The sequence below is a fragment of the Somniosus microcephalus genome, unplaced genomic scaffold, assembly GCF_052327205.1.
Source record: "Somniosus microcephalus isolate GS21.2 unplaced genomic scaffold, FLI_Smic_1.0 unresolved_chr1, whole genome shotgun sequence".
NCBI lineage: Eukaryota > Metazoa > Chordata > Chondrichthyes > Squaliformes > Somniosidae > Somniosus > Somniosus microcephalus.
The window spans coordinates 3,138,054-3,383,065 of NW_028225179.1; the positions used below are offsets into that span (position 1 = coordinate 3,138,054).

Below are 245,012 nucleotides of genomic sequence, written 5' to 3' on the forward strand. Positions count from 1 at the left end.
GAGGAGGCCCTGCCCCCTTGCCACGCCGCCATTGGTTGGAGGACCAGGCCGCCCAGTTCAGTCCTCCCACCTCAGCCCTCATCCTATTGGTCAGAGCTCCCGTCAGTCACAGGCCGGGCCGGCCTCCATCCCTGAATGGCCTCTTCTTGTGATGACGTCACAATCGGGCCCCAGCCTCAGCGAGGAAGGTCCCGCCCCCTAGCCGCGCCGCCATTGGTTGGAGGACCAGGCTGCTCAGTTCAGTCCTCCCAGCTCAACGCTCTTCCTATTGGTCAGCGCTCCAGTCAGTCAGGATCACATTGCTCCGGCTCACTCCGCCCCCTGCGCGGCTCAATCCGCTCCGTTCGGCATCCGCGGAGATCCCGCCCGACTCAGGTTTGGCTTTTCTCTTATTTTACTTTATAATCTCGCTCTCCGCTCCCCCCACCCCCCCTCACCTCGATTTAAATCGATTCCCCGAACGCTTTACTTTACCCCGGCCGCTGATTCCGCCTCTTCCCCGGGCCCGGCCTTCCGTCTGCTGCCCGGAGGCCCCACGCAGGCGCACTGGTAGACTCGTGTTGTGGCGAGGGGGCCGAATGAGCATGCGTGGCCCCGCCTCTTCACATTTAAAGGGACACCCACCCCCTCCACATTTAAAGGGACACCCACCCCCTCCACATTTAAAGGGACACCCACCCTCTCCACATTTAAAGGGACACCCACCCTCTCCACACTTAAAGGGACACCCACCCTCTCCACATTTAAAGGGACACCCACCCTCGCCACATTTAAAGGGACACCCACCCACTCCACATTTAAAGGGACAGCCACCTCCTCTACATTTAAAGGGACTCCCTCCCCCCCTCTCATGCGTTCTTCAGATTAAACAAAGAAGAAACATAGAAGATAGGAACAGGAGTCGGCCATTCGGCCCCTCGAGCCTGCTCCACCATTCAATGAGATCATGGCTGATCATCCAAATTCAGTACCCTGTCCCTGCTTTCTCCCCATATCCCTTGATCCCTTTAGCCTTAAGAAATATATCTAACTCCTTCTTGAATATATTTAATGAATTGGCCTCAACTGCCTTCTATGGTAGAGAATTCCACAGGTTCACCACTGTCTGGGTGAAGTAATTCCTCCTCATCTCTAAGTCTAAGGATAAGGGGTAAGCCATTCAAGAGAGAGATGAGTGCGGCAGCGGTGGGAACTCGAGCGGCAGCGACCTATAAAAGGTGAGCCCGAGCGTGGGTAGGCCTCAGAGCGGCGGCGGGAATCCGAGCGACAGCGACCTATAAAAGGTGAGCCCGAGGCATGGGTAGGCCTCAGAGCGGCGGTGGGAGTCCGAGCGACAGCGACCTATAAAAGGTGAGCCCGAGCGTGGGTAGGCCTCAGAGCGGCGGGAGCAGTCCGAGCGACAGCGACCTATAAAAGGTAAGCCCGAGCGTGGGTAGGCCTCAGAGCGGCGGGAGCAGTTCGGGTGGCAGCAACCTATAAAAGGTGAGCCCGAGGCGTGGGTAGGCCTCAGAGCGGCGGGAGCAATCCGAGTGGCAGCGACCTATAAAAGGTGAGCCCGAGCATGGGTAGGCCTCAGAGCGGCGGGAGCAATCCGAGCGGCAGCGACCTATAAAAGGTGAGCCCGAGGCGTGGGTAGGTCTCAGAGCGGCGGGAGCAGTTCGGGTGGCAGCGACCTATAAAAGGTGAGCCCGAGGCGTCGGTAGGCCTCAGAGCGGCGGGAGCAATCCGAGCGACAGCGACCTATAAAAGGTGAGCCCGAGGCATGGGTAGGTCTCAGAGCGGCGGGAGCAATCCGAGCGACAGCGACCTATAAAAGGTGAGCCCGAGGCGCGGGTAGGCCTCAGAGCAGCGGCGGGAGCAGTTCGAGCGGCAGCGACCTATAAAAGGTGAGCCCGAGGCGTGGGTAGGCCTCAGAGCGGCGGGAGCAATCCGAGCGACAACGACCTATAAAAGGTAAGCCCGAGCGTGGGTAGGCCTCAGAGCGGCGGCGGGAGCAGTCCGAGCGACAGCGACCTATAAAAGGTGAGCCCGAGGCGTGGGTAGGCCTCAGAGCGGCGGCAGGAATCCGAGCGACAGCGACCTATAAAAGGTGAGCCCGAGCGTGGGTAGGCCTCAGAGCGGCGGGAGCAGTCCGAGCGACAGCGACCTATAAAAGGTGAGCCCGAGGCGTGGGTAGGCCTCTGAGCGGCGGGAGCAATCCGAGCGACAGCGACCTATAAAAGGTGAGCCCGAGCGCGGGTAGGCCTCAGAGCGGCGGCGGGAATCCGAGCGACAGCGACCTATAAAAGGTAAGCCCGAGGCGTGGGTAGGCCTCAGAGCGGCGGGAGCAGTTTGAGCGACAGCGACCTATAAAAGGTAAGCCCGAGCGCGGGTAGGCCTCAGAGCGGCGGGAGCAGTCCGAGCGACAGCGACCTATAAAAGGTGAGCCCGAGGCGTGGGTAGGCCTCACAGCGGCGGGAGCAATCCGAGCGACAGCGACCTATAAAAGGTGAGCCCGAGGCGTGGGTAGGCCTCAGAGCGGCGGGAGCAATCCGAGCGACAGCGACCTATAAAAGGTGAGCCCGAGGCGTGGGTAGGCCTCAGAGCGGCGGGAGCAATCCGAGCGACAGCGACCTATAAAAGGTGAGCCCGAGCGTGGGTAGGCCTCAGAGCAGCGGTGGGAGCAGTTCGGGCGGCAGCGACCTATAAAAGGTGAGCCCGAGGCGTGGGTAGGTCTCAGAGCGGCGGCGGGAGCAGTTCGAGCGACAGCGACCTATAAAAGGTGAGCCCGAGGCGTGGGTAGGTCTCAGAGCGGCGGCGGGAGCAGTCCGAGCGACAGCGACCTATAAAAGGTGAGCCCGAGCGCGGGTAGGCCTCAGAGCGGCGGGAGCAGTCCGAGCGACAGTGACCTATAAAAGGTGAGCCCGAGGGAGAGAAGTAAAAAGTAATAGAGGTGTGACGTCACCACAAAGCAGGTAAGTGATTGGTTGGGAGTTTTTCTCTCTTTTTTAAAACTTTAACTCTGTGGTTTATAATTTTTAAGGTCTCTGTGGTGTAGTGGGACAGTTTGTAAACCAGGGCCCTTAAATATATCATTTAAAAATAATAATAAATTTAATTAATTACATAGAATGGCAGAGCAGGTGATGTGTTACTGCTGCAATATGTGGGAGCTGGTGGACACCATTGATGTTCACAGTGATCACATTTGCAGTAAGTGTTGGCTGCTCGAGGAACTCCGGCTCCGTGTTGATGAGCTGGAGTCCGAGCTTCAAACACTGCGACACATCAGGGAGGGGGAGAGTTACCTGGACTCTGTGTTCCAGGAAGCAGTCACACCAATTAGATTGACTAATTCAGAAGTAGTCCGTGGTCAGGGACAGGGAGGTGTGACTATGAGTGAGGCAGGTACGGGGATCCAGGAGGTAGTGTTGGAGGAGCCGCAGCCCTTGCTCTTGTCCAACAGGTTCGAGGCTCTTACTCCCTGTGGGGACGGGAGCGGGGACTGCGGGGAGGATGAGCAACCTGGCCACAGCACCGTGGAATGGGGGGCCATTCAAGTGGGGGGAGTAAAAAGAAATGCTGTAGTGGTAGGGGGATAGATAGGGTTCTTTGCAGCCGAGAGCGAGAGTCCCGAAGGCTGTGTTGCCTGCCCGGTGCCAGGGTTAAGGACATCTCCTCTGGGCTGGGAGTGGGAGGGGGAGGATCCAGTTGCCGTGGTCCATGTTGGTACCAACGGCATAGCTAGGACAAGGAAAGAGGTTCTGCTGAGGGAGTATGAGCAGCTAGGGGCCAAATTAAAAAACAGAACCACTAGGATAATAATCTCTGGATTACTACCTGAGCTACGAGCAAATTTGGCTAGGGTAAATAAAATCAGAGAGTTAAATGCGTGGCTCAAAGACTGGTGTGGGAGAAATGGGTTTTGCTTCTTGGGACACTGGCACCAGTACTGGGACAGGAGAGAGCTGTTCCGTTGGGACGGACTTCACTTGGCCAGTGCTGGGACTAGAATCCTGGCGAATCGAATAACTAGGGCTGTAGAGAGGGCTTTAAACTAATTAGTGGGGGGGAGGTTTCAAGAGAGCAAAAAATAAAAATGTCAGCGGAGAAGGCAATAGAGCAAAGTAGCAGTGGGGGAATTAAAAACCAGAGCGTGTCAGGAAGGGACAAAATGTATAAAGATAAAGGTAAAGTAGTAAAGGGGTAAAAGCAGGAATAAATTGTCACAAAACATATTTAAAACTTCTTTATCTGAATGCACGCAGCATTCGTAACAAAATAGACGAGTTGACGGTACAAATAATTACACATGGGTATGATCTGGTGGCCATTACAAAAACATGGCTGCAAGGTGACCATGACTGGGAACTAAACATCCAGGGGTATTTGACAATTAGGAAGGACAGACAGGAAGGAAAGGGAGGTGGGGTGGCTATGTTAATAAAGGATGGAATCACTGCAATAGTGAGAAATGATATTGGGTCAAAGGATCAGGATAGTGAAACAGTTTGGCTAGAGATAAGGAATAATAAGGGGAAAAAGTCACTAGTGGGCGTAGTCTATAGGCCTCCTAACAGTTGCAACTCTGTTGGTTGGAGTATAAATCAGGAAATAGTTGGGGCTTGTAATAAGGGAACAGCTATAATCATGGGGGATTTTAAATTTCATATTGACTGGACAAATCAAATTGGGCAGGGCAGCCTTGAGGAAGAGTTCATAGAGTGCATTAGGGATGGGTTCCTTGAGCAGTATAGAAACATAGAAGATAGGAGCAGGAGTAGGTCATTCGGCCCTTCGAGCCTGCTCCGCCATTCAATGATGTCATGGCTGATCATCCAAATTCAGTACCCTGTCCCTGCCTTCTCCCCATATCCCTTGATCCCTTTAGCCTCAAGAAATATATCCAACTCTTTCTTGAATATATTTAATGAACTGGCCTCCACCGCCTTCTGTGGCAGAGAATTCCACAGGTTCACCACTCTCTGGGTGAAGAAATTCCTCCTCATTTCAGTCCTAAATGGCTTACCCCTTATCCTTAGACTATGACCCCTGGTTCTGGACTCCCCGGCCATCAGAAACATCCTTCCTGCATCTAGTCTGTCCAGGCCTGACAGAATTTTATAGGTTTCGATGAGATCCCCTCTCAATCTTCTAAACTCCAGTGAGTATAAGCCCAATCGACCCAATCTCTCCTCATACTTCATTCCTGCCATCCCAGGTATCAGCCTGGTAAATCTTCGCTGCACTCCTTCCATGGCAAGAATGTCCTTCCTCAGGTAAGGCGACCAAAACTGCACACAATACTCAAGGTGCGGTCTCACCAAGGCCCTGTACAACTGCAGCAAGACATCCTTGTTCCTGTACTCGAACCCTCTTGCTACGAAGGCCAACATGCCATTTGCCTTCTTAACCGCCTGCTGCACCTGCATGCTTACCTTCAGCAACTGGTGCACAAGAACACCCAGGTCTCTTTGCACCTCCCCTTCTCCCAATCTATTGCCATTCAAATAATAATCTGCCTTCCTGTTTTTGCCACCAAAGTGGATAACCTCACATTTATCCACATTATACTGCATTTGCCATGTTTCTGCCCAATCACCCAACCTGTCCAAATCGTAGTGGAGTTTCACGACATCCTCCTCACAGCATACCCTCCCACCCAGCTTTGTGTCATCTGCAAATTTGGAGATATTACATCCAATTCCCTATGTTACTGAACCAACCAGGGGGCAGGCAATCTTAGATCTGGTCCTGTGTAATGAGACAGGATTAATAAAAAATGTCCTAATAAAGGATCCCCTTGGAATGAGTGACTATAACATGGTTGAATTCCAAATTCAGTTGGTGGGTGAGAGAGTTGGATCTCAAACCAGCGTACTAAGCTTAAATAAAGGAGACTATGAAGGTATGAGAGCAGAGTTGACTAAAGTGGACTGGGAAAATAGATTAAAGTGTAAGACGGTACATGAGCAGTGGTGTACATTCAAGGAGATATTTCACAACTTCCAAGAAAAATATATTGCTCTGAGGAAAAAGGGGCGTAAAAGAAAAGACAGCCATCCATGGCTAAGTAAAGTAATAAAGGATAGTATCTGACTGAAAACAAGGGCATATAAAGTAGCCAAATCTAGTGGCAGGATAGAAGATTGGGAAGCATTTAAAAGCCAGCAAAGAATAACTAAAAGATTAATTAAGAAAGGGAAGATAGATTATGAAAGTAAACTAGCAAAAAATATAAAAACAGATAGCAAGAGTTTCTACAGTTATATCAAAAGAAAAAGGGTGGCTAAAGTGAATGTTGGTCCCTTAGAGGACGAGACCGGGAAATTAGTGGTGGGGAACATGGAGATGGCAGAAACGCTGAACAAATATTTTGTATCGATAGCAAAATAGCAAAATTCTGCAGATGTTGGAAATCTGAAATAACAACAGAAAATGCTGGAAAAACTCAGCAGGTCAGGCAACATCCGTGGAGAGAAATTTGAGTTGATGTTTCGGGTCGAACCCTTCTTCAAAACTGGAAAGAAAAGAAATTAGATCGAAGGCTGGACTGCGATCAGACAAAAGAAGTGAAAGAAACAAAAGAGCTACACGAGATGGTAATAGGCTGAGATTAGGTGTAAAGTGTACTGGCAGGGCAAGAGATAGCTGCCAGGTGTGAGAGAGAAACAAATGGAAAGGGGGCGGGGGAAAGGAGTGGAAAAATTACTAGAAAAAATGTGTAATAGGGGCCGAGGTTATGATCTGAAATTGTTGAACTCGATATCGAGTCCGGAAGGCTGCAGAGTGCCTTACAGTCTTTACAGTGGAGGACACTAAAAATATCCCAACACTGGACAAACAGGGGGCTCTGGGTGGGGGGGGGGGGGGGGGGGGGGAGGGGCTAAACACGATTAAAATCACCAAGGAGATGGTACTCGGTAAGATAATGAGACTTAAGGCGGATAAATCCCCTGGACCTGATGGCTTACGTCCTCGGGTCTTGAGAGAAGCAGCGGTAGGGATTGCGGATGCATTGGTGGTAATTTTCCAAAACTCCCTGGATTCAGGAAAGGTCCCAGCAGATTGGAAAACTGCTAATGTAACACCCTTATTTAAAAAGGGAGGTAGACAAAAGGCTGGAAACTATAGACCAGTTAGCCTAACATCTGTGGTTGGTAAAATGTTGGAGTCCATTATTAAGGAAGCAGTAACAGGACATTTGGATAAACATAATTTAATCGGACAGAGTCAGCATGGTTTGATAAAGGGGAAGTCATGTTTGATAAATTTGCTCGAATTCTTTGAGGATGTAACAAACAGGGTGGATAAAGGGGAACCAGTGGATGTGGTGTATTTGGACTTCCAAAAGGCATTTGACAAGGTGCCACACAAAAGATTACTGCACAAGATAAAAAATCACGGGATTGGGGGTAATATACCGGCATGGGTGGAAGATTGGCGATCTAACAGAAAACAGAGAGTTGGGATAAATGGTTCATTCTCGGGTTGGCAATCAGTAACTAGTGGTGTTCCGCAGGGGTCAGTGCTGGGACCCCAACTCTTTACAATCTATATTAACGATTTGGAGGAGGGGACCGAGTGCAACATATCCAAGTTTGCCGACGATACAAAGATGGGAGGGAAAGCAGTGAGTGAGGAGGACATAAAAAACCTGCAAAAGGACATAGACAGGCTAAGTGAGTGGGCAGAAATTTGGCAGATGCAATATCATGTTGGAAAGTGTGAGGTTATGCACTTTGGCAGAAAAAAATCAAAGAGCAAGTTATTATCTAAATGGAGAGAAACTGCAAAGTGCTACAGTACAAAGGGATCTGGGGGTCCTGGTGCATGAAACACAGAAGGTTAGTATGCAGGTACAGCAGGTGATCAGGAAGGCCAATGGAATCTTGGCTTTTATTGCAAGGGGGATGGAGTATAAAAGCAGGGAAGTCTTGCTTCAGTTATACAGGGTACTGGTGAGGCCACACCTGGAATACTGCGTACAGTTTTGGTTTCCATATTTAAGAAAAGATATACTTGCTCTCGAGGCAGTTCAGAGAAGGTTCACTCGGTTGATTCCGGAGATGAGGGGGTTGACATAGGAGGAAAAATTGAGTAGGTTGGAATTGGAATTCAGAAGAATGAGAGGCGATCTTATCGAAACATATAAGATTGTGAGGGGGCTTGATCGGGTGGATGATCGGGTGGATGCGGTGAGGATGTTTCCACTGATGGGTGAGACTAGAACTAGGGGACATAATCTTAGAATAAGGGGCTGCCCTTTCAAAACTGAGATGAGGAGAAACTTCTTCACTCAGAGGGTAGTAAATCTATGGAATTTGCTACCTCAGAGAGCTGTGGAAGCTGCGACATTAAATAAATTTAAAACGGAGATAGACAGTTTCCTAGCTGATAAGGGAATTAGGGGTTACGGGGAGCGGGCAGGGAAGTGGACGCGAGTCTAGGTTCGGATCAGCCACGATCCTATTGAATGACGGAGCAGGCCCGAGATACCGTATGGCCTACTCCTGCTCCTACTTCTTATGTTCCTCACCCTCATTAGGCCCTTGGATACCCACCATTTTTGGTATGCTTTGTGTGTCTTCTACTGTGAAGACAGATACAAAACCCAGCAACTGCAGGCCAGTCAGTTTAACCTCGGTAGTGGGGAAACTTTTAGAAACATCACTCGGACAAGTGTGGATTAATTAAGGAAAGCCAGCACAGATTTGTTAAATGTAAATAGTGTTTAACCAACTTGATCGAGTTTTTTGATGAGGTAACAGAGAGGGTTGATGAGGGCAATGCGGTTGACGTGGTGTGCGTGGATTTCCAAAAGGCGTTGGACAAAGTGCCACATAATAGGCTTACCAGCAAAGTTGAAGCCCATGGAATAAAAGGGACAGTGGCTGCATGGATAAGGAATTGGCTAAGTGACAGGAAACAGAGAGTAGTGGTGAACGGTTGTTTTTTGGACTAGAGGAAGGTACACAGTGGTGTTCCCCAGGGGTCGGTACTAGGGCCACTGCTTTTCTTGATATATATTAATGACTTGGATGTGGGTGTACAAGGCACAATTTCAAAATTTGCAGATGACACAAAACTTGGAAGTATAGTGAACAGTGAGGAAGATAGTGATAGACTTCAAGTGGACATGGACAGGCTGGTGGAATGGGTGGACATGTGGCAGATTAAATTTAATGCAGAAAAATGTGAAGTGATACATTTTGGTAGAAAGAATGAGGAGAGGAAATATAAACTAAAGGGTACAATCCTAAAGTGGGTGCATGAACAGAGAGACCGAGGGGTATATATGCACAAATCGTTGAAGGTGGCAAGGCAGGTTGAGAAAGCGGTTAAAAAAGCTGATGGAAACCTGGGCTTCATGAATAGAGGCACAGAGTACAAAAGTGTTGAAATTATGATGAACCTTTGTAAAACACTAGTTCAGCCTCAACTGGAGTATTGTGTCCAATTCTGGGCACCACACTTTAGGAAGGATGTGAAGGCCTTAGAGAGGGTGCAGAAAAGATTTACGAGAATGATTCCAGGGATGAGGGACTTCAGTTACATTGATAGACTGGAGAAGCTGGGGTTGTTCTCCTTAGAGCAGAGAAGATTGAGAGGAGATTTGATAGAGGTGTTCAAAATCAAGAGGGGTCTGGACAGAGTAGATAGAGAGAAACTCTTCCAATTGGCAGAGGGGTCGAGAACCAGAGGACACAGATTTAAGGTGATTGACAAAAGAACCAAAGGCGACATGAGGAAAAACTTTTTTACGCAGCGAGTGGTTAGGATCTGGAATGCACTGCCTGAAAGGGTGGTGGAGGCAGATTCAATCACCGCTTTCAAAAGGGAATTGGATAAGTACCTGAAAGAGAAATATTGCAGGACTTCAGATTCCTGGGGCAGGAGGGACCAGTTCTGGGGCAGGAGGGACCTGTCCAAGGTGGACAGGTTGCACTTCAACAGAGCTGGGACCAATGTCCTCATGGGATGGTTAACTAGTGCTGTGGGGGAGGGTTTAAATTAATTTGACAGGGGGATGGGCACCAGGATGAAACATTAGAGAGGAGAAACAAGGTGAAGAGAGGACTGGGAGAGACAAGTAGCACTAGAGGGACAGAATTGCTGGTCATCTTCCAAAATTCGATAGACTCTGGAACAGTTCCCAATGGATTGGAGGGTAGCTAATGTTACCCCACTATTCAAAAAAGGTGGTAGAGAGAAAACGGTGAATTATAGACCGTTAAGCCTGACATCGGTAGTGGGGAAAATGCTAGAGTCCATTATAAAAGATGTAACAGCAGAGCACTTGGAAAACGGTGACAGGATCGGACAAAGTCAACATGGATTTACAAAAGGTAAATCGTGCTTGACTAATCTACTGGAATTTTGAGAGGATGTAACTGGTAGAATAGATAAGGGAGAACCAGTGGATGTGGTGTATTTGGACTTTCAGAAGGCTTTCGATAAGGTCCCGCATAAGAGATTAGCGTGTAAAGTTAAGGCACATGGGATTGGGGGCAAGGTATTGACTTGGATAGAGAACTGGTCGGCAGACAGGAAGCAAAGAGTTGGAATAAACGGCTCTTTTTCCGAGTGGCAGGCAGTGACTAGTGGGGTACCGCAGGGATCGGTCATAGGACCCAGCTATTTACAATATCTATAAATAATCTAGATGAGGGAACTAGATGTAATATCTCCAAGTTTGCAGACGACACAAAGCTGGGTGGGCGTGTGTGCTGTGAGGAGGATGCCGAGAAACTCCAGTATGATTTGGACAGGTTGGGTGATTGGGCAGAAGCATGGCAGATGCAGTATAATGTGGATAAATGCGAGGTTATCCACTTTGGTTGCAAAAACAGGAAGGCAGCTTATTATTTGAACGGCAATAGATTGGGAGAAGGGGAAGTGCAACGAGACCTGGGTGTCCTTGTGCACCAGTCGCTGAAGGTAAGCATGCAGGTGCAGCAGGCGGTTGAGAAGGCAAATGGTATGTTGGCCTTCATAGCGAGAGGGTTCAAGTACAAGAAGGATGTCTTGCTGCAGTTGTACAGGGCCTTGGTGAGACCGCACCTTGAGTATTGTGTGCAGTTTTGGTCGCCTTATCTGAGGAAGGATGTTCTTGCATGGAGGGGGTGCAGCGAAGATTCACCAGACTGATACCTGGGATGGCAGGAATGACGTACGAGGAGAGATTGGGTCGATTGGGCTTATACTTGCTGGAGTTTAGAAGAATGAGAGGGGATCTCATTCAAACTTATAAAATTCTAACAGGACTGGACAGACTAGATGCAGGAAGGATGTTCCCGATGGTGGGGGAGTCCAGAACCAGGGGTCACAGTCTAAGGATAAGGGGTAAGCCATTTAGGACTGAGATGAGGAGGAATTTCTTCACCCAGAGAGTGGTGAACCTGTGGAATTCTCCACCATAGAAGGCAGTGGAGGCCAATTCATTGAATATATTCAAGAAGGAGTTGGGTATATTTCTTAAGGCTAAAGGGATCAAGGGATATGGGGAGAAAGCAGGGACAGGGTATCGAAATTGGATGATCAGCCATGATCTCATTGAATGGCGAAGCAGGCTCGAGGGGCGGAATGGCCTACTCCTGCTCCTATCTTCTATGTTTCTATGAACCCCAGGACCAGGCCCCTATGGGGAATAGGTATGCAGATCTAAGCGCAAAACTAGTTGCGGAAGAAATGCAACCAGATGACGCGTTCAAAAATGAAATAAATATGGTCATGATAGTCAGTGGGGTTCAGGAAGTGAATATAATGGAGCTACAAGAAAATACTAGTAAAGAGCAAAAGGAGAAATGGAGACAAGCTGGCGCACAATTACAAGATGGAATTTGGAAATGGGGCCCACGTAACCAGGTGGTGGCACCGGAATGTTGTAGACAACAACTGATGGCGCTATACCATAGTGTAACACATACTGGCAGAAGTAACATGTTGCACCTACTGACACAGTACTGGTGGTGGCCAAAGATAGGTCGGGAAGTAGCGAAATATTGCCACCGCTGTATAATATGCGCAAGAATAATGTAGGACAGAGATGTAGAGTTAGAGTAGCAAACCAACCCAGACCCCAAGGACCCTGGGAAAACTTACAAATTGACTTTACCGGCCCCTTAGCGCAGGACCGGGGGAAGAAATATTGCCTGGTAATAATTGACCAATTTACCAGGTGGGTGGAAGCCTTTGCCACCCGAGACTGCTCTGCAAAAACAGTTGCACTAATATTGGCTACCGAGGTTATACCCCGTTGGGGAGTGCCTCTGCAAATTGACTCAGACAACGGCACTCATTTCACCAGCAAAATAATGAAAGAAATCTGTAAGCTGCTACATGTGACACAAAAATATCACAAACCATATCACCCCCAGAGCCCGGGGATGGTAGAAAGAATGAATAGGACACTGAAAAACGCACTGACAAAAGCCATCCAAGAAACAGGGAAGGGATGGTCGGAATTATTACCCAGCATACTAATGAGGCTGCGAGCCACCCCAGGACGAACGACCGGACTGACCCCCTGTGAATTAATGACAGGACGAGCTATGAGACTACCAGAGGATTTGGCTGGAAGGGTGGGAGAACCAGGATCAGTACAAGATAGATTAAGGCGATACTTAGTACAACTAAGTCAGGAGGTACAAGCACTAAATAAAGTAGTAAGGAACCAACAACAGATTAAAGATCTAGAAAGGCAGAATGTTGGACTTAAACCAGACGAGTTGCCCAGAATAGGTCAACAAGTAATGACGCAAGTTATCGGAAGAAAGGGAATGGGGCCCATTGGATGGGGCCATGTACTGTATTAATGACAAGTGATACGTGTGTTTGTCTATAGGAACCGACAAATTTGCAGACGACACAAAGCTGGGTGGGCGTGTGTGCTGTGAGGAGGATGCCGAGAGACTCCAGGATGATTTGGACGGGTTGGGTGATTGGGCAAAAGCATGGCAAATGCAGTATAATGTGGATAAATGTGAGGTTATCCACTTTGGTGGCAAAAACAGGAAGGCAGATTATTATTTGAATGGCAATAGATTGGGAGAAGGGGAAGCGCAACGAGATCTGGGTGTCCTTGTGCACCAGTCGCTGAAGGTAAGCATGCAGGTGCAGCAGGCGGTTAAGAAGGCAAATGGCATGTTGGCCTCCGTAGCGAGAGGGTTTGAGTACAGGAACAAGGATGTCTTGCTGCAGTTCTACAGGGCCTTGGTGAGACCACATCTTGGCCTAGAAATTCAGTTGGGCGCGCCAGCCGTTAGCGCCTTCGGAGGAGTAGATCTCGAGCGCTAGGCGCTTAGCGCCCGGGCGCAGCGCGATCTGCGCCTCGCCCCAACTTCAGTAGACATTTAGCGCCGGCGCAAAGTCTTAGCGCGCGGCCTGCTGCGCGCGCAGATCATGCCGTCATTTCGTCGTGCAACGCCCTTTGTGCGCCCGGAACCGGAACTTCACTCGCGCCGCCCCATTGTGCGCCGGGCAGCCCTAACGACTGTGAAGTGGAACGGTACATAGCCGAGGCGGGCCGCGGGGAGCGCAAATTAAAGGGCACTCCTGCAGTAGAAAAGGCAGCCGTTTTGCAACACTTTGTGAGAGACAACGATGGAGATGATGGATGATGATGGGAGGAGGAGGAGGAGGTGGTAGTGGTGGGCCGGTACCACATAACAAACTGATGGAGAGAAGTAGAGAAGCCCTCTCCAACAACACAAATACAGCAGTCTCGGCCTTTCAAAAAACCAAATCCACCCTGCCCCTTTAAGAGCTCACCGGAGCCAGAGTGTCTGCCGTCAATCAGCAGCTCGCCGCACCTGCCCTGCGCCCACCTTCCGGTGTTAGCGCCCGGGCCGCCGGCTTAGCGCCTAAAGAGAGCCGTGCATTGCCAGTTTTAGCGCTCGAGCAAACTCTTAGGGCGAAGCTAATGAATATCGGGGAAGTGGCCTCGAATTTGCGCCGGGCGCAAACTTTAGCTGCCGCCCGACTTTACCGCCCCAAAAGTGGCTATAATGAATTTCTAGGCCCTTGAGTAGTGTGTGCAGTTTTGGTCACTTTATCTGAGGAAGGATGATGTTCTTGCCATGGAGGGAGTGCAGCAAAGATTCACCAGGCTGATACCTGGGATGGCAGGAATGACGTATGAGGAGAGATTGGGTCGTCTGGGCTTATACTTGCTGGAGTTTAGAAGAATGAGAGGGGATCTCATTGAAACTGATAAAATTCTGACAGGACTAGATGCAGGAAGGATGTTCCCGATGGTCGGGGAGTCCAGAACCAGGGGTCACAGTCTAAGGATAAGGAGTAGGCCATTTAGGACAGAAATGAAGAGGAATTTCTTCACCCAGAGAGTGGTGAACCTGTGGAATTCTCTACCACAGAAGGCAGTAGAGGCCAATACATTAAATATATTCAAGAAGGAGTTGGATATATTTCTTAAGGCTAAAGGGATCAAGGGCTTTGGGGAGAAAGCAGGGACCGGGTACTGAATTTGGATGATCAGCCATGATGGAATTGAATGGCGGAGCAGGCTCGAAAGGCCGAATGGCCAACTCCTATCTTCTATGCTTCTATGTATGCGATGGAAGCACTGGACCCAGGTGAAACCATTTAACACTAAAGACCCCCATTCTACCCTCTGCTCTAGGGGAAAGAGCTCAGAACACGACCAGACCTCTGTTTAAATTACAGATAAACATGGATCCAGTCGACCCTTTATATCAGAGGGTCCGTCTCGGGGAGAAGAAGCTCTCCCGGTTTACCCTTATGCCTGAGAACTCATTTTTAATGTGGAAGCAAGTCATCCTCGGTTCCGAGGGACTGCCTAAGAAGAAAGAAGAAGATATAATTGGAGTAAGACTTCTTTACTCCTGTACTCAAATCCTTTTGTAATGAAGGCCAGCATACCATTTGCCTTCTTAACTGCCTTTCACGGCCACCGGACGTCCCAAAGTGCTTTACAGCCAATGAAGTACTTTTGAAGTGTATTCACTGTTGTAATGTGGGAAACGTGGCAGCCAATTTGCGCACAGCAAGCTCCCACAAACAGCAATGTGATAATGACCAGATAATCTGTTATTTCGTCATGTTGATGGAGGGATAAATATTGGGCTCAGAACACCGGGGATAACTTCTTCAAAATAGCACCACGGGATCTTTTACATCCACTTGAGGGTGCAGACAGGGGCCTCGGTTTAATGTCTCATCCGTAGGACGGCACCTCCGACACTGCAGCGCTCCTTCATTACTGCCCCTCCGACAATGTGGCTCTCCCACAGCACTGTCCCTCCGACAGTGCGGCGCTTCCGCTGTACTGCCCCTCCGACGGAGCGGCGCTCCCTCAGTACTATCTTCAGCCAGAAGTGCCGAGTGGATGATCCATCTCGGCCTCCTCCTGAGGTCCCCAGCATCACAGATGCCAGTCTTCAGCCCATTCAATTCACTCCACGTGATGTCAAGAAACGGTTGAAGACACTGGATACTGCAAAGGCTATGGGCCCTGACAACATTCCGGCAATAGTACTGAAGACTTGTGCTCCAGAACTAGCTGCACCCCTAGCCAAGCTGTTCCAGTACAGCTACAGCACTGGCATCTACCCGGCAATGTGGAAAATTGCCCAAGTATGTCCTGTCTACAAAAAGCAGGACAAATCCGACCCGGCCAATTACCGTCCCATCAGTCTGCTCTCAATCATCAGCAAAGTGATGGAAGGTGTCGTCGACAGTGCTATCAAGCGGCACTTACTCAGCAATAACCTGCTAACTGATGCCCAGTTTGGGTTCCGCCAGGGCCACTCAGCTCCTGACCTCATTACAGCCTTGGTCCAAACATGGACGAAAGAGCTGAACTCAAGAGGTGAGGTGAGAGTGACATCAGGGCAGCATTTGATCGAGTGTGGCATCAAGGAGCCCTAGCAAAACTGAAGTCAATGGGAATCAAGGGGAAAACTCTCCATTGGTTGGAATCATACCTAGCACAAAGGAAGTTGGCTGTGGTTGTTGGAGGTCATTCATCTCAATCACATGACATCACTGCAGGAGTTCTTCAGGGCAGTGTCCTAGGCCCAACCATCTTCAGCTGTTTCATCAATGACCTTCCCACCATCATAAGGTCAGAAGTGGGGATGTTCGCTGATGATTGCACACTGTTCAGCACCATTCGAGACTCATCAGATACTGACGCAGTCTGTGTCCATATGCAGCAAGACCTGGACAACATTCAGACTTGGGCTGACAAGTGGCAAGTAACATTCGCACCACACAATGACCATCTCCAACAAGCGAGACTCTAACCATCTCCCCTTAACATTCAATGGCATTACCATCGCTGAATCCCCCACTATCAACATCCTGGGGGTTACCATTGCTCAGACACTGAACTGGACCAGCCATATAAATACTGTGGCTACAAGAGCAGGCCAGAGGCTGGGAATTCTGCGGCGAGTGTCTCACCTCCTGGCTCCCCAAAGCCTTTCCACCATCTACAAGGCACAAGTGAGGAGTGTGATGGAATACTCTCCACTTGCCTGGATGAGTGCAGCTCCAACAACACTCAAGAAGCTCGACACCATTCAAGATAAGGCAGCCCGCTTGATTGGCACTCCATCCACCACCTTCAACATTCACTCCCTCCACCACCGGCACACTGTGGCTGCAGTGTGTACTATCTACAAGATGCACTGCAGCAACTAGCCAAAGCTCCTTCAACAGCACCTTCCAAACCCGCGACCTCTACCACTTAGAAGGACAAGGGCAGCAGACGCATGGGTACATCACCACCTACAAGTTCCCCTCCAAGCCACACACCATCCTGACTTGGACCTGTATCGCCGTTCCTTCACTGTCGCTAGGCCAAAATCATGGAACTCCCTTCCTAACAGCATTGTGGGTGTACCTACACCATATGGACTGCAGCGGGTCAAGAAGGTGGCTCACCACCATCTTCTCAAGGGCAATTAGGGATGGGCACTAAATGCAGGCCTAGCCAGCCAGCGACACCCACATCCCATCAATGAATCAAACAAAAAGTACTGCCCCTCCGACAGTGCGGCACTCCCTCAGTACTGCCCCCCGACAGTGCGGCACTCCCTCAGTACTGCCCCTCCGACAGTGCGGCACTCCCTCAGTACTGCCCCTCCGACAGTGCGGCGCTCCCTCAGTACTGCCCCTCCGACAGTGCGGCGCTCCCTCAGTACTGCCCCTCCGACAGTGCGGCGCTTCCTCAGCACTGCCCCTCCGACAGTGCGGCGCTCCCTCAGCACTGCCCTGGAGTGTCAGCCTCGTTTTATATGCTCAAGTCCCTGGAGCGGGATTTGAACCCACAACCTTCTGACTCTGCTATCCACTGAGCCACAGCTGACTCCAGTCTTTTACACAGTTTCATCATAACTTCCTTGCTTTTGCACTCTACGCCTCTCCTAAAGCAGGGGAGTTATGATGAATTGTTAAAGTTTTTTTTGCAGAGTGACCAAGGCTGTCTGTAGGAACCAATTTCGCATTTGAAAGAAGCTTGTATTGTGAAGCTTGTGCCCCTTTGCCAGACCAGCTGCCTGCGGCCCCTCTCCCAGGTTCCAGCCCCAGCTCTGTGCTGCTCTCACCTGGGGACAGCGCGTCACAATCGGCCCCATTGCACCTGAGCTGGATGCCCGCCCCCTTGCCGCGCCGCCATTGGATGGCGGACCCGGCCCGCCCTCGTCCGATTGGTCAGAGCTCCCGTCAGTCACAGGCCGGGCCGGCCTCCATCCACCTGAATGGGCCTCTTCCTCTGATGACGTCACAACCGGGCCCCTGTCTCAGCGCCGGGGAGGGAAGGTCCCGCCCCCTAGCCACGTCGCCATTGGTTGGAGGACGAGGCCGCCCAGCTCAGCCCTCTTCCTATTGGTTCGCGCTCCTGTCAGTCAGAATCACGTTCCTCCGGCTCCGCGCCCGCGCGCGACTCAATCCGCTCCATTCGGCGTCCGCGGAGGTCGGTCCCACCTGACTCTCAGGTTTGGTTTTTCTCGTCTTTTACTTTACAATAATCTCGGTCTCTGCTCCCCCCCCTAATCCTCGATTTAAATCGATTCCCCAACACTTTACTTTACCCCGGCCGCTGATTCCGCCTCTTTCCCAGGCCCGGCCTTCCATCTGCTTCCCGGAGGCCCCCGCGCAGGCGCACTGGCAGCCTCGTGTTGTGGTGAGGGCCGAATGAGCATGCGCGGCCCCGGCTCTCCACATTTAAAGGGACACCCACCCCCTCCACATTTAAAGGGACACCCACCCCCTCCACATTTAAAGGGACACCCACCCTCTCCACATTTAAAGGGACACCCACCCCCTCCAGATTTCAAGGAACACGCACCTCCTCCACATTTAAAGGGACACCCACCCCCTCCGCATTTAAAGCGACTCCCACCCCCTCCACATTTAAAGGGACTGCCTCCCCCCCTCTCATGTCCTCTACTGTGGAGGAGGAATTCCTGGAGTGTTTACGGGATGGTTTCCTGGACCAATATGTCGAGGAACCAACCAGAGATCAGGCCATCTTAGACTGGGTATTATGTAACGAGAAAGGATAAATTAGCAATCTTGTTGTACGAGGCCCCTTGGGTCGGAGTGATCATAATATGATCGAATTCTTCATTAAGATGGAGAATGAAGTTGTTGACTCAGAGACTAGGGTCCTAAATTTAAATAAAGGAAACTACGATGGTCTGAGGAGCGACTTGGGTCGGATTGATTGGGGAATGTCTCTCAAAGGGTTGACGGTGGATAGGCAGTGGCAAACATTCAAAGACCGCATGGATGAACTACAGAATTTGTTCATCCCAGTTTGTCATAAAAATAAAACAAAAAAGGTGACTCAACCGTGGCTAACAAGGGAAATTAGGGATAGCATAAGATCCAAGGAGAGGACATATAAATTGGCCAGAAAAAGCAGTAAACCTGAGGATTGGGAGCAGTTTAGGATTCAACAAAGGAGGACAAAGGGATTAATTAAGAAGGGGAAAATAGAATATGAGAGTAAGCTTTCAGGGAGCATAAAAACTGACTGTAAAAGCTTTTATAGATATGTGAAGAGAAAAAGAACAGAAGAAGTAGGAGCAGAAGTAGGCCATACGGCCCCTCGGGCCTGCTCCGCCATTCAATAGGATCATGGCTGATCTGAACCTAGACTCACGTCCGCTTCCCTACCCGCTCCCCGTAACCATTAATTCCCTTATCAGTTAGGAAACTGTCTATCTCCGTTTTAAATTTATTTAATGTCGCAGCTTCCACAGCTCTCTGAGGTAGCAAATTCCATAGATTTACTACCCTCTGAATGAAGAAGTTTCTCCTCATCTCAGTTTTGAAAGGGCAGCCCCTTATTTTAAGATTATGCCCCCTAGTTCTAGTCTCACCCATCAGTGGAAACATTCTCCCAGCATCCACCCAATCAAGCCCCCTCACAATCTTATATGTTTCGATAAGATCGCCTCTCATTCTTCTGAATTCCAACGAGTAGAGGCCCAACCTACTCAACCTTTCCTCATAAGTCAACCCCCTCATCTCCGGAATCAGCCGCTGAACCTTCTCTGAACTGCCTCGAGAGCAAGTATATCTTTTCTTAAATATGGAAACCAAAACTGTACGCAATATTCCAGGTGTGGCCTCACCAGTATCCTGTATAAATGAAGCAAGACTTCCCTGTTTTTATACTCCATCCCCTTTGCAATAAAAGCCAAGATTCCATTGGCCTTCCTGATCACCTGCTGTACCTGCATACTAACCTTCTGTGTTTCATGCACCAGGACCCCCAGATCCCTTTGTACTGTAGCACTTTGCAGTCTCTCTCCATTTAGGTAATAACTTGCTCTTTGATTTTTTCTGCCAAAGTGCATAACCTCACACTTTCCAACATTATATTCCATCTGCCAAATTTCTGTCCACTCACTTAGCCTGTCTATGTCCTTTTGCAGGTTTTTTATGTCCTCCTCACTCACTGCTTTCCCTCCCATCTTTGTATCATCGGCAAACTTGGATATGTTGCACTCGGTCCCCTCCTCCAAATCGTTAATACAGATTGTAAAGAGTTGGGGTCCCAGCACTGACCCCTGCGCAACACCACTAGTTACTGATTGCCAACCCGAGAATGAACCATTTATCCCAACTCTCTGTTTTCTGTTAGATAGCCAATCTTCCACCCATGCCAGTATATTACCCCCAATCCCGTGATTTTCTATCTTGTGCAGTAATCTTTTGTGTGGCTCCTTGTCAAATGCCTTTTGGAAGTCCAAATACACCACATCCACTGGTTCCCCTTTATCCACCCTGTTTGTTACATCCTCAAAGAATTCGAGCAAATTTGTCAAAGATGACTTCCCCTTCATAAAATCATGCTGACTCTGTCCGATTAAATTATGCTTATCCCAATGTCCTGTTACTGCTTCCTTAATAATGGACTCCAACATGTTACCAACCACAGATGTTAGGCTAACTGGTCAATAGTTTCCAGCCTTTTGTCTACCTCCCTTTTTAAATAAGGGCGTTACATTAGCAGTTTTCCAATCTGCTGGGACCTTGCCTGAATCCAGGGAGTTTTGGAAAATTACCACCAATGCATCCACAATCCCCACCGCTACCTCTCTCAAGACCCTAGGATGTAAGCCATCAGGTCCAGGGGATTTATCCGCCTTAAGTCCCATTATCTTACCGAGTACCATCTCCTTAGTGATTTTAATTGTGTTTAGCTCCTCCCCCCTTATAGCCCCCTGTTTGTCCAGTGTTGGGATATTTTTAGTGTCCTCTATTGCAAAGACTGATACAAAATATTTGTTCAGCGTTTTTGCCATCTCCATGTTCCCCACTACTAATTTCCCGGTCTCGTCCTCTAAGGGACCAACATTCACTTTAGCCACCCTTTTTCTTTTTATATAACTGTAGAAACTCTTGCTATCTGTTTTTATATTTTTTGCTAGTTTACTTTCATAATCTATCTTCCCTTTCTTAATTAATCTTTTAGTTATTCTTTGCTGGCTTTTAAATGCTTCCCAATCTTCTATCCTCCCACTGGATTTGGCTACTTTATATGCCCTTGTTTTCAGTCGGATACTATCATTTATTACTTTACTTAGCCACGGATGGCTGTCTTTTCTTTTACGCCCCTTTTTCCTCAGTGGAATATATTTTTCTTGAAAGTTGTGAAATATCTCCTTGAATGTACACCACTGCTCATGTACCGTCTTACACCTTAATCTATTTTCCTAGTCCACTTTAGTCAACTCTGCTCTCATACCTTCATAGTCTCCTTTATTTAAGCTTAGTACGCTGGTTTGAGATCCAACTCTCTCACCCACCAACTAAATTTGGAATTCAACCATGTTATGGTCACTCATTCCAAGGGGATCCTTTACTAGGACATTTTTTTATTAATCCTGTCTCATTACACAGGACTAGATCTAAGATTGCCTGCCCCCTGGTTGGTTCAGTAACATACTGCTCAAGGAACCCGTCCCTAATGCACTCTATGAACTCTTCCTCAAGGCTGCCCTGCCCAATTTGATTTGTCCAGTCAATAGGAAAGTTAAAATCTCCCATGATTATAGCTGTTCCCTTATTACAAGCCCCAACTATTTCCTGATTTATACTCCGACCAATAGAGTTACAACTGTTAGGAGGCCTATAGACTACGCCCACTAGTGACTTTTTCCCCTTATTATTCCTTATTTCCACTCAAACCTTTTCACTATCCTGATCCTTTGACCCAATTAGATTTCTCAATATTGCAGTGATTCCATCCTTTATTAACACAGCCACCTCACCTCCTTTTCCTTCCTGTCTGTCCTTCCCAATAGTCAAATACCCCTGGATGTTTAGTTCCCAGTCATGGTCACCCTGCAGACATTTCTCCATAATGGCCACCAGATCATACCCATGTGTAGTTGTTTGTACCGTCAACTCGTCTATTTTGTTATGAATGCTGCGTGCATTCAGATAAAGAACTTTTAAATATGCTTTGTGACAATTTATTCCTGCTTTTACCCCCTTTACTACTTTACCTTTACCTTTATATATTCTGTCCCTTCCTGACACGCTCTGGTTTTTAATTCCCCCACTGCTACCTTGCTCTATTGCCTTCTCTGCTGACATTTTTATTTTTTGCTCTCTTGAAACCTCCCCCCCACTAATTAGTTTAAAGCCCTCTCTACAGCCCTAGTTATTCGATTCACCAGGATTCTAGTCCCAGCACTGGCCAAGTGAAGTCCGTCCCAACGGAACAGCTCTCTCCCGTCCCAGTACTGATGTCAGTGTCCCAAGAAGCAAAACCCATTTCTCCCACACCAGTCTTTGAGCCACGCATTTAACTCTCTGATTTTATTTACCCGAGCCAAATTTGCTCATGAGGGCAGGCACAGCACGGGTTAGATACAGAGTAAAGCTCCCTCTACACTGTCCCATCAAACACTCCCAGGGCAGGTACAGCACGGGTTAGATACAGAGTAAAGCTCCCTCTACACTGTCCCATCAAACACTCCCAGGGCAGGTACAGCACTGGTTAGATGCAGAGTAAAGCTCCCTCTACACTGTCCCATCAAACAATCACAGGGCATGTACAGCATGGGTTAGATACAGAGTAAAGCTCCCTCTACACTGTCCCATCAAACACTCCCAGGGCAGATACAGCACGGGTTAGATGCAGAGTAAAGCTCCCTCTACACTGTCCCATCAAACACTCCCAGGGCAGATACAGCACGGGTTAGATACAGAGTAAAGCTCCCTCTACACTGTCCCATCAAATACTCCCAGGGCAGGCACAGCACGGGTTAGATACAGAGTAAAGCTTCCTGTACACTGTCCCATCAAACACTCCCAGGGCAGGTACAGCACGGGTTAGATACAGAGTAAAGCTCCCTCTACACTGTCCCATCAAACACTCCCAGGGCATGTACAGCACGGGTTAGATACAGAGTAAAGCTCCCTCTACACTGTCCCATCAAACACTCCCAGCGCAGGTACAGCACGGGTAAGATACAGAGTGAAGCTCCCTCTACACTGCCCCATCAAACAATCCCAGGGCAGGTACAGCACGGGTTAGATACAGAGTAAAGCTCCCTCTACACTGTCCCATCAAACACTCCCAGGGCAGGTACAGCACGGGTTAGATACAGAGTAAAGCTCCCTCTACACTGTCGCATCAAACACTCCCAGGGGAGGTACAGCACAGGTTAGATACAGAGTAAAGCTCCCTCTACACTGTCCCATCAAACACTCCCAGGGCAGGGACAGCATGGGTTAGATACAGAGTGAAGCTCCCTCTACAATGTCCCATCAAAGACCCCCAGGGCAGGTACAGCACTGGTTAGATACAGAGTAATGCTCCCTCTACACTGTCCCATCAAACACTCCCAGGGCAGGTACAGCACGGGTTAGACACAGAGTAAAGCTCCGTCTACACTGCCCCATCAAACACTCCCAGGGCAGGTGCAGCACGGGTTAGATACAGAGTAAAGCTCCCTCTACACTGTCGCATCAAACACTCCCAGGGCAGGTACAGCACGGGTTAGATACAGAGTAAAGCTCCCTCTACACTGCCCCATCAAACACTCCCAGGGCAGGTACAGCACGGCTTAGATACAGAGTAAAGCTCCCTCTACACTGTCCCATCAAACACTCCCAGGGCAGGTATAGCACGCATTAGATACAGAGTAATGCTCCCTCTACACTGTCCCATCAAAGACCCCCAGGGCAGGTACAGCACGGGTTAGATACAGAGTAAAGCTCCCTCTACACTGACCCATCAAACACTCCCAGGGCAGTTACAGCACAGGTTAGATACAGAGTAATGCTCAATCTGCACTGTCCCATCAAACACTCCCAGGGAAGGTACAGCACGGGTTAGATACAGAGTAAAGCTCCCCATACAATGTCCCATCAAATACTCGCAGGGCAGGTACAGCATGGGTTAGATACAGAGTAAAGCTCCCTCTGCACTGTCCCATCAAACACTCCCAGGGCAGGTACAGCACGGGTTAAATACAGAGTGAAGCTCACTCTACACTGTCCCATCAAACAGCCCCAGGGCAGGTACAGCACGGGTTAGATACGAGTAATGCTCCCTCTACACTGTCCCATCAAACACGCCCAGGGCTGGTACAGCACGGGTAAGATACAGAGTAATGCTCCCTCTACACTGTCCCATCAAACACTCCCAGGGCAGGTACAGCACGGGTTAGATGCAGAGTAAAGCTCACTCTACACTGTCACATCAAACACTCCCAGGGCAGGTACAGCACGGGTTAGATATAGAGTAAAGCTCCGTCTGCACTGTCCCATCAAACAATCCCAGGGCAGGTACAGCACGGGTTAGGTACAGAGTAAAGCTCCCTCTACACTGTCCCATCAAACACTCCCAGGGCAGCTACAGCACGGGTTAGATACAGAGTAAAGCTCCCTCCACACTGTCCCATCAAACACTCCCAGGGCAGGTGCAGCACGGGTTCGATACAGAGTAAAGCTCCCCATACAATGTCCCATCAAACACTCGCAGGGCAGGTACAGCACGGGTTAGATACAGAGTAAAGCTCCCTCTACACTGTCCCATCAAACACTCCAGGGGCAGGTACAGCATGGGTTAGATACAGAGTAAAGCTCCCTCTGCACTGTCCCATCAAACACTCCCAGGGCAGGTACAGCACGGGTTAAATACAGAGTGAAGCTCACTCTACACTGTCCCATCAAACACCCCCAGGGCAGGTACAGCACGGGTTAGATACAGAGTGAAGCTCACTCTACACTGTCCCATCAAACAGCCCCAGGGCAGGCACAGCACGGGTTACATAGTAATGCTCCCTCTACACTGTCCCATCAAACACCCCCAGGGCTGGTACAGCACGGGTTAGATATGTCCCATCAAACACGCCCAGGGCTGGTACAGCACGGGTTATATGCAGAGTAATGCTCCGTCTAAACTGCCGAAATCAAACAATCCCAGGGCAGGTACAGCACGGCTTAGATACAGAGTAATGCTCCCTCTACACTGTCCCATTAAACACTCCCAGGGCAGGTACAGCACGGGTTAGATACAGAGTAAAGCTCCGTCTACACTGCCGAAATCAAACAATCCCAGGGCAGGTACAGCACGGCTTAGATACAGAGTAATGCTCCCTCTACACTGTCCCATCAAACACCCCCAGGGCAGGTGCAGCATGGGTTAGATACAGAGTAAAGCTCCCTCTACACTGACCCATCAAACACTCCCAGGACAGTTACAGCAGCACGGGTTAGATAAAGAGTAAAGCTCCCTCTGCACTGTCCCATCAAACACTCGCAGGGCAGGTACAGCACGGGTTAGATACAGAGTAAAGCTTCCTGTACAGTGTCCCATCAAACACTCCAAGGGCAGGTGCAGCACGGGTTAGATACAGAGTAAAGCTCCCTCTACACTGTCCGATCAAACACTCCCAGGGCAGGTACAGCACAGGTTAGATACAGAGTAAAGCTCCCTCTACACTGTCACATCAAACACTCCCAGGGCAGGTACAGCACGGGTTAGATACAGAGTAAAGCCCCCTCTACACTGTCCATCAAACACTCCCAGGCCAGGTACAGCATGGGTTAGATACAGAGTAAAGCTCCCTCTACACTGTCCCATCAAACACTCCCAGGGCAGGTACAGCACGGGTTCGATACAGAGTAAAGCTTCCTGTACACTGTCCCATCAAACACTCCAAGAGCAGGTACAGCATGGCTTAGATACAGAGTAAAGCTCCCTCTACACTGCCCCATCAAACACTCCCAGGGCAGGTACAGCACGGGGTAGATACAGAATGAAGCTCCCTCTACACTGTCCCATCAAACACTCCCAGGGCAGGTACAGCACGGGTTAGATACAGAGTGAAGCTCACTCTACACTGTCCCATCAAACACCCCCAGGGCAGGGACAGCACGGGTTAGATACAGAGTAATGCTCCCTCTGCACTGTCCCATCAAACACTCCCAGGGCAGGTACAGCACGGGTTAGATACAGAATGAAGCTCCCTCTACACTGTCCCATCAAACACTCCCAGGGCAGGTACAGCACGGGTTAGCTGCAGAGTAAAGCTCCGTCTGCACTGCCCCATCAAACAATCCCAGGGCAGGTACAGCACGGGTTAGATACAGAGTAAAGCTCCCTCTACACTGTCCGATCAAACGCTCCCAGGGCAGGTACAGCTCAGGTTAGATACAGAGTAAAGCTCACTCTACACTGTCGCATCAAACACTCCCAGGGCAGGTGCAGCACGGGTTAGATACAGAGTAAAGCTCCCTCTACACTGCCCCATCAAACACGCCCAGGGCTGGTACAGCACGGGTTAGATGCAGAGTAATGCTCCCTCTACACTGTCCCATTAAACACTCCCAGGGCAGGTACAGCACGGGTTAGATACAGAGTAAAGCTCCCTCTACACTGTCCCATCAAACACTCCCAGGGCAGGTACAGCACGGGTTAGATACAGAGTAAAGCTTCCTGTACACTGTCCCATCAAACACTCCAAGGGCAGGTGCAGCATGGGTTAGGTACAGAGTAAAGCTCCCTCTACACTGTCCCATCAAACACTCCCAGGGCAGGGACAGCATGGGTTAGATACAGAGTAAAGCTCCCTCTACACTGTCACATCAAACACTCCCAGGGCAGGTACAGCACGGGTTAGATACAGAGTAAAGCTCCCTCTACACTGTCCATCAAACACTCCCAGGCCAGGTACAGCATGGGTTAGATACAGAGTAAAGCTCCCTCTACACTGTCCCATCAAACACTCCCAGGGCAGGTACAGCACGGGTTCGATACAGAGTAAAGCTTCCTGTACACTGTCCCATCAAACACTCCAAGAGCAGGTACAGCATGGGTTAGATACAGAGTAAAGCTCCCTCTACACTGCCCCATCAAACACTCCCAGGGCAGGTACAGCACGGGGTAGATACAGAATGAAGCTCACTCTACACTGTCCCATCAAACACCCCCAGGGCAGGTACAGCACGGGTTAGATACAGAGTAATGCTCCCTCTGCACTGTCCCATCAAACACCCCCAGGGCAGGTACAGCATGGGTTAGATACAGAGTAATGCTCCCTCTACACTGTCCCATCAAACACTCCCAGGGCAGGTACAGCACGGGTTAGATACAGAGTAAAGCTCCGTCTACACTGCCCCATCAAACAATCCCAGGGCAGGTACAGCACGGCTTAGATACAGAGTAAAGCTCCCTCTACACTGTCCGTTCAAACACTCCCAGGGCAGGTACAGCACAGGTTAGATACAGAGTAAAGCTCCCTCTACACTGTCCCATCAAACACTCCCAGGGCAGGTACAGCACGGGTTAGATGCAGAGTAAAGCTCCGTCTGCACTGCCCCATCAAACAATCCCAGGGCAGGTACAGCACGGGTTAGATACAGAGTAAAGCTCCCTCTACACTGTCCGATCAAACGCTCCCAGGGCAGGTACAGCTCAGGTTAGATACAGAGTAAAGCTCCGTCTGCACTGCCCCATCAAACAATCCCAGGGCAGGTACAGCACGGGTTAGATACAGAGTAAAGCTCCCTCGACACTGACCCATCAAACACTCACAGGGCAGTTACAGCACAGGTTAGATACAGAGTAATGCTCACTCTACACTGTCGCATCAAACACTCCCAGGGCAGGTGCAGCACGGGTTAGATACAGAGTAAAGCTCCCTCTACACTGCCCCATCAAACACGCCCAGGGCTGGTACAGCACGGGTTAGATGCAGAGTAATGCTTCCTCTACACTGTCCCATTAAACACCCCCAGGGCAGGTGCAGCACGGGTTAGATACAGAGTAAAGCTCCCTCTACACTGTCCCATCAAATACTCCCAGGGCAGGTGCAGCATGGGTTAGATACAGAGTAAAGCTCCCTCTACACTGTCCCATCAAACACTCCCAGGGCAGGTACAGCAGCACGGGTTAGATACTGAGTGAAGCTCCCTATACAATGTCCCATCAAACACTCGCAGGGCAGGTACAGCACGGGTTAGATACAGAGTAAAGCTCCGTCTGCACTGCCCCATCAAACAATCCCAGGGCAGGTACAGCACGGGTTAGATACAGAGTAAAGCTCCCTCTACACTGTCCGATCAAACACTCCCAGGGCAGGTACAGCACAGGTTAGATACAGAGTAAAGCTCCCTCTACACTGTCACATCAAACACTCCCAGGGCAGGTACAGCACGGGTTCGATACAGAGTAAAGCTCCCTCTACACTGTCCATCAAACACTCCCAGGCCAGGTACAGCATGGGTTAGATACAGAGTAAAGCTCCCTCTACACTGTCCCATCAAACACTCCCAGGGCAGGTACAGCACGGGTTCGATACAGAGTAAAGCTTCCTGTACACTGTCCCATCAAACACTCCAAGAGCAGGTACAGCATGGGTTAGATACAGAGTAAAGCTCCCTCTACACTGCCGCATCAAACACTCCCAGGGCAGGTACAGCACGGGGTAGATACAGAATGAAGCTCCCTCTACACTGTCCCATCAAACACTCCCAGGGCAGGTACAGCACGGGTTAGATACAGAGTGAAGCTCACTCTACACTGTCCCATCAAACACCCCCAGGGCAGGTGCAGCACGGGTTAGATACAGAGTAATGCTCCCTCTGCACTGTCCCATCAAACACCCCCAGGGCAGGTACAGCATGGGTTAGATACAGAGTAATGCTCCCTCTACACTGTCCCATCAAAACTCCCAGGGCAGGTACAGCACGGGTTAGATACAGAGTAAAGCTCCGTCTACACTGCCCCATCAAACAATCCCAGGGCAGGTACAGCACGGCTTAGATACAGAGTAAAGCTCCCTCTACACTGTCCGTTCAAACACTCCCAGGGCAGGTACAGCACAGGTTAGATATAGAGTAAAGCTCCCTCTACACTGTCCCATCAAACACTCCCAGGGCAGGTACAGCACGGGTTAGATGCAGAGTAAAGCTCCGTCTGCACTGCCCCATCAAACAATCCCAGGGCAGGTACAGCACGGGTTAGATACAGAGTAAAGCTCCCTCTCCACTGTCCGATCAAACGCTCCCAGGGCAGGTACAGCTCAGGTTAGATACAGAGTAAAGCTCCGTCTGCACTGCCCCATCAAACAATCCCAGGGCAGGTACAGCACGGGTTAGATACAGAGTAAAGCTCCCTCTACACTGACCCATCAAACACTCACAGGGCAGTTACAGCACAGGTTAGATACAGAGTAATGCTCACTCTACACTGTCGCATCAAACACTCCCAGGGCAGGTGCAGCACGGGTTAGATACAGAGTAATGCTCCCTCTACACTGCCCCATCAAACACGCCCAGGGCTGGTACAGCACGGGTTAGATGCAGAGTAATGCTCCCTCTACACTGTCCCATTAAACACTCCCAGGGCAGGTACAGCACGGGTTAGATACAGAGTAAAGCTCCGTCTACACTGCCGAAATCAAACAATCCCAGGGCAGGTACAGCACGGCTTAGATACAGAGTAATGCTCCCTCTACACTGTCCCATCAAACACCCCCAGGGCAGGTGCAGCACGGGTTAGATACAGAGTAAAGCTCCCTCTACACTGACCCATCAAACACTCCCAGGACAGTTACAGCAGCACGGGTTTGATAAAGAGTAAAGCTCCCTCTGCACTGTCCCATCAAACACTCCGAGGGCAGGTACAGCAGCACGGGTTAGATACTGAGTAATGCTCCCTCTGCACTGTCCCATCAAACACCCCCAGGGCAGGTACAGCATGGGTTAGCTACAGAGTAAAGCTCCCTCTACACTGTCCCATCAAACACTCACAGGGCAGTTACAGCACGGGTTAGATACAGAGTAAAGCTCCCTCTACACTGACCCATCAAACACTCACAGGGCAGTTACAGCACAGGTTAGATACAGAGTAATGCTCACTCTACACTGTCGCATCAAACACTCCCAGGGCAGGTGCAGCACGGGTTAGATACAGAGTAAAGCTCCCTCTACACTGCCCCATCAAACACGCCCAGGGCTGGTACAGCACGGGTTAGATGCAGAGTAATGCTCCCTCTACACTGTCCCATTAAACACTCCCAGGGCAGGTACAGCACGGGTTAGATACAGAGTAAAGCTCCCTCTACACTGTCCCATCAAACACTCCCAGGGCAGGTACAGCACGGGTTAGATACAGAGTAAAGCTTCCTGTACACTGTCCCATCAAACACTCCAAGGGCAGGTGCAGCATGGGTTAGGTACAGAGTAAAGCTCCCTCTACACTGTCCCATCAAACACTCCCAGGGCAGGGACAGCATGGGTTAGATACAGAGTAAAGCTCCCTCTACACTGTCACATCAAACACTCCCAGGGCAGGTACAGCACGGGTTAGATACAGAGTAAAGCTCCCTCTACACTGTCCATCAAACACTCCCAGGCCAGGTACAGCATGGGTTAGATACAGAGTAAAGCTCCCTCTACACTGTCCCATCAAACACTCCCAGGGCAGGTACAGCACGGGTTCGATACAGAGTAAAGCTTCCTGTACACTGTCCCATCAAACACTCCAAGAGCAGGTACAGCATGGGTTAGATACAGAGTAAAGCTCCCTCTACACTGCCCCATCAAACACTCCCAGGGCAGGTACAGCACGGGGTAGATACAGAATGAAGCTCACTCTACACTGTCCCATCAAACACCCCCAGGGCAGGTACAGCACGGGTTAGATACAGAGTAATGCTCCCTCTGCACTGTCCCATCAAACACCCCCAGGGCAGGTACAGCATGGGTTAGATACAGAGTAATGCTCCCTCTACACTGTCCCATCAAACACTCCCAGGGCAGGTACAGCACGGGTTAGATACAGAGTAAAGCTCCGTCTACACTGCCCCATCAAACAATCCCAGGGCAGGTACAGCACGGCTTAGATACAGAGTAAAGCTCCCTCTACACTGTCCGTTCAAACACTCCCAGGGCAGGTACAGCACAGGTTAGATACAGAGTAAAGCTCCCTCTACACTGTCCCATCAAACACTCCCAGGGCAGGTACAGCACGGGTTAGATGCAGAGTAAAGCTCCGTCTGCACTGCCCCATCAAACAATCCCAGGGCAGGTACAGCACGGGTTAGATACAGAGTAAAGCTCCCTCTACACTGTCCGATCAAACGCTCCCAGGGCAGGTACAGCTCAGGTTAGATACAGAGTAAAGCTCCGTCTGCACTGCCCCATCAAACAATCCCAGGGCAGGTACAGCACGGGTTAGATACAGAGTAAAGCTCCCTCGACACTGACCCATCAAACACTCACAGGGCAGTTACAGCACAGGTTAGATACAGAGTAATGCTCACTCTACACTGTCGCATCAAACACTCCCAGGGCAGGTGCAGCACGGGTTAGATACAGAGTAAAGCTCCCTCTACACTGCCCCATCAAACACGCCCAGGGCTGGTACAGCACGGGTTAGATGCAGAGTAATGCTTCCTCTACACTGTCCCATTAAACACCCCCAGGGCAGGTGCAGCACGGGTTAGATACAGAGTAAAGCTCCCTCTACACTGTCCCATCAAATACTCCCAGGGCAGGTGCAGCATGGGTTAGATACAGAGTAAAGCTCCCTCTACACTGTCCCATCAAACACTCCCAGGGCAGGTACAGCAGCACGGGTTAGATACTGAGTGAAGCTCCCTATACAATGTCCCATCAAACACTCGCAGGGCAGGTACAGCACGGGTTAGATACAGAGTAAAGCTCCGTCTGCACTGCCCCATCAAACAATCCCAGGGCAGGTACAGCACGGGTTAGATACAGAGTAAAGCTCCCTCTACACTGTCCGATCAAACACTCCCAGGGCAGGTACAGCACAGGTTAGATACAGAGTAAAGCTCCCTCTACACTGTCACATCAAACACTCCCAGGGCAGGTACAGCACGGGTTCGATACAGAGTAAAGCTCCCTCTACACTGTCCATCAAACACTCCCAGGCCAGGTACAGCATGGGTTAGATACAGAGTAAAGCTCCCTCTACACTGTCCCATCAAACACTCCCAGGGCAGGTACAGCACGGGTTCGATACAGAGTAAAGCTTCCTGTACACTGTCCCATCAAACACTCCAAGAGCAGGTACAGCATGGGTTAGATACAGAGTAAAGCTCCCTCTACACTGCCGCATCAAACACTCCCAGGGCAGGTACAGCACGGGGTAGATACAGAATGAAGCTCCCTCTACACTGTCCCATCAAACACTCCCAGGGCAGGTACAGCACGGGTTAGATACAGAGTGAAGCTCACTCTACACTGTCCCATCAAACACCCCCAGGGCAGGTGCAGCACGGGTTAGATACAGAGTAATGCTCCCTCTGCACTGTCCCATCAAACACCCCCAGGGCAGGTACAGCATGGGTTAGATACAGAGTAATGCTCCCTCTACACTGTCCCATCAAAACTCCCAGGGCAGGTACAGCACGGGTTAGATACAGAGTAAAGCTCCGTCTACACTGCCCCATCAAACAATCCCAGGGCAGGTACAGCACGGCTTAGATACAGAGTAAAGCTCCCTCTACACTGTCCGTTCAAACACTCCCAGGGCAGGTACAGCACAGGTTAGATATAGAGTAAAGCTCCCTCTACACTGTCCCATCAAACACTCCCAGGGCAGGTACAGCACGGGTTAGATGCAGAGTAAAGCTCCGTCTGCACTGCCCCATCAAACAATCCCAGGGCAGGTACAGCACGGGTTAGATACAGAGTAAAGCTCCCTCTCCACTGTCCGATCAAACGCTCCCAGGGCAGGTACAGCTCAGGTTAGATACAGAGTAAAGCTCCGTCTGCACTGCCCCATCAAACAATCCCAGGGCAGGTACAGCACGGGTTAGATACAGAGTAAAGCTCCCTCTACACTGACCCATCAAACACTCACAGGGCAGTTACAGCACAGGTTAGATACAGAGTAATGCTCACTCTACACTGTCGCATCAAACACTCCCAGGGCAGGTGCAGCACGGGTTAGATACAGAGTAATGCTCCCTCTACACTGCCCCATCAAACACGCCCAGGGCTGGTACAGCACGGGTTAGATGCAGAGTAATGCTCCCTCTACACTGTCCCATTAAACACTCCCAGGGCAGGTACAGCACGGGTTAGATACAGAGTAAAGCTCCGTCTACACTGCCGAAATCAAACAATCCCAGGGCAGGTACAGCACGGCTTAGATACAGAGTAATGCTCCCTCTACACTGTCCCATCAAACACCCCCAGGGCAGGTGCAGCACGGGTTAGATACAGAGTAAAGCTCCCTCTACACTGACCCATCAAACACTCCCAGGACAGTTACAGCAGCACGGGTTTGATAAAGAGTAAAGCTCCCTCTGCACTGTCCCATCAAACACTCCGAGGGCAGGTACAGCAGCACGGGTTAGATACTGAGTAATGCTCCCTCTGCACTGTCCCATCAAACACCCCCAGGGCAGGTACAGCATGGGTTAGCTACAGAGTAAAGCTCCCTCTACACTGTCCCATCAAACACTCCCAGGGCAGGTACAGCACGGGTTAGATACAGAGTAAAGCTCCGTCTACACTGCCCCATCAAACTATCCCAGGGCAGGTACAGCACGGCTTAGATACAGAGTAAATCTCCCTCTACAATGTCCCATCAAGCACCCCCAGGGCAGGTACAGCACGGGTTAGATACAGAGTAAAGCTCCCTCTACACTGACCCATCAAACACTCCCAGGGCAGTTACAGCACAGGTTAGATACAGAGTAAAGCTCCCTCTACACTGTCCCATCAAACACTCCCAGGGCAGGTACAGCACAGGGTTCGATACAGAGTAAAGCTCCCTCTGCACTATCCCATCAAACACTCCCAGGGCAGGTTCAGCACGGGTTAGATACAGAGTGTCAGCCGTGGCTCAGGTGGCAGCACTCGCTCCTCTGAGTCAGAAGGTTGTGGGTTGAAGTCCCACTCCAGAGACTGGAGTCTAAAACTCTGTGCTGCCCCTCCAGTGCAGTGCTGAGGGAGTAAAGCCCAGTGCAGAGTAAAGTTCCCTCTGCACTGCTCCACTAACAGGGCTGAGCCCCAAACTCAGAAGAGCGCCCTCTGCTGCATTCCACTTGTCTCAGCAGCGGGAGAAGCAGGCGGCGGAAGTCCCGCCCCTCGGACACCCCGATTGGTTGGAGGACCCGCCACCACCTCTGTCCTCCAATCTCCGCCTGCTCTCTCCCTATTGGTCGCAGCTCACGTCAGTCACCGCCATGGAGTTGATGACGTGCCCCAGTCCGGCTCCCTGCAGAAGACAAGGGGCTGCGGCCGCTCAATCCGCTCCGCTCGGTGCCAGCAGGGCGCTGAGACGGTGCGGTTTGTATTTTCCTTTTATATATCTCCCCGCCTGCGCTTCTCTCCGCAATATTTAAAAAAAAACCTCATAAAACTCACTTTCCGCCGGTGATCTGGACTCTCGCGGTTGCCCGAGCCGACCCAGAATCTGAGGCCCTGCGATGGCGCCGGAGCGTCTCATCCTCGGGTGCGGCGCATGCGGTGTAAGGGGAGGGGGCGGGGCCTGTTCAGAGCCTGAGCTCACCTTGGAGTGGCGCATGTGGAGTAGGGGGAGGGGGCGGGGCCTGTTCAGAGCCTGAGCTCACCTTGGAGCGGTGCATGCGGAGTAGGGGGAGGGGGCAGGGCCTGTTCAGAGCCCGCGCTCACCTTGGAGCGGTGCATACGGAGTAGGGGGAGGGGGCGGGGCCTGTTCAGAGCCCACGCTCACCTTGGAGTGGCGCATGCGGAGTAGGGGGAGGGGGCGGGGCCTGTTCAGAGCCCGAGCTCACCTTGGAGCGGTGCATACGGAGTAGGGGGAGGGGGCGGGGCCTGTTCAGAGCCCGCGCTCACCTTGGAGCGGTGCATGCGGAGTAGGGGGAGGGGGCGGTGCCTGTTCAGAGCCCGCGCTCACCTTGGAGCGGTGCATGCGGAGTAGGGGGAGGGGGCGGTGCCTGTTCAGAGCCCGCGCTCACCTTGGAGCGGCGCATGCGGTGTAAGGGGAGGGGGCGGGGCCTGTTCAGAGCCCACGCTCACCTTGGAGTGGCGCATGCGGAGTAGGGGGAGGGGGCGGGGCCTGTTCAGAGCCCGAGCTCACCTTGGAGCGGTGCATACGGAGTAGGGGGAGGGGGCGGGGCCTGTTCAGAGCCCGCGCTCACCTTGGAGCGGTGCATGCGGAGTAGGGGGAGGGGGCGGTGCCTGTTCAGAGCCCGCGCTCACCTTGGAGCGGTGCATGCGGAGTAGGGGGAGGGGGCGGTGCCTGTTCAGAGCCCGCGCTCACCTTGGAGCGGTGCATGCGGAGTAGGGGGAGGGGGCGGGGCCTGTTCAGAGCCTGAGGTCACCTTGGAGCGGCGCATGCGGAGTAGGGGGAGGGGGCGGGGCCTGTTCAGAGCCCGCGCTCACCTTGGAGCGGCGCATGCGGAGTAGGGGGAGGGGGCGGGGCCTGTTCAGAGCCTGAGGTCACCTTGGAGCGGCGCATGCGGAGTAGGGGGAGGGCCTGTTCAGAGCCCGAGCTCACCTTGGAGCAGCGCATGCGGAGTAGGGGGAGGGGGCGGGGCCTGTTCAGAGCCCGTGCTCACCTTGGAGCGGTGCATGCGGGGGAGGGGGCGGGGCCTGTTCAGAGCCCGCGCTCACCTTGGAGCGGTGCATGCGGAGTAGGGGGAGGGGGCGGGGCCTGTTCAGAGCCCGAGCTCACCTTGGAGCGGCGCATGCGGAGTAGGGGGAGGGGGCGGGGCCTGTTCAGAGCCCGCGCTCACCTTGGAGCGGCGCATGTGGAGTAGGGGGAGGGGGCGGGGCCTGTTCAGAGCCCGTGCTCACCTTGGAGCGGTGCATGCGGGGGAGGGGGCGGGGCCTGTTTAGAGCCCGCGCTCACCTTGGAGCGGTGCATGCGGAGTAGGGGGAGGGGGCGGGGCCTGTTCAGAGCCCGCGCTCACCTTGGAGCGGTGCATACGGAGTAGGGGGAGGGGGCGGGGCCTGTTCAGAGCCCGCGCTCACCTTGGAGCGGTGCATGCGGAGTAGGGGGAGGGGGCGGGGCCTGTTCAGAGCCCGCGCTCACCTTGGAGCGGCGCATGTGGAGTAGGGGAAGGGGGCGGGGCCTGCTCAGAGCCTGCGCTCACCTTGGAGTGGCGCATGCGGAGTAGGGGGAGGGGGCGGGGCCTGTTCAGAGCCTGCGCTCACCTTGGAGCGGCGCATGCGGTGTAGGGGAAGGGGGCGGGGCCTGTTCAGAGCCCGCGCTCACCTTGGAGCGGCGCATGCGGAGTAGGGGGAGGGGTCGGGGCCTGTTCAGAGCCCGTGCTCACCTTGGAGCGGCGCATGCGGAGTAGGGGGAGGGGGCGGGGCCTGTTCAGAGCCCGCGCTCACCTTGGAGCGGCGTATGCGGAGTAGGGGGAGGGGTCGGGGCCTGTTCAGAGCCCGCGCTCACCTTGGAGCGGCACATGTGGAGTAAGGGGAGGGGGCGGGGCCTGCTCAGAGCCTGCGCTCACCTTGGAGCGGCGCATGCGGAGTAGGGGGAGGCGGCGGGGCCTGTTCAGAGCCTGAGCTCACCTTGGAGCGGCGCATGCGGAGTAGGGGGAGAGGGCGGGGCCTGTTCAGAGCCCGCGCTCACCTTGGAGCGGCACATGCGGAGTAGGGGGAGAGGGCGGGGCCTGCTCAGAGCCTGAGCTCACCTTGGAGCGGCGCATGCGGAGTAGGGGGGGGGGGCCTGTTCAGAGCCTGAGCTCACCTTGGAGCGGCACATGCGGAGTAGGGGGAGGGGGCGGGGCCTGTTCAGAGCCTGAGCTCACCTTGGAGCGGCGCATGCGGAGTAGGGGGAGGGGGGGGGGCCTGTTCAGAGCCTGAGCTCACCTTGGAGCGGCGCATGCAGAGTAGAGGGAGGGGGCGGGGCCTTTTCACAGCCCGCGCTCACCTTGGAGCGGCGCATGCGGAGTAGGGGGAGGGTGCGGGGCCTGTTCAGAGCCCGCGCTCACCTTGGAGCGGCGCATGCGGAGTAGGGGGAGGGGGCGGTGCCTATTCAGAGCCCGGCTCACCTTGGAGCGGCGCATGCAGAGTAGGGGGAGGGGGCGGGGCCTTTTCACAGCCCGCGCTCACCTTGGAGCGGCGCATGCGGAGTAGGGGGAGAGGGCGGGGCCTGTTCAGAGCCTGAGCTCACCTTGGAGCGGCACATGCGGAGTAGGGGGAGAGGGCGGGGCCTGTTCAGAGCCCGCGCTCACCTTGGAGCGGTGCATGCGGAGTAGGGGGAGGGGGCGGGGCCTGTTCAGAGCCTGAGCTCACCTTGGAGCGGCGCATGCGGAGTAGGGGGAGGGGTCGGGGCCTGTTCAGAGCCTGAGCTCACCTTGGAGCGGCACATGCGGAGTAGGGGGAGGGGTCGGGGCCTGTTCAGAGCCCGCGCTCACCTTAGAGCGGCGTAGGGGGAGGGGGCGGGGCCTGTTCAGAGCCTGAGCTCACCTTGGAGCGGCACATGCGGAGTAGGGGGAGGGGTCGGGGCCTGTTCAGAGCCCGCGCTCACCTTGGAGCGGCGTAGGGGGAGGGGGCAGGGCCTGTTCAGAGCCCACGCTCACCTTGGAGCGGCGTATACAGAGTAGGGGGAGGAGCGGGTCCTGTTCAGAGCCCGCGCTCACCTTGGAGCGGCGCATGCGGAGTAGGGGGAGGGGGCGGGGCCTGTTCAGAGCCTGAGCTCACCTTGGAGCGGCGCATGCGGAGTAAGGGGAGGGGGCGGGGCCTGCTCAGAGCCCGCGCTCACCTTGGAGCGGCGCATGCGGAGTAGGGCGAGGGGGCGGGGCCTGTTCAGAGCCCGCGCTCACCTTGGAGCGGCGCATGCGGAGTAAGGGGAGGCGGCGGGGCCTGTTCAGAGCCTGAGCTCACCTTGGAGCGGCACATGCGGAGTAGGGGGAGGCGGCGGGGCCTGTTCAGAGCCTGAGCTCACCTTGGAGCGGCACATGCGGAGTAGGGGGAGGCGGCGGGGCCTGTTCAGAGCCTGAGCTCACCTTGGAGCGGCCCATGCGGAGTAGGGGGAGGGGGCGGGGCCTGTTCAGAGCCCGCGCTCACCTTGGAGCGGCACATGCGGAGTAGGGGGAGGGGGCGGGGCCTGTTCAGAGCCTGCGCTCACCTTGGAGCGGCGCATGCGGAGTAGGGGGAGGGGACGGGGCCTGTTCAGAGCCCGCGCTCACCTTGGAGCGTCGTATGCGGAGTAGGGGGAGGGGGCGGGGCCTGTTCAGAGCCTGAGCTCACCTTGGAGCGGCGTAGGGGGAGGGGTCGGGGCCTGTTCAGAGCCCGCGCTCACCTTGGAGCGGCGCATGCGGAGTAGGGGGAGGGGACGGGGCCTGTTCAGAGCCCACGCTCACCTTGGAGCGGCGCATGCGGAGTAGGGGGAGAGGGCGGGGCCTGTTCAGAGCCCACGCTCACCTTGGAGCGGCACATGCGGAGTAGGGGGAGGGGTCGGGGCCTGTTCAGAGCCCGTGCTCTCCTTGGAGCGGTGCATGCGGAGTATTGGGAGGGGGCGGGGCCTGTTCAGAGCCCGCGCTCACCTTGGAGCGGAGTAGGGGGAGAGGGCGGGGCCTGTTCAGAGCCCGCGCTCACCTTGGAGTGGCGCATGCGGAGTAGGGGGAGCGGGCGGGGCCTGTTCAGAGCCCGCGCTCACCTTGGAGCGGCGCATGCGGAGTAGGGGGAGGGGGCGGGGCCTGTTCAGAGCCCGCGCTCACCTTGGAGCGGCGCATGCGGAGTAGGGGGAGGGGGCGGGGCCTGTTCAGAGCCCGCGCTCACCTTGGAGCGGCGCATGCGGAGTAGGGGGAGGGGGCGGGGCCTGTTCTGACCCCGCGCTCACCTCGGAGCGGCGCATGCGGAGTAGGGGGAGGGGGCGGGGCCTGTTCAGAGCTCACCTCCAACAATGAGAACAACAACAACTTGTATTTCTATAGCGCCTTTAACGTAGGAAAACGTCCCAGGGTGCTGCACAGGAGTATTGTAAGACATTGAAAACTGTGACCCCGAGCCACATAAGGAGAAATTAGGGCAGATGGCCAAAAGCTGGGTCACAGAGGCGGGTTTTGGTCAGTCAGGATCTCATTGAATGGTGGAGCAGGCTCGAGGGGCCGAATGGCCTACTCCTGCTCCTATTTTCTACGAAAGAGAGGTGGAGAGGTTCAGGGAGGGAATTCCAGAGCTTAGGGCCGAGGCAACAGAAGACACGGCCACTGATGGTGCAGCGATTATAATCAGGGATGCTCAAGAGGGCAGAATTGGAGGAGCGCAGCTGTCTCAGGTCGGGGGGTGGGCAGGGGGAGGTTGTTTTCTTTGGAACCGAGGAGGCTGAGGGGAGACCTGATTGAGGTTTATAGAATTCTGAGGGGCCGAGATAGGAAGCACCTATTTCCCTTGGCTGAGGGGTCCACAACCAGGGGGCATAGATTTAAAGTAATTGGTCGGAAGTTTAGAGGGGAGTTGAGGAGAAATGTTTTCACCCAGTGGGTGGTGGGGGTCTGGAACTCACTGCCTGACAGGGTGGTAGAGGCAGAAACTCTCATCACATTTTAAAAAGTACTTGGATGTGCCCTTGAAGTGCCGTAACCTACAAGGCCACGGACCAAGTGCTGGAAAGTGGGATTTGTGTGGATAGCACTTAATGGGCCGGCACAGACAAGATGGGCCGAATGGCCTCCTTCTGTGCCGTAATTTTTCTGTGATTCTATCGCGGGGGGCGGGTGGTTGTGAGGCTGAAGGGAATAACTAAGATAGGGAGGGGCGAGGCCATGGAGGGATTTGAAAACAAGGATGAGAATTTTGAAATCGAAGCATTGCTTAACTGGGAGCCAATGAAGGTCAGCGAGCACAGGGGGTGATGGGTGAACGGGATTTGGCGTTGAGTTACGACACGGGTAGTTTTGAATCACGTCAAGTTTACATAGGGTAGAATGTGGGAGGCCAGCCAGGAGTGCGTTGGAATAGTTGAGTCTAGAGGTAACAAAGGCCTGGGTGAGGGTTTCAGCAGCGGATGAGCTGAGGCAGGGGTGGAGACGGGCGATGTTACCGAGGTGGAAATAGGCGGTCTTTGTTATGCTGCAGATATGTGTTCGGAAGCTCATTTCAGGGTCAGATATGACACCGAGGTTGTGAACAGTGTGGTTCAGCCTCAGGGAGATGTCAGGGAGAGGGATGGATTCAGTGGCAAGGGAACAGAGTTTGTGGCAGGGACTGAAAACAATTGCTTCAGTCTTCCCAATATTTAATTGGAGAAAATTTCTGCTCACCCAGAACCAGATTAGAGATCGTGGAGGGGTCGAGAGAAGTGGTGGTGAGCTAGAGCTGGGTGTCGTCAGCGTACATGTGGAAACTGACGTCGTGATTTCGGATGATGTCGCCAAGGAGCAGCATTTAGATGAGAAATAGGAAGGGCCCAAGGATAGATCCTTGGGGGACACCAGAGGTAACGATGCGGGAGCGGGAAGAGAAGCCGTTGCAGGTGATTCTGTGGCTACGATTAGATAGATAAGAATGGAACCAGGCGAGTGCAGTCCCACCCAGCTGGACGACGGTGGAGAGGCGTTGGGAGAAGGATGGAGTGGTCAACCATGTCAAAGACTGCAGACAAGTCAAGAAGGACAAGGAGGGATAGTTTACCTTTGTCACAGTCACAAAGGATGTCATTTGATGAGACTTGATTTGACTTCAGGGCCAAGTCAGTGAGGTGGATTGGGCTGTTTCTGGCCCGCTGGTTATTGTGGGCACGGCTGGACACCAGTGGGACCGGCTCTGCCCTGTTTGTTCTTTGAGGCAAAATTAGCCAAAAAAAATTCCTGCTTCCCCCCCTTACCCTTTCTACACTCCTTTTACAGGGTTTTAGAAGTGGAGCATTTACAGACAGGAAGCTCAAACCAAACATCACGTCAAGATCTGACAGAGTTACGCGATTCCTCAGGACTTGATTCAGTCGCTCATCCAATCTGCTGGCACACCCGTGAGTTCACAATGATGAGAGACCTTTTAAATGTTCTGAGTGTGGGAAGAGCTTCAAAATCTACAAGTACTTGAAGCGACACCAGTGGCTACACACTGGGGAGAAACCGTTCACCGGCCCCGTGTGTGGAAGGGATTCACTCAGTCATCTGCTCCAATGGCACACCAGCAAGATCACACAAGGGAGGGATCTTTACCCTACTCTGTGTGTGGGAAGGGATTAATTGCACCATCCGTGCTGCTGAGACACCAGCTTGTCCACACCGATGAGAGACCGCTGACCTGCTCCGTGTTTTTGAAGCGATTCACTCATTCTTCCACCCTCCTGAGACACCAGTTTGTTCACAGTGATGAGAGACCGATTAAATGTTCTGACTGTGGGAAGAGATTTAAAACATCCCAGGATCTGAAGAGACACCAGCTGGAGAGAGCAGGAGAGATTCTGTTCACCTGCTCCCTGTGTGGGAAGAGATTCACTCGGTCCTCGAATCTGCTGGCACACCAGCAAGTTCACACTGGGGAGAGGCCAGTGAAACATTCCGACTGTGGGAAAAGCTTTCAAAAGTCCCAGGAGCTGAAGGGACACCAGCTGGAGAGAGCAGGAAAGAGGCCATTCAACTGCTCTGTGTGTGGGAAGGGATTCATTCGGCCATCCCACCTACTGGCACACCAGCAAGTTCACACTGATGAGAGACCATTCAACTGTTCTGCCTGTGGGAAGAGCTTTAAAACCTCTGGGTATCTGAAGGGACACCAGCGAGTTCACTCCGATCAGAGACCATTTATATGTTTTGTCTGTGGGAAGAGCTTTAAAAGCTCCGGGGAGCTGAAGGAACACCGGCGAGTTCACACCGGGGAGAGGCGATTCACCTGCTCTGTGTGTGGGAAGGGATTCGCTAAGTCATCCCACCTGTTGAGACACCAGCGAGTTCACACCGATGAGAGACCATTTAAATGTTCTGACTGTGGAAAGAGCTATAAAACCTCTGGGGATGTGAAGGAACACCAGCGAGTTCACTCCGATCAGAGACCGTTTGCATGTGTCTGTGGGAAGAGCTTTAAAAGCTCCGGGGTGCTGAAGGAACACCGGCGAGTTCACACCGGGGAGAGGCCGTTCACCTGCTCCGTGTGTGGGAAGGGATTCACTCAGTCATCAAGCCTGGTGGCACACCAGCGACTTCACACTGGGGAGAGGCCGTTCACCTGCTCCGTGTGTGGGAAGGGATTCACTCAGTCATCCCACCTGCTGACACACCAGCGAGTTCACACCGGGGAGAGGCCATTCACCTGCTCCGTGTGTGGGAAGGGATTCGCTAAGTCATCCCACCTGTTGAGACACCAGCGAGTTCACACTGATGAGAGACCATTTAAATGTTCTGACTGTGGAAAGAGCTATAAAACCTCTGGGGACGTGAAGGAACACCAGCGAGTTCACTCCGATCAGAGACCTTTTGCATGTGTCTGTGGGAAGAGCTTTAAAAGCTCCAGGGAGCTGAAGGAACACCGGCGAGTTCACACCGGGGAGAGGCCGTTCACCTGCTCCGTGTGTGGGAAGGGATTCACTCAGTCATCAAGCCTGGTGGCACACCAGAGACTTCACACTGGGGAGAGGGCGTTCACCTGCTCCGTGTGTGGGAAGGGATTCACTCAGTCATCCCACCTGCTGACACACCAACAAGTTCACACTGATGAGAAACCATTCTGACTGTAAGACATTTATATGTTCAAAGGGCCTGAAGAGACACCAGCTGGAGAAAGAAGGAAAGAGACCATTCACCTGCTCTGTGTGTGGCAAAGGATTCACTCGGTCACCCCACCTACTGAGACACCAGCGAATTCACACTGTTCCATAGCGCAGAGCCCGGTAGACAGCTGGGGTGACATGAACATGGAATGAATGAATGTTTTATAAATTCTTGTACTGCTGTTTAATCTTTAAGACTGTTGTGCTGATGATTCCCTTGATTTGACTGTTCATGGTGTTCCATAGAATGTACAGCACAGAAACAGGCCATTCGGCCCAACTGGTCCATGCCAGTGTCTATGCCCCACACCCACCCTACTTCAATTAACCCGATCAACATCTCCTCCCATTCCTTTCTCCCTTGTGTGGCTTCCCCATGAATCCATCTGTGCTGTTCACCTCAACCACTCCCTGTGGTAACGAGTTCCCCATTCTAGCACTCACTGGGTAAAAATGTTTCTCCTGAATTCCCTCCTGGATTTATTGGTGACTTTTATATTTATAGCCACATAAATATGATGAGATTCTGTTAAGCTGACCAGTATGTTGTTGTACTTTGTCTTTTTCTGATGAATGAAACATTACTGAGCCCCTGTACCCGTGTTATGGGATGAAGTGCCAGACAAGTGAAGGCACAACGTCTGGGTGTGAATCTAATAATAACCTCACGGACTGTATAGGTGTGATAACCAGACGGGCTTGTGGTTATAGTCTGGTCACAGATGGACTAAATTCCCTGAATTAGCAGGAGTTCAGGAGGCGGTCAACAGACGGGTCCAAACAATCCCATTTCCTGAGCGGTAACCAAGCTTGTGTATAAGAACAGGCCACTTAAGCCGTTGTCAGTTGGAACAGACTCGAGAAGATCGCGCGCGAATCCACTGTACTTCTATTCTCCAGATTGAGGGAATTATCACCCGATCTGTGTTATGCAGCATCTTAATAAAGTCTGGAGAGACAATTTGTGTTGTTGTGAGCTTGATTATCTGGTATCCGAAACCCTGGGACTCCCGATCATTAGAGTCAACCTCAGTGTGTTGAAAGGGATTCCCTGGTGTATCCCACCCGCTGACACACCAGAGTGTCCACATTGTGACTGCGGTGGGTCGATTCCACTGTTTCCGATGCCTTTAATCACATCCAGGACTGAACCGTGTTAATTCAGGCAACTGGGGCTTGTTGATGTTAAGCACCCCCAATAACTGGGCTGGATTTAAAGATTATTCCCGGCTCTCTCAGTACTAGTGAGCAGAGAGAAGCTGATATTATAGAATCATAGAGCACAGTAGGATGCCTTTCGGCCCATCGTGCTGGTGCCGGCTCTCTGAAAGAGCGATGCGATTAGTCCCACTGCCCTGCTCTTTCCCCACAGCCCTGCAAATTTCTGCTTTTAGTATATATCCAATTCCCTTTTGACAGTTACTATTGAATCTGCTTCCACCTCCCATTCAGGCAGTGCAGTCCAGATCATCACAGTTCGCTGTGTAAAAAAGTCTCCTCATTTCCTCTCTAGATTCTTTTGCCAATGATCTGAAATCTGTGTCCTCTCGTTACCGACCCTCCTGCCAGTGACAACAGCTTCTCCTTGTTTGCTCGATCAAATCCCCATATAATTTTGAGCACCTCGATCACAGCTCCATTTAACTGTCTCTGCTCCAAGTTATATTGCCATTGTTTTGTGAATTGTTGCTGTGATCGAGGTGCTGGATGTCCGTGCCTGGGGAATGGGACATTCTATCCTCGTGAGCACCGAGTGTCAGCATCCAGCAATCTCTGGTCAGGGACTATCTTTTTAAACTGCCCCACCTGAGCTTTTTGACTCCCTGATTTCATTATTAAACATTTCAGCGTTTTTGCAGAGTGACCAAGGCTGAACAGATAAATGTGAGGTATTACATTTTGGTAGGAAGAATGGGGAGGTCACTTATCACTGGGAGGGTGCGAGTCTAGGTGGGGTAGAGGAACAAAGGGATCTCGGAGTACAAATACACAAATCACTAAAAGTTGCGACACAGGTTAGCAAGGCCATAAAAAAAGCAAACCAAGCACTAGGGTTTATTTCTAGAGGTATAGAATTGAAAAGTAGTGAAGTTATGCTAAACCTGTATCGAACCTTGGTTAGACCACACTTAGAGTACTGCGTACAGTTCTGGTCACCATATTATAAAAAGGATATAGAGGCACTGGAGAGGGTGCAGAGAAGATTTACAAGGATGATACCAGAAATGCGAGGGTAACATATCAGGAAAGGATGAACAGGCTGGGTCTCTTCTCTTGAAAACAGAAGGCTGAGGGGTGACCTAATAGAGGTCTTTAAAATTATGAAAAATGTTGATAGAGTGGATACAGAGAGAATGTTTCCACTTGTGGGGAAGAGCATAACTAGAGGCCTCAATATAAGATAGTCACCAAGAAATCCAATAGGGAATTCAGAAGAAACTTCTTTACCCAGAGAGTGGTGAGAATGTGGAACTCGCTGCCACAGGGAGTGGTTGAAGCGAATAGTATCGATGCATTTAACGGGAGGCTAGACAAGCATATGAGGGAGAAGGGAATCGAGGGTTATGCTGATAGATTTAGATGAGGAAAGACGGGAGGAGGCTCGAGTGGAGCATAAACACCGGCATGGACTGGTTGGGCTGAATGGCCTGTTTCTGTGCCGTATATCCGATGTAATCCTGTGTCAAGTATCCCAGCTGGCTTAGCTCCAGGCACTTTAGCTCAGTGGGCAGCACTCTCACATCTGAGTCAGAAGGTTGTGGGTTCAAGTCCCAGTCCAGAGACTTGAGCATAAAAATCTAGGCTGACACTCCAGTACTGAGAGAGTGCTGCGCTGTCAGAGGTGCCGTCTTTCGGATGAGATGTTAAACCGAGGCCCCCGTCTGCTCTTTCAGGTGGACGGAAAAGATCCCATGGCACTACATTGAAGAAGAGCAGGGGAGTTCTCCCTGGTGTCCTGGGGCTAATATTTATCCCTCAATCAACATCACTGAAATAGATTATCTGGTCATTGTCACATTGCTGTTTGTGGGAGCTTACTGTGCACCAATTGGCTGTCGCATTTCCTACATTACAACAGTGACTACACTTCAGAAGTTCTTCATTGGCTGTAAAGTGCTCTGGGACATCCTGAGGTTGTGAAAGGTGCTATATAAATGCAAATCTTTCTTTCTCAGCAAGAGGGCGAGTGTCAGTGGTTGGAGGGAGGAGCTCAGTGTTGTCACTGGGTGGACACAGACAGATTGAAGCTAAAAGACAGAGAATGCTGAAGTTTGGAATGATAATACCCAAAGTCAGGAGATGAGCCCTTTGCCTAGATAAGGGAGGTGGTTGCTAAGAGACCCACAGACCTAATAACACTGCAAACTGCTCAGGCAGCAGACTTGTTGCAACATGTGAGGTCACGAGTGAGTTGGTGCACAGACAACAGAGCCTTAGGCATTCCTGAGAGAGACAAACTGGTTCTGTAACCGGGAGAACAGGTTGAGAGAGTCACCCTACGTGGGACGGCTCGCCTGTGGTATTAATACAGAGTCAGCTTGGGAATGGGATGATCAATGAATCATAGAAATTTACAGCACAGAAGGAGGCCATTCAGCCCATCTTGTCCGTGCCGGCCAACAAAGAGCTATCCTCCCTGTAGGTGAAAAATAAATTCACTCGAGTCTGTCTTAAAGTATAAGTAAAAGTACACAGTTTATTAACAGAACGTTCTGGGAGAAGGTCATAGACCCTGCGGTCTAGTGACACCCTTCTCGATCTCTCTTGGTTGGTACAGCTTTTTATTCTGTTTTCATCCAATCACATTGTATTACAATAATCACCTGATCACATATGGCTTATTTATTCTTTTCAGTATTAGTAAAGGTTAGTTACATCTTACTATGCCTTTGGTCACAGGTCAAGTTCCAGTGACCCCTATATTCTGCTGTGTCTACAATTTTTAGCTAAAGCAGCATATTCCTTATCGTTTACGCAAAACACACATATTCTGTCTTGTCCCACAACTGCGTCTTATCTTGGTTTTTCGAAGCTTCTCACATTGTTCTTTGTTTAGTTTTGCCTTTTTACGTAAGTCAATTTTTATTGTGATATTTCTTATCTCAACCTGGTTTCTTTTAGTCACTTTCACATGACCCCACTCCTTTGTTCTGATTTTAATTTTGCTGGCATCACTTAAGTAGTGGTCACCTCGGCTGTCCGAATTCTGAGAGGGTTCAATTTAACCCCTTCAATACAATAGCTAATTAATCCTCCCCTGCAATGATTCTGGCGGTTAGGCCCTCGTGACCCTTCTTGGTCTGCAATACTGGGCTGCAGGTCATAGGTTACAGTATCAACAACTCGTTTGTAACTGAGCCCATTCTTTCTGTTCTGTTTCTTATCTCTGCCACCTGGATTATGACGTCTGGTTCTACAGGCTGCCAGACCATATTTGCTAGGCTGAGGCTTCTTTAATAATCTACGCAAGCCATTTTGTTTCTTTATGTTACTACTTTAAGTTTAGCTGACTTTTTATTAAATCTTTCTCACACTTCAGCATTAGCTGTGTGTAGCTTGGTGGCTATGCCTTATCTTATTCTTGTAAGGCTCCATTGTATAAAGTCCTTGAGCTGGGCAGACATTTTATCATCACCTGGCTTCTCCTCAGCTCTTAGTGATCTCACACATGACCCCTCTCTCTTTAATTTGTTTGCCCTGCATTTTAAACACTGAAAGGATTTGCTTTTAACCCTTTCAATCCCTCCTGTTGGTCCTGCACCAAATTTAAACTTTGGCTAGGGATACCAACTTCTCTTCCACTTTTACCATCCCCGGGATTACTCCTATACTGATGGCTTAAACTTAGTACCTAAGTTCGTCTTTCCCCTCTGTCTATCTTGTTGTGCTAGGCGTGGTAGTCTGTGCAAATGACTAATGAACTTTACATGTATGTTACTATCGCTATCAGTTCATTATCCCACATTAACTGTTCGGTTTCTGGCTCAATATTGATTATATCAACTGCAGCAACCGGCACTATTCGGGACACAGCTGCCCTACAGCATGCTTTCAGAACCGTCATCATAACACAAAATAATACTACAACTATATTGACAATTAGAAGTCCTTCTCATTTCTATTTGTCTTTTGATGCTTGATATTCGACCTTGCTGGCATTTATGCTATCTTTTTCCGCTTGCCTGTTGTCAGTCCCTGGTCTAAGAATTAAAACCCATCTTTGAATCTAATAGCTATTTCTTACAATTCCCTTTTTTTTGAGAAGGAAATACCTTTATTGACTTCTCACAATCGGCTCTTGACTAATCTAGCCAGCTCTTATTGCTCTCTCAACTTGGGCGTTAGTTAGTAGGGAGTCTTGAAGATTTCTCCCTTCCTTACAGTCCATTCCCTTGAGGAGAAGGAGCAACCTCTGACCCCTTACTCAAATTCAATTCACTGTTCCGGTGTTCCAATTCTGCCCCGCCTGGGGTCTCCTCTGTTTCTTCTATCTTTCCTGATGTTACCCCGCCTGGGGTCTCCTCTACATTGCTTCGGATCTTCTCTTTTGGTGTGCTCAATTAATTTGTTAGTGCTTGTCAGTCATGGGCATGAGCACCCAATTGGCTTATGTATCAAAGTCTTACTACACACGTTACATATATCAACTACACTATCATTACACGTTGGATAACTACCAGAGCATGTGAAATAATACAAACCTAAGGGTGTGCTGATATATTGAGCCCAATATCCCATCAATGTGAGTTGTCCCCTATGCTGTCAATTTCAATATCTATTCTTGAGTTGTCTTGCTCCAAAACATAAAAATGCTTTAGGGAGGAGTTCAGTCGCATCATGAGCTCACTGAAACCCACAAACAACAGGGGAATGTCATATCCGAGTATCCGAATTGTGCCACATAATTGTGTAGCTCATACTTAAAAACGTGTTGGTTGATGGGACAGGTCCTGTTAGACCCGTAAAGCATGGTAATTGCAGTAGTAGTGACACAGGAGGCACCACTAAAATCACCTCATACTGGATTGGTACTGGTTTTTCCCACGCTCTGTTACCTACAAAACACAATTATTACAGTCACAGTTAAATTCAGTCTTACAATCATATCAAATACATTACAGTTTAACATCTAATCAACAAATCATGGATTTAAAAGATTCTCTGGATCTCTCTTTTGCTCATATCCATCTTGTGGATAATTCTTACTAATCATGATTTCTCCTTAGCCCTCGATTGTATCAATCCAGATTCCTTGCAAATCTCCACTTCAACTTCAATCCCTCTAACAGGTACCCGTGTGTTTAACTCTATTCTGATTGTTTCATTAATTAGATAGTTTCTCAATGGAGTATGCTTTAAAAGTTGTCTCGCTCTCCTGAGCCACATTAACCATTTCATGTCTTGCTGTTGTCAAGTAACTGAGCATGTCTGAGACCCATTCTTCAGTGCAAACTCACCATACATTCCTGGATGGTAATTACCTCATACGTATTGAATCACATTTGCACACTCATATCAGTATCTCAATATCGTGCCATCCGATACAAGCCTTTCTCGGGCTTTCAGGTATCTTATTGAAAGATTGTAGTCGCCTGGAGATCTTTGCTCATCTTCCTCTGCATGGTCCCGATGCCTTGGGTAGTGGCCAGACTATCAAATTCAGTTTTCTTAAAAGTTCATTAAAGGCAGGGACACAAATGTCTCCAAGAGAAAGCTATCAGTTTACTATTCTTAACTACATTTTCCTGACTTTCACTAGAAAATTTTGAAAATTCCCATTCAGTAGTGTAATTCTCCTGTTTCAATCTTACACTCTCAATCACTTTCCTTTAATTACCATTCATATCTCATTCATGAGTCCTGGAAAAACTTTACTGTCCAGTACAATATTTAAGATAGAAAGCATAGATCAAACATTCTCACTTGATTCAAGTTATTAACACATTTTATTATCATTATTTTTAGAGGATCTTTTATTTTCCCAAAAGTAACCAAATATATAGTGCCTGAGTCCATTTTGTCATTTCAAAATTATCCCAAAATCCAAATAGCAGTACAGTTGAACTGACAGGTTTTATCAATGTTCAATTTCATCTCTATCAATTTATCTTCCATTTCCAATTTCAGAAACAAGTGATTCTCAGGCTAGGTAGCTTACACAGTGTTTTTAACATTAGAGACAGAAGTGCTGCAATTAGTTTACAAGGTAACTTCCATATAACAGAAGAAAGAAGGGAATCCATTGTGACTCTGCTTAGAGCCTAAGGGGTTAATTTATCAAATCTTAATTTTCCCTCTGTCACTGTGGTGAAATAATAACTTAAAATTAAGAAACTTAAATTTAATAATGTCCAATATCTTTAGATTTCATACTAAAGTTGTTGCTTGGTGAACTTAAACAGCTGTCAGTGGAAAGGGTTAACTCCTTTGTAGGTTTTTAAGAAGGTGGAGCAAAACATTATCAAATGCACGCAACTGCGTCAATTCATGTAAATAAAAAAAAAACACTTCCCTGATCGAAAGACAGTTGTGTTTTCACACTTTAACTAAACACGAACACGGAGGTAATATGGACAGTGAAGAAAGACGGGATTGAGCAAAGTTCACAAGCTAAGTAAGTCTTTGTAAGGAACTCTGCAACTATCGGATGTTCTTGCGGAGCGGAGTTATCTTATTCAATGCGGTCAACACAAATTTACACCAACCAAAATTTCACCGTGGCCACAATGAAAGTCTGGTTTTAATAGGTTAATTAACCTCATAACTCCAATTTAATCCAGATCTTGTAAACATTCAAATTAATTTTCTTCCAAACACATTGGCAACTATAACTTTAAGGCAGAAGCTTATCTTTTGTAAAACTATGGACAGACAAACAAAACAAAATAGCACATTCTTGTAGAAAACAGTAAATTACATCATATTTTCTTATCAAATCAAACTGCTTTAGAAGATTTCACCATAGCAATCGCGACTCCAAGGTTAAATCTTAGACTGAAACTTAATCTTTCGTTAAACAAACTTTTTGTTGCTCTTCTCAGTTTTTACACACCAGCTTAACTTAAATTAGTTCAAATGTTTTTTTTTAATTCTTGGGGCACAATCTTATTCGCACATTCGTAAAACTTCCAAAATCCAAGACAAGACAAAAGTATTTTAACGCTTTTAACACAGAGAAGTGGGTGGAGCTAAAACAAACATAACAGAATCTTTCTTTTAAAGACAGACTTTCAGACAAAAGAAATACTGTAACTTCTTAAACATTCATAGTCAGGAAAACTTTCACACAAACTGAAATTCCAGCATTTTTTAAGGTTCCTTTCACTCAGAAAATCTTGTGTTTTATTTGTCTCGGCACAGATGTTAATAACTTCCATGTCAGTAAAACTTTAAGTTTCTCTTTTTTTTCCCCTCTTTTTCCATCGGTGTCCCTATCTTCTTTCTCCTTGTTTATCCTTTAGTTTTGCCAATTTTTTTCCTCTAATTTTGTCACCTCCTGTAGATTTTCGTTTTAATTTCCTCGGTCTTTTGAATGACCGTTACTAATTGGTGTACCAATATAACTCCCGCTTTCTTTGTCTTACTTCCCTTTTGTGTCTCCCACCATTCTTGTTGGTACACTGGTACCTTAGACGGATCCCATCCATCCTTTTTCATCTTATCTATCAAACCTTTCTGATCGTCAGCATAGAGCCAACTCAATGATCCCGGCGGTCCCCAATCTGGGCCTCCGCCTTCTGTCATAATGTATTATTTTTGATACTAGTCTACCGCGTTCTGGTCCTCCCTAGTACCTCCTTCTCAGAGGTCTACCTATCATCCACCACTAGTGATAGCAGTCCTGACTTGTAACTATCTCGCTGTCAGAGGTGATTATTTCACTTGTAGTCGTTAATACATTATTATTACCATACGTCGCGTCATGCAATACAACAGAGAGACTTTTAGTCTGTCTCGGATTCCCAACTAACTCTGGCCTTCACGTGGGACCCAATTGCCCTCTTAATTCCGGCTCAGTATGGGTCCTCGAGACATTTACATTCCGAAATAACACACCAGATGTCAATCAACTTAACCACTTATTTAGACTTATCCACTATTTGAACTTATCCAGTGTTTAAACTTATCCACTATTTAAACTGCATCTCTCACCCGTCACGGATACCAGATTCTTTTGGTACTGCATCGCTGTCACACCGTCCTTCCGAGTGATCCAATTTCTGGATGGTCAAGATTTGACTACTCGCCCCATTCACTGGTGCAGGCGGTCTTCCAGCTCCGAAGTACCCTGCTCGCAGCGCCAATTTGTTGTGGTGAAAATAAATTCACATCTAAACCGTGTAAAAGTAAAAAGATGCAGTTTATTATCAGAGCTCTGGGAGAAGAGTCTCAGACCCCGCGGTCTGTGCGAGCACCTTCTCGTTCTCTCTTGGTTGGTACAGCTTTTTATTCTATTTTCATCCAATCACATTGTATTACAATAATCACCTGATCACATTGTATTACAATAATCACCTGATCACATATGGATTCTTTTCAGTATTAGTAAAGGTTAGTTACATCTTACTATGCCTTTGGTTACAGGTCAAATTCCCATGACCCCTATATTCTGCTGTGTCTACAATTTTTAGCTAAAGCAGCATATTCATTATCGGTTACGCAAAACGCACATATTCTGTCTGGTCCCACAACTGCGTCTTATCTTGGTTTTTCGAAGCTTCTCACATTGTTCTTTGTTTAGTTTTGCCTTTTTACGTAAGTCAATTTTTATTGTGATATTTCTTATCTCAACCTGGTTTCTTTTCGTCACTTTCACATGACCCCACTCCTTTGTTCTGATTTTAATTTTGCTGGCATCACTTAAGTAGTGGTCACCTCGGCTGTCCGAATTCTGAGAGGGTTCAATTTAACCCCTTCAATACAATAGCTAATTAATCCTCCCCTGCAATGATTCTGGCGGTTAGGCCCTCGTGACCCTTCTTGGTCTGCAATACTGGGCTGCAGGTCATAGGTTACAGTATCAACAACTCGTTTGTAACTGAGCCCATTCTTTCTGTTCTATTTCTTATCTCTGCCACCTGGATTATGACGTCTGGTTCTACAGGCTGCCAGACCATAGTTGCTAGGCTGAGGTTTCTTTAATAATCTATGCAAGCCATTTTGTTTCTTTATGTTACTACTTTAAGTTTAGCTGATTTTATTAAATCATTCTCACAGTTCAGCATTAGCTGTATGTAGCTTGGTGGCTATGCCTTATCTTATTCTTGCAAGGCTCCATTGTATGAAGTCCTTGAGCTGGGCAGACATTTTATCGTCACCTGGCTTCTCCTCAGCTCTTAGTGATCTCGCACATGACCCCTCTCTCTTTAATTTGTTTGCCCTGCATTTTAAACACTGAAAGGATTTGCTTTTAACCCTTTCAATCCCTCCTGTTGGTCCCGCACCAAATTTAAACTTTGGCTAGGGATACCAACTTCTCTTCCACTTTTACCATCCCCGGGATTACTCCTATACTGATGGCTTAAACTTAGTACCTAAGCTCATCTTTCCCCTCTGTCTATCTTGTTGTGCTAGGCGTGGTAGTCTGTGCAAATGACTAATGAACTTTACATGTATGTTACTATCAGTTCATTATCCCGCATTAACTGTTCGGTTTCAGGCTCAATATTGATTATATCAACTGCAGCAACCGGCACTATTCGGGACACAGCTGCCCTACAGAACCGTCATTATAACACAAAATAATACTACAACTATAATGACAATTAGAAGTCCTTATCATTTCTATTTGTCTTTTGATACTTGATATTCGACCTTGCTGGCATTTATGCTATCTTTTTCCGCTTGCCTGTTGTCAGTCCCTGGTTTAAGAATTAAAACCCATCTTTGAATCTAATAGCTATTTCTTACAATTCCCTTTTTTTTTAGAAGGAAATACCTTTATTGACTTCTCACAATCGGCTCTTGACTAATCTAGCCAGCTCTTATTGCTCTCTCAACTTGGGCGTTAGTTCATAGGGAGTCTTGAAGATTTCTCCCTTCCTTACAGTCCATTCCTTTGAGGAGAAGGAGCAACCTCTGACCCCTTACTCAAATTCAATTCACTGTTCCGGTGTTCCAATTCTGCCCCGCCTGGGGTCTCCTCTGTTTCTTCTATCTTTCCTGATGTTACCCCACCTGGGGTCTCCTCTACATTGCTTCGGATCTTCTCTTTTGGTGTGCTCAATTAATTTGTTAGTGCTTCTCAGTCATGGTCATGAGTACCCAATTGGCTTATGTATCAAAGTCTTACTACACACGTTACATATATCAAATACACTATCATTACAAGTTGGATAACTACCAGAGCATGTGAAATAATACAAACCTAAGGGTGTGCTGATGTATTAAGCCCAATATCCCATCAATGTGAGTTGTCCCCTATGCTGTCAATTTCAATATCTATTCTCGAGTTGTCTTGCTCCAAAACATAAAAATGCTTTAGGGAGGAGTTCAGTCGCATCATGAGCTCACTGAAACCCACAAACAACAGGGGAATGTCATATCCGAGTATCCGAATTGTGCCACATAATTGTGTAGCTCATACTTAAAAATGTGTTGGTTGATGGGACAGGTCCTGTTAGACCCATAAAGCATGGTAATTGCAGTAGTAGTGACACAGGGGGCACCACTAAAATCACCTCATACTGGATTCGTACTGGTTTTTCCCACGCTCTGTTACCTACAAAACACAATTATTACAGTCACAGTTAAATTCAATCTTACAATCATATCAAATACATTACAGTTTAACATCTAATCAACAAATCATGGATTTAAAAGATTCTCCAGATCTCTCTTTTGCTCGTATCCATCTTGTGGATAATTCTTACTAATCATGATTTCTCCTTAGCCCTCGATTGTATCAATCCAGATTCCATGCAACTCTCCACTTCAACTTCAATCCCTCTAACAGGTACCTGTGTGTTTAACTCTATTCTGATTGTTTCATTAATTAGATAGTTTCTCGATGGAGTATGCTTTAAAAGTTGTCTCGCTCTCCTGAGCCACATTAACCATTTCATGTCTTGCTGTTGTCAAGTAACTGAGCATGTCTGAGACCCATTCTTCAGTGCAAACTCACCATACATTCCTGGATGGTAATTACCTCATACATAACGAATCACATTTGCACACTCATATCAGTATCTCAATATCGTGCCATCCGATACAAGCCTTTCTCGGGCTTTCAGGTATCTTATCGAAAGATTGTAGTCGCCTGGAGATCTTTGTTCATCTTCCTCTGCATGGTCCCGATGTCTTGGGTAGTGGCCAGACTATCAAATTCAGTTTTCTTAAAAGTTCATTAAAGGCAGGGACACAAATGTCTCCAAGAGAAAGCTATCAGTTTACTATTCTTAACTACATTTTCCTGACTTTCACTAGAAAATTTTGAAAATTCCCATTCAGTAGTGTAATTCTCCTGTTTCAATCTTACACTCTCAATCACTTTCCTTTAATTACCATTCATATCTCATTCATGAGTCCTGGAAAAACTTTACGGTCCAGTACAATATTTAAGATAGAAAACATAGATCAAACGTTCTCACTTGATTCAAGTTATTAACACATTTTATTATCATTATTTTTAGAGGATCTTTTATTTTCCCAAAAGTAACCAAATATATAGTGCCTGAGTCCATTTTGTCATTTCAAAATTATCCCAAAATCCAAATAGCAGTACAGTTGAACTGACAGGTTTTGTCAATGTTCAATTTCATCTCTATCAATTTATCTTCCATTTCCAATTTCAGAAACAAGTGATTCTCAGGCTAGGTAGCTTACACAGTGTTTTTAACATTAGAGACAGAAGTGCTGCAATTAGTTTACAAGGTAACTTCCATATAACAAAAGCACATCGGCAACTGTAACTTTAAGGCAGAAGCTTATCTTTTGTAAAACTATGAACAGACAAACAAAACAAAATAGCATATTCTTGCAGAAAACAGTAAATTACGTCATATTTTCTTATCAAATCAAACTGCTTTAGAAGATTTCACCATAGCAACCGCGACTGCAAGGTTAAATCTTAGACTGAAACGTAGGGCTAGAAATTGGGTTGCTAGCGCCTCCAAATAACGCCTAAAGAGGGCAAAAAATGGGGCGCTAGCCAATTTCCGGGCGGGCGCAGGGAGCCGAGTGCCTCGCCCCATATTGAGCATGGTTTTAGCGCCGGTGCTAACTCTTAGCGCCCGCTCATGGGCGCAGGCAGATAATGACGTCATTTGAGTGTGCAACGCCTTTTGGGCGCCCCCGTCCGCAAATTCAGTGGCCCACCCCTGCGTAGCGCCTGGCGCTATTAGTGATAGCTTACCTGGATCCTTACCAAGTTGCACTCGTGCTGGAGGGGCGTTATTTAAAGGGGACTGGTGTGGTTTAAAAGTGGCAGCCATTTCTGCAGCACAACTTCCTCGAGCGCTACAAGGAGTTGCTGAGCTGCACACAGAGAGCCTTTTGACCACTGGGTCCATGCTGGCAGAGGAACTTCGTCATTCGGACCATTGCTTTACTGCTGGTGAGCATTAAGAATGGCAAAACTACCTGCGCGCACTTATTATGGGTGCTGCATTGGACGTGGCGTCCTGCTGCTGCATTATCTGCAAAGGGCACTGAGACGCAGGGAGAGGGGGCCGGCCGTGGCCAGACAGAGGAGGGCCTACAGACGTCGCCACACCAGACCTTACACTGCCAGGGTTTTCCGCCAGCAGTTTTCCTACATGAACATGTCGGAGGAGCAGTGTGTCCGAAGGCTGCGCTTCAGAAAGGAGGTGGTGACTGAACTGTGTCACCTGCTTCGGACAGATCTGCAGCCTCAGTTAAGGTGCAGGACATCTCTGTCGGTGGCTGTGAAGATGACTGTTGCCCTGAACTTCTACGCGAGCAGCTCTTTTCAGGCTGCATCTGGCGACATAGCCAGCATCTCCCAGTTTGCGGTGCATTGCTGCATCCGTCAAGTGACTGATGCCCTGTTTAGAAGGAGGTGGCAGTACATCTCCTTCCCAATGACCCCGGACAAGCAGTGGGAGTGCGCAGAGGGCTTCGCAGCAATCGCGGACTTCCCCATGGTGCAGGGTGCCATTGACTGCACGCATGTGGCTTTGCGGGCGCCTGTATTCAATCCGGAGGAGTTCCACAACTGCAAGGGGTTCCATTCCCTCAATGTCCAGCTGGTCTGTGACCACCGACACCTGATCCTCGCAGTGAATGCGCAGTTCCCAGGCAGCAGCCATGACGCCTTCATCTTGTGCCAGACTACTGTTGCAGACCTTTTTGAGGCACTGCTTCAACCAGAAGGCTGGCTTCTCGGGGACAAGGGCTATCCTCTGTGCCCGTGGCTGATGACCCCGCTCCGGATGCCCAGAACCCCTGCTGAAGAGCGCTACAATGCAAGCCATCAGGCCACGTGGAACATTGTCGAACAGACAATCGGCATGCTGAAGCAGCGGTTCCGCTGTCTGGAGCATTCCGGCGGAGCACTGCAGTATTCGCCTGAGCGAGTCTCGCACTTTGTGGTTGTTTGCTGCATGCTCCATAACCTTGCTATCCTGCGTACCCAGCCAATGCCACCAGACATTGCCGCCCCAGCGGAGGAGGAGGAGGAGGAGGAGGATGGGAGGGAGGTTCTAACTGGAAGGGCCATGCGTCTGAGGCTGATCACAAATCGATTCTAGGCCACTCTGACGGAATGCTTGCAGCCAATCCAAGAACAGGAATGGAACCAACCTCATACCCCCAAGCCTGTGAAGGGCAAGATGCATATAAATAGCAGGCATGGCCATTCTTAAGGAATAAAAAAGTGTTTATTTACAAAAACGTGCTCCCTTCCAACATTACTAAATAAAATGAACAGAAATCAAAAGTCACAGACGGACACATTCGTCTCTCCCTCCCGTGAGACAGATGAAATAAAACATGACAGTAGGCAGAGACATTCCCCTGGGCTTGGTTCCAACTGGCCAGACGCTTCAGGGGCACCCTTCAGTTCTTCCCCCCTGATGGGGAGCGTGGTCTTTTGGACGTCTGTCCCCTTCCCACCCTGAAGCTCCTCCTTAAGGGGGCCCCAGTGGCTGCAACAAGGCTGGGGGAGGCCTGCTGACTGTCCCGGAGTGCAGATGCCCCTGAGGTGCGGCCTGGATGACCTCTGGGCCTAGAGGGCCCGGCTGCTGACTGCTCCACCTGTGCATGGGTGGAGCAAGTCTGTCCTGCAGGTGCTGGCAGCTGCAGTGAAGTGCCAGTGGTGGGAGCAGGAATGCTGTCATCCTGAGAGACGGCAGCACCTCCCTGCTCGACCAACACACTGGCACTCCCACGGGGCAGTACCTCAGCAGCCGGAGCAATCTGTGGGAGCACAGATTGCTGGTCTGCTGCGGTGCTGTGAGGTCCCTGGGTAATCATGCCTGAGCCATCGAGGTTGGCAGCAGTCACTGGTCGTGTGGCCTCCATGTGCCTCTGCAGGAGACCAGCGAGTGACTGCGTGGCAGCACTTAGCCCTTGCGTGGCAGGTGCCAGTGCTTCGGCAAAGCCCTGGACAGTCCTTTGCATTGCTTCAGTGAAGCCCTGGACAGTCATTTCCATTGTCCCGCGGAAGCCATGGAGACTCCTCTCCATTGCTTTGGTGAAGCCCTGGACACTTCTTTCCATTGCCCCACTGAAGCCCTGCACAGATCTATCCATCGCTGCACTGAAGCCCTGGACAGACCTTTCCAAAGCTGACCTGAAGTCCTGCGCACTCCGGGCCTGTGCTGCGCCAATGTCTTGGACAGTGGTCGTCAGTGTCTCGGTGGCTTGAGGCAACCTTGCCACTGCAGCCATGAGCACAGTGTGCCTCCGGCCAGCCTGAGCGCTCATTTTCCTGAGGGCACGTACATCCTCTGCACTCTCTGCAGCAGCACTGGTGGCCTGACTCACCCTCCGGGGAGACGGCCCCCGAGCTTCCCTTCTCCCCCTGCATTGCTGCAGGCCACTGGGGCCCGCTAGTGGATCCTCGTCCGTGGTATCCCCCCCGCTCCCCTCCCGGGATGGTGTGCCCCCAGTCCGCCACTGCGCTGGCTTGCCTGCAGCTTCATCTGGTGTTTCGGCTTCATCCTGGTCGCCGCCTCCAGAGTCACCCATAGTGGCAGCTTCAGGGCCCGACTCCTCCCCGGACGAGTCAGCAGCTGAAAGCAGGGAGGTACAGGAGTGGCATTAACGTGAGGACAGGGTGGCAGTGAGGGAGGCATGGAGGTGCAGGAGTGGCATTAACATGAGGCGTGGGCGGCACGGTGGCATAGTGGTTAGCACTGTTGCCTCACAGCACCAGGGACCCGGGTTCAAATCCGGCCTCGGGTGACTGTCTGTGTGGAGTTTGCACATTCTCCCCGTGTTTGCGTGGGTTTTCTCTGGCTGCTCCGGTTTCCTCCCACAGTCCAAAGATGTGCGGGTTAGGTTGATTGGCCATGACAAAAATTGGCCCTTAGTGTTAGGGGGGGATTAAATACGTGGGGTTACGGGGTTACAGGGATAGGGCTTGTGTGGGATGGCTGTCAGTGTAGGGACCGGGTGCTAGGGTTTGGATGATCAGCCATGATCTCGTTGAATGGCGGAGCAGGCTCGAATGGCCGAATGGCCTACTCCTGCTCCTATCTTCTATGTTTCTATGACAGGGTGGCAGCGAGGGAGGCATGGAGGTGCAGGAGTGGCATTAACGTGAGGACAGGGTGGCAGCGAGGGAGGAATGAGTGCTGCAATATACTGCAGTGGATCCACAGTCAGTGATCATGCTGCTGGGGGGAACAGTTGGGAGGAGAGAGATCCAAAAGGCGATAGCCTTACCATCGTAGGCCACTATGGGGTCGGCAGCTCCAGAGACGGCAGGACCAGTCAGCCAGGTCCCCATGATATGTTGGACCCTCTCCTCCAGGTCGGTGAGAGCCTGGATCTGGGCACGTCCTCCTCCGGTGGCCATTTGCTGGTGTCGGTTATGTGCCAGCTTCCCCTGCAACAGAAAGGATGGAAATTGCTGAAACATCCTGCACTGAGCACACATCAGCTGCCCCCCATGGTTGAATAGCCCTTACATCATGCACTGAGCAGCATGTGCATGTGTCTTTCCTGAAAGGGCCAGGGGTGCTGGCTGGCAGATGGCCTTTGGCGGCTCGCCCACCCTCTAGCCAGAAAGTCAGGTGCACATGGAGGGATGAACAAGACAGTGGAAAAGGCACCCACCCTGACGACCCGAGTGAGGTCGTTGAACTTCTTCCGGCACTGGACCGCAGTGCGAGGGACCACGCTCCTGGAGCCCACTCTGGTGGCCACGTCCCTCCAGGCCCGCCTGTATTCGGCATGTGGCGCCCTCCTGCCATCCTGGGGATATAGCGTTTCACGCCGGCACTCCACAGCACCAACCAAAGCCTCCAGGGCCCCTCATCAAAGCGTACAGCCCTCTGCCTGACCCTTTGCACCTTTGCAGAGCCTGGGGTGCCTCTGTTTAGCCTCCACCGAATTTAAGGCGTGCCAGGAAGTGTTGTGTCTTGTGATTCCAATTGACCCGCCCCTTTCAGAGCTGTCCGGCGCCAGTGTGTCTCGGGGTCAGTGATTATTGACAGCACCTGCGCTGCGCCCCACCATGGTGAAATTGGGTTGCAGCTTAAGAGTAGCATGCAGCGCCTGATTTAGCGCCGCAATCACCATCAGGGGTGCAGCGACCCAATACGGCGCCAAGTTGTGTCTGGCGCTAAACTTTGCGCTTCGCCAGGACTAGCGCCCCAAACGGGGCGAGACCGAATTTCTAGCCCTTAATCTTTTGTTAAACAAACTTTTTGTTGCTCTTCTCAGTTTCTACACACCAGCTTAACTTAAATTAGTTCAAAGGTTTTTTTTCCAATTCTTGGGGCACAATCTTATTCGCACATTCTTAAAACTTCCAGGCCTAGAAATTGAGTGGGGTTAGCGCCCAATTAGTGGCGCTGGAGGGCATTGCGCTGGAATTATAGCCGTTTCTGAAATTGACTTGGGCCTTACCATCGGCGTTAGCCGGTAGCGCTGCACCAGCACCGATGACGTCATCGGTGTGCGCAGCATCCCGGTTGCCGTGGTAACCCGGCCCCAAGCCCAAATTCAGTTGCGCCCGCCTCGCCCGTGGCAGGCGCAACCAACGATTGTGGAAAGGTTTCTTACACGCCTTTGCGCCGGCGCATAAAGGTGGAGCGGCAGCCGGCCGCGTTCCCGGCGGCCGCCTGCCCGCACCTCCCTTCCCGGACTCCTGCATCACCCCCCCCGCGGCCCTGATGTGTGTGTGCTGCGAGCCCGGCACTTCCCCGAGGTGCCGGGCTCAGATGTCGGGGGAATCCGCCGGTCAGTTGTCAGCTGCAGGCAGCTCCTCCTTAACAGAAGGAGGAGGCCTGCAGTTCCCCAGCCTGCCGCACCACATCGGGTGCCGCAGCGGGGGATTAGCGCTGGAAAACCCAATTGAACGCCCGTTTTGAGGCGCTAAAACCCTCCTTTAGCGCCCGCCGCCGTCTGGGCCCGGCGCAACCGAATTTTCGTCGGGCGCTGCCGCAATAACGCTGGCGCAAAATTTCTGGCGCTACAGCCTTGGCGAACCCACAACCCAATTTCTAGGCCTCAAAATCCAAGACTAGACAAAAGTTTTTAAACACTTTTAACACAGAGAAGTGGGTGGAGCTAAAACAAACATAACAGAATCTTTCTTTTGAAGACATACTTTCAGACAAAAGAAATACTGTAACTTCTTAAACATTCATAGTCAGGAAAACATTCACACTTTAACACACACTTTCACACAAACTAAAATTCCAGCATTTTTTAAGGTTCCTTTTACTCAGCAAATCTTGTGTTTTATTTGTCTTAGCACAAATGTTAATAACTTCCATGTCAGTAAAACTTTAAGTTTCTCTTTTTTTCCCTCTTTTTCCATCGGTGTCCCCATCTTCTTTCGCCTTGTTTATCCTTTCGTTTTGCCAATTTTTTTTCTCTAATTTTGTCACCTGCTCCTGTAGATTTTCATTTTAATTTCCTCAGTCTTTTGAATGACCGTTACTAATTGGTGTACCAATATAACTCCCGCTTTCTTTGTCTTACTTCCCTTTTGTGTCTCCCACCATTCTCGTTGGTACACTGGTACCTTAGACGGATCCCATCCATCCTTTTTCATCTTATCTATCAAACCCTTCCGGTCATCTGCATAGAGCCTGGTAAGGGACCCAGGGGGTCCCCATTCCATCTCTTTCCCCGACACCATATCCAGTCCTACATCAGTCTTACCTACTCTGCTGCATTTCTCTGTGCGGGTTTGCTGTGATCCTGTCTTTATTCGTGGTACGTCCGTGACCTGGGATTTCTCCCCTCCATCTTACCTCTCGTAACACCCCCGGTGGTCGTAAAAGACTTTTTAAGCAGTTAAATAATCACAATTAAGCACACATATATTCATTGACTTCACGATCCCAGGGTACTTTGGAGTCTCTCAGCCTACTTGAACCTGGCCATCACGTGGGGCCCAATCGCCCTCTTAATTCCGGCTCAGGCTAGGGTCAATGAGACAGGCACCCTCCTTGTCCTTGTCGATCAGTCAATCACTCATTCCTTCGCGACGTCTATCGCTACACAGTGTTCCCTTAGTTCATGCAATCCACACTCACACAACTGTGTTCTCTCACCTCTTACAGACTTTCACTTGATTCATGATGCTACGGCACTGTCCCTCCACCTTCCCAGATGACTCAATTTCTGGACGGTCAGAATTTGACTTCTCGTCCGGGTTCACTGGTACGGGCAGTCTTTCAGTTCCGTAGCACCCTGCTCGCCATGCCAATTTGTTGGTGAAAAACAAATTCACTCGAGTCTGCCTTAAAGTAAAAGTGATAGTACACAGTTTATTAACAGAACATTCTGGGAGAAGGTCATAGACCCCGTGGTCTAATGACACCCTTCTTGTTCTCTCTTGGTTGGTACAGCTTTTTATTCCATTTTCATCCAATCACATTGTATTACAATAATCACCTGATCACATATGGCTTATTTATTCTTTTCAGTATTAGTAAAGGTTAGTTACATCTTACTATGCCTTTGGTCACAGGTCAAATTCCCATGACCCTTATATCCTGCTGTGTCTACAATTTTTAGCTAAAGCAGCATATTCCTTATCGCTTACTCAGAACACACATTCTGTCTTGTCGCACAATTGTGTCTTATCTTGGTTTTTTGAAGCTTCTCACACTGTCTTTTGTGCAAGACTAGCGAGAGTAGCACTTTTTCAATCTGTACTGTCTTATCTTTGTTTTTCACATAGCACTTTTCAGCCTGTCCTTTCTTTAGTTTTGCCTTTTTACGTAAGTCAATTTATATTGTGAAATTTCTTATCACCACCTGGTTTCTTTTAGCTCTCATTCATTCTCACATGAACCCACTCCTTTGTTCTGATTTTAATTCTGCTGGCACCTCAGCTGCCTGAATTCTGAGAGGATTAATTTTAACCCCTTCACTATAATGTGGCACTTGTCGAACGCCTTTTGGAAATCCATGTACACCACGTTAACCACATTGCCCTCATCAACCCTCTCTGTTAGCTCATCAAAAACTCAATCAGAATCAGAGCGGCTGGGTCCGGTGGACGTGCGGCCAGGGCCCCGGCACCAGGAAACCCAGGGTGCAGTGCCTCTCCCATCCGAGCCGCCGCTTCCCGGTTTCTTCAGCTGGTACCACTGAGTCCGACTCGGGACAAAGGACAGGAGCCAGGCTCCCAGAATGGCCCATAGCCCCGGGGAGCATGCGCACTCTCAGCGGGGAAATCGGCGCGTTGCATAGAGCGGTTTCTGGGGCGTGGGGAATTGTGGGTGTTGCGGCCGCCATTAGTCAGCAGCTGTGGGGAAGAGCTTTATTGCAGGCTGACGGAAGGTAGGCCCCTGGCCGCCTGTGTAGGTCTTTTTGTTGCTTCATTGTTGAGGATGTAACTAGTAAAATAGATAAGGGAGAACCAGTGGATGTTGTGTATTTGGACTTTCAGAAGGCTTTCGATAAGGTCCCGCATAAGAGATTAGTGTGTAAAGTTAAGGCACCTGGGATTGGGGGCAAGGTATTGGCTTGGATAGAGAAATGGTTGGCAGACAGGAAGCAAAGTGTTGGAATAAACGGGTCTTTTTCCGAGTGGCAGGCAGTGACTAGTGGGGTACCGCAGGGATCGGTCCTTGGACCCCAGCTATTCACAATATATATTAATGATCTAGACAAGGGAACTAGATGTAACATCTCCAAATTTGCAGATGACACAAAGCTGGGTGGGCGTGTGTGCTGTGAGGAGGATGCCGAGAAACTACAGGATGATTTGGACAGGTTGGGTGATTGGGCAGAAGCATGGCAGATGCAATATAACGTGGATAAATGTGAGGTTATCCACTTTGGTGGCAAAAACAGGAAGGCAGATTATTATTTGAATGGCAATAGATTGGGAGAAGGGGAAGTGCAATGAGACCTGGGTGTCCTTGAGCACCAGTCGCTGAAGGTAAGCATGCAGGTGCAGCAGGTGGTTAAGAAGGCAAATGGTATGTTGGCCTTCATAGCGAGAGGGTTTCAGTACAGGAACAAGGATGTCTTGCTGTAGTTGTACAGGGCCTTGGTGAGACCACATCTTGAGTACTGTGTGCAGTTTTGGTCACCTTATCTGAGGAAGGATGTTCTTGCCGTGGAAGGAGTTCAACGAAGATTCACCAGGCTGATACCTGGGATGGCAGGAATGACATATGAGGAGAGATTGGGATGATTGGGCTTGTACTCGCTGGACTTTAGAAGAATGAGAGGGGATCTCATTGAAACTTATAAAATTCTGACAGGACTGGACAGACTAGATGCAGGAAGGATGTTCCCGATGGTCGTGGAGTCCAGAACCAGGGGTCACAGTCTAAGGTTACGGGGTAAGCCATTTAGGACAGAAATGAGGAGGAATTTCTTCACCCAGAGACTGGTGAACCTGTGGAATTCTCTACCACAGAAGTCAGTAGAGGCCAATACATTAAATATATTCAAGAAGGAGTTGGATATATTTCTTAAAGCTAAAGGGATCAAGGGGTATGGGGAGAAAGCAAGGACCGGGTACTGAATTTGGATGATCAGCCATGAGGGGCCGAATAGCCTACTCCTGCTCCTATCTTCTATGTTTGTATGTTCCTATGTTTCAGTTTGAGCTGGAGTGGAGATGGAGGAGAAGCTGCTGGGTTTAACCCCCACTACTTCTGAGCCCAAGAGGACCCAACAATTTCCAATGTGAGACTGTCAAGGGAGGTGGATTCTAGGGGAGATTAGTTTGTTACACAGACACTGTCCGTACAATGTAAAGAGTATTGTTTTAGGAACAAGTATTTCTGTACAGGCTTTTAATCCAGTTTACATCTACAGATTTGTTTTAATTCATTCTTGGGATGTGGGCGTAGCTAGCAAGAGCAGCAAATACAGGAAACTTTCTGGTATCCGGCACTGAAGGGACCGAGCTGGTGCCGGTCGATCAACACTGCCGGAGAAACGCGCGCTTTTGTTAAAAGATATGGAGCTTCTGAGCTCTGTCTGAAGCAACAAACCCTGTTGCTTAGCAACAGCTTCAAAACAGTCGGTGCAGCTTGCAAGCGTCTCTGTAGCTAAGCAACAGCTTCAGCTAGACACTTGCAGAGCCACAAATGGAGAAAAAAAGCAGCTAAAAGTAAAAAAAAGTTATCTGAACCGACTCCTGAATTTTGCCAGTGGATAGAGCATTCCGGATATTTAACCTCCGTTGAAACGAAAGTTTCCTGTATTGCCAATCCCCAGTTTCCCGTTGAGAAGGGGGTGGTGAGTCACCTTCTTGAACTACTGCAGTCCGTGTGGTGAAGGTATTCCCACAATGTTGTTCGGTAAGGAGTTCCAGGATTATGACCCAGCAACGATGAATATATCTGAGTCAGGATGGTGTGTGACTTGGAGGGGAACTTGATGGTGCTCCCACACAACAGCTGCCCTTGTCCTTCTAGGTGGTGGAGGTTGCGGGTTTTGGAGGTTCTATCAAAGTTCTGGTCGAGTTGCAGATGTATAAAGTTCCTTTCCTTCACCCCCTCCCCCTACCACACCCACCTCTCTCTCTCTCTCACACTCTCTCCTCCCATAGAGGCCAGAGACTTGTGTAGGCCCAGACCAGGTGGCGGATTCCCATCCCTGAAGGACATCAGTGAACCAGTTGGGTTTTTATGACAATCCGGCAGCTTTCATGGTCACTTTTCTCTAGTGCCGGACCCACAATTGACCAGATTCATTGAGCTCAATTTCACAACCTGCCTTTGTTTTCTTCACGCTCCCTGTTTTAAATTAATTTTACAGGGCACTGGAAGGGGAGGATTTGCAGACAGGAAACTCAAACCAAACATCACATCAAGATCTGACAGAGTCACTCGACTCATCGGATCTGAATATCATCGGCCTCTGAACATGGAAGCAAAAAGCACCATTTACAGCGGGGAGAAACCGTACACGTGTTCTGTGTGTGGACGAGGCTTCAGCCAATCCTCTGGCCTATCGACACACAAGCGCATTCACACCGGGGAGAGGCCATTCACCTGCTCTGAGTGTGGGAAGGGATTCACTCAGTTATCCAACCTACTGAGACACCAGCGTGTTCACACCGGGGAGTGGCCGTTCACCTGCTCTGAGTGTGGGATGGGATTCACTCAGTCATCCAACCTGCTGATACACCAGCGTGTTCACAACGGGGAGAGGCCATTCACCTGCTCTGAGTGTGGGATGGGATTCACTCAGTCATCCAAACTGCTGATACACCAGCAAGTTCACACCGGGGAGAGGCCGTTCACCTGCTCTGAGTGTGGGAAGGGATTCACTAATTCATCCCACCTGCTGACACACCAGCGTGTTCACACTGGGGAGAGGCCGTTCACCTGCTCTGAGTGTGGGAAGGGATTCACTAATTCATCCGACCTGCTGATACACCAGCGTGTCCACACCGGCTAGCGGCCGTTCACCTGCTCTGAGTGTGGGAAGGGATTCACTCAGTCATCCAACCTGCTGAAACACCAGTGAGTTCACACTGATGAGACACCTTTTAAATGCTCGGACTGTGAGAAGAGTTTTAAAAGCAAAAGGAAGCTGATACAACACGAATGCACTCACACTGGGGCGAGGCCATTCACCTGCTCCGTGTGTGGGGAGCGATTCACTCGCTCATCCCACCTGCTGACACACCAGCGAGTTCACAAGTGACTGCAGGGGGTGGATTCTGTTGTTGTTGCTGCTGTTAATCACATCCAGGACTGAACCATGTTCATTCTGACAGTTGGGGATTGTTTCTGCTGATGTTAATAACTCTGGGAACTGGGCTGGAGTTTAATATTCTGGATATATGTCAAATAAATCAACTTTGTTTTAAACACGTTGTTGTAGATTTTTGTCTTTCCCACCTGAGTGTTTAGCATCACCTGGCTGGAGCTCAGAAAGGACAATCTGGGGGAGGATTGTACGGTGGGAACAGAACACCAGCCTGGACACAGTCCTTCAGGGCCACACTGAGAGGGGCAAACGGCACTTTGGTCTTTCTTGTCTCTCTTCACTGACAGCAAAGTTGCTGTGTGGGTTAATCTCGAGGCGTGTGAGAAATATGTCCCAGCCGCTCTCTGCCATGGTTCAGAGCTCCTAGGCATGGAACAGAAGGCTCCTTTAGGAATGTACCCCAGTGCTTTTTTTTAATGGCCTTATTAACGTGTGTTGCTGCTTTTAGTGATTTGTGTATCTGTGTCCCTGGATCCCTCTGCTCGTCTAGCCCATTTAGACTCTTAGGGGGAAATTCGGTGGCACCCCCTTTGGGTCGCTAACATCACCGGGGCTAATTTTAACTTCCCAAAATAGTTAGCACCCCTGCACATCATATTCAGTCGTGGCACCCCAGGCAGGAGGCAGGGTGCTACTGGAAGCGCTGCTCTCCCTCTTGAGGCACTACCAGTGAATTTCACGGCACTTCATGTAACAGCGCCACGCCCGTCGGCACATAGCACCGCGTCATAGCAGACCTCCCTCCCTGATTAAAGGGGAGGGGCCTAGCACTGCGCACACCGGGGCCCTGCTGGACCACCGGGGAGTGGGGTGTCGGATCAAGAGGAATGCTGGGCTGTGCGATTGCGGCCGACACCCCGAAGAAGAAAGGGGAAGGGGCAGGTGCTGGTAGTCAGCCAAAATAAAAAATTGCCGCCCGACACCTGCCCTTTAAGTGGCGTCGCCGCGGCTGTAGAAATGACCCCTGACCCTGTCGTACATATCGTCCGGCGATAGGTCAGGGGTCGCAACCCAAGGTTGCAGCCGGGCTGCTGTGTGTGGCGATGACGTCATTGCCAGCGGTGCAGTGCTGCGGGGAGCTACTGACTACCTCCGCTGCTAACCTCCCGCTAAATATCGCGGGAGGCACAAAGCAACCCAATTTCGCCCCCTTGTCCAAGCAGTGAGTGGCTTCCTTATTCTTCCCACCAAAACACACCACCTCACACTGACCTATAGTGAAATTCATTAACACACCACCTCACACTGATCTACAGTGAAATTCATTAACACATCACCTCACACTGATCTATAGTGACATTAATTAACACACCGCCTCACACTGATCTATAGTGAAATTCATTAACACACCCCCTCACACTGATCTATATTGAAATTCATTAACACACCACCTCACACTGATCTACAGTGAAATTCATTAACACACCACCTCACACTGATCTACAGTGAAACTCATTAACACACCACCTCACACTGATCTACAGTGAAATTCATTAACACACCACCTCACACTGATCTACAGTGAAATTCATTAACACACCACCTCACACTGATCTACAGTGAAATTCATTAACATACCACCTCACACTGATCTATAGTGAAATTCATTATCACACCACCTCACACTGATCTATAGTGAAATTCATTAACACACCACCTCACACTGATCTACAGTGAAATTCATTAACACACCACCTCACACTGATCTATAATGAAATTCATTAACACACCTCCTCACACTGATCTATAATGAAATTCATTAACACACCCCCTCACGCTGATCTATAGTGAAATTCATTAAAACACCCTCTCACACTGATCTATAGTGACCTTCATTAACACACCGCCTCACACTGATCTATAGTGAAATTCATTAACACACCACCTCAAACTGATCTACAGTGTAATTCATTTGCCAATTACACGCCCATTCTGAAATTTATTAATGTCTTCTTGCATTTTGTTTTCCTCCGTATTAACTCTACCTCCCAAATTGGTGTTATCGACAAACTTTGAAATTTTTCTTCTGATTCACGAGTCCAAGTCGTTTACTTTAATGGTGAACAATAGTGATCCCAGCGCAGATCCCCGTGGAACACCGCTTCCCACCTTTTGCCCGTCTGAGTAGCTACTCTTAACCCCTACTCTCTGTTTTCTGTTTTGTGACCAGCTTGCTATCCATAACAGTATGTAAGATCAACAAGATGACCCAGGTCAGGCCGTGTGGAGGGAAGGGCCAGGAAGCAGAATGGATGGAAAGCTGGCTACAAAACAGAAATCAGAGGGTTGGAGTTAAGGGAAGTTTGTAGCAATCTTTCCATCCATTCTGTTGCCTGGCCCTTGACTCCACACGGCCTGACCATGGTCATCTTGTAGGCCGTACATACTGCAGACACAGTGCACCAGTGGTGGAGGGGGTGAATATTGAGTCCTGTGGCAGGGGCGCTGATGTAGTGGATTTCTCTGTCCGTGAGTTTTGAGGCATTGCTAGTTGCGTTTTTCACCTCTTTCCACCTTTAAAAAAAACCTTGCTGCCAGTTTATTAAACCATTAACAGCCGCTCGGGTGCGATACACCAATAAATGAGGCCTTGTTTCCCTCAGAATGACAGGCCTGAAACCTGAGTTAGAAAACATTTAGTAATTAAGCCAGACTGGGTGGGGCCTGAGGTGCGAGTTAGTAACGGAAAATTGGTGGCCAGCGTACTTCACACCAGGGCTGAGGACCCAGGCACTCAGGTTTCTGTGTCATTTATTGATTAATTTTGTTTGTTGCCCAATTTCAATCAGACTGGCGGGTCATCTTGCTGTCTGATGGAGGCGAGGGTCCCCAATGGAGGGCTCTCTATGCGGGAGTCCTTCCCAGCACCATTGGGGATCTGGGGTGGAGACTGTTGCAGGGAGCTGTCGTGTGCAACAGTTTAAGCTCCTTTCCGGACTCCAAGGCCAGATGTGTTTTCTGCGGCCTAGAGGAGTCCCCGGGCCGTGTATATATTCAGTGTGAGAGGTTGCAGCCCCTGTATAGTTACTTGAAGGGGCTGCTCCTCAACTCTTGGCTACACTTTAGCCCCACACTCCTAATCTTTGCGTACCTGGTGCGGAGGGGTGTGGGTAAGTTGGAGGATCTTCTCCTGGACCTGCTCTTGGGCCTGGTGAAAACAGCAATTTGTCAGCCCTGGATGGGCGGGGCCCATGGGGGGTCACTCTGGCTGCCTGCCTCTCTCCCGTGGTCTTGTCCCTGCCCGGGTGGCCCTGGAGAGGGAGCAGGCAGTGTCCATCGGTTCACTTGATACGTTCCTCGACCGGTGGACACCTTGGGTTAAAGAGACGATAATCGATCCTTACAATCACATTGTGATTTAATTATTAATTGTGTGTGTGTCACAAATACATTTCTTCTATTTCTCTACAAAAGCTCTACTAGACATGTTAAACTACTAGTTATTTAATCACGGCTGCAGCTGCTGAAAGGTTGACTGTACTGGGGTTTGTGGCCAGAGCTGGCAGACATGTTGTTCTGAAGTCTGATCTCTGACACCTGAAGAGTCTGTTTATGTCGTGTTGTAATAACCTTTTTCTGTTGCCTGCTGTCAGAAATAGAAATCAAAGGGAGATGATGCCCCACTCTGTTAATCAACTCGTTGACACATTTCCATGCATTTCCTTTCTTAATTTACAAAGATCACAACTCCATTAGTGAACAATGGATTGCCAGTCTGCCACTTTTTACTGAGGCTTGAAAGGATTCGCTGTGAAGCTACACCTGCCCATCTGTCTGTGTGTCACTGTGTTTGGATTGTGTTAGACAACAGTCCTAATATCTTGCCTACATCCATTACAATTTTTGAATGTTAGATTGTACTTGGAAGAAGTTGAGTTTGAATCTGACAATTCTGAAATTGGGAGCTTTTAATGATTTCTGTTTTTCACATAACTATATAATGATGTGATCATTCAAGGCAAATTAAAAGATGCTGCTATTTACTGAACACAACTGAATAATTCTACAAGGATGCTATTGCAGTCTTCCTCAGTATTAACTACACCCTCCAATTTAGTGTCATCAGCAAATTTTGAAATTGTGCTTCTGATTCCCAAGTCCAAATCATTCATGTAAATGGTGAACAACAGTGGTCCCAGCACCAATCCCCGTGGAACACCAATTCCCACCTTCCGCCCGTCTGTAATTCTGAGGGAAACTTACGAGGCCTCATTGTTTGCGTGTCCCGCTCATGAGGCTGTAAAAGGGTTTAATAATTCGGCAACAATTCTTATAAAGGTGGAAGGAGGTGAAAAACGCCACCAGCGTTGCCTAAAACACAAAGACAGAGAAGTTCACTTCATCAGCGCCTTGGCACAGGACTCAATATCCACCCCCTCCACCATTGATGTACTGTGTCCACAGTAAGTACGATCTACAGGTTGACCAAGGTCAGGCCGTGTGGAGTCAAGGTCCAGGTATCAGAATGGGTAGAAAGATGGCTCCAAAACAGAAATCAGAGGGTGGAAGTTAAGGGGAGTTTCTCGGACTAGCAGAAAGTGAGAACTGGTGTCCCACACGGATCCGTGCTGGGACCACTGGTGTTCACTATCATTTGGACTCAGAAACTGGAGGCATGTTGTTGGAATTTACAGATTACACCAAGTGTCTTCACACTGTGCAAATGATCCATTGTGCTAAGTGCGATAGAATTTGAACAGACCTAGCAGCTCAAAACTGGGTACCCATAAGGTGCTGTGGGCCATCAGCAGCATTCATCCATCCATAGGGGAGGGCCCCATAGGCATGAGCATTAATCCTCCTCTGGGGAGGGCCCATCGGCCCAAGCATTCTATTCAAGAAAGGAGGGAGAGCAAAAACGGAACTACAGTCCAGTTAGCCTGACATCAGTCGTGGGGAAAATGCTGGAATCCATTACTGGGGAAGTGGTAACAGGGCACTTAGGCAGAGTGAACATGGTTTTATGAAAGGGAAATCGTGTTTAACAAATGTTTTAGGTTTTTTAAGGATGTAACTGGCAGGGTAGATAAAGGCGAACCAGTGGATGTAGTATATTTGGATTTGCGAAAGGCATTCGATAATGTGCCACATAAAAGGTTGCTAAGCAAGATAAGGGCTCGTGGGATTGAGGGTAATGTATTAGTTTGGAGAGAGGATTGGTTGACTGACAGAAAACAGAGAGTAGGAATAAACAGGTCAATTTCTGATTGGCAGGCTGTAACTCGTGGGGTGCCGCAAGGATGCTTGGGCCTCAGCTATTTACAATCTATATCAATGATTAGATGAAGGGACCAAGTGCAATGTATTCAGGTTTGTTGACAATACAAAGCTAGGTGGGAAAGTCAGCTGAGAGGAGGACACAAGCAGCCTGCAAAGGGATGTAGACAGGTTAGGTGAGGGGGCAATAAGATGGCAGATGGAGTATAATGTGGAGAATTGTGAGGTTATTCACTTTGATAGGAAAACAGAATTTTTTTAAATATTGAGGAACTATTAAATGTTGGTGTTCAGAGAGATTTTGGTGTCCTCGTACAGGAAACACAGAATGTTAGCATGCAGGTACAGCAGACAATTAGGAAGGCAAATGGCATGTTGGCTTTTACTGCAAGGGGGATGGAGTACAAGAGTAAGGACGTCTTACTACAATTGTACAGGGCCTTGGTGAGACCACACCTGGAGAACTGTGCACAGTTTTGGTCTTATCTGAGGAAGGACATACTTGCCTTAGAGGCGGTGCAACAAAGGTTCACTAGATTGATCCCTGGGATGAGAGATTGAGTAGATTGTGCCGATACTCTCTGGCATTTAGAAGAATGAGAGGTGATCTCATTGAAACATAAGATTCTGAGGGGGATTGACAGGGTAGATGCTGAGAGGTTGTTTCCCCAGACTGGAGAGTCTAGAACTAGGGGGCATAGTCTCAGGATAAGGCGTCGGCCATTTAAGGATGAGGAGAAATTTCTTCACTCAGGGTTCTGAATCTTTGGAATTCTCTACCCCAAATGGCTGTGGATGCTGAGTCGTTGAGTATATTCAAGGCTAAAATAGATAGAATTTTGGACTCTAGGGGAATCAAGGAATATAGGGATTGGGTGGGAAAGTGGAGTTGAGCTCGAAGATCATCCATGATCTTATTGAATGGCAGAGCAGGCTCGAGGGGCCGTATGGCCAACTCCTGCTCCTAATTTGTATATTCTTATCGGGGACTTCAGTTATGTGGAGAGAAACATAGAAACATAGAAGATAGGAGCAGGAGTAGGCCATTTGGCCCCTCGAGCCTACTCCAGCATTCAATGCGATCATGGCTGATCATCCAAATTCAGTACCCGGTCCCTGCTTTCTCCCCTAACCCCTTGATCCCTTTAGCCTTAAGAAATATATCCAACTCCTTCTTGAATATATTTAATGAATTGGCCTCTACTGCCTCCTGTGGTAGAGAATTCCACAGGTTCACCACTCTCTGGGTGAAGAAATTCCTCCTCATTTCTGTCCTAAATGGTCTACCCCTTATCCTTAGACTGTGACCCCTGGTTCTGGACTCCCCGACCATCGGGAACATCCTTCCTGCATCTAGTCTCTCCAGTCCTGTCAGAATTTTATAAGTTTCAATGAGATCCCCTCTCATTCTTCTAAACTCCAATGAGTACACGCCCAATTGACCCAATCTCTCCTCATACATCATTCCTGCCATCCCAGGTATCAGTCTGGTGAATCTTCGCTGCACTCCCTCCATGGCAAGAACATCCTTCCTCAGAAAAGGCGACCAAAACTGCACACAATACTCAAGGTGTGGTCTCACCAAGGCCCTGTACAACTGCAGCAAGACATCCTTGTTCCTGTATTCAAACCCTCTCGCTACGAAGGCCAACATACCATTTGCCTTCTTAACCGCCTGCTGCACCTGCATGCTTACCTTCAGCGACTGGTGCACAAGGACACCCAGGTCTCGTTGCACTTCCCCTTCTCCCAATCTATTGCCAGTTAGATAATAATCTGCCTTCCTGTTTTTTGCCACCAAAGTGGATAACCTCACATTTATCCACATTATACTGCATCTGCCATGCTTCTGCCCAATCACCCAACCTGTCCAAATCATCCTGGAGTTTCTCAGCATCCTCCTCACAGCACATACGCCCACCCAGCTTTGTGTCGTCTGCAAATTTGGAGATATTATATCTAGTTCCCTTGTCTAGATCATGAATATATATTGTAAATAACTGGGGTGCTAGCACCGATTCCTGCGGTACCCCACTAGCCACTGCCTTCCACTCAGAAAAAGACCTGTTTATTCCAACTCTTTGCTTCCTGTCTGCCAACCAGTTTTCTATCCAAGTCAATACCTTACCCCCAATCCCATGTGCTTTAACTTTGCATGCTAGTCTCTTATGCGGGACCTTATCGAAAGCCTTCTGAAAGTCCAAATGCACCTCATCCACTGGTTCTCCCTTATCTATTCTACCAGTTGCATCCTCAAAAAATTCCAGTAGATTATTCAAGCATGATTTACCTTTTGCAAATCCATATTGACTTTGTCCGATCCTGTCACTGTTTTCCAAGTGCTCTGCTATTACATCTTTGATAATGGACTCTAGCATTTTCCCCACTACCGATGTCAGGCTTACCGGTCTATAATTCCCCATTTTTTCTCTACCACCTTTTTTAACTAGTGGGGTTACATTAGCTACTCTCCAATCCATGGGAACTATTCCAGAGTCTATAAAATTTTGGAAGATGACCAGCAATGCATCTACTATTTCTAGGGCCACTACCTTAAGTACCCTAGGATGTAGATTATCAGGCCCTGGGGATTTATCGGCCTTCAATCCCGTCAATTTCCCTAACACCATTTCCCTACAAATACTGATTTCATTCAGTTCCTCCCTCTCATTAGACCCTATGTTCCCTGACATCTCTGGGAGTTTATTTGTGTCCTCCTTTGTGAAGACAGAACCAAAGTATGTATTTAATTGGTCTGCCATGTCTTTGTTCCCCATTATAAATTCCCCTGATTCTGACTGCAAGGGAGCTATGCTTGACTTTACCAATCTTTTTCTCTTCACATATCTATAGAAGCTTTTACAGTCAGTTTTTATGTTCCCTGAAAGCTTACCCTCATACTCTATTTTTCCCCTCTTAATTAATCCCTTTGTCCTCCTTTGCTGAATCCTAAACTGCTCCCAAACCTCAGGTTTGCTGCTTTTTCTGGCCAATTTATATGTCCTCTCCTTGGATCTTATGCTATCCCTAATTTCCCTTGTTAGCCAATGTTGAGTCACCTTTTTTGTTTTATTTTTATGCCAAACAGGGATGAACAATTTCTCTAGTTCATCCACGCGATCTTTAAATGTTTGCCTTTCCCATTAGCCCTTTAAGTAATATTCCCCAATCCATCCTAGCCAACTCGCACCTCATACCATCATAGTTTCCTTTATTTAAATTCAGTACCCAAGTCTCTGAATCAACTACTTCACTCTCCATCTTAATGAAGAATTCTATCATATTATGATCGCTCCTCCCCAAGGGGCCACGCACAACAAGATTGCTAATTAATCATTTCTCATTAAATAATACCCAGTCTAAGGTGGTTCAATCCCCAGGCCTGGATAAAATATATCCTAGACTGTTAAGAGAAGTAAGAGAGGAAATAGCAGAGGCTCTGACCATCATTTTCCAATCCTCTCTGGCTACAGGTGTGGTGCCGGAGAACTGCAGGACTGCTAACATGGTACCATTGATTAAAAAGGGAGAAAGGGATAGACTGAGTAATTACAGGCCAGTCAGCCTAACCTCGGTGGTGGGAAAATTATTGGGAAAAATTTTGAGGGACAGATAAATCTCCATTTAGATTAATCAGGGACAGACAGCATGGATTTGTTAAGGGAAGGTCATGTCTGACTAACTTGATTGCATTTTTTGAGGAGGTCGATGAGGGTAGTGCATTTGATGTTGTCTATATGGATTTTAGCAAGGCTTTTGATAACGTCCCACATGACAGACTGGTCATAAAAGTAAAAGCCCATGGGACCCAATGCAAAGTGACAAGATGGATCCAAAATTGGCTCAGAGGCAAGAAACAAAGGGTAATGGTCAAAGGGTGTTTTTGTGACTGGAAGGCTGTTTCCAGTGGGGTTCCACAGGGCTCAGTACTGGGTCCTTTGCTTTTTGTGGTGTAAATCAATGATTTGGACTTGAATGTAGGAAGTATGATTAAGAAGTTTGCAGATGATGCAAAAGTTGTCCGTGTGGTTGATAATGAAGAAGAAAGCTGCAGACTGCAGGAAGATATCAATGGACTGGTCAGGTGGGCAGAACAGTGGCAAATGGAATTCAATCCGGAGAAGTGTGAGGTAATGCATTTGGGGAGGGCTAACAAGGCAAGGGAATACACTATAAATGGTAGGACACTGAGAAGATCAGAGGGACCTTGGAGTACATGGCCACATATCCCTGAAGGTAGCAGGACAGGTAGATAAGGAGATTAAGAAGGCACACGGGATACTTGTCTTTATTAGCCGAGGCATAGAATATAAGAGCAGGGAGGTTATGCTTGACCTGTATAAAACACTAGTTAGGATGCAGCTAAAATACTGCGTGCAGTTCTGGTCACATTACAGGAAGGATGTAATTGCACTAGAGGGGTTGCAGAGGAGATTTACGAGGGTGTTGCTTGGTCTGGGGAATTTTAGCTATGAGGAAAGATTGGATAGGCTGGGGTTGTTTTCTTTGCAACAGAGGAGGCTGAGGGGAGACCTAATTGAGGTGTACATAATTATGAGGGGCCTAGATAGAGTGGATAGGAAGGACCTATATCCCTTAGCAGGGAGGTCAATAACCAGGGGGCACAGAGTTAAAGTAATTGTTCGGAAGTTCAGCGGGGATTTGAGGAGAAATTCTTTCACCCAGAGAGTGGTGGGGGTCTGGAACTCACTGCCTGAAAGGGTGGTAGAGGTGGAGACCCTCATCACATTTAAAAAGTACTTGGATATTCACTTGAAGTGCCGTAACCTACAAATGGCCTCCTTCTGTGCTGTAAATTTCTATGATTCTATGATTCATTGATCATCCCATTCCCAAGCTGCCTCTGTGTTAACACCTCAGACAAGTTTTCCCATGTAGGGTGACTCCCTCAACCTATTCTCCCGGTTACAGAACCAGTTTGTCTCTCAGGAATGCCCAAGCCTCTGTTGTCTGTGCACCAACTCACTCGGGACCTCACATGTTGCAACAAGTCTGCTGCCTGAGCAGTTTGCAGTGTTATTAGGTCTGTGGGTCTCTTAGCAACCAGCTCCTATATCTAGGCAAAGGGCTCATCTCCTGACTTTGGGTGTTATCATTCCAAACTTCAGCATTCTGTCTTTTAGCTTCAATCTGTCTGTGTCCACCCAGTGACAACACTGAGCTCCTCCCTCCAACCACTGACACTCGCCCTCTTGCTGAGAAAGACTTGCATTTATATAGCGCCTTTCACAACCTCAGGATGTCCCAGAGTGCTTTACAGCCAATGAAGTACTTCTGAAGTGCAGTCACTGTTGTAATGTAGGAAATGCGGCAGCCAATTGGCGCACAGCAAGCTCCCAAAAACAGCAATGTGACAATGACCAGATAATCTATTTCAGTGATGTTGATTGAGGGATAAATATTGCCCCAGGACACCGGGGAGAACTCCCCTGCTCTTCTTCAATGTAGTGCCATGGGATCTTTTACATCCACCTGAAAGAGCAGACGGGGGCCTCGGTTTAACATCTCATCCGAAAGACGGCACCGCTGACAGCGCAGCACTCTCTCAGTACTGGAGTGTCAGCCTAGATTTTTATGCTCAAGTCTCTGGACTGGGACTTGAACCCACGACCTTCTGACTCAGAGGCGAGAGTGCTGCCCACATTTTTTTCTTTTTTTTTCTTATGCTTTATTGAACATTAAGAACATTTACAACATCTTGATCATTTCATTGTATGATACAAATCAATTCCACCGCCCTGCACAGTCATTCCGCCACCACATTTTAACATCAAAACCTGAAGTTTAATTTATCACCTGTAACATATATTAATCGATTGTACTGTAAAAATTGGTTGTAAAATACTGTCCTTAAATTCCTTTCTGAATAAAACATCCACAGAGCCTTATAATGGTCTTTTAGTTTATATTTAAAATACTCTTTTAGATTGATTCTCCTCCCCTTAAAAAACAGAGCATTCCTTCTTTGCACAATCACGAATCTAGCCAAACTGAACATTAAATTAATTGCCGCTCCGCTAGACTCTGGCAGACTCTCCTGCAATCCCCATCTCAAAATTGAGTCCCACGGGATTCCCATTCTCGCTCTTCGGTCCCCACCCAGCAAAAAAGCTTCACACAACTGTCGAACATAGTACTTAAAGTCATTTAACTGCGGACATAACACCAGTAAATGGGAACAGAGTCTCATCCTGTGTCCCACACATTGGGCAAGTTGCCGCCTCCACTCGTCCAATCTTGCACAAGACCGTCATGGTAAAAATCCAGTTATGAGCCAATTTGAAATCCAGTTCAATCCATTCTGGGCATTTAAAATTCGCCCACACTCCCTTCCAAATCCTGTTGAAGTCCAGCTGTGGGTATATACTCTGCCAAAACTGCTGACCAGCAGGTGTCTTGAATCTCCATTCTCTGAATACCTCATAGAAATCTCGAGTATTACAGTTGTCAAATTGGACTAGCTCTCCCCCTTTCTCCAGTACAAAGCTTGGAAAAGCAGGATGCATTTTACTTCCTTTGGAGATTTCCGCATTTATTTCTTCCATCCAATCCTGTGGCATTGCCCTCACAATCTTCTCATACATGATTCCTATTGCTTTTCCTTCTACCTCCTGATCCTCCTCCCACACCATGTCCCTCACTATCACTTCTGGCAACCAACCTGGAATCACCTCGTATAATACATCTTTCACCGATATAATCCCAGCTTTTATAAAAGCTTGATTAAATAAAACCTCTCCTTCGATGTTGACCCACCTGTTCAAAAATAAGGGCTGTTCTAAAAATTCCTCAGCCCCCTTGGGCATAAACTGCACACTTTTTAAAAATTGAGCCCAAGTCTCTACAACCCCCTTATAAAACCTAGGGAGAAGCTTAATCGATTTCAAAAACATATTATTGTATTCCATATACAATATCCCCTGCCCTCCTATCCCACTTTGTTTTAAAAAATGCTTAAAACAACTCTTCCAAAAACTTGAATTTGACTTCTGAAGAAATCTCTTCACCCATTTGATTCTAAAGGATTTTTTCTTCAAATCAATATCTGGGAAGTTGAGTCCTCCCTGATTTCTCCGTCCAATGATGGTATTGTAAGCCACCAAGGCTGGTTTCCCTTCCCATAAAAACCTCACACAAGCCTCTCGGATGGACTTTTCTGCCCACTCAGGAATATCCTCCACCGTCAATAAGTACCATAGCTTAGATAGCAGGAGGGCAGACACCACTGTCGCTCTTCCTTGCACTTTCAACCACCTTCTTTCCCATCTTCCCAAAATCTTTTTAATTTTCATAACCTTCGGTTCCCAATTTAATCGATCCACTTCTTCCCTGTCTTTCTTGCACCCCATATACACCCCCAGAACTTCCAAAACCTCCACCACCTTAAAGGGACATTCCCCCAACCATTCCCCCCTACCCCTCCCTGCAACCAGGCATTGGGACTTACTATAATTCACTCTGGCTCCTGAGCTCTACAATATTCCTCCACTACCTCCATAGCTTTCCTCACTGACTCCCCATTTCTCAATGTTAAGGTTGTGTCATCTGCATATTGGTGTATCACCGAAACCAGCCCGGAACTGGGTACCACAATCCCAAATACCCCTTGTTTCTTTCGCATCATGTAACCTAATGATTCTGCTACCAATGTGTACAGCAGTGGGGACAGGGGACAACCCTGTCTCACTGATCTCTGTATCGGAAACTACTTAGATAAAAAAACCATTACATTTAACACAGCTAAATATGTTTGAATAAAAAATCCTTATCCACTGAATGAAATTTTCCTTGAAACCAAATGCTTCCAAAACCTTCAATAAAAACTCATGAGAGACCCTATCAAAGGCTTTCTCTTGATCTATCTTTAACACATAAGCCTCCCTCCCACTCTCTTCCATGAGTTCTATCGCATCTCGGATTGAGACCACAGAGTCTGTGATGTCCCGGCCTATGACTCCATAGGACCAAACTATCTCCGGTAACACCTCCTTCAAACGATTTGCCATAACCCTCGCCAAGATCTTATAATCCACATTTAATAGTGTGATGGGCCTCCAATTCTTCAGATCCCGTCTATCCCCTTTATTTTTATAAGCTAAGCTTATGATACCTCTCCTCATAGATGGGGCCAGGCTTCCCTCAATTTTAATTTCCTTAAAAACTTCTAAGAGCAATGGACTTAAAATCTCAAAAAATTCCTTATAAAATTCTACACTTAGTCCATCGGACCCTGGGCTTTTCCCCCCCTTCATTCCACTTATTGCTATTTTTATTTCCGCTAATCCTACTTCTTTATCACAGATGCTTCTCTCATCCTCCTTGATGTGCCAAATAACTGCCCGAATCCGTGAAGTTAAGCTTAAGACTGAAGCCTTTTATTAAATAAGAATCATGGCAGAGTTAACAGAGTTCATCATCGACCGAGCCCTTGGTAGAACATACCAGAAGAGGGGCGGGGCCAGGGAGGAGCATTAGTGGTTCCCCCTGGTGGAACATTCCAGACATTACAAGTACAAGTACAAATATCAGAACACAGTTATTTCATCACATTCACCCCCTGCTATAGATTCAGTCTGTCAGGAGGTCTGATAATCCTCTGGGAACGACGTAACCCTTGCTGAGGCTCCTCCCGGAGTACTAACTCCGGTTCATTCGAATTCCCAGAATCATCAGTATTTTCCACACTGAGGGTTTGTATCTCTGAAGGTCCAATACCACGATTGAAAACTCTACTCTCAGAGTCGAACTCTTTTCGAGCTCCAGCAGGTGCAAGATCTTTAATAGAGACCGTATCCTCTCGCCCATCCGAATATTGAATATACGCATACTGGGGATTAGCATGGAGGAGTTGTACTTCCTCCACCAGTGGATCAGTCTTGTGGCCTCTCACATGTCTGCGCAACAACACAGGGCCCGTGGTCGGCAACCATGTGGGTAACGATATTCCATTAGTAGCTTTTCTTGGAAAACTAAACATCCTTTCATGAGGGGTGGCATTCGTCGCTGTACACAAAAGAGACCTTATGGAATGCAGCACGTCTGGCAGGACATCCTGCCAGCGAGAGGTTGGCAGGCCTCGTGACTTCAGAGACAGTACGATAGCCTTCCACACTGTCGCATTTTCTTTCTCGACCTGCCCATTACCACGAGGGTTATAGCTGGTAGTTCTACTCATTGCAATCCCCTTCGATAGCAAAAACTGTTGTAATTCTTCGCTCATAAAGGAAGAACCCCTATCACTATGTATATAGTTAGGCATGCCGAACAAGGAAAACAGTTGGCAGAGGCATTTAATTACAACAGCACTAGTCACATACAGACAGGGGATAACAAAAGGGAACCGAGAGTACTCATCTATAATATTAAGAAAATAGACATTACGGTCGCTCGATGGAAGGGGACCTTTAAAATCGAGACTCAAACGCTCAAATGGTCGAGTTGCTTTAATAAGATGAGCTGGCTCGGACAGCTTATAGAAGCGGGGTTTGCATTCAGCACAAACATGACAGGTTCTGGTCATTGTCCGGACCTCCTCAATAGAGTAGTGTAGATTGTGGGACTTAATGAAGTGGTTCATTCTGGTAACCCCAGGGTGGCAGAGTGCGTCGTGGAGACTTTGAAGCTTATCTGTACCTAGACTAACACATACTCCTCGTGACAAAGCACCCGATGGCTCATTAAATACTCTAGGCCTGTACTGAATATCATAGTCATATGTTGACAGTTCTATTCGCCATCTTAAAATCTTATCATTTTTGATCTTGCCTCTCTGCTTAGTGTTGAACATAAAGGCCACAGATCGCTGGTCAGTAATGAGCGTAAAACGTTGGCCAGCGAGATAATGTCTCCAATACCTGACTGCTTCAATAATTGCCTGTGCCTCCTTTTCCACTGAAGAATGTCGAACTTCTGGTTCTTGCAATGTACGAGAGAAGAAAGCTACTGGTCTACCAGCTTGGTTAAGAGTTGCTGCCAACGCAAAATCAGATGCATCACTTTCCACTTGAAATGGGATCTTCTCATCCACGGCACATACCACTGCCTTCTCAATGTCCCGTTTGATATTAAGGAAAGCCTCCTGAGCTTCCGCCGATAGCGGAAAAGACGTCAACTTAATAAGAGGTCGGACTTTATCTGAGTAGCTAGTCACCCACTGGGCATAGTACGAGAAGAATCCCAGACACCTTAAAGCTTTTACAGTGTGAGGTAAAGGTAATTCCTTAAGTGGGCGTAATCTTTCAGGGTCTGGCCCGATTACCCCATTCTCCACAACGCAACCAAGAATACATAAACGTGTAGTATTGAAGGTACACTTGTTTTCATTGTAGGTCAGGTTTAACCTCTTTGCAGTCTCTAGGAACTTCACGAGATTTTGATCATGCTCCCGTTGGTCACGCCCACAGATAGTAACATTGTCCAGGTACGGGAATGTTGCTTCCAATGCGTATTCATCCACCATACGATCCATCTCCCGTTGGAAGACGGATACCCCATTCGTCACTCCAAAGGGCACCCGAAGGAATTGGTACAAGCGCCCATTAGCTTCGAAGGCCGTATAAGGTCGGTCTTCTATTTTGATGGGGAGTTGATGGTAGGCAGACTTTAAATCAATGGTGGAGAACACGCGGTACTGAGCTATCTGGTTCACCATCTCAGAAATACGAGGCAAAGGATAGGCGTCTAATTGAGTATACAAGTTTATAGTCTGGCTATAATCGACCACAAGTCCTTTCTTCTCATTAGTTTTAACCACCACCACCTGGGCATGCCACGGGCTACCACTGTGTTCGATGATTCCCTCCCATTGAAGTCTTTCCACTTCCTCTTTTATAAATGTTTTATCTTCTGAACTATACCGTCGACTCTTAGTCGCTAGAGGTCTACAATAAGGAGCAAGGTTCGCAAACAAAGAAGGCGGACTTACGTTTAAAGTAGAAAGGCCGCGGAGGCTGAGATCCACCATACTTAAGGGTAACGCTCTCATGCTGACACTGGAAGTCCAAGCCTAATATTAAGTTCACACACAACTGAGGTAATATGAGGAGTTTAAAGTCCTTATACTCCGTATCCTTAATGGTCAATGTGACTTTACAATATCCAGTTACCTCCGAAGTAAGGGATTTGGACGACATCACAATTTCACTTCGAGTAGGATACACCTTCAATGAACAGGAGTTAACAAGGTTGGGGTGTATAAAACTTTCAGTACTGCCACAGTCTATCAAACACCCAGTAGGACGACCATTAATCTTAATGTCCATCATAGATTTTGACAAGGAACACGGTATGGTCTGGTCAACCGTAGCCGAGGCTAGAGTAAAACGATAGGCGGCAGCAGAGAAGACATCGGGTACAGGATTACCCTTAGACACTTTACTAAAATGTCCCCGTTTCTTACATTTAAAACAGGTAGCCTCTCTGGCTGGGCAACTTTGCCTGGGGTGTTTAGATTGGCCACAAAAATTACACTTAGACCCATGGGGCACAGCCGCAACAATAGGATTAAGTGGGGGCTCCATTGGTGTTATGGATGCATCCATACTCGGAACACACGAGGCTGAGAGAGATGCATGGGCTGATGCATACACTTCTGAATTCTTCTGGGCTACATCCAACGATCGAGCAGCAGCGACAACCGTTTTTAAAACTAACGAGTCGTTCTTGAGGAGTCTCTGTCTAATATAATTAGATCGGAGGCCAGATATGAAAGAATCGCGGATGGCTTCTTCCTGATACACTATGGCAGAGACAGCCTTGTAGTTTCAACCCTTAGCCAAAGCCTTAAGGTCCTGCAGGAAATCGTCCAGAGATTCCTCAGGTAATTGCCTGCGAGTAGACAGGAGATACCTGGCGTATACTTCGTTAACCGACTTAAGGTACTGGGCTTTAAGAGCTGCGAGGGCCTCTTCATATGTAGTAATATCTTCAATTATAGAGTAAGTTTGATGACTTACCAAGTTGGTTAGAAGACCCAACTTGTTAACCGTTGGATCGGTCGATGATGCGATGAAGTGTTCAAAACATCGGAGCCAATGCATAAATTTCTTCGACGCATCTGCCGAATGGGGATCGATATCCAGATGCTCTGGTTTCAAAAATCGATCCATCTTCCAAAAGTTGTTATTTAATAAAATTGATGTGCCAAATAACTGCCCGAATCCGTGAAGTTAAGCTTAAGACTGAAGCCTTTTATTAAATAAGAATCATGGCAGAGTTAACAGAGTTCATCATCGACCGAGCCCTTGGTAGAACAGACCAGAAGAGGGGCGGGGCCAGGGAGGAGCATTAGTGGTTCCCCCCGGTGGAACATTCCAGACATTACAAGTACAAGTACAAATATCAGAACACAGTTATTTCATCACACTCCTTTAAACCCTTTTCAATAAAAGCAGTAACCTTCTCCATCTCCAAATTGGAAATGTCTTCTTTTGTATATAGCTCTTGATAAAAGCTGCTAGCTGCCTCCAAAATCTCCTCACTTTCATGAATGATCTTCTCCCCAACCTTCAACTCCTCAATTAATGATAATCTCTGTCGCAGCTTCTCTTGCTCTAGAAAATATCTAGTGCATCTTTTGCCCTCCAATGCATCTCTAGCCTTTGCATGGAGAATGGCCCCCTTGCATTTTTCAGCTTGCAATAATTCCCACTCTTCCTTTAGCACCTGGAACTTAGTCTCAGCTCCCTTATCCCCTCCGTCAACTGCTTTACAGACATCCGTAAACCTTTTGTTTATATTCTCTTCTCAATGCCGGTTAGCTGCCGCCCTCTTTTTCCCATAACGTACCGAAAAAACTTTTACCTCATATTTGAAATTGTCCCACCAAACTCTTCTTTCTTTCAAGAACAAAAGTTCCTTCTGAGCATTCTTTATTATATTTATAATCCCTTCTTTATAAGCCCTTTCCTTCAGGTATTGATTGTTTAAAATCCACACCCCTGAACCGATCTTAACTCTGCTGTTCCTAATTCTAAGAACCAAAGCCGAGTGATCACTAAAAAATACTTTTTAATAAAAAATCTCCATCACCTCCGAACTTAACCCTTCCCGCATTAACACAAAATCTATTCGGCTCTGTTTTAAAACATCACCCACCCAACCTGCTCTGGAGAACTCCCTTTTTATGGGGTTCCGGTCCCTCCATAAGTCTCTCAAATTTAAATTTGTCATCATTTTTATAATCATCCCTCTGGAGTTATCCTCTTTAAAGGTCATCTGGGCTGAAATGTCCATCCAAGATAAAAATACATTAAAATCCCCCACTATACAAGGATTTTCCACCTCTGCCACTTCAGTGAATAACCCCCGAAAAAACTCGCGACGCTTGCAATGGTCGTTCGGTGCATAGATATTAAAAAGATCACAATTAAATCCCTCCAATTTTACCCTTAGCCGTAAAAATCTTCCCTCAGCATCCTTGTCCACCAAGGCAACATTCTCTTCTATGGGCGGACTCACCAAAAGAGCCACCCCTCTACGGTTATTGTTTGCACAACTTGCAAACACTTCTCCCTTCCAAACCTTCTGAACTCTTTCTAGAATATCTTCATCCCAAAAGGTTTCTTGCAGACACAACAAGTCCGTGCCTTTAAAACCCTGCAACAACTGCTGCAATTTCTTCTCACCCCTCAGTCCGTTCACATTGATCGAGACCAATGTAATCATGGCTCCAAAGAAGGGAAGTATGCCCAATAATCTCCCCATCATTTAATCTCTGGCTCTTCCCTCCTCTCATGCTCCTTCTCAACTTTCCGGCCAGCTGTTGCTTTTTCCTGCAGCCTCCGGCTCTTTTTCCCCTCCTATTTGACCCCTCCTTGCTGTTTCAGCCTCTTCCTTGCCTTAACTTTGGACCCAGGAGCTGCCCTTTCTCCCTCCTTCTGCCCCTCACTAACCTTTCCCTTTCCACATGATGCCACCCCATCCCCGACTTCCATGTCTCTGTCCCCCTCTAATTCCTCACACTCAAGCTCTTCTGCAACCCCTTGTACCTGCTCCCTGTCAGATACATAACCCTGCTCCCCGTCAGATACTTCATCTCCCATAGAGAGTCTTCCTGCTATCGCAGTTTCTCCCACTGTGCCGCCCCCTTCGACCACGTCTCTACTTCTGACCCTTGCACCTTGTTCCCTCACTCCATGGGACAATGGCGCACCTAAATTGTTCCCTTCTGATGTCTCTATCCCGCCGATCCCATTCTGCTGTCCCTTTAAGGCTCCTGCCTCTTGCACCCTCTCCCCGCCCTGCCCCCTCCCGCTCACCAAAATATCCGACTCCCCACCTTTCCCCAGAGCACTCACTTCCACCACACACCCCGCTCCTGCCTCCTCTCCCCCCGCAGACACCAGACTCCGCAGGGGGAGCCGAACTGCACTAAGGCTCGAGTCTGCACTCGACCCTTGCTGCCCGCTGCTGTCTTTGTTCCCCTCCATAGCACTCGCCGTGTTTTCCGCCATCTCCATCTCGATCTCCGCCAACCTCTGCCTCTTCCTGTGCTCCTTTTTCCTTCATTTTACCGGCTGTGTCCTCCAACTGCACCGCACCTCCAGCTGTTCCACACTCCTCTCCTGCTCCTTCTCCCATCTCATCACTCATTTCGCTCCCTTCTGCCACACACTCACAGCGGGTGGGGCCTTTACGACACACCCCACAGCTCTCCGCCTTGCAGCTCCGAGCGATATGTCCCGCCTCACCGCAATTGTAACAATACAAATCAGGACAGTTTCTCACGAGATGGTCATGTCCCAGACAATAGTAACACACCTTTACTTGGTTGTCGTGCAGCACACGAAAGTACTGTACTCCTTCCAGTGTCTCGAACTTCATACTGTAAGGCAAAGACCTCACCCCCTCTGGGAACCGCACCTTTACATACCGGGTTCTGTCTGCTACCCGTGTTCCCGGATAGTACCTCCTCTTTATTTCAGAACAGATTTTAAAGTCCCACGACTCCAACTTTTTGCTCAGCACTTCGTCCTCGATGTACACAGGCAAGTTCAAAAATGAAACCACCACTTCCTCTGAATATAGCAGAGTCACCTCCAAAAATTTCTCCCCAACTTTCAGATTGAGCAGCAGTTTTTCCACCTGCTCACGGCCACTGACCGTCACCTCAAATCCCACATTCGGTTTTGGTCGGCAGGCAAAACAGCTTCCCTTACGACAGTCCTCATGAACCGCCTGGATTATATCCCAGGCTCGAATCTTCTTATCTTCACATTGCACCACCACCGTATTTTCTTTACCAAACCTCCTGAGGTTCCAGCCCAAATCTTTGCGCCTTTTTTTCCCCTTCCCACCACAGTTTCTTCCCTAATAAAATTCCTCTCGGGAATATTGTCCTCTGAGGGGCCCGGCACTCCGGACCCCTCAGCAGCCATCTGGCTGTTTTTTGTGGGCCAAAAAGGCCCTAAAACCTGAAAACAACACCCCAAAACCCTCCACCAACTTTTTACAAAACTTCCTCCAACACCCAGCTGCAATTAGGCAACCAGTCACACCTGGCTCACTCCTAGCCCCTCCCACCTAGAGAGTGCTACCCAGTGAGCTAAAGTACCTGGAGCTAAGCCAGCTGGGATACTTGACATAGATTACATCGGATATACGGCACAGAAACAGGCCATTCGGCCCAACCAGTCCATGCCGGTGTTTATGCTCCACTCGAGCCTCCTCCCGTCTTTCCTCATCTAAATCTATCAGCATAACCCTCTATTCCCTTCTCCCTCATATGCTTGTCTAGCCTCCCCTTAAATGCATCGATACTATTCACTTCAACCACTCCCTGTGGCAGCGAGTTCCACATTCTCACCACTCTCTGGGTAAAGAAGTTTCTTCTGAATTCCCTATTGGATTTCTTGGTGACTATCTTATATTGAGGCCTCTAGTTATGCTCTTCCCCACAAGTGGAAACATTCTCTCTGTATCCACTCTATCAACATTTTTCATAATTTTAAAGACCTCTATTAGGTCACCCCTCAGCCTTCTTATTTCAAGAGAAAAGAGACCCAGCCTGTTCATCCTTTCCTGATATGTATACCCTCGCATTTCTGGTATATCCTTGTAAATCTTCTCTGCACCCTCTCCAGTGCCTCGATATCCTTTTTATATGGTGACCAGAACTGTACGCAGTACTCTAAGTGTGGTCTAACCAAGGTTCGATACAGGTTTAGCATAACTTCACTACTTTTCAATTCTATCCCTCTAGAAATAAACCCTAGTGCTTGGTTTGCTTTTTTTATGGCCTTGCTAACCTGTGTCGCAACTTTTAGTAATTTGTGTATTTGTACTCCGAGATCCCTTTGTTCCTCTACCCCACCTAGACTCGCACCCTCCCAGTGATAAGTGACCTCCCCATTCTTCCTACAAAAATATAATACCTCACATTTATCTGTTGAGCCTTGATCACCCTGCAAAAACGCTGAAATCTTTAATAATGAAATCAGGGAGTCAAAAAGCTCAGGTGAGGCAGTTTAAAGAGACAGTCCCTGACCAGAGATTGCTGGATGCTGACACTCGGTGCTCATGAGGATAGAATGTCCCATTCCCCAGGCACGGACATCCAGCACCTCAATCACAGCAACAATTCACAAAACAACGGCAATATAACTTGGAGCTGAGACGGTTAAGTGGAGCTGTGATCGAGGTGCTCAAAATTATGAGGGGTTTTGATCGAGCAAACAAGGAGAAGCTGTTGTCACTGGCTGGAGGTTCGGTAACGAGAGGACACAGATTTCAGATCATTGGCAAAAGAATCTAGAGAGGAAATGAGGAGACTTTTTTTACACAGCGAATTGTGATGATCTGGAATGCACTGCCTGAATGGGAGGTGGAAGCAGATTCAATAGTAACTGTTAAAAGGGAATTGGGTATATACTAAAAGCAGAAATTTGCAGGGCTGTGGGGAAAGAGCAGGGCAGTGGGACTAATCGCATCGCTCTTTCAGAGAGCCAGCACCAGCATGATGGGCCGAAAGGCATCCTACTGTGCTCTATGATTCTATAACATCAGCTTCTCTCTGCTCACTAGTACTGAGAGAACAGGGAATAATCTTTAAATCCAGCCCAGTTATTGGAGGCTCTTAACATTAACAAGCCCCAGTTGCCTGAATTAACATGGTTCAGTCCTGGATGTGATTAAAGGCATCGGAAACAGTGGAATCGACCCACCGCAGTCACACTGTGGACACTCTGGTGTGTCAGCGGGTGGGATACACCAGGGAATCCCTTTCCACACACTGAGGTTGACTCTAATGATCGGGAGTCCCAGGGTTTCGAATACCAGATAATCAAGCTCACAAGAACACAAATTGTCTCTCCAGGCTTTATTAAGAGCGCTGCATAACACAGATCGGGTGATAATTCCCTCAATCTGGAGAATAGAAGTACAGTGGATTCACGCACGATCTTCTCGAGTCTGTTCCAACTGACAACGGCTTAAGTGGCCTGTTCTTATACACAAGCTTGGTTACCGCTCAGGAAATGGGATTGTTTGGACCCGTCTGTTGACCGCCTCCTGAACTCCTGCTAACTCAGGGCATTTAGTCCATCTGTGACCAGACTATAACCAGACTATAACCACAAGCCCATCTGGTTATCACACCTATACGGTCCGTGAGGTTATTATCAGATTCACACCCAGGCGTTGTGCCTTCACTTGTCTGGCACTTCATCCCATAACACGGGTACAGGGGCTCAGTAATGTTTCATTCATCAGAACAACAACAACTTATATTTATATAGCGCCTTTAATGCAGTAAAACGTCCCAAAGTGCTGCACAGGAGTATTTTAAGACAAAATTTGACACCGATCCACATAATGATAAATTAGGGCAGGTGGCCAAAAGCTTGGTCAAAGAGGTAGGTTTTAAGGAGCGTCTTAAAGGAGGAAAGTTGAGTTGGTGAGTATATTCAAGGCTGAGATCGATGGATCCTTGGACTCTGGGGGAATCAAGGGATATGGAGATCGGGCGGGAAAGTGGAGTTGAGGTCGATGATCAGCCAAGATCTTATTGAATGGCGGCGCAGGCTCGAGGGGCCGTATGGCCGACTCCTGCTCCTATTTCTTATGTTCTTATGAAAGAGAGGTAGCGAGGCGGAGAGGTTTTGGGCGGGAATTCCAGAGCTTAGGGCCTAGGAAACAGAAGGCACGGCCACCAGTGGTGGAGCGATTAAAATCAGGGATGCACAAGAGGCCAGAATTGGAAGAGCACAGATATCTTGGATGGTTGTAGGGCTGGAGGAGATTACAGAGAAAGGGAGGGGTGAGGCCATGGAGGGATTTGAAAACAAGGATGAGAATTTTGAAATCAAGGTGCTGCTTAACAGGGAGCCAATGTAGGTCAGCGAGCACAGGGGTGATGGGCGAACGGGACTTGGTGCGAGTTAGGACACAGGCAGCCGAGTTTTGTATGACCTCACGTTTATGTAGGGGTCAAAGACAAAGTACAACAACATACGGGTCAGCTTAACAGAATCTCATCATAGTTATAGGCCATCAATATAAAATAGTCTCTGATAGATTAAGTAGGGAATTCAGGAGAAATGTCTTTACCCTGAGAATGGTGAGAATGGGGAACTCGCTACCACAGGGAGTGGTTGAGGGGAACAGCACAGATGCATTTATGGGGAAGCCACACAAGGGAGAAAGGAATGGGAGGAGATGTTGATCGGGTTAATTGAAGTAGGGTGGGTGTGGGGCATAAACACTGGCATGGACCAGTTGGGCTGAATGGCCTGTTTCTGTGCTGTATATTCTATGGAACACCATGAACAGTCAAATGAAGGTAATCATCAGCACAACAGTCTTAAAGATTAAACAGCAGTACAAGAATTTAAAAAACATTCATCCATTCCATGTTCATGACACCCTAGCTGTCCGCAGAGCCCTGTGCTACAGAACAGTGTGAGCTTGCTGGTGTCTCTTCAGGTCCTTCGGCCATTTAAAGCTCTTACCACAGTCAGAACATTTACATGGTCTCTCATCAGTGTGAACTCGCTGGTGTGTCAGCAGGTAGGATGAACGAGTGAATCCCTTCCCACACACGGAGCAGGTGAACATCTTCTCCCCAGTGTGAGTACGCTGATGTCCCTTCAGATCTCTGGACCTTTTAAACCTCTTCCCACAGTCAGAACATTTAAATGGTCTCTCCCCAGTGTGAACTCGCTGGTGAGTCAGTAGGTTGGATGACAGAGTGAATCCCTTCCCACACACGGAGCAGGTGAACAGCTTCTCCCCAGTGTGAGTACACTGGTGTGTCATCAAATTGCTGGAGCTTTTAAACCTCTTCCCACAGTCAGAACATTTAAACGGCCTCTCTCCAGTGTGAACTTGCCCATGTGCTAACAGGTTGGATGACTGAGTGAATCCCTTCCCACACACGGAGCAGGTGAACGGCCTCTCCCCAGTGTGAACTCGCTGGTGTGTCAGCATGTTGGATGACTGAGTGAATCCCTTCCCACACACAGAGCAGGCGAACAGCTTCTCCCCAATGTGAGTACACTGGTGTCCCTTCAGATCTCCGGACCTTTTAAACATCTTCCCACAGTCAGAACATTTAAACGGCCTCTCTCCAGTGTGAACTTGCCCATGTGCCAACAGGTTGGATGACTGAGTGAATCCCTTCCCACACACGGAGCAGGTGAAAGGCCTTTCATTAGTGTGAACTCGTTGGTGTCTCAGCAGGTTGGATGAGCATATGAATCGCATCCCACACATGGAGCAGGTGAACCACCTCTCCCCAGTGTGAACTCGCTGGTGTTCAAGCAGAGTTGAGGACTGAGTGAACCCCTTCCCACATACGGAGCAGGTGAACGGTCTCTCTCCAGTGTGAACTCGCTGGTGTTTGAGCAGAGTTGAGGACTGAGTGAATCCCTTCCCACACACGGAGCAGGTGAACGGCCTCTCCTCAGTGTGAACTCGCTGGTGTGTTCGCAAGATGGATGTCTTAGTGAATCCCTTCCCACACACGGAGCAGGTGAACGGACTGTCCCCGGGGTGACTGTGCGGATGAACTTCTAACGTAGACAGGGAACTGAATCCATTCCCACCATCCCCACCTTTACCCGGTTTCTCCCCGGTGTGATGGTGCACGTGTCTCGCCAGGTCAGGCAATCGGCTGAAGGCAGGTCCACACACGGAACATGTGTGCGGTTTGTCTGCACTGTGATCCTTGCTCTCTCCTTCCATGTGCAAAAGCCGATGATATTCAGGTCCTGATAAATCGAGCGACTCTGTCAGATCCTGACGTGGTGTTTGGTCTGAGTTTCCTGTCTGTAAATGCTCCACTTCTAAAACCCTGTAAAAGGAGTGTAGAAAGGGGTAAGAGGGAGAATGTTGTCTCATGACGCTCTTTCCCAGCCCAGGGGCAGTGAAGCTGATTTTCAGGCTCCAGTTGCTGCACAGGTTGGTTGAAAGGATCAACAGTAATGGCGGCTGCAATCCCCACAAGCCCCCGCGCTCCAGAAAGCGCTCTGGCCGCCGCGCTGAGTTGTGGCTGACACTGCGCATGCGCCCCATGGCCCCGCCCTCTCCTGCTCCACAGGCGCCCGGCCCGCACCGCGCATGCTCAACACACACCCTGGGCCCCTGTCAATCATCCACCCCCGCGCCTGCGCGCTGGGCCCGAGCTCCAGGCTGCCGCGCGGGGCTTTCTTTGTAAAGTCGGTGTTGGTGAAGAGCCGCAATCAGTGAGGGAAAGTGAGTTTTCCCCCAGATCCGATTGAGATCAGAGGAGGGGAGAGAATAACGGGGAATCCAAACCTGAGAGACCGAGCGCTCCGCAGGCACCGAATGGAGCGACTTCACTCGGGCGGAGCCAGAGAGCGCCTCAGGGGCACGTGACCACTGGCAGCGGGTGGGATTGACGTGTCCGCCGACCAATAGGGAGAGAGATCGCAGGAGCAGTGGGCGGGTGGCGTGTGACGCGCACTTGGATGTCTTGATGTCATAAAAGGTGGAAACATCATGACGTCAATAGAACGTGTTCCTGCTGAGTGGTCTCTATCAATGATTTGGACTGGAATGTAGGAAGTATGATGAAGAAGTTTGCAGATGATGCAAAAGTTGTCCGTGTGGTTGATAATGAAGAAGAAAGCTGCAGACTGCAGGGAGATATCAATGGACTGGTCAGGTTGGCAGAACAGTGGCAAATGGAATTCAATCCGGAGAAGTGCGAGGTAATGCATTTGGGGAGGGCTAACAAGGCAAGGGAATAGACTATAAATGGTAGGACACTGAGAAGTGCAGAGGATCAGAGGGACCTTGGAGTGCATGTCCACAGATCCCTAAAGGTAGCAGGACAGGTAGATAAGGTGGTTAAGAAGGCACACGGGATACTTGCCTTTATTAGCCGAGGCATCGAATATAAGAGCAGGAGGTTATGCTTGAACTGTATAAAACACTAGTTAGGCCGCAGCTAGAATACTGCGTGCAGTTCTGGTCACCACATTACAGGAAGGATGTGATTGCACTAGAGAGGGTACAGAGGAGATTTACCAGGATGTTGGCTAGGCTGGGGAATTTTAACTATGAGGAAAGATTGGATAGGCTGGGGTTGTTTTCTTTGCAACAGAGGAGGCTGAGGGGAAACTTAACTGAGGTGTATAAAATTATGAGGGGCCTAGATAGAGTGGATAGGAAGGACCTATTTCCCTTAGCAGAAGGGTCAATAACCAGGAGGCATAGAAAGTTGAATTATTATTATTATTATTTAAAGTAATTGGTCGGAGGTTTAGAGGGGATTTGAGGAAAAATTCATTCACCCAGAGGATGGTGGGGGTCTGGAACTCACTGCCTGACAGGGTGGTAGAGGCAGAAACCCTCATCACATTAAAAAGTACTTGGATATGCACTTGAAGTGCCGTAACCTACAGGGCTATGGACCAAGTGCTGGAAAGTGGGATTAGGGTGGATAGCTTTGTCGGCCGGCACGGACAAGATAGGCCGAATGGCCTCCTTCTGTGCTGTAAATTTCTATGATTCAATGATTGAGGGAGTCTGGGGGTCAAGGTCGACTGACATTCTGTGCTGACCCTTGACCTCCCTTTCCCCCGCTCCCCAGGATAGGTTGCACATTCCAGCTGCACACTGTGGGGGTGTTCAGCTGATCCCGGCCTGGGATGCAGTTGGGGAGACTGCAGTTAGCCTCAGTGCCCTGGGCTCCTGCTACTGATCACTGTCCAGTCACCCCGGCAGCAAAGGCCGAGTCTGCAAAGGGGGTTTGATTTTGTCTGTGATGCCCCCCAAGGTTGAATAGGCTGCCAACAGTCACTGCACACCCTCACACATTGGCCACTCGGAGGGGCACTAGAAGGCAACCAGTGACTGTGGGACTGTATCCCAGCGGATACCCGCCCTTCACAATAGAGGGAGGGAAACTTGAATGACAGTTTAAAAACCTAAAAAGTGCAGGGGGAGTTCACCCTGTGTCCTGGGGCCAATGTTTATCGCTCACCCAACATCACCAATACAGATTATCTGGCCATTATCACACTGCTATCTGTGCGAGCTTGGTGTGAGTGAATTCACTGCCACGTTTCCTGCCTGAAACCCTCATCCAAACCTTTGTTACCTCCAGACTCGACTGTTTGTGTCCTAACTCGCACCAAGTCCCGTTCACCCTGTGCTCGCTGACCTACATTCGCTCCTGGTCCAGCAATCTCATCCTTGTTCTCAAATCCCTCCATGGCCCTCGGTCTCTCGCTATCTCTGTAACCTCCTCCAGCCCCACAACCCTCCCCGATCTCTGCGCTCCTTGATATATGATCAGCCATGATCTCATTGAATGGCGGAGCAGGCTCGAGGGGCCGAATTGCCTACTCCTGATCCTATCTTCTATGTTTCTATGTTTCCCACCCCTCCAGCCAAATCCTCTGGTAGTCTCATAGCTCGTCCCATCATTAATTCATAGCGGGTCAGTCCGGTCGTTTGTCCTGGGGTGGCTCGCAGCCTCATTAGTATGCTGGGTAATAATTCCGACCATCCCTTCCCTGTTTCTTGGATGGCTTTTGTCAGCGCGTTTTTCAGTGTCCTATTCATTCTTTCTACCATCCCCGAGCTCTGGGGGTGATATGGTATGTGATATTTTTGTGTCACATGTAGCAGCTTACAGATTTTCATTATTTTGCCGGTGAAATGAGTGCCGTTGTCTGAGTCAATTTGCAGAGGCACTCCCCAACGGGGTATAACCTCGGTAGCCAATATTAGTGCAACTGTTTGTGCAGAGCAATCTCGGGTGGCAAAGGCTTCCACCCACCTGGTAAATTGGTCAATTATTACCAGGCAATATTTCTTCCCCCGGTCCTGCGCTAAGGGGCCGGTAAAGTCAATTTGTAAGTTTTCCCAGGGTCCTTGGGGCCTGGGTTGGTTTGCTACTCTAACTCGACATCTCTGTCCTACATTATTCTTAGTGCATATTATACAGCGGTGGCAATATTTCGCTACTTCCCGACCTATCTTTGGTCACCACCAGTACTGTGTCAGTAGGTGCAACATGTTACTTCTGCCAGTATGTGTTACACTATGGTATAGCGCCATCAGTTGTTGTCTACAACATTCCGGTGCCACCACCTGGTTACGTGGGCCCCATTTCCAAATTCCATCTTGTAATTGCGCGCCAGCTTGTCTCCATTTCTCCTTTTGCTCTTTACTAGTATTTTCTTGTAGCTCCATTATATTCACTTCCTGTACCCCACTGACTATCATGACCATATTCATTTCGTTTTTGAATGCGTCCTCTGGTTGCATTTCTTCCGCAGCTAGTTTTGCGCCTAGATCTGCATACCTATTCCCCATAGGGGCCTGGTCCTGGGGTTCATAGAAACATAGAAGATAGGAGCAGGAGTAGGCCATTCGACCATAGAGTCATAGATTTATACAGCACAGAAAGAGGCCCTTCGGCCCATCGTGTCCACGCCGGCCATCAAGCCCTGTCTAATCTAATCCCATTTTCCAGCACTTGGTCCGTAGCCTTGTATGCTATTGCATTTCAAGTGCTCATCTAAATGCTTCTTGAATGTTGTGAGGGTTCCTGCCTCTACCACCCTTTCAGGCAGTGAGTTCCAGATTCCAACCACCCTCCGGGTGAAAAAGTTTTTCCTCAAATCCCCTCTAAACCTCCTGCCCCTTACCTTGAATCTATGCCCCCTGGTTATTGACCCCTCTACTAAGGGAAAAAGCTCCTTTCTATCTACCCTATCTATGCCCCTCATAATTTTGTACACCTCAATCAGGTCCCCCCCTCAGCCTTCTGTGCTCCAAGGAAAACAACCCCAGCCTGTCCAGTCTTTCTTCATAGCTGAAGCGCTCCAGCCCAGGTAACATCCTGGTAAATCTCCTCTGCACCCTCTCCAAAGCAATCACATCCTTCTTATAGTGTGGCGACCAGAACTGCACACAGTACTCCAGCTGTGGTCTAACCAGTGTTTTGTACAGCTCCATCATAACCTCCCTGCTCTTATATTGTATGCCTCGGCTAATGAAGGCAAGTATCCTATATGCCTTTTTAAACACCTTATCCACCTGTTCTGCTGCCTTCAGGGATCTATGTACATGCACACCAAGGTCCCTCTGATCCTCTGTCTTTCCTAGGGTCTTACCATTCATTGTGTATTCCCTTGCCTTGTTAGTCCCTCCAAAATGCATCAGCTCACACTTTTCAGGGTTAAATTCCATTTGCCACTGTTCCGCCCATCTGACCAACCCATCTATATCGTCCTGTAGCCTGAGGCTTCCCTTCTCGCCATTTACCACCCCACCAATTTTCGTGTCATCTGCGAACTTACTGATCATACCTTTTACATTCACATCCAAATCATTAATGTAGACCACAAACAGCAAGGGACCCAGCACCGATCCCGGCGGTACCCCACTGGACACAGGCTTCCAGTCACAAAAACAACCTTCCACCATCACCCTCTGCCTTCTGCCACTAAGCCATTTTTGGATCCAATTTGCCAAGGCACCCTGGATCCCATGGACTCTTACCTTCCTGACCAGTCTACTATGCGAGACTTTATCAAAAGCCTTACTGAAATCCATGTAAACCACATCCACTGCACTACCCTCATCCACACACCTAGTCACCCCTCGAAAAATTCAATCAAATTGGCGAGACACGATCTTCCCTCGACCAATTAATCCCTGCCTCTCCAAGTGGAGACCAATTCTGTCCCTCAGAATTTTTCCAATAATTTCCCTACCCTCGAGCCTGCTCCGCCATTCAATGAGATCAAGGCTGATCATCCAAATTCAGTACCCTGTCCCTGCCTTCTCCCCATATCCCTTGATCCCTTTAGCCTTAAGAAATACATCCAACTCCTTCTTGAATATATTTAATGAATTGGCCTCAACTGCCTTCTGTGGTAGAGAATTCCACAGGTTCACCATTCTCTGGGTGAAGAAATTCCTCATCTCTATCCTAAATGGCTTATCCCTTATCTTTAGACTGTGACCCCTGGTTCTGGACTCCCTGACCATCGGGAACATCCTTCCTGCATCTAGTCTGTCCAGTCTATTCAGAATTTTATAAGTTTCAATGAGATCCCCTCTCATTCTTCTAAACTCCAGCGAATATAAGCCCAATCGACCCAATCTCTCCTCATACGTCATTCCTGCCATCCCAGGTATCAGTCTGGTGAATATTCGCTGCACTCCCTCCATGGCAAGAACATCCTTCCTCAGATAAGGCGACCAAAACTGCACACAATACTCAAGATGTGGTCTCACCAAGGCCCTGTACAACTGCAGCAAGACATCCTTGTTCTTGTACTCGAACCCTCTTGCTCCGAAGGCCAACATACCATTTACCTTCTTAACCGCCTGCTGCACCTGCATGCTTACCTTCAGCGACTGGTGAACAAGGACGCCCAGGTCTCGTTGCACTTCCCCTTCTCCCAATCTATTGCCATTCAGATAATAATCTGCCTTCCTGTTCTTGACACCAAAGTGGATAACCTCGCATTTATCCACGTTATATTGCATCTGCCACGCTTCTGCCCAATCACCCAATCTGTCCAAATCATACTGGAGTTTCTCGGCATCCTCCTCACAGCACACACGCCCACCCAGCTTTGTGTCGTCTGCAAACTTGGAGATATTACATCTAGTTCCCTCGTCCAGATTAATATATATTGTGAATAGCTGGGGTCCAAGGACCGATCCCTGCGGTACCCCACTAGTCACTGCCTACCACTCGGAAAAAGAGCCGTTTATTCCAACTCTTTGCTTCCTGTCTGCCAACCAGTTCTCTATCCAAGTCAACACCTTGCCCCCAATCCCATGTGCCTTAACTTTACACACTAATCTCTTATGCGGTACCTTATCGAAAGCCCTTTGACAGTCCAAATACACCACATTTACTGGTTCTCCCTTATCTATTTTACCAGTTACATCCTCAAAAAATTCCAATAGCTTAGTCAAGCATGATTTACCTTTTGTAAATCCATGTTGACTTTGTCCGATCCGGTCACTTTTTTCGAAATGCTCTGCTATTACATCCTTTATAATGGACTCTAGCATTTTCCCCACTACCGATGTCAGGCTTACCGGTCTATAATTCCCCATTTTCTCTCTACCACCTTTTTTGAACAGTGGGGTAACATTAGCTACCCTCCAATCCAAGGGTACTGTTCCAGAGTCTATCGAATGTTGGAAGATGACCAGCAATGCATCTACTATTTCAAGGCCACTTCCTTAAGTACCCTAGGATGTAGATTATCAGACCCTGGGGATTTATCGGCATTCAATCCCATCAATTTCCCCAACACCATTTCCCTACAAATACTGATTTCATTCAGTTCCTCCCTTTCATTAGACCCTATGTTCCCCCGACATCTCTGGGAGGTTATTTGTGTCCTCCTTTGTGAAGACAGAACCAAAGAATGTGTTTAAGAGCAGGACCAGTGCAAGATAGATTAAGGCAATACAGTACTTAGTACAACTAAATCTGGAGGCACAAGCACTAAATAAAGTAGTAAAGAACCAACAACAGATTAAAGATCTAGAAAGGCAGAATGCTGGACGTAAACCAGACGAGTTGCCCAGAATAGGTCAACAAGTAATGACGCAAGTTATCGGAAGAAAGGGAATGGGCCCCGTTGGATGGGGCCATGTACTGTATTAATGACAAGTGATACGTGTGTTTGTCTACAAGAACCGATGGGTATGCGATGGAAGCAATGGACCCAGGTGAAACCATTTAACACTAAAGACCCCCATTCTACCCTCTCCTCTAGGGGAAAGAGCTCGGAACTCGACCAGACCACTGTTTAAATTACAGATAAACATGGATCCAGTCGACCCTTTATATCAGAGGGTCTGTCTCGGGGAGAAGAAGCTCTCCCGGTTTACCCTTACACCTGAGAACTCATTTTTAATGTGGAAGCAAGTCATCCTCGGTTCCGAGGGACTGCCTAAGAAGAAGATATAATTGGAGTAAGACTTCTTTACTCCTGTACTCAAATCCTCTTGTAATGAAGGCCAGCGACCCATTTGCCTTCTTAACTGCCTTTCACAACCACCGGATGTCCCAAAGCGCTTTACAGCCAATGAAGTACTTTTGAAGTGTATTCATTGTTGTAATGTGGGAAACGCGGCAGCCAATTTGCGCACAGCAAGCTCCCACAAACAGCAATGTGATAATGACCCGATAATGTTTTTTCGTCATGTTGATTGAGGGATAAATATTGGGCTCAAAACACCGGGGATAACTTTTTCAAAATAGCACCACAGGAACTTTTACGTCCACCTGAGGGGGCAGACGGGGGCCTCGGTTTAACGTCTCACCTGTAAGACCGCACCTCCGATACTGCAGCGCTCCTTCATTACTGCCCCTCCGACAATGCAGCACTCCCACAGCATTGCTTCCCCCGACAGTGCAGCACTCCCTCAGCACTGCCCCTCCGACAGTGCGGCGCTCCCTCAGTACTGCCCCTCCGACAGTGCAGCACGCCCTCAGTACTGCCCCTCCGACAGTGCAGCGCTCCCTCAACACTGCCCCTCCGACAGTGCGGCGCTCCCTCAGTACTGCCCCTCCGACAGTGCAGCACAATGTCAGTACTGCCCCTCCGACACTGCGGCGCTCCCTCAGTGCTGCCCCTCCGACAGTGCGGCGCTTCCACACTACTGCCCCTCCGATGGCGCGGCGCTCCGAGGACTGCTCCTCTGACAGTGCGGCGGTCCCTCAGTACTGCCCCTCCGACAGTGTGGTGCTCCCTCAGTACTGCCCCTCCGACAGTGCTGCGCTCCCTCAGCACTGCCCCTCCGACAGTGCGGCGCTCCCTCAGCACTGCCCCTCCGACATTGCGGCGCTCCCTCAGCACTGCCCCTCCGACAGTGCGGCGCTCCCTCAGCACCGCACTGGAGTGTCAGCCTCGCTTTATGTGCTCAAGTCCCTGGAGCGGGATTTGAACCCACAACCTTCTGACTCTGCTATCCACTGAACCACAGCTGACTCCAGTCTTCTTTTACACAGTTTCAATATAACTTCCTTGCTTTTGCACTCTCCGCCTCTCCTAAAGCAGGGGAGTTATGATGAATTGTTAAACAGTTTTTTTTGCAGAGTGACCAAGGCTGTCTGTAAGAAACAATTGTGCATTTGAAAGAAGCTTTTATTGTGAAGCTTGTGCCCCATTGCCAGGCCCGCTGACTGTGGCCCCTCTCCCAGATTCCAGCCCCAGCTCTGTGCTGCCTGCGGCCCCTCTCCCAGATTCCAGCCCCAGCTCTGTGCTGCCTGCGGCCCCTCTCCCAGATTCCAGCCCCAGCTCTGTGCTGACTGCGGCCCCTCTCCCAGATTCCAGCCCCAGCTCTGTGCTGCCTGCGGCCCCTCTCCCAGATTCCAGCCCCAGCTCTGTGCTGACTGCGGCCCCGCTCCCAGATTCCAGCCCCAGATCTGTGCTGCCTGCGGCCCCTCTCCCAGATTCCAGCCCCAGCTCTGTGCTGCCTGCGGCCCCTCTCCCAGATTCAAGCCCCAGCTCTGTGCTGACTGCGGCCCCTCTCCCAGATTCCAGCCCCAGCTCTGTGCTGCCTGCGGCCCCTCTCCCAGATTCCAGCCCCAGCTCTGTGCTGCCTGCGGCCCCTCTCCCAGATTCCAGCCCCAGCTCTGTGCTGCCTGCGGCCCCTCTCCCAGATTCCAGCCCCAGCTCTGTGCTGCCTGCGGCCCCTCTCCCAGATTCCAGCCACAGCTCTGTGCTGACTGAGCTGCTCTCACCTGGGGACAGTGCGACACAATCGACCCCAGCAACTGAGCTGGAGAGGAGGCCCCGCCCCCTTGCCGCGCCGCCATTGGTTGGAGGACCAGGCCACCCAGTTCAGTCCTCCCAGTTCAGCCCTCGTCCTATTGGTCAGAGCTCCCGTCAGTCACCGGGCCGGCCTCCATCCACCTGATTGGGCCGCTTCCTGTGATGACGTCACAAGCGGGCCCCAGCCTCAGCGCCGGGGAGGGCGGGTCCCGCCTCCTAGACGTGCCGCCATTAGTTGCAGGACCAGGCCGCCCAATTCAGTCCTCCCAGCTCAGCCCTCTTCCTATTGGTCAGCGCCCCCGTCAGTCTGAATCACATTGCTCCGGCACACTTCGCCATCCCGCGCGTCTCAATCCGCTGCGTCCGGTGTCCACGGAGGTCCCGCCCGCCCGACTCTCAGGTTTGGTTTTTCTCGTCTTTTACTCTATAATCTCGCTCTCCGCTCCCCCCCTCACCTCGATTTAAATCGATTCCCCAACAGTTTACTTTACCCCGGCCGCTGATTCCGCCTCTTCACCGGGCCCGTCTTCCGTCTGCTCCCCGGAGGCCCCGCGCAGGCGCACTGGCAGCCTGGTGTTGTGGTGAGGGGGCCGAATGAGCATGCGCGGCCCCGCCTCTGCACATTTAAAGGGACACCCACCCCCTCCACATTTGAAGAGACACCAGACCCACCACATTTAAAGGGACAACCACCCCCTCCACATTTAAAGAGACACCCACCCCCACTCCCTCCACATTTAAAGGGACACCCACCCCTCCACATTTAAAGGGACACCCACCCCCTCCACATTTAAAGGGACATTCACCTCCGCCACATTTAAAGGGACACCCACCCCCTCCACATTTAAAGGGACACCCACCCCCTCCACGTTTAAAGGGACTCCCTCCCCCCTCTCGTGTGTTCCTCTGATTAAAGGGACAGTGACAATTACCCCGGCCACAGCACTTTAGCAAGGATGTGAAAGACCTTTAGAGCCAGCCAGTGGCTCCATTGGGAGCACCCTCATCTCTGAGTCAGAAAGTTGTGGGTTCAAAGTCCCCACTCCAGGGACTCGAGCACATAAATCTAGGCTGACGCTGCGGGGCAGTGCCGAAGGAGCGCCACACTGTCGGAAGAGCTGTACTTGGGGGCCGCGGCCCTGTCGGAGGGGCGGTACTGAGGGTGCGCCGCCCTGTCGGAGGGGCTGTACTGAGGGTGTGTCGCACTGTCGGAGGGGCAGTACTGAGGGTGCACTGCACTGTCAGAGGGGCAGTACTGAGGGAGCGCCGCACTGTCGGAGGGGCAGTACTGAGGAAGCACTGCACTGTCGGAGGGGCAGTACTGAGGGAGCGCTGCACTGTCGGAGGGGCAGTACTGAGGGAGCGCCGCACTGTCGGGGGGGCGGTGCTTCGGGGGTGCGGCCCTGTTGGAGGGGCAGTACTGAGGGAGCGCCGCACTGTCGGAGGAGCAGTACTGAGGGAGCGCCGCACTGTCGGAGGGGCAGCACAGAGGGAGCGCCGCACTGTCGGAGGGGCAGTACTGAGGGAGTGCTGCACTGTCGGAGGGGCAGTACTGAGGAAGCACCGCACTGTCAGAGGGGCAGTACTGAGGGAGCGCCGTACTGTCGGAGTGGCAGTACTGAGGGAGCGCTGCTCTGTCGGAGGGGCAGTACTGAGGGAGCGCCGCACTGTCGGAGGGCTGTCTTTCGGATGAGACGTTCAGGTGGACATAAAAGATCCCATTATTTCGAAGAAGGGCAGGAGAGTTATTCCCGGTGTCCTGGCCATTATTTATCATGCAAATTGGCTGCAGTGTTTCCCACATTACAACAGCGACTACACTTCAAAAGTAATTCATTGGCTGTAAAACCGTTGGTCGTGAAAGGCGCTGTATAAAGGCCAGTCTGTCTTTATTTTCTCTCCTGTATTTACATTAATTACTTATATAAACCTGTTTTACTGTCTCTTGCAAGGGGCGGAATTGCAGACAGGCAGCTTAACGCAAACTTCACACGAAGATCTGACGGAGTCACTCGATTCATCGGGACCTGAATATCATCGACATATGGAAGCAGAAAGCAGCAATCAGATTGCGGGCAAACTGCACACGTGTCTTGTGTGTGGACGTGGATTCAACCGAAGGTGCAGCCTGGGGAGGCACAAGTGTAACCAAAGCGAGGAGAATCCGTGCAAATGTCGGGAATGCGGGATACGATTCAGTTGCCTCTCCGAGCTGGAGACTCATCAAGGCAGTCACTCTGTGAAATGGTCGTTCACCTGCTCTGTGTGTGGGAAGGGATTCACTCATTCAGGCTCCCTGCGGGCACACCAGCGAGTACACACCGGGAAGAGGCCGTTCACCTGCTCCGTGTGCGGGAAGGGATTCACTCAACAATCCGCCCTGTTGAGACACCGGCGAGTTCACACCAACGAGAAGCCATTCGCCTGCTCTCACTGTGAGAAGAGGTTTAACCAGTCTTGCCACCTGTTGATACACGAGCGTGTTCACACCGATGAGAGACCTTTTCAGTGCTCCGACTGCAAGAAGGGCTTCAGAACATCCAGCAACCTGATACAGCACCAGCAAGTTCACACCGGGGAGAGGCCGTTCACCTGCTCCGTGTGCGGGAAGGGATTCACTCTCTCCTCCACCCTGCTGACACACCAGCGAGTTCACACCGGGGAGAGGCCGTTCACCTGCTCCGTGTGCGATAAGGGATTCACTAAACAATCCGCCCTGCTGACACACCAGCGAGCTCACACCGGGGAGATGCAGTTCACCTGCGCCGTGTGCGAGAAGGGATTCAGCCACTCTAACTCACTGCGGGTGCACCAGCGAGCTCACACTGACGAGAGACCCTGCAAGTGCCCTGACTGTGAGAAGAGCTTTAAAAGCACCGAGGATGTGTCGAGGCATCAACGCATTCACACCGGCGAGAGGCCGTTCAGCTGCTCTCACTGCGGAAAGAGGTTTGCTAAGTCATCGAACCTGGTGATACACCAGCGACATCACACCGGGGAGAGGCCGTTCACCTGCTCCGTGTGCGGGATGGGATTTGTCCAGTCCCACACTCTGCTGGTACACGAACGTGGGCACACTGACGAGAGGCCGTTCTCCTGCTCCGAGTGTGGGAAAGGATTCACTCGTCCCTCCTCTCTGCGGGAACACCAGCTGGTTCACACTGACGAGAGGCCATTCTCCTGCGCCGAGTGCGGGAAAGGATACACTCGTCCCTCCTCTCTGCGGCTGCACCAGCGAGTCCACGCTGACGAGAGGCCGTTCACCTGCTCCGAGTGTGGGAAAGGATTCACTCGTCCCTCCATTCTGCGGGAACACCAGCTGGTTCACACTGACGAGAGGCCGTTCTCCTGCTCCGAGTGCGGGAAAGGATTCACTCGTCTCACCTCTCTGCAGGAACACCAGCTGGTACACACTGACGAGAGGCCGTTTAAATGTTCCGACTGCGACAAGAGTTTCAAATGCTCCAAGGGCCTGAAGAAGCATCGACGCATCCACACTGGGGAGAGCCCGTTCAGCTGCTCTCACTGCGGGAAGAGGTTTACGCACTCATCCGCTCTTCTGAAACACCAGCGCACCCACGCTGGGAAGAGGCCGTTCCCCTGCTCAGTGTGTGAAAAGGGATTCACCAGTTCATTTCACCTGCTGAGACACCAGCGAGTTCATACCTGAGCGCACTGGTCCCATTCTGCTGTTAATCACATGAAGGACTATTCTGTGTTAATAATGGCAATTAGGGGGTTGGGGGGCAGTTTGAAGATGCTGATAACCCCAGTAAATAGGCTGGAGATTAAGAGGGGTCAGCCTCAGCTCAGTGGGCGACCCTCTCGCCTCTAGAGTCAGAAGGTCATGGGTTTGAGTCCCACTCTGGAGACTTGAGCACGTAATCTAAGCTGACACTCCAGGGCAGTACTGAGGGACAGCTGCTCTGTCAGAGGTGCCATACCATTTGCCTTCTTAACCGCCTGTTGCACCTGCATGCTTACCTTCAGCGACTGGTACACATGGACGCCCAGGTCTCGTTGCATTTCCACATCTCCCAATCTATTGCCGTTCAGATAATAATCTGCCTTCCTGTTTTTGCCACCAAAGTGGATAACCTCGCATTAATCCACATTGGGCAGATGCATGGCTGATGCAGTATAATCACCCAACCTGTCCAAATTATACTGGAGTTTCTCGGCATCCTCCTCACAGCACACACGCCCACCCAGCTTTGTGTCATCTGCAAACTTGGAGATATTACATCTAGTTCCCTCGTCTAGATCATTTATATATATTGTGAATAGCTGGGGTCCTAGCACTGATCCCTGCGTTACACCACTAGTCACTGCCTGCCACTCGAAAAAAGACCCGTTTATTCCAACTCTTTGCTTCCTGTCTGCCAGCCAGTTCTCTATCCAAGACAGTACCTTACCCCCAATCCCATGGGCTTTTACTTTGCATGCTAATCTCTTCTGCGGGACCTTATCGAAAGCCTTCTGAAAGTCCAAATACATCACATCCACTGGTTCTCCCTTGTCTATTCTACCAGTTACATCCTCAAAAAATTCCAGTAGATTAGTCAAGCACGATTTACCTTTTGTAAATCCATGTTTACTTTGTCCGATCCTGTCACTGTTTTCCAAGTGCTCTGCTATTACATCCTTTATAATGGACTCCAGCATTTTCCCCACTACTGATGTCAGGCTTACTGATCTATAATTCCCCGTTTTCTCTCTACCACCTTTTTTAAATAGTGGGGTTACATTAGCTACCCTCCAATCCATGGGTACTGTTCCAGAGTCTATAGAATTTTGGAAGATGATCAGCAATGCATCTACTATTTATAGGGCCACTTCCTACAACAGGGAGCCGGCTACCAAAGCCTTGCCACCCCCGGAAGACCAGGTGCTCACTCTGTCGACCTCCGACGTAAGGGGTGTTCTACGCGGAGTGAACACACGTAAGGCTGCTGGACCTGATAGCATCCCTGGATGGGTACGCAAGGAATGTGTTGATCAGTTGGCTGATGTCTTCAACGCCATCTTCAATCTGTCATTGGCCCAGGCAGTAGTCCCTGCATGCTTCAAGACCGCTACCATTATTCCTGTGCCAAAACAAACGGCTGTGATGTGCCTGAACGACTATCGACCTGTCGCACTCACACCCATCATAATGAAGTGTTTGGAGAGACTGGTCCTGGCTCACATCAAAGCCAGTGTTCCCGCCTCTCTTGACCAGCACCAGTTTGCCTATCGTGCAAACAGATCAACGGAGGATGCAATCACAACTGCTCTACACTCGGCACTGAATCACCTAGATGGTAAGGAGACCTACATCACAATGCTGTTAATAGACTACAGCTCAGCATTCAACACTATCGTCCCCAACAAGCTGGCCAGCAAACTCCAAACTCTTGGCCTGAACACTTCCCTCTGCAACTGGACCCTGGACTTCCTAACAAACAGACCCCAGTCTGTCAAATTAGGTAACCACACCTCCCCCCCCCCCCCCGACCCTGAACACGGGGGCCCCACAAGGATGTGTGCTGAGCCCCCTCCTCTACTCCCTCTTCACCCACGACTGTGTGGCTGTTAATGGTTCCAACACCATCATCAAGTTTGCGGATGATACAACGGTGGTAGGCCAGATCACCAACAACGATGAGTCAGCCTACAGGGAGGAGGTCCAGCATCTCGTGAAGTGGTGCGCCGATAACAACCTGGCCCTTAACACCAAGAAGACAAAAGAAATCATTGTGGACTTCAGGAAGTCCAAAGGCGGAAGTCACACCCCCATCCACATCCATGGGGCTGTGGTGGAAAGGGTGGACAGCTTTAAGTTACTCGGAGTCCACATCACGGAAGACCTCTCCTGGTCCCTCAACACCTCCTCTCTGGTGAAGAAGGCCCAGCAGTGCCTATATTTCCTAAGGAGGCTGAAGGGATGTAATCTGTCACCCCTGATCCTCTCTAACTTTTACCGCTGCACTATAGAGAGCATCCTGACAAACTGTATCACAGTATGGTATGGCAGCTGTAGCTACTATGACCGGAAAGCCCTGCAGCGGGTAGTCAAAACTGCCCAACGCATTACCGGCACCCGGCTACCGACCATAGAGCACTTATACCAGAAACGCTGTCTACGGAGGTCACGGTCCATCATCAAAGACCCTACCCACCCCAGCCACAGTCTGTTCGCCCTCCTGCCATCTGGGAGACGCTACAGATGCATTCGCACCCGTACGACCAGATTTAGGAACAGCTTCTTTCCCAGGGCTGTCATCCTACTGAACTCCACAAATAAACTCTAAAGCCTGCACATCTGCCAATGCACTTTATTATGGTTATATTTATGTTAATATACTACAAGCCAAATGTATGTTGAATGTTTAAATGTCTTAATCCAAATGTACACTCTCGGGAGCCGCAAGCCTACATTTCGTTGTACTGCACTTGTGCACTAACAATGACAATAAAAGTTGATTTGATTTGATTTGATTTAAGTACCCTAAGATGTAGATTAGCAGGCCCTGGGGATTTATATACAGACCCCCAAACAGTAATGCTGAGGTTTGGGATGGTATTAAATGGGAGATTAGAGATGCGTGCAATAAGGGCACAGCAGTTATCATGGGTGACTTTAATCTACATATAGTTTGGGCTAACCAAATTAGTAACAATACTGTGGAGGAGGAATTCCTAGAGTGTATATGGGATGGTTTCCTGGACCAATATGTCGAGGAACCAACTAGAGATCAGGCCATCTTAGACTGGGTATTATGTAATGAGAAAAGAATAATTAACAATCTTGTGCGAGGCCCCTTGGGGCGGAGCGATCATAATATGATAGAATTCTTCATTTAAGATGGAGAGTGAAGTATTTGACTCAGAGACTAGGGTCCTGAATTTAAATAAAGGAAACTACGATGGTATGAGACTATGTTACATTGGATTACATAGGACATACGGCACAGAAACAGACCATTCGACCCAACCAGTCCAAGCTCCACTCGAGCCTCCTCCCGTCAGGAGAGGTTGAGTAGATTGGGACTCTACTCATTGGAGTTCAGAAGAATGAGAGGCGATCTTATTGAAACATATAAGATTGTGAAGGGGCTTGATCGGGTGGATGCGGTGAGGATGTTCCCAATGATGGGTGAAACTAGAACTAGGGGGCATAATCTTAAAATAAGGGGCTGCTCATTCAAAACTGAGATGAGGAGAAACTTCTTCACTCAGAGGGTGGTAGGTTTGTGGAATTTGCTGCCCCAGAAAGCTGTGGAAGCTACATCATTAAATAAATTTAAAACAGAAATAGATAGTTTCCTAGAAGTAAAGGGAATTAAGGGTTACGGGGAGTGGGCAGGAAATTGGACATGAGTCTAGGTTCGGAATGGTCATGGCCCTGTGGGCCCAGGGGCCGTGTAGCCTTGTTCTGCTCCTACTGTGTTCTAATTCTGTGTTAGATTTCAGGAGATGGTTTTATTCCTGTTCCTGGCTGGGGTGGAGATCGCCTTTACAGAAGGTAAGTACTGTAGAAAATATAGGGACAGAGTGATCTCCTGGAAGAGTTTCGATCGCCTAGACGGGTCGGAGAGGAATTTCCCAGATTTTTTTCTCCCAAATTGGCCATTGGGTCTTTATCTGGTTTTTCGCCTCTCCCGGGAGATCACATGGGTTCGGGTGGATGCAGAGTGATAGAAGATTTGAGGTTAGGATCAGATCAGCCATGATCTTATTGAATGGTGGAGCAGGCTCGAGGGGCCGATTGGCCTACTCCTGCTCCTATTTCTTATGTTCTTATTCCTCATCTAAATCTATCAGCATAACCCTCTATTCCATTCTCCCTCATATGCTTGTCCAGCCTCCCCTTAAATTCAATAGCAAAATACTGTGGATGCTGGAAATCTGAAATAACAGCAGAAAATGCCAGGGCAGCATCCATGGAGAGAGAAACGGAGTTAACGTTTCAGGTCTGGGACCCTTCATCAGAACTGTGTGGTCTAACCAAGGTTCGATACATGTTTAGCATAACTTCCCTACTTTTCAATTCTATCCCTCGAGAAATAAACCCTAGTGTTTGGTTTGCTTTTTTTATGGCCTTGCTAACCTGTGGTGCAACTTTTAGTAATTTGTGTATTTGTACTCCGAGATCCCTTTGTTCCTCTACCCCACCTAGGCTCGCACCCTCCAAGTGATAAGTGAGCTCCCTATTCTTCATACCAAAATGGACCCAGCACTGATCCTTGTGGAACACCACCACCCACCTTCTGCCACTGTCAACAGCCACCTTTTACCATTGATTTGTGAAATAAAGTCTATCAATCAGACGTCTCAATATTTCCTGTTCCATGAGCTTGTTTTGGGGGTCTGGCTCAGCGACTATCCTGTAATCACACCAACAAGTCGCACTGGGCTGAACAATGGAGGAGAGGCGTTGGAGGAGGATGGTGTGATCAACCGTGGTGAAGCGTCGAGAAGGATGAAGAAAGATAGTCCACCGGTTACAGCCGCGGAGGATGTAATTCGTGACTTTTGTTGAGGGCCGTTTCATAGAATCATAGAAACCTACAGCATGGAAGGAGACCATTTCGGCCCATCGTGTCCGCGCCGGCCAACAAAGAGCGATCCAGCCTATTCCCACTTCCCAGCTCTTGGTCCGTAGCCCTGCAGGTTACAGCATCCCAAGTGCACATCCAAGTACTTTTTAAATGTGGTTAGAGTTCCTGCCTCTACCATCCTTTCAGGCAGTGAGTTCCAGTCCCCACAACCCTCTGGGTGAAGATATTTCCCCTCAAATCCCCTCTAAACCTTCCACCAATTGCTTTAAATCTGTGCCCCCTGGTTTTTGACCCCTCTGCTAAGGGAAATAGGTCCTTTCTATCCACTTTATCTATGCCCCTCATAAATTTGTACATCTCAATAAGGTCTCCCCTCAGCCTCCTCTGTTCCAAGGAAAACAAAGCCAGCATATCCAGTCTTTCCTCAGAGCTGAAATTCGCTACTCCCAACAACATCCTTGTAAATCTCCTCTGTACCCTCTCTAGTGCAATCACATCTTTCCTGTAATGTGGTGACCAGAACTGCACTCTGTTCTCTAGCGGAGGCCTAACTAGTGTTTTATACAGTTGAAACATAATCCCCCCTGCTCTTGTATTCCATGCCATGGCTAATGAAGGATAACTAGGGAAAGAGTAGGGCCCATTAGGGACCAAAGTAGCAAGCTGTGTGTAGAGCCAGAAGATGTAGGTGGGGTTTTAAATGAATTTTTTGCATTGTGTTCACTATGGAGAAGGACGATGCGGACATAGAAATTGGGCAGGGGGACTGTGATATATTTGAACATATTAGCATCGAGAGGGAGGAGGTACTAGCAGTTTTAGTAGGCTTAAAAGTGGATAAATCCCCAGGCCCGGACGAGATGTATCCCAGGCTACCATGTGAGGCAAGGGAGGAGATTGCAGAGGCTCTGACACAAATTTTCAGAACCTCTCTGGCCACAGGGGATGTGCCAGAGGACTGGAGAACAGCTAACGTAGTAGCATTATTCAAGAAGGGTAGTAGGGATAAACCAGGGAATTACAGGCCAGTGAGCCTAACATCAGTGGTAGGGAAATTATTGGAAAAAATTCTGAGGGACTGAATTAGTCTCCACTTGGAGAGGCAAGGATTAATTAGGGATAGCCAGCATGGCTTTGTTAAGGGAAGATCATATCTGACCAATTTGATTGAATTTTTTCGAGGGGGTGACTAGGTGTGTGGATGAGGGTAGTGCAGTGGATGTGGTTTACATGGATTTCAGTAAGGCTTTTGATAAAGTCCCGTATAGGAGACTAGTCAGGAAGGTAAGAGCCCATGGGATCCAGGGTGCCTTGACACATTGGATCCAAAACTGGCTTAGTGGCAGAAGGCAAAGGGTGATGGTGGAAGGTTGTTTTTGTGACTGGAAGCCTGTGTCCAGTGGGGTACCGCAGGGATCGGTGCTGGGTCCCTTGCTGTTTGTGGTCTACATTAATGATTTGGATGTGAATGTAAAAGGTATGATCAGTAAGTTCGCAGATGACACGAAAATTGGTGGGGTGGTAAATAGCGAGGAGGGAAGCCTCAGGCTACAGGATGATATCGATGGGTTGGTCAGATGGGCAGAACAGTGGCAAATGGCATTTAACCCTGAAAAGTGTGAGGTGATGCATTTTGGATGGACTAACAAGGCAAGGGAATACATAATGAATGGTAAGACCCTAGGAAAGACAGAGGATCAGAGGGACCTTGGTGTGCATGTACATAGATCCCTGAAGGCAGCAGAACAGGTGGATAAGGTGGTTAAAAAGGCATATGGGATACTTGCCTTCATTAGCCAAGGCATAGAATATAAGAGCAGGGAGGTTATGATGGAGCTGTATAAAACGCTGGTTAGACCACAGCTGGAATACTGTGTGCAGTTCTGGTCGCCACACCATAGGAAGGATGTGATTGCTTTGGAGAGGGTGCAGAGGAGATTTACCAGGATGTTACCTGGGCTGGAGCGCTTCAGCTATGAAGAGAGACTGGACAGGCTGGGGTTGTTTTCCTTGGAGCAGAGAAGGCTGAGGGGGGACCTGATTGAGGTGTACAAAATTATGAGGGGCATAGATAGGGTAGATAGAAAGGAACTTTTCTCCTTAGTAGAGGGGTCAATAACAAGGGGGCATAGTTTCAAGGTAAGGAGCAGGAGGTTTAGAGGGGATTTGAGGAAGAACTTTTTCACCCAGAGGGTGGTTGGAATCTGGAACTCACTGCCTGAAAGGGTGGTAGAGGCAGGAACCCTCACAACATTCAAGAAGCATTTGGATGAGCACTTGAAATGCCATAGCATACAAGGCTACGGACCAAATGCTGGAAAATGGGATTAGATTAGACAGGGCTTGATGGCCGGCGTGGACGCGATGGGCCGAAGGGCCTCTTTCTGTGCTGTATAACTCTATGACATTCCGTATGCCTTCTTAAACACCTTGTCTACCTGGCCTGCTAACTTCAGGGATCTGTGGGCATGCACTCCAAGGACCCTTTGCTCCTCTACACTATTCAGTGTCCTACCATTTAATGTGTATTCCCTTTCCTTGTTAGCCCTCCCCAAATGCATTACCACACTTCTCCGGATTGAATTCCATTTGCCACTGTTCTGCCCACCTGACCAATTTATTGATATCTTCCTGCAGCCTACAGCTTCCTTCTTCAGTATCAGTGTAAGGTGTTTGGTTCCCTCGTCCTTACAAGGGTTCTTTGACTCTGGGTTTTACAGGAACAAAATTGTAGATGACACAAAGGTTTAGGTTCAACCCAAAACTGTTAGTTTATTAAAACCAACAAAACACAGACAAGAACCTGTTGAGTGCGGGCTGAAACTTTCAATCACCCACACGGCCGGTTGTTACTGTTGTGGATTGTAGGCCTGGATCGGAGATGACCTGTCCCCGTCCTCCTTTATCTGACTGCAGCTGCCTACACAGCGCAAACCCCTTGTAGAGTCAACTTATACCGGCTGGTCGTGGCTGACGTCGATTGCAGGCTGGGGCTGGAGATGACGACCGTCTTCCCTTCCTTCTTACACCTGGCAGTTGCTGTCGTTCGAGCTAGCTTCCGAGAGAGAGCTTCCGAGTGAAACGAGAGAGAGCTGAGGTGTGGTTCCTTCTTATAGTTCTTTTAGTCACCTGGCCCCATGCTGGGCCTCCCCCAACCAGTTTCGGTTGTCGGTTTGCTGAACTGTCCGACATTCACACCTCGTCAACCTGTATTTCAATCACCGGAGGTGTACAGAGTTGTGAGATCGAAGATAACTCCTTATTTCCTCTCCCGCTTTATGTAACACATATTCAATGTGATTTCTATTACTGTTGATGGGCGGCTGGCTGATTGACTTGTGTCTCTTCCAGTGAAGCCAGGAAGTCCATCATGACCCCCATTGTTTCAGGTAAACTCAGAGCATTGTCCAGATGTTAATTTTTCCCATCGAAACCAATCATGATTCAAGTCCTCACAGTTCAACGTCAATGTCCTTTTCAGAGTTAACCATGAGTCAAAGCTTTCATTGTCCAGGATCAATGTGTTCTCCAAGGAACATAGAAACATAGAGGATAGGAGCAGGAGTAGGCCATTCGGCCCCTCGAGCCTGCTCCACCATTTAATGAGATCATGGCTGATCATCCAAGTTCAGTACCCTGCCCCTGCTTTCTCCCCATACCCCTTGATCCCTTTAGCCTTCAGAAATATATCCAACTCCTTCTTTAATATATTTAATGAATTGGCCTTCTGTGGTAGAGAATTCCACAGGTTCACCACTCTCTGGGTGAAGTAATTCCTCCTCATTTCTGTCCTAAATGGCTTACCCCTTATCCTTAGACTGTGATCCCTGGTTCTGGACTCCCCCGCCATCGGGAACATCCTTCCTGCATCTAGTCTGTCTATTCCTGTTAGAATTTTTAAGTTTCAATGAGATCCCCTCTCATTCTTCTAAACTCCAGCGAATATAAGCCCAATCATCCCAATCTCTCTTCATACGTCATTCCTGCCATCCCAGGTATCAGTCTGTTGAATCTTCACTGCACTCTCTCCATGGCAAGAACATCCTTCCTCAGATAAGGCGACCACAACTGCACACAATACTCAAGGTGTGGTCTCACCAAGGCCCTGTACAACTGCAGCAAGACATCCTTGTTTAGGATTCAGCAAAGGAGGACAAAGGGATTAATTAAGAGGGGGAAAATAGATTATGAGAGTAAGCTTGCGGGGAACATAAAAACTGACTGTAAAAGCTTCTATAGATATGTGAAGAGAAAAAGATTGATGAAGTGTAGGTCCCTTGCAGTCAGAATCAGGGGAATTTATAATGGGGAACAAAGAAATGGAAGACCAATTAAATACATACTTTGGTTCTGTCTTAAAAAGGAGGACACAAATAAACTCCCAGAGATGTTGGGGAACATAGGGTCTAATGAGAGGGAGGAATTGAATGAAATCAGGATTTGTAGGGAAATGGTGTTGAGGAAATTGACGGCATTGAAGGCCGATAAATCCCGAGGGTCTGATAATCTACATCCTAGGGTACTTAAGGAAGTGGCCCTAGAAATAGTAGATGCATTGCTGATCATCTTTGAATATTCTATAGATTCTGGAACAGTTCCTATGGATTGGAGGGTAGCTAATGTAACCCCACTATTTAAAAAAAGTGGCAGAGAGAAAATAGGGAACTATAGACCGGTAAGTCTGACATCGGTAGTGGGGAAAATGCTAGAGTCCATTATAAAAGATGTAATAGCAGAGCACTTGGAAAACAGTGACAGGATCGGACAAAGTCAACATGGATTTACAAAAGGTAAATCATGCTTGACTAATCTACTGGAATTTCCTGAGGATGTAACTGGTAGAATAGATAAGGGAGAACCAGTGGATGTGATGTATTTGGACTTTCAGAAGGCTTTCGATAAGGTCCCGCATAAGAGATTAGCGTGCAAAGTAAAAACCCACGTGATTGCGGGTAAGGTACTGACTTGAATAGAGAACTGGCTGGCAGACAGGAAGCAAAGAGTTGGAATAAATGGGTCTTTTTTCCGAGTGGCAGGCAGTGACTAGTGAGGTACTGCAGCGATCGGTCCTAGGACCCCAGCTGTTCACAATATATATATAAATGATCTAGACGAGGGAACTAGATGTAATATCTCCAAGTTTGCAGATGACACAAAGCTGGGTGGGCGTGTGTGCTGTGAGGAGGATTCAGAGAAACTCCAGTATGATTTGGACAGGTTGGGTGATCGGGCAGATGCAGTATAATGTGGATAAATGCGAGGTTACCCACTTTGGTGGCGAAGACAGATTATTATCTGAACGGCAATAGATTGGGAAAAGGGGAAGTGCAACGAGACCTGGGTGTCCTTGTGCACCAGTCGCTGAAGGTAAGCATGCAGGTGCAGCAGGCAGTTAAGAAGGCAAATGGTATGTTGGCCTTCGTAGCGAGAGGGTTTGTGTACAGGAACAAGGATATCTTGCTGCAGTTGTACAGGGCCTTGGTGAGACCACACCTTGAGTATTGTGTGCAGTTTGGTCGCCTTATCTGAGGAAGGATGTTCTTGCCATGGAAGGAGTTCAGCGAAGATTCACCAGGCTGATACCTGGGATGACAGGAATGACGTATGAGGAGAGAGTGAGACGATTGGGCTTCTACTCGCTGGAGTTTAGAGGAACGAGAGGGAATCTCACTGAAACTTAAAAAATTCTGACAGGACTGGACAGACTAGATGCAGGAAGGATGTTCCTGATAGTCAGGGAGTCCAGAACCAGGGGTCACAGTCTAAGGATAAGGGGTAGGCCATTTAGGACAGAAATGAGGAGGAATTTCTTCACCCAGAGAGTGGTGAACCTGTGGAATTCTCTACCAAAGAAGGCAGTAGAGGCCAATTCATTAAATATATTCAAGAAGGAGTTGGATATATTTCTTAAGGCTAAACGAATCAAAGGATATGGAGAGAAGGCAGGAACAGGGTACTGAATTTGGATGATCAGCCATGATCTCATTGAATGGCGGAGCAGGCTCGAGGGTTCACACTGGGGAGAGAACTTTTAAATGTTCTGAAAGTGCTTCAAAATCTACAAGTACCTGAAGTGACACCAGTGGCCACACACTGGGAGAAACCCGGGCCCCATGTGTGGGAAGGGATTCACTCAGCCATCCGCTCCGATGATACACCAGCAAGATCACACGAGGGAGAGACATTTAACCCGCTCCGTGTGTGGGCAGGGATTCACTCGGTCCGCGAATCTGCTGGCACACCAGCGAGTTCACACTGGGGAGAGGTCGGTGAAACATTCGGACTGTGGGAAACACTTTCAAATGTCCCAGGAGCTGAAGGGACACCAGCTGGAGAGAGCAGGAAAGAGGCCGTTCACCTGCTCCGTGTGTGGGAAGGGATTCACTCAGTCATTCCACCTGTTGAGACACCAGCAAGTTCACGCTGGGGAGAGACCATTTAAATGTTCTGACTGGGAAGAGCTTTAAAACCTCTGGGGATCTGAAGGAACACCAGCGAGTTCACTCCAATCAGTGACCATTTACATGTTCTGTCTGTGGGAAGAGCTTTAAAAGCTCTGGGAATCTGAAGGGACACCAGTGAGTTCACAGTGGGGAGAGGCCATTCACCTGCTCTGTGTGTGGGAAGGGATTCTCTCAGTCCTCGACTCTGCTGACACACCAGCGAGTTCACACTGTTCTGTAGTGCAGGGCCCTGTAGAATACTGGGGTGACATTAACATGGAATGGATGAACGTTTTATAAATTCTTGTACTGCTGTTTAATCTTTAAGACTGTTGTGCTGATGATTCCCTTCGACTAACTGTTCATGGTGTTCCATAGAATGTACAGCACAGAAACAGGCCATTCGGCCCAACTGGTCCATACCGGTGTTTATGCCCCACACCCACCCTACTTCAATTAACCCGATCAACATCTCCTCCCATTCCTTTCTCCCTTGTGTGGCTTCCTCATAAATCCATCTATGCCATTCACCTCAACTACTCCCTGTGGTAGCGAGTTCCCCATTCCATCACTCTTTGGGTAAAGATATTTCTCCTGAATTCCCTCCTGGATTTATTAGTGCCTTTTATATTTATGGCCCCATAAATATGATGAGATTCTGTTAAGCTGACCAGTATGTTGTTGTACTTTGTCTTTTTCTGATGAATGAAACATTACTGAGCCCCTGTACCCGTGTTATGGGATGAAGTGCCAGACAAGTAAAGGCACAACGTCTGGGTGTGAATCTGATAATAACCTCACGGACCGTGTAGGTGTGATAACCAGACGGGCTTGTGGTTATAGTCTGGTCACAGATGGACTAAATTCCCTGAATTAGCAGGAGTTCAGGAGGCGGTCAACAGACGGGTCCAAACAATCCCATTTCCTGAACGGTAACCAAGCTCGTGTATAAGAACAGGCCACTTAAGCCGTTGTCAGTTGGAATGACTCAGCATCCAAAGATTCACAACCCTCTGAGTGAAGACATTCCTCCTCATCTCAGTCTCAAATGGCCAACCCCTTATCCTGAGACTATGGCCCCTAGTTCTAGACACTCCAGCCAGGGGAAACAACCCCTCAGCATCTACCCTGTCAGTCCCCTTCAGAATGTTATATGTATCAAAGAGATCACCTCTCATTCTTCTAAACACCTCTACTCAATCTCTTCTCAGAGGACAATCCTCCCATCAATCCAGTGAACCTTCGCTGCACCACATCTAAGGCAAGTATATCCTTTCTCCGATAAGGAGAGTAAAACTGCACAGTCCTCCAGGTGTGGTCTCACCAAGGCCCTGGGCAATTGTGCGAAGGCTTTCTTACTCTTATACTCCAACCCCCTTGCAATAAAGGCCAACATGTCATTTGCCTTCCTTATTGTTTGCTGTACCTGCATGCTAACTTACTGTGTTTCCTGTACGATGACACCTCAATCTCTCTGAACACCAACATGTATAAGTTTCTCACCATTTAAGAAATATTCTGTTTTTCTATTCATCCCACCAAAGTGAATAACCTCACATTATACTCCATCTGCCACCTTATTGACCACTTACTTAACCTGTCTATATCCCTTTGCAGGCTCTTTGTGTCCTCCTCACAGCTCACTTTCCCACACAGCTTTGTATTGTGGGAATTATCACCCGATCTGTTTTATGCAGCGCTCTTAATAAAGCCTGGAGAGACAATTTGTGTTCTTGTGAGCTTGATTATCTGGTATCCGAAACCCCAAAATCATTAGAGTCAACCTCAGTGTGATCATAATACAGTCAAGCAGAGTCATGGCTGATCATCCAAATTCAATACCCTGTCCCTGCCTTCTCCCCATATCCCTTGATCCCTTTAGCCTTAAGAAATATATCCAACTCCTTCTTGAATACATTTAATGAGTTGACCTGCACTGCCTTCTGTGGTAGAGAATTCCACAGGTTCACCACTCTCTGGGTGAAGAAATTCCTCCTCATCTCTGTCCTAAATGGCTTACCCCTTATCCTTAGACTGTGACCCCTGGTTCTGGACTCCCCGACCATCGGGAACATCTTTCCTGCATCCAGTCTGTCCAGTCCTGTTAGAATTTTATGTTTCAATGAGATCCCCTCTCATTCTTCTAAACTCCAGTGAGCAAGGCTTGGAAGCTAAGCAGAGCCAGGCCTGGTTAGTACCTGGAGGGGTGACCATCAGGGAAGACCAGGTGCAGAAGGTCACGGAAAGAGCCCTGAGGAGGGGTGGTTGGTGAGAAGGTCACGGAAGGAGCCCCGGGAGGGGTGGCTGGTGAGCAGGCCCGGGCGTTGGGCTGAAGATTGTCGGACAGGAGGAATGGTGGAAATGGAATGGCGGCGCGCACAGACGCAGCGGCTTTGCTTCTCCCAGGACAGTGCTATTTACGTTTAATGTTAATGTTATTTGTACTGGACTCATGGGAGCTTGCAAGATCACATTTCGTTGTTCATGTACTTGTGCATTGTACAATGACAATAAAGTTGAATTATTATTATTATTATAAGCCCAATCGACCCAATCTTTCCTCATACGTCATTCCTGCCATCCCAGGTGAATCTTCGCTGCACTCCCTCCACGGCAAGAACATCCTTCCTCAGGTAAGGCGACCAAAACTGCACACAATACTCAAGATGTGGTCTCACCAAGGCCCTGTACAACTGCAGCAAGACATCCTTGTTCCTGTACTCAAACCCTCTCGCTACGAAGGCCAACATACCATTTGCCTTCTAACTGCCTGCTGCACCTACATGCTTACCTTCAGCGACTGGTGCACAAAGACACCCAGGTCTCGTTGCACTTCCCCTTCTCCCAATCTATTGTCGTTCAGATAATAAGCTGCCTTCATGTTTTTGCCACCAAAGTGGATAACCTCGCATTTATCCACATTAGACTGCATCTGCCATGCTTCTGCCCAATCACCCAACCTGTCCAAATCATACTGGACTTTCTCGGCATCCTCCTCACAGCACACACGCCCACCCAGCTTTGTGTCATCTGCAAACTTGGAGATATTACATCTAGTTCCCTTCTCTAGATCATTAATATATATTGTGAATAGCTGGGGTCCAAGGACCAATCCCTGCGGTACCCCACTAGTCACTGCCTGCCACTCGGAAAAAGACCCGTTTATTCCAACTCTTTGCTTCCTGTCTGCCAACCAGTTCTCTATCCAAGTCAATACCTTGCCCCCAATCCCATGTGCCTTAACTTTACATGCTAATCTCTTATGCGGGACCTTATCGAAGGCCTTCTGAAAGTCCAAATACACCACATCCACTGGTTCTCCCTTATCTATTTTACCAGTTACATCCTCAAAAAATAAATAAGGAGAAACTGTTTCCAGTGGAGGAAGGGTCGGGAACCAGAGGGCACAGATTGAAGGTGATTGACGGAAGAACCAGAGGTGACATGAGGAAACTTTTTTTCCACAGCGAGTTGTTGTGATGGGGAACGCGCTGCCTGATAGGGCGGTGGAAGCAGATTCAACAGGAGCCTTCAAAAGGGAACGGGATTAATACTTGAACTGAAATAAATTGTAGGGATATGGGGAAAGAGCGGAGGAGTGGGACTAACTGGATTGCTCTTCCAAATAGCCGGCACAGACTTGATGGGCTGAATGGCCTCCTTTTGTGCTATTCTATGATTCTATGAATACAGAGAGACAATGTCCCTTTAAATATCGAGGTGTTACGCTGAGGTAAGGAGACACATTGTCCCTTTAGTTACAAAGGAGAAGACAAAAAGGTCACAGACTCTTTAACTGACACAAGTACTGAGAGGGAAGAGGATGTGACGGTCGATGTCCCTTTAACTGCACCGCACATGCATGTGATTAAAGGCATCGGAAACAGTGGAATCGACCCACCGCAGTCGCAATGTGGACACTCTGGTGTGTCAGCGTGTGGGATACACCAGGGAATCCCTTTCACACACTGAGGTTGATTCTAATGATCGGGAGTCCCAGGGTTTTGGATACCAGATAATCAATTTCACAAGAACACAAATTGTCTCTCCAGGCTTTATTAAGAGCGCTGCATAACACAGATTGGGTGATAATTCCCTCAATCTGGAGAATAGAAGTACAGTGGATTCACGCGCGATCTTCTCGAGTCTGTTCCAACTGACAATGGCTTAAGTGGCCTGTTCTTATACACAAGCTTGGTTACCGCTCAGGAAATGGGATTGTTTGGACCCGTCTGTTGACCGCCTCCTGAACTCCTGCTAACTCAGGGAATTTAGTCCATCTGTGACCAGACTATAACCACAAGCCCGTCTGGTTATCACACCTATACAGTCCGTGAGGTTATTATTAGATTCACACCCAGACGTTGTGCCTTCACTTGTCTGGCACTTCATCCCATAACATGGGTACAGGGGCTCAGTAATGTTTAATTCATCAGCAAAAGATAAAGTACAACAACATACTGGTCAGCTTAACAAAATCTCACCATATTTATGTGGCTATAAATATAAAAGTCACTAAGAAATCCAGTAGTGAATTCAGGAGAAATATCTTTACCCAAAGAGTGATAATGGGGAACTTGCTACCACAAGGAGTAGTTGCGGTGAACAGCATAGATGCATTTAAGGGGAAGCCACACGAGGGAGAAAGGAATGGGAGGAGATGCTGATCGGGTTAATTGAAGTAGGGTGGGTGTGGGGCATAAACACCGGTATGGACCAGTTGGGCCGAATGGCCTGTTTCCGTGCTGTACATTCTATGGAACACCATGAACAGTCAATCGAAGGGAATCATCAGCACAACAGTCTTAAAGATTAAACAGCAGTACAAGATTTATAAAACATTCATCCATTCCATGTTCATGTCACCCCAGCTTTCTACAGGGCCCTGCACTACAGTACAGTGTGAACTCGCTGGTGTGTCAGCAGAGTCGAGGACTGAGAGAATCCCTTCCCACACACGGAGCAGGTGAACGGTATCTCCCCAGTGTGAACTCGCTGGTGTTGCTTCAGATGCCCAGAGGTATTAAAGCTCTTCCCACAGTCAGAACATGTAAATGGTCTCTGATCGGAGTGAACTCGCTGGTGTTTCTTCAGATCCCCAGAGGTTTTAAAGCTCTTCCCACAGTCAGAACAGTTAAATGGTCTCTCATCAGTGTGAACTTGCTGGTGTCTCAACAGGTTGGCTGACAGAGTGAATCCCTTCCCACACACGGAGCAGGTGAACGGTCTCTCCCCAGTGTGAACTCGCTGGTGTTGCTTCTGATCCCCAGAGGTTTTAAAGCTCTTCCCACAGTCAGAACATGTAAATGGTCTCTGATCGGTGTGAACTCGCTGGTGTTGCTTCAGATCCTCAGAGGTTTTAAAGCTCTTCCCACAGGCAGAACATGTAAATGGTCTCTCATCGGTGTGAACTCGCTGGTGTCCGTTCAGATTCCTGGAGCTTTTAAAGCTCTTCCCACAGCCAGAACAGTTAAATGGTCTCTCATCTGTGTGAACTTGCTGGTGTCTCAACAGGTTGGCTAACTGAGTGAATCCCTTCCCACACACGGAGCAGGTGAATGGCCTCTTCCCAGTGTGACCTCGCTGGTGTCCATTCAGATTCCTGGAGCTTTTAAAGCTCTTCCCACAGACAGAACATGTAAATGGTCTCTGATCGGAGTGAACTCGCTGGTGTTCCTTCAGCTCCCCAGAGGTTTTAAAGCTCTTCCCACAGGCAGAACAGTTAAATGGTCTCTCATCAGTGTGAACTCGCTGGTGTAACTTCAGTTCCCTAGAGCTTTTAAAGCTCTTCCCACAGACAGAACATGTAAATGGTCTCTCATCAGTGTGAACTCGCTGGTGTAACTTCAGATCCCCAGAGGTTTTAAAGCTCTTCCCACAGTCAGAACATTTAAACGGTCTCTCATCAGTGTGAACTCGCTGGTGTCTCAACAGGTCGGATGACTGAGTGAATCCCTTCCCACACACGGAGCAGGTGAACGGCCTCTTTCCTGCTCTCTCCAGCTGGTGTCCCTTCAGCTCCTGGTTCCTTTTAAAGCTTTTCCCACAGTCAGAATGTTTCACCGGTCTCTCCCCAGTATGAACTCGCTGGTGTGCCAGCAGATTTGAGGACCGAGTGAATCTCTTCCCACACACGGAGCAGGTGAACAGAATCTCTCCTGCTCTCTCCAGCTGGTGTCTCTTCAGATCCTGGGACCTTTTAAATCTCTTCCCACAGTCAGAACATTTAACGTGAACAAGCTGGTGTCTCAGGAGGGTGGCAGAATGAGAGAATCGCTTCAAAAACACGGAGCAGGTCAACGGTCTCTCATCAGTGTGGACAAGCTGGTGTCTCAGCAGCACGGAGGGTGCAATTAATCCCATCCCACACACGGAGTGGGTTAAAGGTCTCTCCCTCGTGTGATCTTGCTGGTGTATCATCGGAGCGGATGACTGAGTGAATCTCTTCTGGAACACGGGGCCAGTGAACAGGCTCTCCTCAATGTGTAGCCACTGGTGTCGCTTCAGGTGCTTGTAGATCTTGAAGCTCTTCCCACACTCAGAACATTTAAAAGGTCTCTCATCAGTGTGAACTCTCTGATTCACTGGTGTGCCAGCAGATTGGAGGACCGATTGCATCAGGTCCTGAGGAATCCTGTAACTCTGACGTGATGTTTGGTCTCAGCCTCCTGTCCGTAAAGGCTCCACTTCTAAAACCCTGTGAAAGGAGTGTAGAAAGGGGTAAGAGGGAGAATGTTGTCTCAATTTTTTTTATATAATCATTCATAGAAACATAGAAGATAGGAGCAGGAGTCGGCCATTCTGCCCCTCGAGCCTGCTCCGCCATTCAATTGATCCCTTTAGCCTTCACGGGATGTGGGCGTCGCTGGCAACACCAGCATTTATTGCCCATCTCTAGTTGCCCTTGAGAAGGTGGTGGCGAGCCGCCGCCTTGAACCGCTGCAGTCCATGTGGTGAAGGTGCTCCCACAGTGCTGTTACACTTCTTTGCAGTGGTTTGGTACAACTGAGGGGCTTGCTAGGCCACTTCAGAGGGCAGCTAAGAGACAACCACATTGCTGTGAGTCTGAAGTCACATATAAGCCAGTCAGATTAGTGAACCAGATGGGTTTTTAACGACGGTTTCATGGTCACCATTACTAGCCTTTTAATTCCAGATTTATTTAATGAATTTAAGTTCTGCAGCTGCCGTGCTGGGATTACATAGAAACATAGAAGATAGGAGCAGGAGTAGGCCATTCGGCCCCTCGAGCCTGCTCCACCATTCAATGAGATCATGGCTGATCATCCAAACTCAGTACCCTGTCCCTGCCTTCTCCCCATATTCCTTGATCCCTTTAGCCTTAAGAAATATATCTAAGTCCTTCTTGAATATATTTAATGAATTGTTAAATATATTCAAGAAGGAGTTAGATATAGTTCTCACTTGAACTCACTTCTCCAGATCACTAGTCCAGGCCTCTGGATAACTAGTCCAGTAACATAACCATTATGGAACGGTACCTGTACTCATGTCCCTTTTCCCAGCCCAGGGGCAGTGAAGCTGATTTTCAGGCCCCAGCTGCTGCACAGGTTGGTTGAAAGGATCAACAGTAATGGCGGCTGGGCCGCCGCGCTGAACTGTGGCTGACCCTGCGCATGCGTCCCATTGCCCCGTCCTCTCCTGCTCCACAGGCACCCGGCCCGCACCGCGCATGCTCAGCACACACCCTGGGCCCCTGTCAATCATCCTCCCCCGCGCCTGCACGCTGGGCCCCTGAGCTCCAGGCTGCCACGCGGGGCTTTCTTTGTAAAGTCGGTGTTGGTGAAGAGCTGCAATCAGTGAGGGAAAGTGAGTTTTCCCCCAGATCCGATTGAGATCACAGGAGGGGAGAGAATAAAGGGGAATCCAAACCTGAGAGTCCGCAGATCCGGGCCCCGAGCGGAGCTTCTTCAGTTTGGCGAAGCGCGCTCTAGGGACACGTGACCCGGGCCCAGGGCCTGATTGACGGGAGCTTCCGACCAATAGGGAGTGAGCGGGGCGGGGCTGGAGGAGCGAGCCGGCGCCCCGTGCGCCCAGCCCCCTCTTCGCCCAACCAGTCACGTCAAGATGTTGCCGTCGTACAATGATAGACCTGAGCTCTCCACCAATGAGCGGGGGAAGGCTGAGCCTGGAGGACCGACCGAGGGGCTTTGGTCCTCCAACCAATCACTGCGAAGGAGGAGGCAGGACCTGGAAACGGCTCATTGGACGGATCGGCCCGCTGCCATTTTGTGAAGGGGCTCAGGATCCGTGATATAATAGCAAAATGCTGTGGATGCTGGAAATCTGAAATAACAACAGAAAATGCTGGAAATACTCAGCAGGCCAGGCAGCATCCGTGGAGAGAGAAACAGAGTTAACGTTTCAGGTCTGGGACCCTTCATCAGAACTGGAAAAAGCTGGAGGTGTAACAGATATTAAGCAGGTGCAGAGACAGGGGGTGGGGGGGGGTTTAGGAGGGGAGGAAGGAATTGAAAGAACATCCTGTGAAAATGTTGCGAATGGGAATGGCAAAATCATACTGCATGAAAAATGGGGGCAGGGATTATGATCTGAAATTGTTGAACTCGATGTTGAGTCCGGCAGCCTGTAAAGTGCCCAATCGAAAGATGAGGTGCTGGTCCTCGAGCTGAGCCTGGGAAAGTTTATTTTTAATGTTCCTTTCACACTTTACAGCTCAAACTAATTTTGTTTTGCAGAAGATACTTTTTATTAAAGAAAAGTTCGCTTTTAAATTGATGAAATAAGAAACCCTGTGGAACAAATACTTGAGTAAAAATATTTTTTCTCCCTGAATTAATTTTCTTAATATTAATTTTCAGCATTTTTAATTATTAATTTCAAGCACTTTAAGAGAAATATGGGAGTGGTGGGGGTTCTCTTAAAGGGACAGGCACTCTCTTTTTCTATGTGATGTTCATTAAAGGGACCGTGTCCCCGTGGATGACTGATTTTAAAGGGACAGCGTCTCCCTTTCTATAATGTGTATATAAGAGACTGACATTTAAAGTAGGGCTAATCCTCTGCTCCCGTGAGTGCTTGGCGAGAAATCAGGTGCTGGTCGCACTCGCCAATTTTCTGCCAAGGGACAGAAAGCAGGGAGTAGTGGTGAACGGTTTCTTTTCAGACTGGAGGGAGGTAAACAGTGATGTTCCCCAGGGGTCGGTATTAGGATCAATGTTCCCTCTAATTTCTTGAGGTGCGTGGCCCCTTTAACAGGCTGCACGGCCCATTCAAATTTCCGCGCATGCGCGTTTTTTCCATTTATAGGGCGGTGAGCCGGCTGCGCGGGACCTCCAGACCGCTGCATGGCTGCACAGCTTAATGTGAACATTGATTCAGACCACTGCTTTATTGATATGTATTAATGACCTGGACTTGGGGATACAGGGCATAATTTCAAAATTTGCAGAGGACACGAAAATGTAGCAAATAATGAGGATAGTAACAGACTTCAGGAGGATGTAGCCAGACTGGTGAAATGGGCAGAAACGTGGCAGATTAAATTTAATGTAGAGAAGTGTGAAGTGATTCATTTTGGTAGGAAGAATGAGGAGAGGCAATATAAACTAAATGGTCCAGTTTTAAAGAGGGTGCAGGAACAGAGAGGCCACGGAGTGTGTGATGAAATAACTCTGCGTTCTGACATTTGTATTGTCTGTTTTGTTGCACTTGTTAATGTCTGGAATGTGTTACAGGTGCAACCACTAATGTTCCTCCCTAGCCCCGCCTTTATGGATCCTCCTGATTGGTGTGAGTCTTATTTATAAGAGCTGGGTCTTACTCATAAGGGCTGGGTCGGTGATGAATGATGGTTGCCCTGTGTTAACTTGATGCCATGATTCTTACTTAATAAAAGCCTTTAGTTTTAAGTTTTAACCTCTTGGATTCAGGCAGTTATTTGGCACATCAATTTTATTAAGTAACAACTTTGGAAGATGGATCGATTTTTGAAACCAGAGTGTCTGGATATCGATCCCCATTCGGCAGATGCGTCGAAGAAATTTACGCATTGGCTTCGATGTTTTGAACACTTTATCGCATCGATCGATCCGATGGTTAACAAGTTGGGTCTTTTAACCAACTTGGTAAGTCATCAAACTTACTCTATATTTGAAGATATTACTACGTATGAAGAGGCCCTTGCAGCTCTTAAGGCCCAGTACCTTAAGTCGGTTAATGAAGTATATGCCAGGTATCTTTTGTCTACTCGCAGGGAATTACCCGAGGAATCCCTGGATGATTTCCTGCAGGATCTTAAGGCTTTGGCTAAGGATTGCAACTACAAGGCTGTCTCTGCCATATTGTATCAGGAAGAAGCCATCCGCGATTCTTTTATATCTGGCCTCCGATCTAATTATATTAGAGACTCCTCGAGAATGACTCGTTAGTTTTAAAAACAGTCGTCGTTACGGCTCGATCATTAGATGTAGCCCAGAAGAACTTAGAAAGTGTATGCATCAGCCCATGCGTCTCTCTCAGCCTCGTGTGTTCCGAGTATGGAGGCATCCATAACGCCAATGGAGCCTCCACTTAATCCTACTTTTGCGGCTGTACCCCATGGGTCTAAGTGTTATTTTTGTGGCCAATCTAAACACTCCAGGCAAAGATGCCCAGCCAGAGAGGCTATTTGTTTTAAATGTAAGAAACGGGGACATTTTAGTAAAGTGTGTCAGGGTAATCCTGTACCCGATGTTTTCTCTGCTGCCACCTATCGTTTTACTCTAGCCTCGGTTACGGTTGACCAGAACATACCGTGTTCCTTGTCGAAATCTGTGATGGACATTAAGATTAATGGTCGTCCTACTGGGTGTTTGATAGACTGTGGCAGTACTGAAAGTTTTATACATCCCAACCTTGTTAACTCCTGTTCATTGAAGGTGTATCTTACTCGAAGTGAAATTGTGATGGCGTCCAAATCCCTTACTTCGGAGGTAACTGGATATTGTAAAGTCACATTGACCGTTAAGGATACGGAGTATAAGGACTTTAAACTCCTTATATTACCTCAGTTGTGTGTAAACTTAATTTTAGGCTTGGACTTCCAGTGTCAACATGAGAGCGTTACCCTTAAGTATGGTGGGTCTCAGCCTCCACTTACAGTCTGCGGCCTTTCTACTTTAAAAGTAAGTCCGCCTTCTTTGTTCGTGAACCTTGCTCCTAATTGTAGACCTATAGCGACTAAGAGTAGACGGTATAGTTCAGAAGATAAAACATTTATAAAAGAGGAAGTGGAAAGGCTTCAATGGGAGGGAATCATCGAACACAGTAATAGCCCGTGGCGTGCCCAGGTGGTGGTGGTTAAAACTAATGAAAAGAAAAGACTTGTGGTCGATTATAGCCAGACTATAAACTTGTATACCCAATTAGACGCCTATCCTTTGCCTCGTATTTCTGAGATGGTGAACCAGATAGCTCAGTATCGCGTGTTCTCCACCATTGATTTAAAGTCTGCCTACCATCAACTCCCTATCAAAATAGAAGACCGACCTTATACGGCCTTCGAAGCTAATGGGCGCCTGTACCAATTCCTTAGGGTGCCCTTTGGAGTGACGAATGGGGTATCAGTCTTCCAACGGGAGATGGATCATATGGTGGGTGAATACGCGTTGGAAGCAACATTCCCGTACCTGGATAGTGTTACTATCTGTGGGCGCGACCAACGGGAGCATGATCAAAATCTTGTGAAGTTCCTAGAGACTGCAAAGAGGTTAAACCTGACCTACAACGAAAACAAGTGTACCTTCAATACTACACGTTTGTGTATTCTTGGTTGCGTTGTGGAGAATGGGGTAATCGGGCCGGATCCTGAAAGATTACGCCCACTTAAGGAATTACCTTTACCTCACACTGTAAAGCTTTAAGGAGGTGTCTGGGATTCTTCTCGTACTATGCCCAGTGGGTGGCTAGCTACTCAGATAAAGTCCGGCCTCTTATTAAGTCGATGTCTCTTCCGCTATCGGCGGAAGCTCAGGAGGCTTTCTGTAATATCAAATGGGACATTGAGAAGGAAGTGGTATGTGCCGTGGATGAGAAGATCCCTTTTCAAGTGGAAAGTGATGCATCTGATTTTGCGTTGGCAGCGACTCTTAACCAAGCTGGTAGACCAGTAGCTTTCTTCTCTCGTACATTGCAAGGACCAGAAGTTCGACATTCTTCAGTGGAAAAGGAGGAGCAGGTGATTATTGAAGCAGTCAGGTATTGGAGACATTATCTCGCTGGCCGACGTTTTACGCTTATTACTGACCAGCGATCTGTGGCCTTTATGTTCAATACTAAGCAGAGAAGCAAGATCAAAAATGATAAGATTTTAAGATGGCGAATAGAACTGTCAACATATGACTATGATATTCAGTACAGGCCTGGAGTATTCAATGAGCCATCGGATGCTTTGTCACGAGGAGTATGTGCTAGTCTCGGTATAGATAAGCTTCAAAGTCTCCACGACGCACTCTGCCACCCTGGGGTTACCAGAATGAACCACTTCATTAAGTCCCACAATCTACCCTACTCTATTGAGGAGGTCCGGACAATGACCAGAACCTGTCGTGTTTGTGCTGAATGCAAACCCCGCTTCTATAAGCCGTCCGAGCCAGCTCATCTTATTAAAGCAACTCAACCATTTGAGCGTTTGAGTCTCGATTTTAAAGGTCCCCTTCCATCGAGCGACCGTAATGTCTACTTTCTTAATATTATAGACGAGTACTCTCGGTTCCCTTTTGTTACCCCCTGTCCGGATGTGACCAGTGCTGTTGTAATTAAATGCCTCTGCCAACTGTTTTCTTTGTTTGGCATGCCTAACTATATACATAGTGATAGGGGTTCTTCCTTTATGAGTGAAGAATTGCGACAGTTTTTGCTATCGAAAGGGATTGCAATGAGTAGAACTACCAGCTATAACCGTCGTGGTAATGGGCAGGTCGAGAAAGAAAATGCGACAGTGTGGAAGGCTATCGTACTGTCTCTGAAGTCGCGAGGCCTGCCGACCTCTCGCTGGCAGGATGTCCTGCCAGACGTGCTGCATTCCATAACGTCTCTTTTGTGTACAGCGACGAATGCCACCCCTCATGAAAGGATGTTTAGTTTTCCAAGAAAAGCTACTAATGGAGTATCGTTACCCACATGGTTGACGACCACGGGCCCTGTGCTGTTGCGCAGACATGTGAGAGGTCACAAGACTGATCCACTGGTGGAGGAAGTACAACTCCTCCATGCTAATCCGCAGTAGGCATACATTCAATATCCAGATGGGCGAGAGGATACGGTCTCTATTAAAGATCTTGCACCTGCTGGAGCTCAAAGAGTTCGACTCTGAGAGTAGAGTTTTCAATCGTGGTATTGGACCTTTAGAGACACAGACCCTCACTGTGGAAGATACTGATGATTCTGGGAATTCGGATGAACCAGAGTTGGTACTCCGGGAGGAGCCTCGGCAAGAGTTACGTTGTTCCCAGAGGACTATCAGACCTCCTGACAGACTGAATCTATAGCAGGGGGTGAATGTGATGAAATAACTCTGTGTTCTGGATTGTCTGTTGTACTTGTTAATGTCTGGAATGTGTTACAGGTGCAACCACTAATGTTCCTCCCAAGCCCTGCCTTTATGGATCCTCCTGATTGGTGTGATTCTTATTTATAAGAGCTGCGTCGGTGATGAATGATGGTTGCCCTGTGTTAACTTGATGCCATGATTCTTACTTAATAAAAGCCTTTAGTTTTAAGTTTTAACCTTTTGGATTCAGGCAGATATTTGGCACATCAGGGTGTATGTACACAAATCTTAGAAGGTGGCAGGACAAGTTGAGAAGGCTGTTAATAAAGCAAACAGGATCCTTGACTTTATTAATAGAGGAATAGAGTACAAAAGCAAGCAAGTTATGCTAAGCCTTTATAAAACACTGGCTAGGCTTCCACTGGGCACCACACTTTCGGAAGGATGTCAAGGCCTTAGAGAGGGTGAAGAAGAAATTGACGAGAATGGGACCAGGGTTGAGGGATTTGAGTTACGTGGAGAGACGGAAGAAGCTGGGGTTATATCCTCTGGTTACCGACCCTCCTGCCACTGGAAACAGTTTCTCCTTATAAGCTACAGCTAGACAAAGCCCGGGTTAGACCCCAGAGAGTGATAGAGTCATAACGGCACAGAAGGAGGCCATTCGGCCCATGGAGTCCGTGCCGGCTCTCTGTAGAGCAATCCAGTCCGTCCCATTCCCCCGCTCTATCCCCGTAGCCCTGCAAGTTTATTTCCCTCAAGTGCCTATGAAGTCTCCCCTTGAAAACATGGAGTGTCTCCGCTTCCACCACTTCCGTCGGCAGCGAGTTCCAGGTCATCACCACTCACTGCGTAAAAAAGTTTTTCCTCACATCCAACCTGTATCTCTTGCCCAAAACCTGAAATCTGTGTCCCCTAGTCCTTGTACCATCAACTAGTGGGAACAGCCTTTCCCCGTCTAGCCTATCCAAACCCGCCATAATCTTGTACACCTCTGTCAAATCACCCCTCAACCTCCTTTGCTCTAATGAAAACAAATCCAGCTTCTCCAACCTGTCCTTGTAGCTAAGATCCTCCATCCCCAGAACCATTCTGGTAAATCTCCTCTGCACCCTCTCAAGGGCCTTCACATCCTTCCTAAAGTGTGGTGACCAGAACTGGATGCAATACTCCAGTTGTGGCCTAACCAGCACTTTATAAAGGTTCAGCATAACTTCTCCACTTTTGTACTCAATACCTCTATTTATGAAGCCCAAGATCCCATATGCTTTGTTAACCACTCTCTCAATATGTCCCACCACCTTCAGGGACCTACGCACATTAACTCCCAGGAACTCCCTGGAGCACTGTGTACAGTTCTGGGCACCGCACCTCAGAAAGGATATACTGGCCTTGGAAGGAGTGCAGCACAGATTCACCAGAATGTTACCTGGGCTCCAAGGGTTAGATTATGAGGAGAGATTACATAAACTAAGCTTGTATTCCCTGGAATCTAGAAGGTTAAGGAGTGATTGAGGATTTTAGGATTTTGAAAGGAATTGGTAGAGTAGATAGAGAGAAACTTTTTCCGCCGGTGGGGGAGTCGAGGACAAGGGGACATCACCTTAAAATCAGAGCCAGGCCATTCAGGAGAGAAGTTGGGAAACACTTCTTCACACAAAGGGTGGTAGAAGTGTGGAACCCTCTCCCGCAGGAAGCAGTCGATGCCAGCTCAATTAATCATTTTAAATCCCAGAGCGATAGATTTTTGCTGGACAAGGGAGCAAAGGGATATGGAGCCAAGGCAGGTGGGTGGAGTTAAGACACAGATCGGCCATGATCTCATTGAATGGCGGAACAGGCTGGAGGGGCTGAATGGCCTCCTCCTGTTCCCATGCTCCTATTTACTCTATCAAAACCCTTCATGTTTTGAACACCTCTATTAAATCTCCGCTGCACCTTCTCTGCTCCAAGGAGAACAATCCCAGCTTCTCCAGTCTCTCCGCGTAACTGAAATCCTCTGTGTATTTGTCGTGGTGCAGCAGGCTATAGCAAACAGTTTTCTTAAGAACATAAGAAATAGGAGCAGGAGCAGGCCATTCGACCCTTCGAGCCTGCTCCGCCATTCAATAAGATCATTGCTGATCTTCTACCTCATCTCCACCTTCCCGCCCGATCCCCATATCCCTTGATTCCCCATGAGTCCAAAAATCTATCGATCTCAGCCTTGATTATACTCAATGACTGAGCCTCCACAGCCCTCTGGGGCAGAGAATTCCAAAGATTCACCACCCTCTGAGTGAAGACATTTCTCCTCATCTCAGTCCTAAATGGCCGACCCCTTATTCTGAGACTGTGACCCCTGGTTCTAGACTCCCCAGCCAGGAGAAACAGTCTCCCAGCATCTACCCTGTCAAGCCCTGTAAGAATTTATGTTTCAATGACATCACCTCTCATTCTTCAAAATTCCTGGGAATATAGGCCCAGTCTCCTCAATCTCTCCTCATTGGACAATCCCCCCATCCCAGGAATCAGTCTGGTGAACCTTTGTTGCACTCCCTCTAAGGCAAGTATATCCTTCCTTAGGTAAGGAGACCAAAACTGTACACAATACTCCAGGTGTGGTCTCACCAAGGCCCTGTATAACTGCAGTAAGACTTCTTCACTCTTAGTCTTTATTACAAGAGGATTGAAGTATAACATACCATTTGTTTTCCTAATTGCTTGCGGCACCTGTGTGTTAAGATGAGAAATGACAAAGGCAAGAAGTCACTTGTGGGAGTGGTGTACAGGCCCCCTGACAGTAACCACACGGTAGGATGGAGTATAAAGGAAGACATAATGGGAGCTTGTCAGAAAGGTACGGCAATAATCATGGGGGATTTTAATCTACATATAGACTGGAAAAATCAGATGGGCAAAGGTAGCCTAGATGAGGAGTTCATAGAATGATTCGGAATAGTTTCTTTGAACAGCACGTTCTGGAGCAAACCAGAGAGCAGGCTATACATAGAAACATAGAAGATAGGAGCAGGAGTAGGCCATTTGGCCCCTCGAGCCCGCTCCGCCATTCAATTCGATCATGGCTGATCATCCAAATTCAGTACCCGGTCCCTGCTTTCTCCCCATACCCCTTGATCCCTTTAGCCTTAAGAAATATATCCAAGTCCTTCTTGAATATATTTAATGAACTGGCCTCCACTGCCTTGTGTGGTAGAGAGTTCCACAGGTTCACCACTCTCTGGGTGAAGAAATTCCTGCTAATTTCTGTCCTAAATGGCCTACCCTTTATCCTTAGACTGTGTCCCCTGGTTCTGGACTCCCCGACCATCGGGAACATCCTTCCTGCATCTAGTCTGTCCAGTCCTGTCAGAATTTTGTAAGTTCCAATGAGATCACCTCTCATTTTTCTAAACTCCAGCGAGTACAAGCCCAATCGTCCCAATCTCTCCTCATACGTCATTCCTGCCATCCCAGGAATCAGCCTGGTGAATCTTCGCTGAACTCCCTCCATGGCAAGAACATCCTTCCTCAGATAAGGCAACCAAAACTGCACACAATACTCAAGATGTGGTCTCACCAAGGCCCTGTACAACTGCAGCAAGACATCCTTGTTCCTGTACTCGAATCCTCTCGCTACGAAGGCCAACACACCATTTGCCTTCTTAACCGCCTGCTGCACCTGCATGCTTACCTTCAGCGACTGGTGCACAAGGACACGCAGGTCTCGTTGCACTTCCCCTTCTCCCAATCTATTGCCATTTAGATAATAATCTGCTTTCCTGTTTTTGCCACCAAAGTGGACAACCTCACATTTATCCACATTATATTGCATCTGCCATGTTTCTGCCCAATCACCCAACATGTCCAAATCATCCTGGAGTTTCTCGACATCCTCCTCACAGCACACACGCCCACCCAGCTTTGTGTCATCTGCAAATTTGGAGATATTACATCTAGTTCCCTTCTCTAGATCATTAATAAATATTGTGAATAGCTGGGGTCCAAGGACCGATCCCTGCGGTACCCCACTAGTCACTGCCTGCCAGTCGGAAAAAGACCCATTTATTCCAACTCTTTGCTTTCTGTCTGCCAACCAGTTCTCTCTCCAAGTCAATACCTTGCCCCCAATCCCATGTGCCTTAACTTTACATGCTAATCTCTTATGCGGGACCTTATCGAAGGCCTTTTGAAAGTCCAGATACACCACATCCACTGGTTCTCCCTTATCTATTTTAACGGTTACATCCTCAAAAAATTCCAGTAGATTAGTCAAGCAGGATTTACCTTTTGTAAATCCATGTTGACTTTGTCCGATCCTGTCACTGTTTTCCAAGTGCTGTGCTATTACATCTTTTATAATGGACTCTAGCATTTTCCCCACTACCAATGTCAGGCTTACTGGTCTGTAATTCCCCGTTTTCTCTCTACCACCTTTTTTGAATAGTGGGGTAACATTAGCTACCCTCCAATCCATGGGTACTGTTCCAGATTCCATCGAATGTTGGAAGATGATCAGCAATGCATCTACTATTTCTCGGGCCACTTCCTTACGTACCCTAGGATGTAGATTATCAGGCCCTGGGGATTTATCGGCCTTCAATCCCATCAATTTCCCTAACACCATTTCCCTACAAATACTGATTTCTTTCAGTTCCTCCCTCTCATTAGACCCTATGATCCCCGACATCTTTGGGAGGTTATTTGTGTCCTCCTTTGTGAAGACAGAACCAACGTATGTATTTAAGACCAGGACCAGTGCAAGATAGATTAAGGCGATACTTAGTACAACTAAATCAGGAGGTACAAGCACTAAATAAAGAAGTAAGGAACCAACAACAGATTAAAGATCTAGAAAGGCAGAATGCTGGACTTAAACCAGATGAGTTGCCCAGAATAGGTCAACAAGTAATGACGCAAGTTATCGGAAGAAAGGGAATGGGGCCCGTTGGATGGGGCCATGTACTGTATTAATGACAAGTGATACGTGTGTTTGTCTACAAGAACCGACGGATATGCGATGGAAGCAATGGACCCAGGTGAAACCATTTAACACTAAAGACCCCCATTCTACCCTCTCCTCTAGGGGAAAGAGCTCGGAACATGACCAGACCTCTGTTTAAATTACAGATAAACATGGATCCTGTCGACCCTTTATATCAGAGGGTCCGTCTCGGGGAGAAGAAGCTCTCCTGGTTCACCCTTACACCTGAGAACTCATTTTTAATGTGGAAGCAAGTCATCCTCGGTTCCAAGGGACTGCCTAAGAAGAAAGAAGAAGATATAATTGGAGTAAGACTTCTTTACTCCTGTACTCAAATCCTCTTGTAATGAAGGCCAGCATATCATTTGCCTTCTTAACTGCCTTTCACGACCACCGGACGTCCCAAAGCGCTTTACAGCCAATGAAGTATTTTGAAGTGTAGTCACTGTTGTAATGCGGGAAACGCGGCAGCCAATTTGCACACAGCAAGCTCCCACAAACAGCAATGTGATAATGACCAGATAATGTTTTATCGTCATGTTGATTGAGGGATAAATATTGGGCTCAAAACACCGGGGATAACTTCTTCGAAATAGCACCACGGGATCTTTTACCTCCACCTGAGGGGGCAGACGGGGGCCTCGGTTTAACGTCTCATCCGTAAGACAGCATCTCCGACACTGCAGCACTCCTTCATTACTGCCCCCCTTCATTAGTGCCCCGCCGACAGTGCGGCGCTTCCTCAGTGCTGCCCCTCCGACAGTGCAGCGCTCCCTCAGCGCTGCCCCTCCGACAGTGCGGCGCTCCCTCAGTGCTGCCCCTCCGACAGTGCAGCGCTCCCTCAGTACTGCCCCTCCGACAGTGCGGCGCTCCCTCAGTACTGCCCCTCCGACAGTGCGGCGCTCCATCAGTACTGCCCCCCCGACAGTGCGGCGCTCCCTCAGCGCTGCCCCTCCGACAGTGCGGCGCTCCCTCAGCACCGCACTAGTGTGTCAGCCTCGCTTTATGTGCTCAAGTCCCTGGAGCGGGATTTGAACCCACAACCTTCTGACTCTGCTATCCACTGAGCCACAGCTGACTCCAGTCTTTTACACAGTTTCATCATAACTTCCTTCCTTTTGCACTCTACGCCTCTCCTAAAGCAAGGGGAGTTATGATGAATTGTTAAACAGTTTCTTTTGCAGAGTGACCCAGGCTGTCTGCAGGAAACAATTTTGCATTTGAAAGAAGCTTGTATTGTGAAGCTTGTGCCCCTTTGCCAGGCCCGCTGCCTGCGGCCCCTCTCCCAGATTCCAGCCCCAGCTCTGTGCTGCCTGCGGCCCCTCTCCCAGATTCCAGCCCCAGCTCTGTGCTGCCTGCGGCCCCTCTCCCAGATTCCAGCCCCAGCTCTGTGCTGCCTGCGGCCCCGCTCCCAGATTCCCGCCCCAGCTCTGTGCTGACTGCGGCCCCTCTCCCAGATTCCAGCCCCAGCTCTGTGCTGCCTGCGGCCCCTCTCCCAGATTCCCGCCCCAGCTCTGTGCTGACTGCGGCCCCTCTCCCAGATTCCAGCCCCAGCTCTGCGCTGACTGCGGCCCCGCTCCCAGATTCCAGCCCCAGCTCTGTGCTGCCTGCGGCCCCGCTCCCAGATTCCAGCCCCAGGAGACCAAACGCAGATTGGGTGACCGCTTTGCGGAACACCTCCGTTCAGTCCGTAAGGGTGACCCCGAGCTTCCGGTCGCCTGTCATTTCAATTCACCGCTCCATTCCCACTCGGACCTCACCGTCCTTGGCCTCTTGTACTGTTCCACGGAAGCTCAACGCAAACTCGAGGAACAGCACCTCATCTTCCGATTAGGCACTCTGCAGCCTTCCGGTCTCAATATCGAGTTCAACAATTTCAGATCATAACCTCGGCCCCTATTTCATTTTCACTTATATTTTTCCACTCCTTTCCTTTCCCCCCCCCCCTTTCCTTTTGTTTCTCTCTCACACCTGGCAGCTATCTTTTGCCCTGCCAGTACACTTTACACCTAATCACAGCCTATTACCATCTCGTCTAGCTTCTAATCTCTTTCACTTCTTTTGGTTCTTTTATTCTTTTGTCCGATCGCAGCCCTGCCTTCGATCTAGTTCCTTTTCTCTCCAGTTTTGAAGAAGGGTCAAACCCGAAACGTCAACTCAAATTTCTCTCCACGGATGTTGCCTGACTTGCTGAGTTTTTCCAGCATTTTCTGTTGTTATTTCTGTGCTGACTGAGCTGCTCTCACCTGGGGACAGCGCGTCACAATCGGCCCCAGCGAACCTGAGCTGGAGAGGAGGCCCTGCCCCCTTGCCACGCCGCCATTGGTTGGAGGACCAGGCCGCCCAGTTCAGTCCTCCCACCTCAGCCCTCATCCTATTGGTCAGAGCTCCCGTCAGTCACAGGCCGGGCCGGCCTCCATCCCTGAATGGCCTCTTCTTGTGATGACGTCACAATCGGGCCCCAGCCTCAGCGTCAGGGAGGAAGGTCCCGCCCCCTAGCCGCGCCGCCATTGGTTGGAGGACCAGGCTGCTCAGTTCAGTCCTCTCAGCTCAACGCTCTTCCTATTGGTCAGCGCTCCAGTCAGTCAGGATCACATTGCTCCGGCTCACTCCGCCCCCTGCGCGGCTCAATCCGCTCCGTTCGGCATCCGCGGAGATCCCGCCCGACTCAGGTTTGGCTTTTCTCGTATTTTACTTTATAATCTCGCTCTCCGCCCCCCCCCTCTCGATTTAAATCAATCAATTCCCCTAACGCTTTACTTTACCCCGGCCGCTGATTCCGCCTCTTCCCCGGGCCCGGGCCCGGCCTTCCGTCTGCTGCCCGGAGGCCCCACGCAGGCGCACTGGTAGACTCGTGTTGTGGTGAGGGGGCCGAATGAGCATGCGTGGCCCCGCCTCTTCACATTTAAAGGGACACACACCCCCTCCACATTTAAAGGGACACACACCCCCTCCACATTTAAAGGGACACCCACCCCCTCCACATTTAAAGGGACACCCACCCTCTCCACATTTAAAGGGACACCCACCCTCTCCACATTTAAAGGGACACCCACCCTCGCCACATTTAAAGGGACACCCACCCACTCCACATTTAAAGGGACAGCCACCTCCTCTACATTTAAAGGGACTCCCTGCCCCCCTCTCATGCGTTCTTCAGATTAAACAAAGAAGAAACATAGAAGATAGGAACAGGAGTCGGCCATTCGGCCCCTCGAGCCTGCTCCGCCATTCAATGAGATCATGGCTGATCATCCAAATTCAGTACCCTGTCCCTGCTTTCTCCCCATATCCCTTGATCCCTTTAGCCTTAAGAAATATATCTAACTCCTTCTTGAATATATTTAATGAATTGGCCTCAACTGCCTTCTATGGTAGAGAATTCCACAGGTTCACCACTGTCTGGGTGAAGTAATTCCTCCTCATCTCTAAGTCTAAGGATAAGGGGTAAGCCATTCAAGAGAGAGATGAGTGCGGCAGCGGTGGGAACTCGAGCGGCAGCGACCTATAAAAGGTGAGCCCGAGCGTGGGTAGGCCTCAGTGCGGCAGTGGCGGGAACTCGAGCGGCAGCGACCTATAAAAGGTGAGCCCGAGCGTGGGTAGGCCTCAGTGCGGCAGTGGCGGGAACTCGAGCGGCAGCGACCTATAAAAGGTGAGCCCGAGTGTGGGTAGGCCTCAGAGCGGCGGCGCCGGGAGTCCGAGCGACAGCGACCTATAAAAGGTAAGCCCGAGGCGCGGGTAGACCTCAGAGCGGCGGCGGCGGGAGCAGTCTGAGCGGCAGCGACCTATAAAAGGTAAGCCCGAGCGTGGGTAGGCCTCAGAGCGGCGGCGGGAGCAGTTCGAGCGACAGTGACCTATAAAAGGTGAGCCCGAGGCGTGGGTAGGCCTCAGAGCGGCGGTGGGAGCAATCCGAGCGACAGCGACCTATAAAAGGTGAGCCCGAGCGTGGGTAGGCCTCAGAGCGGCGGCGGGAGCAGTTCGAGCGACAGCGACCTATAAAAGGTGAGCCCGAGCGTGGGTAGGTCTCAGAGCGGCGGCGGGAGCAGTTCGAGCGACAGCGACCTATAAAAGGTGAGCCCGAGCGCGGGTAGGCCTCAGAGCGGCGGGAGCAGTCCGAGCGACAGCGACCTATAAAAGGTGAGCCTGAGGGAGAGAAGTAAAAAGTAATAGAGGTGTGACATCACCACAAAGCAGGTAAGTGATTGGTTGGGAGTATTTCTCTCCTTTTTAAAACTTTAACTCTGTGGTTTATAATTTTTAAGGTCTCTGTGGTGTAGTGGGACAGTTTGTAAACCAGGGCCCTTAAATGTATCATTTAAAAATAATAATAATAAATTTAATTAATTACATAGAATGGCAGAGCAGGTGATGTGTTACTGCTGCAATATGTGGGAGCTGGTGGACACCATTGATGTTCACAGTGATCACATTTGCAGTAAGTGTTGGCTGCTCGAGGAACTCCGGCTCCGTGTTGATGAGCTGGAGTCCGAGCTTCAAACACTGCGACACATCAGGGAGGGGGAGAGTTACCTGGACTCTGTGTTCCAGGAAGCAGTCACACCAATTAGATTGACTAATTCAGAAGTAGTCCGTGGTCAGGGACAGGAGGGTGTGACTATGAGTGAGGCAGGTACGGGGATCCAGGAGGTAGTGTTGGAGGAGCCGCAGCCCTTGCTCTTGTCCAACAGGTTCGAGGCTCTTACTCCCTGTGGGGACGGGAGCGGGGACTGCAGGGAGGATGAGCAACCTGGCCACAGCACCGTGGAATGGGGGGCCATTCAAGTGGGGGGAGTAAAAAGAAATGTTGTAGTGGTAGGGGGATAGATAGGGTTCTTTGCAGCCAAGAGAGAGAGTCCCGAAGGCTGTGTTGCCTGCCCGGTGCCAGGGTTAAGGACATCTCCTCTGGGCTGGAGAGAAACTTGGAGTGGGAGGGGGAGGATCCAGTTGCCGTGGTCCATGTTGGTACCAACGGCATAGCTAGGACAAGGAAAGAGGTTCTGCTGAGGGAGTATGAGCAGCTAGGGGCCAAATTAAAAAACAGAACCACTAGGGTAATAATCTCTGGATTACTACCTGAGCTACGAGCAAATTTGGCGAGGGTAAATAAAATCAGAGAGTTAAATGCGTGGCTCAAAGACTGGTGTGGGAGAAATGGGTTTTGCTTCTTGGGACACTGGCACCAGTACTGGGACAGGAGAGAGCTGTTCCGTTGGGACGGACTTCACTTGGCCAGTGCTGGGACTAGAATCCTGGCGAATTGAATAACTAGGGCTGTAGAGAGGGCTTTAAACTAATTAGTGGGGGGGAGGTTTCAAGAGAGCAAAAAATAAAAATGTCAGCGGAGAAGGCAATAGAGCAAGGTAGCAGTGGGGCAATTAAAAACCAAAGCGTGTCAGGAAGGGACAGAATGTATAAAGATAAAGGTAAAGTAGTAAAGGGGTAAAAGCAGGAATAAATTGTCACAAAACATATTTAAAACTTCTTTATCTGAATGCACGCAGCATTCGTAACAAAATAGACGAGTTGACGGTACAAATAATTACACATGGGTATGATCTGGTGGCCATTACAAAAACATGGCTGCAAGGTGACCATGACTGGGAACTAAACATCCAGGGGTATTTGACAATTAGGAAGGACAGACAGGAAGGAAAGGGAGGTGGGGTGGCTATGTTAATAAAGGATGGAATCACTGCAATAGTGAGAAATGATATTGGGTCAAAGGATCAGCATAGTGAAACAGTTTGGGTAGAGATAAGGAATAATAAGGGGAAAAAGTCACTAGTGGGCATAGTCTATAGGCCTCCTAACAGTTGTAACTCTGTTGGACGGAGTATAAATCAGGAAATAGTTGGGGCTTGTAATAAGGGAACAGCTACAATCATGGGGGATTTTAACTTTCATATTGACTGGACAAATCAAATTAGGCAGGGCAGCCTTGAGGAAGAGTTCATAGAGTGCATTAGGGATGGGTTCCTTGAGCAGTATAGAAACATAGAAGATCGGAGCAGGAGTAGGCCATTCGGCCCTTCGAGCCTGCTCCGCCATTCAATGATATCATGGCTGATCATCCAAATTCAGTACCCTGTCTCTGTCTTCTCCCCATATCCCTTGATCCCTTTAGCCTCAAGAAATATATCCAACTCTTTCTTGAATATATTTAATGAACTGGCCTCCACCGCCCTCTGTGGCAGAGAATTCCACAGGTTCACCACTCTCTGGGTGAAGAAATTCCTCCTCATTTCAGTCCTAAATGCCTTACCCCTTATCCTTAGACTATGACCCCTGGTTCTGGACTCCCCGGCCATCAGAAACATCCTTCCTGCATCTAGTCTGTCCAGGCCTGACAGAATTTTATAGGTTTTGATGAGATCCCCTCTCAATCTTCTAAACTCCAGTGAGTATAAGCCCAATCGACCCAATCTCTCCTCATACTTCATTCCTGCCATCCCAGGTATCAGCCTGGTAAATCTTCGCTGCACTCCTTCCATGGCAAGAATGTCCTTCCTCAGGTAAGGCGACCAAAACTGCACACAATACTCAAGGTGCGGTCTCACCAAGGCCCTGTACAACTGTAGCAAGACATCCTTGTTCCTGTACTCCTCTCGCTACGAAGGCCAACATACCATTTGCCTTCTTAACCGCCTGCTGCACCTGCATGCTTACCTTCAGCGACTGGTGCACATGAACACCCAGGTCTCTTTGCACTTCCCCTTCTCCCAATCTATTGCCATTCAAATAATAATCTGCCTTCCTGTTTTTGCCACCAAAGTGGATAACCTCACATTTATCCACATTATACTGCATTTGCCATGTTTCTGCCCAATCACCCAACCTGTCCAAATCGTAGTGGAGTTTCACGACATCCTCCTCACAGCATACCCTCCCACCCAGCTTTGTGTCATCTGCAAATTTGGAGATATTACATCCAATTCCCTATGTTACTGAACCAACCAGGGGGCAGGCAATCTTAGATCTGGTCCTGTGTAATGAGACAGGATTAATAAAAAATTTCCTAATAAAGGATCCCCTTGGAATGAGTGACTATAACATGGTTGAATTCCAAATTCAGTTGGTGGGTGAGAGAGTTGGATCTCAAACCAGCGTACTAAGCTTAAATAAAGGAGACTATGAAGGTATGAGAGCAGAGTTGACTAAAGTGGACTGGGAAAATAGATTAAAGTGTAAGACGGTACATGAGCAGTGGTGTACATTCAAGGAGATATTTCACAACTTCCAAGAAAAATATATTCCACTGAGGAAAAAGGGGCGTAAAAGAAAAGACAGCCATCCATGGCTAAGTAAAGTAATAAAGGATAGTATCCGACTGAAAACAAGGGCATATAAAGTAGCCAAATCTAGTGGCAGGATAGAAGATTGGGAAGCATTTAACAGCCAGCAAAGAATAACTAAAAGATTAATTAAGAAAGGGAAGATAGATTATGAAAGTAAACTGGCAAAAAATATAAAAACAGATAGCAAGAGTTTCTACAGTTATATAAAAAGAAAAAGGGTGGCTAAAGTGAATGTTGGTCCCTTAGAGGATGAGACCGGGAAATTAGTGGTGGGGAACATGGAGATGGCAGAAACGCTGAACAAATATTTTGTATCGATAGCAAAATTCTGCAGATGTTGGAAATCCGAAATGACAACAGAAAATGCTGGAAAAACTCAGCAGGTCAGGCAACATCCATGGAGAGAAATTTGAGTTGACGTTTCGGGTCGAACCCTTCTTCAAAACTGGAAAGAAAAGAAATTAGATCGAAGGCTGGGCTGTGATCAGACAAAAGAAGTGAAAGAAACAAAAGAGCTAGACGAGATGGTAATAGGCTGAGATTAGGTGTGAAGTGTACTAGCAGGGCAAGAGATAGCTGCCAGGTGTGAGAGAGAAACAAAAGGAAAGTGGGGGGGGGGGAAAGGAGTGGAAAAATTACAAGAAAAAATGTGTAATAGGGGCCGAGGTTATGATCTGAAATTGTTGAACTCGATATTGAGTCCGGAAGGCTGCAGAGTGCCTTACAGTCTTTACAGTAGAGGACACTAAAAATATCCCAACACTGGACAAACGGGGCTATGGGGGGGGGAGGGGCAAAACACGATTAAAATCACTAAGGAAATGGTACTCGGTAAGATAATGAGACTTAAGGCGGATAAATCCCCTGGACCTGATGGCTTACATTCTCGGGTCTTGAGAGAAGCAGCGGTTGGGATTGCGGATGCATTGGTGGTAATTTTCCAAAACTCCCTGGATTCAGGAAAGGTCCCAGCAGATTGGAAAACTGCTAATGTAACGCCGTTACTTAAAAAGGAAGGTAGACAAAAGGCTGGAAACTACAGACCAGTTAGCCTAACATCTGTGGTTGGTAAAATGTTGGAGTCCATTATTAAGGAAGCAGTAACAGGACATTTGGATAAGCATAATTTAATCGGACAGAGTCAGCATGGTTTTACGACGGGGAAGTCATGTTTGATAAATTTGCTCGAATTCTTTCAGGATGTAACAAACAGGGTGGATAAAGGGGAACCAGTGGATGTGGTGTATTTGGACTTCGAAAAGACATTTGACAAGGTGCCACACAAAAGATTACTGTACAAGATAAAAAATCACGGGATTGGGGGTAATTTACTGGCATGGGTGGAAGATTGGCTATCTAACAGAAAACAGAGAGTTGGGATAAATGGTTCATTCTCGGGTTGGCAATCAGTAACCAGTGGTGTTCCGCGGGGGTCAGTGCTGGGACCCCAACTCTTTACAATCTATATTAACGATTTGGAGGAGGGGACCGAGTGCAACATATCCAAGTTTGCTGACGATACAAAGATGGGAGGGAAAGCAGTGAGTGAGGAGGACATAAAAAACCTGCAAAAGGACATAGACAGGCTAAGTGAGTGGGCAGAAATTTGGCAGATGCAATATCATGTTGGAAAGTGTGAGGTTATGCACTTTGGCAGAAAAAATCAAAGAGCAAGTTATTATCTAAATGGAGAGAAACTGCAAAGTGCTACAGTACAAAGGGATCTGGGGGTCCTGGTGCATGAAACACAGAAGGTTAGTATGCAGGTACAGCAGGTGATCAGGAAGGCCAATGGAATCTTGGCTTTTATTGCAAGGGGGATAGAGTATAAAAGTAGGGAAGTCTTGCTTCAGTTATATAGGGTACTGGTGAGGCCACACCTGGAATACTGCGTACAGTTTTGGTTTCCATATTTAAGAAAAGATATACTTGCTCTCGAGGCAGTTCAGAGAAGGTTCACTCGGTTGATTCCGGAGATGAGCGGATTGACTTATGAGGAACGTTTGAGTAGGTTGGGCCTCTACTCATTGGAGTTCAGAAGAATGAGAGGCGATCTTATCGAAACATATAAGATTGTGAGGGGGCTTGATCGGGTGGATGCAGTGAGGATGTTTCCACTGATGGGTGAGTCTAGAACTAGGGGGCATAATCTTAGAATAAGGGGCTGCCCTTTCAAAACTGAGATGAGGAGAAACTTCTTCACTCAGAGGGTAGTAAATCTATGGAACTTGCTACCTCAGAGAGCTGTGGAAGCTGCAACATTAAATACATTTAAAACGGAGATAGACAGTTTCCTAGTTGATAAGGGAATTAGGGGTTACGGGGAGCGGGCAGGGAAGTGGACGTGAGTCTAGGTTCGGATCAGCCATGATCCTATTGAATGGCGGAGCAGGCCCGAGGGGCCGTATGGCCTACTCCTGCTCCTACTTCTTATGTTCCTCACCCTCATTAGGCCCTTGGATCCCCACCATTTTTGGTACGCTTTGTGTGTCTTCTACTGTGAAGACAGATACAAAACCCAGCAACTGCAGGCCAGTCAGTTTAACCTCGGTAGTGGGGAAACTTTTAGAAACATTAATCAGGGACAAAATTAACAATCACTCGGACAAGTGTGGATTAATTAAGGAAAGCCAGCACAGATTTGTTAAAGGTAAATAGTGTTTAACCAACTTGATCGAGTTTTTTGATGAAGTAACAGAGAGGGTTGATGAGGGCAATGCGGTTGACGTGGTGTGCGTGGATTTCCAAAAGGCGTTGGACAAAGTGCCACATAATAGGCTTACCAGCAAAGTTGAAGCCCATGGAATAAAAGGGACAGTGGCTGCATGGATAAGGAATTGGCTAAGTGACAGGAAACAGGGAGTAGTGGTGAACGGTTGTTTTTCGGACTGGAGGAAGGTACACAGTGGTGTTCCCCAGGGGTCGGTTCTAGGGCCACTGCTTTTCTTGATATATATTAATGACTTGGATGTGGGTGTACAGGGCACAATTTCAAAATTTGCAGATGACACAAAACTTGGAAGTATAGTGAACAGTGAGGATGATAGTGATAAACTTCAAGTGGACATAGACAGGCTGGTGGAATGGGCGGACACGTGACAGATTAAATTTAATGCAGGAAAATGTGAAGTGATATATTTTGGTAGAAAGAATGAGGAGAGGAAATATAAACTAAAGGGTACAATCCTAAAGTGGGTGCATGAACAGAGAGAGCTGGGGGTATATGTGCACAAATCGTTGAAGGTGGCAGGGCAGGTTGAGAAAGCAGTTCAAAAAGCTGATGGAAACCTGGGCTTCATGAATAGAGGTATAGAGTACAAAAGCATGAAATTATGATGAACCTTTATAAAACACTAGTTTGGCCTCAACTGGAGTATTGTGTCCAATTCTGGGCACCGCACTTTAGGAAGGATGTGAAGGCCTTAGAGAGGGTGCAGAAAAGATTTACGGGAATGATTCCAGGGATGAGGGACTTCAGTTACATTGATAGACTGGAGAAGCTGGGGTTTTTCTCCTTGGAGCAGAGAAGATTGAGAGGAGATTTGATAGAGGTGTTCAAAATCAAGAGGGGTCTGGACAGAGTAGATAGAGAGAAACTCTTCCAATTGGCAGAGGGGTCGAGAACCGGAGGACACAGATTTAAGGTGATTGGCAGAAGATCCAAAGGCAACATGAGGAAAAACTTTTTTCCGCAGCGAGTGGTTAGGATCTGGAATGCACTGCCTGAAAGGGTGGTGGAGGCAGATTCAATCACCGCTTTCAAAAGGGAATTGGAGAAGTACCTGAAAGAGAAATATTGCAGGACTTCAGATTCCTGGGGCAGGAGGGACCAGTTCTGGGGCAGGAGGGACCTGTCCAAGGTGGACGGGTTGCACCTCAACAGAGCTGGGACCAATGTCCTGATGGGACGGTTAACTAGTGCTGTGGGGGAGGGTTTAAATTAATTTGACAGGGGGATGGGCACCAGGATGAAACATTAGAGAGGAGAAACAAGGTGCAGAGAGGACTGGGAGAGACAAGTAGCACCAGAGGGACAGAATTGCTGGTCATCTTCCAAAATTCGATAGACTCTGGAACAGTTCCCATGGATTGGAGGGTAGCTAATGTTACCCCACTATTCAAAAAAGGTGGTAGAGAGAAAATGGGGAATTACAGACCGGTAAGCCTGACATCGGTAGTGGGGAAAATGCTAGAGTCCATTATAAAAGATGTAATAGCAGAGCACTTGGAAAACGGTGACAGGATCGGACAAAGTCAACATGGATTTACAAAAGGTAAATCGTGCTCGACTAAGCTACTGGAATTTTTTGAGGATGTAACTGGTAGAATAGATAAGGGAGAACCAGTGGATGTGGTGTATTTGGACATTCAGAAGGCTTTCAATAAGGTCCCGCGTAAGAGATTAGCGTGTAAAGTTAAGGCACATGGGACTGGGGGCAAGACACTGACTTGGATAAAGAACTGGTTGGCGGACAGAAAGCAAAGAGTTGGAATAAACGGGTCTTTTTCCGAGTGGCAGGCAGTGACTAGTGGGGTACCGCAAGGATCGGTCCTTGGACCCCAGGTATTCACCATATATATTAATGATGTAGACAAGGGAACTAGATGTAATATCTCCAAGTTTGCAGACAACACAAAGCTCGGTCGGCGTGTGTGCTGTGAGGAGGATGCCGAGAAACTCCAGGATGATTTGGACAGGTTGGGTGATTGGGCAGAAGCATGGCAGATGCAGTATAACGTGGATAAATGCGAGGTTATCCACTTTGGTGGCAAAAGCAGGAAGGCAGATTATTATCTGAACTGCAATAGATTGGGAGAAGGGGAAGTGCAACGAGACCTGGGTGTCCTTGTGCACCCGTCGCTGAAGGTAAGCATGCAGGTGCAGCAGGCGGTTAAGAAGGCAAATGGTATGTTGGCCTTCATAGCGAGAGGGTTCGAGTACAGGAAGAAGGATGTCTTGCTGCAGTTGTACAGGGCCTTGGTGAGACCGCACCTTGAGTATTGTGTGCAGTTTTGGTCGCCTTATCTGAGGAAGGATGTCCTTGACATGGAGAGAGTGCAGCGAATATTCAGCAGGATATAACTGGGACGGCAGGAATGATGTATGAGGAGACTGTGCTGCCTCTCCCTCTAACTTAACCTCACTGTATGTATTTAACTTACTTATATATGTATAACCTACCTGTTGGGGCCGTTGCCCCTTTAACTTACCTTTTAGGGCCATTGCCCCTTTAAGACGCGCCTTAGCGTGCTGACGTCACGTCACGTACAACGTAGCGTGCTGACGTCACAGCACGTACGACGTGACGTGCGTGAGGCGGCTGTCGGCCCGACTCGGCCTTCCAGAAAGGCTGCCGGCACAGCCCGGCCTAGCGTCTTTGGCCGCATCTACCAGCCGCCGGGAGCGACGCGATCTTCCGCTCCCGCGGCAAGCATCGGCTCAGCCTGGCCTCCAGCTCCCGCTCCCGACTTCGGCCTCCACGGCCAGAAACGCGACCACGCGCATCACGTGACGCCCCAAGCGCGGACAACGCTACCGAGCGTGATGAGGTCATCACGCTCCCCACAGGACTGCTACGTAGTCCTCGTGGAGCCCTCGCTGGGACACAGACCTACACCACGGTGCTCCTACAGCAGCACAGGCTCTGGGCAGTTGTATTGTCCCCATGCTTGAGTCTTGGAAATTGTTTGTCTGTAAGTATTTTAGAATGCTATGGATGATTAATGTGCACTGTATGTTGTAGAAAATGTTTAGTTGTAACTTTTCTCTGCCTAGCTGATTAACTAGTAGCTGTATTTTCATACACTATGTACAGGGCTAATTTAAAGAGAATGCCTCCCAGTTTACTAAATGTACTGTGTTGCTCAGGCGTACCTAAATCTGTGTATACATATCAGTTATGCGCCTGTATACTAATGTGTGCTTCCATTTCTGTGTTGTATTTCAGTTTTACAGTAAGAATCTTTCAGTAAAGCGTTACAAGAAAAGTCAAGCCTTGTGATTTTATTGGAAGATATCGAGTTGTTCGCTATCTGTCTAGCTCTGCATAGGATCGCGTTGCGAGGGCAGAACAGTAAAAAGACAACAGCACAGCGGGCTCAAGCGCAGGAAGATACCACTCAGCTACCATGAGTCTACGCTCAGGAAAACAATATACCCTAGAGGACGTCGACCAGTCAAGCGAGAAGCATGAGCCTCTCCTAGCAAACGATGCCAAGTCACAGCCCTCTAAAGTATCCCCTAGGTCATCTCGGCGGTCCAGCAGACCGTCGTCATCGACAGCTTCTGCAGCCGCCAAAGCACGTGCCAAGGCAAAAGCTGCCCAGGCTCAATTGTCCTTCGCTGAAAAAGAAGCTGACCTTATGAAGCAGAGAGCCGACCTCGAAGCTAGTATGATGAAGCAGAAAGCTGACCTTATGAAGCAGAGAGCCGACCTCGACGCTAGTGTGATGAAGCAGAGAGCTGACCTCGACGCTAGTGTGATGAAGCAGACAGCACAGTCCTCTAAAGTATCCACTAGATCATCTCGGCAGTCCAGCAGACCGTCGTCATCGACAGCTTCTGCAGCCGCCAAAGCACGTGCCAAGGCAAAAGCTGCCCAGGCTCAATTGGCCCTTGCTGAAAAAGAAGCTAGGGTTATGAAGCAGAGAGCTGACCTCGCTGCCAGTCTCCACATTCTCCAAAGCCAGAGAGCTGCCGCTGCCGCTAAAGCTAAAGCCGCAGCTTATGAAGAAGGTGAGGAGAACGAAGGCGGGGAGCCCAGCCAGGAAACATATGTTCTGGGACAGCCCCTCAGTCCAGTGCAATGTACAAGTGAGTGTGTCCAACAACACTCCAAATTGTTCTCCAAGGAAACATCCAACTATCTCAACGCAGAACCAGCTACTCAACACAGTAGCAAACAGCCTGTTTTTGGAGACACTGAGCTTAAAGGAGAAGAAACAAGCAAGACTTACCTACAGAGACCTCCACAGCACTCGGCCAATCCAGCCAAGCAGTCCTCACCCGAGCCACAGGGTACACAGGACCTCGCTGGGTGCCTTATCCGCCGAGAGTTGTTGAGTTCGGGCCTTCTGGAGTTAGATGGCCGTCCTGAAAGTTGTTGGTCATGGAAAGAGCCCAACCTGAGACTACACAAGGTAGCATCGAACAGTGGACAGGTGATGGAAGCCTTCCCTGCAGAGGACCGTGCCAAGGATCTGAAGGATTTGCACCTTGGAGTGGATCCTCCCCCCCTTCAACGGAGCCTGGGGCTCTCCTGGAACCTGGAAACAGACAGCGGCACATTCCTGGTGTCCCGTGAAGAAAGGCCATTCACACGGAGAGACATCCTGTCCACAGTCAACAGTTTGTACGACCCTTTGGGGTTCGTAGCTCCCATAACAATGCAAGGAAAAGCATTTGTACGGGAACTCTCATCGGATCAGAGTGAGTGGGATGCTCCACTCCTCCCTGAAAAAGAAGCAAAATGGAACCTACAGTTGATCAGAGACAAGATTGACATCGATGTGGGCGCCGTCAAGTTCTTCACGGACAGCAAGATTGTACTTGGTTACATCCACAACTCCACAAGAAGGTTTTACGTGTATGTTTCCAACTGGGTGACTCGTATCAGACGATCCACTCACCCTGACCAGTGGTGCTATGTCCCCACGGACCTGAACCCTGCAGACCATGCTACCAGGTCTATACCAGCAGCACACCTACAGCAAAGCAGTTGGTTCTCGGGCCCCTCTTTCCTGTCTAATGTCAACACAGAGGAGACTCCTGAGTCCAATCCCTTCACCCTTGTGGAGCCTGAAGCTGATACCGAGATTCGGCCTGAAGTTACGACCCTGGTCACCAAAGCCTCAGAATCTCAGTTGGGCTCACAAAGCTTCGAGCGATTCTCAAGCTGGAGAACACTCTGCCGAACCACAGCCCGACTCATTCATGTAGCAGCATCCTTCAAGGGGAATTCGGACAACATAGAACGCAAAGGATGGAAATGTTCTAAAGAAGTATCCAGCACAAGTGAGCCATCACAAGCCAAAGGTGTGATCATTCGCTCTGTCCAGCATGATGTCTTCAAGGAGGAATTCAAATGTCTTGAAGAGGGACAGACATTCCCCAAGCAAAGAGGAGAGTATTTGTCCACCCTACAGAGCCGTAGGAAATGGACAGAAGACAAGCCAAACGTCAAAGTGAGAGACGTTGTCTTGCTGAAAGACAGCCAAGCACGCAGAAATGAATGGCCAGTGGGCCTGGTTGTCAAAACTCTGCCGACCAGGGACAAGAGGGTCCGCAAGGTGGAGGTGAAGATTGTCAAGGAGGGGCCTATCAAAGTGTTTCTGAGGCCAGTCTCAGAGATCCTCCTTTCTGAAGTAACCTAGAGAACGAACTCTGAGTATGTTGCAGCCAAAGGACGTTTTCTTCAGGTTTATTTTGTATCTGTAGTGGTACAATGGAATTGTACCAAGCGGGGAGTGTGCTGCCTCTCCCTCTAACTTAACCTCACTGTATGTATTTAACTTACTTATATATGTATAACCTACCTGTTGGGGCCGTTGCCCCTTTAACTTACCTTTTAGGGCCATTGCCCCTTTAAGACGCGCCTTAGCGTGCTGACGTCACGTCACGTACAACGTAGCGTGCTGACGTCACGGCACGTACGACGTGACGTGCGTGAGGCGGCTGCCGGCCCGACTCGGCCTTCCAGAAAGGCTGCCGGCACAGCCCGGCCTAGCGTCTTTGGCCGCATCTACCAGCCGCCGGGAGCGACGCGATCTTCCGCTCCCGCGGCAAGCATCGGCTCAGCCTGGCCTCCAGCTCCCGCTCCCGACTTCGGCCTCCACGGCCAGAAACGCGACCACGCGCATCACGTGACGCCCCAAGCGCGGACAACGCTACCGAGCGTGATGAGGTCATCACGCTCCCCACAGGACTGCTACGTAGTCCTCGTGGAGCCCTCGCTGGGACACAGACCTACACCACGGTGCTCCTACAGCAGCACAGGCTCTGGGCAGTTGTATTGTCCCCATGCTTGAGTCTTGGAAATTGTTTGTCTGTAAGTATTTTAGAATGCTATGGATGATTAATGTGCACTGTATGTTGTAGAAAATGTTTAGTTGTAACTTTTCTCTGCCTAGCTGATTAACTAGTAGCTGTATTTTCATACACTATGTACAGGGCTAATTTAAAGAGAATGCCTCCCAGTTTACTAAATGTACTGTGTTGCTCAGGCGTACCTAAATCTGTGTATACATATCAGTTATGCGCCTGTATACTAATGTGTGCTTCCATTTCTGTGTTGTATTTCAGTTTTACAGTAAGAATCTTTCAGTAAAGCGTTACAAGAAAAGTCAAGCCTTGTGATTTTATTGGAAGATATCGAGTTGTTCGCTATCTGTCTAGCTCTGCATAGGATCGCGTTGCGAGGGCAGAACAGAGACATTGGATCGATTGGGCTTATACTCGCTGGAGTTTAGAAGAATGAGAGGGGATCTCATTGAAACTTATAAAATTATAACAGGACCAGACAGACTAGATGCAGGAAGGATGTTCCCGATGGCCGGGGAGTCCAGAGCCAGGGGTCATAGTCTAAGGATAAGGGCTAAACCATTTAGGTCTGAGATGAGGAGGAATTTCTTCACCCAGAGAGTGGTGAACCTGTGGAATTCTCTTCCACATAAGGCAGCAGAGGCCAATTCATTAAATATATTCAAGAAGGAGTTAGATATATTTCTTGAGGCTAAAGGGATCAAGGGATATGGGGAGAAAGCAGGGACAGGGTACTGAAATTGGATAAACAGCCATGATCTCATTGAATGGCGGAGTGGGCTCGAGGGGCCCAATGGCCTACTCCTGCTCCTATCTTCTATGTTTATATGATGTGGTGTACCTGGACTTCCAGAAGGCATTTGATAAAGTGCCACAGCCATGGGCTTCAACTTTGCTGGCAAGCCCATTAATAAAAGGGACAGTGGCAGCATGGATATGAAATTGGCCTCGTGACAGGAAACAGAGAGTAGTGGTGAACGGTTGTTTTTCGGACTGGAGGAAGGTACACAGTGGCGTTCCTCAGGTGTCGGTTCTAGGACCACTGCTTTTCTTGATATGTTCTGGATGAGCAAAAATTTTCTCCAATTAAATATTTGCAAGACCGAAGCCATTGTTTTCGGTCCCCACCACAAACTCCATCCCTCTCCCTAACACCTGTCTGAGGCTGAACCACACTGTTCGCAACCTTGGTGTCATATCTGACCCTGAAATGAGCTTCCGAACACATATCCGCAGCATAACAAAGACCGCCTACTTCCACCTCCGTAACATCGCCCGTCTCCACCCCTGCCTCAGCTCATCCGCTGCTGAAACCCTCATCCATGTCTTTGTTACTGTTAGATCCGTGATTCTTTAAATAGGATGTTTCCCCAAGAACTACACGGAGGCTGTAACTTAACAATCAACAGGTGTTTACTAGAGTAGAGTAGTCTCACGGCTGAAGTACAGAAGCCTGCTCCGGCTTTATATACAGGTGTGGTCACTGCCGGTACTACAGTACACAGGAGCTGTAAAACAGTTCTCTCTTAAAGGTACATACACAACAATTCCTCCCCTTTTAGATTAACAGTACCATAACATTCATTTAACAATTAACATTTTTAACATGCAACATTAACTGAAAATAGTCCATTTATAAATTCAGTCTTTGGGGCGGCTTCCTGATCCTTTCGGGATAGCGCCTTCCCTGAGGTTCTTGTTCTTGGTGCGGAGGCGATTCTGGCCCCCTTTCATCGGTTAGTTCATCAGTTTCCACTGCTACTGTTTCTGAGGTAGATGCTACCGGTATGTCGGGTTCATCCCCAGGTACGCGAGACATGGGGTTGACTCGTTCCTGTGACGCTAAGATCTGGTCGACATGGCGTCTCACAATGTTCTCCCCGACATCCACTGTGTACATTAATGGCCCCTGCCATGTGCATATCGTTCCGGGTTGCCATTTCTCTGTTCGGTAGTCACAGGCCAAGACTGGTTGTCCTACATTGAAGCTCCTTGTCGGCTTCTCATTGATGTGCTGGAATTGTTTATCCTCAACATTTCTTCGCACATTTGGTCTGAGCAAATCCAGACGAGATCTCAACCTTCGGTTCAAGAACATCATGGCCGGGGTCTGGTTGGTAACTGCATGTGTCGCATTTCTGTAGGCTAACAGGAAATTGTCCACCTTATGCTGTAGTGGAATTTCATCATCGCACATGGCCTTTATCGCCTTTTTAAAGGTTTGTACGAACCTCTCAGCCAATCCATTTGTGGCTGGATGATACGGGGCAGATGTGTAATGCCTTACCCCATTCCTTCTCATAAATTTCCGAAACTCTTCGGACACAAACTGTGGTCCATCATCAGAGCAAATCTGCTCTGGCAAGCCGTTCCTGGCAAATATGGTCCGTAGGACTGCAATCGTTTTCTCTGTAGTGGTTGAGGACATTTTTATCACCTCAGGCCATTTCGAGTGTGCATCCACAGCTATTAAGAACATTGAGTCCATGAATGGATCAGCAAAATCAATATGCACCCGTTGCCATGGAGAGGAGGGCCACTCCCATGGGTGTAGAGGGGCATGTGGTGGTGCATTTTGGACCTTCTGGCATCCTGAGCAGCTCTTGGTTAGGTCCTCGATTTGTTGCTCAATCCCCGGCCACCACACATAAGCCCTAGCAAGGCTTTTCATTTTTACCCCTCCCAGATGACCTTCCTGAAGCTCATTGAGCACTCTCTCCCTCACTGTCCCCTGGCATACTGACAGCTGTTCTCTTCTGGATGAGAATGCTGGCAACAGTGAGTCGCCATGTGTTGGCCATCCCCTCACCGTCAAATCATATACCCGAGACAGTGTCAGATCATTGCGGGTCTCCTTCTCTATATCCGCGTTAGTTACTGGCAATCGTTCAATTATTGACGAATAAAATATCTCGATAGGGTCCACTGCTGGTGCTTCCTCCACAGTAGGCAGTGGCAAGCGTGATAGCCCATCAGCGTTTCCATGCTGTTTCGTGCCTTTATATTCTATTTCATATTGGTTCGCCCCTAGAAAAAGGGACCATCTTTGTAACCGTTGTGCAGTCATCACCAGAACGCCCTTCTTTGGATTAAAGATGGAGACAAGTGGTAGGTGGTCAGTCAGCAAGGTGAACTTCTGCCCATGCAGATAGTGGTTGAATTTTTTTACTCCCCATACTAGGCTGAGGGCCTCCCTGTCGATCTGGGCATAGTTGCGCTTGGCTGAGGTTAGTGACCGGGACGCAAAGGCTACTGGCCTCTCCAACCTGTCTGGGAATTTGTGCGACAGCACCGCTCCAATACCATAGGGTGATGCATCACATGCCAACCGAATTGGTAGTGCTGGGTTGAAATGGGCCAACACCTCTTTTGATGTGATCAATTCTTTGCACTTCTGGAAAGCTCGTTTACATTCGTCATTCCACTTCCATGGTACCCCCGTTTGCAGTAGGGTATTCAGTGGGTGTACTACTGTAGACAAATTTGGTAAGAACTTATGGTAGTAGTTTACCAGCCCAAGGAACGACCTCAGTTGTGACACATTTTCCAGTGCTGGAGCCTTGACTACTGCCTCAATCTTTTTAGGAGACCTATGTAACCCTTCTTCATCAATAATGTGGCCACAATACGAGATCTGCTTCTGGAAAAACTCACACTTGTGGCGATTAGCTCGTAGTCCATATTCCTTTAATCTAGTGAGCACCTTCTCCAGGTTGGTGAGGTGATCACTGTCATTTTCGCCCGTGACCAGGATGTCGTCCAAATAACACTGGGTCCCTGGAATCCCTTGCAGGACTTGATCCATTGCCCTTTGCCAAATAGCCGGAGCCGATGCTACCCCGAACACCAGTCGGTTGTATTGATAGAGACCTTTATGAGTGTTGATCGTGAGGTATTGTTTCGAGGCTTCTTCTACCTCCATTTGCAAGTACGCCTGAGCCAGATCAATTTTGGTGAAGCGTTTACCTCCAGATAGCGAGGCGAAAATATCCTCAATCCGTGGTAGCGGATATTGTACCGTGTGAAGGACTGGGTTCACTGTCACCTTAAAATTCCCACAGATGCAGACCTTCTTTGGTTCCCCAGGCATATTACTCATTACAGGGACGCTGGGTGTAGCCCACTCGCTCCAGTCTACTTTGGACAGTACTCCTGAATGTTCCAACCCTTCCAGCTCTGCTTCAACGGCTGGTCGGTTCGCATAAGGCACCGGTCTGGCTTTAAAAAACTTTGGACTTGCATTTTCCTCTATTTTAATCGTTGCTGTTATGCCTTTTAGTGTTCCGAGTCCCTCCTGGAACACTTCTTGTGCGTCAGTTAGCATTTTTTGACAGTCGTCCAGGTGTGGCGTCGTCATCCTTTTTGGCCTCAAACTTCAGTGCCTGTATGGAATGCCAATCTAATTGTATCTTTCGGATCCATTCACATCCTAGTAGTGGTGGTCCTCCATCTGGCAATACATATAAGTCCATTTTAGGTATTTCCTGGCCTTTGTATATCACTTTCACCCTTATTTTTCCTTTGGGGTAGACTTTTTGCCCCGTGTACGTCTTCAAGACAATCTCTGTAGCTTTCAAGGGTATATGTGGAAATAGCCGCTTGTAGTCCCTTTGGTTTATGACTGTTAGGGCTGATCCAGTGTCCAATTCCATTTTCACTTGGACTCCGTCTATCTTGAGTGTGACCCAGATAGTCTGGTGATCCTCCATTTTGGTTACCTTATGTAGTTTCAGACAACCCAGCTCCTTGCTTCCGGAGTCTGTATCATTTCCCTGTTCGTCTGAACTACTGTCCATCACCTTATGTACCTTTTTGTACTTCTCCTGTGGAGATTTCTTGCTGTTGGTTTTCTTCCGTGACCTGCAGACTCTTGCTATGTGTCCTGTTTTTCCACACTGTCTGCACACTTGGTCCTTGAACCAACAATCCTTCTGATCGTGTGTTGTTCTGCCACAGCAATAACACTTCCCTGCTCCATATGACATTTCATTGGTGCCGTATTCTTGCGGTCTCCGTTGTATCTCTGCAGTGCCCCGTGCGGCTGCTTCGTGTGATACTGCCATGCTGAAAGCCTTGTCCAGCGTAAGATCCTTTTCTGATAAAAGCCGTTTCTGGGTTCCTTCACTTTGAAGCCCACACACAAACTTGTCCCTTAACGTATCTGATAGTCACGCTCCAAACTGGCAGTGTTTCGATAGCTTGTGCAGTTCTGTTAAGTACTCAGCATTATGCTGGTTCCTTTTGTGGAACTTAAATCTTTCTGCTATCAGCAGCGGTGTGGGGCTTAAGTGGTCCTGTAGGATTTCTACTATACTTTTGAAATTCTTCTCCACGGGCTTCTCTGGGGTTATCAGGTTTCGCAGTAAGCCATAAGTTTTTGCACCCATGGAATTTAACAAAACCAGTGCTTTCCTAGCATCTGGCACTTCATTCGCCCTGCAGTACACCTCAATGCATTCCACATGTCGCCCAATCTTCGACTTCATTGTCGAACGCCGTGATACTGCCATTCTTCGCTATCCCTGGGTGTAATTTAACTGTCTAAATGGCGTCTCCCGCGCTCTCCCTTCTTCTCTGCGGCTCAATGGCATCTCCCGCGCTCTCCCTTCTTCTCCCCGCGGACGCGGTTCAGCCCTTGAGCCCTGGCTGTGCTCTGCGCGTTCTCCTGTGCGCCTTTCCCGTTGCCGTCGCTCGGTCCTGAACCCAGCTGCTGCTTTACCCTCTCTCTCTCTCTCTCTCTTGTTTTTCCTCGACGCCGCTCGGTTCTTTAACCCCCGGCCGCGCCCTGTGCGCTTCACCCTCTCTCTTACCCAGTCGACGCTGCTTGGCTTTTCTACGCCGTCGGCCGACTCCCGCCGCCGCTGTCCGGGAAGGGTGTGCGCTGCACCTGTTGCCAGTCTATTGCTGGATCGTCGTGGCTCTCAACAGCCACTCCTGCGATGTTCACTTGCTGCCGGATGACTGGGTGATTGCTCGTGGTCGACGCCTGTGCTTCTGGCCTCGACTTTCTTCCACCGTCCTCCCGGAGCGACTCCTTAACGGGAAAGCGAGAGTTGCAGGCAGATTCGAATCAACCTCGTCGCCACTGTTAGATCCGTGATTCTTTAAATAGGATGTTTCCTCAAGAACTACACAGAGGCTGTAACTTAACAATCAACAGGTGTTTACGAGAGTAGAGTAGTCTCATGACTGAAGTACAGAAGCCTGCTCCGGCTTTATATACAGGTGTGCTCACTGCCGGTACTACAGTATACAGGAGCTGTAAAACAGTTCTCTCTTAAAGGTACATACACAACAGTTACCTCTAGACTCGACTATTCCAACGCACTCCTGGCTGGCTTCCCACATTCCATCCCACGTAAACTTGAGGTCATCCAAAACCGCCCGTGTCCTAACTGGCACCAAGTCCCATTCACCCATCTCCCCTGTGCTTGCTGACCTACATTGGCTCCCGGTTAAGCAACGCCTTGATTTCAAAATTCTCATCCTTGTGTTCAAATCCCTCTGTGGCCTCGCCCCTCCCTATCTCTGTAATCTCCTCCAGCCCCACAACTCCCCTGAGATATCAGCGCTCCTCTAATTCTGCCCTCTTGAGCATCCCTGATTATAATCGCTCAACCTTTGGTGGCCGTGCCTTCTGTTGCCTGGGCCCTAAGCTCTGGAATTCCCTGCCTCAACCTCTCCGCCTCTCTACCTCTCTCTCCTCCTTGAAGACGCTCCTTAAAACCTACCTCTTTGACCAAGCTTTTGGTCACCTGCCCTAATTTCTCCTTATGTGGCTCGGTTTCAAATTTTTTGTCTTAAAATCCTCCTGTGCAGCGCCTTGGGACGTTTTACTACATTAAAGGCGCTACAGAAATATAAGTTGTTGTTGTTGATATATATCAATGACTTGGACTTGGGTGTACAGGGCAGTATTTCAAAATTTGCAGATGACACGAAACTTGGAAATATAGTGAACAGTGAGGAGGATAGTGATAGACTTCAAGAGGACATAGACAGGCTAATAGAGAGGGTTCGAGTACAGGAACAAGGATGTCTTGCTGCAGTTGTACAGGGCCTTGGTGAGACCACACCTTGAGTATTGTGTGCAGTTTTGGTCACCTTATCTGAGGAAGGATGTTCTTGCCATGGAGGAAGTGCAGCGAAGATTCACCAGACTGATACCTGGGATTGCAGGAATGATGTATCAGGAGAGATTGGGTCGATTGGGCTTATACTCGCTGGAGTTTAGAAGAATGAGAGGGGATCTCATTGAAACTTATAAAATTCTAACAGGACTAGACAGACTAGATGGAGGAAGGATGTTCCCGATGGTCGGGGAGTCCAGGACCAGGGGTCACAGTCCAAGGATAAGGGGTAAGCCATTTAGGACAGGGATGAGGAGGAATTTCTTCACCCAGAGAGTGGTGAACCTGTGGAATTCTGTACCACAGAAGGCAGTTGAGGCCAATTCATTAAATATATTCAAATAGGAGTTAGATATATTTCTTAAGGCTAAAGGGATCAAGGGATATGGGGAGAAGGCAGGGACAGGGTACTGAATTTGGATGATCAGCCATGATCTCATTGAATGGCGGAGCAGGCTCGAGGGGCCGAATGGCCGACTCCTGCTATCTTCCATGTTTCTATGTTTAATGGAATGGGTGAACATGTGGCAGATGAAATTTAATGCAGAAAAGTGCAAAGTGATACAGTTTGGTGGGAAGAATGAGGAGAGGCAATATAAACTAAAGGGTACAATTCTAAAGTGGGTGCATGAACAGAGAGACCTGGGGGTATGTGTGCACAAATCATTGAAGGTGGCAGGGCAGGTTGAGAAAGTGGTTAAAAAAGCATACGGGATCCTGGGCTTAATAAATAGAGGCATAGAATCCAAAAGCAAGGAAGTTATGATGAACCTTTATAAAACACTGGTTCGGCCTCAACTGGTGAATTGTGTCCAATTCTGGGCACCGCACTTTAGGAAGGATGTGAAGGCCTCAGAGAGGGTGCAGAAAAGATTGACAAGAATGGTTCCAGGGGATGAGGGACTTCAGTTACGTGGATAGACTGGAGAAGCTGGGGTTGTTCTCCTTAGAGCAGAGAAGGTTGAGAGGAGATTTGATAGAGGTGTTCAAAATCATGAGGGGTCTGGACAGAGTAGAGAGAGGGAAACTGTTCCCATTGGCGGAAGGGTCGAGAACCAGAGGACACAGATTTAAGGTGATTGGCAGAAGAACCAAAGGTGACATGAGGAAAAACTTTTTTATGCAGCGAGTGGTTAGGATCTGGAATGCACTGCCTGAAAGGGTGGTGGAGGCAGATTCAATCACCGCTTTCAAAAGGGAATTGGATAAGTACCTGAAGTAAAGAAATGTGCAGGGCTACGGGGAAAGGGCGGGGAGTGGGACTAGCTGAAGTGCTCTTGTAGAGAGCTGGCACGGGCTCGACGGGTTGAATGGCCTCCTTCTGTGCTGTAACCATTCTATGATTCTATAAGAGCAGGAGTTGGCCATTCGGCCCCTCGAGCCTGCTCCGCCATTCAATAAGTTCATGGCTGATGTTCGACTTGAACTCCACTTTCCCGCCTGATCCCCATATCCCTCAATTCCCCTCGAGTCCAAAAATCTATCGATCTCAGCCTTGAATATACTCAATGATTGAGCCTCCACAGCCCTCTGGGGCAGAGAATTCCACAGATTCACCACCCTCTGAGTGAAGAAATTCCTCCTCATCTCAGTCTTAAATGGCCAACCCCTTATCCTGAGACTGTGACCCCTGGTTCTGGACTCTCCCGAACTTCAGCCAGGCAAAGCCGCCATCAGTCACTGCAAGAACAGTTAACTGTTTAAAAATGAAACAACAACAACAACTTGTATTTATATAGCGCTTTTAATGTAGTAAAACATCCCAAGGCGCTGCACAGGGGTATTTTAAGACAAAAAAAATTTGACACCGAGCCACATAAGGAGAAATTAGGGCAGGTGACCAAAAGCTTGGTCAAAGAGGTAGGTTTTAAGGAGCGTCTTAAAGGAGGAAAGAGAGGTAGCGAGGGGCGGAGAGGTTTAGGCAGGAAATTCCAGAGCTTAGGGCCCAGGCAACAGAAGACACGGCCACCAAAGGTTGAGCGATTATAATCAGGGATGCGCAAGAAGCCAGAATTAGAGGAGCGCAGATATCTCAGGGGATTGTGGGGCTGGAGGAGATTACAGAGATAGGGAGGGGCGAGGCCACAGAGGGATTTGAAAACAAGGATGAGAATTTTGAAATTGAGGCATTGCTTAACCGGGAGCCAATGTAGGTCAGCGAGCACAGGGGTGATGGGTGAACGGGACTTGGTGCGAGTTAGGACACGGGCAACAGAGCTTTGGATGACCTCAAGTTTACGTAGGGTAGAATGTGGGAGGCCAGCCAGGAGTGTGTTGGAATAGTCAAGTCTAGAGGTAACAAAGGCCCGGGTGAGGGTTTCAGCAGCGGATGAGCTGAGGCAGGGGCGGAGACGGGCGATGTTACGGAGGCAGAAGTAGGCGGTCTTTGTTATGCTGCGGATATGTGATCGGAAGCTCATTTCAGGGTCAAATATGACACCGAGGTTGCGAACAGTGTGGTTCAGCCACAGACAGATGTTGGGGAGAGGGATGGAGTCAGTGGCTAGGGAACAGAGTTTGTGGCAGGGACCGAAAACAATGGCTTTGGTCTTCCAAATATTTAATTGGAGAACATTTCTGCTAATCCAGAACTGGACGTCGGACAAGCAGTCTGACCATTTAGAGACAGTGGAGGGGTTGAGAGAAGTGGTAGCGAGGTAGAGCTGGGTGTCGTCAGCGTACATGTGGAAACTGGGGGGAAAAAATGGAATTAAACTTCATCTTCAGAAAACAGAGACTGTTCAAGAAAGCCTGAAGTCTCGAAAAATGGACAGGTTCACAGCACAGAAATCTACACCAACAAGTAGTATTTATATTGCGCCTTTTAAAATAGTAAAACGTCACAAGGTGCTTCGCAGGAGTATGAGAAGACAAAAGATTTGACACTGAGCCACATAAGGAGAAATTAGGGGAGATGACCAAAAGTTTGGTCAAAGAGGTAGGTTGGAGCATCTTAAAGGAGGATCTTAAAAGGAGGAAAGAGACATAGAGAGGCGGAGAGGTTTAGGGAGGGAATTCCAGAGCTTTGGGCCCAGGCGGCTGAAGGCACGGCCACCAAAGGTTGAGCGATTATAATCAGGGATGCTCAAGAGGGCAGAATTAGAGGAGCGCAGGTATCTCACGGGGGTTGTGGGGCTGGAGGAGGTTACACAGATAGGGAGGGGCGAGGCCATGGAGGGATTTGAAAACAAGGATGAGAATTTTGAAATCGAGGCGTTGCTTAACCGGGAGCCAGTGTAGTTCAGCGAGCACAGGGGTGATGGGTGAACGGGACTTGGTGCCAGTTAGGACACGGACAGTGAGCACAGGGGTGATGGGCGAACGGGACTTGGTGCCAGTTAGGACACGGGCAGCCGAGTTTTGGATGACCTCAAGTTTACGTAGGGTGGAATGTGGGAGGCCAGCCAGGAGTGTGTTGGAATAGTCCAGTCTAGAGGTAACAAAGGCATGGATGAGGGTTTCAGCAGCGGATGAGCTGAGGCAAGGGCGGAGACGGGCGATGTTACAGAGGTGGAAATAGGCGGTCTTTGTTATGCTGCGGATATGTGATCGGAAGCTCATTTCAGGGTCAAATATGACACCAAGGTTGCGAACAGTGTGGTTCTGCCTCAGACAGATGTTAGGGAGAAGGATGGAGTCAGTGGCTAGGGAACAGAGTTTGTGGGGTGTCTGTCCTTTTAACTACAATTCATAGAATCATAGGAATTTACGGCACAGGAGGCCATTCGGCCCATCATGTCGGTGCCGGCCGAAAAAGAGCTATCCACCCTAATCCCACTTTCCAGCACTTGGTCAAGAGTCTTGTAGGTTGCGGCACTTCAAGTGCACATCCAAGTACTTTTTAAATGTGATGAGGGTCTCTGCCTCTACCACCCTTTCAGGCAGTGAGTTCCAGACCGCCACCACCGTCTGGGTGAAGAAAGTTCTCCTCAAATTCCCCTCTAAACCTCCGACCAATTACTTTAAATCTACGCCCCTTGGTTATTACCCTGTCTGCTAAGGGAAATAGAGTGAACAGGAAGGACCTATCTCTGCCCCTCAATGTTATACACCTCAATTAGGTCTCCCCTCAGCCTCCTCTGTTCCAAAGAAAACAACCCCAGCCTCTCCAATCTTTCCTCATAGCTGAAATTCTCTAGTCCTGGCAACATCCTCGTAAATCTCCCGTCTCGAGCAGTCACATCTTTCCTGCAATGGGGCGACCAGAACTGCACGCAGCACTCTAGCCGGTGGCCTAACTGGTGTTTTGTACAGTTCAAGCATAACCTCCCTGCTCTTACATGATACAGAAAGAGGCACTGACGTATGAGGAGAGATTGGGTCGATTGGGCTTATACTCACTGGAGTTTAGAAGAATGAGAGGGGATCTCATTGAAACTTATAAAATTCTAACAGGACTAGACAGACTAGATGCAGGAAGGATGTTACCGATGGCAGGGGTATCCAGAACCAGGGGTCACAGTCTAACGGTAAGGGGTAAGCCATTTAGGACTGAGATGAGGAGGAATTTCTTCACCCAGAGAGTGGTGAACCTGTGGAATTCTCTACCACAGAAGGCAGTAGAGGCCAATTCATTAAATATATTCAAGAAGGAGTTAGATATATTTCTTAAGGCTAAAGGGATCAAGGGATATGGGGAGAAGGCAGGGACCGGGTACTGAATTTGGATGATCAGCCATGATCGCATTGAATGGCGGAGCAGGCTCGAGGGGCTGAATGGCCTACTCCTGCTCCTATCTTCTATGTATTCAATCTTTCCTTGTAGCTGAAATTCTCTAGTCATGGCAACATCCTCGTAAATCTCCCGTCTGGAGCACAGTCACATCTTTCCTGCAATGGGGACGACCAGAACTGCACGCAGTGGCCTAACTGGTGTTTTGTACATTTCAAGCAGAACCTCCCTGCTCTTACATGATACAGAAAGAGAGAGGCACTGCCCCTTTAAATACCTGGGGGGCACCCATTCCCCTTTAAATGGCCAAGCAATTATTTTTTGTTGAAAAGGGGCTGCAGTCCCCTTTGACTCACCCCCGGTCCCCTCTCACCCACCACAAATACTCACAAGAGAGAGAGAGAGGAGGAAGAATGCTGGTCTTTGTCCCTTTAAAAGTGGCTGCCCGCCAAAATGTTCACAGCACCAGGGCTCTTTGTTCTGGATAAAGGTCGAAAAGAGAAAAGGTTCACTTATTTTTAAATGAATGCAATTGATGAATATCCTTGCAATAAAGGTAATGCAAAGGAATAAACACTCACAAGCTTGTTTTTTTTTCACCCCCTCCTCCCCTTCCCTTTAACAGTTCCTGCAGACAATGAAAGCAGGAAAGCGGCGCACGCAGCCCACCGAAGTCCCGCCCTCCCGCGCCGCTATTGGTTGGAGGACCGTCAGCCCGCCCGGTCCTCCCAACGTTTTCCGCGCTCCTGATTGGCGGGCGTCTAGGGTCAATCACACCCTTCATCCGCTTACGCGCTGACGCCAACACGCAACGCCCAGGGGTTGGTTGGATCGGCGCGCGCAGCCCACCGAGGTCCCGCCCCCGTCCCTCCCGCGCCGCTATTAGTTGGAGGACCGTCAGCCCGCCCGGTCCTCCCAGCGTTTTCCGCGCTCCTGATTGGCGGGTGCCTCGCGTCAATCACACCTCCGATTACGCGCTGACGCCAGCACGCAACAAGGTCGGTTGGATCGGTGCACGCCACCGCAAGGTAAAAAAAAGACACACCCCACACAAATGAGGAACAACAATAATAATAATAGCACTTTAGGGGGGAGGAGGTTGGGGAAATTAATGAGTGTTTTCAATTTGTTCAAAAAAATAAATTTGAAAAGCTTCCCAACAGTGCGAGGTGGGCTGCGCATGCGCTCCAGCCAACCTTTGACTTCCCCACGTGGTTCGCGCCCGGACACGCCGCAGGCTCGAGGGGCCGAATGGCCTACTCCTGCTCCTATCTTCCATGTTTCTATGTCTTCAATCTTTTCTTGCAGCTGAAATTCTCTAGTCCTGGCAACATCCTCGTTAATGTCCCGTTTTGAGCAGTCACATCTTTCCTGCAATGGGGACGACCAGAACTGTGCGCAGTGGCCTAACTGGTGTTTTTGTACAGTTCAAGCAGAACTTCCCTGCTCTTACATGATACAGAGAGAGGCACTGCCCCTTAAAATACCTGGGGACACATAGGAACATAGAAGATAGGAGCAGGAGTAGGCCATTCGGCCCCTCGAGCCTGCTCCGCCATTCAACGAGACCATGACTGATCATCCAAACTCAGTACCCTGTCCCTGCCTTCTCCCCATATCCCTTGATCCCTTTAGCCTTAAGAAATATATCTAACTCCTTCTTGAATATATTTAATGAATTGGCCTCTACTGCCTTCTGTGGTAGAGAATTCCACAGGTTCACCACTCTCTGGGTGAAGAAATTCCTCCTGATCTCTGTCCTGAATGGCTTATCCCTTATCCTTAGACTGTGACACCTGGTTCTGGACTCCCTGATCATTGGGAACATCCTTCCTGCATCTAGTCTGTGTATTCCTGTTAGAATTTTATAAGTTTCAATGAGATCCCCTCTCATTCTTCTAAACTCCAGTGAGTACAAGCCCAATCGACCCAATCTCTCCTCATACATCATTCCTGCCATCCCAGGTATCAGCCTGGTGAATCTTCGCTGCACTCCCTCCATGGCAAGAACATCCTTCCTCAGATAAGGCGACCAAAACTGCACACAATACTCAAGGTGCGGTCTCACCAAGGCCCTGTACAACTGCAGCAAGACATCCTTGTTCCTGTACTCGAACCCTCTCGCTACGAAGGCCAACATACCATTTGTCTGCTTAACCACCTGCTGCACCTGCATGCTTACCTTCAGCGACTGGTGCACAAGGACACCCAGGTCTCGTTGCACTTCCCCTTCTCCCAATCTATTGCCATTCAGATAATAATCTGCCTGCCTGTTTTTGACACCTAAGTGGATAACCTCGCATTTATCCACGTTATATTGCATCTGCCATGCTTCTGCCCAATCACCCAACCTGTCCAAATCATACTGGAGTTTCCTCGGCATCCTCCTCACAGCACACACGCCCACCGAGCTTTGTGTCGTCTGCAAACTTGGAGATATTACATCTAGTTCCCTCGTCCGGATCATTAATATATATTGTGAATAGCTGGGGTCAAAGGAACAATCCCTGCGGTACCCCACTAGTCACTGCCTGCCACTCGGAAAAAGACCCATTTCTTCCAACTCTTGGCTTTCTGTCTGCCAACCAGTTCTCTATCCACGTCAGTACCTTGCCCCTAATCCCATGTGCCTTAACTTTACACGCTGTCGAACGCCTTTTGGAAATACATGTACACCACGTTAACCGCATTGCCCTTATCAACCCTCTCTGTTACCTCATCAAAAACCTCAATCAGAATCAGGGCGGCCGGGCCCGGCGGACGTGCGGCCAGAGCCCCGGCACCAGGAAACCCAGGGTGCAGCGCCTCCCCCATCCGAGCCGCCGCTTCCCGGTTACTTCAGGCGGTTCCACCGAGTCCGACTCGAGCCAGGCTCCCAGAATGGCCCTCGGCCCCGGGGAGCATGCGCACTCTCAGCGGGGAAATCAGCGCGTTGCATGGAGTGGTTTCTGGGGCGCGGGGAATTGTGGGTGCTGCTGCCGCCATTAGTCAGCGGCTGTCGGGAAGAGTTTTATTGCAGGCTGACGGAAGTTGGTCCCTGGCCGCCTGTGTAGGTCTTTTTGTTGCAGCAGTTTGAGCTGGATTGGAGATGGAGGAGAAGCTGCTGGGTTTTCGATGGAATCTGGAACAGTACCCGTGATTGGAGGGTAGCTAATGTTACCCCACTATTCAAAAAAGGTGGGAGAGAGAAAACGGGGAATTACAGACCGGTAAGCCTGACATCGGTAGTGGGGAAAATGCTAGAGTCCATTATAAAAGATGTAATAGCAGAGCACTTGGAAAACAGTGACAGGATCGGACAAAGTCAACATGGATTTACAAAAGGTAAATCATGCTTGACTAATCTACTGGAATTTTTTGAGGATGTAACTGGTAAAATAGATAAGGGCGAACCAGTGGATGTGGTGTATTTGGACTTTCAGAAGGCTTTCGATAAGGTCCCACATAAGAGATTAACGTGTAAAGTTAAGGCACATGGGATTGGGGGCAAGGTATTGACTTGGATAGAGAACTGGTTGGCAGATAGAAAGCAAAGAGTTGGAAGAAACGGGTCTTTTTCCGAGTGGCAGGCAGTGACTAGTGGGGTACCGCAGGGATCGGTCCTTGGACCCCAGCTATTCACAATATATATTAATGATCTAGACAAGGGAACTAGATGTAATATCTCCAAATTTGCAGACAACACAAAGCTGGGTGGGTGTGTGTGCTGTGAGGAGGATGCCAAGAAACTACAGGATGATTTGGACAGGTTGGCTGATTGGGCAGAAGCATGGCAGATGCAATGTAACGTGGATAAATGTGAGGTTATCCACTTTGGTGGCAAAAGCAGGAAGGCAGATTATTATCTGAATGGCAATAGATTGGGAGAAGGGGAAGTGCAACGAGACCTGGGTGTCCTTGTGCACAAGTCGCTGAAGGTAAGCATGCAGGTGCAGCAGGCGGTTAAGAAGGCAAATGGTATGTTGGCCTTCATAGCGAGAGGGTTTGAGTACAGGAACAAGGAGGTCTTGCTGCAGTTGTACAGGGCCTTGGTGAGACCACATCTTGAGTATTGTGTGCAGTTTTGGTCGCCTTATCTGAGGAAGGATGTTCTTGCCGTGGAAGGAGTTCAACGAAGATTCACCAGGCTGATACCTGGGATGGCAGGAATGACATATGAGGAGAGATTGGGACAATTGGGCTTGTACTCGCTGGAGTTTAGAAGAATGAGAGGGGATCTCATTGAAACTTATAAAATTCTGACAGGACTGGACAGACTAGATGCAGGAAGGATGTTCCTGATGGTCGGGGAGTCCAGAACCAGGGGTCACAGTCTAAGGATACGTGGTAAGCCATTTAGGACAGAAATGAGGAGGAATTTCTTCACCCAGGGAGTGGTGAACCTGAGGAATTCTCTACCACAGAAGGCAGTGGAGGCCAATGCATTAAATATATTCAAGAATGAGTTGGATATATTTCTTAAAGCTAAAGGGATCAAGGGGTATGGGGAGAAAGCAGGGACCGGGTACTGAATTTGGATAATCTGCCATGATCGCATTGAATGGCAGAGCAGGCTTCAGGGGCTGAATAGCCTACTCCTGCTCCTATCTCCTATGTTTCTATGTTTGTATGTTTCTATGCTTCAGTTTGAGCTGGAGTGGAGATGGAGGAGAAGCTGCTGGGTTTAACCCCCAGTACTTCTGAGCCCAGGAGAACCCAACAATTTCCAATGAGAGACTGTCAAGGGAGGTGGATTCTAGGGGAGATTAGGTTGTTACACAGACGCTGTCCGTACAATGTAAAAGAGTATTGTTTTAGGAACAAGTATTTCTGTAGAGGCTTTTAATCCAGTTTACATCTACAGATTTGTTTTAATTCATTCTTGGGATGTGGGCGTAGCTTGCAAGAGCAGCAAATATTGCCAATCCCCAGTTTCCCGTTGAGAAGGGGGTGGTGAGTCACCTTCTTGAACTACTGCAGTCCGTGTGGTGAAGGTATTCCCACAATGTTGTTCGGTAAGGAGTTCCAGGATTATGACCCAGCAACGATGAATATATCTGAGTCAGGATGGTGTGTGACTTGGAGGGGAACTTGCAGGTGATGGTGCTCCCATACAACAGCTGCCCTTGTCCTTCTAGGTGGTGGAGGTTGCGGGTAAGGGATGTTCTGTCAAAGTTCTGGTCGAGTTGCAGATGTATAAAGTTCCTTTCCTTTGCCCCCTCCCCCCCCTCTCTCTCTCTCTCCTCCCATAGAGGCCAGAGTCTTGTGTAGGCCCAGACCAGGTGGCGGATTCCCTTCCCTGAACACACAGAACACAGAAACCCCACAGTGCAGATAGAGGCCATTTCGGCCCATCGAGCCTGCACCGACACATATCCCACCCGATCCCCGTAACCCCTACACCAACACATATCCCACCCTATCCCGTAGCCCCACGTATTTAATCCCCCTAACACTAAGGGTCAATTTATCATAGCCAATCAACCTAACCCGCACATTTTTGGACATCAGTGAACCAGTTGGGTTTTTATGTCAATCCAGCAGCTTTCATGGTCACTTTTTTCTAGTGCCGGCCCCACAATTGACCAGATTCACTGAGCTCAATTTCACAACCTGCCTTTGTTTTCTTGTGGGTTGTCTCTCACGCTCCCTGTTTTATATTAATTTTACAGGGCACTTGAAGGGGAGGATTTACAGACGGTAAGCTTAAACCAAACATCACTTCAAGATCTGACAGAGTCACTCGACTCATCGGATCTGAATATCATCGGCCTCTGAACATGGAAGCAAAAAGCACCGTTCACAACGGGGAGAAACCGTACACGTGTTCTGTGTGTGGACGAGGCTTCAGCCACCCCTCTGGCCTATCGACACACAAGCGCATTCACACCAGGGAGAGGCCGTTCACCTGCTCTGAGTGTGGGAAGGGATTCACTCAGTCATCTGAACTTCAGACACACCAGCGTGTTCACACTGGAGAGAGACCGTTCACCTGCCCTGTGTGTGGGAAGGGATTCGCCCAGTCATCCCACTTGCTGATACACCAGCGTGTTCACACCGGGGATAGGCCGTTCACCTGCTCTGAGTGTGGGAAGGGATTCACTATTTCATCTCGCCTACTGACACACCAGCATGTTCACACTGGAGATAGTGGGTTCACCTGCTCTGAGTGTGGGAAGGGATTCACTCAGTCATCCCACCTACTGAGACACCAGCGTATTCACACCGGAGAGAGGCGGTTCACCTGCTCTGAGTGTGGGAAGGGATTCACTCGGTCATCCCACTTACTGAGACACCAGCGTGTTCACACTGGGGAGAGGCCGTTCACTTGCTCTGAGTGTGGGAAGGGATTCACTCAGTCATCCAACCTGCTGAATCATCAGCGAGTTCACACTGTGGAGAGGCCATTCACCTGCTCTGAGTGTGGGAAGGGATTCACTAATTCATCCAACCTGCTGAATCACCAGCGAGTTCACACTGATGAGAGACCTTTTAATTGCTCGGACTGTGGGAAGTGCTTTAAAAGTTCCAGGGAACTGACATGCCATCGACGAGTTCACACTGACGAGAGACCGTTCAGGTGCTCTCACTGCGGGACTGCGTTCAGGCGATCATCTGAGCTCACGGTACACCAGCGCACTCACACTGGGGAGAGGCCATTCACCTGCTCTGAGTGTGGGAAGGGATTCACTCTGGCATCCAAACTGCTGACACACCAGCAAGTTCACAATGGGGAGAGGCCGTTCACCTGCTCCGTGTGTAGGAAGGGATTCACTCAGTCATTCAACCTGCTGACACACCAGTGAGTTCACAAGTGACTGCAGGGGTTGGATTCTGCTGTTATTGCTGTTGTTAATCACATCCAGGACTGAACCATGTTCATTCTGACAGTTGGGGTTTGTTTCTGCTGATGTTAATAACCCCTATAACTGGGCTGGAGTTTAATATTCTGGATAGATGTCAAATAAACCAGCTTTGTTTTAAACACATTATTGTAGATTTTCTTCTTTCCCACCTGAGTGTTTAGCATCACCTGGCTGGAGCTCAGAAAGGACAATCTGGGGGAGGATCGTACGGTGGGAACAGAACTCCAGCCTGGACACAGTCCTTCAGGGCCACACTGAGAGGGGCAAATGGCACTTTGGTCTTTCTTCTCTCTCTTCACTGACAGCAAAGTTGCCGTGCGGGTTAATCTCGAGGCGTGTGAGAAACGTGTCCCAGCCGCTCTCTGCCATGGTTCAGAGCTCCAAGGCAAGGAACAGGAGGCTCCTTTAGGAATGTACCCCAGTGCTTTTTGTTTAATGGCCTTATTAACCTGTGTTGCTACTTTTAGTGATTTGTGTATCTGTATCCCTGGAACCCTCTGCTCCTCCAGCCCATTTAGACTCTTAGGGGGAAATTCGGTGGCGCCCCCTTTGGGTCGCTAAGGTCACCGGGGCTAATTTTAGCCCTCCGAAAAAGTTAGCACCCCTGCGCATTAAATTCAGTGGTAGCGCCCCAGGCAGGAGGCGGGGTGCTACTGGAAGCGCTCCCCTCCCTCTTGGGGCGCTACCAGTGAATTTCCCGGCACTTCGTGTAACAGCGCCACGCCCGTCGGCACATAGCACCGCGTCATAACAGACCTCCCTCCCTGATTAACGGGGAGGAGCCTAGCACTGCGCACACCGGGGCCCTGCTGGACCACTGGGGAGTGGGGTGTCGGATCAAAAGGAGCGCCGGGCTGAGCGATCGCGGCTGGCACCCCAAAGAAGAAAGGGGAAGGGGGCAGGTGCTGGCAGTCGGCCAAAATTAAAAGTTGCCGCCCAACACCTGCCCTTTAAGTGGCGCCGCCACGGCTGCAGGAACAACCCCTGACCCTGTCGGACATATCGTCCGATGATAGGTCAGGGGTCGCAACCCAAGGTTGCAGCCGGGGTGCTGCACATGGCGATGACGTCATTGCCAGCGGTGCAGTGCTGCGGGGAGCTACCGCCTACCTCCACCGCTAACCTCCCACTGAATATCGCGGGAGGCACAAAGCAACCCAATTTCACCCCCTTGTCCAAATAGTGTGTGGCCTCCTTATTCTTCCCCCCAAAACACACCTCACACTGACCTATAGTGAAATTCATTAACACACCACCTCACACTGATCTACAGTGAAATTCATTTGCCAATTACACGCCCATTCTGAAATTTATTAATATCTTCTTGCATTTTGTCTTCCTTAGTATTAACTCTACCTCCCAATTTGGTGTCATCGACAAACTTTGAAATTGTTCTTCTGATTCCCGAATCCAAATCGTTTCTGTAAATGGTGAACAACAGTGATTCCAGCACCGATCCCTGTGGAACACCACTTCCCACCTTTTGCCAGTCTGAGTGGCTACTCTTAACCCCTACTCTCTGTTTTCTGTTTTGTGACCAGCTTGCTAGCCATAACAGTATGTAAGATCGACAAGATGACCCAGGTCAGGCCGTGTGGAGTGAAGGGCCAGGCAGCAGAATGGATGGAAAGATGGCTACAAAACAGAAATCAGAGGGTTGGAGTTAAGGGAAGTTTGTAGCGATCTTTCCATCCATTCTGCTGCCTGGCCCTTGACTCCACACGGCCTGACCGTGGTCATCTTGTAGACCGTACATACTGCAGACACAGTGCATCAGTGGTGGAGAGGGTGAATATTGAGTCCTGTGGCAGGGGCGCTGATGAAGTGGATTTCTCTGTCCGTGAGTTTTGAGGCATTGCTAGTTGCGTTTTTCACCTCTTTCCACCTTTAAAAAAAACCTTGCTGCCAGTTTATTAAAGTCATTAACAGCCGCTCGGGTGGGACACACCAATAAATGAGGCCTTGTTTCCCTCAGAATGACAGGCCTGAAACCTGAGTTAGAAAACATTTAGTAATTAAACCAGACTGGGCGGGGCCTGAGGTGTGAGTTAGTAACGGAAAATTGGTGGCCAGCGTACTTCACACCAGGACTGAGGACCCGGGGACTCGGGTTTCTGTGTCATTTATTGATTAATTTTGTTTATTGCCGAATCTCAATCAGACTGGCGGGTCATCTTGCTGTCTGACGGAGGCGTGGGTCCCCAATGGAGGGCTCTCTACGCGGGGGTCCTTCCCAGCACCATTGGGGATCTGGGGTGGAGACTGTTGCAGGGAGCTGTCGTGTGCAACAGTTTTTAAACTCTTTTCTGGACTCCAAGGCCAGATGTGTTTTTTGCGGCCTAGAGGAGTCCCCGGGCCGTGTATATATTCAGTGTGAGAGGTTGCAGCCCCTGTATAGTTACCTGAAGGGGCTGCTCCTCAACTCTTGGTTACACTTTAGCCCCACGTTCCTAATCTTTGTCCGCCTGGTGCGGAGGGGGGTGGGTAAGTGGGAGGATCTTCTCCTGGACCTGCTCTTGGGCCTGGTGAAAACAGCAATTTGTAGGCCCAGGATGGGCGGGGCCCATGGCGGTTCGCTCTGGCTGCCTGCCTCTCTCCCGTGGTCTTGTCCCTACCCGGGTGGCCCTGGAGAGGGAGCAGGCGGTGTCCACCGGTTCACTTGATACCATCCTCGACCGGTGGACACCTCGGGTTAAAGAGACGATAATCGATCCTCACAATCACATTGTGATGTAATTATTAATTGTGTGTGTGTCACAAATACATTTCTTCTATTTTGCTACAAAAGTTCTACTAGACATGTTAAACTACTAATTATTTAATCAGGGCTGCAGCTGCTGAAAGGTTGACTGTACTGAGGTTTGTGGCCAGAGGTGGCAGACGTGTTGTTCTGAAGTCTGATGTCTCACACCTGAAGAGTCTGTTTATGTCGTGTTGTAATGACCTTTTTCTGTTGCCTGGTGTCAGAAATAGAAATCAAAGGGAGACGATGGCCCAGAAATTCGGTCTCTGCGGGTGAGTACGCACGGGGTACTCACCCGTAGACCCGATGGAAGTGCTGGTTTCCTGCATGCACTGCGCATGTGCGGGAAACCGGCACTTCCGTTCCTCTGAACGAAGAAGTTCAGAGGTCGAACGCGTGCACGGGGACGCCTGCGCGTGCGCATCAAACTTCGGTTTTTTTTATATACAGGTATTCCCGGGGGGGGCAGCCTGCAGAATTTAGAAATATAAAAAGCAGGCGTAAGGCCTGCTTTTTACAAGGTAAGTGGTGAATTAATTAAAATTAAAACATTTTTCCCCACAGGTTTATTATTTTTTAAATACTTTAAAGCAAGGTAAGTTGATTTTTAGCCCCATTAGAAAATAAAATTATTTTTTTCAAAAATTTAAATTGTTTAAAATAGTTATTTCATGTAATTTACAGTTTATTTAAAATATGTGATTTTAATAAAATGTATTTGAAGATTTAGTGCTGTTTTGGGGCCGTAGTATTTATAAGTCTTGACAGGTCTTCCTGTCAGACTTATGAACGGAGCATTCCCTGCTCCGATTGGCTCCCCGTGGCCCACGTGATCCCAGGGGATGCATCGAACTAACTGCACCCCTGGGATACGCAAGCACTGCGCGCCGGCAGATGGACCAGGCCCCGGATCGGAATTCCACGGGGGCCCACAGCTCAACGGCCGGCGCGCAAGGTAAGTGCCGATCGGGGACTTACACCCGCGGGAAGCCCCCGACCCGAATTTCTGGGCCGATGCCTCACTCTGTTAATCAACTCGTTGACACATTCCCATGCATTTCCTTTCTTAATTTACAAAGATCACAACTCCATTAGTGAACAATGGATTGCCAGTCTGCCACTTTTTAGTGAGACTTGAAAGGATTCGCTGTGAAGCTACACCTGCCCATCTGTCTGTGTGTCACTGTGTTTGGATTGTGTTAGACAACAGTCCTAATATCTCACCTACATCCATTACAATTTTTGAAATGTTAGATTGTACTTGGAAGAAGCTGAGTTTGAATCTGACAATTCTGAAATTGGGAGCTGTTAATGATTTCTGTTTTTCACATAACTATATAGTGATGTGATCAGTCAAAGCAAATTAAAAGATGCTGCTATTTACTGAACACAACTGAATAATTCTACAAGGATGCTATCGCAGTCTTGCTCAGTGTTAACTACACCCCCCAATATCATGTTATCTGCAAATTTTGAAATTGTACTTCTGATTCCCAAGTCCAAATCATTCATGTAAATGGTGAACAACAGTGGTCCCAGCACCGATCCCTGTGGAACACCACTTCCCACCTTCCGCCCGTCTGAGTAAATACCTTTAACTCATCCCGTCACTATAACTGGACTTGACTCCATTCCCGTGCCGAGGGGATTGCTGTACCAGACGGGAGGGGCAACATTTGGGGACTCTCGATTCTCCACCAATTCCCATTCCCCTTCTTTCTGGTGGATAATGGAGGTGCCACTGTGTGTAATGTGCAAGTCAGTAAGAATTGTCAGCAAGGATTAATCTGCACTTTCTAATGGAGATGTTCATCGGTGGAACCTTTCAGACAATGAATTGTAGATTTTATCCCAAAGATTAATATACGATTGAAGTAAAAGTTCATAATTTTATTGTAAAATAATTCAGGGACTTTCATCAGAAATTAAGGGGAAAGATCAGACAGCAGTTCTTAAATAAACACTGCAGCTCCGACAACTCAATCAGCTATATATCCAGAATATTAAACTCCAGCCCAGTTATAGGGATATTAACATCAGCAGAAACAAACCCCAACTGTCAGAATGAACATGGTTCAGTCCTGGATGTGATTAACAGCAGAATCCTACCCCTGCAGTCACATGTGAGCTCGCTGGTGTGTCAGCAGGTTAGATGATCGATTAAATCCCTTCTCACACATTGAGCAGGTGAACGGCCTCTCATAGAAACATAGAAACATAGAAGATAGGAGCAGGAGTAGGCCATTCGGCCCGCTCCGCCATTCAACGAGATCATGGCTGATCATCCAAACCCTAGGACCCGGTCCCTACACCGACAGCCATCCCACCCAAGCCCTGTCCCCGTAACCCACGTATTTAATCCTCCCTAACACTAAGGGTCAATTTTTTTATCATGGCCAATCAACCTAACCCGCACATCTTTGGACTGTGGGAGGAAACCGGAGCACCCGGAGAAAACCCACGCAAACACGGGGAGAATGTGCAAACTCCACACAGTCACCCGAGGCTGGATTTGAACCCGGGTCCCTGGCGCTGTGAGGCAACAGTGCTAACCACTATGCCACCGTGCTCCCCAGTGTGAACTCGCTGGTGTGTCTGGAGAATGCACAAGCGAGTGATCCTGAACCAGCTGCTAGTGGGCATGATCAGGGGCCCAGAGTCCCAGAACCAGTTGCTAATGGGCATGCTCAGGGGCGGAGTCCCAGGACCAGCTGCTAGTGGGCATGCTCAGGAGCAGCAGAGTCCCAGGACCAGCTGCTAGTGCGCATGCTCAGGGGCAGAGTCCCAGGACCAGCTGCTAGTGGGCATGCTCAGGGGCAGAGTCCCAGGACCAGCTGCTAGTGGGCATGCTCAGGGGCAGAGTCCCAGGACCAGCTGCTAGTGGGCATGCTCAGGAGCAGCAGAGTCCCAGGACCAGCTGCTAGTGGGCATGCTCAGGGGCAGAGTCCCAGGACCAGCTGCTAGTGGGCATGCTCAGGGGCAGAGTCTCAGAACCAGCTGCTAGTGGGCATGCTCAGGAGCAGCAGAGTCCCAGGACCAGCTGCTAGTGGGCATGCTCAGGAGCAGCAGAGTCCCAGGACCAGCTGCTAGTGGGCATGCTCAGGGGCAGAGTCCCAGGACTAGCTGCTAGTGGGCATGCTAAGGGGCAGAGTCCCAGGACCAGCTGCAAGTGGGCATGCTCAGGAGCAGCAGAGTCCCAGGACCAGCTGCTAGTGCGCATGCTCAGGGGCAGAGTCCCAGGACCAGCTGCTAGTGGGCATGCTCAGGGGCAGAGTCCCAGGACCAGCTGCTAGTGGGCATGCTCAGGGGCAGAGTCCCAGGACCATCTGCTAGTGGGCATGCTCAGGAGCAGCAGAGTCCCAGGACCAGCTGCTAGTGGGCATGCTCAGGGGCAGAGTCCCAGGACCAGCTGCTAGTGGGCATGCTCAGGGGCAGAGTCTCAGAACCAGCTGCTAGTGGGCATGCTCAGGGGTAGTGGAGTCCCAGGACCAGCTGCTAGTGGGCATGCTCAGGGGCAGAGTCCCAGGACCAGCTGCTAGTGGGCATGCTCAGGGGCAGAGTCTCAGAACCAGCTGCTAGTGGGCATGCTCAGGGGTAGTGGAGTCCCAGGACCAGCTGCTAGTGGGCATGCTCAGGGGCAGCGTCCCAGGACCAGCTGCTAGTGGGCATGCTCAGGGGCAGAGTCCCAGGACCAGCTGCTGGTGGGCATGCTCAGGGGCAGCAGGGTCCCAGGACCAGCTGCTAGTGGGCATGCTCAGGGGTCTGCCCAGGACCAGCTGCTAGTGGACATGTTCAGGGGCCCAGAGTCCCAGGTCCAGCTGCTAGTGCACATGCTCAGGGGCAGAGTCCCAGGACCAGCTGCTAGTGGACATGTTCAGGGGCAGCAGAGTCCCAGAGCCAGCTGCTAGTGGGCATGCTCAGGGGTAGCAGAGTCCCAGGACCAGCTGCTAGTGGGCAAGCTCAGGGGCAGAGTCCCAGAACCAGATGCTAGTGGGCATGCTCAGGGGCAGAGTCCCAGGACCAGCTGCTAGTGGGCATGCTCAGGGGTAGCAGATGCCCAGGACCAGCTGCTAGTGGGCATGCTCAGGGGCAGCAGAGTCCCAGGACCAGCTGCTAGTGGGCATGCTCAGGGGCAGCGGAGTCCCAGAACCAGCTGCTAGTGGGCATGCTCAGGGGTAGAGTCCCAGGACCAGCTGTTAGTGGGCATGCTCAGGGGCAGAGTCCCAGGACCAGCTGCTAGTGGGCATGCTCAGGGGCAGAGTCCCAGGACCAGCTGCTAGTGGGCATGCTCAGGAGTAGCAGAGTCCCAGGACCAGCTGCTGGTGGGCATGCTCAGGGGCAGAGTCCCAGGACCAGCTGCTAGTGGGCATGCTCAGGGGCAGCAGAGTCCCAGGACCAGCTGCTAGTGCGCATGCTCAGGGGTAGCAGAGTCCCAGGACCAGCTGCTGGTGGGCATGCTCAGGGGCAGAGTCCCAGGACCAGCTGCTAGTGGGCATGCTCAGGGGCAGCAGAGTCCCAGGACCAGCTGCTAGTGGGCATGCTCAGGGGCAGCAGGGTCTCAGGACCAGCTGCTAGTGGGCATGCTCAGGGGCAGAGTCCCAGGCCCAGCTGCTAGTGCGCATGCTCGGGGGCGACACACTGAGTAACAGTCGTTAACGGTTGAACAGTCGGAATTACCGGCGGAAAGCGAGTTTTCTCAGCTAGACGGAGAAGTGGAGAGGGACGGGGAAATAAATGACGATAAACACAAACCTGGGAGTTTTAGGGTCCCGGAAAGCGAACGGAGCGGATTAGACTTCCTCAGACACGTGACCGGGCCCGCGGCCCCAGCGACCTCATCGCCCCATGAACACGTGACGCGGGTCCACGGTCTGATTGACGTGTGCCTCCGACCAATAGGGAGCGAGCGGGAGGCGTGTCCTCCAACCAATCGGGGAGCCCGAGGGGCGGGACTAGCGCCGGCTGATTGTCTGATCCGCAGGGCAGCGAGTTTCTCCAGTCTTTTGTTCAGGGCCCGAGGCCAGGGGAGGCTGTGGGCCTTTATTCCCCGCATTGGACACAAGGCTCTTTGTCTCACAACACACTGGCTCAGGTTTTAATACAGACTTTTTAAATTCATGAATAAAAGCAGATAAACTTTGTGGAACAAAATATTTAACATTTCGGAGTAAAAAAATTGTTATTTTCCTCTGTGAAATTTGTTAGTGTCAGACAATAACAACAACTTGTATTTATAGAACGTATTTAATGTAGTAAAATGTCCCAACACGCTTCACGGGAGCATTATAAAACAAAATTTGACACCGGGTACAAACCAAGCATATTCCCATAAGGAGGAAAGATGGGCCGTCCAAAGCTCGAGCTCCCGATGACAAAGGCTATCGAGGTTAGAATAAAACAGAAAAAGGAGGTTTACTACAAATGTCAGGTACAGAATACAGTCAAAAACCAGGAGAATACAGAGAGTGTGGGAGAAATTGAAAAAGGATATATGAAAGAAAGACTTGCATTTATATAGCGCCTTTCACGACCACCAGACATCTCAAAGTCACTGTTGTAATGTGGGAAACACGGCAGCCAGTTTGTGCACAGCAAGCTCCCACAAACAGCAATGTGATAATAACCAGGTAATCTGTTTTTGTTATGTTGGTTGAGGGATAAATATTGGCCAGGACACCGGGGATAACTCCGCTACTCTTCTTCAAAATAGTGCCATGGGATCTTTTACATCCACCTGAGAGAGCAGACGGGGCCTCAGTTTAAAGTCTCATCAGAAAGACACCACCTCTGACAGTGCAGCACTCCCTCAGCACTGCACTAGAGTGTCAGCCTAGCTTTATGTGCTCAAGTCCCTGGAGTGGGACTATGAACCCACAACCTTCTAACTGGCGAGAGTGCTACCCGCTGAGCCACAGCTGACACAAGGGAGAGAATACGAGTAAAGATTAGTGGGTAATGTAAAAGGGAACCCAAAAATCTTTTATAAACGTACCAAAAGTAAAAGGATAGTTAAAGGAATGGTGGGGCCGCTTAGGGACCAAATAGGAGCTCATCATATGGAGGCAGAGGGCGTGGCTGAGGTACTGAATGAGTACTTAGCATCTGTCTCCACAAAAGAAGAGGATGAAGTTCATGTCGCAATAGAGGAGGGGGGAGTAGAGAAATTGGATAAAAATGGATAGAAAGGAGGTGCTAAATAGGTTGTCATCACTCAAAGTTAACAAGTCACCCGGACCAGATGTGATGCATCCTAGATTGCTGAGGGAAGCTAGGGTGGAGATAGCAGAAGCTCCGACCACACTCTTTCAATCTCCCTCAGATATATGGGAGTGGTGACAGAGGACTGGAGGATTGCAAATGTTACACCCTGTTTAAAAAGGGGGAGAGGGTTAAACCTGGTAACTACAGGCCAATCAGTCTAATGTCAGTGGTGGGTGAACGACTAGAGACCATTGTCAAGGACAAAATTAATTCTCACTTGGAGAAGCATGGGTTAATAAGGGGCAGCCAGTATGGATTTGTTAAAGGTAAATCGTGTCTGATTAACCTGATTGAGTTCTCTGATGAAGTAACAGAGGGTTGATGAAGGTAGTGCAGTAGATGTATATATGGACTTTCAAAAGGCATTTGATAAAATACCACATAAGAGACTTACTCAGAAAATAGAAGCAGAGGGAATTAAAGGGCCGATGATAATTTGGGTATATAATTGGCTAAGGGAGAGGAGGCAGTGAGTAGTGCTGAGGGATGTTTTTCTGACTGGAGGGAAGTATGCAGTGGGCTTCCCCAGGGGTCGGGATTAGGACCATTGCTTTTCTTGTTATATATAAATGACCTGGCCTTGGGTATAGGTGTACAATTTTGAAGTTTATGGATGATACAAAACTTGGCAACGTAGTAAATAGTGAGTATAGTAGTAGCAGACTTCAGAAGGACAGACACAGACTGTGAAATGAGCAGACACAAGGCAGATGAAATTAAATGATAAGTGTGAAGTGATGCAGTTTGGGAGAGGCCGTATAATCTAAATGGGACTATTTTGAGGGGGTGCAAGAGCAGAGGGACCTGGGGGTCCATATTCACAAATCTTTGAAAGTGCCACGGCAAGTTGGTGAGGCGGTTCAGAAAGCGTATGGGATACTTGGCTTTGCAAATAGGGCCATTGAATACAAAAATAAGGAAGTTACACTAAACCTTTACAAATCACTAGGAACATAGGACAGGAGGAGGCCATTCGGCCCCTCGAGCCTGCCCCGCCATTCAATGTGATCATGGCTGATCATCCAAGTTCAGTACCCGGTCCCTGCTTTCTCCCCATACCCCTTGATCCCTTTAGCATTAAGAAATACCAATTCCTTCTTGAATATATTGAATGAATTGGCCTCTACTGCCTTCTGTGGTAAAGAATTCCACAGGTTCACCACTCTGTGGGTGAAGAAATTCCTCCTCATTTCTGTCCTTATCCTTAGACTGTGACCCCTGGTTCTGGATCCACTGACCATCGGGAACATCCTCCCTGCATCTAGTCTGTCCAATCCTGCCAGAATTTTATAAGTTTCAATGAGATCCCCTCTCATTCTTCTAAACTCCAGCAAGTACAAGCCCAATGGACCCAATCTCTCCTCATACGTCATTCCTGCCATCCCAGGTATCAGCCTGGTGAATCTTCGCTGAACTCCTTCCATGGCAAGAACGTCCTTCCTCAGATAAGGCAACCAAAACTGCACACAATACTCAAGATGTGGTTTCACCAAGGCCCTGTGCAACTGCAGCAAGACATCCCTGTTCCTGTACTCAAACCCTCTTGCTATAAAGGCCAACATACCATTTGCCTTCTTAACCGCCTGCTGCACCTGCATGCTTACCTTCAGCGACTGGTGCACAAGGACACCCAGGTCTCGTTGCACTTCCCCTTCTCCCAATCTACTGCCATTCAGATAATAATCTGCCTTCCTGTTTTTGCCACCAAAGTGGATAACCTCACATTTATCCACGTTATATTGCATCTGCCATGCTTCTGCCCAATCACCCAACCTGTCCAAATCATCCTGTAGTTTCTCGGCATCCTCCTCACAGCAGACACGCCCACCCAGCTTTGTGTCATCTGCAAATTTGGAGATATTACATCTAGTTCCCTTGTCTAGATCATTAATATATATTGTGAATAGCTGGGGTCCAAGGACCAATCCCTGCGGTACCCCACTAGACACTGCCTGCCACTCGGAAAAAGACCCGTTTATTCTAACTCTTTGCTTTCTATCTGCCAACCAGTTCTCTATCCAAGTCAATACCTTGCCCCCAATCCCATGTGCCTTAACTTTACATGCTAATCTCTTATGTGGGACCTTATCGAAAGCCTTCTAAAAGTCCAAATACACCACATCCACTGGTTCTCCCTTATATATTTTACCAGTTACATCCTCAAAAAGTTCCAGTAGATTAGTCAAGCACGATTTACCTTTTGTAAATCCATGTTGACTTTATCCGATCCTGTCACTGTTTTCCAAGTGCTCTGCTATTACATCTTTTATAATGGAGTCTAGCATTTTCCCCACTACCGATGTCAGGCTTACCGGTCTGTAATTCCCCGTTTTCTCTCTACCACCTTTTTTAGCTACCCTCCAATCCATGGGAACTGTTCCAGATTCCATCGAATATTGGAAGATGATCAGCAATGCATCTACTATTTCTAGGGCCACTTCCTTAAGTACCCTAGGATGTAGATTATCAGGCTGATCTGTGACCTAACTCCATACACCCGCCTTTGGCCCATATCCCTTAATGCCTTTGGGTAACAAAAACCTATCAATGTCAGATTCAAAATTAACAATTGATCTCGCATCAATTGCCATTTGCGGAAGAGAGTTCCAAACTTCTACCACCCTTTGTGTGTAGAGGTGTTTTTGTTACCCAAAGGCATTAAGGGATATGGGCCAAAGGCGGGTGTATGGAGTTAGGTCACAGATCAGCCTGATAATCTACATCCAAGGGTACTTAAGGAAGTGGCCCTAGAAATAGTAGATGCATTGCTGATCATCTTCCAATATTCGATGGAATCTGGAACAGTTCCCATGGATTGGAGGGTAGCTAAAAAAGGTGGTAGAGAGAAAACGGGGAATTACAGACCGGTAAGCCTGACATCGGTAGTGGGGAAAATGCTAGACTCCATTATAAAAGATGTAATAGCAGAGCACTTGGAAAACAGTAATGTGGATAAATGTGAGGTTATCCACTTTGGTGGCAAAAACAGGAAGGCAGATTATTATTTGAATGGTAATAGATTGGGAGAAGGGGAAGTGCAAAGAGACCTGGGTGTCCTTGTGCACCAGTCACTGAAGGTAAGCATGCAGGTGCAGCAGGCGGTTAAGAAGGCAAATGGTATGTTGGCCTTTATAGCGAGAGGGTTTGAGTACAGAAACAGGGATGTCTTGCTGCAGTTGCACAGGGCCTTGGTGAAACCACATCTTGAGTATTGTGTGCAGTTTTGGTTGCCTTACCTGAGGAAGGACGTTCTTGCCATGGAGGGAGTGCAGCGAAGATTCACCAGGCAGATACCTGGGATGGCAGGAATGACGTATGAGGAGAGATTGTGTCGATTGGGCTTATACTCACTGGAGTTTAGAAGATTGAGAGGGGATCTCATCGAAACCTATAAAATTCTGTCAGGCCTGGACAGACTAGATGCAGGAAGGATGTTTCTGATGGCCGGGGAGTCCAGAACCAGGGGTCATAGTCTAAGGATAAGGGGTAAGCCATTTAGGACTGAAATGAGGAGGAATTTCTTCACCCAGAGAGTGGTGAACCTGTGGAATTCTCTGCCACAGAGGGCGGTGGAGGCCAGTTCATTAAGTATATTCAAGAAAGAGTTGGATATATTTCTTAAGGCTAAAGGGATCAAGGGATATGGGGAAAAGGCAGGGACCGGGTACTGAGTTTGGATGATCAGCCATGATCTCATTGAATGGCGGAGCAGGCTCGAAGGGCTGAATGGCCTACTCCTGCTCCTATCTTCTATGTATCTATGTATCTAAGTGTTTCCTAATTTCACTCCTGAAAGGTCTGGCTCTAATTTTTAGACTCTGCCCCCAGTCCTAGAATCCCCAACCAGCGGAAATAGTTTCTCTCTATCTACCCTATCTGTTCCCCTTAATATCCTGAAAACGTCAATCAGATGACCCCTTAACCTTCTAAATTCCAGGGAATACAACCCTAATTTGTGTAATCCCTCCTCGTAACTTAACCCTTGAAATCCAGGTATCATTCTGGTAAATCTACGCTGCACTCCCTCCAAGGCCAACATATCCTTCCTAAGGTGTGGTGCCCAGAACTGCTCACAGTGCTCCAGGTGTGGTCTAACCAGGGTTTTGTACAGCTGCAGGGTTTTGGCCTCAGCTGGAGTCTTGTGTACAGTTCTGGGCACCACACTTTAGGAAGGATGTCAAGGCCTTGGAGAGGGTACAGAGGAGGTTGATCAGGATGATACCAGGGATGAGGGAGTTCAGTTATGTGGAGAGATTGGAGAAGCTGGGATTGTTCCCCTTAGAGCAGAGAAGTTTAAGAGGAGACCTGATAGAAGTGTTCAAAATGATGAGGGGTTTTGATCGAGCAAGTAGGGAGAAACTGTTCACTCTGGCAAGTGGGTCGGTAACCAAAGGTCACAGATTTAAAATAGTTGCTAAAAGAACTAGAGGGAAATGAGGAGAATTGTTTTCACACAGAGGGTTGTTAAGATCTGGAACGCACCATCTGAAAGGATGCTGGAATCAGGTTCCACAGGAACTTTCAAACGGTAATTGGACATGTCCTTGAAGAGGACTAGTTTGCAGAGTTCTGGGGATAAAGCTGGGGTTTGGGACTAAATTGGACAGCTCTTTCAAAGAGCCGGCACAGACACGATGGGCCGAATCACCTCCTTCTGTGCTGTTAGATTCTATGATCAGTGTGAAGACGCTGGTGACTCTTAAGGCTCTTCGAGCGTTTAAAACTCTTCCCACAGTCAGAACATTTAAAGGGTCTCTTGTCAGTGTGAACAAGCTGGTGTGACAGGAGGGTGGATGACTGAGTGAATCCCTTCCCACACAGAGCAGGTGAACGGCCTCTCACCAGTGTGGAGGAGCCGGTGTCTCTTCAGATCCCCAGGGATTTTAAAACTCTTCCCACACTCAGAACATTTAAAGGGTCTCTCATTCGTGTGAACTCGCTGGTGTCCCTTCAGCTCCCCAGGGCTTTTAAAGCTCTTCCCACAGTCAGAACAGTTAAATGGCCTCTCATCAGTGTGAACAAGCTGTTGTCTCAGCAGGGTGGAGGACTTCAAGAATCCCTTCCCACACACGGAGCAAGTGAACAGCCTCTCCACAGTGTGAACAAGCTGGTGTCCCTTCAGATCCCCGGGGCTTTTAAAGCTCTTCCCACAGTCAGAACAGTTAAATGGCCTCTCATCAGTGTGAACAAGCTGTTGTCTCAGCAGGGTGGAGGACTTCAAGAATCCCTTCCCACACACGGAGCAAGTGAACAGCCTCTCCGCAGTGTGAACAAGCTGGTGTCCCTTCAGAGCCCCGGGGCTTTTAAAACGCTTCCCACAGTCAGGGCAGTTAAACGGCCTCTCATCAGTGTGAACAAGCTGGTGTGAAAGGAGGGTGGAGGACCGAGCGAATCCCTTCCCACACACGGAGCAGGTGAAGGGTCTCTCCCCAGTGTGTAGGAGCCAGTGTCCCTTCAGCTCCTGGGGGCTTTTAAAGCTCTTCCCACAGTCAGAACATTTAAAGGATATCTCGTCAGTGTGAACAAGCTGGTGTGTCTGCAGGTTGGATGACTCACTGAATCCCTTCCCACACATGGAGCAGGTGAATGGCCTCTCCCCAGTGTGGAGGCGCTGGTGTCTCTGCAGGTTGGCTGTCTGAGTGAATCCCTTCCCACAATCGGAGCAGGTGAACGGCCTCTCCCCAGTGTGAACTCGCTGGTGTTGCTTGAGCTCCCGGAGACTTTTAAAGCTCTTACCACAGTCAGGACAGTTAAAGGGTCTCACATCAGTGTGAACAAGCTGGTGTTTCTTCAGATCCCTGGGGCTTTTAAAGCTCTTCCCACAGTCAGAACACTGAAATGGTCTCTCCCCAGTGTGAACTCGCTGGTGTGTTTGCAGGTGGGATGAACAAACAAATCCCTTTCCACACACGGAGCAGGTGAACAGACTGTCCCTGGTGTGACTGTGCCATTGAACTTCCAATGCAGATGGGGAACTGAATCCCTTCCCGCCGTCCCCAGCTTTACCCGGTTTCTCCCCGGTGTGACGGTGCACGTGTCTCACCAGGTCAGGCAATTGGCTGAATCCGCGTTCACACACCGAACACGTGTGCGGTTTGTCATCGCTGCGATCGCTGCTTTCTCCTTCCATGTGCAAAGGCCGATGATATTCAGGTCCTGATGAATCGAGTGACTCTGTCAGATCTTGATGTGATGTTTGGTCTGAGCTTCCCGCCTGTAACTGCTCCACTTCTATAACCCTGTAAATTGAGATCAGAAAAGGATCAGAGGCAAACTGTTGTTTAATTTTCCCCTTTCCGAACCTAGGGGCAGTGAAGCTGATTTGCAGGCTCCAGCTGCTACACAGGTTGGTTGAAAGGATCAGCAGTAATGGCGGCTGTAATACCCACAAGCCCCCGCGCTCCAGAAAGCGCTCTGTTGACGCTGAGTCCCGCGCATGTGCTCATGGCCCCCGCGCTCTCCCTCCTGCTCTACAATTGCCCGTCCCGATCAGTCCGCAACGCGCATGCTCATCACACAAAACCCCACGGTTGGAACACCGGCCGCGCATGCGAAGCCGCAACATCTGGTACTGGTGCACGGCTCAGGTGGGGGTGAGTCGGTGTTTTGCCTCAGCCGCCAGGGAGGTGCACATGCGCAGGACGACCCAACATTCTTCCTGTCAGCAATCACTCCCTCGTTTCTTTAATAAAAACAGAAACTACTGGAAATACTCAGCAGGTCAGGCAGCATCTGTGGAGACAGAAACAGTTAATGTTTCAGGTCGATGACCTTTCGTCAGAACTGCTTGTTCTTTAGTGTCAGCCAGTGGCACAGTTGGTAACACTCTCGCCTCTGAGTCAGAAAGTTGGGGGTTCAAGTCCCACTCCAGAGACTATGAGCACAAAAATGCAGGTTGACACTCCAGTGCAGTGCTGAGGGAGTGTGGCACTGTCGGAGGTGTCGTTTTTTGGATGAGATGTTAAACTGAGGCCCCGTCTGCTCTCTCAGCTGGATATAAAAGATCCCATGGCACTATTTCGAGAAAGACAGGCTTGCATTTATATGGTGCCTTTCACGACCAGCAGATGTCTTGAAGTGCTTTACAGCCAATGAGGTACTATTGTACTATTGGAGTGTAGTCACTGTTGTAATGTGGGAAAGAGCAGGGGAGTTATCCCCCGGTGTCCTAGCCAATGTTTATCCCTCAATTAACACAACAAAAAGATAGATTATCTGGTCATTATCACATTGCTGTTTGTGGGAGCTTGCGGTGCGCTTACTGACTTCCGCGGTTCCTACGCCAGAACCAGGGGTCACAGTCCAAGGATAAGGGGTAGGCCATTTAGGACAGAGATGAGGAGGAATTTCTTCACCCAGAGTGCTGAGCCTGTGGAATTCTCTACCACAGAAGGCTGTGGAGGCCAGTTCATTAAATATATTCAAGAAGGAGTTGGATATATTTCTTAAGGCTAAAGGGATCAAGGGATATGGGGAGAAGGCAGGGACAGGGTACTGAATTTGGATGATCAGCCATGATCTCATTGAACAGCGGAGCAGGCTCGAGGGGCCGAATGGCCGACTCCTGCTCCTATCCTCTATGTTTCTTTGTTTACATTATAAAAGTAATTGCACTTCAAAAAGTACTTCATTGGCTGTAAAGCGCTTTGGGACATCCGGTGGTGGTGAAAGGCGCTATATAAATGCAAGTCTTTCTTTCTTCACTGCTCTCACCAGCGACCTCTTCTGGCTGCTGGCTGATTGACAGCCATGAGCCCGCGCATGCGCACACGGAGCTGCGATTTGTGCCGAGTCCGGCACAGCGGCTCCTGCCGGACAGAGTCGGCGCGGGGCTTTCCGGGAAAGGTCTTGGTGTCGGTTCCAGAGTCGCGATCGGTGACGCAAAGTAAGTTTTCTTCGCTCCGATTGGGTGGAGAATCGCGCGGGGTGGCTCAGGAGAGAATAGAGAGAAATAGAAAAACCTCAGAGTCCGCGAAGCCCCGGACCGAGCGGCGGCAGTTGGACGTTCCACGTGAGCTCCTCGGGGACATGTGACCCGGGCCCGCGGCCTGATTGACGGGAGCTTCCGACCAATAGGGGGCGGGGCTGGAGGTGCGAGCCGTCGGCGGGTCCTCCAACCAATCGGGGAGCCCGAGGGGCGGGATTAGCGCCGTCTGATTGTCTGATCCGCAGGGCAGCGAGTTTCTCCAGTCCCTTGTTCAGGGCCAGGGGAGGCTGTGGGCCTTTATTCCCCGCATTGGACACAAGGCTCTTTGTCTCAGGCATAGGGTGACGTCGCACTGAAAGTTTCCTCCCTCCTTTACAAAGATGGCTGCCGTTAACCTGGGCCTGTATATGTTCCGATGTAGTCCTCCCACCACTGGGAGCGACAGTGATGCGTTCGTGCGACATAGCTCTACCGCGCAGGCGCAGTACCGCTCCCTTTCCCCTCTCTCCCGCGCAGGCGCAGTGCCGCTCCCCTGCTCTCCGGCGCAGGCCCGCTCCCTTACTCTCCCCCCGCGCAGGCGCAGTGCCGCTCCCTTGCTCTCTCCCGCGCAGGTGTAGTGCCGCTGCCCTGCCCTCCGGCGCAGGCGCAGTGCCGCTCCCTTTCTCCCTCTCCCGCGCAGGCGCAGTGCCGCTCCCCTGCCCTCCGGCGCAGGCGCAGTGCCGCTCCCTTTCTCCCTCTCCCGCGCAGGTGCAGTGCCGCTCCTCTGCCCTCCGGCGCAGGCGCAGTGCCGCTCCCCTGCCCTCTGGCGCAGGCGCAGTGCCTCTCCCCTGCTGTGTGCTGGGCCGGGCGGCGCAGGTTGATCGGTGAGTGAGGGTCAGACACAGGCTGGTTGCGCAGGTTATCGGGCCCGCTCTGTGATTGAGGGAACTCGGCCCGACAATGGCTGCTCAGCCCCGAGTTTAGATCACAGCGAGGGAGGGTCACCGCTCCGGACAGTAACTCCGCACAGAAAATGGCGCATTTCCGCCTAGAGCTGAGAATGGGGGGAGTCTCAGGAGGCCGGAAATTTACTGTGAGCAAAATCTCCAAACTGAACTCACAGCCCCGCAACTGGGGATCTGAGCAAAGGCACAAAATCAAACAAATACTCCGCCTTCACATTGGATTATTAGTAAGCAGATTAAAAGTCTACATTACATTATTTCACGCTTTCAATATTGTTCTTATTTTCTGCTTTGCCACAATTAGATCTCCCGGTGAATGATGGTGTGATTGACGAAGGTGCTCAGCTCGAAGTAAACAGGGATTGTCGACTGAGGAACAACAGCCGGTTAACCAGCACAGGATTGTGAGCACCAACTGGAGAGAACCCTCCCGATTCAAAGAGCTTCCAGAGATCGACTGGGGAGCAAGGTAAGAGAAAGTCCCATTGACTCAGATACACACTGGTCCTGGAGATGGACTGGGGAGAAAGGTCAGAGAGAGTCCCATTGACCCAGATACACACTGGTCCCAGAGATGGACTGGGGAGAAAGCTCAGAGAGAGTCCCATTGACTCAGATACACACTGGTCCTGGAGATGGACTGGGGAGAAAGGTCAGAGAGAGTCCCATTGACACAGATACAGACTGGTCCCAGAGATGGACTGGGGAGAAAGGTCAGAGAGAGTCCCATTGACTCAGATACACACTGGTCCTGGAGATGGACTGGGGAGAAAGGTCAGAGAGAGTCCCATTAAGAACATAAGAAGCTGGAGTAGGCCATATGGCCCCTCAGGCCTGCTCCGCCATTCAATAGGATCATGGCTGATCCAAACCTAGACTCACATCCACTTCCCTGCCCTCTCCCCGTAACCTCTAATTCCCTTATCTGCTAGGAAAATGTCTTATCTCCGTTTTAAATTTATTTAATGTCGCAGCTTCCACAGCTCTCTGAGGTAGCAAGTTCCATAGATTTACTACCCTCTGAGTGAGGAAGTTTCTCCTCATCTCAGTTTTGAAAGGGCAGCCCCTTATTCTAAGATTAGGCCCCCTAGTTCTAGTCTCACCCATCAGTGGAAACATCCTCACTGCATCCACCCGATCAAGCCCCCTCACAATCTTATATGTTTCGATAAGATCGCCTCTCATTCTTCTGAATTCCAATGAGTAGAGGTCCAACCTACTCAACCTTTCCTCATAAGTCAACCCCCTCATCTCCGGAATCAACCGAGTGAACCTTCTCTGAACTGCCTCGAGAGCAAGTATATCTTTTCTTAAATATGGAAACCAAAACTGCACGCAGTATTCCAGGTGTGGCCTCACCAATACCCTGTATAACTGCAGCAAGACTTCCCTGTTTTTATACTCCATCCCCCTTGCAATGAAAGCCAAGATTCCATTGGCCTTCCTGATCACCTGCTGTACCTGCATGCTAACTTTGTGTTTCATGCACCAGGACCCCCAGATCCCTTTGTACTGTAGTACTTTGCAGTTTCTCTCCATTTAGATTATAACTTGCTCTTTGATTTTTTCTGCCAAAGTGCATAACCTCACACTTTCCAACATTATATTGCATCTGCTAAATCTCTGCCCACTCACTTAGCCTGTCTATGTCCTTTTGCAGGTTTTTTATGTCCGCCTCACTCACTGCTTTCCCTCCCATCTTTGTATTGTCGGCAAACTTGGATATGTTGCACTCGGTCCCTTCCTCCAAATCGTTAATATAGATTGTAAAGAGTTGGGGTCCCAGCACTGACCCCTGCAGAACACCACTAGTTACTGATTGCCAGCCCGAGAACGAACCATTTATCCCAACTCTTTGTTTTCTGTTAGATAGCCAATCTTCCACCCATGCCAGTATATTACCCCCAATCCCGTGATTTTTTATCTTGATCAGTAATCTTTTGTGTGGAACCTTGTCAAATGCCTTTTGGAAGTCCAAATACACTACATCCACTGGTTCCCCTTTATCCACCCTGTATGTTACATCCTCAAAGAATTTGAGCAAATTTGTCAAACATGACTTCCCCTTCGTAAAACAATGCTGACTCTGTCCTATTAAATTATGTTTATCCAAATGCTCTGTTACTGTTTCCTTAATAATGGACTCCAACATTTTGCCAACCACAGATGTTAGGCTAACTGGTCTATAGTTTCCAGCTTTTTGTCTACTTCCCTTCTTAAATAAGGGTGTTACATTAGCAGTTTTCCAATCTGCCGGGACCTTTCCTGAGTCCAGGGAGTTCTGGAAAATGATCACCAGTGCATCCACAATCCCTACCGCCACTTCTCTCAAGACCCTAGGATGTAAGCCATCAGGTCCGGGGGATTTATCCGCCTTAAGTCCAATTATTTTACTGAGTACTGTGATAAAAATGCTAACTTCCGGGAAGTTATGTCATCACTTCCTGTGAACTATGAACTATGAACTGTGTACATACCTCACTTCCTGTAAATGTCACTTCCTGTTGGACTGGTATAAATACTGGTCTGTTCAGTATTGTAAGAGGCTTCTACCAGAGGCATGGTAAAGACCTCTCTTGTATATAGTGTGTTTATAAGTTACTTGAAGCTTACTTTAAAGTTACTTGATGGTCAGTCTCCTTTTCTTACATCAATTTAAGTAACTTAGTATTTACACTGACAAATACTAGACCTTCAGACAAACTCGGAAGTTAAGGATCCAGGGAACCACCCATCATGGATAAAATCCTTAGACCTATTCGTCTGGACTTGGACCCGAATACACCAGCAGCTGGCAGGGTATGGAAGCATTGGTATCGTACTTTTGAGAATTTTCTGGATGAATGTAAAGTGGATGCTCCTGCTAAATTGAAGATACTTGTCAATTATGTGACCCCAAAAGTGTTCGAATATGTTGATGAATGGGATAATTACGAAGAGGTGATTCGGGCACTTAAGAAACTGTATGCGAAGACCCCAAATGAGGTCTATGCTAGACATCTACTGGCCACAGCCCGACAAGGGCCAGGGGAATCAATTGACAAATTCCTGCAAGAACTTCGCAGGCTCAGCGTAGATTGTAACTTTCAGGCAGCCTCAGCTGAGCTGTACCGCCAAGAAATGATTCGTGATGCTTTCATCTGCGGGATTGCCTCTCCATTTATACGCCAGCGTCTACTAGAAAGTAAAACACTTGAGCTACAAAAAGCTTTTGACCTAGCTTGTTCACTGGATTTGGCAAAGAGAAATGCAGACCTCTATCAGCTGCCCAGATCTCGATCTGCTGCTGTAGCTGCAACCAGACAATTCAAGCGGTCTCAGGTGAACCCTATCATGGGGGAATCTAATTCTGATAATTCTGATGAAGAAGAGGAGGACGCCCCCACTTTAGCAGCCTCTTGGCAATCTAGGAAGGAATGCTTCTTTTGTGGAGATGCTTTTCACCCTAGGAAAACCTGCCCTGCTCGCAATGCAATCTGCAGTTATTGCGGGAAAAAAGGACACTTTGCTAAAGTTTGCCTATCAAGGGCCTCTACGAGGGCCAATCCAGCTAAGGCCTACCGAGCTGCCCCAATTAGGGCCTATCAAGATGCTCCAGCTAGGACCTATCAAGCTTCCTCTCGAGCTCTCTCCCGAAGAAGCACACCGAGAGTTTTAGCCACTCTCTGTGCAACCACACCAATTACAGCTGCTTGCCCACAGAACCTGTCTCAGGCAGCCACAAAAATTTCAATTAAAGGGCATACCTTAGATGCCTTAATTGACTCAGGAAGTACTGATAGTTTCATTAAGGAACAGATTGTTGCGAAATTGAAACTACATGTCTTCCCATCGGACCAGGCAATTGTGATGGCCCAGTCATCACTTAATACCAGAATCTCCGGCTTTTGTGTTGTTGATATGACACTTCATGGTCGTATGTATCCCTCCACCCGACTTTCAGTGCTCAAAGACTTATGTAGTGATCTCCTCTTAGGGCTGGACTTCCAAAAACAGCATAAGAAACTCACCATTGAGTTTGGTGGATCCAAACCCGGACTTACTATTTCTAATATACCATCTAAATTACCATTTTGTGCATTATCAGCAGCTTCACTTGATGAACCCTCATTATTTGCCAGTATTCCGCCTCAATGCCAACCGATAATAACGAAATCGCGGCGCTTTAATCAGGGAGACCAATCTTTTATTGCGGCTGAAATCTCTCGACTTCTAGCAGAGGATATCATTGAACCATGTTCGTCGCCCTGGCGGGCTCAAGTCGTCATTGTCAAGAACCCTCTAAAACCTCACAAACAGCGACTATGCATCGATTATTCGCAAACCATCAATCAATATACCGACTTGGACGCCTACCCATTGCCACGCATTGATGATATGGTTAATAAACTGGCCGAATACAAAGTGTTCTCAACTTACGATTTAAAAAGTGCCTATCATCAGTTACCCTTGAAGGTCTCAGATAAGCAGTACACAGCCTTTGAGGCTAATGGACGGCTGTACCAATTTCGTCGCCTCCCATTCGGGGTTACTAATGGAGTGGCTGTCTTTCAACGGGCAATGGATGGCCTGGTTAAGCAGGAAAACCTAAGGGACACTTTTCCCTATCTTGATAACATTACCATTGCAGGTCACGATCAACAGGAACACGACTCCAACCTCCAAAAATTTCGGGATGCCCTCCATCGCCGTAATTTGACCCTGAATGAATCCAAATCTGTTGAGTCGCAACCGACCATCAACATCCTTGGCTACTGCGTAGGCAATGGTACCATTAAGCCAGACCCAGAAAGACTTCGCCCGCTCCAAGAGCTCCCGTCACCTAAGAATCCGGCTTCTTTACGTCGGGCTCTCGGTCTGTTTGCATACTACGCTAAATGGATTCCTCATTTTTCGGACAAAATCCAACCCTTGCTGCATGCTAGATCATTTCCACTGGGAACAGCGGCTGTTGCAGCCTTTAACCTTCTCAAAAAACAGTTGGAGAAAGCGGCTCTTCACTCCATCGATGAGAATCTCCCTTTCGTGGTTGAATGTGATGCCTCGGAGGTGGCGATCTCGGCTACTCTGAATCAGGAAGGTCGTCCTGTAGCATTTATGTCCAGGACCTTACAAGGTGCCGAGCTACATTATCCTCCGGTTGAGAAAGAAGCCACAGCCATCATAGAGGCAGTACGGAAGTGGAACCATTTTCTAGCTCGCCAGCACTTTACATTGATCACGGACCAACGATCAGTCGCCTTCATGCTCGATAATCGAAAACGAACCAAAATTAAGAATAATAAAATACAACTTTGGAGGATGGAACTGGCCTCTTTTGGTTATACCATTCTCTATCGGCCTGGCAAGGAGAATGTGGCCCCGGACACCCTCACACGGGCATTCTGCTCCACTATGTCATCCTCCACTCTCATGGATGTCCACAATGGTTTGTGTCATCCTGGCGTTACGCGCATGCTACATTTCGTACGATCACGGAATCTCCCTTTTTCCACTGGAGATGTAAAGAAAATATGCTCAGAATGCCGGCTTTGTGCGGAATTAAAACCTCAGTTCTTCCGCCCCTCAGATGGTATACTCATACATGCAACCCAACCGATGCAACGACTTAGCATCGATTTTAAGGGCCCAGTGCCCTCTTCAACTCGGAACACATATTTGCTCACCATGATCGACGAATATTCACGTTTTCCGTTTGCCTTCCCCTGCTCCAATATGCTGGCGTCCACAGTAATCTGCTGCCTTGAGCAGGTATTTTCTCTCTGTGGCATGCCGGCTTATATTCACTCAGACCGGGGTCCATCCTTTATGTCAAGGGAACTCAAGGACTACCTCTCAGAACGGGGAATTGCTGCAAGCAAAACAACACCATACCATCCCATCGGAAATGGGCAGGTAGAGAGGTATAACGGTATCATCTGGAATTCCGTACGTCTCGCTTTAAGATCTCGGGGCCTACCAGACCAGCAATGGGAAACAGTGCTTCCGGATGCATTGCACTCTATACGGTCCCTGCTTTCTACAGCCACAAATACTACACCTCATGAGCGGTTCTTTGGATTCCAGCGTCGCTCATCTCATGGAACATCACTCCCGTCATGGCTAACTACTCCTGGACCTGTATTACTCCGAAGATACGTTCGGACGTCTAAAAATGACCCTCTTGTAGACGAGGTCGAACTAACCGATGCCAACCCCACCTATGCAAACATACGATATTCCGACGGCCGAGAATCTACCGTATCATTACGGGATCTGGCTCCCTGCCCACCAGGACCTAGTGGGACATCGGGTGATGGCATTTCACCAGGAAACTCTTGGGACCTATCGGGTACCCCTCTCCAGGATCCTGATCGGACACCAACTAGCTTGGTGCCGGCAGAACCCCGTGCTCAAGGTTGCGACCCTCCCAGTACCTACATAGAAGATAGGAGCAGGAGTAGGCCATTCGGCCCTTCGTGCCTGCTCCGCCATTCGATGAGATCATGGCTGATCCTTTAATTCAGTATCCCGTCCCCGCCTTCTCTCCGTAACCCTTAACCCCTTTTGCCCGTAGAAATATATCTAATTCCCTCTTAAATATATTTAATGAGCTGGCGTACACTGCCCTCTGTGGCAATGAGTTCCACAGGTTCACCACTCTCTGAGTGAAGAAATTCCCCCTCATCTCTGTCCTAAATGGTTTAGCCCTTATCCTTAAATTATGTCCTCTAGTTCTGTTCTCACCCGCCAAGGGAAACATTCCTTCTGCATCCAGTCTGTCTAGACCTGTCAGAATTTTATACACTTCTATGAGGTCCCCTCTCAATCTTCTAAACTCCAGTGTGTACATCCCTAAACTACATAGTCTCTCCTCATAGGTCATTCCCGCCATTCCTGGTATCAGCCTGGTGAATCGCCGCTGCACCCCCTCCATGGCAAGAACATCCTTCCTCAGATGAGGCGACCAAAACTGTACACAGTACTCGAGGTGTGGTCTCACCAGTGCCCTGTACAGCTGCAGCAAGGTATCCCTGTTCCTGTATTCTAACCCTTTTGCTATGAAGGCCAGCATACCGTTTGCCTTCTTGACCGCCTGTTGCACCTGCATGCTCGCCTTCAGTGACTGGTGTACAAGAACACCCAGGTCTCTCTGTACTTCCCCCTCTCCCAATCTATTGCCATTTAAATAATAATTTGCCCTCCCGTTCCTGCACCCAAGGTGGATAACTTCGCACTTGTCCACATTATAGTGCATCTGCCATTTATCCGCCCAATCGCCCAGTCTGTCCAAATCGCTCTGGAGCTTCCTGGTCTCTTCCTCTGAGCCCACCCCCCCTCCTAGTTTAGTGTCGTCTGCAAATTTGGAAATGCTGCATCCGACTCCCTGATCCAGGTCATTAATGTAAATTGTGAACAGCTGGGGGCCCAGGACAGATCCCTGTGGTACCCCACTTGTTACTGCCTGCCATTCAGAAAATGAGCCGTTTATTCCAACTCTCTGTTTTCTATCTGACAGCCAGTTCCCTATCCACGCCAAAACTTTCCCCTTTATCCCATGAGCCTCAATTTTCCATGCTAATCTTTTATGTGGGACCTTATCGAAGGCCTTTTGGAAGTCCAGGTACACCACATCTACTGGCTCTCCCCCATCTATTCTACCAGTTACTCCCTCAAAAAATTCCAATAGATTAGTCAAGCACGATTTACCCTTTGTAAATCCATGTTGACTCTGTCCTATCCTGTCCCCATTTGCTAAGTGCTCCGCTATTTCATCCTTAATGATGGACTCCAGCATTTTGCCCACAACTGATGTAAGGCTTACAGGTCTGTAATTACCTGCTTTTTCCCTACCCCCCTTTTTGAATAGTGGGGTAACGTTAGCTACCCTCCAATCCATCGGCACTGTTCCCGAGTCTAATGAATTCTGAAAAATCATCCTTAGTGCATCCGCTATCTCTAGGGCCACCTCCTTCAGTACCCTAGGATGCATGTTATCAGGCCCTGGGGATTTGTCCACCTTCAATCCCTTTAGCTTCCTTAACACCATATCCTTAGAGATATTGATTTGCGTCAGTTCCTCCTTTGCCAATGTCCCTATTTTTCCCGATATCCCAGGGAGGTTTTTTGTGTCTTCCTTCGTAAAGACTGACCCAAAGTATGCATTTAGTTGATCTGCCATTTCCTTATTTCCCATTATATATTCCCCCGTATCTGACTGCAATGGACCAACTTTGGTTTTCACCAGTCTTTTCCTTTTGATATATTTATAAAAGCTTTTGGAGTTAGTTTTTATATTTTCCGCCAGCTTGTTTTCGTAAGCTATTTTGCCCCTCTTGATTATGCCCTTTGCCCTCCTTTGCTCTATCTTAAACTGTTCCCAATCTTCCGCTCTGGCGCTTTTTTTGGCTATTTTATACGCCCTATCTTTGGATTTTATGCTGTCTCTAATTTCCCCTGTTATCCACGGTTGAGTCACCTTTTTAGATTTCCTTTTATGCCAGATTGGTATAAACAATTTTTGCAATTTTGTCATTCTATCTTTAAATGTTTGCCATTGTTTATCTACCTCCAGTCCTCCCAGGAACGTTGTCCAATCAGACCTACTCAGTTCCCGTCTCATGGCATCATAATTCCCCTTGTTTAAATTCAGGACCTTAGTCTCTGAGTCAATTTCTTCGCTCTCCATTTCGAGTGAGAAATCGATCATGTTATGATCGCTCTGACCCAAGGGTCCCCTTACAACAAGATTACTGATTAGTCCCTTCTCATTGCACAGTACCCAGTCCAATATAGCCTGTTCCCGAGTTGGTTCCTCGACATATTGATCCAGATAACCATCCCTCAAACACTCAAGGAATTCCTCCTCCTCATTATTTTTACTGATTAGGCTAGTCCAATCTATATGTAAGTTAAAGTCACCTATGATGACAGCTGTGCTCTTATTGCACGCTTCTCTAATTTCCCTCGTGATGCCCTCCCTAACCTCTATTTTACTATTTGGAGGCCTATATACCACTCCTATTAATGTTTTTCGCCCCTCGCTATTTCTTAGCTCCACCCATATAGATTCTGTATTAACTGAGTTAATATCCTTCCTTTCAATTGCATTTATCCCCTCTTTTACTAGCAATGCTACCCCTCCTCCCTTTCTTTTTTGTCGATCCTTCCTAAATACTGAATACCCCTGTATGTTAAGCTCCCAGCCCTGCTCACCCTGCAACCATGTTTCCGTAATCCCAATTAGGTCATAATTATTAACCTCTATTTCCACAGCTAATTCATCTACCTTGTTCCTGATGCTTCTCGCATTAAGGTATAAAACCCTCAGGCTTTTTTTATGCTCACATTTTTTATGAATTAGTTTGGCCCTTTGTTTTTTGTTCCTCACCCTTTTATCATTTATTTCTGTCTGCCTTTCACTTTCCTCTATTTCACTACATAGGTTTCTAGCCCCCTGCCATACTAGTTTAAATGCTCCCGAACTGCTTTATCAAAAATTACCCCGAGAAAGTGCATGAAAGTACTGATCCGCCACAGACCAGCTCTGCACCTCCCTCTGAACAGAGGCAGTCCGACTTTGAACCTATTGGGGCTCGCACTCGAAGCCATGATCTCCCCGACCCTTCACAGGGAAATCCAGGCCACACAGACTCTGACCAATGGCCAACCGCATGTAAGCGGACCAGCGACCCTCTACGACGGGAATCCAAACGGGTACGACTCTTCCTTGTTCGGCGGCTGCGGACCAAAAGGTAGACCACAGCCTCCTAATCCTGCAGGAGGGAAGAATGTGATAAAAATGCTAACTTCCGGGAAGTTATGTCATCACTTCCTGTGAACTATGAACTATGAACTGTGTACATACCTCACTTCCTGTAAATGTCACTTCCTGTTGGACTGGTATAAATACTGGTCTGTTCAGTATTGTAAGAGGCTTCTACCAGAGGCATGGTAAAGACCTCTCTTGTATATAGTGTGTTTATAAGTTACTTAAAGCTTACTTTAAAGTTACTTGATGGTCAGTCTCCTTTTCTTACATCAAGTACCATCTCCTTAGTGATTTTAATCGTGTTTAGCTCCTGCCCCCCCATTGCCCCATGTTTGTCCAGTGTTGGGATATTTTTAGTGTCCTCTGCTGTAAAGACTGATACAAAATATTTGTTTAGCGTCTTTGCCATCTCCATGTTCCCCACTACTAATTTCCCGGTCTCGTCCTCTAAGGGACCAATGTTCACTTTAGCCACCCTTTTTCTTTTTATATAGCTGTAGAAACTCTTGCTATCTGTTTTCATATTTTTTGCTAGTTTACTTTCATAATCTATCTTCCCTTTCTTAATTAATCTTTTAGTTATTTTTTGCTGGCTTTTAAATGCTTCCCAATCTTCTATCCTCCCGCTAGATTTGGCTACTTTATATGCCCTTGTTTTCAGTCGGATACTATCCTTTATTACTTTACTAAGCCACGGATGGCTGTCTTTTCTTTTACTCCCCTTTTTCCTCAGTGGAATATATTTATCTTGAAAGATGTGAATTGTCTCCTTGAATGTACACCACTGCTCTTGTACCGTCTTACACTTTAATCTGTTTTCCCAGTCCACTTCAGTCAATTCTACTCTCATACCTTCATAGTCTCCTTTATTTAAGCTTAGCACGCTGGTTTGAGCTCCAACTCTCTCACCCTCAAACTGAATTTGGAATTCAGCCATATTATGGTCACTCAGTCCAAGGGGATCCTTTACTAGGACATTTTTTATTAATCCTGTCTCATTACACAGGACCAGATCTAAGATTGCCTACCCCCTGGTTGGTTCAGTTACATACTGCTCAAGGAACCGTCCCTAATACACTCTATGAACTCTTCCTCAATGCTGCCATGCCCAATTTGATTAGTCCAGTCAATATGAAAGTTAAAATCCCCCATGATTATAGCTGTTCCCTTATTACAAGCCCCAACTATTTCCTGATTTATACTCCGACCAACAGAGTTGCAACTGTTAGGAGGCCTATAGACTACGCCCACTAGTGACTTTTTCCTCTTATTATTCCTTATCTCCACCCAAACTGTTTCACTATCCTGATCCTTTGACCGAATATCATTTCTGACTATTGCAGTGATTCCATCCTTGACTAACATAGCAACCCCACCTCCCTTTCCTTCCTGTCTGTCCTTCCTAATTGTCAAATACCCTTGTATGTTTAGTTCCCATTCATGATTATCTTGCAGCCATGTTTCCGTAATGGCCACCAGATCATACCCATGTGTAGTTATTTGCACCGGCAACTCATCAATTTTGTTACGAATGCTGCATGCATTCAGATAAAGAACTTTCAAATATGGTTTCTGACAATTTATTCCTGCTTTTACCCCTTTTACTACTTTATCTTTTTCATTATACATTCTGTCCCTTCCTGACACGCTCTGGTTTTTAATTCCCCCACTGCTACCTTGCTCTATTGCCTTCTCTGCTGTCATTTTTATTTTTCGCTCTCTTGAAACCTCCCCCCCACTAATTAGTTTAAAGCCCTCTCTACAGCCCTAGTTATTCGATTCGCCAGGATTCTAGTCCCAGCACTGGCCAAGTGAAGTCCGTCCCAACGGAACAGCTCTCTCCTGTCCCAGTACTGATGCCAGTGTCCCAGGAAGCAAAACCCATTTCTCCCACACCAGTCTTTGAGCCACGCATTTAACTCTCTAATTTTATTTACCCTAGCCAAATTTGCACGTGGCTCAGGTAGTAATCCAGAGATTATTACCCTTGTGGTTCTGCTTTTTAATTTGGCCCCTAGCTGCTCAAACTCCCTCAGCAGAACCTCCTTCCTTGTCCTATCTATGTCGTTGGTACCAACATGGACCACGACAACTGGATCCTGCCCCTCCCACTCCAAGTTTCTCTCCAGTCCAGAGGCGATGTCCTTAACCCTGGCACCGGGCAGGCAACACAGCCTTCGGGACTCTCGCTCTCGGCTGCGAAGAACTCTATCTATCCCCCTAACGATACTATCCCCTACCACTACAACATTTCTTTTAACTCCCCCCACTTGAATGGCCCCCCGCTCCACGGTGCTGTGGCCAGGTTGCTCATCCTCCCCGCAGTCCCTGTTCCCATCCTCACAGGGATTAAGAGCCTCAAACCTGTTGGACAAGAGCAAGGGCTGCGGCTCCTCCAACACTACCTCCTGGATCCCCGTACCTGCCTCACTTCTAGTCCCTGGCACGGACTACATCTGAATTAATTAATCTAATTGGTGTGACTACCTGCTGATACACAGAGTCCAGGTAACTCTCCCCCTCCCTGATGTGTCTCAGTGTTTGAAGCTCGGACTCCAGCTCTTCAACACGGAGCCGGAATTCCTCGAGCAGCCAACACTTACTGCAAATGTGATCACCGTGAGCATCAATGGTGTCCACCAGCTCCCACATATTGCAGCAGCAACACATCGCCTGATCTCCCATTCTATGTAATTAACTACATTTATTAATATTATTTTTAAATACCCTCTGCTCTGATTCTAGATGATGAATATCGCACCTTATAGAAACTATAAACCAGAGTTTAAGCTTAAAAAAAAAAGAGAAATACTTACCAACCAATCACTTACCCGCTTTCTGGTGATGTCACACTTGGATTAATTTTTACCTCTCTCCTTCCCTCCGAGTTCGGAGACTTGTTGGCCTTACCTGGTCTCTGGGGCCTTTTATAGCCCCGCTCTGCCGCTCGAGTTTCCCGCCGACGCTGTGATATACACTGGTCCTGGAGATGGACTGGGGAGAAAGGTCAGAGAGAGTCCCATTGACTCAGATACACACTGGTCCTGGAGATGGACTGGGGAGAAAGGTCAGAGAGAGTCCCATTGACTCAGATACACACTGGTCCTGGAGATGGACTGGGGAGAAAGGTCAGAGAGAGTCCCATTGACTCAGATACACACTGGTCCTGGAAATGGACTGGGGAGAAAGGTCAGAGAGTCCCATTGACTCAGATACACACTGGTCCTGGAGATAGACTGGGGAGATAGGTCAGAGAGAGTCCCATTGACTCAGATACACACTGGTCCTGGAGATGGACTGGGGAGAAAGGTCAGAGAGAGTCCCATTGACTCAGATACTGGGATAGTCAGAGTGTGAAAGGCTTAGAGGGTGCAGAATTCTTAAAGTGCTTAGAGAGCTTTTTGAGCCAGCATGTAGAAAGTCCTACAAGAGAGGGGGCAGTACTGGACCTAATTCTAGGGATTGTGGCCGGCCAAGTGGAAGAAGTGTTAGTAGGTGAGCACTTTGGTGACAGTGACCATAATTCAGTGAGATTTAAGGTAGTCATGGAAAAGGACAGAGATGGACTGGAAATAAAGGTTCTAAATTGGGGGAAGGCCGATTTTAATAGGATAAGGCAGGATCTGGCCAAAGTGGACTGGGATCAGCTACTTGTAGGAAAATCCGCATCGGAGCAATGGGAGTCTTTCAGAAGGGAAATTGAGATCGTGCAATGGCAACATGTTCCTGTAAAGGTCAAGGGTGGGTCCAAAAACCCCAGGGAACCTTGGATGTCAAGGGATATACGATAATGGATTAGGAAAAAAAGGATAGCTTTTGGCAGATACAAAAGGCTAAAGACAGAGGAAGCCCTAGAGGAGTATAAAAAGTGCAGGGGGATACTTAAAAAAAGAAATTAGGAGAGCGAGGAGGGGCCATGAAATAACACTGGCGAGCAAAATAAAGGAAAATCCTAAGGTGTTTTATGTATATTAAGGGTAAGAGGATAACTAGGGAAAGAGTAGGGCCCATTCGGGACCAAAGTGGCAATCTGTGTGTGGAGCCGGAAGATGTAGGTGGGGTTCTAAATGAAGTTTTTGCATCTGTTTTCACTATGGAGAAGGACGATGTAAACATAGATATAGGGCAGGGGGACTGTGATATACTCGAACATATTAGCATCGAGAAGGAGGAGGTATTGGCGGTTTTAGCAGGCTGAAAAGTGGATAAATCCCCAGGCCCGGACAAGATGTATCCCAGGTTGCTGTGTGAGGCAGAAGAGGAGATTGCAGGGGCTCTAACACAAATTTTCAGAACCTCTCTGGCCACAGGGGATGTGCCGGAGGACTGGAGAACAGCTAATGTAGTACCATTATTCAAGAAGGGTAGTAGGAATAAACCAGGGAACTACAGGCCAGTGAGCCTAACATCAGTGGTAGGGAAATTATTGGAAAAAATTCTGAGGGACAAAATTAGTCTCCACTTGGAGAGGCAAGGATTAATCAGGGATAGTCAGCATGGCTTTGTCAAGGGAAGATCATGTCTGGCTAATTTGATTGAATTTTTTGAGGGGGTGACTAGGTGTGTGGATGAGGGTGGTGCAGTGGATGTGGTATACATGGATTTCAGTAAGGCTTTCGATAAAGTCCCGCATAGGCGACTGGTGAAGAAGGTAAGAGCCCATGGAATCCAGGGTGCCTTGGCACATTGGATACAAAACTGGCTTAGTGGCAGAAGGCAGAGGGTGATGGTCGAAGGTTGTTTTTGTGACTGGACGCCTGTGTCCAGTGGGGTACCGCCTGGATCGGTGCTGGGTCCCTTGCTGTTTGTGGTCTACATTAATCATTTGGATGTGAATGTAAAAGGTATGATCAGTAAGTTCGCAGATGACACGAAAATTGGTGGGGTGGTAAATAGCGAGGAGGGTAGCCTCAGTCTGCAGGACGATATAGATGGGTTGGTCAGATGGGCGGAACAGTGGCAAATGGAATTTAACCCTGAAAAGTGTGAGGTGATGCACTTTGGAGGGACTAACAAGGTAAGGGAATACACAATGAATGGTAAGCCCCTAGGTAAGACGGAGGGTCAGAGGGTCAAGGATGTCACTGAACGACTGCAGGGCATTCTGAAGGGGGAGGGTGAACAGGCAGAGGTCGTGGTTCACATTGGGACCAATGACATGGGTAGGAAGAGGGATGAGGTCCTGCAGCAAGAATTTAGGGAGCTAGGTCGCAGATTAAAGAGCAGGACCTCAAAGGTTGTAATCTCTGGATTACTCCTGGTGCCACGTGCTAGTGAGTATAGGAATAGGAGGATAGAGCAGACGAATGCGTGGCTAAAGAGTTGGTGCAGGAGGGAGGGCTTTAGTTTCCTGGATCACTGGCTCTGCTTCTGGGGAAGGTGGGACTTGTACAAGTCGGACGGGTTGCACCTGAACCAGAGCGGGACAAATATCCTTGCGGGGAGGTTTGCTAGCACTGTTGTGGGGGGTTTAAACTAACCTGGCAGGGGGATGGGATACAGAGTGGAGCTACAATAGGGGTGATGTACAGCCAAATATAGAGGAAAAAAGAAGTCAGCTTGGAAGGAAGGGCAAATATGTAACGGCACAAGGGAGCAGGGCAAGGCTGGATGGCATTTATTTTAATGCAAGGAGTCTTGTGAATCAGGTGGATGAACTGAAGGTGTTGATGAACACATGGGAGTATGATATTGTTGCTATCATGGAGACATGGTTGAGGGAGGGGCAAGACTGGCAGCTCAATATTCCGGGGTATAGAATCTTCAGGCGAGACAGAGGGGGAGGTAAAAGAGGAGGGGGTGTCGCAATATTAATTAAGGAGTCAATTACTGCTATAAGGAGGGATGATATATTAGCAGGTTCCTCTAATGAGGGCATATGGGTGGAACTTAAAAACAAAAAGGGGGCAAGCACTTTGCTGGGAGTGTACTATAGGCCCCCAAACAGTCAGGGGGAGATAGAGGAACAGATATGTAGGCAAATCTCAGAGAAATGTGCAAATAATAGGGTAATAATAGTGGGGGGTTTCAACTTCCCCAATATTAATTGGGATAGTCAGAGTGTGAAAGGCTTAGAGGGTGCAGAATTCTTAAAGTGCTTAGAGAGCTTTTTGAGCCAGCATGTAGAAAGTCCTACAAGAGAGGGGGCAGTACTGGACCTAATTCAAGGGAATGTGGCCGGCCAAGTGGAAGAAGTGTTAGTAGGTGAGCACTTTGGTGACAGTGACCATAATTCGGTGAGATTTAAGGTAGCCATGGAAAAGGACAGAGATGGACCGGAAATAAAGGTTCTAAATTGGGGGAAGGCCGATTTTAATAGGATAAGGCAGGATCTGGCCAAAGTGGACTGGGATCAGCTACTTGTAGGAAAATCCGCATCGGAGCAATGGGAGTCTTTCAGAAGGGAAATTGAGATCGTACAATGGCAACATGTTCCTGTAAAGGTCAAGGGTGGGTCCAAAAACCCCAGGGAACCTTGGATGTCAAGGGATATACAAGAATGGATTAGGAAAAAAAGGAGGGCTTTTGGCAGATACAAAAGGACTAAAGACTGAGGAAGCCCTAGAGGAGTATAAAAAGTGCAGGGGGATACTTAAAAAAGAAATTAGGAGAGCGAGGAGGGGCCATGAAATAACACTGGCGAGCAAAATAAAGGAAAATCCTAAGGTGTTTTATGTATATTAAGGGTAAGAGGATAACTAGGGAAAGAGTAGGGCCCATTCGGGACCAAAGTGGCAATCTGTGTGTGGAGCCGGAAGATGTAGGTGGGGTTCTAAATGAATTTTTTGCATCTGTTTTCACTATGGAGAAGGACGATGTAAACATAGCAATAGGGCAGGGGGACTGTGATATACTCGAACATATTAGCATCGAGAGGGAGGAGGTATTGGCGGTTCTAGCAGGCTTAAAAGTGGATAAATCTCCAGGCCCGGAGGAGATGTATCCCAGGCTGCTGTGTGAGGCAAAAGAGGAGATTGCAGGGGCGCTAACACAAATTTTCAGAACGTCTCTGGCCACAGGGGATGTGCCGGAGGACTGGAGAACAGCTAATGTAGTACCATTATTCAAGAAGGGTAGTAGGGATAAACCAGTGAACTACAGGCCAGTGAGCCTAACATCAGTGGTAGGGAAGTTATTGGAAAAAATTCTGAGGGACAAAATTAGTCTCCACTTGGAGAGGCAAGGATTAATCAGGGATAGTCAGCATGGCTTTGTCAAGGGAAGATCATGTCTGGCTAATTTGATTGAATTTTTTGAGGGGGTGACTAGGTGTGTGGATGAGGGTAGTGCAGTGGATGTGGCTTAGTGGCAGAAGGCAGAGGGTGATGGTGGAAGGTTGTTTTTGTGACTGGAAGCCTGTGTCCAGTGGGGTACCGCAGGGATCGGTGCTGGGTCCCTTGCTGTTTGTGGTCGACATTAATGATTTGGATGTGAATGTTAAAGGTATGATCAGTAAGTTCGCAGATGACACGAAAATTGGTGGGGTGGTAAATAGCAAGGAGGGTAGCCTCAGTCTACAGGACGATATAGATGGGTTGGTCAAATGGGCGGAACAGTGGCAAATGGAATTTAACCCTGAAAAGTGTGAGGTGATGCACTTTGGTGGGACTAACAAGGCAAGGGAATACACAATGAATGTTAAGACCCTAGGTAAGGCGGATGGTCAGAGGGACCTTGGTGTACATGTACATAGATCCCTGAAGGCAGCAGAACAGGTGGATAAGGTGGTTAAAAAGGCATATGGGATACTTGCCTTCATTAGCCGAGGCATAGAATATAAGAGCAGGGAGGTTATGATGGAGCTGTATAAAACGCTGGTTAGGCCACAGCTGGAATACTGTGTACAGTTCTGGTCGCCACACTATAGGAAGGATGTGATTGCTTTGGAGAGGGTGCAGAGGAGATTCACCAGGATGTTACCTGGGCTGGAGAGCGTCAGCTATGAAGAGAGACTGGACAGGCTGGGTTTGTTTTCCTTGGAGCAGAGAAGGCTGAGGGGGGACCTGATTGAGGTGTACAAAATTATGAGGGGCATAGATAGGGTAGATAGAAAGGAGCTTTTCCCCTTAGTAGAGGGGTCAATAACAAGGGGGCATAGATTCAAGGTAAGGGGCAGGAGGTTTAGAGGTGATTTGAGGAAGAACTTTTTCACCCAGAGGGTGGTTGGAATCTGGAACTCACTGCCTGAAAGGGTGGTGGAGGCAGAAACCCTCACAACATTCAAGAAGCATTTGGATGAGCACTTGAAATGCCAGAGCATACAAGGCTACGGACCAAACGCTGGAAAATGGGATTAGATTAGAGGGCTTGATGGCCGGCACGGATGCGATGGGCCGAAGGGCCTCTTTCAGTGCTGTATAACTCTATGACTCTATGACTACAGTTCATTCTATGACACCCACAAGTTGTGTACTCAAACGGAGCAAGCTTGGGGTTTGATGTAGAAGGCGAACGAGATGAGAACGGAAATAATCTCAAGTAAGAAAAGGCCCAAAAATTAAACAGTCTGGAACAGAACATCAATTCGTCTTCTCTTATCATGGAGAAATCAAATATTTGACACACTGTGTTTGAAACAAAACTTATTTATTCCCTGAAATAGCAACAGAAAATGCTGGAAATACTCAGCAGGCCAGGCAGCATCCGTGGAGAGAGAAACAGAGTTAACGTTTCAGGTCTGGGACCCTTCATCAGAACTGGAAAAAGCTGGAGATGTAACAGATATTACTAAGGTAAGAGGCAGGAAAGTTATCCTGGGTGGATCTGAAACACGAAGGGTGGAAGTTCAGTTGGAATCCACGTGGAATAAGTTGGAACCGGAGACAGTTGCTGAGGAAAGAGATGTGGCTGTGAAACCGAGTCTTGGAAAATGATGCAAATGGTAATGGCAAAATCATACTGCATGAAAAATGGGAGTAAGGGTTAAAGTTTGAAATTGTTGAACTCAATGTTGAGTCCAGAAGGCTGTAAAGTGCCTAATTGAAAGATGAGGTGCTGTTCCTCGAGCTTTATTTATTCACTAGTTAAACAGAATATTAATCTCCAGCGCAGACACGGGTTATTAAGATCAGCAGAAACAAACCATGACTACTAGAATGAACATGGTTCAGTCCTCAATCTGATCACAGTAAATCATGTTCCATTCACTAATCTGGTCTTTTACCCAGCACGCCCCGCGGTGGACCACGTGCCGCACCCAGCCTACAAGAGCCCAGCGCGCAGGCGCAGGAGGGGCCAGTATATTGAGCATGCGCAGTGCGTTACTGGAGATGGAGAGAAGCTGAAGCCGGGAGCGTGACGATGCAGCGGGTAAAAATCGCGACGGAGGGAGTAATGGACCGGTAGGTGGGTGGGGAGGCTTCATAAACAACTCGTGCAGGAGGCAAGCCCTGAATAATAAGCTGAAGATCCCGTGTTCGCAGTTGCGAGGATTTCTTCCCCTTACAGGCCCAGGTTAACGGCAGCCATCTTTGTAAAGGAGGGCGGAAAGTTTCCATGCGACGTCTTCCTATGCCTGAGACAAAGAGCCTTGTGTCCAATGCGGGGAATAAAGGCCCACAGCCTCCCCTGGCCCTGGGCCCTGAACAAGGGACTGGAGAAACTCGCTGCCCTGCGGATCAGACAATCAGCCGGCACTAGTCCCGCCACTCGGGCTCCCCGATTGTTTGGAGGCCCCGCCGCCGGCTCGCACCTCCAGCCCCGCCCACTGTGTGCCGCTAGTCCCACCCCTCGGGCTCCCCGATTGGTTGGAGGACCCGCCGCCGGCTCGCTCCTCCAGCCCCGCCCCGCTCGCTCCCTATTGGTCGGAAGCTGCCGTCAATCAGGCCGCGGGCCCGGGTCACGTGTCCCTGAGGAGATCACTTGCACCGTCCAACTGCCGCCGCTCGGTCCGGGTCCTCGCGGACTCCGAGGTTTTTCTATCTCTCTTTATTCTCTCCCGATCCACCCCGCGTGATTCTCCACCCAATCGGAGCGGAGAAAACTCACTTCGCGTCACCGATCGCGACTCTGGAATCGACACCAAGGCCTTTCCCCGGAATGGCCCCGCGCCGACTCCGTCCGACAGGATCCAAGTGCGCAGGCGCAGCTCCAAGTGGGGGAGGGGGGTTGGTCTCCTCTGGGCATGCGCGGTCATTACCCTTGGTGACCGGGATGGGTCGCTGTGCCGGACTCGGCCCAAACCGCCGCTCCCTGTGCGCATGCGCGGGCTATCGGCTGTCAATCAACCAACCGCCAGAGGAGGTCGCTGGTGAGACCAGTGAAGAAAGAAAGACTTGCATTTATATAGCGCCTTTCGCCACCACCGGACATCCCAATGAAGTACTTTTGCAGTGTAGTCACTGTTGTAACGTAGGAAATGCGGCAGTTAATTAGCACACAGCAAGCTCCCACAAACAGCAATGTGATAATGATCAGATTATCATTTTTTTAAGTTGATTGAGGGATAAACATTGGCTCGGCCACTGGGGATAATTCCCCTGCTCTTTCCCACATTACAACAGTGACTACTTCATTGTAGTACTTCATTGGGCAGCACGGTGGCATAGTGGTTAGCACTGTTGCCTCACAGCGCCAGGGACCCGGGTTCGAATCCAGCCTCGGGCGACTGTCTGTGTGGAGTTTGCACATTCTCCCCGTGTTTGCGTGGGTTTCCTCCGGGTGCTCCGGTTTCCTCCCACAGTCCAAAGATGTGCGGGTTAGGTTGATTGGCTATGATAAATTGACCCTTAGTGTTAGGGGGATTAAATATGTGGGGTTACGGGGATAGGGTGGGATATGTGTTGGTGTAGGGGTTACGGGGATCGGGTGGAATATGTATCGGTGCAGGCTCGATGGGCCGAAATGGCCTCTATCTGCACTGTGGGGTTTCTGTGATTTCTGTGATTGGCTGTAAAGCACTGTAGGATATCTGGTGGCACTATATAAATGCAAGTCTTTCTTTCCTGTAATAATGCCATGGGATCTTTTACATCCACCTGAGAGAGCAAACAGGGCCTCAATTTAACATCTCATCCAAAAGACGGCACCTCCGACAGTGCCGCACTCCCTCAGCACTGCACTGGAGTGTCAGCCTGGATTTTTGTGCTCAAGTCTCTGGAGTGGGACTATGAACCCACAACTTTCTAACTCGGAGGCGAGAGTGCTGCCCACTGAGCCACTGGCTGACACTAAAGAGCAAGCAGTTCTGACGAAAGGTCATCGACCTGAAACGTTAACTCTGTTTCTCTCTTCACAGATGCTGCCTGACCTGCTGAGTATTTCCAGCATTTTCTGTTTTTATTAAAGAAACGAGGGAATGATTGCTGACGGGAAGAATGTTGGGTCGTCCTGCGCATGCGCACCTCCCTGGCGGCTGAGGCGAAACACCGACTCGCCCCCACCTGAGCCGCTCACGCGTACCAGATGTTGCGGCTCCGCATGCACGCCCGATGTTCCAACCGCAGGATTTTGTGTGCTGAGCATGCGCGTTGCGGACCAATCGGGACAGGCGATTGTGGAGCAGGAGGGAGAGCGCGGGGGCCATGAGCACAGGCGCGGGACTCAGAGTCAACAGAGTGCTTTCTGGAGCGCGGGGGCTTGTGGGTATTACAGCCGCCATTACTGCTGATCCTTTCAACCAACCTGTGCAGCAGCTGGGGCCTGAAAATCAGCTTCACTGACACTAGGTTCGGAAAGGGGAAAATTAAACAACAGTTTGTCTCTGATCCTTTTCTGATCTCAATTTACAGGGTTATAGAAGTGGAGCAGTTACAGGCGGGAAGCTCAGACCAAACATCACGTCAAGATCTGACAGTCGCTGGATTCATCAGGACCTGAATATCATTGGCCTTTGCACATGGAAGGAGAGAGCAGGGATCACAACGCAGACAAACCGCACACGTGTTCAGTGTGTGGACGCGGATTCAGCCGATCGCCTGACCTGGTGAGACACGTGCACCGTCACACCAGGGAGAAACCGGGTAAAGGTGGGGACGGCGGGAAGGGCTTCAGTTCCCCGTCTGCATTGAAAGTTCAACGGTGCAGTCACACCAGGGACAGTCTGTTCACCTGCTCCGTGTGTGGAAAGGGATTTGTTTGTTCATCCCACCTGCAAACACACCAGGGAGTTCACACTGGGTAGAGACCAATTCAGTGTCCTGACTGTGGGAAGAGCTTTAAAAGCCCCGGGGAACTAAAGCAACACCAACTTGTCCACACTGATGAGAGACCATTTCAATGTTCTGACTGTGGGAAGAGCTTTAAAAGCGCTCAGTATCTGAAGGGACACCAGCTTGTTCACACTGATGAGAGACCATTTCAATGTTCTGACTCTGGGAAGAGCTTTCAAAGCCCCAAGGAACTAAAGCAACACCAACTTGTCCACACTGACGAGAGACCCTTTAAATGTTCTGACTGTGGGAAGAGCTTTAAAAGCCCCAGGAGCTGAAGGGACACTGGCTCCTACACACTGGGGAGAGGCCGTTCATCTGCTCCGTGTGTGGGAAGGGATTCACTCAGTCATCCAAACTGCTGACACATCAGCGAGTTCACACTGGGGAGAGACCCTTTAAATGTTCTGAGTGTGGGAAGAGCTCTAAAAGCTCTGGGGAGCTGAAGGGACACCAGCGAGTTCACACTGACGAGAGGCCCTTTAAATGTTCTGACGGTGGGAAGAGTTTTAAAAGCTCCTGGGAGCTCAAGAAACACCAACACCTACACACTGGGGAGAGGCCGTTCAGCTGCTCTGTGTGTGGGAAGGGATTCGCTCAGTCATCCAACCTGCCGGTACATCAGCGAGTTCACACTGGGGAGAGACCGTTCACCTGCTCAGTGTGTGGGAAGGGATTTACTCAGTCATCCAGCCTGCTGATACATCAGCGAGTTCACACTGGGGAGAGACAGCTCACCTGCTCTGTGTGTGGGAAGGGATTCACTCAGTCATCCCACCTGCAAACACACCAGGTAGTTCACACTGGGGAGAGACCATTTCAGTGTCCTGACTCTGGGAAGAGCTTTAAAAGCCCCGGGGAACTAAAGCAACACCAACTTGTTCACACTGATGAGCGACCATTTCAATGTCCTGACTGTGGGAAGAGCTTTAAAAGCCCCCAGGAGCTGAAGGGACACTGGCTCCTACACACTGGGTAGAGGCCGTTCAGCTGCTCTGTGTGTGGGAAGGGATTCGCTCATTCATCCAACCTGTTGGTACATCAGCGAGTTCACACTGGGGAGAGGCCGTTCACCTGCTCCGTGTGTGGGAAGGGATTCAGTCAGTCATCCAACCTGCTGACACATCAGTTAGTTCACACTGACGCGAGGACCTTTAAATGTTCTGACTGTGGGAAGAGCTTTAAAAGCTCCGGGGAGCTGAAGGGACACCAGCGAGTTCACACTGGGGAGAGACTCAATGTTCTGAGTGTGGGAAGAGTTTTAAAAGCTCCTGGGAGCTCAAGAGACACCAACACCTACACACTGGGGAGAGGCCGTTCACCTGCTCCGTGTGTGGGAAGGGATTCACTCAGTTACCCAACCTGCTGGTACATCAGCGAGTTCACACTGGGGAGAGACCGTTCACCTGCTCCGTGTGTGGGAAGGGATTCACTCAGTCATCCAACCTGCTGACACACCAGCGACTTCACACTGATCATAGAATCTAACAGCACAGAAGGAGGTGATTCGGCCCATCGTGTCTGTACCCATCGTGTCTTTGGAAGAGCTGTCCAATTTATTCCCAAACCCCAGCTTTATCCCCAGAACTCTGCAAACTAGTCCTATTCAAGGACTCGTCCAATTACTGTTTGAAAGTTCCTGTGGAACCTGATTCCAGCATCCTTTCAGATGCTGCATTCCAGATCTGAACAACCCTCTGTATGAAAACAATTCTCCTCATTTCACCTCTAGTTCTTTTAGTAACTATTTTAAATCTGTGACCTTTGGTTACCGACCCACTTGCCAGAGTGAATAGTTTCTCTCTACTTGCTCGATCAAAACCCCTCATCATTTTGAACACTTCTATCAGGTCTCCTCTTAACCTTCTCTGCTCTAAGGGGAACAATCCCAGCTTCTCCAATCTCTCCACATAACTGAACTCCCTCATCCCTGATACCATCCTGGTCAACCTCCTCTGCACCCTCTCCAAGGCCTTGACATCCTTCCTAAAGTGTGGTGCCCAGAACTGTACACAAGACTCCAGCTGAGGCCAAAACCCTGCAGCTGTACAAAACCCTGGTTAGACCACACCTGGCGCACTGTGAGCAGTTCTGGGCACCACACCTTAGGAAGGATATATTGGCCTTGGAGGGAGTGCAGCGTAGGTTTACCAGAATGATACCTGGACTTCAAGGGTTAAGTTACGAGGAGGGATTACACAAATTAGGGTTGTATTCCCTGGAATTTAGAAGGTTAAGGGGTCATCTGATCGAAGTTTTCAGGATATTAAGGGGAACAGATAGGGTAAATAGAGAGAAACTATTTCCGCTGGTTGGGGATTCTAGGACTGGGGGCAGAGTCTAAAACTTAGAGCCAGACCTTTCAGGAGTGAAATTAGGAAACATTTCTACACACAAAGGGTGGTAGAAGTTTGGAACTCTCTTCCACAAACAGCAATTGATGCTCGATCAATTGTTAATTTTAAATCTGAGATTGATAGGTTTTTGTTAACCAAAGGTATTAAGGGATATGGGCCAAAGGCAGGTGTATGGAGTTAGATCGCAGATCAGCCATGATCTCGTTGAATGGCGGAACAGGCTCGAGAGGCTGAATGGGCTCCTCCTGTCTTATGTTCCTAACTAGTGATTTGTAAAGGTTTAGTGTAACTTCCTTGTTTTTGTATTCAGTGTTGTGGAGATGCCGGAGTTGGACTGGGGTGGACAAATGTAAGAAGTCACACAACACCAGGTTATAGTCCAACAGTTTTATTTGAAATCACAAGCTTTCGGAGCGCTGCTCCTTCATCAGGTGAAGTGGAGAGATGCATAAAGACACAGCTTATATAGTCAGAGAATAATGCCAGATGTTTACAGGTAATCTTTCTAACTGCCATTTATCACACCTCGGCAGAGAGATAATCACAACGATCAAAGGTGTGAATGGTGCCCAAACAGGTTAGTCAGGAAAACATTACATCAAAGAACAATGGGGTGGGGTCACAAGGGGTCAAATGTTGCAGATGCTGGGGTCTGTATGAAAAACAAAAAACAGACAAAAAACATTTTTTTTTGCTGGAAATCACAGCAGGTCCGGCCGCATCTGTGTAGAGAGAACAAGCCAACGACGACTCGACTCTGGGTGACCCTACGTCAGGTGGGATTACATATAGCGTGACATGAACCCAAGATCGCGGTTGAGGCCATCCTCATGAGTGCGGAACTTGGCTATCAGTTTCTGCTCAACGATTTTGCGTTGTCGTGTGTCTCGAATGCCGCCTTGGAGAATGCTTACCCGAAGATCGGAGGCTGAATGTCCTTGACTGCTAAAGTGTTCCCCGACTGGGAGGGAACGCTCCTGCCTGGCGATTGTTGCGCGGTGTCCGTTCATCCGTTGTCGCAGTGTCTGCATGGTTTCGCCGATATACCATGCTCCGGGGCATCCTTTCCTGCAACGTATGAGGATGGTACATCGGCGAGACCATGCAGACACTGCGACAACGGATGAACGGACACCACGCAACAATCGCCAGGCAGGAGTGTTCCCTCCCAGTCGGGAACACTTTAGCAGTCAAGGACATTCAGCCTCCGATCTTCGGGTAAGCATTCTCCAAGGCGGCCTTCGAGACACACGACAACGCAAAATCGTTGAGCAGAAACTGATAGCCAAGTTCCGCACTCATGAGGATGGCCTCAACCGCGATCTTGGGTTCATGTCACGCTACATGTAATCCCACCTGACGTAGGGTCACCCAGAGTCGAGTCGTCGTTGGCTTGTTCTCTCTACACAGATGCGGCCGGACCTGCTGTGATTTCCAGCAAAAAAAAATGTTTTTTGTCTGTTTTTTGTTTTTCATACAGACCCCAGCATCTGCAACATTTGACCCCTTGTGACCCCACCTCATTGTTCTTTGATGTGATGTTTTCCTGACTAACCTGTTCGGACACCATTCACACCTTTGATCGCTGTGATTATCTCTCTGTAAGAAGTCACACAACACCAGGTTATAGTCCAACAGCTTTATTTGAAATCACAAGCTTTCGGAGCGCTGCTCCTTCAGGTGAAGTGGAGAAATGCATAAAGACACAGCTTATATAGTCAGAGAATCATGTCAGATGTTTACAGGTAACCTTTCCAACTGCCATTTATCACACCTCGGCAGAGAGTTAATCACAGCAGTCAAAGGTGTGAATGGTGTCCAAACAGGTCAGTCAGGGAAACATTTGTAATGATTATACGGCCTCTCCCTGTTGTTTTTCCCAAAGTGCATCACTTCACACTTATCCTCATTTAATTTCATCTGCCTTGTGTCTGCTCATTTCACAGTCTGTCTCTGTCCTTCTGAAGTCTGCTACTACTATACTCACTATTTACTACGTTGCCAAGTTTTGTATCATCCGTAAACTTTGAAATTGTTCACCTATACCCAAGTCCAGGTCATTTGTATATAACAAGAAAAGCAATGGTCCTAATCCCGACCCCTGGGGGAGCCCACTGCATACTTCCCTCCAGTCAGAAAAACATCCCTCAGCACTGCTCACTGTCTCCTCTCCCTTAGCCAATTATATACCCAAATTACCATCAGCCCTTTAATTCCCTGTGCTTCTATTTTCAGAGTAAGTCTCTTATGTGGTATTTTATCAAATGCCTTTTGAAAGTCCATATATACAACATCTGCTGCACTACCTTCATCAACCCTCTGTTACTTCATCAGAGAACTCAATCAGGTTAATCAGACACGATTTACCTTTAACAAATCCATACTGGCTGCCCCTTATTAAGCCATGCTTCTCCAAGTGAGAATTAATTTTGTCCTTGACAATGGTTTCTAGTCGTTCACCCACCACTGTAGGGGTCGCAAAATCCCCATAGCCCCCGAAGATCGGGAAATATTAATCCACATCGTGGACGAAGACTTGTGTGATTTAAATTGTCTCTGGGTTGGACAATGTTTTAAAACATACCCAGAACCGCAAAAGGCTGCGTTAAAAAGCTCGTAAGCTAGGCAGCACTTGGACACTGGAATCAAAGAACTTTGTGAAAATCGCACACTTTAAGATTGTACATACATTTTATTAAAAGATGTACTCTTGAGTTTTGGACTGTTTAAATTGCCCAGGGCATAAAAATGGCTGAACAGACTTCATGGAAACAGAATTTTAAAAGGCAGCAGAAAAGGACAGACAGGCTGTTAGCATATGAAAAGCTCAGCGCTGCCCTGTAGTAAGTTTGAATGGAGCCCGAGCTGTCAGTCACCCTGTGGTATTGGGCAGGTCCGGTAACCTACAAGCTGCTTGTTTACACTGGGGAGTAGCCCGTTTGAATTAGCCCGTTTGAATCAGCCAATCATCAGACAGCAAGCACAATGGGTTGTTTACACACATCCATTCACTGAAATTGACTACTACGTGATGTCTCCATGTATGAATGAAGGAAGTTAAAAGCCCTTCTCTTGTGTATTCAGACTTTTCGGCGCGAAAACAGCAGGGACTCCCAGGGTATAAAGATTAAGCCCAGGAAGTCCTCTGCCCCCTTTTTTGTCTCTTTTACTCTTTGGACTGCAGGTGAGCAAGGCTTCTGACCAACTAGCAAGACAATCTAGTGAGAAGTAAAGGGGTGGTAATTTAAGGGAAATGTTGCGAAGATTGTAAGGTTAACATTGTAGCCATTTATCCCTCGTTTTTGCCGTCTGCCTTCCCCTATTAAGCAATTTTACCGTGATTACTTTGATCGTGTGGTGTAGTTTCTTTAGTTTTAATAAAATTTGACTTTCTTGCATCCAGACCATTTGTCCATTTTTAATATATCATTAATTATAAGATCTCCAGTCAGAACTGGAGGGGGGGTTTTTAGCGATTCGAAACCGCTGATTGAAATTGGTCACAGTGGCAAAGGCTGCTTGACCAGGTAAATTACCGTAAACCAGGTAAAGGATGCCCACCTACAAATTGGCAACCGCGGCAGGACTGGAGGCAGTTTTTGATAGGATAAGTGGTCTGGATCTGGAGAAAGCATCAGCTCTTGCTTATCTTGCTTTCAGTCTGTGGGTAGCCCTGCAGAAGTTAGCGGCAGCATGTAAGCTGACCTATTATAGTATAGGTGGCTGGGTTAAGAAGGGTGAGATGAGGGTGCGGGAGGAGGTTACAGAGGCCAAGAATCGGGAGTCAGAGTTTGAAAAATGCCAGGCGGAGGTAGAACACCTCATAAGAGAGGTGAAGGAGGCCAGAGATAGTGGGATGAGGGTGTGGGAAGAAAATGCACGCCTCACACTAGAGGTCACAAAATGCCAGGCAGAGATAGAGCGCCCTGTGCAGGAAGTCACAGAGGCTAGGGCCAGTGAGATGAGGCTACAGGAGGAAAACGCACATCTCACCCAAGAAGCTAGCGAGGGCAAAAGCCACATGAGGCACAAGATAGAGTTCCTAAAGTGCCAAATTACAGAAGCAAAGAGTAATGAGATGAAACTGCGGGAAGAGAATGCCCGCCTCACCTCAGAAGTAACAGAGCAGGAGGAAAAGGTTAGGGAGGTAAAGGCAGCTTATAAGCTGGCCTGCGACCAAAGATTTAGTGGAGCAGATCATACCCCACGTAACAGACAGATAGAGAGTTTGGGTATGGAGTTATTAAGGACTAAAGGGATGGTATGTCTCATAAGTCTGAAGGGAAGTCCGTCGGACAGTACCAGCAGCCCAAATCAAACCGCCCCACAGGCAGCACCCAGAACAGAGCTGGCTAGGGAATTGGAGATCCCAAGACCGCAGCCCATAGCTCTGAGTTTTGAGGAGCTCTGGCAGCAAGAAGGGGTGGACAATGGGGTGGTAGGAGAACGCCAGCAAGTCCCACTAGGCAGGCGGGGACCAGGACCAGTGTACCCCCTCTGACAACGGAGGTACGGTCTGCCCGTGAACGATAATGAACCAGGGGCTGTTCAGCATACCTATCTGGTACCTTATGATACCCAACAGCTCAGAGGCCTGGTGAAACATATTCCCCTGCTCTCTGAAAAGGGAGACCCCTCGGTGCACTTCCAAGAGATAGAACAGGCAGCCTGTGTTAACGGCTGTGATGACGAAGAGAAAGCCAAAATGTTGCTTTTCTCTGCAGATAGTAAGCTCTACAGACCCTTTCAGATGAGGCTAAGAGAGGGCAGAAGGGTTTTGAGGACCTAAAGGAGGAAACACTGGAAGCCATGGGTGCGAACGACGGCAGTCCGTTCGATCGCATAGGGAAAACTCTGCAGAAGGAAGGGGAGACCCCACAGGCATTTACAGACAGGCTGTGGCCAGTCTACAACAGCGCGTGTACAGGGGGACAAGATAGGGCACACCTGAACCAGCGGCAGCAGACCCAATGGCTTCGTTGCCTGGTGTCCAATTGCCTGCCCCAGATAAAAGCAAAGGCTGATACTTGGTTTGACCACCTAGACCCCCTAGCAACCAAAGAGACTGTAATCCGGCAGCTCACGGTAGCATATAGGAACGGTAGGAATAGTGGGACCCCCCAGCAAAAGGGTAAGGTCCACGAGGTTAAACCTGGGGCTCAATACAAGAAAGAGTGGTGCCAGGAGGGGAGCCGTCCCTCCCAGAACAAGGTCACTTGTTACAGGTGCGGGGAGAATGGCCACTGGCGCAGGGATTGTGAAAAGCCTGGGAGAGATGATAAAGCCAGGACCCCCGAGGCCCAACTCAGAAGGCAGAGACAGAAACTCCTCCCGATACAGTCGAGTCCATCATGGAGTCGATAAAATCTTTCCTCAGGGCCAATCAGGGAAAGGTAGCAGCTGCAGCCCCCTCGCCCACCTCTGCCTCCCCACAATGACTGGAGCCCGCGCAACCTGTCCATCTGTGTAATCTCCGGTACGATGAATGGAAGAGACTGCTCGTACAGATGGAGGTAGAGAAGGTTACAGGGACTTATCTATTGGATACGGGGGCATCATGCACCGTGATCCATACGGATAATCCCACCACCTCACCTCTGTCTAATGGGGTTCCATACATACTATCGGGATTCACCGGTCAGGAGCAGGCGGGGGTAATTTATGGGCAGGCAGCAGACAGCATGGGGAAGCAGCATCGGAATAACCGGCTGCTGCTCGAGCCTAGCAAGAGCCACCAGTGGGAGATAGGAGACCTAGTGATGGTAAGAAACTATGCCCAGGTGGGAAGTTTAGAGCCACTCTACATAGGACCATATAGTATAGTTGATAGTGCCAGCCCCATGGTCTATGCAGTAAAACTACCCTGGTGCACAAAGTGCTTCCACGCCAACCAATGTAAATTGTATAAATCTGACCATACAAGTTCAAGTTCACAGGCTGTAAAGACAGACGCTGTGGCTTGTTTCAAGGGAAAAGTTGTCCGGCCCACCAATTGGGACACTTCCCCGCCCCAGTGGGACCTAAGTTTTGGCCAAAGTTTAAATTTGAACCAGTTATTTAGTTCAGAAACAGAGAAACCGCAGTCTGAGAGTAGAAATCTGCAGGCTGCTGCGAGTTCATTCGCAGAAAATCGCTTGGGGGGGCTCCAGGGAGGAGCCGCCTTTTGAAGAGACTACCTGCTCATGCGTAGTCGCCGGTCTGCAGACAGGAATTCCCCAGTCTTTTGAACGGCCTGTTCGCGCAGGTGCAGTTCCCCAGTCCGTGACCACAGCGGCTCCTCTTCAGTTATCTCGCGCAGGCGCAGTCGCCTGTTTAAAGGGACAAGCTTCCCAGCCCGCTTCTAGAGTGGTTCCTCCTATGGTGTGGGACTCTGGGAGGAAGGGATAGCAATTCCTCTTGCAGGGGACATATGGAAGGAGCTGGTACCAGGTTTTGGACCTGGAGAGGAAGATTTTAAGCCACCAGCAGCGGGTGGTGAGGGGATACCTGCCCCCAGTACAGGAGTGGGTAGGGAAAAGGAGACAAACCCGGATTACTGGCAGGCTGCCAGGTATATTAAACAGTGCGGGCTGTTTGCATCAGGGGGAGAAGGTTCCCAGCCAGCTAGGGCTGTGACCCAGGCTCAGGGTCCGTCAGCCAAAGTTTCCCCCACAGAGACGCCCCTCAGAAGGTCTCAGCAGGTCCACAAGCCCAAGATAAGATGGTCACCAGAGTACCCGCCACAAAGCAATCTCCCGAGCCCGGGAGGAAACAGATCACAGAGGTCCCCAACTAGCAGCCATAAGCTGCCAGGGACCAGAAGCAGGAGGCAGTCCAGCTTTGCTGCAGGCAGCAGTAATCTGCGACAGTGACACCAGAGATTAACCTGGCCGTCCGGAGATGGGCGGCATTTATATTATAGCTTTGTGTTAAGTTACCAATGTTTATAGCTTGCTTTTAAGGTGTTTAAATTTTAAGTTTAGAATGTAACTAGTAGTTTTGAGTTTAAGTTCAAGGTTTAAGTTTATAAGTGTGCCAAATGCTTGTATTTTGGTCCGAGGTCAAGGGACCCAACCATGTCTCCACCTAAGACAGCAGGTCAGTGAGAGACCTGGCTGCATGTCCTTTTAAGTTCTTTTGCAGGAGAGTGGACAAAGGAGCAGCCCTGTTCGCCCAGCCCGAGCTGGGCATCGAATGAAGATATGGTTATACAGAATGTTGGGGATCACCTCGCCACTGGACGAATCCAGGAGGAGACCCCGCAGGAACCTGCCTAGTCATCCTACGTGGAAGAGATGGCCCCAGCTGGGTGGGGCACGGCCCCAACCCAGCACTATCCTGACTGAATTTCACTTGCGGGAAAACTCGCTATTAATGAGTCATGGTGGGGAAGCGCGGGCGCCTTGTCAGATAGGGATGCGTTCCCCAGCAGTGGGTGGTGATGGCCCGGGATAGATTGTAAAGGGGAGGGGAGACCCAAGAGTCACGGTGCATTCGGGGAAGGGAGGAACTCACCCGGGGCCCACGGGTAAAGTTAGAGTGTAAGTGTGGCTGGGAAGGATGAGTGGGTGGCTGGATCTGGGATCCAAGTTTGAGTGTGAGGCCAGTGAGAGCCGCCACACAGGCACCCATCATTTTCTGCAGCCAGTCGAGGGAAGACAGGAGGGGGAGGGACTGGGAGTCACAATCCCATACTCCCTGGTCTCGGTCTGTGAAACATGAGGGGTACCCCGCCTCCACAAAGGGACAAGGAAACGGTTCGGGGCTGGCGGATCAGACTTCTGTAAAATCCATTCTGTATGTTTTAAAAGTTTAAGACCTTTAAAGGGGGGGGTGGAAGGAACATTTACTGCCCGGGTGGGAGGAGCAATACCCACTCAAATTTCGCGACCCATCATTGGCACATGATGGTCGGGGTTTATTTCAGCATTTTGTTTCAAATGTTTAATGAAGATTTTTGTATTTTGTTTTACAGTTCCAAGCGGTGCAGAGGCGTAGGACCCTCTCTGTGCTTGGGATCATTTTGATTACATTGTATAACTAAGATTGCAACATTTTTGTAATATGTTATAATGTAACAAGTGCTGCATGGGGTATGAGACCCCTTATTGTAACATTTTGTAATTGATGTATCTGTAGATGCCTACCGTACCATGGTTTTTCTCGGATTTGAGGGGAATAGACGGGTCAGGGTATCAGTGATAGGTAGCTATAGGTAAATACAGGGGATGATTGCTTGTGGGGGGTCAGAAAACTTTGCTCACTTCTTCAAGAGGATACTGCAAGCAAGTTGGAAGTATCCAAGGGAGGAATGTAGGGGTCGCAAAATCCCCTCAGCCCCCGAAGATCGGGAAATATTAATCCACATCGTGGACGAAGACTTGTGTGATTGAAATTGTCTCTGGGTTGGACAATGTTTTAAAACATACCCAGAACCGCAAAAGGCTGCGTTAAAAAGCTCGTAAGCTCGGCAGCACTTGGACACTGGAATCAAAGAACTTTGTGAATATCGCACACTTTAAGATTGTACATTTTATTAAAAGATGTACAGTTTTAGACTGTTTAAATTGCCCAGGGCATAAAAATGGCTGAACAGACCTCATGGAAACAGAATTTTAAAAGGCAGCAGAAAAGGACAGACAGGCTGTTAGCATATGAAAAGCTCAGCGCTGCCCTGTAGTAAGTTTGAATGGCGCCTGAGCTGTCAGTCACCCTGTGGTATTGGGCAGGCCCAGTAACCTACAAGCTGCTTGTTTACACTGGGGAGTAGCCCGTTTGAATCAGCCAATCATCGGACGGCAAACACAATGGGTTGTTTACACACCCATTCACTGAAATTGACTCTACTACGTGATGTCTCCATGTATGAATGGAGGAAGTTAAAAGCCCTCTTGTGTATTCGGACTTTTCGGTGCGAAATTGTGCACAGACCTTTTCGGCGCGAAAACAGCAGGGACTCCCAGGGTATAAAGATTAAGCCCAGGAAGTCCTCTGCCCCCTTTTTTGTCTCTTTTACTCTTTGGACTGCAGGTGAGCAAGGTTTTGACCCATCAGCAACACAATGTAGTGAGAAGTAAAGGGGTGGTAATTTAAGGGAAATGTTGCTAAGATTGTAAGGTTAACATTGTAGCCATTTATCCCTCGTTTATGCCGTCTGCCATCCCCTGTTAAGCAATTTTACCATGATTACTTTGATCGTATGGTGTAGTTTCTTTAGTTTTAATAAAATTTCACTTTCTTGCATCCAGACCATTTGTCCATTTTTAATATATCATTAATTATAAGTTCCTCAAGTCAGAACTGGAGTGGGGGGGGTTTAGTGATTCAAAACCGTTGATTGGAATTCGTCACAGTGCAGTGGCAAAGGCTGCCTGACCAGGTAAATTACCATAAACCAGGTAAAGGATGCCCACCTACACCACTGACATTAGACTGATTGGCCTGTAGTTACCAGGTTTATAGTTCTTCCCTTTTTTTAAACAGGGTGTAACATTTGCAATCCTCCAGTCATCTGGCACCACTCCCATATATCTGAGGGAGATTGAAAGATTGTGGTCGGAGCTTCTGCTATCTCCACCCTAGCTTCCCTCTGCAATCTAGGATGCATCCACCTGGACTGGGTGACTTGTTAACTTTGAGTGATGACAACCTATTTAGCACCTCCTTTCTATCCATTTTTATCCAATTTCTCTACTCCCCCCTCCTCTACTGTGACATTAACTTCATCCTTTTCTTTTGTGGAGACAGATGCTAAGTACTCATTCAGTACCTCAGCCATGCCCTCTGCCTCCGTATGATGAGCTCCTATTTGGTCCCTAATCGGCCCCATCATTCCTTTAACTATCCTTTTACTTTTCATATGTTTATAAAAGATTTTTGGGTTCCCTTTTACATTACCCACTAATCTTTTCTTGTATTCTCTCCCTTGTGTCAGCTGTGGCTCAGTGGATAGCACACTTGCTCTCTGAGTCAGAAGGTTGTGGGTTCTAGTCCCACTCCAGGGACTTGAGCACATAAAGCTAGGCTGACACTCCAGTGCAGTGCTGAGGGAGTGCTGCACTGTTTCTGATGAGACTTTAAACTGAGGCCCCGTCTGCTCCCTCAGGTGGATGTAAAAGATCCCATGGCACTCTTTTGAAGAAGAGTAGGGGAGTTATCCCCGGTGTCCTGGCCAATATTTATCCCTCAACCAACATAACAAAAACAGATTACCTGGTTATTATCACAATGCTGTTTGTGGGAGCTTGCTGAGCACAAATTGGCTGCCGTGTTTCCCACATTACAACAATGACTCCACTTCAAAAGTACTTAATTGATTGTAAAGGGCTTTGAGATGTCTGGTGGTCGTGAAAGGCGCTATATAAATGCAAGCCTTTCTTTCATATATCCTTTTTCAATTTCCCCCCACTCTCTGTATTCTCCTGGTTTTTGACTGTATTCTGTACCTGACATTTGTCATAAACCTCCTTTTTCTGTTTTATTCTAACGTCTACATCCTTTGTCATCCAGGGAGCTCGAGCTTTGGACGCCCCATCTTTCCTCCTTATGGGAATATGCTTGGTTTGTACCTGGTGTCAAATTTTGTTTTATAACACTCCCGTGAAGCACGTTGGGACATTTTACTGCATTAAATACGTTCTATAAACACAAGTTGTTGTTATTGTCTGAAACTAACAAATTCCACAGAGGAAAAATAACAGTATTTTTACTCCCAAATATTAAATATTTTGTTCCACGAAATTTATGTGCTTTTATTGATGAATTTAAAAAGTCTCTATTAAAACCTGAGCCAGTGTGTTGTGAGACAAAGAGCCTTGTGTCCAATGAGGGGAATAAAGGCCCACAGCCTCCCCAGGCCCTGAATGAGGGACTGGAGAAACTCGCTGCCCTGCGGAGCAGACAATCAGCCGGCGCTAGTCCCGCCCCTCTGGCTCCCCGATTGGTTGGAGGACCCGCCGCCGGCTCCCTGTTGGTCGGAAGCTCCCGTCAATCACCCGAGCAGTGTGAGCTGAGCATGCGCGGAGCTTGGCAGCTGCCGCTGACACATCAGGTGAGAGAGCTCAGGGAGCGGGTTAATGAACCCCGGGGGAGGCTGCGAGATGCTCAGCAGCTCAGCTCTGCTCGGTGCTGCGTGAACGGGCTGCTCATGGGGAATGCCAGTGCGGAGGGCCCAGTGCAGAAGGCCCAGGGTGGAAGACCCAGAGGAGAGTGTCCTAGGCGGGAGGCCCAGCATGGAGAACCCCAGGCGGGGGGCCCAGCATGGAGGACCCAGAGGAGAGTGTCCTAGGCGGGAGGCCCAGCACAGAGGACCCCTGGCGGGGGGCCCAGGGCGGAGCAGCTGGTCGACAGAAGCGGAGCCGGGAGATGCTGTGGGTGAGCATGCTGCATGGTTTCTAAAGTTGAAGAACGGTCTCCAGCCCAAATGAGTTCCAGCGGCCCCGCCTGTGCTTCGTCTGGTGGCAGCTGTGAGGCTTTGTTTTGGTGATGGGATCGGGTTTGTGCGCCGCCATTTTGGTGGAGGAAAGACAGACTGTTCCTATCTATAGCCTGGTGCTTGAACAGCCATAAGATGGGAAAAGAGAACGGGATACAAGTGAAAAAGGAAAAAAGGAAAATAAAAGACAAAACAAGGTATATTGGCAAGGAATAACCAATGTTTTGATGGCTGGGTCCTGTAAGTGATTACAGCAAGAAGGAAATTTGAGTACTCGTTTTCCTCTTTTACGGGATTTGAGAAAGTGGTTGGCTTCTTTTCTGTGGAAAAGTTGAAGACTGTGGATAAGGATTATGACATTATATGGTTGGATAACATCACGTGAAGATGAGGAGTTATTAGAGTGCCAATAGGACTGGCGTTGAACTTGTATTACTTGTTTTTTGAAGAAGCTTCGGGTTCTGGTTAAAAGTAGTTTACTTGAAGTCTTAAGTGATTTTTTGATATGGTTGTAGGACTTTGTATATTGTGGTGTTATTTAGTGTTGAAGCCTTCCTTAATCAAACGAACGAACGCTCTAGTGAACGCACGCATGCGGATGCAAATATATGCACACACGCACGCATACACAATGGAATTTACGTTCGACTGAATGAAGGGCCCGCTCCCCAGGATGGGGTCACTCGGTGAGCGTGAGGCCTGCCTGACGGATGAACGAACGCACGCATGCACACAGGTAGACAAATGATATGCACACATACACAATGGAAATTACGTTCGACTGAATAAAGGGCCCGCTCCCCAGGACGGGGGTCACTCAGTGAGTGTGAGGCCTGCCGGACGGATGAACGAACGCACGCATGCACACAGGTAGACAAATGATACGCACACATACACAATGGAACTTACGTTCGACCGAATGAAGGGCCCTCGCTCCCAAGGATGAAGGCCCGCTTGGTGAGCGTGAGGCCTGCCGGACAGATGAACGAACGCACGCATGCACACAGACAAAAACGGCACACATGTACACAGTCATGCACAATGGAACTTACGCTTGAGCGAACGAACGGACAAATGGAGGAATGAATGATTGAACGATGCCAGTTGGACTGGTGTGTACGGATTCTTGGTTTATTAAATAGTTGCAGTTTGTACTGTAAATATTATTGATTTGCCTGTAAAATTTATTGTTGTATTTATATTGTTGACCATAATTGGTCAATGAATGTAATGGATTTACCATGTAACTGACGAGTTGTATAAGTACTGTTGTACTTGAATGTTAAAATTTTAAAAAGGACAACAGGTTATACCAAGCAAAAATGAAGAGTTACTAGATTGCCAGTAGGACTGGGATGTATTGTTTTTTACTACGGGTACCTGTATTGTTGACATTGGTTTTGTCTGGAAAAATGTATTATTGTATTTGTACTGTTAATCTTAAAGCTGTTTTTTTTTTAAGGCTTAGCCTTATTGTGGTTAATGAATGTAATGGATTTATCATGTAATTGATGAGTTGTAACAAGTACAACCAGATTTAAATAAAAGAGAAAAAATGAACCCCGGGATCCCTGAAAGCCAGCCAGGAATCTTGTGCTGCTACTGTGCCAGAAGAGAGGAGAGGAGAGGAGAGGAGATGACAGGACAGGTGAGGTCTCTCGCTCTCTGTGTCCAGGAGGAGAGACCACATCTGTTGCTGCTGCAGCTACTATTGGGGTGACAGAGGAGAGGAGAGGAGAGACCAGGAGACCAGACCAGAGCTAACAACAAAAGGAAGCCATTCCATTACTGTTTCCCCAACTGGTCTCCATTACAGGAGAGGGAGAGAGGGGAGAAAAACGAACATCCTACATCTGTTCAGAAGGAGGGAGAGCTGTTAGAAAACTTCTACAGGTGGGTGTTTCATGGTGCACTCTCATAAAGACTTTGTATTTAAGTGGGGGGGAGGAAAGAAGAAGGAGAAGAAAACATCTAGGGGTGTGTGTGAGTGTGTGTGGCTCTTGTAAAAACTAGGCCACACACACCACTAGCAAACACCCCTCCCTATTGTTTGACCTGGGACAGCTGGAGCTGCCCAGGTGAAGTCATCATTTAATTATCACATCGTTAAGACCTGGTGGTGGACTGAGCCTGGGCATCTCCAGCTTTATGTTCCCAGGTGAAGACATCTTCTCCCCCCACAAGAAGACCATCAATAGAGACTTATTTTTTGGAGAGTGCACCCCTGCGAGCACCCACCCACCATCTTGAGTGGAGACCCAGCCCCTGAGGCCTCCCTCCTTCCCACCTCCCCCTTTCTCTCTCTCTTTGCCTCTCTCTTTGTCTCTCTCTAAAGAGGCACCTCATATCCATTAATTGCCCATTGAGCAGAGGGGAGAGGGCCCCTCTCCCAATTTAATCAACAAGGGGAGAGGTGTGCCTTCACTTTTAAAACTCCCTCTGCTCAGGGAAAACAACCACTGAGGCCATTAACATCACCAGGCATGTGACTTGGGGTGGGTGTAGCCCTTTATAATAAGCACCCCACGATGGCGACCACATCATCGCTGGTGACGGGCCCAGCAAGGTCATACACAAGTGTGGCAGTCACAGCCACAGCTGCTCACGCTGCTTCTGCTGCCCCGTCACCATTCTGCCTCATCACTAAAAAACACGGGGTGAAGAGATACACTCACCCCAACATGACTATCGAGGCATGCGCAAAAGCCATGGCTGGGGTTGTCGGCCCTTCAGCCATCGTCGCCGCCTCGAAAATGTACGGCAAGGCGGTGTTCTTCCTGGCATCGGAGCGGGCGGTGTCCCTGGCTGTCACCAAGGGGCTCACCGTGGGCGGGACCTTCCTGCCAGTGGATCCTCTCGAGGCCACCGCGCAAAGGATCCTCTTGTCAAACGTCCCGCCCTTTGTTTTGGCTGAGCTCCTCCTCCCCCAACCTATGTCAACTGGGGGAGGTGAGGTCGGGGATCACACCCATCCCGCTCGGATGCAGGGAGGCCAGCCTCCGGCACATCTTCTCCATCCAGCACCAGCTTTTTGTTCAGCTGGCCCGGGAAGAGGACACCGAGGGCGCTTTTATCGTGTGCCACGAGGGGGCTGCCCACCGCATCTTTTGGATGTTGGACGGTGTGCAGTGCCACGCCTGTAAGGAGGTGGGCACGTATGAAAGAACTGCCCTGCCTCCAAGGCCCTAGACAGATGGTCGGATCTGGTGCTGCTCGTCGGCTCCGTACGTGCCACTGTCAAATCCATGGGCGCGGACGAGGGCACGGGGCCACGGGAGCAGCGTCGGATCAACAAGTTCCTCGCTAGGCTGCTGAGGAAGTGGCAGTCGAATAGCTGCCGCTCTCCCTCCTCCCGTTAGGTTAAGTAGAGGTTGCACTATGCTCTTGTCATGAAGATAACCATAGCCAGCCTCAACATCAACGGCAGCAGAGATGCGCGCCATAGATTTAATAACTTCTTGGTCCTCCGGGATGGGAGGTATGTGGTTTGCTTCCTGCAAGAAACCCACACCGTTCCGGAGGACGAGGCCACATGGCTCCTGGAGTGGCAAGGAGGGGTCAGCATGAGTCACCTCTCCAACTATTCCAACGGGGTGGCTATCTTGCTGGCCCTGCATTTTCAGCCAGTTATCTTGTGGGTCAAGGAGCACGTGCCGGGCCACTTGCTTCAAGTCACTGCGGCCAGTGCGCAGCAAGTGTGCTTCTTTGAAGAAGTGTCTGCTCTTCTGGGCTCCATCGACATCGTCGAGTGCGCCATCCTCGGGGGAGATTTTAATTGCACACTCGAGTCGAGGGACCGTTCGGGTCCCCCGCGCAGTCTGGCGTCAGTGGAGAAGTTGAGGGACCTGGTCGGGTCCTTCGACTTGGTGGACGTCTGGTGAAATCTCCATCCCGACTCCAGCGCCTTCACTTACGTGAGGTCTGGAAGAGGAAGGTCCAGCATTGACCGCCTTTACATTTCCCGGGCATACGTCTCCTGCGTCCCGGCGGCTTCCATGCGGCTGGGGCCGTGCACAGACCATCACCTGGTGTGGGCGGAGCTTGCTCCATTGCACACGCCAGGGGGTCCACGTACTGGCATTTTAACAACCTGCTGCTGGAGGACGAGCGGTTCCGGGATTTGTTTCATCGGGGCTTCCCCTCCTTGAGGCTATGGTGGAATGTGGGCAAGGCTCACGTCTGTCTCGTCTGTCAGGAGAACACGAGGGGGTCGACCAAGAGGTGGGAGGCCCAGTTCGGGCGGTTGGAGAGTGAGGTGCTCGACCTGGATCCCGTCTCGGTCAAGTCGTTGATGACCCAGCCCTGCGGAAGGTGTACGAAGAGAAGAAGGGCGCACTGAATGACCTGCAGCTCGTCAGGTCCCGAGGCGCGTACGTGAGGTCACGGATCCAGATTCTCCGGGACCTGGACCGCGGCTCTCCCTTCTTCTACTCACTGGAAAAAAGACAAGGGATCCGTAAGCAGCTCTTGGGGCTGCTGGCCGACGATGGATCTCTGGTCTCGGATCTGGAGGGGATCAGCGCGGAGACACAGGCCTATTACAGGGCTCTGTTCTCTCTGGATCTGTCCAGTGAGGATGCGCGCAGAGTTTTGTGGGAGGACCTGCTGAAGGTCGGCCCGGAGGGCGCCGCAAAATTGAATGCTCCGCTAAGCTTGGCGGAGCTGACCGGCGCCCTCGGCCAGCTCTCGAAGGGAAAGTCCCCGGGACTGGACGTGCTGACCGTGGAGTTCCACAGGGCATTCTGGGACATCTTGGGGGGAGACTAAGTGTGCGTCCTGGGGGAAAGTCTGGCGACCGGGGAGATACCCCTCTCTTGGCGCAGGGCGGTCATTGTCCTGCTGCCTAAGAGGGGAGATCTCCGCCGATTAAAACACTCCCAGGGCAGGTCCAGCATGGGTTAGATACAGAGTGAAGCTCCCTCTGCACTGTCCCATCAAACACTCCCAGGGCAAGTACAGCACAGGTTAGATACAGAGTAAAGCTCACTCTACAATGTCCCATCAAACACTCCCAGGGCAGGTACAGCACGGGTTAGATAGAGAATAAAGCTCCCTCTACACTGTCCCCATCAAACACTCCCAGGGCAGGTACAGCATGGGTTAGATACAGAGTAAAACTCCCCCTACACCATCCCATCAAACACTCCCAGGGCAGGTACAGCACAGGTTAGATACAGAGTAAAGCTCCCTCTACACTGTCCCATCAAACACTCCCAGAGCAGGTACAGCACGGGTTACAGATTAAAGCTCCCTCTACACTGTCCCATCAAACACTCCCAGGGCAGGTACAGCACGGGTTAGATACAGAGTAAAGCTCCCTCTACACTGTCCGATCAAACACTCCCAGGGCAGGTACAGCACGGGTTAGATACAGAGTAAAGCTCCCTCTACACTGTCCCATCAAACACTCCCAGGGCAGGTATAGCTTAGAATACTGCTACGATAGCAAAATATTGCGGATGCTGCAAATCCGAAATAACAACAGAAAACGCTGGAAAAACTCTGCAGGCCAGTCAACATCCGTGGAGGGAGAAACAGAGTCAATGTTTCGGGTCGAAACCCTTCTACGGAACTGAGAAATAAAGGCAGGAAATGAAACAGTTTAAAAGGCAGTTTGGGGGCTGGTAAATGGGGGAGGGGATGAAAGAAGAGACATTAAGAGATATTCCAGGTGGGACGAGATAGTAATAGGACAGGAAAAGAAACAAACAATGGCTCTGGATGAAGTGTGAATTGCACTGGCAGAGTGAGAGACAGCTGCCATGTGGGAGAGAGAAAAAAGGAAAAGGAACAAACCAAAAGTGTGGATAAAAAATGTAACAGGGCCGAGGTTATGATCTGAAATTGTTGAACTCGATGCTGAGTCTGGAAGGCTGCAATGTGCCTAATCGGAAGATGAGGTGCTGTTCCTCGAGTTTACATTGAGCTTCCGTGGAACAATACAAGAGGCCAAGGACGGTGAGGTCCGAGTGGGAATGGAGCGGTGAATTAAAATGACAGGTGACCAGAAGCTCGGGGTCACCCTTACGGACTGAACGGAGGTGTTCCACAAAGTGGTCACCCAATCTGCGTTTGGTCTCCCTATGTAGAGGAGACCACATCGTGAGCAGCGAATACAGTATACTAGATTGCAAGAAGTACAAGTAAATCGCTGTTTCACCTGGAAGGGGTGTTTGGGGCCCTGGACAGTGGGAAGGGGGGGGAGGTATAAGGGCAGGTGTTGCATCTCCTACGCTTGCACGGGTAGGTGCTGGGCAAAGGGGAAGGGGTGCTGGGGGTGATAGAGGAGTGGACTAGGGTGTCTCAGAGGGAGCGGTCCCTACGGAATGCTGAAAGGGGAGGGGAGGGGAAGATGCATTTGGTGGTGGGATCGCATTGGAGGTGGCAGAAATGGTGGAGGATGATCCGTTGAATGTGGAGGCTGGTCGGGTGAAAGGTGAGGACAAGGGGAACCCTATCGTGGTTCCGGGAGGGAGTGGCAGTGTTGAAGGCAGAAGTGCGGGAGATACAATGGACCCGGTCGAGGGCCGTGTCAACCACGGTACAGGGGAATCCTCAGTTGAGGAAAAAGGAAGACATGTCGGAAGCATTGGTATGGAAGGTGGCATCGTCGGAGCAGATGCGGCGGAGATGGAGAAACTGGGAAAATGGAATAGAGTCCTTACAGGAGGCAGGGTGGGAGGAAGTGTAGTCCAGTTAGCTGTGGCTTGTAGTGAATATTGGTCGATAACCTATCCCCAGAGATGGAGATGGAGAAGTCGAGGAAGGGAAGGGAAGAGTCAGAGATGGACCATGTGAAGGTGAGGGAAGGGTGGAAATTGGAGGCAAAGTGAATGAAATTGTCAAGTTCGGGGCGAGAGCAGGAAACGGCACCGATACAGTCATCAATGTACCGGAAAAAGAGGTGAGGGAGGGGACCCGAGTAAGACTGGAACAAAGAGTGTTCCACATATCCCACGAAAAGGTAGGCATAGCTAGGACCCATGCGGGTACCCATAGCAACACCTTTAATTTGGAAGAAATGAGTGGAGTCAAAGGAGAAGTTGTTCAATGTGAGAACAAGTTCAGCCAGGTGGAGGAGGGTGGTGGTGGATGGGGACTGGTTGGGCCTCTGTTCAAGGAAGAAGCAGAGCACCCTCTGGCCATCCTGGCGGGGGATGGAGGTGTAGAGGGATTGTCTTTTTCCGAGTGGCAGGCAGTGACTAGTGGGGTATCGCAGGGATTGGTCCTAGGTCCCCAGCTATTCACAATATATATTAATGATCTAGACGAGGGAACTAGATGTAATATCTTCATGTTTGCAGATGACACAAAGCTGGGTGGGCGTGTGTGCTGTGAGGAGGATGCCGAAAAACTCCAGTATGATTTGGACAGGTTGGGTGATTGGGCAGAAACATGGCAGATGCAGTATAATGTGGATAAATGCGAGGGTATCCACTTTGGTGGCAAAAACAGGAAGGCAGATTATTATCTGAATGGCAATAGATTGGGAGAAGGGGAAGTGCAACGAGACCTGGGTGTCCTTGTGCACCAGTCACTGAAGGTAAGCATGCAGGTGCAGCAGGTGGTTAAGAAAGCAAATGGTATGTTGGCCTTCATAGCGAGAGGGTTTGAGTACAGGAACAAGGATGTCTTGCTGCAGTTGTACAGGGCCTTGCTGAGACCACACCTTGAGTATTGTGTGCAGTTTTGGTCACCTTACCTGAGGAAGGACGTTCTTGCCATGGAAGGAGTTCAGCGAAGATTCACCAGGCTGATACCTGGGATGGCAGGAATGATGTATGAGGAGAGATTGGGTCGATTGGGCTTGTACTCGCTGGAGTTTAGAAGAATGAGAGAGGATCTTGTTGAAACTTATAAAATTCTAACAGGACTAGACAGACTAGATGCAGGAAGGATGTTCCCGATGGTCGGGGAGTCCAGAACCAGGGGTCACAGTCTAAGGATAAGGGGTAAGCCATTTAGGACAGAGATGAGGAGGAATTTCTTCACCCAGAGAGTGGTGAGCCTGTGGCGTTCTCTTCCACAGAAGGCAGTAGAGGCCAATTCATTAAATATATTCAAGAAGGAGTTGGATATATTTCTTAAGGCTAAAGGGATCAAGGGATATGGGGAGAAAGCAGGGACAGGGTACTGAATTTGAATGATCAGCCATGATCTCGTCTGCAAACTTGGAGATATTACATCTAGTTCCCTCGTCTAGATCATTTATATATATTGTGAATAGCTGGGGTCCTAGGACCGACCCCTGCGGTACCCCACTAGTCACTGCCTGCCACTCGGAAAAACACCTGTTTATTCCAACTCTTTGCTTCCTGTCTTTCAACCAGTTCTTTATCCAAGTCAGTACCTTGCCCCCAATCCCATGTGCCTTAACTTTACACGCTAATCTCTTATGTGGGACCTTATCGAAGGCGTTCTGAAAGTCCAAATACACCACATCCACTGGTTCTCCCTTATCTATCCTACCAGTTACGGTTGTTTTTCCAGACTGGAGGGAGTGATATGCTTGAACAAATTAGTATTGAGAGGGAGGAGGTACTAGTGGTTTTAGTGGGCTTAAAAGTGGATAAATCCCCAGGTCCAGACGAGATGTATCCCAGGCTGCTGTGTGAGGCAAGGGAGGAGATTGCAGGGTGTCTCACACAAATTTTCAGAACCTCTCTGGTCACAGGGGAGGTGCCGGAGGACTGGAGAACAGCTAATGTAGTACCATTATTCAACAAGGGTAGTAGGGATAAACCAGGGAATTACAGGCCAGTGACCCTAACATCACTGGTAGGGAAATTATTGGAAAAAATTCTGAAGGACAGAATTAGTCTCCACTTGGAGAGCCAAGGATTAATCAAGGATAGTCAGCATGGCTTTATCAGGGGTGATCAGGTCTAACCAATTTGATTGAATTTTTCGAGGGGGTGACTAGGTGTGTGGATGAGGGTAGTGCAGTTGATGTGGTCCACATGGACTTCAGTAAGGCTTTTGACAAAGTCCCGCATGGGAGACTGGTCAAGAAGGTAAGAGCCCATGGGATCCAGGGCAACTTGGCACATTGGATCCAAAATTGGCTTAGTGGCAGGAGGCAGAGGGTGATGGTCGAAGGTTGTTTTTGTGACTGGAAGCCTGTGTCCAGTGGTGTACCGCAGGGATTGGTGCTGGGTCCCTTGCTGTTTGTAGTGTACATTAATGATTTAGATATGAATGTAGGAGGTATGATCAGTAAGTTCGCAGATGACACGAAAATTGGTGGAGTGGTAAATAGCGAGGGGGGGGAAGCATCAGGCTACAGGACGATATAGATGGATTGGTCAGATGGGCAGAACAGTGGCAAATGGAATTTAACCCTGAAAAGTGTGAGGTGATGCATTTTGGGAGGACTAACAAGGCAAGAGAATACACAAAAAATGGTAGGACCCTAGGAAGGACAGAGGATCAGAGGGACCTTGGTGTGCATGTACATAGATCCCTGAAGGCAGCAGGACAGGTAGATAACGTGGTTAAAATGTCATATGGGATACTTATATTCTATGCCTCGGCTAATGAAGCCAAGAGGTTATGATGGAGCTGTACAAAACATTAGTTAGGCCACAGCTGGAATACTGTGTGCAGTTCTGGTCACCACACTATAGGAGGGATGTGATTGCTTTGGAGAGGGTGCAGAGGAGATTCACCAGGATGTTAGCTGGGCTGGAGCGCTTCAGCTATGAAGAGAGACTGGACAAGCTGGGGTTGATTTCCTTAGAGCAGAGAAGCCTGAGCGGGGACCTGATTGAGGTGTACAAAATTATGAGGGGCATAGATAGGGTAGATAGAAAGGAACATTTCCCTTTAGTAGAGGGGTCAATAACCAGGGGGCATAGTTTCAAGGTAAGGGGCAGGAGGTTTAGAGGGGATGTGAGGAAAAACTTTTTCACCCAGAGGGTGGTTGGAATCTGGAACTCACTGCCTGAAAGGGTGGTAGAGGCAGGAACCCTCACAACATTCAAGAAGCATTTAGATGAGCACTTGAAACGCCATAGCATACAAGGCTACGGACCAAGTGCTGGAAAATGGGATTAGAACAGACAGGGCTTGATGGCCGACGTGGACACGATGGGCCGAAGGGCCTCTTTCTGTGCTGTATAACTCTATGACTCTATGACCACCAACTCCAAGTCAAACACCATTCTAACTTGGAAGTATATCGCCATTCCTTCATCGTCGCTGGGTCAAAGTCCTGGAACTCCCTCGCTGACAGCACTGTGGGAGCACCTTCGCCACACAGACTGCAGCGGTTCAAGAAGGCGGCTCACCACCACCTTCGAGGGCAATTAGGGATGGGCAATAAATGCTGGCCTTGCCAGCGACGCCCACATCCCATGAACGCATAAAAAAAAGTCATCCCATAACACGGGTACAAGGGCTCAGTAATGTTTAATTCATCAGAAAAAGACAAAGTACAACAACATACTGGTCAGATTAACAGAATCTCATCATATTTATGAGGCCACAAACGTAAAATAGTCACTCATAAATGCAGGAGGGAATTCAGGATAAACTTTTTTTACCCAGAGAGTGGTAGAATGGGGAACTCGTTACCACAGGGAGTGGTTGAAGTGAACAGCATAGATGCATTTATGGGGAAGCCACATGAGGGAGAAAGGAATGGGAGGAGATGTTGATCGGGTTAATTGAAGTAGGGTGGGTGTGGGGCATAAACACCGGCATGGACCAGTTGGGCCGAATGGCCTGTTTCTGTGCTGTTCATTCTATCTAACACCATGAACAGTTAAACAAAGGGAATCATCAGAACAGCAGTCTTAAAGATTAAACAGCAGTCCAAGAATTTATAAAACATTCATCCATTCCATGTTCATGTCACTCCAGCTGTCTACAGGGCCCTGCTCTACAGAACAGTGTGAGCTCGCTGGTGTCTCTTCAGCACCCCGGAGCTTTTAAATCTCTTACCACAGTCAGAGCATTTAAATGGTCTCTCATCAGTGTGAACTCGCTGGTGTGTCAGCAGGCTGGATGACCAAGTGAATCCATTCCCACACACGGAGCAGGTGAACGGTCTCCCCCCAGTGTGAACCCGCTGGTGTGCCAGCAGGTGGGATGACTGAGTGAATCCCTTCCCACACACGGAGCAGGTGAACGGCCTCTCCCTAGTGTGAACTCACTGGTGTGTCAGTAGGCTGGATGACCGAGTGAATCCCTTCCCACACACGGAGCAGGTGAATGGACTCTCCCCGGTGTGAACTCGCTGGTGTCCGTTCAGATTCCCAGAGCTTTTAAAGCTCTCCCCACAGACAGAACATGTAAACGGTCTCTCATCAGTGTGAACTCGCTGGTGTTCCTTCAGATCCCCAGAGGTTTTAAAGCTCTTCCCACAGTTGAAACATTTAAATGGTCTCTCATCAGTGTGATATCGCTGGTGTCTCAACAGGTGGGATGACTGAGTGAATCCCTTCCCACACACAGAGCAGGTGAACGGTCTCTCCCCAGTGTGAACTCGCTGGTGTGTCAGTAGGTGGGATGACTGAGTGAGTCCCTTCCCACAGACAGAGCAGGTAAACGGCCTCTCCCCGGTGTGATATCGCTGGTGTCTCACCAGGCTTGATGGCTGAGTGAATCCCTTCCCACACACAGAGCAGGTGAACGGTCTCTTTCCTAATGTCTCCAGCTGGTGACCCTTCAGCTCCTGGGACCTTCTAATGCTTTTCCCACAGTCGGAATGTTTTACCGGCCTCTCCCCAGTGTGAACTCGCTGGTGTGCCAGCAGATTCGAGGACTGAGTGAATCTCTTCCCACACACTGAGCAGGTGAACAGAATCTCTCCTGCTCTCTCCAGCTGGTGTCTCTTCAGATCCTGGGGCCTTTTAAATCTCTTCCCACAGTCAGAACATTTAATCGGTCTCTCATCACTATGAACAAGCTGGTGTCTCAGGAGGGTGGCAGAATGAGTGAATCGCTTCAAAAACACGGAGCAGGTCAATGGTCTCGCATCGGTGTGGACAAGCTGGTGTCTCAGCAGCACGGAGGGTGCAATTAATCTCTGCCCACACACGGAGCGGGTTAAAGGTCCCTCCCTCGTGTGAACTTGCTGGTGCATCATCGGAGTGGATGGCTGAGTGAATTCCTTCCCACGCATGGGGCCCGGGTTTCCCCCAGTGTGTGGCCACTGGTGTCGTTTCAGGTATTTGTAGATTTTGAAGCTCTTTCAGAACATTTAAAATGTCTCTCATCAGCGTGAACTCACGGGTGTACAAGCAGATTGGAGGAGTGATTGAATCAGGTCCTGATGAATCGCGTAACTCTGTCAGATCTTGAGCTGATGTTTGGTTTGAGCTTCTTGTCTGTAAATGCTCCACTTCTAAAACCCTGTAAAAGGAGTGTAGAAAGGGTAAGGGGGGAAGCAGGGTTTTTTTGGGATTAATTTTGCCTCAAAGAACAAACAGGGTAGAGCCGGTCCCACTGGTGTCCATCCGGTCCCACAATAACCAGCGGGCCAGAAACAGCCCAATCCACCTCACTGACTTGGCCCTGAAGTCAAATCAAGTCTCATCAAAGTCTCATCAAATGACATCCTTTGTGACTGTGACAAAGGTAAACTATCTCTCCTCGTCCTTCCTGACTTGTCTGCAGCCTTTGACATGGTTGACCACTCCATCCTTCTCCCAACGCCTCTCCACCGTCGTCCAGCTGGGTGAGACTGCACTCGCCTGGTTCCATTCTTATCTATCTAATCGTAGCCACAGAATCACCTGCAATGGCTTCTCTTCCCACTCCCGCATCGTTACCTCTGGTGTCCCCCAAGGATCTATCCTTGGGCCCTTCCTATTTCTCATCTAAATGCTGCCCCTTAGTGACATCATCTGAAAACACGACATCAGTTTCCACATGTACGCTGACGACGCCCAGCTCTACCTCACCACCACTTCTCTCGACCCCTCCACGATTTCGAATCCGGTTCTGGGTGAGCAGAAATTTTCTCCAATTAAATATTAGGAAGACTGAAGCAATTGTTTTCGGTCCCTGCCACAAACTCTGTTCCCTAGCCACTGACTCCATCTCTCTCCCTAACATCTGTCTGAGGCTGAACCACACTGTTCACAACCTCAGTGTCATATCTGACCCTGAAATGAGCTTCCGACCGCATAGCCGCAGCATAACAAAGACCGCCGATTTCCACCTCCGTAACATTGCCCGTCTCCACCCCTGCCTCAGCTCATCCGCTGCTGAAGCCCTCACCCGGGCCTTTGTTACCTCTAGACTCGACTATTCCAATGCACTCCTGGCTGGTATCCCACATTCTACCCTACGTAAAGTTGAGGTGATCCAAAACTACCCATGTCGTAACTCAACGCCGGGTCCCATTCACCCATCACCCCTGTGCTCGCTGACCTACATTGGCTCCCGGTTAAGCAATGCTTCGATTTCAAAATTCTCATCCTTGTTTTCAAATCCCTCCATGGCCTCGCCCCTCCCTATCTTAGTTATTCCCTTCAGCCTCACAACCACCTGCGATAGAATCACAGCAAAATTACAGCACAGAAGGAGGCCATTTGGCCCATCTTGTCCGTGCCGGCCGATTAAGTGCTATCCACACTAATCCCACTTTCCAGCACTTGGTCCGTGGCCTTGTAGGTTACGGCACTTCAAGTACACATCCAAGTACTTTTTAAAATGTGATGAGAGTTTCTGCCTCTACCACCCTGTCAGGCAGTGAGTTCCAGACCCCCACCACCCACTGGGTGAAAACATTTCTCCTCAACTCCCCTCTGAAGCTCCGACCAATTACTTTAAATCTACGCCCCCTGGTTGTGGACCCCTCTGCCAAGGGAAATAGGTCCTTCCTATCTCGGCCCCTCAGAATTTTATACACCTCAATCAGGTCTCCCCTCAGCCTCCTCGGTTCCAAAGAAAACAACCTCCCGCTCCCCCCCCGCGACATCTGCATTCCTCCAATTCTGCCCTCTTGAGCATCCTGATTATAATCGCTGCACCATCAGTGGTCGTGTCTTCTGTTGCCTCGGCCCTAAGCTCTGGAATTCCCTCCCTGAACCTCTCCGCCTCTCTTTCATAGAAAATAGGAGCAGGAGTGGGCATTCGGCCCCTCGAGCCTGCTCCGCCATTCAATGAGATCCTGGCTGATCAAAACCCACCTCTGTGACCAAGCTTTTGGCCATCTGCCCTAATTTCTCCTTATGTGGCTCGGGGTCACAGTTTTCAATATCTTACAATACTCCTGTGCAGCACCTTGGGACGTATTCCTATGTTAAAAGCGCTAAAGAAATATAAGTTGTTGTTGTTCTCATTGTTGGAGGTGAGCTCTGAACAGGCCCCGCCCCCTCCCCCTACTCCGCATGCGCCGCTCCAAGGTGAGCGCGGGCTCTGAACAGACCCCGCCCCCTCCCCCTACTCCGCATGCGCCGCTCCAAGGTGAGCGCAGGCTCTGAACAGGCCCCGCACCCTCCCCCTACTCCGCATGCGCCGCTCCAAGGTGAGCGCGGGCTCTGAACAGGCCCCGCCCCCTCCCCCTACTCCGCATGCGCCGCTCCAAGGTGAGCGCAGGCTCTGAACAGGCCCCGCCCCCTCCCCCTACTCCGCATGCGCCGCTCCAAGGTGAGCTCGGGCTCTGAACAGGCCCCGTCCCCTCCCGCTACTCCGCATGCGCCGCTCCAAGGGGAGCTCGGGCTCTGAACAGGCCCCGCCCCCTCCCCCTACTCCGCATGCGCCGCTCCGAGGTGAGCGCGGGCTCCAAACAGGCCCCGCACCCCCCCTACTCTGCATGCGCCGCTCCGAGGTGAGCGCGGGCTCCGAACAGGCCCCGCACCCCCCCACTCCGCATGTGCCGCTCCGAGGTGAGCGCGGGCTCCGAACAGGCCCCGCCCCCTCCCTCTACTCCGCATGCGCCGCTCCGAGGTGAGCGCGGGCTCCGAACAGGCCCCGCCCCCTCCCCCTACACCGCATGTGCCGCTCCGAGGTGAGCGCGGTCTCCGAACAGTCCCCGTCCCCTCCCCCTACTCCGCATGCGCCGCTCCGAGGTGAGCCCGGGCTCCGAACAGGCCCCGCCCCCTCCCCCTACTCCGCATGCGCCGCTCCAAGGTGAGCGCGGGCTCTGAACAGGCCCCGCCCCCTGCCCCAACTCTGCATGCGCCGCTCCAAGGTGAGCGCGGGCTCCGAACAGGCCCCGCCCCCTGCCCCTGCTCCGCATGCGCCGTTCCGAGGTGAGCGCGGCACCGAACAAGCCCCGCCCCCTCCCCCTACTCCGCACGCGCCGCTCCGAGGTGAGCGCGGGCTCGGAACAGGCCCCGCCCCCTCCCCCTACTCTGCACGCGCCGCTCCGAGGTGAGCACGGGCTCCGAACAGGCCCTGCACCCCCCCCTACTCCGCACGCGCCGCTCCGAGGTGAGCGCAGGCTCCGAACAGGCCCCGCAGGCCCCCTACTCCGCACGCGCCGCTCCAAGGTGAGCGCGGGCTCCGAACAGGCCCCGCACCCCCCCCTACTCCGCACGCGCCGCTCCAAGGTGAGCGCGGGCTCTGAACAGGCCCCGCCCCTCCCCCTACTCCGCATGTGCCGCTCCAAGGTGAGCGCGGGCTCTGAACAGGCCCCGCCCCCTCCCCCTACTCTGCATGCGCCGCTCCAAGGTGAGAGCGGGCTCTGAACAGGCCCCATCCCCTCCCCCTACTCCGCATGCGCCGCTCCAAGGTGAGCACGGGCTCTGAACAGGCCCGCCCCCTCCCCCTACTCCGCATGCGCCGCTCCAAGGTGAGCGCGGGCTCTGAACAGGCCCCGCCCCTCCCCCTGCTCCGCATGCGCCGCTCCAAGGTGAGCGCGGGCTCTGAACAGGCCCCGTCCCCTCGCCCTACTCCGCATGCGCCGCTCCAAGGTGAGCGCGGGCTCTGAACAGGCCCCGTCCCCTCCCCCTACTCCGCATGTGCCGCTCCAAGGTGAGCTCAGGCTCTGAACAGGCCCCGCCCCTCCCCCTACTCCGCATGCGCCGCTCCAAGGTGAGCGCGGGCTCTGAACAGGCCCCGCCCCCTCCCCCTACTCTGCATGAGCCGCTCCAAGGTGAGCGTGGGCTCTGAACAGGCCTCGTCCCCTCCCCCTACTCCGCATGCGCCGCTCCAAGGTGAGCGCGGGCTCTGAACAGGCCCGCCCCCTCCCCCTACTCCGCATGCGCTGTTCCCAAGGATGAGCCGCTACCGCGCCGGCACCGGGCCTCGCATTCTGCGTCGGCCCGGGCAACCGTGAGAGTGCGGATCACCGGCGGAAAGTGAGTTTTATCAGGGTTTTTTATATATAGCAATAGATAAATAAAAAGAAAATACAAACCGGACCGTCCTAGCGCCCTCCCGGCACCAAGCACAGCGGATTGAGCGGCCGCAGCCCCTTGTCTTCTGCAGGGAGCCGGACTGGGGCACGTCATCAACTCCACGGCGGTGACTGACGGGAGCTCCGACCAATAGGGAGAGAGCGGGCGGAGCTCGGAGGACTGAGGTGGCGGCAGGTCCTCCAACCAATCGGGGTGTCCGAGGGGCGGGACTTCCGCCGCCTGCTTCTCCCGCTGCTGAGACAAGTGGAATGCAGCAGAGGCGCTCTTCTGAGTTTGGGGCTCAGGCCTATTAGTGGAGCAGTGCAGAGGGAACTTTAGTCTGCACTCGGCTTTACTCCCTCAGCACTGCACTGGAGGGGCAGCACAGAGGTTTAGACTAGAGTCTCTGGAGTGGGACTTCAACCCGCAACCTTCTGACTCAGAGGAGAGAGTGCTGCCGCCTGAGCAACGGCTGACACTCTGTATCTAACTGTACCTGCCCTGGGAGTGCTTGATGAGACAGTGTAGAGGGAGCTTTACTCTGTATCTAACCCGTGCTGTACCTGCCCTGGGAGTGTTTGATGGGACAGTGTAGAGGGAGCTTTACTCTGTATCTAACTTGTGCTGTACCTGCCCTGGGAGTGTTTGATGGGACAGTGTAGAGGGAGCTTTACTCTGTATCTAACCCATGCTGTACCTGCCCTGGGAGTGTATGATGGGACAGCGGAGAGGGAGCATTACTCTGTATCTAACCCGTGCTGTACCTGCTCTGGGAGTGTTTGATGGGGCAGTGTAGAGGGTGCTTTGCTCTGTATCTAACCCATGCTGTACCTGCCCTGGGAGTGTTTGATGGGACAGTGTAGAGGGAGATTTACTCTGCATCCTACCCGTGCTGTACCTGCCCTGGAAGTGTTTAATGGGACAGTGTAGAGGGAGCTTTACTCTGCATCTAACCCATGCTGTACCTGCCCTGGGAGTGTTTGATGGGTCAGTGTAGAGGGAGCTTTACTTTATATCTAACCCGTGCTGTACCTGCCGTGGGAGTGTTTGATGGGACAGTGCAGAGGGAGCTTTACTCTGTATCTAACCCATGCTGTACCTGCCCTGGGAGTGTTTGATGGGTCAGTGTAGAGGGAGCATTACTCTGTATCTAACCCGTGCTGTACGTGCCCTGGGAGTGTTTGATGGGACAGTGCAGAGGGAGCTTTACTCTGTATCTAACCCGTGCTGTACCTGTCCTGGGAGTGTTTGATGGGACAGTGTAGAGGGAGCTTTACTCTGTATCTAACCCGTGCTGTACCTGCCCTGGGAGTGGTTGATGGGACAGTGTAGAGGGAGCTTTACTCTGTATCTAACCCATGCTGTACCTGCCCTGGGAGTGTTTGATGGGACAGTGTAGCGGGAGCTTTACTCTGTATCTAACCCGTGCTGTACCTGCCCTGGGAGTGTTTGATGGGACAGTGTAGAGGGAGCTTTACGCTGTATCTACCCCGTGCTGTACCTGCCCTGGGAGTGTTTCATGGGACAGAGTAGAGGGAGCATTACTCTGTATCTAACCCGCGCTGCACCTGCCCTGGGAGTGTTTGATGGGACAGTGTAGATGGAGCTTTAATCTGTATCTAACCCGTGCTTTACCTGCACTGGGGTTGTTTGATGGGACAGTGTAGAGGGAGCTTTACTCTATATCTAACCCGTGCTGTACCTGCCCTGGGAGTGTTTGATGGGACAGTGCAGAGGGAGCTTTACTCTCTATCTAACCCATGCTGTACCTGCCCTGGGAGTGTTTGATGGGTCAGTGTAGAGGGAGCATTACTCTGTATCTAACCCGTGCTGTACCTGCCCTGGGAGTGGCTGATGGGACAGTGTAGAGGGAGCTTTACTCTGTATCTAACCCGTGCTGTACCTGCACTGGGATTGTTTGATGGGACAGTGTAGAGGGAGCTTTACTCTGTATCTAACCCGTGCTGTACCTGCCCTGGGAGTGTTTGATGGGACAGTGTAGCGGGAGCTTTACTCTGTATCTAACCCGTGCTGTACCTGCCCTGGAAGTGTTTGATGGGACAGTGTAGAGGGAGCTTTACGCTGTATCTAGCCCGTGCTGTACCTGCCCTGGGAGTGTTTGATGGGACAGTGTAGAGGGAGCTTTACTCTGTATCTTACCTGTGCTGTACCTGCCCTGGGAGTGTTTGATGGGACACTGCAGAGGGAGCTTTACTCTGTATCTAACCCGTGCTGTACCTGCCCTGGGAGTCTTTGATGGGACAGTAGAGAGGGAGCTTTATTCTGTATCTAACCCATGCTGTACCTGCCCTGGGAGTGTTTGATGGGACAGTGTAGAGGGAGCTTTACTCTGTATCTAACCCGTGCTGTACCTGCCCTGGGAGTGTTTGATGGGACAGAGTAGAGGGAGCTTTACTCTGTATCTAACCCGAGCTGTCCCTGCACTGGGAGTGTTTGATGGGACAGTGCAGAGGCTGCTTTACTCTGTATCTAACCCGTGCTGTACCTGCCCTGGGAGTGCTTGATGGGACAGTGTACAGGGAGCTTTACTCTGTTACTAACCCGTGCTGTACCTGCCCTGGGAGTGTTTGATGGGACAGTGTAGAGGGTGCTTTACTCTGTATCTAACCCATGCTTTACCTGCCCTCAGAATGTCTGATGGGACATGGTAGAGGGAGCTTTACTCTGTATCTAACCCATGCTGTACCTGCCCTGGAAGTGTTTGATGGGACAGTGTAGAGGGAGCTTTACTCTGTATCTAACCCGTGCTGTATCTGCCCTGTGAGTGTTTGATGGGACAGTGCAGATGGAGCTTTACTCTGTATCTAACCCTTGCTGTAACTGCCCTGGGAGTGTTTGATGGGACAGTGTAGAGGCTGCTTTACTCTGTATCTAACCCGTGCTGTACCTGCCCTGGGAGTGAGTGTTTGATGGGACAGTGTACAGGGAGATTTACTCTGTAACTAACCCGTGCTGTACCTGCCCTGGGAGTGTTTGATGGGACAGTGTAGAGGGTGCTTTACTCTGTATCTAACCCATGCTTTACCTGCCCTGGGAATGTTTGACGGGCCAGTGTAGAGGGAGCTTTACTCTGTATCTAACCCGTGCTGTACCTGCCCTGGGAGTGGTTGATGGTACAGTGTACAGGGAGCTTTAGTCTGTATCTAACCCGTGCTGTACCTGCCCTGGGAGTGTTTGATGGGACAGTGTAGAGGGAGCTTTACGCTGTATCTAGCCCGTGCTGTACCTGCCCTGGGAGTGTTTGATGGGACAGTGTAGAGGGAGCTTTACACTGTATCTTACCTGTGCTGTACCTGCCCTGGGAGTGTTTGATGGGACACTGCAGAGGGAGCTTTACTCTGTATCTAACCCGTGCTGTACCTGCCCTGGGAGTCTTTGATGGGACAGTAGAGAGGGAGCTTTATTCTGTATCTAACCCATGCTGTACCTGCCCTGGGAGTGTTTGATGGGACAGTGTAGAGGGAGCTTTACTCTGTATCTAACCCGTGCTGTACCTGCCCTGGGAGTGTTTGATGGGACAGTGTAGAGGGAGCTTTACTCTGTATCTAACCCGTGCTGTACCTGCACTGGGAGTGTTTGATGGGACAGTGCAGAGGCTGCTTTACTCTGTATCTAACCCGTGCTGTACCTGCCCTGGGAGTGTTTGATGGGACAGTGTACAGGGAGCTTTACTCTGTAACTAACCCGTGCTGTACCTGCCCTGGGAGTGTTTGCTGGGACAGTGTAGAGGGTGCTTTACTCTGTATCTAACCCATGCTTTACCTGCCCTCAGAATGTCTGATGGGACATGGTAGAGGGAGCTTTACTCTGTATCTAACCCATGCTGTAACTGCCCTGGGAGTGTTTGATGGGACAGTGCAGAGGGAGCTTTACTCTGTATCTAACCCGTGCTGTACCTGCCCTGTGAGTGTTTGATGGGACAGTGCAGAGGCTGCTTTACTCTGTATCTAACCCGTGCTGTACCTGCCCTGGGAGTGTTTGATGGGACAGTTTACAGGGAGCTTTACTCTGTAACTAACCCGTGCTGTACCTGCCCTGGGAGTCTTTGATGGGACAGTAGAGAGGGAGCTTTATTCTGTATCTAACCCATGCTGTACCTGCCCTGGGAGTGTTTGATGGGACAGTGTAGAGGGAGCTTTACTCTGTATCTAACCCGTGCTGTACCTGCCCTGGGAGTGTTTGATGGTACAGTGTAGAGGGAGCTTTACTCTGTATCTAACCCGTGCTGTACCTGCACTGGGAGTGTTTGATGGGACAGTGCAGAGGCTGCTTTACTCTGTATCTAACCCGTGCTGTACCTGCCCTGGGAGTGTTTGATGGGACAGTGTAGAGGGAGCTTTACTCTGTAACTAACCCGTGCTGTACCTGCCCTGGGAGTGTTTGATGGGACAGTGTAGAGGGTGCTTTACTCTGTATCTAACCCATGCTTTACCTGCCCTCAGAATGTCTGATGGGACATGGTAGAGGGAGCTTTACTCTGTATCTAACCCATGCTGTACCTGCCCTGGGAGTGTTTGATGGGACAGTGTAGAGGGAGCTTTACTCTGTATCTAACCCGTGCTGTACCTGCCCTTTGAGTGTTTGATGGGACAGTGCAGAGGGAGCTTTACTCTGTATCTAACACTTGCTGTACCTGCCCTGGGAGTGTTTGATGGGACAGTGTAGAGGCTGCTTTACTCTGTATCTAACCCGTGCTGTACCTGCCCTGGGAGTGAGTGTTTGATGGGACAGTGTACAGGGAGCTTTACTCTGTAACTAACACGTGCTGTACCTGCCCTGGGAGTGTTTGATGGGACAGTGTAGAGGGTGCTTTACTCTGTATCTAACCCATGCTTTACCTGCCCTGGGAATGTTTGACGGGCCAGTGTAGAGGGAGCTTTACTCTGTATCTAACCCGTGCTGTACCTGCCCTGGGAGTGGTTGATGGGACAGTGTAGAGGGAGCTTTAGTCTGTATCTAACCCGTGCTGTACCTGCCCTGGGAGTGTTTGATGGGACAGTGTAGAGGGAGCTTTACGCTGTATCTAGCCCGTGCTGTACCTGCCCTGGGAGTGTTTGATGGGACAGTGTAGAGGGAGCTTTACCTCTGTATCTTACCTGTGCTGTACCTGCCCTGGAGTGTTTGATGGACACTGCAGAGGGAGCTTTACTCTGTATCTAACCCGTGCTGTACCTGCCCTGGGAGTCTTTGATGGGACAGTAGAGAGGGAGCTTTATTCTGTATCTAACCCATGCTGTACCTGCCCTGGGAGTGTTTGATGGG

General features: G+C 49.2%; 3 protein-coding genes across 3 annotated transcripts; 2 read left to right on the top strand and 1 right to left on the bottom strand.

The window, feature by feature from the left end:
* Positions 1-89,935: 89,935 nt before the first annotated feature.
* On the bottom strand, positions 89,936-102,070 carry LOC147093192 (uncharacterized). Its single transcript, XM_085974260.1, has 2 exons — positions 101,937-102,070; positions 89,936-92,504 (listed from the first exon to the last, which is right to left on the bottom strand). Exon 2 carries the CDS (start codon positions 92,393-92,395, stop codon positions 91,100-91,102), a length of 1,296 nt encoding a protein of 431 aa, XP_085830386.1. The 5' UTR covers positions 92,396-92,504; positions 101,937-102,070; the 3' UTR covers positions 89,936-91,099.
* A 1,053-nt stretch (positions 102,071-103,123) lies between these two features.
* On the top strand, positions 103,124-211,608 carry LOC147093193 (uncharacterized). The gene is made up of 3 exons (XM_085974190.1): positions 103,124-105,103; positions 168,735-169,493; positions 209,945-211,608. Exons 1-3 carry the CDS (start codon positions 103,490-103,492, stop codon positions 210,641-210,643), a joined length of 3,072 nt encoding a protein of 1,023 aa, XP_085830316.1. The 5' UTR covers positions 103,124-103,489; the 3' UTR covers positions 210,644-211,608.
* LOC147093194 (uncharacterized) lies at positions 209,255-218,742 on the top strand. The gene is made up of 2 exons (XM_085974261.1): positions 209,255-209,438; positions 214,257-218,742. The coding sequence occupies exon 2, from the start codon at positions 215,575-215,577 to the stop codon at positions 216,520-216,522; it is 948 nt and encodes a 315-aa protein (XP_085830387.1). The 5' UTR covers positions 209,255-209,438; positions 214,257-215,574; the 3' UTR covers positions 216,523-218,742.
* The last annotated feature ends 26,270 nt before the right edge of the window (positions 218,743-245,012 follow it).

Excerpts from the sequence above, each read along its gene's own strand:
- LOC147093192 (XM_085974260.1), bottom strand. The coding sequence starts at position 92,395 with ATGGAAGGAGAGAGCAAGGATCACAGTGCAGACAAACCGCACACATGT.
- LOC147093193 (XM_085974190.1), top strand. The coding sequence starts at position 103,490 with ATGGAAGCAGAAAGCAGCAATCAGATTGCGGGCAAACTGCACACGTGT. Across the intron at positions 105,104-168,734 it reads ACCTGCTGAGACACCAGCGA|CCAAACATCACTTCAAGATC; the intron begins GTTCATACCTGA and ends GGTAAGCTTAAA. Across the intron at positions 169,494-209,944 it reads ACCTGCTGAATCACCAGCGA|GGACACTGGCTCCTACACAC; the intron begins GTTCACACTGAT and ends CAGGAGCTGAAG.
- LOC147093194 (XM_085974261.1), top strand. The coding sequence starts at position 215,575 with ATGCCCACCTACAAATTGGCAACCGCGGCAGGACTGGAGGCAGTTTTT.